General features: G+C 43.9%; 4 protein-coding genes, 1 long non-coding RNA gene and 1 other non-coding gene across 9 annotated transcripts; 4 read left to right on the top strand and 2 right to left on the bottom strand.

The window, feature by feature from the left end:
• The first annotated feature begins 17,862 nt into the window (after window positions 1–17,862).
• Window positions 17,863–96,123, top strand: ABCC8 (ATP binding cassette subfamily C member 8). Its single transcript, XM_030333082.1, has 39 exons — window positions 17,863–18,010; window positions 19,205–19,346; window positions 24,403–24,524; window positions 30,163–30,329; window positions 31,979–32,221; window positions 33,042–33,230; window positions 40,376–40,540; window positions 43,624–43,779; window positions 48,872–49,006; window positions 49,360–49,522; window positions 59,254–59,294; window positions 60,434–60,579; window positions 62,277–62,382; window positions 62,543–62,659; window positions 63,044–63,119; window positions 63,775–63,880; window positions 72,041–72,073; window positions 73,854–73,889; window positions 74,608–74,706; window positions 75,787–75,871; window positions 76,523–76,603; window positions 78,470–78,607; window positions 80,057–80,182; window positions 81,087–81,186; window positions 81,421–81,662; window positions 81,754–81,920; window positions 83,470–83,539; window positions 84,041–84,198; window positions 85,973–86,065; window positions 90,508–90,610; window positions 91,186–91,299; window positions 91,634–91,754; window positions 91,909–92,039; window positions 93,006–93,084; window positions 93,296–93,404; window positions 93,832–93,935; window positions 94,714–94,847; window positions 95,334–95,396; window positions 95,930–96,123. Exons 1-39 carry the CDS (start codon window positions 17,863–17,865, stop codon window positions 96,065–96,067), a joined length of 4,746 nt encoding a protein of 1,581 aa, XP_030188942.1. The 3' UTR covers window positions 96,068–96,123.
• Window positions 96,124–100,150: 4,027 nt separating this feature from the next.
• Window positions 100,151–103,374, top strand: KCNJ11 (potassium inwardly rectifying channel subfamily J member 11). The gene has a single exon (XM_030333088.1). The coding sequence runs from the start codon at window positions 100,694–100,696 to the stop codon at window positions 101,864–101,866; it is 1,173 nt and encodes a 390-aa protein (XP_030188948.1). The 5' UTR covers window positions 100,151–100,693; the 3' UTR covers window positions 101,867–103,374.
• Window positions 103,375–110,457: 7,083 nt separating this feature from the next.
• Window positions 110,458–127,797, bottom strand: NCR3LG1 (natural killer cell cytotoxicity receptor 3 ligand 1). Its single transcript, XM_030332305.1, has 5 exons — window positions 127,598–127,797; window positions 125,004–125,351; window positions 114,715–115,029; window positions 113,071–113,168; window positions 110,458–110,783 (listed from the first exon to the last, which is right to left on the bottom strand). Exons 1-5 carry the CDS (start codon window positions 127,707–127,709, stop codon window positions 110,691–110,693), a joined length of 966 nt encoding a protein of 321 aa, XP_030188165.1. The 5' UTR covers window positions 127,710–127,797; the 3' UTR covers window positions 110,458–110,690.
• On the top strand, window positions 126,133–126,265 carry LOC115526625. Its single transcript, XR_003972677.1, has one exon. It is a non-coding gene; the product is annotated as a small nucleolar RNA SNORA72 (small nucleolar RNA).
• Window positions 127,798–138,114: 10,317 nt separating the features above from the next.
• Window positions 138,115–174,951, bottom strand: NUCB2 (nucleobindin 2). 4 transcript variants are annotated; one of them, XM_030332227.1, is made up of 14 exons: window positions 174,862–174,951; window positions 168,982–169,133; window positions 160,642–160,785; window positions 159,760–159,867; window positions 155,734–155,860; window positions 149,070–149,173; window positions 148,081–148,266; window positions 147,801–147,891; window positions 147,148–147,206; window positions 146,959–147,051; window positions 145,840–145,929; window positions 139,892–140,062; window positions 138,870–138,948; window positions 138,115–138,442 (listed from the first exon to the last, which is right to left on the bottom strand). In XM_030332227.1, exons 3-13 carry the CDS (start codon window positions 160,783–160,785, stop codon window positions 138,874–138,876), a joined length of 1,248 nt encoding a protein of 415 aa, XP_030188087.1. In that variant the 5' UTR covers window positions 168,982–169,133; window positions 174,862–174,951; the 3' UTR covers window positions 138,115–138,442; window positions 138,870–138,873. The 4 variants fall into 4 exon arrangements, with proteins under 4 accessions (XP_030188087.1, XP_030188088.1, XP_030188089.1 ...); XM_030332228.1 differs by lacking the exon at window positions 174,862–174,951 and adding an exon at window positions 174,769–174,815; XM_030332229.1 differs by lacking the exon at window positions 168,982–169,133.
• A 160-nt stretch (window positions 174,952–175,111) lies between these two features.
• LOC115525184 lies at window positions 175,112–192,461 on the top strand. The gene is made up of 3 exons (XR_003972326.1): window positions 175,112–175,243; window positions 178,585–178,672; window positions 192,159–192,461. It is a non-coding gene; the product is annotated as an uncharacterized LOC115525184 (long non-coding RNA).
• The last annotated feature ends 47,947 nt before the right edge of the window (window positions 192,462–240,408 follow it).

Genomic DNA, 240,408 nt, shown 5'->3' with positions numbered 1-240,408 from the left:
CCTATGTCCTCGGAGCTCAGCTTGAGCTTGGCCATCATCATCTTCTACCTTTTAGCTGTAGCTCCACCAAGCCACATCGGCCCCCCCTCCCCCACCCTAATCTCCATTTCCCAATTCCAGATTCCCCAGGCAGAATCTTATTGGGCCGACTTACCTGAGTGGGTGACCCTGGGGCCAGGGACCAATCCTAGTTCCAATCAGCTGAGGTTGGGCAGGGAGTGGGTTGTGACCCACCCAACATGACTGCTGAGGCAGCAGGGACTATGTGTAGCGAGTCATGTTCAATGGAGGGGGCAGAGAGAAAAAGAGAGAGAGAGAAACTGCTGGCCTTTTTGATCTTAGTGGAGACAAGGCCACAATGACCTCCTAATAGCTGGTTTCCAGAGACAGCAATCACACTGAGGAATTCTCTGTTTTTTCTTATCTGGCCTCTAACCTGGCTCTGGAGACAATTCCAAGATGAAGGTAAAAGGAGGGAGTTCATCTCTGCTGACATCTACTGCATGCTGGGCCTGGGCTCGACCCTGGGGTCTGCCATCTCAAGCTGCAATGACTGGAATTGATCCACAGCCCCCCCTGAGGAGCCTAGAGATTACAGCCAACACTTAGATGGCATTGACTGTATGTCACGTACTGTTCTAAGCACTAAGTTCATCTGCTCCCCTTAACTCTATGAGGTAGATACCACTGTTGTCACCAACTCCATTTTATTAAGAGAAGACTGAGGGACGAAGAGGTTAAGTGACTTTTGTTAGGTCACATGGGAGGAGGTAGTGGAGCTGGCATTCCAAACCCCGGCGCTCTTGCTCAAGGGACCGTACCTTTCTCCACTGTATGTTGTATGGGGCCGGGCAACCCTCACTGGAACATATCAAGTTCTAGATTGTTGGCAGAACAATTCTCCCCACACGTGAAGAACAAATCGCGTTTTGCTGTTCAGTGATGATTACTTCCTCTTGTGACCCGCAAATACTGCTGTGGAAACCTTTAGCTTGTTGATGCCTGGGATCTCAAATTCATCTCCCGCTATTCTTAGTTACTGGCACCTTAGAGTGAATGAGTTTATCAGAGCTTATCAGGACTTGATGAGTGACACAATAAAGAGGGCTTTGAGCCCCTGGTGAGAGGAGCAGGGTAGGAAGGTATGCCACTGCGCAGGGTGGGAAGACGCAACGAAGGGAGGCCGGGGACTTGGGTGATCCAAGCCCTAAGCCATAGGTTTGTTTAGAGCAGGGAGGGTGTGTGGGCTACAACGAGCTTCAGCTTCCGTTTTTACGAGGCCTGACTCCATCTTCATTATCATCAAGCAAATCAATTCTCATGCATTGGAAAGTGGCTCCTTGTTAAACCCAAAGCACTCAGCTCTCCCCAGCAGACAGTGGCATTAACCAGGTAAGTGGGAAGGTCCAGAGGAAGTGAATCAAGGTGGGGCCCTAAAGCAGCTCCCGACCTTCTGTGGGGGCCATGAGGAGCTCCGCTGAAGCTAGAGTCCACCAAGGGGACTGGGCCGGACGTGAGATTCCGCGTCAGTGTCCAGACAAACCCATCCAGGCCCAGGACCATGCACGGCCTACATTGCTACTTCTGTCCCGGGGCTCTAGCCAGGCAGCCACTAATCACTGATCAAAGGTGGCCCACAAGGGGAACCCCATTTGCCACCTTTGAATCTAACCCGCATCATTGGGTATTTGGGAAAATTGAGGCCAAGGAGGGGATGACTTACCCAGGGTCCGCCTAAGTTGGTGGCACAGCTGCCATTTCTACTACACTGCCCGGTGGGAAAAATAACTAAAAAGGCTGGGAATTCAAGGATGCCTTTTGACTCTGAACTTTTAGCATTTTATCCATCTCATTGAAGTTGCTTCCCACAGCCAGTCCCTGGGGATACTAAGCCGGCTTTGAGCCTCTCACCTCTGCATCTGGAAGTCAGAGTAAAAGGGTCAAGTTTACAGCCTCTATGCTTCCAACACACCCCTTTAGGGCCTGTGCGGGGCTGGGAAGCTGGTTTTCACCCATTCCAGCCTAATTCCCCAGGCTGAGATGTGGATAAGAATCTGTTTCCAGGGTTGAAAGCCCTTTTCTCCTCCTGTCCCTTCTATGACTCTTCCCAGCTCCCTGGGGCCCGGGCTGGCCATGCCTCTGTGAGAACGGGAGGGAGCAGGAATGACCCCCTGGGAAAGTCAGGTGGGGCTGGCAAAGGGAGAGGGCAGAGGGCCAGAGAGCCTGCCATAACTGTCCTCATGGGACCTAGGATTTGCAGCCTACGGACCTACCCACAGGCCTCGGTAGGAGTAAGATTGCTACTAACTTTTAGGTGTTTACTATGTGTCGAGCACTAAGTGTATAGTGATGTTTAATCATTGTAAGACATTACTAAGAGGTAGACAGACCGTGATGTTCTCTTCACTGAGGATACTGAGGCAGCAATACTTAAGTTACATGTCTGAGGTTAAATAGACAGTAAGTGGCAGAGCCAGGATGCAGACTAGGCTCCAGAAGTCCGTATCATTAACCATCATGCTATACTACCTGATGAGAAAGAAACGACACACGGAATGTGGTTCGGGGAGGATTAGGGAAAACTCCAGTCAGAAAATAATTCCTCTATGCTTCTATCTTCTCTCTGCTTCATGGTGTCCTTCACACTGCAGAATGAACCCGCCAAAACCTGGCTCTCCTTCAAACTCTCCACGGCTGTCCATGCTGTCCTCAGGACAAGGTCACACCCCTCTGCCTGGCATCCAAAGTCCTACATTACCTGACAACTTTTCCACTCTGGTCTTTTGCTACTTGCTTCTTTCACTGCACTCTGGTTTCCAGGGCTGGTCACGTTCTATCACTTCTCTGCGTCTCTGCACATGTTCACTCTACCTTGTCCTCCTTGTGCCCAGGTGAACTTCTATGCATCCTCCAAAGCCCAGGTCAATTGTAAAAGGGGAACACTGGGCCTGGCATCGAATAAGAGCTCAGTCAGGGTGAGCTCCTGCTTCCTCCTGAGATGGACCCTTTGGGTTGTGACAGAAATCCAATTCAAGATGATCACGTCAGTGAAAAATCTAAGAGTATTTGATGTCATGTCTGGCTGGATCAAGTGTTAAAGCAGTGACATCAGGAATCTGTTGGACCATCTGAAATTGTCTGGGATCTTCAGAGAAACACACACACACATGAGACACATGAGAGAAAGATTTTAAGGAATTGGTGCACACAATTGTGGGGCTTGGCAAGTCCAAAATCTGCAGGATAGGCCAGTAGGCTGGAGACCCAGGGAGGAGTTGATGGTGCAGCTCAAGTCCCAAGGCAGTCTGAAGGCAGAATTCCCTCTTCCTCAGGGGATCTCAGTCTTTTTTCTATTAAGGTTTTCAACTGATTAGATGAGGCCCACCCACATTATGGAGGATAATCTTCTTTACACAAAATCTACGAATTTAAGTTTACTTATTTATTTTGAGAGGGGGGAGGGGCACAGAGAGAGGAAGAAAGAGAATTCCAAGCAGGCTCAGAGCTGTCAGCGCAGAGCCTGACGTGGGGCTCGATCTCACGAATTGTGAGATCATGACCTGAGCAGAAGTCCAGAGTTGGGTGTTTAACTGACTGAGCCACCCAAGCACCCCAAAATCTACTAATTTAAATGTTAATTTCATCTAAAAAATTCCCATACAGCGACATCCAGATATATCTGACCAAATGTCTGGGTGCTGTGACCTAGCAAAGTTGACTCATAAAATTACCCATCATACCATTCCTTGTCTCTACCCTCCTCTGGTTTGCTTTATTCTCAGATGAACTCTTCCCATGTGATGTCAAGATGGCCCCCAGCATTCAAAACATATTCTATAGCTGGTACAACCTCAGTGGAAAAAGCACATTTAGTTAATAGTCTCCACTCAATCCTGAGGTCTCATTCTGGTTAGCTTGACTTGGTGGTAAGGCCTTCTTCCCTAATTGGCCAGGCCTGAGTCACATGTCCACCCATGTAGCCCCACCAGCACCCCAGAGTCTGAGTGAAGGGAAAGAAGGGTTCCAAAAGGAAAATTAGATGGCTGTTCCAGAGAATAGGGAAATAGATCTGGGCAGGCACAAAGCAGAGTCCACTAAGGTCTCCCAAATCTCCCTCTCTCTTGATCTTTTCCTCCTGTTCTTCCCTAATCTTCTCCCTGTGATCTATTCTAGGAGCAACTGTGGTTCAAGAGGCCAGAACGCTCCCATGGTATGTGGAACCCTCATCAATTCCCAGCTGCCGGGCTGGTTCCTCAACCACCACCTGGGGACAAGAAATGGAGAAATGAAGGGTCTTCTGTGACCACAGAACTCCCAAGGGCTGAAAAACAGGGATTCCAACACTTGCTTCCCAATGTCCTGGAAAGTAAGAACTGTGTTATTTTATTTTATTTTTTATGTTTCTTTATTTTGAGAGAGAGAGAGAGAGAGAGAGAGAGCGCACACGTATGGGGGAGGAGCAGAAAGAGAAGAGGGAGAATTCCAAGCTGACTCCACACTATCAGCACAGAACCCCTGATGCAGGACACAATATCATGAACTGTAAAGATCATGACCCAAGCCAAACCATGAGATCATGACCTGAGCCAAAATTAAGAGTCAGATGCTCAACCGACTGAGCCACCCAGGTGCTCTGAGAACTGTGTTATTTTAGCTTTACCTCCCTTTCTTCAATTATAAAAGAGATATAAATACTACCTGCTACATACAATTATACAAATCAAAAGAAATATAGATAAGGTGCTTAGAACCAGTTCTTGGATCCCAAATTACATTAATTTTTTAAAAATCTGGCATAGATGCTGTAGAAGAGGAGCTTGGGGTTCATTTTACCCCTCAAGGATGGGGTTTCCCAAAGGTGGGCTCTTTGTTCCTTACTCTGCTTCTGTGCCCCCCGCCCCAACAACTAGAGCAATTGGGAAGAACTATAGCCCCTCTCGAAATGTTAAGTGAAGAAAGCCCTCCATGCGCCTTCCCTTTTTAGGTAAACAGCACTTACTCCCCCAGCAGGCCACCAGCTGAGTGTGTGTGTGTGTGTGTGTGTGTGTGTGTGTGCGCGCGCGCGCAGGTTGGGTTTTTAATATGAATCTTTATTAATTTTATCCTGAGTGTGCACAGGAGGTATTCTATAACAGAGACTGATTTCCTATCAATTACTTTATAGTAAATGACAAGTGTGTTGTGCCCCCCTCCCCCTTGGCTCCGGGCCTTCCCCAGGGTGATGTGATGAAAATGAGATGCAAAAATCTCTACATGAGTGGTGGGGCATTCCATAGGCAAGGGATGGAAAACAAGGGATTTTCCCCACGTATAGACAGGAGAGAGGTGGCCATCCCGCTGCCCTCCAGAAAAAGGAGGGCAGAAAAACTTCATTTCTTTGAGAAGGGATGGAAAGGATCATGGATTCTCACCCTAGACTTTTATTTTTTTTTCAATATATGAAATTTATTGTCCAATTGGTTTCCATGCAACACCCAGTGCTCATCCCAAAAGGTGCCCTCCTCAATACCCATCACCCACCCTCCCCTCCCTCCCACACCCCATCAACCCTCAGTTTGTTCTCAGTTTTTAAGAGTCTCTTATGCTTTGGCTCTCTCCCACTCTAACCTCTTTTTTTTTTCCTTCCCTTCCCCCATGGGTTTCTGTTAAGTTTCTCAGGATCCACATAAGAGTGAAAACATATGGTATCTGTCTTTCTCTGTATGGCTTATTTCACTTAGCATCACACTCTCCAGTTCCATCCACGTTGCTACAAAGGGCCAGATTTCGTTCTTTCTCATTGCCACGTAGTATTCCATTGTGTATATAAACCACAATTTCTTTATCCGTTCATCAGTTGATGGACGTTTAGGCTCTTTTCCATAATTTGGCTATTGTTGAGAGTGCTGCTATAAACACTGGGGTACAAGTGCCCCTAGGCATCATCTCACCCTAGACTTTTAGAAGGTACACACCTAGGGAGATAAAGCTCTAACCATCCTGGCACCTTAGGGGCTTACCTTAGGGACCTGGTCCTGGCTGTAACACTTTGGCCCTCTTGGGGAGATAAGAGAAGTTTTATTATCTTTTTTTTTTTTTTAACGTGGTAAAATACACAGAAGATGAGTTTACCATCTTAGCCATTTTAAGTGCACGGTTGACTTATTCAGCACATTCACATTATTGTGCGGCCATCACCACTACCCACTTCCAGAACTCCTTTTCTCCTGCAGACCCAAATCTCTGCGCCCATTAAACGATAACTCCCTGTTCTCTCTTCCCCTCAGCCCTTGGCAACCACAACTCTTTCTGCCTCTGAATTTGACTCTAGGTACTTCACCTAAGTGGAATCATGCAGTATTTGTTTTCTTGTGACTGGCTTATTTTCACTTAGCATGATTTTCTCAAGGTGTTCCCATGTTGTAGCATATTTCAGAATGTCCTTCCTTTATTCAGGCTGAGTCATGCTCCATTGTGTGGATATACCATATTTTGCTTATCCATTCCTCTGTTGATGGATGCTTGAGTTGCTTCCACATTTGGCTGTTGTGAGTAACGTTGCTCCAAACATGGGTGTGCAGATATCTCTTTGAGACTATGTTTTCAATTACGTTGGACACACACCCACAAGTGGAACTGCTGGGTACATCTGATTATCCTTTTGGATAAGAGCAATTATTTGGACAAATGGCTACAGATCTAATTCTCATGGTACATAAAGAGCAAAACGCTTCCAGGGAAAGTGAGAACAAAAATTCCCTGCCTTTATAATTTATACATTTCCGAGTATCAGGAGGGTAGGGCATTTTGCAAGAGCACTGAGAAATCGAAGAAATTGTATTTCCCCACAGTCCACATGCCGGTCACAGGTGGGCAGGAAATGGAGGTTCTTGGCAAGCATCACAGGCAAGCAATGTAGGCAGTCACCCGAGGAAGTAGAACTTCTCCTCTCTGCCTAGATGCTGCAGAGCTGACCACTCTGGCCACAGACTCTTCATCAGTCAAGGACAATCCTGAGAACAGCAAGTCAGCTCCGACTCTACTATTAAGGTCCCATCACTTACTTGACAGATATCATGGAGCAAAATTCTAGCTGATGTGGCCCCAAACCCTCAGCACAGTCCAACTGACACCCCTGCAGCAGCCAGTTCCTAATTCGGTGTCCACAGATGGACTTACGGAGAGTTTATGAACACCAGCAATTAAATCTCCTTTTGAAGAAGTGATCTAAAGCTTTTATCGTTTTCAAAAGTATCTGTGACCCAGAAGAGGCTAAATCCACTCTCATAAAAGGGTGCCAATGAAAACAAAAAGCAAAAATCTTAATAGCAATGTCTTAGGAACTCCCAAAAGATTGAACAGCGAGCTCCTTTTGTGTAAGCCCTGTATTCACCACAACTAGTAAGGTGCCCAGCACACAGTATGTGCTCAATAAAGACACATCAACAAATGAATGAAGAATCTGCCAAAGACAAAGAAAATGCACCTTAATGATGTAAGTCAATGAGAAAGTTGAATACAACTTACAGACATCAATTTTTCACCTAGCTGAGCAAGCACACAGCTGGTTCGTCCATGGGTAAACATTACCACTGATTGATTCTTTAGCTCATTCGTCCACTCATTCATTCATTTAGCAAATATTTATTGAGGTTGAGCACCTGCTCTGTGCCAGAACCAAAGCTACATGAGACAGTCTCAGCTCTCAAGCAGCCCCAGCACAGTGGGGCAGGCAGAACCACAAATGAATCATCACAGTACTGGCTGGTAAAGGCAGTGACACGGACTGCACAAGGGACTGGGAGACCCAAGGCAGGGACGTTTTAGTGGTTGAGCTTGGAGGAGGCTCAGGGAAGGCTTCACCAAGGGAGTGACATTTGAGCCCAGTGCTGAAAGCTGAGAAGCAGGTAGTCAGTGGGTGGGGGAGCCTGTTTTTAGCCTCCATGGCCAGTGCTGGGCACACACAACAGGTCCTCCCTTACTATGGATTGTCAAATGAAGAGTGCCCATCTGTAGGGGAAAAGTCTATGCAGGGAGCTCCTGAGCTAAATTCCAGCACTAGCAACCCAGCCTCCATTATTTTCCACGACTCCTCTCAATGTGCCCCCGCCCAGCAAGACTCACTGGTTTACTCACTGCATCTGGGAAGTCTTGTTCCAGCCCTCCCACCTTTACACACTGATATCCCTCCCCAACCAGAGTTACCCCTACTTCTTCACCCACATAGGCTGGACCATCCCTCAAGACCACCTTTTCCCCCAAAGCTTCCAAGAGTCTACCTCTCCAAGATCAGTCACCTTTTTTTTTTTTTTTAATAAATGTGTTTATCTTGTTTTCCCAACCAGACTGGAGGCCCCTGAAGGCAGGGACAATCTGTTATTATTCTTTATCAGGAGACAATGTAGTAGAGAGCAACGGTTCTCAAATATTACACACACCAGAATCACATGGAAGAGTCACTAAAATAGACTTCTAAACTCTACTTCCGGAGTTTCAGATATAGTCAATTTCTAACAAATTCCCAAGTGATGTGGTCCAGGGACCGCACACTCTGAGAACCACTGGTATGAGAGGCACATGGGTTCCACACCCAACTGAAGCCGGATTTCAATCGAGGCTATGCATCTCACTGGCTGTGTGAGTTAAGGCAAGTCCCTTAGCCTCTCTGGGCCTCACTTTCCTAAGGACACAATAATACTTTGCAGGGTTACAAAGGAACCCAGCTGGCACCCAATGGACACCTAATAAATGCCTGTTAATTGATTGGCTAATTGCCTCAGTTACAAATCAAAGCATCCCTTTTTAAAAATGTTTTTTAGGGGCGCCTGGGTGGCGCAGTCGGTTAAGCGTCCGACTTCAGCCAGGTCGCGATCTCGCGGTCCGTGAGTTTGAGCCCCGCGTCGGGCTCTGGGCTGATGGCTCAGAGCCTGGAGCCTGTTTCCGATTCTGTGTCTCCCTCTCTCTCTGCCCCTCCCCCATTCATGCTCTGTCTCTCTCTGTCCCAAAAATAAATAAACGTTGAAAAAAAATAAAAAAAATGTTTTTTAAAGCATAAGAGACTCTTAAAAACTGAGAACAAACTGAGGGTTGAGGGGGGTGGGAGGGAGGGGAGGGTGGGTGATGGGTATTGAGGAGGGCACCTTTTGGGATGAGCACTGGGTGTTGAACGGAAACCAATTTGAGAATAAACTTCATATATTGAAAAATTAAAAAAAGGGGGGAATAAAAATGCTTTTTAAGTTTGTTTATTTTGAGAAGGGGGGAAGGGCAGAGAGGGAGGGAGAGGGAGAATCCGAAGCAAGCCCACACTGTCAAAGCAGAGCCTGAGATGGGGCTCAATCCCATGAACTGTGAGATCATGACGTGAGCCAAGATCAAGAGTCAGATGCCGGGGCGCCTGAGTAGCTCAGTCAGTTAAGCATTTGACTTTGGCTCAGGTCATGATCTCACGGTTTGTGAGTTAGAGCCCCATGTGGGGCTCTGTGCTGACAGCTCAGAGCCTGGAGCCTGCTTCGGATTCTGTATCTCCCTCTCTCCCTGACTCTCCCCCACTTGTTCTCTCTCTGTCTCTCTCTCTCTCAAAAATAAATAAAATGTAAAAAAAAAAAAAAAAAGAGTCAGATACCTAACCAAATGAGCCACCCAGGTGCCCCCAAAGCACCCATTTTTGAGCTAGGTTATTTCTCCCAATTAGGGGAGCAAGCAACACCTCAACACTCTCCTCTCCAACTCTTTTCCATCAGGGCCTGACTAGCAGAAGAATTTAATTTGATTTCTCCCCTTCCAGTGGAAAAGGTGATGCTTCTCTCCAAACCACTGGGCTCACTTTTTTTTAAACAAAACTTCTCTAGGCTCTGTCCTTTGCCCAAGCCCCAGATCACCCACATCATTAAATGAGCATCTTCTCAAGGACGCACGGACTATCCAGAAAGCTTAAAATTAAATATATTCACCATTTTAAGTTTTTAATACACTCATGTTAGCTAAAAATAGATTTTGACTATGTGGGCATGAGGGGAGTACTTCAGCAATGTTTGCTTCAAGCACGTAAATGTTAGGTAGTGGCTGTGTGTTTCTGTCTCTCTCATCCCTAACTCTCTCTCCCTCCTTTCCTCCCTCCTGTTCTGGTCTCTGCTTGCCTGAATGGAGAGGTCTTTCATCGCCCAAGCACCAGAGAGAAGGGTCTTCCTCCCTCCTCCCTGACAGAATCATAGCCGTAGGCATGACCCACACTTACTTCCATTTATGTGTAGAGATTCACCCGTGCACAAAGAAGTCAGCCATACACATTAAATATAGGCACATGCTCGGGGCGCCTGGGTGGCTCAGTCCGTTAAGCGTCCGACTTCAGCTCAGGTCACGATCTCGCGGTCCGGGAGTTCGAGCCCCGCGTCGGGCTCTGGGCTAATGGCTCAGAGCCTGGAGCCTGCTTCGGATTCTGTGTCTCCCTCTCTCTCTGCCCCTCCCCCATTCATGCTCTGTCTCTCTCTATCTCAAAAATAAATAAAAAACGTTAAAAAAATTAAAAAATATATATATATGTAGGCACATGCTCAAGCAGCCAAGTCTCAATAAGGACTGTACGCTTGCTCTACAGCCGCCACCGCCAGAGAAGTCCCCACGCACCACCTTGCACCCCTTTCCAACTGGATAACTTCCAACGCCCTTTTTTGCCTTCCTTGTTTACCCCACCCCCACCCCCAACTCACCCATTTCTCAGCAAGATGCTCCAAGTAGGAACTGGGCTCTGCTACCCAATTTGCTGGGGGTCCTGGGGCAAATGAGTTTTCCTCTCTGCCTTCTCACTTGAGTAATGACAAATATACCACCTGCCTTAAAGTGAGATGACAATCAAGCCAGATAATGCAGTAAAGGGCTGGGGCCCTTGTTCCGGCCCATTTAAGTTTTAGGTAGGAAATCAATTACTAAAAATCAGTAAGCATTGCAGCATTATTTACAATAGCAAAGACATGGAAACAACCTAAGTGTCCATCGATGTATGAATAAAGAAAATGTGGTACACACACACACACACACACAATGAAATATCATTCAGCCATAAAAAGAAGGAAATCCTACCCTTTGTGACAACTGGATGAAACTTGAGGGCTTCATGCTAAGTTAAATAAGTCAGAGAGGGGCGCCTGGGTGGCGCAGTCGGTTAAGCGTCCGACTTCAGCCAGGTCACGATCTTGCGGTCTGTGAGTTCGAGCCCCGCGTCGGGCTCTGGGCTGATGGCTCAGAGCCTGGAGCCTGTTTCCGATTCTGTGTCTCCCTCTCTCTCTGCCCCTCCCCCATTCATGCTCTGTCTCTCTCTGTCCCAAAAATAAATAAACATTGAAAAAAAAAATTAAAAAAAAAAAAGTCAGATAAAGACAAGTACTATATGATCTCACATGTGGAATCTGAAAAAGCTGAACTCGGGGTGCCTGGGTGGCTCAGTCAGTTAAGCTTGCCGCTTCGGCTGAGGTCATGATCTCAGGGCAGTCCGTGAGTTCAAGCCCCACATTGGGCTCTGTGCTGATAGCTCAGAGCCTAGAGCCTGCTTCTAGGCCTCCCTCTTTCTCTGCCCCTCCCCTGCTTGTGCTCCTTCTCTCTCTCTTTCTGTCTCCCCCAAATAAATAAATATTTAAAAATTATTTTAAAATTAAAAAAAAATTAAAAAGCTGAACTCATAGAAACAGAGAACACATTGGTGGTTACCAGAGGTAGGGGATGGGGAGTGACAGGTGGAGGAAGTGTGTAAAAGTGGTCGAAAGGTAAAAACTGTCCACTATAAGAAAAATTAGTTTTGCTTAGGGAATGTAATATATAGCATAATGACTATAGTTAACAATACTCTATTGTATATTTGAAAGTCTCTAAAAGAGTAGGTCCTAAAAATTCTCATACAAGGAAAATATTGTATGTGAGGTGATGGATGTTAACTATAACTATATAACAATATATACATAGTTGTACCTTATTTTGTACATCCTAAACATATACAATGTTATATGTTAGTTATACCTCAAAAAAAAAAAACCGGGTGGGGAGAAAGGGGGAAGACATCTTGGGATTTGGGGCAAGAAGCCCTCAGCTGGTCTGAAAATGGAAAAGCTTGCCATGAGGTCTAGTGTGTGCCAGGCTTTCTCACCCTCATGATCCACAAGGGAGGGATTATTCCTCCTCTCTTATAGTCGAGCGTCCGGGAGGCAGACTTGCCTAAGCTCACAAGTCTGGTCAGGGGTGGAGCTGGGACCTGAACTTCCCCTCTGTCCAGTGGACAGGAGATGTGATGCCTCGAAGGGGAGGAGGAAGCTGAGACCAAGACAGTTTGTCCAGTGGCACCTACCTCACCTGGCCTCAGCCCCAGCTCTGGCAGGCCCTCCAGGCCCAGGCAGCTGAGGCCTGCTGTGCCTGCCAGAGGGCACCTGTCAGGGGCCAGGCTGTGCCAGAGAGAGGCATCCTTTTTGGTGGAGCCCAGATGGAGATTCTGCTGCAGTGTGGCCTCGGGTGAGGACAGAAGCAGGCCAGCACACCTCATGGGACCCCTGTGATCATTCCCATTGGTCACTAATAGAAGTTGTCTCCAAAGCAAATCACTGCAGGGTCATTTGTGTGCCCGCTTCACCCACAGAAAGAGGCCCCAGTCAGCAGGGCCCCTGGCACCCAAGTCCTCCCATCTGGAGGCAAAATGTGCAGATGGGCAGGTTTCACAGAGAAAAGGCAAAATGTGCAGATGGGCAGGTTTCCCCAAAGGTCTGTTCTTTGGCGCCCACACTCCCTCCTCAGGAGATAAAGTCTCAGGAGCAGAAGAATCCTCAGTAGCCCCAGCATCCCTTTGGGAAGTGGTTAACAGCACAGTCTTTGAAGTCAAGCATGACTGGATTTGAATCCTTTCTCTACCAATTCCCAGCTGTGTGATCTTGGGAAAAGGGCTTAACTCCTCTGACCCTCAGTTCTCTGCTAACAGTAACTACTAGGCAGTTACTCTGTGATGTAAAACAGGTAAAGTGTGTGACATGTACTAAGCACACCCAACAGATGTTGGTGAAGCAAAAAGGAGATAATCTTATTCTCTCTCTCTGTGCCGCTCTCCACCATCTGTCCAGAAAGGCAGCAGGTTTGAGGATGGTCAGCAGCTCAGGAAGGGAAATGAGGCATGCTTGAGAAACCCTGAATGCGTACACAGGCTGAAAGCAAATGCTGAAATGCTCTGGAAAAAAAATGAGGCGTGTGTTTTTTCAGAAAGGCTGTGTGGAAGAAAGGAAGAGGAGATATAAGATATACACAAGGGAGAAGACCTTTGGGGGTAGAGAAATGGTGGAATTTTACTAAGTTTCTTCTGGGAGGTATGGGAATCATGTCTTTCCACCTCCCCTGGAGAGTTTAGTAAAGCCTCCACTTCTAAGCCATGCGATGGGGAGCTGGATATTTGGGGGGGATGCAGTGAGAGAATTAATGTGACCTCGAGGGGCCTCAAGGATATAGAGCAACCAGGCCATGAATGGAGTTGCCCTTCTGGGTTATATTATTATAGTGAGCATGATCCTGGACCGAAACTTCAGTGGGCAAGAACAAAAATGTTACTGAATTTTTGGGGCGCCTGGGTGGCGCAGTCGGTTAAGCGTCCGACTTCAGCCAGGTCACGATCTCGCGGTCCGTGAGTTCGAGCCCCGCGTCGGGCTCTGGGCTGATGGCTCAGAGCCTGGAGCCTGTTTCCGATTCTGTGTCTCCCTCTCTCTCTGCCCCTCCCCCGTTCATGCTCTGTCTCTCTCTGTCCCAAAAATAAATAAACGTTGAAAAAAAAAATTTAAAAAAAAAAAATGTTACTGAATTTCTACTTCAAGCCCCCACTCCAGCAGGCAAGTAGTTAACATGGGGCTTTCTTGACATTTCTTCCCACCTCCCTGCCTGGTTCTGTGGTGCCAAGAGACTTGGGGAGGCTCCATCTTGTTTCTGTAGCAAACACCCATGTAAGTACTGCTGAGGGTCCCCTGCATCCTTCAGGCTGGTGGCTGTGCCCTGGGGCAATGGAAACTTTCTTCAAAATAGTCCTGGTATGGATTTTCTAGCACAATCTACACACAGCCTTTCCCTTGCTGGGTAGCTTTCCCCCCTACCCTGTCCTGCCCAGTATACACACATACACAGCAGGCAGGCAAAGAGGCTGGGCACAGGTTCCCATTCTCAAGAACTCCCTCCCCTCCCCTCCTCTTGACAATGGGGCAGGATGGAGGTGAAAGGGGAAATTACTTTTCCCGTCCAGGTTCCAGCCCTGACATTTTGTCTATAATTCAATTCTCTCTTTTAGTGATTTTACAGTCTTCTAAGTTTCCCTGCAGACACAGGCTTTGAACACACCAGTTGTCTGCTTTCTGCTCTATCTCAGCTTCACAGCCACCTGCCTGCAGGGGGGTGGGGTATGGAGGGGAGGGTGATGATATCTTCTCTACAGATACCCCTATTTTATTCTTACTTGTTGCATAGTATGGATGATAGCATAATTTTTGTTTTTGTTTGTTTTTAACCAGCTCACTGTGGATTGGGATTATTGAAATGGTTAATTTCTTGAAATATCCCCCCATTCTATTATGTCACCATTATTAACCTGATGACCCCCACTGCCATGGTCACTGACACACCTGGTCAGCCAGATAGAGACAAGGAACTATAAAGCCTGAACAACATCAGGGCTGGAAGTGACCTTTCTGAAGGTGTGCACCAACCCTTTCCTGGCACAAAGGAGGGGAGGGGCCCTGCCTGCGGTCACACTTACCCAGTACACCAGTGGGCACAAGAATCCAGGTTTCTGAAATCCATCCCAGGTTTTCCATTTTGCCAGGAGGAAGGCTGAGAATTCTCAAAGGGGAATACCCTTGCTGGTAGCAAGCAGTTGGTGCCTGCCCTTCTTCTAGTCCCCCTCCCCCCATTCAGAAGCCTGCTACCTTGTTGGAAGTGGGAAAGCAGGAGACCCAGTGCCTCCCCATAGAGACATGTGTAGCTCTGTGTCTCCTTCTGTTGCAGAAATAAATGGTTTCATGTCACACAGGCTGTTCCACATATATGCCTGGGACATCTTTCCATGTCAGAATATATATCCCTACTTTAGTCTCTGGACTGTCTCAGTATTCCACAGTATGGATAATACTATGTTTTTTGTTTGGTTTGTTTTAACCAGCCCTCTATTGATGAACATTTTGTTTCCAAAATTATAATACTACAGCAGAAGTCCTTCCATGCCTCCTTGTGCACCTGACTTTTGGAAAGTTACTTTCCAAAGTAACTCTAGCACCTACTTGGTGGGCAGTTCGATGAGCATCCTCTCTATACAGCTAGGTGCAGGAAGGTGGGAATTTGGTCACAGTCGCACAGCAGGCTTGTGCTAGAGACGGCAAACGTGGCGCCCTCTTCAGTCCCCAGACCTAACACCTGTAGTCCCAGCTGATGATCCCTTAGGTCCTTTACACTTGGGTCCAGCTTGGATTGAACTTGGCCTTCTGTTTATTTCAAATGGCCCGGAAGACCAAAGTGTGTGGGTTGTGCCAAGCACTGCATGCTGAATGTCAAGGAAGAGAAAGACTACTAGATAACCTTCACTGACTGAGGGAGTCCCATGGGTGGGCCCCTAGAGGATGAAGTAGACTGGACTATCTTCCTGGTTTACAAAGCATATTTATGCCCATGATCTCATTTTACTCCTCTGGAGTCTGTATTATTATCTTCCTCATTTAGAAAGGAGAAAAATGATGCACAGAATAATAACTTGTCCAACATCACACAAACGAGTAGTAGCAGAGCCAGGACTGGGGACTTGTTCTTTAAAAATTCATATATTATCACTGCTAAAAGGAAAAATAGCATTCCTGAAAGTGTGAAAAACTGAAATTGCAACTACAAAAATAAAATGGCGACTTTCAAATAGAAAGTTTGAAGAAAAAAAAAAAAACTTGGAACAACAACAAAAAAGCTTTGAAAAAAAAATCTTGTTAGGTGACCGTGGGCACATCATCTCATCTCTCTGAACCTTCCTTGTCCTGTTTTCACAGAAAGAGAATGGTAGTAACAATAATACTAAGCACGGGAATGGGAGCTAATATATACTTCACTCTGCTCTAATGCAACAGTCGTTTCTAAGTCTGAGCTTCCCCTGCAGACTTGCATTCAAACACACATATTTAATATGGCTATAATAATATAATAAATCTTATAATCCTATGATAACACACAATTTTGTCTCCTAGTTTTTCACGTGACGTCATAAGTTTTTCCCACAGCCTCAAGCAATCCCCTTTTCAGTGGCTATTATCCCCTGGATTAATTAATTCCTGCTGCTGGTGCCAGAAAATTTACCGCCACCAAGTTTTCACTATTTTGGCAGATACCGGAGGAAACCTCTTTCGGCTTCAGAGAGGTTCCAGAAAGTCAGAGACTGAGGCTTTCGGACCCTAAGCTCCTGCCCTCCCCAGGCTGTTCACCCAACCCCACCGGCCCTCTGCCAGGGTGCCTGCTCCTGCCCTCACCTCTTACAGAGCCTGAGGCAGAGCTGAGGCCTTGCCTGACAGCATCCTATAAAGACTCAAAGCAGCAGCCTCAGAGCAGGTGCAGAGAAGCTTCTAGGGAAAAGGCCTGGAAAGAGCTTCCCTTGGTGTCCCCCACCCCCTCCTGAGAACTGTGTATTTATGCTCCATACCTCTAACTCAGAGAATTCTTTTAAAATTCAACCTAAAATCCCATTTTCCCTTCTTTCTTCTTACGACATAAACTTTTTTTTTGGTCAGGGACCTGTGGGAATTTCTCCAGAAGTGTGGGAATGCATTGCATTGTCTTTTCAATTCCCCCAGGTCCTTTAACTCATCAAGCCTATAGGTACCAGGTTAAGAATACATCCCAGTTGGAGGGGGCTGGGGGAGGCATTCTCTCTTTCCACCCGTCCTGGCTGCCTCCCACTGTTTTCACTGGGCTTAATTTCATAAGTGCCCCTTTTTCAGTCTTGAGCAGGTACCCATTCACCTGACAGTCACTGGAATGTTCTAATGTATTAGAGGCATGCCTGACAGAGATGAGTGGGGGGGCGAAAGAAGGGATCTGAGGAGCTGCGCTCAAGTTATGGTTCCTTAACTTTTTGGCAGTGAGACCTTGGCTCAATCATGTAACCTCCCTGAGCCTCTACTGCCTCATCAGGAAAATAGGAAAAATTATAACCCGTACCTAGCCAGAGTGTTGAGAGATCTCGTTTGCGAAAGCGCTGGATACATTGTAAAGCACCTAGGAGCGCACGCACGGCACCTGGAACCACTTTTGAAAAATATTTGAAGTGTTCCCCAAATCTTCCCTGCTTTTCTTATCTTTGTGGGGTGAGGGCTTGCTCCACTCTGCCCCCACCAGGACCCTCTGATCTAACGACACCCACCCTCGCCAAGCCCAGGTGAACCCACATCTCAGCCCAGGGGCAGTGAGCTCGCACTTCAGGCCCGAAAGCGCGCACTCAGCACCCACTCGGATCTTCCTCCTTTGTGCACCCCGCATCCCTCCCACCTAGATTCGAGCGTGCCCACCCACCCAGCCTGCTTCCCCCCTCTCCTGCAGCGCACGCGTGGAGCGGGGCACTCAAAGCGTCCCCAGTACATCTGGGCGCGCAGGCCACCACAGCTGGAACGCCCGGCCGCTCAGGCTCCTGGCCGCCCCCCGGCCCCGCAGGTAGTGGCGCGAGGCGGGGTGGGGGGGAGCGGGAGCGCCGGCGGGGCGGGGCCCGCGGGGGTGGGGCGGGGGCCTGACTGCCGGGTCGGACCGCCGAGCCGCGAGGGACAGAGGCGCGGGAGGCGCGTGGAGCCAGCCTCAGCCGGAGCCGGTGCCGGAGCCTGAGCCGGAGCCCCAGACCGCGCCCGCGCCCGCGCCGCCATGCCCTTGGCCTTCTGCGGCAGCGAGAACCACTCGGCCGCCTACCGGGTGGACCAGGGCGTCCTCAACAACGGTTGCTTCGTGGACGCGCTCAACGTGGTGCCTCACGTCTTCCTGCTCTTCATCACTTTCCCCATCCTCTTCATCGGTGAGCGCGCGGGGAGCGGCGGAGGAGGGGAGGGCACAGGCGGGGAGGGAGGAGGAGGAGGAGGCGCCGCCGCGCACCACACCGCTCCCTTTCCCCCCTCGGGCCCCGCGACCGACCCGGCAGTCGCCTCCCTCCCGTGGTCCCCTGCTCTGTGTTGTATCCCGCGGTCCCCGCACTCGCCGGCCCTGCCATCCCCTCCCTCCCTGAGGTGCACCAAACACAGGACGCTCGTGACTCAGGGGACCCCCAAGTTTTCCACCGCAGAGCCGAAGCTGAAATGGAGAACAGGAAAAGCAGTGTGGGCGCTGGAATGTTTGGGAGGGGTTCGGGCTGTACCCCCAGTAGTACAGTGTAGGGAGACAGGGCACCCCTCCCCCGAGGTACTCTCCCGGTCAGCCGAGGCTGGGCCCAGGGAGAAGGGCAGCCTGGCCTCGGGGGCCGGAATGGAGGCCCTGTGAGCCCCTGTGTGTTTTGGGGCTGCGCCAGACAGTGATCAGTAGCCTCTGCAGGTCCCTGGGGGTCCCACGCGCCCTGGGCGAGGAGAGGCAGGAGCTAGGGACTTGGGTCCTCTCGTCTGCTACTCCATCTGGACCAGCGTCACCGCTTGAAAGCCCTCTGCAAAGTTGGGCACCACCGTTAGGACCATCCTGCGTGCCTTTTCACTGTGGTCCTCTTTGTCTCTCTTCAGAACCTTGAATTTTCCAAGCTGCCTAGAGCTTTGTCAACTCTCAGGGTGTCCCCCCCCCCCCGCCCCCCGCATCTGCAAAACTTGTTAATTCACTCTAATGTTTTTAAAGGGCAAATTTTAAAATTCATATACAGCTTTTGGGAAGAAAGGAAAGATTGTCACAAAATTAAGAAAGGAAGGATGTGGCAGAGGCAGAGTTGCTAGTTATTGACAATTAGAAATAAGGAAGAAGCATATGTTCTCAAACAAATGGCTTATTTACATGATAATTTGTCATACAAGAGGTTAGTATATAAAATGAGTACCTGCATAGGAGGGCCTGCATGGGTCCAGGCTTCACGCTTGGACACTTAGGTCACAGGTACCAGACTCGGGCATTCTCATGCACAGGTGTACAGATGGTTACACTCCCCACTGTGGGCTCAATGCCCAAGCACTCACCTGGGGTTCATGCACCCTCTTCCTGGTGAGCCAGGCTTCCCACCTCTCCATGGCTCTCCTTGCAGGATGGGGCAGTCAAAGCTCCAAGGTACACATCCACCACAGCACATGGCTCCACTTCCCTGGGCACAATCTGCGCTGGATCCTGACCTTCATGCTGCTCTTCGTCCTGGTGTGTGAAATCGCAGAGGGCATCCTGTCTGATGGGTGAGTACTCAGGAGAGTGGATCTGTCCTGAGGTGCTTCCCAGAAGGCCCGAGGAGACCCCAGCTCACCTGTATTCCATGAGACAGTAGCATTTGCTAATAAATCCAGCAACCATTTATCCAACATGTCCTGTTGGCTCTCTGTGCCAGATGCTGGACACAAGTGAGACCCAGGCCCTGGCCGCAGGGTAGAGGGAACATGGATCTGCATGCCAAGACCTGGGGAAATAATCCTAGAGCCTATTAGAATGCCCCGACACCTGTGGAAGATGCCCTGCCTCTTCCTCAAGCTGCTAGAGTTCCCTTCTTGGGAAGAATAAAAATCACTCTTGCTTAAGACCTTCCCTTGGTTCCAGTTGTTTCCAGGTGCTCAGCCTAGTATCTGGGGTCCTCGCAGTCAGCACCCCCCACCGTCTCTAACCTCATTCCCAAGGCCTTCCCTCACCCACCTTTCCTCTGGGCCTCACAGAACACTCCTTACCCCTGTCACAGCACAGATCATACCATATTTTAAGTTTCTGTCTATTTGCAAAACTGTCTCCCCCTGAGTGAGAAAGTCTTCAGAGTTGGGTTTTATCCATCTTTATAGTCACAGCACAAGGCATGTGACAAAGCCGCATAGATATTTATTGACTCCTTAAGAGAAGAAATGAAATAATGGTACAAGTAAGAACTCTGGGAGGAGAGAGGAAGTCAGGACTGGGCAAGCTTCGTGACTGAGGGGCTCCTGAGCTGAGTCTGGAGGTATGACAAGGTCTGACAGCAGAGGAGTTCCGGAGAGGGAGGGCCAGTGAGTCAGGAGGGAGGGGGGATAAAGGCACTGGAAGGAAAGCAGGTTGGGGTGAGAGTAGTGCTTGGGGGCTGGAGCATGAAACACAAGCAGGGGAGTGATGGATGCTGGGGCTTGGAAACCAGGGTGGGGGCCTCTCCAGGAGGGCTTGGAATGCTAGGCCGTGTCTGGGTTGGGTTTTGTCAGCAGTTTGGAACAGAAGAGACACATGGTCAGCACAGCATTTTGGGGTGAGGACCCTGGGAGGTGTCCAGGGCAGCCTGGAGGCAGGGAGAGGCTGGAGGTAGAAACAGCACCTAGGAGGTGATTACAGTAGTCTAGGTGAGAGATGACAGTGCCAGAAATGGTGTGTCAGCAGTGGGGGTGCAGAAGGAGGAGATGAAGCAGCCATCTCATGGAGGAAGGCTGAGCGACTGCCTGGGTGAGGGGGTGGTGGAGGGTGGAGGGCATGTGGCTAAAATATCAGAAGTCCAACCACTCTGAGCTGGAATCAGACCATGCCCAGATTCCACTCCTGCCAGCCAGCAGCAGGGGGATGGGATCCCCCAGCCCATACACACTACCTCACTGTCCCACCCCCAGTGTCCCTGCATGCTGGCTCCAGCTGCCGGTTGTCAGAGTCCCCCAGATGAGCAAGAAGACCGGAATGCTTGCTGCCACATAACTAGCAGGTGACAAGTCCACCTCCCATCCCCCATCCAGATACCCCTTCCAAAGCAGCACAAATGTTCAAAAGGGAAAGGATGCTTTGTGAGCCCCCAGGCCAGAAATTCTCACTGGGTTATAATCAGTGTAGTGGCAGAGAGGAAAACACCCTGCCTGTGGAGGAGGTAGACCTGGGTCATCGGCTGGTGCTTTTGCTGCATATCAGCTACAGGACTTCAGAGCAGTCACTCAGCCTTTCTGAGCCTCACTTTCTCTACCTGTGAAATGATCATAGTAATCCCTGCCTTGCCTGCTTCACAGGGCCATGGAGGATGAAATTAGAGCACAGACAGGGTGCAGAAATGGAATAGCAGAGCCCTGGGCAGATAGTACATCTCCCAGAATGAGGGAGACCAGAATGAACCAGGTCAGGGACTCCCTCCTGCCCGCTGCCAGCAGCCCCTCCTGTGTGGGGCTGCATCTGTATCCCCTATCTCCCCAGCTCAGTGCAAACTGCCATTTCCTCCCCAGGAGGCAGGCTGGCTCCTGAACTGGACACTTGCCACCTGGTCTTTGCTGGCCTCCATCTGTGGGCCCATACCCCTGGGCACGCAAGCATGAAGAAAGGACATAGGAAGGGAGCAAACAAGAGGAGAGGCCACAGATCCTGCCCTGTGGGACCCCCAGTCCACCCTGGCCTGGGTTTGCAGACCTACCTGGGAGTCTAGGGGCAGGGGGCAGTGGAGGCTAGTTAAAGCGGTAGTCTTCAAACTCTGGCTTAGTTTAGGGTAAGCCGCATTTAGTGATTAATTAAGGCATCTTAAACCTATAGGGCTTCCTCTCTTCCTTTGGGTTTTGTTTTTGTGTGGAGCTCTGAATTTAGAACACCAAAAGCAGTACAAGTCAGGGAGGAAATACTTTTTTTAGCAATATAACTAGAATGTTTTCCTAGATCACGATACACTGGAAAAAACCCATATATAAAAAACTTTTACCTAATTTCTAACCTAATTCAGTGTATATTATTCAGGAAAGCAGCCAAAGTCTGTTTTGTTCAGTTATGTTATGAAATATTTATTTCAGTTATGGTTAATCTTCATCTTATTTACTTATATAAAATGTTTATCATTTCTACCTCCTATTGCAAAAATGAATTTATTTAAACTTATGATATAACATTTAACTTAAAAATGTGTGGAGTATAAGTTTTTTCAAAAACTTATTTCAAGGAGTACAAAGGCAGGAGTTTTGAAGACCCCTGAACAGGGTGTTGGCTGCTCCCAGTGACCCCATTAGTGACTGCCCTGTACCTCCTGTATAAGTCTTTTGCTGAGAATATCCACTAACTAAGGTTTAAAAAGTATCAACATTTATGGTCTCATTTATTAAGAAATCTGGGGGCGCCTGGGTGGCGCAGTCGGTTAAGCGTCCGACTTCAGCCAGGTCACGATCTCGCTGTCCGTGAGTTCGAGCCCCGCGTCGGGCTCTGGGCTGATGGCTCAGAGCCTGGAGCCTGTTTCCAATTCTGTGTCTCCCTCTCTCTCTGCCCCTCGCCCGTTCATGCTCTGTCTCTCTCTGTCCCAAAAATAAATAAATGTTGAAAAAAAAAATTAAAAAAAAAAAAAGAAATCTGGAGGCCACCTCTCTAGTTGGTTTGGTGACTTAGTGATGTCATCAGAGACCCAGCCTCTTCCCATCTTTCTACTTTATCCTCTGTGTGTCTACCGAATCTTTCCCCATGGTCACAAGATGGCTGCCAAGCTCCGGATATCACTTAGGAAGGCTAGGGCACGGGTGCCTGGGTGGCTCAGTCGGTTGAGCGGCTGACTTCAGCTCAGGTCATGATCTTGCAGTCTGAGTTTGAGCCCAGCGACAGGCTCTGTGCTGACAGCTCAGAGCCTGGAGCCTGCTTCAGATTCTGTGTCTCACTCTCTCTCCACCCCTCCCCTGCACGTGCTCTGTCTCTCTCTGTCTCAAAAATAAATAAAACATTTAAAAAAATTAAGAAAAAAAAAAGGAAGGCAAAGGCAAAGGGGACATGCTCTCCTATGTCTCTTCCTTATGCATGATATCTTCCTCTGCAGACTTTCCTTTGCATCTCATTGGCCAGCATTGGGTTATATGGCCACCCTTAGACCAATCACTGGCAAAGGGGTGTGGAATTGCATGGCTGCTTGAACCAATCACCATCCATTCCCTAGGGCTGGGCCCACTGCTGCTAGAACAAACTTGTGGTTCTTTTAGCAAAGCAGGAGGAGAACATGTTATTTGATAAACAGCCCATACTGCCTCTACACCCTATACACTAGTCTTACCAGACTACTTAGGGCCCCCTCATGGCTCTCCTCATGTCCTCCCTCCTTCTCTGTTGAACTCTAGTTCCCCCTTCAAAGTCCAGCCTGGTGCCACCTCCTCTGTGAAGTTCTCCTTGGTTGTCCACCTACTCTTGCGCTCTCAACCTTCAGTCCATCTGCAATATCACTTCCATAGACTGCCTAGACAGGAGGTTAGCTCCAAGCGTGGTTGCCCTCTCCCCACTGTCAGCTTCTTGAGGGCAGGGATGCTTGGCATGCTGGGCAGAAGGAACAATGCAAGCAAGAGCAGCACCGAGGCGGGAAGTTGGAGGGGGCCTTCTGGGAATGGAGGGGGGGGTGTCTCAAAATGGCGTCAGCAGAAATAACGGGCTGAGCAGTGCTGAAAAAGTGGCTTGAGGCCATGTCACCTGGACCTTTGGTGCCAGGCTGAGCAGTGTGGGTTTTGCTTTCTATAGGAGGGAGCTGTAGAAGGGCACAGTTAGGCCAACTAAGTAATGAGCTTCCTCACCAGTCATGCGGAAACGTGAAATCTGAGAGAGCTCTGGCTCCCTACAGGTCTTGTCACCAGACCAGAGTCCACCCACCACAGAGACCTCCGTGAGTTACAGTGGGGAGGGGATGAGCTGGTATTGGCCTCCATCACCATCCCAAGGGAAGAAACCAAAACCATGACCTCTTAGCCTCTCTATGCCTCAACTGTAGAATGAGACTAAGAGTACAGACTTCGTGGGATTTCCTGAAGATTAAATGAGTTCATATACATCATGTGCTTAGAACAGTGCCTGGCACAGGGTAAATGCTCAATAAATGTTGACTATCAGTGCTGTCATTGCACCACCTGGGGCTGGGTCCAATGCTGATTTATGCTGTTCATGCTAAGTGGGGCTGTCACTAACAGACTTGTGGTGTACGGGTCCCCGTACTGCCCAAGGGACCCCAGGGACAGGAAGCCAGCTGTGTTCACTCCCAGAGAAGTGGTTCCAGGCTGAAGACTCTCCAGCTGTGACTGCCAAAGCTGGCTTCCCCATGGCAGGTTCTATAAGCACGAACCCAGGGAGAGAAGGTCATGAGTTCCAAAGCCTTGATGCTGAGCCCTCATAGTCTCATTGTGTGGACTCGGGGGCCCCTAACTAAAGAGCATGTTTGGGATCTGTGTAGGCTGGGCAGAGCTGTCAGTATAAGAAGTGGAGCTGTGTGTATGATCCAGAGGCCCTACTGTGTGCTGAATCCAAAGCGTAAAGCCTGGGCTGCGCTATTGGCCCATCTACCTCCAATCTCTCTCTCTTTCTCCCTTTCCCCCATCCCAGGGTGACTGAATCCCGCCATCTCCACCTGTACATGCCAGCCGGGATGGCATTCATGGCTGCTGTCACCTCCGTGGTCTACTATCACAACATCGAGACCTCCAACTTCCCCAAGCTGCTGATAGGTAGGGGAGAGGGAGGGGAGGGGAGAGGGATGGTTACCTCCATTCATTCCTTCAGATAACGTTTTCTGAACACTGACTATGTGCCAGGCATTGTTCTAGGTGCTAGAGGTTCAGAAGTGGAGCTGAAACAATCCCTGCCTTCTGGTGTGGGAAAAGACAGACAGGCAAAGAGAGTGAATAAGCAAATAGGGAGGAATGATGCTGTGAAGAAAAGAAAGCTGAGCAAGTCTTTGAGTGTGATGGCTGTATTGCTGTCTATATAGGGTGGTCAGGGAAGATCTCTGATAAGAGTAAGCATGCGGGTATTTAGGGGAAGAAATTTTCCATGGTTTGGAATAGCAAGTGCAAAGGCCTTCTGGTAGGAACAAACTGGCAAATAGTCCAGTGTGGGCAAAGCCAAAAGAGGAAGAGAAAGAATGGCAAGAGAGGAACAGAGAAGACACCTAGGCTTTGGGTCTGAGCACCTGGGCAAGTGATGGTATTAATAACTGACATGGCAAAGGACCAGGGGCTGGGGTTTGGGGAGCTGGGGCGGGGTTGGGACATGTTGAGTTTGAAGCAGCCAACCCATGTGTCAAATGAGCAGGTGAATAAATGAGCCGGGCACTTGAGGGAGGTCAGGACTGGAGATGTATACGTTCAGAGGTCACGGGCTTACAGGTGGCATCTAAAGCTTGAGTGTGGATGAGGTTACCTGGAGAGAGAAGACACAGACCCCAGGACCCCAGAGTTAGAGCCTGCAGTTTGTGAACATTTAGAAAGATCCAAGAAGGAGTGCTTACTTAGACCTTCTGACACTATGTGGCTGGGGTCCCGGGGAATGACTATTGATGTTTGTTGAGCATGTACTGCGTGCCAGGCTTACATGCATTATTTCACTTGATTTCCACAATCTCCGTATGGGTATCATTGCTATCCCCATTCTACAGATGTGGACACTGAACTCAGAGAGGTTACAAACAATGACAGCGAACGTTCATTTAACACTTGCTATGTGTCAGATATGTCCTGACACATTAACTCATTTGATCCTTACAACAACACTAAGAGGTAGGTACTATTGTTATCTCCCCTTTACACAACAGGAAATTAAGACTCAGAGCTTAAGTGATTTTACTAGTCTGCCCTACCGGTCAAGGGGCAGAACCAGGTCTAGATCCCAGGAGTCTGGCACCCAAGGAGGCTCTTAACTGCTTCTGAGACTGTGTGTCTAAGGGTAATCAAACCACTTGGGCCAAAGGTATAAATCTGGAGGTCCACCTCTGTGTTTGGCTCAGTCTGCATGTCGAAGGTCAGGGCTGTACCTCTGACTGTTAGGCTGTGGTCAGACTGTGTGTCATTAAGTCAGGCTATGATTTTTAGGAGTCACAACATCTAATTGGCATCTGGAGTCTGGAACACTCTGTGCCAAGCCAGAGACAGCACAGTGTCATGAGGGGGCAGAGGGTATTTTCCCATGTAGGGTGGGAGCTGGACTCTGTCAGGATCATCCAGGTTAACCCCCTACCCAGGTGACCCCATGAGAGTGTGGTCAGGAGACTAGGGGGCACCAGTTGAGAGAGAGAGATGTTAAGTACAGACTTCAGAGATCCTCCCTCTTCTGAAGATTCAGAAGCATCTCCTCATGCAGAGAACCCCTCATTAACCCCAGTGCCTGATGGACCGTTGCCCCCAGAAACATCCTGTCTGGTCATTTACTGAGTTTATTTTCTCATTCTCCGGAAAACATGTAATGTTCTTTCCTTAAAGCACAAATTACCACCTATAGATGGACCATTCTTTCTCCAAAGAACAAGGACTAACTCCCTCCATTCCCTTTTGGTAGAGCTTTGCTCTGCAGAGCCAGAAATTCTAGAACAGGGAAAAGCAGAGAGGAGTACCCAATGAGCTGCAGGCATTGAGGACAGTGGGTATTGGGGAGCAGCTGGCCCTCTGAGAAGACTCCTGTCTGGTCACAGGTCTGGAATCCTGCAGAAAGGTGAACCCACAAAATGACCTTGGTCCTGAGGCACCAGATGAGATCAAGGAAATGTTCTATGAAAAAGTCACATTTGAGCTGAGAACTGAAGGATAGGTAGGAACTACCTGGGAGAAGGGAGAGGAGACCATTGCAGGCAGAGGGAACAGCATGTCTTGAGACAGGAGAAGCACATTAGGAAATCTGGAAGAAAACCTGTGACTGGAATGCAGAAAGCAGAGAGAGCTGAACTTTGAAGGCTGGAGTGGCAGGTGGGAACCATACCAGGCGGGTATGCCTATCCTAATGCCCTCACCCACAGATAGATGGCATTTGTCCCTCTCTGGGAAGATTGACCATCTTGGCCTAGTTCCCAGCCCAGACTCAGGCTGGGGCAGACCCCAGGCATTAGCCTTTATCCCATGGCATTGAGGATTAGGGTGTGTGAGGGGTGTGTGTGTGTGTGTGTGTGTGTGTGTGTGTGTGTGTGTAACTTACACATGAAATTCATTATTTTAGCCACTTTTAAATGCACAGTTTGTGACATTAAGTACATTGACATTTGTGCAGCCATCATCATCCATCCATCCAACCATCCATCTCCAAAACTTTTCATCTTCCCAGACTGAAACTCTGTATCCATGAAACAGTAACTCCATATTCTCCTCTCTCCCCTATCCCCTCATCCTCTCAAAACCACCATTCTACTTTCTATCTTTACAAACATGACTACTCTAGGTACCTTGTATAAGTGGAAGCATACACTGTTTTGTCCTTTTGTGACTGGCTCGCTTAACTTAGCCTAATATCCTCAAGGTTCACCCGTGTTGTAGCATGTAGCATGTAGCATTCTGACGAATGTTCTTTCTTTTTAAAACTGAATAACATTCCATTGTATGGATACAATGCATTTTGCTTACCCATTCATCCGTCAATGGACACTTGGGTTTCTTCCACCTTTTAGTTACTGTGAATAATGCTGTTAGGAACGTGGGTGCATTGAGATCATATTTGATCACATACATTGCTTTACAGAGGCAATTCTGGAAGTGGGCAAGAGGGAAAGAGGAGAAACCATGAGAAAGCCCTCCAGGTAGTGCAGGGGACATATGATGGTGGCCACCGAGGAGATATGATGGTGACCCAGGTGGCCCAGATATTTAAAAGTAAAGTAGACATGGGGCGCCTGCGTGGCTTCGTCGGTTAAGTGTCCGACTTCGGCTCAGGTCATGATCTCACGGTCCGTGAGTTCGAGCCCCGCCTCGGGCTCTGTGCTGACAGCTCAGAGCCTGGAGCCTGTTTCAGATTCTGTGTCTCCCTCTCTCTCTGCTCCTCCCCTGTTCATGCTCTGTCTCTCTCTGTCTCAAAAATAAATTTAAAAACGTTAAAAAAATAAAAATAAAAAAAAGTAAAGTAGACAGAACTTGGTAATAGGTGGGGTGTGGAAAGGGACAGGGAAGATGCTGGGGTAATGAGAATTCAGAACCTGAAACTTGCCCGCAGCCCCCCTGTCACACCACTGTCCTTTTCTGCTTTTCTCTCAGTCAAGCCCTAAGCTTTGGCTGAGGGCTGCGACGCCCAGCACTGTGGAAATAACCCTTGGGCTTAGTCCTGGGTCCACCACTAACTCCCTGTGTGACCTTGGACATGAACTCAGACTCCATGAGCCTCAGTTTCTGTATCTGGACAGGAATTGTAAGTCCCTGTCTAAGTCACAGGATTTTTATGAAGAGCAAATCAAACCACATCTGTTAAGACCCATGTGAGGCATATTTTCAAGTCTTGGCTCCCAAAAGTGACCTTCATGAAGGGCCAAAGAGGTTCTGATGCTCAAGTCCTGTCTGGGGAGTGTAGGTGTGGGGGCAGGGTGATGGCCTCCAGCTGTGGGATCCCTGTGACCTCGTCACCAGACCAAGGTGAGGGGTTTATCATCCCAGTCCTGTCAAGAGGCGGGTAGCACGCAGAAAGCAGACACTTCTGCCCCCTATCCTAATGCCCTCACCCAGGGACCTGAGATAGATGGCATTTGTCCCTCTCTGGGAAAGTTCACCATCTTGGCCTAGTTCCCAGCCCAGACTCAGGCTGGGGCAGACCCCAACTTGTGTCTCCAAGAGATGCCCTGGCATTTGTGTGACCAGGCCCATCTAGGGATGGAGGGCAGCTTGAAGGTGTCTCCTTCTCTGTGGCCCCACTAGAGAGGAGCTCTAGGGAATGTAGGCTGACCTTATCTGCATAGGACTCTAGGGAGTGAGGGGGAAGGAGCTGCCTACGCTAAAGCAAGCATCTCCTAAAGGGGGGCTTATTATTGTTCCTTCCTCTGGTTGCCAGCTGACAGTGGTTTATTGGCAGGTGGTGGCGGTGAGAATTTAGAGATTAGAATCTACTGATAGCTTCTGATGATTATGGTCCCAGGTCTGAAATCTGGAGATAATAAAAATATTAACAGCTGATGTCCAAAGAGCACCACCCGCTGTGTACCAGGCCCACTGCGCTAAATGCTCACAGCAACCTTTGAGGAAGTGCTGTTATCATCCCCATTTTTATGGGTGAAGAAACAGAGGCCTGGCAGGGTTAAATGATTTACCCAAAGTCACATAACTATTAAATTACAGGATCTGAGCCCAAATATATCTGGCTGCAAGGCCCTGTTCTAACCACCGTACACACTGCCTCACAGAACTGTGACTTCCTTTTTCTCATCCCCCAGTCCCCCAGGCTCCATGAGGAGCATCATCATGCTGTATGTAGTGGGCTCTATCCTGGGGACACTCAAGCTTGCAGCGAGCTCGGGCAGGTCACAACCTCTTTAGGGCTCCTTTATAGAGGAGGACAGCTATTAAATGAAAGAGTGGGTCGAAGGATCTTTAAGATCTTCCAGGCTTAGAAATTCCACAAGCAAACCACTTAGGACGGAGGCTCCAGGCATGGGCTCTGCATCAGGCTGGTCCAGTTCCACCTCCCGACTGAGCAGTTACTTAACCTTTCTGAGCCTTAATTCCTTTGTCTGTTAAATCAGGGGTGATGGCACTTTTCCCCTCACAAGGTTGTTGTAAGGAATAAGTGAGATAATACTTAAAGTGCTTCCTTGGCATGGCGCCTACAACTTAGTTAACTTCAAGACATAATTTTCTTATTTTTCTTATTAATTACTGTAAAGGGAAATTTGGCTGACCAGCTTGACTTACAAAATTTAAAAAAAAAAATTTAGTGTTTATTTTTTTATTTTTGAAAGAGAGAGAGAGAGAGAAAGAGAGCGAGCAGGGGAGGGGCAGAGAGAGAAGGAGACACAGAATCTGAAGCAGGCTATAGGCTCCGAGCTGTCAGCACAGAGCCTGACGTGGGGCTCGAACCCACAAACCGTGAGATCATGACCTGAAGCGAAGCCGGATGCTTAACCGACTGAGCCACCCAGGCGCCCCTTGACTTACAAGATTATTAATGTTTTGAACATACCTATCATGAATGTTTTAATGTATGTATACCATCTGAAAATTACAGACATATATTCACACACACAGCCTTTTCCTCAGAAATGTGCTCTCACACCCATAACAGTGGCTTGTTCACACAGATACGTCCTCCCTGACATACTTCTTTTCTCTCCTTCTCTCCCACACACTTGCACACCCATGACTGCACACACATGCAAATCCACACACACACATGTCCTCTCCCCTGCAGCCCTGCTAGTCTACTGGACCCTGGCCTTCATCACCAAGACGATCAAGTTCGTCAAGTTCTATGACCACGCCATCGGCTTCTCACAGCTGCGCTTCTGCCTTACGGGGCTGTTGGTGATCCTCTACGGGATGCTGCTCCTGGTGGAGGTCAATGTCATCAGAGTGAGGGTAAGCAGACCACTCCTGAGCCACCCCAGCACCCATCTCAGGACACACCTTAGCCAGGGCGGGGCTTCTGATCAGTGTCCTTCCCCTGGATGTGGGCCCCCACCCTGCTTCTTAGCCAAGCCCTAGAAGCAGTCAGCCTCCTTTACCCACCCCCAAAGGAGAGTTGAGGCCGGTGGGGGAGTTTTGAGAGGAACATTCCATCTGGTCCCACTGCCCTCTACCCGAGGATCCCAGAGGGAATGGAAGTGATAGGATGTGTTAGCCAAGGTTGAAGGATTCTGAGTTTAATCCCATAGAAGAGGGAAAAGAGCTTCACGTACTGGCTTCCCCCGAGCTCTGTTGTTGTTTCTGTTGTTTTGGGGGAAGGGAGTTAATGTATTCATCATAGTTTCACATATACCTGAATGAGTAAATGTGGCTGCATACATGTCTTTGGTCTTGTTTTGTTATCATTTTTGCTTATTCCCTTTACCTCTTTCCTCTCTTCCTACTCTATGCTCCCCGGACCTTCCCCCCCTCCCCAAGTAACCCAGATAACAACCTAATATGTGCACTTCCATTCTTGGTTTTTATTAGTATAATATCATATACTTGTATCTACTTAAGGTTCTTTTTTCTCAACACATGTAAGAGTAAGGTTTTTCCTCTCAATATTCATTTTATAAAAATAGGATCATATTATACACAGTTTTCTGCATCTTGCTTTTCTCGCCCAACAGATATCTCTTAGGACTCCCTCCAAGTCTGGTATGGCTAATTTAGTTTTCTTAATGGCTGCATAATATTCCATCATGTGGATGAGCAATAATTTATTCAGCCATTACCCTATTGATGGGCATTCACTGTGTTGCCAAGTTTCTGTCTTCACAAATAATGGTGTATTCAACATGCTTCTATCTTTATGTATTGCTGCTTTTATTTCTTTGGGATAGAGTCCAAGGAGTGCTAGTTCAAAGAGTCTGTGTATTTTAAATTTTAATCAATGTTGCAGATTGCCTTCCAGAAAGACTATAATCTACTAGCGACGAATACGACAACCGTCTCCCTTCCTCCAACAAGCAATGGGCCAGCCCCATTTGGGTGATAAGTGTGAAGTGCTCCTTGCATTTGCATTTCTCTGATACCCCTGTTTAGTTGGTGATTTACAGGGTACAAAGGCCGACCTCACTCCCTGCCTCAACTGACCCTCACAGCACCCCTGGGATGCAAGTACCACCCACATTTTAGACTTTCTAAAAAGGAAACTTTTTAGAGGAGACTTGTCCAAAGACACCTTGCTAGTAAGTGGAAGAGGCAGGTCTGCAGGGCTCCATGTCCTGCAAACCCGACATGAAACATGGTAATGTCCTCAGATCTGTGGGGAAGATGGCATACGGGAGATTTCTGTTCTTTCCCAGTCCGGCTTAGATCCAACCCAACCCAGCCAAGGGGATACAGAGCAGACCTCAATGAAGAGTTATAAGCCAGGAGGCCCTGGCACTGATGGCCAGGATGTGTGGAGGGACCCATTTCCTGGGAATAGGCAAGAGATGGCCCCCTATGTTAGAGGTCAAGGGTGGGGTGTCACAACCCCAGATCTTTTCTGGGGCAAAGTGGAGGGTGGTGAGAAGTTGTACTTACCCATCCCCTGTGACCCATGTGCCCCACAGAGATATATCTTCTTCAAGTCGCCAAGGGAGGTAAAGCCCCCTGAGGACCTACAGGACTTGGGGGTGCGCTTCCTGCAGCCCTTCGTGAATTTGCTATCCAAAGGCACCTACTGGTGGATGAATGCTTTCATCAAGACTGCCCACAAGAAGCCCATTGATCTCCGAGCCATTGGGAAGCTGCCCATTGCCATGAGGGCCCTCACCAACTACCAGCGGCTCTGTGAGGCTTTCGACACCCAGGCGGTCAGTGGGGGCCCTGCCTCACCATCCGTCCCCTTCCCGCTAACTTATAGTCACAGATGGGGACCTCAGAAGGCATCAGGTCAAACCCCTGGTAGGGCCTATGGAGGGGAAGAGGCTTGCCTTGAGTGACACAGTGAACCAGGGACAAGTCCAGAACTAAAGATTCATAGGACTGTCACAGCTAGAATGGCCCTTACACCCTTGTTGTCCACATGGAGGAAACTGAGGTCCTGAGAAGGGATGTGACCCCACTGCATTCCCTCATGTCCTGTGTTCTTCCTTCTGGAGTTCAGTGACTTATAAAGGTGGGAACGTTCACCCATATTAAAGCAGAGATTTAGTGGCCTGACACTTGCACAAATTCTGTAAGTTGAGCCAAGTAGGGGTCTCCCTCTATCACTACCATGGAAACGGAGGCTCTGAGAAAGGCGCAGAACTGGCCCACAGCTGGTAGGTGGCAGAGCCGGTGTCCCAACTCCCAGTCCAGTGTTCCTTTGCTGCCTCTGCCCTAGCATGGGGAGGAGGGGTGGACACTGAGGCAGATGCAATGCAGGTGGTGACGAATGAGTGTGCCACATGCTGTGCTCATCACATGGTCCCTGACCGGCTGTGTGACCTTGATCAATCTTCTGGCCTCAGTTTCCCCATCTGAACTGTGTTGGTGTTGGGAGGGCCCACCTCACCATGCACTTGATGGTTCAGTGATTTCTTCCTGGAGTTCACCTGTCTGCAGAAAAGTTTCCCCAGGCAGCAGGAACCAGGGACTTCCTGGGAGGCCAGATTCTGCCATTCTGACCAGGCCATCGGTCTCTCTCGGCAGCAGAAGGACTCGCAGAGCACACAGGGTGCCCGGGCCATCTGGCAGGCACTCTGCCGTGCCTTTGGGAGACGCCTGGTCCTCAGCAGCACTTTCCGTATACTGGCTGACCTGCTGGGCTTCGCTGGGCCGCTGTGCATCTTCGGAATTGTGGACCACCTTGGGAAGGAAAACCGCGTCTTCCAGCCCAAGGTAGGCCATCCCAGGGGTAGAGCAGGGTATCCTTTGGAAGATTTTCCCTTGTACATGAGAATGTGCAAGGGGCCAATGTGTGTGCACTTTGACTGCACTGGGTCAGCTCCTCACACACGCACAAAGCCCTTGGCAATATCTCCCTCTAGAAGATGCTCTGCATCTGTTTAACAGAAATGCCAGGGGGCAAGCTTGTGCCCCAGGAAGATTTATGATGCCCTTGCCTTCTCTTCTTCTTGCCATCATTGCCATAATTCCTCTCCCAGTTATTAGTCATTCAGAAAGTTGTAGGAAGTACATTTGTTTACTCAGTGTCTAGGGCTTCTGTGATTTGTTGGATATGTTGGCTTAGTTTACATCATCCTAATGGACTCTAAACAACTTCACAATCTGTCTTCTTCAGTTCTGTATATCCTGGCATTCAAGGCTCTACAGGGACATCTTGGAGGTTGCTGCTGGGGGTGACAAGAGGGAAACCTCCATGAGTTTCTCCCCGCCCCCAATTCCAGATTTCACTCAAAGCTGACCCAGTTTTATGAATATGTGGGCCTTTCCCATCAAAAATTCTTTTTACAAAAGGATTCCATGTCTTTTTTTTTTAATTTTTTTTTAATGTTTATTTATTTTTGAGACAGAGAGAGACAGAGCATGAACGGGGGAGGGTCAGAGAGAGGGAGACACAGAATCTGAAACAAGCTCCAGGTTCTGAGCTGTCAGCACAGAGCCCGACACGGGGCTCGAGCTCACAGACCGCGAGATCATGACCTGAGCCGAAGTCGGCCGCTTAACCGACTGAGCCACCCAGGCGCCCCAAGGATTTCATGTCTTAAAAGTACTTGAAACTCATTGGATTAGAGATATCCAATGGCCTTTGCAGCTTTAAAGATGCTACAGACTGAAATCCATTGGACGAAAGAAGCAGAAAATCTTTGTGGGGGTTGATTTTTCCTGCTAGGGCAATGGCATCCCCTCTGGGGATGAAGGTGGGGTACTTTATTCCTTTATCTGTTTCCTTGCTGCCACTTAGGTTTAGATGGCCACAAAATGGAAAACTTTTCACGTGTAACAAGACTCAGAGTTTTATTTTCCCAGCAGGAATATCATTGTAAACTTTTAGCCACAAACAGTCTGAAAATGGTGCTGAGAATTGCTAATTAGGGACCTTAATGATTTATGACATTCCCTTGTGTAACGCTATTCATCTCCTTGGCTCTAAGATCACAGAGAGCATTTAATCCTCTGGAGGTTTATATTAAGTTTTTTAAGAGATATAATTAATCAGCTGAGCACTTCTGATCAGCGGTATGAGACACTCCAAATCTGTTTGTCTGATTTATTCAGCAAATATTTATTGAACCCTACTCTGTGCCAGGCCTGGTTTGGGCTGTGGGAATCCAGAGGCAATGGTTATGATGAGGACCATTCACAATACTGACAACCACGTCCTGACCACTTAACGCATGCACGGCTGCTTGTGGGAATTATGCATGTGTTGTCACATCTCATGCCTAACACAACCTTTTAGGGTAAATTTTTTTTTTTTTTTGGTAACAGTTTTATTGAGATATCATTCACATACCATATAACTTACGAAGTAGGTATTTTTATCCCCATTTTACAGATGAGGGACTTGAGGTGTGGAGAGGTTAGGTAACTTTCTTTAGTGTTTCTCAGTTACTTAGCAACAGAGTTGGAATCTGAACCCAAGTCTCTTTCACTCCATAGTATATATCCCCTACTATGAGGGGGTGTATACAGGGAACTGTAGGAAGAGGGAGTGGCTAACTCAGCCAGTAGTCATGGATAGCTTCATAAAGGAGCTAGTATTTGAATGGGGCCTTGACATATGAGTATGAGTTGGCCAGGCTAAGATGGGGAGATTTCTAGTTCAACACGAATGTAAGGACTCTTCTTGCTTATTTCAACCTTGATGGCTTTTGAGCCTCTGAGCTATACTTGGCCCCAAAAGAGAGAGGAAGGTCCATCTCCTCTTGTCTACAAGAGTGTTACCTTCAGTTCTAGTCTGACCATAGATGACTCCAGAATACTCTACATTGATAACCCTGTAGCAATAGGGCCTGTTGTTACTATTGGGGGGGGGGGGGGGCACAGGCCAGAGCCTTGTCAGCTTGTCCACATTGTTGTCTTCTTCCTGTGTTTCCCAAAGCTCTGGTGGGCTTCTGCTGGTGAGAGAGCTCTGAGGCAGGATGTGCCAGAGAGGTAGTGAGAACAGCACTTAGAATTTTAGCTCATCTGAACGTTAGCTTTGCGGTCTCTTTTCTCTTTATTTGTATACCAGCCCTGGGATTTACCGCCCTCTCGTTGGAATGCTCTTGTCCTGGTTACTCGTCAGTACATAAATCCCTGAGACAGATGGCTCTGCCTCAGTGGCTGCAGGCCTTATCAGATTTAATATTTGTTCCCTGCAGCCCAAATACAATCAGCAAATTACAGACACTGAAACAAGAGGTGAAAATAAATATAGTCTCCAGTGTCAGCAGGAAAGAATCCTCAACCGTGTGGTTGCCTGGGATATGGCTTAATTCTCATTTGAGCTTCTGGACCCAGAAAATGGGGCAGAGGGGTCATTTATTGAGGTCATTCGGTTCATCCCCCTGCCTCCCAATGGCTCTAACTCAGAGAGACAGGTGCTGTTCTGGTCTTTATGAACCTACAAGGACAGAAGCTCTCTAGCTACATGTGCCAGCATTTAACAACCCTCTCTGTGAGAAAGCCCTTCTTTCCACTCAGCCTCAATCCACGCTGCTGTAGTCTGCACAGCCGGACACGACTGTTTACATCATTGTCAGTGGCTGCCCTGTCCTCCCTTCCCTTTCCGGGACACTCACAGTTGGCAGGAATCACACCGCCCTTGGCATCTGCGAGGACAAACATTATCTCTTCTTTAATTCCACACTCCTGCCCCGTCTGCCACACCCCGGGGAAAGCTGGGACCCTGGCTGGGAGCAGCCCATGACCTCCCCCTCTACTGCCTCCTCTCCCACCTAACCCCCACCCACAATCTGTCACCTGCTGTGGATGCCACTGATCTGGCTGCAGGGCAAGGGAACTGGATTCATAATGAACTGCCAGCATCTGAAACCTGCCAGCGCTGCCCTAGGCCATTAGTTGAGCAGAGAAAGAACAGTCTGGGTTTGATCTGAGGGCCAAAGCTTCAAACAGCCTCTAACCTCAGAGGGGAAACGTGTGTAAGTTTGTGAGTGTACGTGTGTTTCTGAATGAGTTCTCCTGGAAACTGTTTATGATTCTATATGTATGTCCTTCTGTTTGTCCTGTGTCTCTTGGTTTATCTCTTTCCATGTGTGTCTGTGTCCCTATTTGAGTACACGTATTTGTAGCTATTGTTGTGGGTGACTGTGTAAATTTATATGCATTTCTGTGACTTTGTGATGTCAGTGTGTGGGCTGGTGTCTTCATGGCAATGTCCATGCAGCTGCTCTGGCCTGGCAGGACTTCCTTCATCTCACTAAGCCCTCTCAGCCACCAAGACTCAGCTCAGATGTCACCTCCTCCAGAAAGACTTCCTCTAATAGGGTTAGATTCCCCTCCTCTGTGCTCCCATAACATCCGGGGCTTGCACCATCAAAAACCCCTTGTCTCTTTCCCAACTTGACCCTGAGTCCCCTACGACAAGAACTGCATTATCTGACCTCCGGGTGCCCAACACCCAGCTCTATGCCTGACATTCAGGAGGCACAGGAGAAATGATTCTTCAGGGAATCATATAGAAGTTGCCACATATTGAGTGCTTATGCTTACTAGATATTTTTAGCTGCATTGTTATGTTAAATTCTCACAACAACTCTGAGTAGAAACCCTTAATGGCCTCATTTTACAGTGAGGAAACTGAGGCTCAGAGAGTTTGAAGAACTTACATAAAGACACAGTGGCTAATATATAATGATCTAGGACTCAAACTCAGATGTGGCTAACCTCTAAATCCAGGCTCTAAACCACCATGATAACTGGTTATAGATGGATGGTTGGGTACATTGGTCCATGAGTGTTCAAAGATAGTTGTCATTGTTTTCACCCAGGGTCTTCCAGGGCTGGGACCTATGGGCAATGCATCTTCTGGTTCCCGCCAAAATAAGAAGCAAAAGCCCATGTGATCCCTCTCCATTAAGCTCTAGAGAACAAGGGAAGGAGGGCTTTCCAGTCATATCTCTGGCCAGACAAGGATAATGAGGGTCAGAACTATAGAGTCAAGGGTCCTAGGTTCTAGTCCTACCTGTGCAATGAACCCAGCTCAACTGCAAAATGGAGAAATGTAGGGGCGCCTGGGTGTTTGTTGAGCTTCCAACTTCAGCTCGGGTCACGATCTTGCGGTTTGTGAGTTCAAGCCCTACATCGGGCTCTGTGCTGACAGCTCAGAGCCTGGAGCCTGCTCTGGATTCTGTCTCCCTCTCTCTCTGCCCCTCTCCCGCTCACACTCTTTCTGTCTCTCTCAAAAATAAACACTTAAAAATGGGAAATGTATAACTTCTATAACAAGTAGATGGGAAGGAAGAGCATATACACTGATTGATTTAAAATATGTATTGAGCACCCCCGGAAACAAACACAGTTTCTTTCCCCGAGAGCTTGTGAAAATGTGGGACGAGGGTATCTGATCTTCTGAAGCATTTAACTCCCACCAGATGTCATGTTGCAGGTCCTTGGCCTTTCCTCTCTAGCCTTCAAGGTGCTGGGCAATGTCAGTGCCCTCACACCCATTTAAACCTCCCCAGTGCCTGCCTTCCTTGGGTAGTAGTGCCTCAGGTCTCTTTGGCTAGTTTAGTTCCCACTTCTTAATAAAAACTTAGCTATTCTGGGCTCCATATCATTTATGTCTCTCTTTGAAGAGAGATCAATAATGTCCTAATGACTTATACCTACAGGAAGATTTTCATTTTAATAGGCCAAGAAATTCTTGATCCAAAGAAATATAGTTTCTGACCCTGTGGTGTGTGTGTGTTATGGGGGGAAGGGGTCAAGGTTTTGCCTTTAAAGCTGCAAAAAAAGAATTTGTTGTTTTGTTAAAAATGTGAAAATGATGAGTGTATTTAACAAATGCCACCCGTACTCTCACCAACATACGTGATCAGTTGACTTTTCTAGTCCTCATTTTCCAGCCTATGTGTTTTCCGATCATTGTGACATAGCACATGCATGGCAGTCCTTGCTGCTTGAGAGCTTTTGTGATGATTAGTGTTCTTGAGTGTGTGGTGTTCCCATGAGCATCATACCATACCTAACCATTCTCTGTGGTTGGACATTTGCATGGCTTTTCAGACTCTCCCCTTGCTGTAGTCCAGAGATAGAATACTTTTTTCACATACAGCTATTTCCTGGTGTGAAATTATTTCCTTTGGGGTAAATTCCCATGATGTGCTTTGTTGCTTTAACATAATGGACTCCATTCTCCAGAGCTGGGTCTCTGCAGAAGATGATAGAACCTAAGAATTCCAAAATATGTTGGATAGGACCAGGCTTTCCCAAACCCACATGCCTTCTTTTTTGACTGAGAACCAGCCAAGTGGCCATGTTTCTGTCCCCCACAAGTCATAAGCTTGTAGCTGACAATGGGAGACTCAAGGTCAAAAGGCTGGATAAGGCTTTGGTAGTACATCTAGGGTCGTAGTTTTGGCATCACACAGGTTCATGTTCACATGTTGTCCCTTATCAGCGTGTGACCTTGAACCAGCCACATAGCCATGCTGAGACACCATTTCCTCATGTATAAAATTAGGCTCATAATGGCATTCTTCTCATTAGTGTATTATGAGAATGGAGTTCTGTACCTGGTAAATATTGTATCCTGCCTGTAGGATACAGGTCTCAACCCCTGCAGCCTAATTTTAAGGTCCATTTTGCTGCCTCCAGCTCACCCCCACCCTCTACCCTCTCTTTTCTCCTTCTGCCTTTCCCTCTGGTTCTTTGACAAATGAGACAGAGTCAGGGGTTCAGGCCTTGGTAGGGCCTTCCTCTATGAGACCTCAGTGGTCTCTCTATGTCTACTTCCTGCTTCCTCTCTCTGTGTCTGTGAAAAGCCTCCTTTCCCACAGATCCAGGGAGAGATGATAGATGTAAGCTCCATGAAGCAGGGCTGGTTTAGAAGGCCCAGATCTTTTCTACTACCATTCGATAGCCCTGTATCCGAGATCCAGGAATTTCTGACTCTAGGAAAAAGACTCCTTTTAGAGTTCTGACCCCTTGGAACCTGATCCTGGCCATAGACATGCCCTCAGCCTCCTTCTCATCACTATGTTCCCACCACCCTTTAGCCTGCAGCAGCTCCTATCCCCTTTCAAATGGCTTTTGGAGTTCAGGGCAGAGCCTCAGAAAGGGGAGAGAGTGCTGTCTTCATGGAAACATTGATGTGGTTCTGCTGGGGAGCAAAGGTTTAATCAGGATCAAAGTTTTCCTGGGAGTTATTGATGCTGAATTTGGAAACAGGCATGCTGTTGTTTCCTGGTATCTTTAGCAACAGAGTCAAAATGTTTGGTTTTTCCCAGTGCTTATCATCTGAGATCTTGCTAGAGGTGCAGCAAGAGGACCTTCAATTTAAAAGGACGTCCCGGGACCCCACGAGGCTCAGGGGCTTCTAAAATCTTCTCCAGCCTATTATAGGTGATGACTTTCCATCTCGCCTGGGAGCACTACAGTTTTCCCATTGGTCTTTCTTCCCCAGAAATTTCTACAGGGCAGGCTGTCGGTGAGTGTAGGACAAGACCTCAGCTCATTCCGGTTTTTTTGTAGCAGAGAACACACGTTGTGGGATTTGTTCAGGCAGTTCTGGTTTTGGCTGCTCTGTGATTTGCTCTATTTATTCTTGTTCCATTCAGAGTGATCTCCCCTGGGCCTGGTGGCCACAAAGCTGAGAGTCATATTTATGGGCATGAGGTTAGAACTGGGCCACATTCTGTTCTCCTAAGTAGGATGATAAAGAGGGGATAGGGCACCCCTCCCTGTGGCTAGAAGAATATTTAGTTGGATTTATTAGTCTAATTTCCCTCATAAACAGCTGCATAAAGCTTTGCAAGCATGGAGGGTCTTATAATAATGGCCACTGTGGCACAGTAACAGGTGCTAATGGCGGTCATTTTGCTAGCAACGACAGCCACCTCTGAATTCTCTTTCAGACGCAATTTCTCGGGGTTTACTTTGTCTCATCCCAAGAGTTCCTTGCTAATGCCTACGTCTTGGCCGTGCTTCTGTTCCTTGCCCTCCTACTGCAAAGAACATTTCTGCAAGCATCCTACTATGTCGCCATCGAAACTGGAATTAACTTGAGAGGAGCAATACAGGTACTTTTTGCAATACAGGCTAATTATGTTTTCACTTAGCAGTAAGAACCGCGTTATTCATCCTCATGGGCACTTAAGAATAATTCCGGTGTGAGTTTATCTTTTTGTTGCCCTTTAGCAGTGCTTTGAAACAATAACCATTGACAAAGAGTACGTGTAGGAAGAGTGGAAAGTGCCTTGGGCTGGACTTAGGGCGTGCAATAGTTCTAGCCCTGGTTCTGCCTTGCACGAGGTCTGTGATGTCACCTGCTTGGCCTAGAATGGGACAGATGTCACTAATGGGTCACCACATTCTTTCCAGCTGAATGCACATGCAGTGTCAGACTCCTTCCCCAGATTCTGTCCCAGGGGTCTGCTACCAGTCTTCTCTGGGTGCAAAAAAATAAATAAATGAGCTTGACTTACTGGGCCTAGAGAGCCTCTAATGTCTATTTGAGCTCTTAAATCTTGGCCCAGCAAGATTTGTTTGAACTCTTAAACCTTGGACCTAGTCCCTTGGATCTAGGTCCTTCTTCCTTCCCCCTGTGGTTTCCTTCCCAGAGTGGGTTTAAAGGGTGATCAAAATCAGGAAGGATTCAGGGCACTTTTAGGCAAGGCAGTGACGAGAGTTGTCCAAGCCCTAGTATTCTCTTTAGAATTTTGGTTCAGCCATTGGAATGGGGAGACCCAGTGAGATGGTGGTTTAAGTAGGACAAAAGTTTGTTTTCCACACACAGTCAGGGCTGCTGTGGCAGCTGCACACTTGTCAGAGACCCTGGCTCCTTCTGTAAGGCTGCCAGCCTGCTCATGTGCCTTCTGCCCCATGGCTTCAGATGACTGTTGACATTGCCAATGCTGGGCCTACACTTAAACCAGCGAGAGAAGAAAGATGGGACAAAAGGAGGGAATGCTGCCTTCTTTTAAAATCATAATGCAGAAGCTACACATGTCCTTCTTCACCCCATCGATGAGAAATTGGCCACGTGGCCACACCTAGAGAGGCTAGAAAGTGTGGTCTTTGTTCCTGACAGCCATATATGCCTTGCTAGAAATTCTTCTCGTGAAAAGAGAAGAATGGGTCTCTCATGAAAAGAGAGAATGGATATTGGGAGACAACTAGCAGATTCTGCCATACCCAGAAATTCCCATGAAGTCAGTAGAACACTCAGAAGTTGTGACTAAATCCCAAAGCCACATCACACTTCAAGACAGAAATATTTCTCATTTCATTATTAACATTGACTGGTCCTTGGGAGCCAGGATCAGAGGCTTTGCAGAAAAGGGACTGAGAGGAGAAGGGTATGACCTGGGCTGGGGATCCTGTCAGAGTCCAAACTCTGGTTATCTTAGTACAGGCCATGTGAATGGTGCCCCCTGGAGTTGTGCACAGATTGTGCATCTGTACATGACAACGCTGCCCATCCCCAGTGGTTTTTCACTGAGAAAACAGAATCATTTCCTCATCATGTGAGAGTGGTGGAAAGAGCCCAGGAAAATACAAGACCCTCTGAGATTCACGGGGGCTCAAAGCTAGGAAGAACAAAGTCATTTCTCAGTTCAGAAAACCTCTCTGAAAATCCCAGCCTCTGCACAGACTCTTCCATTGACTGGCAGGCACATACCACCATAGACAACAGCCAATTTTGTAGTCAGTTTTGTAATTAAATCTTTCTACTTGTAGGTCATAAATTACACACTAGCCCAGTATTTTCCAATTACGCTAAAAGAGCCAAGTATGGTTTTTAAATGGATTAGCATGTAATTGTTCTTATCAAACTGTCTGAATCCAGGAGAGCTAAATTCATATGCCACAAAAAGAAACTGCTGGTATTAATTATAAAACAAATTAGAAGAACAAACCTTTTTTTCAGAGATTTACATAAAATTGTAGATAAAGGTCTACATCTTCATGGGTTTGAGAAGAATGACAGTTCTTGAATGAAAAGTTATTAAACCCCATGCTTGTATTATATATAAAATTTGTGGACATAAACCAGCTATCAGTCAATTGTGGATTTCTGTGTATCCTAGTCTTTACTTAATAATGCTTTATTTGATAGATTACTCTATGTTCCTACTTCACTAAAACTAAATTTACTATTATTCTTTGAAGACTGATTTCACATAACCTGGGCCATGCCTAGATCTGTCCAAAAATGTCATTGCCATTATTTTAAACTGTACCCATGGTGTATATAAACTCAAAAAAGACATATGATAGGTTCATGCTTTAAGCAGACCTGATCCACAAGAAAGCTTGGGTTTCACAAAAGATGAATTTAGGACTGGGAGTCCACCTGACAACAGAATGCACAATAGAATTTCATTTAAGAGGAGGCATCCCTAGGACGTTGAAGACAGAAATGCATTTCTCCTTGTTTAAGAGCACATAACTTGAAAATTGCCATGTTTCTAGGAGGCACGATCACTCTGCACACAGAGCTTTTAGGATCAGAGCCCACAGGGAGCCATTTCCATGGCTGCTCCCCATCTGCCCTGAGGAGACAGAACAAGGTCCTCTGGGGGCAGGACTCCCATGGTGGTGGGGCTGATCGATACTTGTATGTCATGTCTCACAAAAGACCTTCCCAAGCTGATCCCTTGTTTTGTTTCAAGGCTCAGTTAAGACAAGACACGGCCTCCAAACATACCCCTCTCCTGGTTGAAGACAGCCACATTAGAACAGACAGCTGCCCCACTTTATCATTTTTATGAAGTGTGTTCTCCACTGGCCTCTGGCAAACCAAGAATACAACAGGACACGAAGATCACTTTTAAGATTTAAGAGCTAATTAAGTCCTGTCCCCAAGGGAGAGGTCTTGCTTTGCTGGGGAAGTAGCTTGCCATGCTGGCAAGGATTCCTCATGTGAATGCTGCCTTTCTGAATTGCTTGTTCTGTAATCAAAGGCCTTTGCCTCTCTGAGCCTTAGTTACCTCATTTGTAAAATTGGAACCACTAATGCAGTGCCCCCTTACAAAGCTGCTCTGGGGCCCCGTGGAGGAATGTCTGAGAAGGCACTGGCATATTGTAGACGCATGGCATCTGGGAGACGGATTAGAATGATGATGATGACAAATGTGAAATACTCTGCTCTCATTTCCAGACCAAGATTTACAATAAAATTATGCACCTGTCCACCTCCAACCTGTCCATGGGGGACATGACAGCCGGGCAGATCTGCAACCTGGTTGCCATCGACACCAACCAGCTCATGTGGTTTTTCTTCCTGTGCCCAAACCTTTGGGCCATGCCAGTACAGGTAAGGGGTGTGTGTCTGGGGTGGGGGTGAGGGGCACAAAGTCAGAATCTGCTGGTACATGCCCAGTGACTAGGGGCTCACCATCTTCCATTCCATGTTTGCCTGCACCTTCCACACCCTTGGGGTCTCCATGGTGTGTACCCCTGGCTTCCAGTACTCGCTCACACTCTGTAAACAGTCTAGCTATCTCTCTTGTCATTTAGGCTCTCAAAAAGCAGCCAACCTTAAAAAAAAAAAACTAGGGGTGCCTGGGTGGCGCAGTCGGTTAAGCGTCCAACTTCAGCCAGGTCACGATCTCGCGGTCCGGGAGTTCGAGCCCCGCGTCAGGCTCTGGGCTGATGGCTCAGAGCCTGGAGCCTGTTTCCGATTCTGTGTCTCCCTCTCTCTCTGCCCCTCCCCCGTTCATGCTCTGTCTCTCTCTGTCCCCAAAATAAATAAACGTTGAAAAAAAAATTAAAAAAAAACAAAAAAAAAACAAACAAAAAAAAAACTATGGGATAATCATATGTGGAACATTTTTGCAGACATTAAAAGTTATGTTACAACAAAGTACTTAATTATACTGAAAAGTGTTCATGATGGATGTTTAAGCCAAAAAGGTTACAAAATAGTACATGCAGTGAGCTTCACACTAAATTGGAATACATGTACATGTACACATTGGCACAGACTCACCCAGAAAAAAGAACTAGAAGGCCACATGGTGGGGTTACGAGTGACTTTTATTTTCTTTATGTGTTTCTAAATTCTCAAGTAAGCAAGTGTTGTTCTTGAAGATCAAAAACATGATTATTTCTAAAGCCAAACAACCTTTGGGGATGGTTCTGAAGGAGGTGCATTCTCCCCCAACGATAGCAGGAGAATCCTTGGTGTGGTTTTCCTGACTCCTGGTCTGGTCTGCTCTGTCTCTCATCTGGAGCTTTGACCATGGACTTGGCTTCACTCTGGTGAATCCCAGAACCCCTGCAGGCTCCACAGAGGCTGCCTGGTATAGAGGAAAGTGCCTGGACTTTGGTGAAACCAGTTGATTCAAATACTTAACCTGTCTGAGCCTCAAATTCCTCGTTTATGAAAAGGGGATGATTCCTACCCTCTGGTGTTGCTATGACGAGTCAATTAGACGATGTAAGTAAAGCACCAAGCAGTGTGCCTGGCCCAGAGCAGTCACTAAGTAAATATCAGATCCCTGGAAATTGCAGACTTTGGTTTGAGTGAGGACTTTACCAGTTCAGAATCAATTGCTTCTTAGGACGCAGATTCCACAAAACTTAATCTCAAGTGATTTTTTATTGGTCTTTCTTACCTGTAAAACTTATATTTGAAAGACTTTAAAGGAAAATAGAACAGAGAGTCAGCTAGGCATCTTGATGGGGACGTAGGACAGGGAATCTGATGGTCCTTTTTATGGGGACAGCCCTGTATGCCATCCCCCATTACCACTTATCCATGTCTAGGCCACCGTCCTCCCCCCAGCTCTACCAAGATGGATTGGTGACTACAGAAGCTGTAGAAAGGGGCACCTGGGTAGCTCAGTTGGTTAAGTGTCCTACTCTCGATTCCAGCTCAGGTCCTGATCTCACAATTCATGAGGTAGAGCCCCATGTCGGGCTCCATGCTAACAGTGCAGAGTTTGTTTGGGATTCTCTCTCTCCCACCTTCTCTGCCCCTCCCCCACTCATGAGAGTTCTCTCTCTCTCTCTCTCTCAAAATAAATAAATAAACTTTTTTTAAAAAAGAAGCCATAGAAGGGCCTGGAGAGTTCATCTAATATAGTTACCAGTCTTTTGTCCACAAGAACACTTTCTATTATGTCCCCTTAAACAGCCTCTTTTGAAAGACTTTGTCCACCAAAATCTTCATTAAGATTTCATTTGTCCACCAGATTATCATTACTACTATTTACAACGTTTATTGCACGTACATCATTGCTAACAACGCTAATACTAATAACCCTTGCCCCAGGGACACCTGGGTGGCTCAGTCAGTTAAGCATCCAACTTCATTCAGCTCAGGTCATGAACTCACTATTCATGGGTTTGAGCCCCACATCAGGCTCTGTGCTGACAGGTTGGAGCCTGGAGCCTGCTTCCAATTCTGTGTGTGTGTCTCTCTCTGCCCTTCCCCCTGCTTGTGCTCTCTCTCTCTCTCTCTCTCAAGAATAAATAAACATTAAAAAAATTAAAAGAAAAAATAATCTTTGCCTGCCCCAGCCTCTGTCACTTATGCAGTTAACCCTCCCAACACCCAGGGGGTGGTAGTTTTTATCTCCACTACTTACCTTTGTTTATTTATCATGACGTATCATTTGGTTTTCCACTTTTAATTCCTTAAAGGCTGGCTATACCTTTGCCACTTAGAGCTTTAACCAGCCCTCAAGACCCAGTGTTCCCATGTGGAGTTGATCCAATCCTTTCAACCTAGCCAGGATCTCGTGTGCAGCCTGGGTCGCCTTTGGAAATACTGAAACTAGCTCAGGAGCCCCTCTCCTTTATCCCCAGGAACTCTCCTTGATTTGTAATCTTTTTTGGTCACATATACTTTTTTTGATAAAAGCTTCGTTAAGATATAATTCACCCATTTAAACTGTATGATTTGGTGAGTTTTAGCATATTCAGAGTTGTGCGACCATCATTACAATTTTATTAAGTTTATTTATTTATTTTTGCTTAATGTTGGTTTATGTTGAGAGAGAGAGAGAGTGAGCCAGGGAGGGGCAGAGAGAGGGAGAGAGAGAATCCCAAGCAGGCTCCGCACTGTCAGCGCAGAGCCCCACACAGGGCTCGAACTCACGAACGGTGAGGTCATGACCTGAGCTGAAATCAAGAGTTGGTGGCTTAACCGACTGAGCCACCCAGGCGCCCCTAGCATTGTCACACTTTTAGAACACTTTCATCACCCCAAAGGGAAACCCGTACCCATTGATGGTCACTTCTCATCCCCTCCCCCAGCCCGAGGCAACCTCTGACCTACACATACTTTTGACAGTCTAATAAAAGCTTCTCAGAAAAACAAACGTGTGTTCACACGTTTTGCCTACGATTTCAGGGGCTGGACTGGCCCCCTGAAGCTCTTGGATGCCGTGTTAAGGAACTCGGCAATAGTGGGGACTTCTTTGATTCCTCATCCCATGGGCACTGGAGGGGTGGGGCACACAGTGAGCCGGTAGCTGTGCCATATACCCAAGTATCTCCTTTCCATGCTTCCCTAGTGACAGAGTTCCCATGAGGCCTGTTTGTTTGTTTGTTTGTTTAAGAAAAGGGTTGCCGCCTGGTTTGATCTCTATGGGCCAGGTATTATTCTAGGTGCTTATCATATATATTCATTTAATATTCACAGAAGTCCTGCTAAGTGCACATTAAAATCACCATGGTAAGGATGAAGAAGCTGAAACTCAGAGAGGTTAAGTAACTTGCCTAAGATTGCACAGCTAAGTGCTGAGACTGCATTCAAACTCAGGCTTGCAGACTCCGGGGACAATGATCTCCCCACTATTATACTAGATCACTTTCCTAACTTGTAAATAGGAGCTAACGTAGCCCTTGTATTCCCCACACTTGCTTTGCATACTCAGAATCGCTGCTTTCTGATATATTCTCCTGTAAGGTCCACTCAGACCCCTCAGAATAGAAGAGTGGACAGAAGAATTTAGGGAGCATGACAAGGGGTGGGTGGAGGAGGAGGAAGAGCCTGGCATCAGCAGCAGCTGTGTCTCCAGGTCTTGTTCCAGCAGCTGCCAGCACTTGGACGTGGTGGGGGTTCAGGCACCGACCCCCAGCAGGTGCCATGGTGGTGACTCTGGGAGTGCTCTTGGAGCTTCCTTGGTGTCTGGCTCTACCCAAGCCGCTGAACAATATGCCCTGATTGCCTCCATCTGAGGACAGCTAATGAAAACACTGGATGCCAGGGATAATTTTTGGGTAGGGTGATGGAAGCGGAGCCTGGCAGGAGTAGGAGTTTCTTTATTTCCCAACGTGCTTCTCTGCACCCCCGTGTCAGCATTTAACATCAGTGAAACACTGGGAGGCAGGTGGCAAAGGGGTCACTTACCAGGCCCTAAGATCCTGCTAATACAAGAGGCATTCTGTGATTAAGAGAAATTACAAAACCGCCCACCTCTGCCCTCGAGGTAGTGCAAGGAGCTTAGTGCCAATTTGGTGTAGAGTGCAAGGCCAACCCAGGCAGACTTTTTTTTTTTTTCCAATTAAGGAAGACAGCACATCTGTTCCTCTAGAATAATCCCTGAATTTAGAGCTGTCTGCCTTTGAAGGCAACCTGAGAAATTGTCAGCTTGATGCTTCAGGGGCTAGCAAGAGTAATTTACACTTCTCATAAATATTCAGAAGTAGGCAGTCATTTGCATAAAGCCAGAATAATTCTCTTTTCAGAGAATACTTGCCAGATTCACTAAAACATTGAAGATACCAGCCTTCATGTACATATGTGTATATGTATTATAGATTATAAAATGTATATGCCTCTAAGAATTATAAAAACTTGTATTTTCATCCAAAAACCACTCTACACGATGTCATAAATTTAAGAGATCATTTTCATTTTCTTATATATGTAATAATTGGTGTAATAGAAGACAGTTCTTATTTTATTTTAAAAAAGATGCCAGGAGCCTGAGAATGAAAACTGAACTCTCAGACCCTGGACCGGTTTTGTCTGGCATGGATACGGCAGTGCTCCTTTGCTCATGTGTCACTTTTTCCCCAGTGTGAGGGAACCGTCAGCCTTGCCAGCCAGCCAACAGAATAAAAGGTGCTGTTACACTCATTGTGCAACCTCAGCTCTGAGACTTCCATCTGGAAGGTAGATTTGGAGAGAGTTAATGGTTCAGCAGGCTTACAGATAAATGCAGTTTGTTATCAGCCCAGAAAGCCACTGCTTGCATGAGAGCCCATCATGTTAATACCTCTTTCTGAAATTGCTTTGTCACACCTCCTCCTCTGGCCCCTGGGGACAACTCAGAAACCTGGGCACCAAGGCATGTCCCTCTCTAGGGGCCTGGGGAAAGGGGTTGCCAACACCGCTTCCCCCAGGGCGACTACCAGGTCAAAGGAAACTCACCCCCATGACCCTCCCTCAGATCGTCGTGGGTGTGATTCTCCTCTACTACATCCTTGGAGTCAGTGCCTTAATTGGGGCAGCTGTCATCATCCTACTGGCCCCCGTCCAGTACTTTGTGGCCACCAAGCTCTCCCAGGCCCAGCGGAGCACACTGGTGAGTGAGCGTCCCCAGGGTGCTTGCGCCCCTTTCCCCATCCTTCCCCCATGCGGCTGCTTGCTCCCTTTCCCTGTACATCAGCGAGGCTCCTCACTCTTCCCCCAGATGCCACCAAACAGCCATACACACATATATCCACACTATCGTTGACCTTAAGCAGGTTACTTGATTGTCCAGGCCTCCGTTTCTTTGTCTGTGGGAGGGGATGAGTGGAGAAAGCAAGGGAGCATCCCCATGGGCTCGGGAGCTGGGCATTGCCTGTGAAGTGATGAGGGCATTGACTTGGCTCCTTCCTCTTGGCTGGGCCAGGGGCAAAGGAAACCCCTCTCTGACTTGGTGACCCCTGGCAGGAGTATTCCAACGAGAGGCTGAAGCAGACCAACGAGATGCTCCGTGGCATCAAGCTGCTCAAGCTGTACGCCTGGGAGAACATCTTCTGCACGCGTGTGGAGATGACCCGCAGGAAGGAGATGACCAGCCTCAGAGCCTTCGCCGTCTACACCTCCATTTCCAGTGAGTCTACCCCACCAGCCAGCCCTGTGTGCTGGGTGTCCAGGCTTGAGGGAGGGAGCAGAGGTGGCCGAAGCTAGAGTCTTTATCATCATCACCCAATCCAGGCGAGCCTCCAGCTTGGAGCAGAGCCCCTGGAAGTCACAGTGTCCTCAGTCATGTGCCCAGCAAATGTATATTGACAGCCTGCTGCAGGCAGGACACTGTCCTGGCCCTCAAGACACAGTGATGACAGAGACAAAGGAGGTCTTTTATGCTCCGTTGAGCTGATCTGTTATGGGGAGGCTGCAGTAAATGAATATATAGCAACAGTTTTGGATTCTCCGGAGTGTGAGGACTTCTTTTTTTTTTTTTTTTTAATTTTTTTTTTTAACATTTATTTATTTTTGAGACAGAGAGAGACAGAGCATGAACGGGGGAGGGTCAGAGAGAGAGACACACACAGAATCTGAAACAGGCTCCAGGCTCTGAGCAGTCAGCACAGAGCCCGACGCGGGGCTCGAACCCACGGACAGTGAGATCGTGACCTGAGCCGAAGTCGGACGCTTAACCGACTGAGCCACCCAGGCGCCCCTGTGAGGACTTCTTTAAGTAAGTCAGACTGAGCTTCCCTTCCCTGCCCTGGATTCGGCTCCAAGGAAGCTTCTAACTACCTGGGGTATGAGGAGGAGAAAGATACTCACAGATGTAGAGACTGAATCTGTATTAACCAAGTGGTTAGGAAACCCCAAGCCCAGAACAGAGAGAAAGGGGGGAAAAAAGACCAAAACTGGTAAAAAAAAAAAAAAAAAACACACACACAAAAAAAAAAAACCCACAAAAAAAACCAAAAACCTCTTGGGGTCCCAACAGACATATGTATTAAAACTGCTTTCCAGAGAACATGGGGCTCTAGTGGCAAATGCTCCTGTAGAATAATAAGCTAATAATAAAGAAACAAAAATCCACCTGAGAAAAATGTACCAACAGAGTAAGAGTCAGCAAGTACAAAAAAAAAAAAAAAAAAAAAAAAGGAAAATTATTCCCTCAAACCTGGAAATGGTAGAATAGTCTGAAAGAGTTAGTAAGTATGTTTAAAATAATTAAAGAGCTAAAGGAAGGTGTAAAACCCACAAGGTAAAACAGATAAGTATCAGGGGGAAAAGAGTCAAAGGGACTTCTAGAAATTAAAAATTTAGTTATCGAAATTAGTTTGGTGGACAGTGGTCCCCAGGTCAGGCCAGGGCTTATGGAGATCAGGTGACCGATGGAGTCCTGGCCCAAGTTGATCTTACAGTTGGTCTAGTGGCTCCGTGGCCCCACCCTGCGGTGGTGGCCCCCGCTCAAGTGCATAATTGGGATGGAAGTAGTTAGCAGCTGCTATACCTCACCCTGGTTCCCTGGTCTGTCCAGTTTAAGAGCCAGTATGGTAGGAAGGGCCAAGTAGAAGCCCCCAGAGAGAAAAAACAAAAAGGAAACAAAACAACTCAAGTGTAAAGCTTAAATGAATTAATATAGCTGAAGAGGACATTTGTGAGTTAAAAGATAGATCTGTGGAGGGGCACTTGGCTGGCTCAGTGGGTAGAGCAAGTGACTCTTGATGTCAGGGTTGTGAGTTCAAGCCCCACAGAAAGAAAATGTTATCTGCCATTTGGGAAAACCATTTTACAGATGAGGAATGGAGGCCCAGAGGGGGTGTCCTCCTGAGGTCAATCCTGAGGTTAAAAGCATGGCTCAGACTAGATCCTTTGAAATCTTGTGCTATTTTTCCACAAAGGGCTGGGCACCGACGTGGGGGTGAAAAAAAACTTAGGACACAGTGGGGCACCATTTCAAGCTATTTTCTCTGAGTAGAAGAGAAACAACCAAGAATGGGCTTTGATGGGAGTGGGAAACAGAGAAGGAAATTAGGAGAGATGGATACTACTGACAACCTCCGCCAGTTGAAGTTGGTTCTTTTGGTGTGCCAGGAAGAAACGCAGCTGTGGGGGTCGCCAGTGGTGGGCCAGTAGTGCAGGGTGCACTGGCCACGTCTCCCAGACAGGGTCATGGAAAATAAGATAGCCACTCGGGTCATCTGTGTGTTCCTGGTGTTCATATTGCCTAGAGAGAGGGTCCAGTGGGGCCAGGTGGCCAGCACCCAACCTGAAGGTTCTCGCAGGGCAGGGCTTACACTGAGCACCCCAAGTGTCCCACTCTCCTGTGCCCATCCAGACCATGGTGCCCTGTGGCTTACCACGGTCAACAGTGACAGACCATCCACCATCCGTGGCACCAATCATGGCATCTTTCTGCAGAAAATCCTGCTAGGAACTGCTTTTCTCAGAATGCAGCTATGAACGTGGCAGGCAGCGGTGGCTTCCTGGATTCCTCACCAAGACACGCAGGTTACTGGTCTCTCCTCTTTTACCCTCAGCCCTGAACACAGTGCTCAGGGCCTCTGAGCACTCTCAGGCTGAGTGCTCCACAGGATAGGAGAAAATGGGAAGGAACATCTCAAGAGGTCAGAGAAACCAGCCCCTGCAGCCCAGGCCCTCTTCACCCTCCTCTCTGCCACCCTCCTGCTCTGCCTGCCCCTGGGCCTGGTTGTGGTAAAAGTAACACCACACTGTGTATAACCAATTAGACACCTGGCTCCCAGACATCTCATCAATGGGAACAGCTGCTGAGGTGGAGGAGGATTTCTGGCCACAGCCAGGTGACTTCTTCTCCCAGCAGCAGCACAGCAGGGCGGGGTAGGGCAGGCTCCCTATTGCTGCGATGCAAGCTAGGGAAGGGAGGCAGTAAGAAAATGGCACTAGGCCCCCAAGATTCCTGGCAGCAAACTAGGGGCAGCCTCAGGTCATATAGTTGAGGGCAGCTCCCAACTACTTTGCTCCTAGGAGATGTATGCTCGATTCCTGCATTCCACACTGTAACCTGGGATGTATTGCATATCAACAACATTTTATGATGCCTAAGTTCCCAGGCTAGCCTGCCAAAACCTGTCTAGTAGGTGTTCTTTGTCCCATGGGGCCCTCAGAAGCCAGGCCATGGCTTCATGAAGGTCATGGGGCCAGGAGGACGTGGGGGAAAGGAGATGCCATGTTGTCAGGGGCTGAGATGACTATCTTAGGAGTGAGGGACTCTGGAGCCAAGCAGGGGTTCTGTTCAGGGTCCCTCACCTGTCCGGGAATCAGTGACCTAGAGGGATAAACAGAGCATCCCAGGCTGGTCCCTGGAAGAGGACAGTGGGAGGGAAAGGGAAGAGCCCTCCGGGAGAGCGTTGAAAGCTAAGTGCTATTTACTTGGTATTTGCCCTTCCTGGGATGGGTTTGTTAGCAGCAGGGAGGGCGGGGTGGGGGAGGGGGTGGGGGGACAGGGTGGGAAGGGCACCTCCTGGCTGTGGGTATATGCTTTCAGTGTGTTTTCATTTACCTCCTCCCGGACTTCCTGCCTTCTGCTCCCTGTCACCAGGGATCAGGACACAGGTCATTAGACTTGAGGTAATGGGGCATCTTTCATTCTCGTCCCTGGCGCCAGCCATGGGGTCCTGGCGCCAAAGAGGAACCCAAGAGTCATGTTTTCTGATGGTGTCCATCTCGGTGCTGCCTGCTGGGCTTTCAGTCTGGTCATCGAATGCCAGGCAGTCAGAGTAGCTCTGGTGCTCTATCCGATGCTCCTGCCATCAGAGCCCCGAGCTGGTGCGGAGCAGGGCAGTGCAGGGAATGAAAAGGAAATGGCTACAGTTTCCCTACCATCAAAATCCAGAATTGAAGGAAAAGAGATGTAAGTCACTCGGCCGGGGTTGAGTGAGCCCAGCCCCGTGCTAAGCACTGGGAGGGATGCAAGAGACAGTTAAGTTGTGCTCCTTATTTTCCAGGAGTTTTTAATCTGCTGAGATGTCAGCGCTGACGTACATGAAACAGTGGCAGGGAGCACTGAACCGTATGGACCTGCTCTGTGCTGGCTGCCTAGCGAGCCTACGTGCACTTAATCCTCACAACAGCTTTGTGAGGTGTGTGGTTCCACAGTCCCATTTTCTTTTTCTTTTTTTTTTTAATTTTTTTTTAATGTTTATTTATATTTGAGACAGAGAGAGACAGAGCATGAACAGGGGAGGGGCAGAGAGAGAGGGAGACACAGAATCGGAAACAGGCTCCAGGCTCTGAGCTGTCAGCACAGAGCCCGAGGCGGGGCTCGAACTCACGGACCGTGAGATCATGACCTGAGCCGAAGTCAGACGCTTAACCGACCAAGCCACCCAGGCGCCCCACACAGTCCCATTTTCGTGAGGCTCAGGAAGGTGAGAGGACTCTCCAAGGTCCTCAGCCAGGAAATGGCAGAGAACAGAGAAGAAAGAAGCCCGTGGGCTGGGAGTTCACGAGAGCTTCACGCGAGAGGTGGCTTGACCTGCACCTCAGAGGAAGGGCAGGATTTCAGTGAGTAGAAGCTTAAGTGGGGAAAAGCTGGAGGTAAGTGCTTTGGCCACTCCCCTGAGAAGTCAGTTCAATCCTTATTTCCCTGCAGAAGCAGGTGATTCTAGATGTCCAGCCCGGCCATGTATTTGAGGACAAGCTTTGCAAGAGTGACAAAGGGGTTCTAGGCCCTACCAGTCAACCAACAGACATGCCGCCAGTTCATTCTGTCCTTTGTTCAGCACCCATCCCAAGGCCTTCTCTCTGTATCAGACTCTACCGAGGCCTTGCGCATTAAAGAGGAGGCAAGCATGATCCTCTCCCTGCCAGTCCTGAGAGAGACCATGCCATGAACAGTGAGGCCAGAGATATGGGTCAGTTCCAAATGGACCACTTTTGTTTTGTTTCTTTCATCACTTATCTGATAAATATTTGGTGAGCTCCTACTATGTGCCAGGACCTGTGCTAGGTATGGGGGTGCAGTGCTGAGAAGAAGTAGTGGTCCCTGCCTGCAGGTTCCTCACAGGCTGATAGGGAGGCCAGACGTGCAACTGTGTTGTGAGAGGAACAGAAAGGGGTATTCTAGATGCCCATAAGAGTTCTACCCAACCTAATCTCTAGGGGTCATGGGTGTCAAGGAAACCTTGTCAGGATGACTACAGGTTAGACAGATGAGAGGAAGAATGTTCCAGGCACAAAGGCCTAGAGGTGAGAAGGATGATGGTGTGTTCAAGACTTGAGCATAATTCGGTGAGGAGAGGGTAAGAAGACCAGATCATGCAGGACCCTGTGTGCTGTGTTCAGACCCCTAGGTTTTCTCCCAAAGCAGGAGAGCCACTGAAAGAGTTTGAGTAAAGGACAGGTATGTTTGCTGCCTCTTTAAGTATTCTGGGGTCAAAGGTCTTCTTTCTTCCCAGCTGTTCTGAACCACAGTCAGGTGGACCCTCCTGGGAGGGATGTAACCGGCCTCAAACCATGCCCTACAAAACAAAAAACGTATCTCCAAACCCAACTCTGCCACAGACAGGGTTGTGGGGCTGGACAGGATGGTGCTGGTGAACCCCATTCTCAGGCCACCCCGCACCTGCCAGGGCCTGGCGATTCTTGGCAAGTCTTGCTTCTGTCTCTTCCGTGGAGGCCCCGACTCAGAGCAGCCAGTGTTGCAGGACAAGGTGACCTCCGCACCTGGTCCCCCTTCCTCCTCCAGCTTCTGTGAATTTCTTCTTCAGTATCTGCCCCTCCTCCCACTAGCTGGGGCAGCTGATGCATATCCTGGCCTGCTTGGGCAGAGAGGTGGCTGAGGGAGAGCCAGGCAGGTGCATCTATGAAGGGGCAGAATCGGTGTGGCTACGGGGTCTCCTGCCACACTTCCTCCACTGCCAGCAGCTGAGCCACCTTTCTCTCCCCTCTGTAGACTTCAGACTGACTATCCCACTGAATGGGAAATAGCCCTGCGCAACTCAAAATACGCTTCCCCCTCTGGCAGGTGCAACCTGCATTGAGGCCTGAGCCCACAGTTGCTCCCCTGCCCTCCGTGGAGACAAAGATGAAGTTAACCAGAGGCACAAATGGCTGGCTGTGCCTCCGGACACATGGCTTCTGAAATATTTATCAAAGCTGTGGAAATAAAAAGCTCCTGGTATTGCAGTGCAGGCTGGCACCCACAAGGCCAGGCAGCATTCCTTGAGAAAAGCCATGGGGAGCAGCTGATCTGAGCCCTGCTTTGGTTTTGGTTGATTTGTTGTTTGCTTTGTTTGGGGAGGAGGGGGTATGAAAAGTGGCACAGCTATTCACTGCTCTACCCCCAGAACCCAGCACAAACACCTTTTGCGGACAGAGGAGATCCGCAAAAAACAATTTTTGAAGGAATACTTCCTTTTTTACATTTTTATTTATTTTGAGAGACAGAGAGAGTGCGTGCAAGCAGGGGAGGGGCAGAGAGAGAGAGAGAGGGAGAGAGAGAATCCCAAGCAGGCTCTGTGCTCTCAGCACAGACCCCGATGCGGGGCTTGAACTCAGGAACTGTGAGATCACGACCTGAGCCGAAATCAAGGGTTCAACGCTTAACCAACTGAGCCACCGAGGCGCCCCTTTGGAGGAATACTTCTTAAAGGAGAGTTGGAGAGGAGGGTGTTAAAATGACACCTACCCATATGTCTACACCATTACAGAAAGACTTTTACTTTCAAAGGTGGCGTGTCAGGCCTGCCTACACGCAGCTAAACTTTTCCATAACAGTGCCACACTCACACATGATTTTCTACTCTTCTACTTTCGCTTAGAATTATTTCACAGTACTTCTGGCTCCCTAGCACTCAAGATTCGAGCACCATCATGTTCTTGTCCCCGCACCACCCCGCCCCTGTCCGGATCAAATCAAGATGACTCAGCCCACCCCATGCCAAAGTTGGAGAGAAATGAACTTTCGGTCATATTTCCCACCCCTCCACCACCTTTAATGTCTTCCAGGGCCTTATGTGGTTCAAGAAGATGGGTCAGGGCCGCTGGTCTTCAACTTGTGACAGCTGGGACACCCTGCTCCCTTCCCCCTACCCTCACTAGGGTACAGGAGTGTCTGCTGAGCTCAGAGACCTCCCAGCACCTGCGGCATCCCAGGCTCCTTAGTCTCAGACACTGACATCCCCAGTGCCAGCCATGTCCACCCCAGGGCCCAGGGGGGTGGTCTTCAGAGTGGCCTTGAAAACAAGCAGCTAGTGATTCCCTTCATCCATCTGCCACCCTGTATGGCACCCAGAGCTCCCTGAACAAAGGCTGTCCTTCCAGGAGAGGATGAGGGAAGTGGAAAATTACATTTTCACTGGCTAACATCTCCGTACAACAACAGAACAGGACAGAAATTAATTATGTCATATACATTCTCCATGGTGCTGCATCAGCATTGGAATACTCATTTTCAAATTTATTTATAGCTTGTCTTGTTCCTCAAAGGACTTCAGACAGCTACAAGAATAAAGACAATAAAATAGGGAAAAAATAAATTTTAAAAATCACGACCAGAGAAAACATGCAGAACAAAATACCCATTATCACACATTTCTGACTGCAAAATCTCCCCCCAGAGTCGATGTACCACTTTACTAAAACAGCCACTCCTGTTGGATGTTGCCAGTTCATTTCGTTTTGGGTGGTTTACAGCTGTGGTTGTGGTTTTGTTGTGACAGATAGCGCTGCAGCTAACACCATCTTGCTGAGAGCTTCGTGCTTCTGTTAAGTGATTTTTCAAGATAAATTCCCAGGAGAGAGATTACAGGATCAGAAGGTCTGAACTTCTGCGGGGCTCTAGCTACGAAGCACCAGATTGCTTTCTAAGCACAGTTGGGCCAATTTGCAACCTAACTTCGAGCCTATTCTAGAGCTGGGAGTTGAGCCCCAGAGGTGTGGGAGGGGGCCCAGGGGTGGTGCACAGGTGCCTTTTCTAGCTTGAACCCCTCCTGTCTGGTAATTGATGGAGATGGGAAAGAGAGAAACTGAAGGAGGCTCCTGCCCTAAAGGAGCTTTCTGGAATAACTGGTCCTGGAGGGGATGGACGTGGCTACTCCAATGTTCAGAGCTATATGGTTGGTGATGGTCAAGGGCCCAGGCCTACTGGTGTCCTCCTCCCCCTCCCTCTTCACAGCCCACGATGGCTGTGCTGTGTCCTACATCCCTGATCTGGGTCCCTTATACTGTAGGAAAACTGTGTTTAAAGTGCCTCCCTGCCAGAGACACAGAGAGAGCTGTAGCACTGTGCAGGGTACCTGGAGACCATGGCGCCTTCTTCAGGAAGGGTGGCTAAACGTCAGGTATGATATTGGTATTGGTAAAAAGCCTTGTGACCAGAGAGACTAGCAGTAGCCCCAAGACCAGCTGTGTCTCCTCCATGAGATTGGGAGCTCTCCAATGCCTGGGGCCGTTTCCCTCATCAGATTACGAATTCCCCCAAAATGGGCCCAGTGTCTTTCCTGTCTGCTGGGGAACTCCCCGGGGCATGCTCCCTCTCTCCCCATCTTAATAGGGGTTTCCTGAGAGCATAGCTCTGCCCCCTTCCTCAGACAAGGACGCCCCTGTGGGCAGAGGCCATATTCTCCCACCCACTTGGGGTTCCACATCTCCAGCATACACTGTGTATGTACTAGCTGGTACATACAGGATTCTTGGAATAAGTGGATAGTCTGCTTCTTGGAAGGGTGTTGACCATTTGTAATTCTTCAGTGTCTCCAGAACCTTTGCCATTCATTAGATAGGGGCCATGTGCACAGCAGGCTGATCTGGCTCCTGGCTCCTTCTGCTTTAATTTGGCTAATTATACAACCAGACTCTTTTCTGGGCTGGTCTGGAAGAGGCTCCTGGAAGGAAGGAGGAGGAGATGGGAAGGTGGCAGCTAAGATAGTCATCTCTTATTCCAGGAAGGCTGCTCTCTGGAAGTTTAGGCCCAGGGTTAGGGCTCTCTCCAGCATCTCACCCCTTGGGCTAGAGGAGCATGACCTGTGGAGCAGAGCTAAGCTAGTAGCCTGTGAGGTCTGACATTCAGGCAGCATCCAGGTTCACAGAGCTGTTCCTTACATTATCCCCTCTTATTTGGAGGAATCCAGAGGGTGTGAACAAGTACACATTTACAAAAATCGGGTAAAGAAGCCAAGGAATGGGAAAGGTAAATGACCTGCCCAAGGTCAGGGACTCCACCCTTCTCTGACTTGAAGTCCAGCTCCCTTTGCTCTCTGGGATCCCTATGAAGGGTCCGAGGGCCACACTTTAAACAGAACAAGGAGGGGACCTCTGTTGCAGCAAACCACCTGCCCCACCTAGGCAGGGACTCTAAGCCTTAGGGCCTAGGGAGACCCTCTTTTAAGCTGTCCTTAGTTACTAATACCTCAATGTGAGTGAGTTTGAAATCCTTCCCAAGAGCCATGAGAGATGAGGAATCCTCTAAGCCTCAGAGAGAACCTGGCTTGGGGGGATACAGGGACCAAAGGCAGAGCAAGGGGTAGCCACCTACTGCCCCCCAGAAACACGTGAGGCTGACCTCACAGTTGGCCAAGGGCAGCCAATGCTCCAATCTCTTCTCTCACCACTTCTCACGGGACTTCCTTCCCGCTGACCACCTGGAGCAGAATAAAAGCATGTAAGCTTTTGTCTAAAGGCTCAGGTCTCAGACACATGGGGCAAGAGTCTTAAGGGAAGCAGGGTAAGGAGCTGGAGGGACCGCAAGGCTAGAGTTCTGCCCCTACTCTGCCCAGCTCCACCCTGGTGGCTGGAGAAGGGACCCCATGGGCTGCACTGCTTCCGGACCACCGCGGGCAGCTTCATTTTTAGCTCTCTCATCCCTCCCACTAAACTTCCCTTGTGCTTCCTCCACAGTTTTCATGAACACGGCCATCCCCATTGCAGCTGTCCTCATTGTAAGTGGATCCCTTCTCCAGCTCCGGATGCGGTGGGTGGCAGAGAGTGTTTGCAGTGAGAGGCGGCCCAGGGTTTGGCCTCTCTGCACAAGGCCTTCGGATGATGCACTCAGCGGTGGGGCTGGAAATAGGGCAATAGATTGAAAGCCTGTAATGCCCAGCAGTGCCTCCCCGACCCCAGGCAGACCGGGGCCTCTGCCTCTGGGCCCAGAAGACCTGCGGCTTCGTCTTTAAAGAAATCTCACTTTCTTTTAAAAAGAGCTATCAAACTTTTTAATTATAAAAGTAAAGACGTGTTTATTGCAGACATGTTGGGGAATTAAATCACCCACAGTCCCACTGGCAACATCTTTAACGTGTTTCTTTCCAGTCTCTTTTTAAGGCACATAATGTGGCATTTTTACAAAAATAGGATTGTGTCGCACATGCAGTTTTGTAACCTGCTTTTTAAAGTTTAAGAACACGAATAATTCTCCACATCATTAAATGTTGCAGTGGAGGTTTCCTAAAGCGATTTTGACCAAAGCTGTGTGTGAGCCCCGCAGTGGGGGCCCGAAGTAGACCCCTCCAGAAAGGCCGAGCCCCCACTACCGCCCAGGGCTCCCATCCCTGGCGTCTGTGGCGGCCACAGTTCTTTAAAAAGATGCATTTTTTTCCCCTGGGGGCCGGTGTCCCTGAGCTGTGGCGAATTTACAGCCGTCAGACACACTTGGGAATTCACTTTTGACATGATTTATTGGGCTGGTTCTGGCCTGGCTCCTTGGGGAAGCCTGGGTCACAGAGGCTGCTGAGCCAGCCAGGTAGCCGAGGGCAGAGAGGAGGTGGTTTGGGAATGATCATGCCCACATTTTCCCTGACTGAGGACTGCTGTCTGAGGGGGCAGAGCTGACCTAAGCTGAGGGCTTCCCTCTGGTCATTCCTGGCAAGGAGGGGGCAGGACAGGGTGCAGCAGCCCAGCCCTCCAGCGTGAAGTCCTGAGCTCGCTGGAGACGTTTCCAGGAGGTGATTGAAGATGATGAAGGTGTCTCTAACAGAAAGCTCTCCTTGGGTCCCCTGTTCCAGCCCAGGGGCCGAGTGCTGCCAGTATGGGAGAGGGCCATGCTCTGAGTCACATACCTCTCTTGTCCTTCTATCCACAGACCTTCGTGGGCCACGTCAGCTTCTTCAAAGAGGCCGACTTCTCGCCCTCGGTGGCCTTCGCCTCCCTCTCGCTATTCCACATCCTGGTCACACCACTGTTCCTGCTGTCCAGCGTGGTCCGGTCGACAGTCAAAGCTCTAGTCAGGTGAGAAGAGGGTCCAGCAAGGACACTGGATAGGCAGCTCGTATGGTGGCCCCAGGGCTTGCTCCAGTGACCCCTACAACTACAGCTGTTTGGTCCAAAGTCATGCTTCCCCGTTGATCTGGGCCTCGCTGAAGGCGGTCATAGTTGGCCTGAGGGACATAGCCGTGTGTGGCTCCCCTCCATGCCATCCCTGAGAAGGGATTACCTAACTGGCTTACATACCTCCAAGGAGAGGAAACTCAATGGCACCTGCAAGACAACTCTATAAAAAAAGAAAAAAAATTCAATGTTGAGCCAAAATTGGCATCTTCTCATAAATTCTGCCCATTGGTACTAGTTCCACCCTCCAGAGCCACCCAGAATGAGCACTGTTCCTCCAGCTCCTCGGATTTCAGAAGGTATCCACTGAATCTTTGTCTTCCTCAGGCTGAACATCCCCTCTTCTTTCCACGGGTCCCAGAGCCTTCCCGACCCTGGTCAGTAAAGCAGCTTTCCCTAAGTGCCTGCATGTCCTGTCCCCCCCTTAGCCTGCAACTCTGGGAGGCCCCTACGTCTGAGCTCTAGAGCCCTGTGGCCACTCTCCCAGAGACATCACCCTCTTGGGAATGAAAACCCGAGGGTAGAGCGTTGAGGTTTTGGCTGGGGAGTTCCATACCTGGAGTGAAGATCTCCTTGGACCACTGAAATAGCTCCTTGAAAGCTAGGTCTTGGCATGCCTCTGGGGAGAGCCAGCTATGTCCTTTCCCATCACCAATGGGACCAGACAGTACCCAAGCCCCTTCAACCTTGAGAAAAGTGGCACCCTGGTCTCATGAGACCCTAGCATGTCCTAGACAAGCTGGCAAGGGGAAATCGCTGTTGGAACAAAGTTGCTGATGGAAGGAACAACTCACACAAGGAAGCTCTGGCCAGGGTTCAAGGATGGAAGGGGGCATAACTCAGCAGAATTGTGGTCAAAGGAGTATATAACCAGGGAGTAGTTAAACCAGGGCTGGAAGAAGATTAGCTCCTATTTCCAGGCTTGGCTGTGCTGATTCAGTTTAATTGGCCATGGCATTGTGACTTCTAATGATCACCTTTCTACCCCCACCCCCACCCCAGCCCAGCTCTGTGATTCTGTATAGAAACCACAGGTCCAAGGATGCTGCAGCTGTTGGAATTCCCTTGTGCTGACCCAGAAGCATTTCCATATGCAGACACTCCTAATACCACTGTCACCAGGGTAGCTGAGGCCTTCTCCTCCTTGAATTGGGATTAATAACACCTTCCCCAGCAGGATTTAATTATATGCTTATAAAGCATTAAACACAGTGTCTGGCATATAGTATGTGCTCAATAAATACTAGCTATTATTAATAACCAATCCCAACCCTAACTAAACTGAACACTGACCAACCTTAACTCTAACAGTAATGGATAAAGTCCTGCACCAATGAACCAGCTTTAACATTTAACTACCCCTAAAACTAACCAATCTTACCCTAACCCAGACCCTAATCCAGTCTAGCTGACTGATAACATCAGCTGCCCACCATGGATGCCCACTGATCTGTCTCCCTCCAGTGTCAGCTTTGTGGGGACAATACCACAGGACCCAGAACCTTCTCAGAGCCACTCTCTCAGGCTGCACCCTCCTCCCTCTCCCCTTCCCTCTGCCCCTGGCAAGGGTGAGAGGTGTCTCTATGCTTCCTTTGCAGCGTGCAAAAGCTGAGCGAGTTCCTGTCCAGTGCAGAGATCCGCGAGGAGCAGTGTGCTCCCAGGGAGCCTGCGCCCCAGGGCCAAACCAACAAGTACCAGGCAGTGGTGAGTGCCCGGCTTCCCCTTGCCACCAGTGTTTTTCTCTAGTGCCTGTAGCCTGTGCCCTGCTGTGTCCTGCCTCAGCTTCTCGTCATAGGAGGGGGGACTCCCTTCCCTGCACAGCTTCCAGCCCTGTGGGCCCTCACCTCCTCCTGACCATTCCCAGCCCCTTAAGGTTGTGAACCGCAAGCATCCAGCCCGGGAGGACTGTCGGGGCTTCACGGCCCCACTGCAGAGGCTGGTTCCGAGTGCAGATGGGGATGCTGACAACTACTGTGTCCAGGTGAGTCTTAGAACCTGCACCCCCACGTCTGGCCCCCCAGCACCATCTCCAGGAGGGAGCTTAGCATCAGAGACCTATATGCTGAGTCCTCTGCTCTGGAGGTCACCCTGCCTGCCTGGAGGGTCCATAGCAGTCCCAAAACCAGGGACAAGTTCTCCTTCTCCATTGAATGTGGGACCCCGTGACTGTCATCTCAGAGAGGGTGATTCAGGCAGGGGTCAGCAGGAGAAGGCCATTCTCCCACTCCCCTGCCCTAGAAGTGATCCAGGGACTGAAATCAGGGTTTCTAGCTTTCAGGGCGGGAGGGGAGGCAAGAGACCATTCACACTGAGAACCCAGCTGCCTTTCTATTCTTTTCCGGGCTGTGGGCTACCACCAATAAAGATCATTGGAGGCTTCTTCACATGGACTCCTGATGGAATCCCCACACTGTCCAACATCACCATCCGCATCCCACGAGGTATGGCCTGGCTCATGTCTCTAGCATGGTCTGGGAGTGCCCCTCAAGAGTCATAGCTGAAGTGCCCCCTCCACATGTCCCACTGAATGACAGAGAGAGAAAAAGAAAAATCTGCATGTATTCAGCACCAGCTCAATGCTCACTCTTGGTGGGTACTTTGGGGTATGAACACTAGAGAGGGGTGGGCTACCCATGCTGGTGGGAGTCAGCAGCAAGGACAGGACAAGACAGCAGGACCTTGATGTCCAGCCACCTGCTGCAGACATATGGGTGCTTCACAGAAAGAAAAGCAGTCCCCAGTAGCCAGGGAATGTGCCATGAAAGAGGTGGGGCTCCTGAGAATGAGCAGGGTCCCTCAGGCCATGAGGCAGGGTGGGTATTCTGGCAAAGACAGCAGCATGAGCAGAGCATGGAGGTGGGATGGAGATGGGACCCAAAGTGGCCTTTGTTGGGACCATGAAGAGTTGGGCCCACACTGGGGAGTGAGAAGAAGGATCTAGAGTTCCAGAAGGGAAGGCTCAAAGGGAGATTCTAGGTAGGAGGAAAGCAAATGGGGGTCCCAGGGTTGCATGTATCTGTCTGTCTGTCTTTCTGGGTGATAGTCATTCAGACTCCCTGGTGCCCTAGTCCCATTTGCCCCCCGCCCTCCCTGCAGGCCAGCTGACCATGATCGTGGGGCAGGTGGGCTGTGGCAAGTCCTCACTCCTCCTAGCCACCCTAGGAGAGATGCAGAAGATTTCAGGGGCCGTCTTCTGGAACAGGTACTAAATGCACCCTCAGGGCTCAGCTAGTGGGGAGAGCTAACAGTGGGCAGGCGGGCAGCCTTTCTTTCAGCCATCCTTCTCAGTTAAGGACGTGTCATGCCCATATTGAGCACTTGCTGTGTGTTCAGTGAGTACTCAATGAATGCTGTTAATTGTTATTCTTGTCAACATCTGTAGTACTTATTCAACCCTTACTATGTGCTGAGTACTTTGCTAAGTCCTCTGCACTAATTATTTCATTTAGTCCTTATGACAACCAGCAAGGTAAGGACTGTGAACAGTCCTTGTTTTATAGATGAGGGTTCAACTATTTGCCCTAATTCACTCAGCTAATCATCGGCTGAGCTGGAACTCTAACTCAATTCTGCTTGACTCTAAATCCCATGCTCACTCACCTGCACTGCGTCCCTGTGTGGGGAACTGGAACACAAACATTGGTTTCCGGCCTGGTCATCAGCAAAGCCGACATAGACCATTCAGTGGGTGTTTTGAGGAGCCAGAGATAACCCAGACAAACGTGGGTTTCTGGACAAAGATCACTATCTTAATTAAAGAGCCAGAACCCCAGGCTGAGTCAACCATGGATCTATTATTTATAGCCACCTACTTCCAAAAAGCACTTGAAACTAGTTGATAAAAGATACATAGAAAATAGAAGCTTTTTAAAAAGGAAGAAAGGAAGAGCTGAGAAATGAAGAGGGTGGGAAAGGTATATAGAAACCTGGGCGGGGCCTGGCTTGGAGCTCTCCCCCATTGCCCCCCCGTCCCCCAGTAGCTGAGGGCAAGGGGGGCCCGAGAGGTTTGTAGAGCACATTCAGGGATAAAGTTTGCAGCTGATTCAGCAGAGGACAGGCTTTCCCCACAGCCATTTCTAGGAGGAAGTGGCATTCAAGAGGCCAGGTTTTTCATAAGCCTGAGTGCAGAAAGACCTTGGGCCCAGTGTCTGAATACCTGTGTGCACCTCCATTTGCAGGACATTTTCCGCAATGTCCCTGACTGGTGCATCCGATGGCAAGTTTCCCTCCTCAGTGATGCCATAGACTGGTAGACAAACCCTTTGGGATTTGTTCCTGTGACCTCTGTCTCTGGAATCTTAATTCCACCAGGGATTGTGGTGTGTTTGGGGCAGAGGGGTGTCTGCCTCCATTCCCTATCTTACTGGGGGAGTTCTCAACACAGCCTGACTGGCAAGGCCAGGCATTGGGGTTTGAGGTCACTTTGTCAGCCTCTTGTATCAATTGGCCCGTAGGGCTCTGAAGGGAGGAGCCCTTGCTTATTGGCTGACAGTGTGTCTTTGTGAAGGGAAGATGGGATTACAGAACCCAGACATTGGGGTTGCCCTGGTTTCCTGGGTCTGTGTCCCACTCAGCATGAGTCAATCCCCCACTGGGTCTGGTCCCGTTGCCCCACTTTCTTTATCTCTTCCCCCAGCCCCCATGCTCAGGTGTCCCCACACCAGCATCAACACCTGTCTGTCCTCTGCAGAAACGCTAGGCACACTTGGCAGAGGTGCAGCCCTGCCCTGCCTTGGCCCCCACCTCTTCTCCAAGTTTGGTCAACCCTCAGGGTCTGACTGCTGCCACCTCTGTCTTTGGAAACCTCTGCCCCAGCCCAAGGGATACAAGGGGCCTTTCTAGAACAGCTAACATTAAGCAGCTCTTATGTGCCAGGCACTGTGCAAGGCACTTTATTTACTTCATTGTCTCAGTCAGTCTTCACCAAGCTCTGTGAGGTAGGCATCATTCACCCCACTTAACAGATAAGGAGATTGAGGTGAAGCAAATTTTACCCAAGGCCACCCAGCTCTCAAACGGCAGAAGTGGGATTTGCACCTAGGTGCTCAAGCACATGGGCTTTCCACTGAGTGCTGAGAGAGAAGGGGTTCAAGAGCATGTGAAGAAATAATCAGCCTGACAGTCCAAAGGCCAGCAGTCCCTACGGCCATGACACCTACCTCCTCAGTGGAGCCACCACCCAGGTGCTCACAGCTCTGTCCTCATGGCGCCACCTCCCGCTCAGTTCAAGTCTAGGGGTAGGAGTGATGATGAAGAGGTTCTCACTCCTCCATTTTGCCCTCCTCCATGGTGTGGCTTCCCTCTCAAGCATAGCGAAGCACATCCCGGTAGCCTGCAGCCAACCCTCGGAAGTTGTGAGTCTTTGTTCACAACTCAACTCGGGCTCCAATCTCTCCACCTTGATGTATTCACTCATCCCCTGTTTACTGAACATCTGCTGGGTGCCAGACACTGGGCACAGTGACAGAAATGCAAAGATGATTAAGACATGGCCCCTGCTTTTATGGGAGGGGAAGGAGATCAGTGCCATATGATCAAGCATAGAGGAACAACATGGGCCTCTGTGGCCAAGGAGAGAAGGGTCATGTGGATGTGGTGTTTGAGCCTTGAAGGATGAGTGTGGTTTCATCAGATGGAAAAGGCAGGGGTAGGAGAGGAAGGTGTTCCAGGCAGGGGTATCGCCATGAGCAAAGGCTTGCTGATGTGAAAGAACATGGTTCTGGTACCTGGAGCACCTGGGGGGGGGGGGGGGGCGCAGTGGCAGAAGACAAAAGAGGTGGGCTGGGCTCAGGTCAGACACCCCTAGATACCAGGTCCAGGAAGTAAGATATAGCCGGAAGGCTGTAGAAGAATTATGCTGGTGATAAAAGAAAGGGGTGGGGGGGGGGTACTGGAGAAAGGGAGACCAGTTAGGAGCTCATTATAGTGGTTGGGAGGAGTCTGGACAGACATGACTCAGTTGTCTTCATCTGCCGTGTGCCTCTCAAAATCCTGGACATGTACAAGTTCTGTCCGGCTCAGCTATCCTGGGCAATGTGTTGGCTAAGTGTGGGGGCTGTGTGTTGAGGGACCCTTTTCTTACACACAGGAGCTCCATGCCTCAGACCCTGGGCAGACCCAGGTCTGCATGGGGGTGATGCACTTGCAAAGTGAGCCAAGAGCAAAATAGTGAGCAAAATAACGTTTAACCTGGCAGCCTGTCCCACAAGTCTGTCTGTCTGCAGCCAGAGGCCAGGGCGATGCCAGGCTGCTCTGATGTTTTCTTCCATGCCACGGCCAAGGCCGGGTGACCAGGCAGCCAGAAGGAGTTCAGGAGGCACAAGTCAGGGAGCTGGGGGATTAGGAAGTGCAGAATGGAGAATGCTCTGGAAAGATTGGTTTCTATAGCCATTCATTTGTCCTTTCAATGAACAAATGAGAAATATGGCTAGGCAGATAAAAGCAAAAAGCTCTGGAGGCAGGCTTCATGAGTTCAAGTCTGGGCTCTGTGCTTTGGGAAATTCCATGACCTTTCTATACCAGTTTTCCCTTATTCCCATGGGGTTGATGTGAGGCTTAACCTAGCGTGTAGTAAGTGCCCTATAAATATTATTATAAATATTATTGTTTGAAAATGTACTTCTATGCCAGGTTCTAAATCCCCCTGTTGCTCTTGAATTGCACTCCAGCCTGTCGCCCAGGAGAGATGGCAGTGAGCTCCTTGGGCACAGAAACCATATCTTATTTGTCTCTCTGTATCCACAGTGCCTTTGCTAAATGCATTCATTTGTTAAATGAACACACAACCTGGAACAATTTATGACATCCAAGAGACTGCCATCATAAATGTGTCTTTACATCTCCCTCCTACCACATACCTAGACCCAGGCTGTTCTCCTGACTCTGAATTCCACCACCCAATTCCCCACCAACATTTGGAAAATGGGAATCCCCACTCAGATGTGGAATTTAAGAAACAAAACAAATGAGTATATGGGGGGGAGGGGGAGAGAGAAACAAACTATAAGAGACAGAGAACAAACTGAGGCTTGATGGATGGAGGTGGGTGGGGGATGGGCTAGATGAGTGATGGGTATTAAGGAGTGCTTGTTAATGATGATCGCTGGGTGTTGTATGTAAGTGAGGATCACTAAATTCTCCTCCTGGAACCAATATTGCACTGTATGGTAACTAACTAGAATTTAAATAAAAATTTGAAAACAAAAACAACAGCAAAAAAGGGAAGTAGGAATCCTATTAGTGCATGTCTCACAATGCATTATGATTACCTGCTGGTGTGCCTGTCTCTCCCATGACACTGAGCTCCTTGAGGACAGGACTGAAGAATTCCGTGTTGTACTCCAAGTGCCCAGCAAAGCATGTGCCTTTTGTGAACTTCTCTGTGCAAGTTACAAAGGAGAAGACCTACCCCCGGGGAGCTCACCAGTGCCAGGTGGACAGAGGCATGCAGACAGAGCCCTGGTGTGGGCGTACCGGGTCCATCGGGTGAGGTCCTGCATTCTGGGCTGGAGATTTACTGCAGCAGCCCTGGGCATATCCGGCACATCAACCCCCAGCCCCTGGTCTCAGGGAGAACCACGTGGTTCCCAAACATCCACTTTAGTAACAGTCACCCGCCAGTGCCTGGCTCTCTGCTTCAATGCACTATCAACCTGGGAATTTGCAAACTCTCTCCTTAATATCTAAGAAGAAAACATTATTATGAAAAGCTAATATTAGTAGATACACTCAAGTGAAATTCTTTCCCTAGAAATAAGGAATAGGGCCATTAATGACCACAGTAGAATGATTTTAAATGTCCCCAGGGAGCCAGCAAGAAGCAGGGCCCCAGAGAAAGCACTGGGGTAGGGAAGAGGGTTCCACTTCCTGATGAGCAACTACAAATCAGCCTCCCTGGAGCTCCCTGTTGCCTCTGCTCTCACCACCTGCTGAAGCTTCCGCTTGAACCATTTATTATTTCTGTTTGTGCCCACTCAGGAGGCCTGGGCCTTGCTTGCCCTGGGCCAGCCTCAGAATGCTGTCGCCTTGTGGTGGTTGGTATGAAGTCTGCTTCCTGAGACCCTTGATTCCCCCAGGAGATGAGAAACAGTCTCCTTTCATGACTACCCTGGGGTCCAATCTGCCCATGTAGATCTAGAAGCCTTTGGGGAATAGGGGTAAGGTGCTCAGGTAACCCCTGAGCTCAGGTTTCCTGGAGGAGGCAGGTGTGGCAGTATGGTAAGCAGGCAAGACAAGGGGCCCTGCATGGAGGTGATGAGCCAGACTTGGTCTTTTTTGTAGTCCTGAGTCTGCCACTCACTTGCTGTGTGGCCTTGGGCAGGTTATTTTACCTCTCTGAGTTTTAGTTTCCTCATCCGGACAATGAGAAAAACCCTTTCCTCTCTCAGAGACTCGGCATTAGGACCCAATGACATTAATTGGAAAGGGCTCTGTGGTAAAAGGTAATGTTTCAAGATAGCTACAGGCCTGTCAGGGGCAAGATGAAGGGACCATGGGGGCCCAAAATTCTAATTTCCTCTTCCAACCCCTTCCCACCTCTTCCCTTTTTATTGGTTGCTGGTGTCTTAAATGAGTGGTGAGCTGTTCAATTTCTCCTCTGTGTGCATCTCTGGGACCAAGGATGATCCCTCCAGGTCTCCAACCCCACGTCCTTCCCTCCAACCGGCTATGAGCTGTTTTTATAATATGTTCTCCCAGTGTCACTGAGGTTTGTGCCATGACCCCAATTTTATACACAAGGAAACAGAGGCTCCCCTAAGGAAAGGGACTTGCAGAAGATTTCACAACCAGTGAGTAGAGAGGCTCCTCAGATATGAACTTCGGAGCCCATATTTTTTTTTCCAGTTCTCTGCACTGCCTGCCCGCAGTTCCTGCCTCTTCCTCCCACCTAGAATTCCCTCCTTCTGTCTGCACTCTGTCATCCCCTCCCCCACCCTTGAGAGTTCTGCTCACCTCTGACTTCTTGGAGCCTTTCCTCACTTTCTCACATTTCTTCTCCTCCAAACTATATTTAAAATTTACCTTGTTCTCCAATTCCAGAAGATTGTCCATAAATTAGAAAAGATACACAAGTATAAAGAAGGCAAAAACCACCTAATATCCCATTACCTAGAAGTTTCCAATCTTCTTTCTAAGCATTTGCATATGTGTTTGTGGGTCCTTTTCCCCAAAATTTATATAATACTTTCTTGCTCCTACTTCTTTTTCTGGCCCTCATGACTTTCTGACTTCTGTACCTGTCTGATTCCCTCTACCAGAATATGAGCCCTATGAGGGCGGGCTCTGTGCCTTGATTTCAGCTTGGTGTGCACACACCTGCCCAGCACCTAGCTGGTTGGAGGGAAGGACGTAGGGTTGGAGAACTGGGGAGAATTGTCCTTTCAGCTCAGTGCCTGGTTTCAAAGGTACAGGCAGAGGAGGGATGGAATCACCCCCACACATTTAAGACCCCAGTAATCAATGGAGAAAGTGCACGCCACATGTACCATTTTGTACTTTTCAGATGGAAACATCTACACACAAAGCCTTGGGGAGGTTCGCTCTAGGGAGGCTGGGGCTACACTGTAAAAAGTTAGAGATGAACCTGGATCCACACCCCAGCTTTCTCCCTTCCTAACTGTAACATTGGGCGCATTATGCAAACTCTGAGGCTCAGTTTTCCCATCTGTAAAAAGGGGACAGTAACACCTCTTTAAAGTATTGTCCTGCGGATGACATGGCAAATACAAACAACTTCACACTGCCTGGCATGAGGACAGCCCCCACTGAGTGCTAGTCTCCCTCCCTCCCTTCTTCCCAAATGATTAAGATGTCAGTTAACAGCCTCCCTTTATTACAGGTCTGTCATGTGCTAAGCAATGTAGGGGTTGGAAAAGATGCTCTTCCTGCCTTAAAATCCCACTGGGGATAAAAGACTTACACAGGAGCTGATTAGAGACTAAGGTAGTCCATTATGAGGGCTAATTGAGCAACCCAGACAATGATACAAAATGAGTTAGGACCGGGCACTGGGGTCCACAGGGAGGCCACAGATGCACTTTCTTCCAGATAAATAACAGTCTTTGCAACTCTGGAAGCAATCAAGGCAGGAAGACTCCAGAGATAAGCTTATCTGGGCCTCGGCCGCAGAGTTGGCATTTGTAAGCTTTGGTTTTTTTATCTGTCTCATGTTACCAGCTGTCCAGAAAGTCCAGCAATCTGATGGTTGGGAAACCCAAGGTTAGGTTGGGTTGAGAGAACGAAATGAGACCACAAAGATCAGAGAACAGAATCTGAGGGGACCTGTAACCACGTATCCATCAGGATCTCCTCTCAGTTCTGCTCCTCAGCAAGGGACAGAAAGGAATTCATCAGGTTCCTTGCTGCCTCTGTTTTTTTCCATCCAGGTATTCCTGACAAATCACAGTGGAGTGGTGTAACGTGGTCATTAAGAGCATAAAGCTTTAGAGTCAGATAAATCTATTTTCTCTGCTATTTGCTGGCTGTGTGGCTTTGGGCAAGTTACTTAGCCTTTCTGACCCTCACTTTCTTTGTAAAGTGGAGACAGTCAAAATAAACCTCTTTCGTATGATTATTTTAAGCTTTAAGAAAGATGATACTATTACGATACTTATCACAGTGCTTATGAAAGTTCAACAAATGTTAGCTGGTTTTAGTATGCCTAACGTCAGATCTGTACGAAAACAGAGTGGATTATTTTTCCCCAAATGTGCATGTCAGAAGCACACACTTTATTGGCAGAGGGCTACTTGTGGAAGGTTGAGTGGTAGTCTGGAACAGAACAGAGTGCTGGCAAAGTTGGCCACAAAATTCAGGTCGCCTCACTCAGTGCTTTTCATAGTTTTTTTTACTATAATCCACTCTACATCACAGTCCACTACATTCATGCATTGATAGATAAGGGGGGAAAAATCCCAAGAAAATACACATGTAAACCACATGCTGGGCACACTTTTTTTTTTTAAGTGCGGTCACAGTTCACTTACTTTAGACCCAATGATTGGGTCCCAATCTACAGTTTATAAAATGATTCTGACCTTGGCAAAGTCACTTTCCCTCCCTGAGCTTTAGTTTTCCCCCGTGTTAAACCATCGTGACACCCAGCCAGCCTCACCGCTACTCTGAGTCAGGGGCACAGATTTAGCTCTTGCTATTTGGAGGTGCTCATCTAGGTGCTGTGGGAGGGGCAGTGATTGAGAAGAGAGGTTTGTGTCCCTAAGGAAGCCACTTGGGGACACTGGGGAGGGGTGGGAGGGATGGGAGGGGTGGGGATTGTGAGGATCTCTCTCTCCAAAGACCTTTGTGATGGAGAGAAAGGCAATGGAGAAGTAACTGGTGTTGATTTTTCCCATTTGTACCCCAGCAGCCTTCCTGATGAGACGGGAGAGGACCCCAGGTATAGCCTTGGAACTGGGTTGGAAGTGGGTCCCAACGAAGGGAAGGGGCTGGGGGGCTGGGAGGGCTTGTGGGGTTGGGATACTGAGTGTGGACGGCAGGGTGTGCAGCCTACATGATTTCATCGGCACAGAGCCTTATAACAAGGCATGCTTTCTCAAAGACGGCAAAATCTGGTTCTTAGAGAAAAAAAAAAACTTAGATGTTCCAGTCTGTGGCTCTTCAAAGGGCCTTATAATATATAAACAGATATACAATATATCTGTGGTTTAAAAACTTCATGGTGGGTGGGGCACCTGGCTGGCTCAGGGCTCAGTCAGTGGAGTGCACAAGTCTTGATTTCAAGGTTGTGAGTTCAAGCCCCACACTGGGCATGGAGCCTACTTTAAATCAATCAATCAATCAATCAATCAATTAATCATGGTGCATAGTCAAAAAGTAGTTTACTGCTTGCCACGGGTTGGTGGGAAAGAAGAAAGGGAGTAACTGCTAATGGTACAGGATTTATTTGGGGGGGGTGATAAAAATGTGGAATTAGTGGTGATGGCTGTACAACCTTGTGAGTATACTAGAAACCACTGAATTGGAAAAGAAATACACTAAGGAAAGGACAATTGGGAGAGGGGGGGATGTGTATAAAAAGTCCTTAGGCGATGATCCTGAAAAAAAAGTTAAGCAACAGGGCTGTAAGAGAGGAGGTAGATCTTCCCCAGGCCAGACAGGAAATTTGGCCTTATTGCTTTATGTTCAGGGTTCAGTCTAAAAAATCCAAGTGAACTAGATTAATGAGGCTCTGAGACACTGAAAACCTTCCCGAACCTCACATCTCCAAAGAACATTCAAAACACACTGGAGGTGGTATGAAGTCAGGGCTGGGAAGGGTGACTCAACTTTGTAAATACCCCTAAGTAGTTTCATAATTACTGGCCTTCCCTCTAATACCAGAATGTTTCACTTCCCCGTGTTTTCTTTGCCCTTTCTCCCACCTTGTCCCTAAGTGCCGGGGTGTGATGACAGGCCCAGCCTCTCTCGCCATAGTAACCATGGTTCTTGAGCCAAAAGGCAGAGCTCATGGTATGTGACAAGTATGACCGTGTGGATGAGAACAGCGGTACAGAATAGCTGACACTAGAGCTGTTCCCGGCCATCCAGGGCATGCGGTCACTGCAGCTGACACATCTCTCCCAGCAGATACCCCAGATTCCACTCTTGTCTTCTGACAGGGCCACATGAGGCTTCAATTCATGCCTGGAGCCCTTCTCGGCCCTCTGGCTGCCACCCCGAGAGTTCCATGGGCCTTAGGTTCCCACGCACAAGCTGTGGGCCTGGCCTGGCTCCTGCCAGACAGCCCTCCCGGCCTCGGCTGTTTTTGCAGCCATGTCTGCCTGAGACCCGAGTCTGTGCATTTGAGCCCCGATGCAGAGGCTGGGTCTGGAGGAGCCACATGTTGGCTTTCATAGTCCTCTGACACAGAACTCCCCCCAACACACAAGATTACACCAATGCTGCCTTTCCCTCATTCTCCCTCTCAACTGGGGCCTGGGGCCCTCTGCACACCCCCCCACACACACACTGGGGATGCTACACAGTGTCGGGCAGAGGAGGCTCCCCCAGGATGGCCGCTCCCCACTCTACACCCCTCCGTGCAGCATGTGGCTGCACCCCTGGTCACAGGGGCAAACAGGCACACTCATGCCGGGTTTGAGGGAGTTCAAAGGTCTGTGAAGAAGTTGGTCCACACACGTGAGCCCTGAAACTGTGTCTTTTCTTCCCTGCTGCAGCCCAGAGCGGGAGACGGTGGCCGATTCGGATGTGAGGTACTGTGACCTGGAGCACCTGCCCCGTGGGCAGACTTCCTCAGAGGGGCTCTCAGGCCCAAGGGAGCCACAGAACTCTTGAGGGCAGCCCCACACGTCCCAGCTCCGCTGTAGGGAAGAGGCCCAGGAGGGCTCTGTGCTCCATCAGATGCTTCAGAAGCCACTGCTGCTTCTGTGCATCAAGCGGCTCCCTTCACACCAGATCACTTTTATCTGGTGGTCATACCCCCCCTTTTTTTTTTTTTTTTTTGGTCTTCAAAACCTGTATCACACTACATGTGGTTTCCTTGGTTCTGCTTTTTTAAAAAGTTCCACTTGGAGAGTTATCTGCTGACATCAAAATCAAGTGATTTGAGGGCCACTCGGGGAAGAAGGAAATTAGGGGTCAAGTGTTTACTTGGTTTGGTCACACTTCAGGCTCCTCCTAGCTCTGGGTAGAGACTCAGGAAGAATAGACTGCAGGGGTGGGACAGGCTGTATGCAGGGCAGAGCAGGGTTGAGGTCCTGTCCCCACCCCCCCGCCCCCCCCCCGCCCCGGTCTGCTACGACCCAGGCACCCAAGCCTGCCTCTGGCCCTGGGGAAAGAGAGGCCACCAGGGGCCACACAAAGCTGGCTTCTGCCAAGTGCCCCTCCCCAGTCTATACCATCTGCTTGACAACTGCCTCTGAGAATGAGCCCCCAAGAATGCCTCCCCTACTCCTGCCTGCTTTGTTCCAGGAAGAGAGGCCCCGTGGCGTATGCTTCTCAGAAACCATGGCTGCTAAATGCCACTGTGGAGGAGAATATCACCTTTGAGAGTCCCTTCAACAAACAACGGTAGAAGCCTCTTGGTGGGAGGTGGGCTGCGGGGGCGGGGAGAAATTGGTCAAGGGCAGCATTAGCCAGCCCTCCCCAGTGCCCAAGCCCTAGCCAGCTGCCCTGCCCCTCCATCGATCACCCACAACCAGCCATCCTGCTCTCCAAGACGCTTATCTGAATCCCAGCCTGTTCCATATGGCCCATCTGGAAATGATCCAGATGTGCCTGGGCATCAGGGCAATCCAACTCCTGTATGTATGAAGGCAAGGCGGGAGGGGAGCGTGCAGGGGGAGGGATGTTGTGTGGAAGCCCCGATGGCCTTCTCTTGAGGCTAATGGCAAGACTGACCCAGCTTTCCTTTATTCCCTACCCTCGCTGTGCAACTGATGTATTATTTTCCCTCCAATGATAATAATAATTGCTACCATCTATTGAGCTCTTAGGTGCGAGGTGCAGCGTCACGCTCTTTATATGCTTGATTTCCCCTAATGCTCATAACAACCCCAGTAGGCAGCTACTATCATTATCGCCCCCAAGGCTCAGAAAGGTTAGGTAACCTGCCCGAGGCCACCCAACGAAGAAGTGACAGAAATGGGTCTCAAATCCAAGGTTGCCTGACACCCAATTACATGTCACCAAGACACTCTGATGCCTCCATGCACCCTGGCTGGCACCAGCTAAAAGCTGACCAGGGAAGTATGAGAGGAGCAGGCTGGGCAAATATTTGATCAGCCATCATCATTACTGCCTAAACCAACCAGCAGTGATTTTTGCTGGCAGTGCCCCAAGTGTGGGCTCTGGCTGGAGCTTCTCCCACTGCACAAGGGCCATGGGCCCCCTCTTGTCATTTACGTGGCATATTTACTACTATCCAATTTCATCCTTCAAATATTTAACTGGCCCCAAGACTCTGTGAGGTGCTGCCCTCAGCTCTTTTCAAGCTCACATGGTGTTTGCTTGCACCCAGGCAGAAGGCCATTAAAGCCAATGCTCACCCTGAGCACAGCTGCCCGGAAGCTAATGATTCTCTGTCAGTGCTCAGGCCCAGCTCTGGCCAGGCCGATCAGCTGTGTCCGTCCCCACCCCCAACCACTCCAGGTACAAAATGGTCATCGAAGCCTGCTCCCTGCAGCCGGACATCGACATCCTGCCCCATGGAGACCAGACTCAGATTGGGGAACGGGTTAGTAGCAGCCTCTATGGGGGTTTTTCCAAGGCTGGGGCACTCAAGCTTCCCTGATCCCCACCTATCACCACCAGCATGCTCTGAGCTCATTCTCAGGGAGAGGAGGTGACTGGAAAATAAGAGGGTAAAGGTGGAAAAGCTGCCTGCAGTGGGGACAAAATGATCTTGAACCTTGGGCTGCTGGTTGTCCTTGACAGCTTTGCCACTTAGTGCCTCCCTAGGCTGGAGATTTATTCATGCCCCACGTCTATACTCGGGGCCCACATGACACTGTGCTAGGCCTAGGGTTATATCCTTCATGTACACTGTCCAGATGGGACCCCTCCTCCATAAGCTTAGACAAATAGGATTCTCCCATGATAGCCCTCCTCATGTATGATTGAAATCCCTACTTCTGTCTTGGTTGTCACTGGTCAGATGGTCTCTAACACCTACTTGATGAATCTTCAGTGTCATGGGGATCATGCTCCCCACCTCTGAATGAATTCAGTAAATATGTATAAGTTCCTCCTCTCTTCAAGGTGAGGAGGGACAAAGCGACGGGTAGAGCCAGGCCGCTATCCCAAAGAGCTCACAGGCAAGTAAGGGCCAGGACGGTCTTTCCTGAAGGGCTATGAGAGCATAACGTTTCCTCTCCTTTGGTCACAGGGCATCAACCTATCTGGTGGTCAACGCCAGCGAATCAGTGTGGCCCGAGCCCTGTACCAGCACACCAACGTTGTCTTCTTGGTGAGTGCATTAGCTGGTATCTCCCTTGTCTCTGGCTGCCTCCCTGGCTCACCGCCTGTACACAAACCCACACAACACCACCCAACAGCTCCCTTTCCAGGAGTAAGCCTCTCCTGCCAGAGATATTACTTAATCATTGATGGGGAAACTGAGGCAAGGGTAGTGCAAATGACCCACTGTGGACTTCACATGGAACTCTGCAGTAGCCATGAGGGAAGACAAGTAGTAATTACAGGCTGCCTCCCTATAGGACAGCCTTAACCTATCAACACTTAGACCCACTACAATAACGGCAGATACATGGAAAGTATGCTGTCACTTCCAATCCCGTGTTCCGAGCAGACATTGCTAATTGATCACAGCAGGGGTAATAGAAAATTCAGTATCATCAATGAATGCAGTTCTGTGAAACCCCACATTAACTAGATAAGTTTCCCACAGAAACTTAACCTGGCCTCAGAATCCTTGCCACCACCCCACTCCGAGTAGTCACTAGCAATCAAACATGAAATAAACTAATTAGCTGTGCCTGCCCTATTTCATGCCAAGTTCTGTGTGAGGTGCCTTAGTTGATACTGAGGGCCAGGCCTTGGCCTCAAAGATTTAGAATCTGACTAGGAGATAGAGCTCACCCACACTCAAGAGCCACGGCCCAGTTGAAAGCCAAACTGTGCAGCACAGTCTAGGAGGAGGCTTGTCCAGGGAGACAACTATGAGGGCTAGAATAATCAGGGAGAGCTTTCTGGAAGAGTGAGTCAGGTAAACAGAAGGAAAGAGGAAGGCCATTTGGGTAGGGAGTCAGAAGAAGGAACCAGGTCTCTGATCCGGCTTTATGCGCTCCCCCTGTTCCCAACACACGTAAAAGCTCTCCAATAAACACACTTCAAAATGTAAAGGTTCATAGTCTTTGTTACCATCCAACATAGCACTTTACAAAGTACTAGCTTATTCATGATCTTTTTTTTTTAATGTCTATTTTTGAGAAAGAGAGAGAGAGCACACAATCAGGGAAGGGGCAGAGAGGAGGAGACACAGAATCCGAAGCAGGATCCAGGCTCTGAGCTGTCAACACAGAGCCCGACACAGGGCTTGAACTCACGAGCGGTGAGATCATGACCTGACCCAAAGTCAGTCACTTAACCAACTGAGCCACCCAGGTGCCCCTAGCTTATTCATGATCTTATATGAGCTTTAAACAACCTTGTTAGAAAGAAGTCAAGTGGATATTTTAGATTATTTCAGCAAATGTGTATTAAGCTCCTACTGTGTACCTGGCACAGGCACAAGGGGTATCAGTTCCTGGGGGCCTCACAGGAGCGGACAAATAGTTATCACAACTGGAATCGAGAGGAGGGAGGATTAGGCATGGAATCAAGAGAGGACACAGGAAGAGCTAGGATGGAGCACTGAAGGATGAGTAGGAGTTCACCAGGCAGACAAGAGACAAAATGGTGCTTCCGGCAGAGGAAACAGCATAGGTAAAAACTTGGAATGGCAAGTTCTCTGGAATCCTGGAGTACAGGGAGATTGGACAGGACAGACAAGTGAGACCAGAAAGACAGACTGAGCAAATAACAACGGGCCTAGATCACCGTGCTAAGGAATTCAGACTTGGTAGGCAGTGGGGAGCTATTGAATGTTCAAGAGTCAGGAAGTGTATGTGATTAAATTGAGAGCCATATAACTCATAACTGCCTCATTTTAAGATGAGGCATCTAAAGCCCAGAGAGGTGAAGTATATTATCCAAGGACATTCAGCTAACTAGTGTCAGTCCCTAGACCAGAGTTGGTACAACTCTGATGGTTTTTATACTCACTGTTACCCCCTCTGCCCACATTTACCCCCACCTTCTCCCCTCTGCCCAGGATGACCCCTTCTCAGCTCTGGATGTCCATCTGAGTGACCACCTGATGCAGGCCGGGATCCTTGAGCTGCTCCAGGATGACAAGAGGACAGTGGTCCTAGTAACCCACAAGCTACAGTACCTGCCACATGCAGACTGGGTGAGAGGCCACAAGGAGATCAAGCTGTGGAGGGCTGAGGGGGCAGAAGCAGTAGAACATCTTCAAAGGAGTCACTCAGTGTCTCAGTAGCCATTGCTGAGGGCCACAAAGCAGAAGAGATCCACACTGAATGGCTTCCTGCAGACCCTGCACAGGCCAAGGGTTTCACATCACCTACAGCTGCAGACATTCCACCCTCACCTGGGGCCCCTGTGGTACCTGCAAGGCTGGCACCAAGAAGTCTCAGAAAGAAACAGACATTCGATTCCCATCCTCTGTTTATGGCCCGGGTTGATGACTCATCCCCTTGGCCTTGGGACTGCCTATTTGGATGGGAAAGCCATCTGCCCGTCCACCCTCTGACCCACAGAAGGTCGGACGGATTCATTCAAGTCAGAATCAGACGGAAATATGGAAACCAACAATACAAGCAGTCGCAGAAGCTTCAATATTAGAATGCGACTTGGTGAAACCCCGCATTGACCACATTTCCATACTCCTCAATCTGTAGATAACAGTTACTTTTTAATTAATTGGAAAGCATTTAACATTTAAGGTGGAAATCATGTGACTTTTAAAATCTGGACCTTGCCTGACTCCTGAGGCAAAATTTGCCCCTGAAAATTAAGGGCGTCCTTGAGCTTCAGGCCTGTGCTATATGGCCCTAGGCCTTCCTTCTGCATGTGGTGAAATCCTCTACTATGAAAAAAGAAAAAAAAATCCGGATAAAAAAAAAAAAACTATTAAAACAGGTGCAGAAGGTCTGTGTCTGAGTTTCCAGGGTGACCGTGGCAAGGCAGTTCAGGACAATCTTTAGTCCAAAGAAGGCTGTCACAGACATGCCTGGTCCCTTGAAGTGTCAGTGAACAGGACTCCCAGGCATCGCTCCCTACACCCCAGCATGGGCTCAGTAGGGGTAAGAGAACAGAGGTGGGTTTCTGAATTAATGCAGAGTGTCCATGAGTGTGAAACATTGAGTGTTTCAAATGAAATCAGTTTTGTTGATTTTAAAGAGGCATGGCCACACACACTTAGACCAATAGGTGCTTTGTCAACCCCGGTGGAACCCACCAGACCTGCCATTAGGAGGAGCTAAAGGTAGCGTGCAATTGGCTGTTAAGTGTGGGTAAACGGCAGCCACGGATGGAATCCTTGCAAGGAATCAAGACACCTGGACCAGGAGCTAATTTGTTCTGCAAACCCTCTTAGCAACCATGGGGCAACCACTGAGAATTACCCCCCAGAAGTACCAATCTCTCAATCTTGGGAGTGTGTTGGTGGGGATAGGTTATCACTACCAGCTCACTGCAGTGGGAAAGCCAGTGGCCAGTTGTGGTGGGGGAGAGGGTGTGTACATGTCCATCTCAGACTCCTTAGCAAGGTAGGGGTGTGACCGCCACTCCCCTTTTCTATTCAGCCCCTGGGCCGGGTCTGTGTCTTCCTTTCCAGATCATTGCGATGAAGGACGGCACCATCCAGAGGGAGGGCACGCTCAAGGACTTCCAGAGGTCTGAGTGCCAGCTCTTTGAGCACTGGAAGACCCTCATGAACCGGCAGGACCAAGAGCTGGAGAAGGTGAGTATGTCCTAAAGGCCAGGCAGCCACCCTCTGAGGAGAAGGTTCTGGTACAATCTGAACACATAAAGGCCTTCCTGCCCTCATTGGCCTAGGAAACCCCCCAAAGGACAGATGTGGGAGCTGAGCATGAACTTCCTCCTGCCCAAGGAGAGCCAGTACCTGTGCCAGCTACCCAAGGCAGAATCAGGTGGACACCTTCCACTTATCCTCAAATAATCAGAAACCATGTAGTTATAAAGCTTCAGAGAATCAACTCAAACTGGCTAAGCAAAGAAAAAGAGGGAGGAGTTAAGGATTGTTCAGCTCATGAAACTAAAAAGTGTCGGCTTCAAGTGAAGCTAGATCCAGGTAGTTAAAGAATGTCATCAGGAACCTGTTTCTCTCCCTCCTTGGCTCTGCTCCCGTCAGACTCGCTCCATTCTTGTGGCAACAGAGAGAGCTATCAGCAGCCGTAGGCTTACATTCTCCCAGCTCCACACCTCTGCCAATTAGAGAGTGCCTCTTCCACAACAGTTCAGCAGAAGTCCCTGAACTGACTCTCCTTTGTCCACTTTGGTCAGGTGCCCACCCTGAATAAATCACTGTGGCCAGGGATGTGGAGTGTGAGATTGGCCAGTCCTGGGTCTCATGCCCACCCATAGAGCCAGGGAGAATGATCAGCCCACCTGAGTCACGGAGACTAAGAATAGGGGAGAGATGGTCTCCCACAGGAACATCGGGGTATTTTAAGCTGATAAACAGGACGAGTAAATTCTGCCAAGACTCATGTCCATCTGGACCCTCCCCCAGGTGGGGCAACCTGGAAACCTGACACTGGTCACGGTCAGGGGTGGCTGTCCCCCTCCCTCCCTTTCCCCTCCGCACATTCTGAGGAATTGGCCAGGCCCCATCTGTCTTTCAGGAGACTGTCGTGGAGAGAAAAGCCACTGAGCCACCTCAGGGTCTGCCCCGGGCCATGTCCTCAAGAGACGGCCTCCTGCAAGATGAGGAAGAGGAGGAAGGTACAGACAGTGGGACTAGGAATGAAATACTGGCCTGAGGTCTGACTGACCGTGGGGAGACTAGGGTTTGGGGTTCTGGGGTGGTGAGATAGTGTGACCTTCATCAAATCCCTCTCCCTTGGTGTGCCTCAGTTTTCCCATCTGTAAGTGGGGATAACATGCCCCCCTCCCACCGGTTCGCCCTCAGAGGGATGTGAAATGTGAAGCCACAGGGTGGGTTCTTGTGGCCTGCAGAGGAGGTAGCTGAGAGTGAGGAGGAGGACAACCTGTCTTCAGTGCTGCACCAGCGTGCCAAGATCCCGTGGCGAGCCTGTGCCAAGTATCTGTCATCCGCCGGCATCCTGCTCCTGTCGCTGCTGGTCTTCTCCCAGCTGCTCAAGCACATGGTCTTGGTGGCCATTGACTACTGGCTGGCCAAGTGGACCGACAGTGCCCTGACCCTGAGCCCAGCAGCCAGGAACTGCTCCCTCAGCCAGGTGTGGCCGGCAGCCCCAGGGCACGGGCTGGGGGGAGAGGGCTGAGCCATGGACACCCCCGGGACCCCGCCTCATTCTCTGCCCGGCCCAGGAGTGCTCCCTCGACCAGACTGTCTATGCCATGGTGTTCACGGTGCTCTGCAGCCTGGGCATTGTGCTGTGCCTTGTCACATCTGTCACCGTAGAATGGACCGGGCTGAAGGTGGCCAAAAGGTTGCACCGCAGCCTGCTGAACCGGATCATCCTGGCTCCCATGAGGTACCCTGCTCCCCCCAACCATGCTGGGGCTGTGGGCAAGTCACTGTTCTCCTGGCTTCAGTTCTCCCATCTATTAAATAGGGATATGCAACCTCTGTCACAGGCTGCTGGGGGTGACTCAAGGAGACAGTGTGTATAAAAGTGCCTTCCTCAGAGCAGAAAGCAGAGAAAAACCAGCATTTATTCAGCCACACCTGGTGCTAGGCATTTTATATGATTAGCTCATCTAATTGTCATAACAGCCCTTCAAAGTGAGAGTCTGCAGGCTCTGCATAGATGTGAGGTTCCCTTCCCTAGACAGATGTCATCTGCCTATCTCCACCCACAGATTCAGCTCTCCCCCTATACCCTCAGCCAACCTGCAGGTTCTGACACTGGGGACATGGGGACATGTTTTCATCCCCTGTGTTGGGCTGGATAAAAACCCAAAGTCTGCTTGGTGGGAAAGAGGTTTTTTTTTTTTTTTTAATTTTTTTTTTTTCAACGTTTATTTATTTTTGGGACAGAGAGAGACAGAGCATGAACGGGGGAGGGGCAGAGAGAGAGGGAGACACAGAATCGGAAACAGGCTCCAGGCTCTGAGCCATCAGCCCAGAGCCCGACGCGGGGCTCGAACTCACGGACCGCGAGATCGTGACCTGGCTGAAGTCGGACGCTTAACCGACTGCGCCACCCAGGCGCCCCGGGAAAGAGGTTTAAAGTGGTCACTGCCCAATAGACTGGCTGACTCAGTCCTTTTTTAAAAATTTTTTTTAACGTTTATTTATTATTAAGAGACAGAGAGACACAGAGTGTGAGCAAGGGAGGGGTAGAGAGAGGGGAGACACAGAATCCAAAACAGGCTTCAGGCTCTGAGCTGTTAGCACAGAGCCCGATGCGGGTCTCGAACTCACAAACTGCAAGATCATGACCTGAGCCACCCAGGTGCCCCGGGGCTGACTCAGTCTTAAAGCACAACAGGCAAACAGGTTATCTGGGCCCCAGTCAGTGCCAGACTCACAATCTTGACTACACTTTTTACTTTTCGGTCTTGTGAGCTCCCTGTGGTCCACAGACATGACCTCAAAGTTTACTTACCCCCTATTTGTCCCAGATCTGTGCTTCTGAAATCCTCTGGTTGGGGTTGGGCTGATTCTGGGTCACAGCCAGAGTGATGACAGGCAGAGTAGCCTTGCAGGGTCAGCCAGCTGACAGACTGTCCACAGGGCCCTGTTCCCCCTGGCACATCATCCCTCTGGAGAAGACTATTTGTCCCCAGGATAGCTGCTGAGTGAGTCAGGCTGAGCAAGAGCTGAGGAAGGTGGCAATTGTCATACATGGGCTTGAGAGCCAGAGAGGTTAGTGAGGGGCCAGCACCCCTGTGGGCAGCTGCAGAAATTCTCAGAAATGCAGGCCAGATATCTACAGACTTGCAAAGGCAACCGCCCCTAGAAAACCAGACCCAGGGATGACTCCAGAGACACCAGAATGAAAGAAATCACTACCCTCATTCGATAAACAGGAAGAAAATCAATAAACGAATGAGTAACTTCTTCTGGTTGCCTCTTAGGTTTTTTGAGACCACGCCCCTTGGAAGCATCCTGAATAGATTTTCAGCTGACTGTAACACCATTGACCAGGTACACAGGACTGTGACCCATTTCCCCAGTTCAGAGAGAGGCCAGACCCCTAGGAGCTTTTCCTCTCTGGTGCTGGCTTCCCCAGATCTGGTGATCAGAGCCCTGTGGGAGGAAGCCAGGGGCCCCAATCTGATTATAATGCTGCCTCTGTGAGACGCTTCCCCTGTGAGATCTTCATGATAAGGCTGAGGGAAACCACATCCCTTTGGCTTCCATCCAATACCCTCTGGCTCACTTCAGTAAGGTTCCAGCATATTCTGAACAAAGGTGACTGATTCTGTGAAGAATATTCATTTCAATTCAGCTTGTGTTCTTTATTTGCCATCGTACTAGATGGTGAGGAAACAAAGTCCTGATTCCTGTTCTCAGGGGGCCTACAGTGTAGCTGGAGAAATGAGACGTGTGCCTGTAATAATGTGAGAGAGAAAAACATGGCGGCAGGTAACGCACTGAAGAGAAACACCAAAACTCACCTCCCTCTCTCACCCTCCCCTCCATCAGCACATCCCATCCACGCTGGAGTGCCTGAGCCGCTCCACCCTGCTCTGTGTCTCAGCCGTGGCTGTCATCTCCTATGTCACGCCTGTGTTCCTCGTGGCCCTCTTGCCCCTGGCCGTGGTGTGCTACTTCATCCAGAAGTACTTCCGGGTGGCATCCAGGTGATGGCAGTCTTTGCCAGCCTCAGGGGAATGAGGGATGGGAGGTGCTTTGCAATAGGCAGTTTGGTACTCTTATTAGAGTAATCATCAAAAAGTAGTAGAGTCCTATCCCCCTGAAAAGGAAAATAGAAATGAAGGAAATAGATTCATCTCCCACTATCCTGATGTAACCATCTCTCAGCACATACACACACACACACACACACACACACACACATCGCCATTAATATTTCAAATATTGCCTTAAAAGATATGGTCAGAAATGGAATTGCTAGGTCAGGATGTATACACATGTTTATGCCCTTCATTCATTTTGCCAAAATGATTCTCAGGAGGGTTCTATGAGTCCAGTGACCAGGCTGATTGCTGATGCATGAAATCGGGGGGGCACCTGATGGGAGGGGTGTTATGGCAACCATACCTCCCAGCTCGCGGGGTCCAGAGCCTTGACTTGGAAGCCTTGACTTGAGGAAGCCTTTCACATTGATCGTATTCTCCCTCAGGAACCTTGGAGCCACACAGCCTTTTTTTCCTACTCAACATTTTCTAAGAAGATGCTCTAGAAGTTCTTTCTGGGAGTGATTCTGTTAAACTCTTAGGTTCAAATAATTTTACGAAAATTTTGAAAAACATCTCTGGACCAGTGTTTATCAAACTGCCAATTACAACCTGTCCGTGGGTCATGAAATCAATATCATAGATCACAGCCAGCATTTTTAAAAAATGAAACTGAACAGATACTCTCAAACCATATGCACACAGTAGCAGTAAGTTTTGCTTCATAAAACCTTTGTTGGGGTCACATAGGGGTGTGTGTGTACATGTGCGTGTGTGTACGTGTGTGCGCGCACACGCGTGTTCACACACACACACTGACTTGTGACATAAAATGCATTTCTTACTGCAGGTTGTAGTCAAAAAGGTTAAGCACCTTTCCCAAGTGCACATAGTTGATTAGTAACTGGAGTCAAAATACTGATTATCAATAAAAACGATTAAATTTAGATACATTCTGACCACAATCACCTTGCCCATCAGAATCAAGATCTGTGTACTGGATGACCTAGAATCCCTTGGCACCCATGAGGAGCATGTTGGTATTCACAAGTCACAATGGCTTTTTAAACACTGTACAAGCTGTTTTACAAAGTTCCTTTCTCCTGCCAGAGAAACCACCCTTTCCCCTGGCATCCACTCTGCCTTGGGGACAGTCTGTCCAGGAAAGCTGCTTCCTGCATCCCAAGCTGGCCTCCCTGGCACTAATGTGCTTGAAAAGGTGCAGCGGTGAGGAGCAGGAGCGATTCTGTTGCCTTGGAAACCTCTGGCCTTTCCCCCTCAAGGAGCTTTTTAGATACTGGCCTGTGTTGTGCCAAAACCTATTGTGGTTCCTGGGAAGGGATGGAAAGCTTTGAGTTAGGTCTTTCGGTCCCTTTCACGAGCCGTCTCAAGGTTCAAGTTGTTCACCTGTGAAAGGGAACCGACAGTGCCTGACCAGCCTCACCGCACGGAGAGTGAGGCTGTGCAGCGGGGCAGGGACCGTGCAAGGTGGATGATGCCCTGGATGACAGTAGCTGCACCAGCATGCTGTTCAAGCATTTTCCACAACAGCTTGCTGGGGTGGTACCGTTATCTTCCCTCTTTACAGGTGAGACACTGAGATCTGAAGAGGTGAAGCCATTTGCCCAAGCAGTGGTGGGGGGTAGAGCTAGGATTCAGGCCCAGGCTGAGCCGGGAGCCTGCCCTCTTAACCGTTCTGCTCCTCTCCCCTGCACAGGGACCTGCAGCAACTAGATGACACCACCCAGCTCCCCCTGCTGTCCCACTTCGCTGAAACTGTGGAAGGCCTCACCACCATCCGGGCCTTCAGGTACCAGATGTACCCCGAGGTGGGGGTGGGTGCGGGTGGGGCCAGGGCCGCAGGTCCTGCGATTTAGTTCTCAGGGCTTGGCTTAGGAAGGCCCAGGACACATGTCTCCCAAGCCCTCCTCAGGCCCCAAGGCCCAGATGACGTCCACCAGAGGGGTTAGGTCCAGTAGGCTCCACTGTATGATCCAGAGAGGAAAATCTCAGCCCTGCAGCCAAGTCCAGAGCCTCTGTGAACTAAGGCAGGGTATGAAAAGAAACAAGGCTGTGACATATCCTCGCATAGCAATGCTATTAAAGATTTTTACATCATGTGGGCCGGCCCTGAGGCCGTCTTTTTTTTTTTTTTTTTTTTTTTTTCAACATTTATTTATTTTTGGGACAGAGAGAGACAGAGCATGAACAGGGGAGGGTCAGAGAGAGAGGGAGACACAGAATCGGAAACAGGCTCCAGGCTCTGAGCCATCAGCCTAGAGCCCGACGCGGGGCTCGAACTCACGGACCACGAGATCGTGACCTGGCTGAAGTCGGACGCTTAACCGACTGCGCCACCCAGGTGCCCCCTGAGGCCGTCTTTTGAGAACCTTCAGTGACTCAAACACTATGCCAAATACTTTACATGCCAATCTCATTCATTCTGCCCTGCAATCCAAGGCAGTTAGCATGATTATTCCCATTTCCCAGATAAGGATATTGAGGTTCAGAGATGTTATGTAACCACTCTGTGTGAGGTCCCGTGAAGCCCAGATTTGAACCTACTCATTCATTCCATAAACATTTACTGAGCTAAAATCCATGCCAGGCACTAAAAAGACAGAGATGAGTCAGATGAGTCCCTGCCCTGAAGGCATTTACAATCCAGGATTATCAATATAAACAATTAAATTTAGATGCATTTTGACCACCATTACCTTGCCCACAAGTATCAAGATCTGTATACTGGGTGACCTAGAATTTCCTGGCACCCATGAGGAGTATGTTGGTATTCACAAATCACAATGGCTTTTTTTTTAAATGTTTATTTATTTTTGAGAGAGAGAGAGAGAGAGAGAGCACAAGTGGTGGAGGGGTAGAGAGAGGGGGACTCAGAATCCGAAGCAGGCTCCAGGCTCTGAGCTGCCAGCACAGATCCCGATGCAGGGCTCGAACTCACGAACCGCGAGACTGTGACCTAAGCCGGAGTCAGATGCTTCACCAACTGAGCCACCCAGGCGCCCCCACAGTGGTTTTTTAAACACGGTACAGGCTATTTTACAAAGTTCAGACCAGGAGAAACCCATGTGGCAGGTACTCTGAAAGAAAGGGGAACACAGGCTGTGGGGACAGAGAAGGGAGGCAGTCATGGAAGGCTTCATAGAGGAGAAGTCATTGGAGCTAGCATCAAAGGGTAGATAAAAGTTCACCAAGCTGGAGGAATTCCCCCCAAAACTTCAGTGCCCCTCCTCTACATCCCCAATCATGGTGTTGGGCTGGACAGGAGTGTCTGAGGCTGCCTGGGGAGGGGAGGGGGCTATTGCTCCCTGTTCCAGCCTCTGCCTGATGTATTAGGGCATCTCTCCTCCAGGCAGACAGGCCAAAGACCCCTAACTCAGAGAGTTGGACTCTGGTCTCTCAGCCTCACCTGGAGAGCGATTCCAGGTTATTTTTAGGATGGCACAGCTGTGCAGGGTGTGACAATAACCATGCAACACCAAGTCCCATGTCCAGGAGTAACCCTAGGGCTCAAGGACCAGCCAAGAGGATCAGAGTGGCTTGTATCTCCTCCCTCTAAGCCCCAAAGCCCTAGGAGACATGTCCAGGCCCCGGGTACAGCACTGCAGCCCCCCTCACTCCCTGGGGCATCTGGGGCCAGTGACAGGTCATCTGCGGGGTCTTGTCTGAGTAAAGGAAAGCAAAGCAGAGCTCTGCCCTGGCCTTGGCTCTGCTTCCTGGACATCCTGTGCCCCTTTACAAGCCTGTGACGTCTTCCACAAAGAAGCCCCTTGAAACCTGGCGTGACTCTAAGGTCTCCTCTGAGCCCCCTTCCTGTCTCTAGCCTGCATCTCCCCAGTTCCCTTCACTTCCAAGGCCCTCAACACCCCTGGACCTGGCCTTTTCTCAGTCTTAGCAACGTTCGCCTTACACATGGTGTCCTGGAGGCCTTTGGGCTGGGCCAGGGGCAGATAGATTGTGGCTTTCCTCAAGAGGCCAGACCCCCTCAGTAGGATCTGAGTGGATCCAGCAACCAGCTTCAGACCCAGCCTACCCTCCGGCAGAGGAACTACTGCCCAGTGAAGCCCCCCACACCCTCCACTGACACAGTGGGTGAGTTTTACATTTGAATGAAGGGCTTTGTAGTCATCCCTAGATGTGGTCAATTCATTGGCTTTTGCCCAGCAGCCTGCCCTGTTGAGTGCTAACTAGCATTTATTGATTGTGCGCTCAGCACACGCCAGGCACTGTGCTAAGTGCTGTGTGTGGATTATTGCATTTCATCCTCTCCAGAGCCCCAGGACATGGATTCGAGCAGCCACGTTCAACAGATGAGGCTGAGTAACCCACCTGAGGCCCCACACGTGGTTGAGAGCCAGTGCCAGGCTTGGAACCCAGGCCTGTTGGACCTTCTGGTTTCTCTAGGAGAAAAAAGTTTGCTTTTTCCCCCAAAAAAGCTTCAAGAGTTCCCAGCCCCGGACTCAGTGTTGGGCTCAGACGTTGTTTCAGTCTAGGCAGGAACCATTACTGTCCCCGTTTTACTCATGAGGAAACTGAACCTTGGTCCTGACACCCAGCCAGTGGGTAAGAACGCTCAGAAGCCAACGTGGGTGTGCGTGGCCCCGAGCTGGACCTCCTTCCACATTCCTCACACCGCCACACACCTGTCCCACAAGCTGCATCTCCCACACACCCTCACGCACACCCACCCCTCAGGCTCTCCCGTCTCACATGCACACGCGCGCATGCACACACACAGACACCCTCGGTGTGCACTCAGTCACACCCTTCAGACGTGGGGTCGCACATTCGCCTCAGCCGCATCACCCACCCCCACACGGCCACCCGTGGCTATGCAATCACACGCTCTCTCACACCTCAGAGACTCACTTTGCTCTCCTCAGACACACAGTTCAGGCACGGCCCCTCTACCCAGAAATAATCAAAGCAGAACAAACACCTTCCAGGAGTGAAAAACAAATGCCCAGTAAGACTTGTTTTGAGTCCCTCTGAGTCTCCTCAGTTGTTTCCTTGAAACCAGTGCTAAGACGGCTTCCATTCCTTCCTTGGCTCATCATTAAACAAGTGCTCTGCTCCCTCCTCTGGGCCTGGCCAGGCCAGCCAAGTGTGAGGGGGCGGTCAAGAAGAGTGAGACCAGGAGTCCAGGCTGGTCAGAGAGAAGAAGCAGGTCTATTTGAAGTAACGCAAGGAGAAATTGATGAGGGTGCAAAGGCAGGGAAGAAGCCTCCAGAGTTCCTTGTACAGAGAGATCCCATTTACCTTAGAGGGTCAGGGAAGGTTCCATGCATTCATTCAACAAGTATTTATTGACAGTGACAGGTGCTGGGGATGCGCTGGTGAACAAAACAGCCATGGGCTCCAGTCTCATGGAGTTTAGTCTCATGAGGGAGATAAGCGACTAGAGAAATGAATATATGAGCAAAGATTATGAAACAAACAGGCTGCAGAAATGGAGAACAATAGGTCAGGAAAGGCCACCCAGAGGAGGTGCCACTTAAGGTAAAGCCTGAATGCTGAGAGGAGTCAGCTTTGTGAAGAGCAGAGGAGAAAGCATTCTGGGCAGAGGGAAGAGCATGTACAAAGGCCCTGGGGTGGGGAAGACCTCGGCATTATCACAAAACCAAAAAAGGAAAAGTAATAAGTTACCTTTATTGTAATTTCTATGGCTGCAATGCAGTGAGCAAGGGAATTTGTGGCATGGAAGGATGCTAGGTTGGCAGGAGCCAGCTCAAACAGGCTCCTGGCAAGGAGGTGGTTCTTTAGCCTCAAAGCCATTGATATTCTAAGCAGGGGAGAGATGGGACACAATGTATAATTTACAAGGATGATGCTGGCTGCTGTGTACAGAGTAGCCTGTGGGGAAACAGCAGGCAGACCTATGGGGAAACAAGCAGGGAGAGGGGCAGGCAGAGGCAAGGGCGATTTTGAAGGTAGAAATAAGACATCTTGTGGAGGGATTGGATGTGAATCCAGGCAATTCCTTCATTTCTGGCCTGAACATCTGAATGGGCAGAGGTGCCCTTTACTGTAAAGGGGATGCCCTGGAGAGAACAGGTTTTGGGGTGAGAACAGGAGTTCGAAGGAGGGAGGAGGTAGCAAGGAGCTGGGAGGGCAGTCCAGAGAGGAATGGCATACATAAGGTCAGATATGACATGTCTCCCGGCTGCTTCTCTGTGAGTGAGGAGAGGCCTGGGGGCCATGTGGACCCTCAGACCCTCCTCATCCTCCCTCCAGGTATGAGGCTAGGTTCCAGCAGAAGCTCCTTGAATACACAGACTCCAACAACATTGCCTCCCTCTTCCTCACCGCTGCCAACAGATGGCTAGAAGTCCGCATGGCAAGTGCCACCCCCCTCCCACCCCGGGCCCCGGGAAAGGGGCTTCTGATAGGGCGGTGGAGCCAGAGCAAGGACCAAACATGGACCAGAGGGCAGGAAAAGAGGATGGAATACCAGCTTGTGTGTGCATACAGGGTGGGCACCGAGCCCTCCTGCTTCTCCCAGCCCCGGCAGCCCTCCTGGTGTCTGACCGGAGCCTCCTCTTCCCCGTCACTGCCTGGGGGCTTGTGTACCTGGGGTGTGTGCCAGTAGCCAGAACAGTTGTGTGTTGAACTGTGATGAGTGTGTGTCTGAAGTGGCTCATATGACCTGTGTGGGCCAGCTGGTGGGGCGTGCGTGTCCAGGCATGTGCAGATGGGTAGGGGGAGCAGCGTAAGCTGTGTGCACACGTTGTCTCCTGGGGCTCCAGCCTTCAAGGCCTCCTGGGTGTCTGATGACGTGCAGGTGTGTAGCTGGGCTGGGGTAGAGTCTCTGGTGAGCCGCCCTCTGCCCTGAAGGGAGTGAGGTGGGTGGGGGGACACTGTGGCTGTGGCTTCAACCCCTGAGGGCCCAGGCCGGCTCCCCTCCCTCCACAGGAGTACATTGGTGCATGTGTGGTCCTCATCGCAGCCGTGACCTCCATCTCCAACTCCCTGCACAGGGACCTCTCTGCTGGCCTGGTGGGCCTGGGCCTTACCTATGCCCTAATGGTGAGTGGCAGCAGACTAGGGCAGGGGAGGGCTCAGATACCAGCAGTTGGGGAATCTCAGGCACCTTCCCCAACTCAGACACCCTTCAGGCCTTACCCCAAGCTACCGTGAGTCCAATGCAGGACGGACAATGTGGGCAGGAGGGCTAACCCAGGACTGGGGCCCCAGACAGGTGGTGGGTAAGGATCCACATTCATTATAACCCTCCGGTGCCTCCAGGGAGGGCCCACCCTGAACAGTCAGCAGAAGGCATTGAGGACCTTTGGCCCCTCAGCTGTAAGACGAGGCATCCCGGTGGCCAGGGTTGCACCGAGTGACCACTGACTCCCCACAGGTCTCCAACTACCTCAACTGGATGGTGAGGAACCTAGCAGACATGGAGATCCAGCTGGGAGCTGTGAAACGCATCCACGGGCTGCTGAAAACCGAGGCGGAGAGCTACGAGGGACTGCTAGGTGAGGGGCCAGAGGAGAGGGCATGCCAGGGGAGAGGCCCGGAGGAGGGGCATGTCCGGCTTGAGGCGGCCACAAGCGAGGCTGGGGTAGGCTGGCCCTCCTGGATACCAGCTGCGGCTCCCATGTGCTGCCTGACCCCCGGCCTGGCCCTCAGCACCCTCGCTGATCCCGAAGAACTGGCCGGACCAAGGGAAGATCCAGATCCAGAACCTGAGTGTGCGCTATGACAGCTCCCTGAAGCCAGTGCTGAAGCACGTCAACGCCCTCATCTCCCCAGGACAGAAGGTCAGTGGGCTGGCAGGACATAGGGCTGGACGGCCTCACAGAGTCACCTCATGGCCCCCCGGGGCCTTCCAGGGCTCACACCCAGTCAGACGCCCCAGTCTCCAGCCTGGGCTCCTCACACCGACAAGGCTCAGGCCACCTTTCCCCCACCCCCTCTTCCTTCTCCTTCTGCTGCCCTCACTCACCCACTAAGGAGATAGACACTCCAGACTCCCCTGGCTTAAAGGGCTTTTGTCAGAGCCCCCCTGTAAATGGTCGGGGGCTCTACCAGGGCACTGCCCCCTGAGAGCAGGTCATAGGGGCAGAGAGGGAGGCTGCACTTGTCCTGGGGAGGGAGCCCCTGCCTGGCCCTCTGACCCAACTCTCTGATTCCCTCCTCGCTCCCCCTCTGCTCTGACGCTGCCCCTCTCCTTCTGTCTCTTTGTCTCTGTCTCTCTGCCTTTGGCTGTGACTGTCCGTCTCATTATCTAGGACCTTTAGGTGTACCTCTGTCCCTGCCTCTGGCTCCTCCCATCTGTCCCTGCCTCTCGCATCCTTCTCTGTCACCATCTCTGTCTTTGTACTCATCCCTTATTGTCATTTCTGTGGGTACCCATGGGCCAGGAAGCAAGTGGGTCAGAGATGACTGCAGTTTAAGGTGGGGCACCCAGATACATCCCTGCACACCACACTCAGACGCCCCATGCCCTCCTACCATACCCGTGCACACAGAGTATGTACGAGCGCCCCCGGCATTTCCCCTGCAGCTGCATACCAGGCACAGCAAGACCTACGCCCAAGCCCAGGAAAATGGTCCCTGTGGGAGGCCCCTCTAGACCCCTCTAGACTGCAGGAAGCAAGCCCAAACTTCGGCCCGGGCCCGGCCAAAAAAGAAACTGGCCAGAAAGCCAGGACAAAAGAGATGCTGTGACCTCCAATGCCTGCGTACCCCACAGCTACTCACAGTGTACCTGCCCCTCTCTCCAGATTGGGATCTGTGGCCGCACAGGCAGCGGGAAGTCCTCCTTCTCTCTTGCCTTCTTCCGCATGGTGGACATGTTCGAAGGTGAGTTGTATGACAGGCACCCCATGTGTACCCACAGCCGCCAGATGGGACCTCAGTCCTGGTGTGTGGTCAGATGTCATAGGAGGCCCAGCAATCACTGCCCCCCCCCCCCGCATCCTCCATGGGACCCATATCCCAGGCTGATCCTGCCCCCAGCACCGCCAGCTCCCTCACTCCCTGGTGCCCCACCTGAGACACTGTCCCCACACAGGGCGTATCATCATCGACGGCATCGACATCGCCAAACTGCCGCTGCACACCCTGCGCTCACGCCTCTCGATCATCCTGCAGGACCCCGTCCTCTTCAGTGGCACCATCCGGTGAGCCCCACCACTCCACCAAGCCCACCCCGGGCCCAGGCCCCGCACCTCGGATCTGGAGCATAGAGAGGAGGGGGGTGGGTAAGGCCAGGAGCGCCTGGCTGGGTACCCATCATCCTGGGCAGGAAGCCCTGCTCAGGCTCTGGGCACTATGGGCTGACCTGGTCCCTCACAGTTTTACCCCCGTGCCGTTCTTTTTCCCCGTTAGGCCTAGGCAGGCACTGGAGGGGGTAGCCTAACCATCAGGCTGGGAATACTTTCCTCCACCCACTCACCAGCTGGCTGCCTGCCCCCTGCCAGCCAGGCCTCCGAGGCGATCGGTTCTGGCTCCCTGTTCCCTTCACCAGCCTCGCTCTCTGCCAGTCCCCAGGGACGGAGCCAGGCCCCCGCTCCCTTCCCTAAGGGGACTTTCTGTGTCACCCTCCAGATTTAACCTGGACCCGGAGAAGAAGTGCTCTGACAGCACGCTGTGGGAGGCCCTGGAGATAGCCCAGCTGAAGCTGGTGGTGAAGGCGCTGCCGGGAGGCCTGGGTAACTATTCATGCTGGAGCAGCCGGAGGCACGCAAGGACGTCTGGATGGGCTAGGAGGCAAAACTCACACCCATGTTTTTGGTTTGCCCAGAGTTTAGTTTAGAAACCGTTTAGTTTTACCTTTTACCTTATGGGAGCTCAGAGAGGTCAAGTGAGTTGTCCCAGGCCACACGACTGGTCAATTCAGGGGCTAGCTCCTCCCGCAGGGCCCAGGGGGGACAGCTGTGAGACACAGCTTGCAAGTTCATCATATCATGGCAGTGCATTCAGCCCTGCCCGCCCCATCCACCTGCCTGCCCAGTTCTGCCCCAAGGAAGGAGAGGACAGACTGGGAAATCACAGGTACAGGTCACTCTTCAAGGCTGCAGGGAAGACCCTGCCCCCACCCCAGATGTCAGCAGAGCCTCGGTGTATTCGCTACAACCCCTGGGGCAGTGGGGGCTGGCCAAGCCTTGGCTTCAGAGAATCACCCCACCAATGCCCACACACATGCGGCACATACACAGTCAGTGCACAAGCCCCCTCCTGGAACTGCCTGGGGCCACAGCAGTGCAAACCTGCAGAGGGCGCTCTTCTCTTTGAAAATCCACACAGAGAGCATCTGTGTCGTTGGATGAGGCGCAGCAACCCTGGGCACACCTGTCCTCATGACATATGCCTGCACACCTGCCCCGGACATACATTTTCCAACATTCCCCAAGCCGTGCCATCTACTAAACTCCCAATGCGAGATTAACTCAGCCCTGCTCCTCCCCCCTCACCCGGGGCTGTTTTCAGATGCCATCATCACTGAAGGTGGGGAGAATTTCAGCCAGGGTCAGAGGCAACTGTTCTGCCTGGCTCGGGCCTTCGTGCGAAAGACCAGCATCTTCATCATGGACGAAGCCACGGCTTCCATTGACATGGCCACGGTCAGTCCTGAGCACATAAATGGGGTGGGGTCTTGGAGACAGTTTTCATGGGGTGTTAGGGTGAAATTTGCAAGAAGTGGTCCTGAAGCTCAAGTTGTCTTTAACATCAAGGGCCATTTGTGGCAGAAAAGGCAGAGGACTGGGGGACCCTGATTCTACCCAGTCTTAGGACATGTTTATAGTGTCCGTATACACAAGCTGCACACACACCGACAGAGACCTCACACTCATCACCCGCCACACAGCACAGCCAGACATACAGCACACATACGTGCACAGAGCTGACTGAGCCCCCAACAGGTTGAGCCCAGCTCCTGAATGCTAGAACTTGGTTGGTCTTGGGAGACAAGGACCAGACAGAGGGAGTGGTGGGCTACTGGGATCACATGGGAGCTGGACCATAAACCCGGGCCCCACATCCCCAAAGCCAGGCCAGACCCCATCCACTAGGCAGATGAGCCAACAGCTGTCGCTCCCACCTGGCAGGAAAACATCCTCCAGAAGGTGGTGATGACGGCCTTCGCAGACCGCACTGTGGTCACCATCGCGGTAAGGGGCCCCTTGTTGGGGTTTTGGGAAACACCCAGAGAGAAGACTGGCCTCTTGAGGCTGCCATCAGAGGACAGCCACTGGGCTCACCCCCGGGCCTGGTAATCAAGAGAGGACCCTGGAGTAATGCAGAGCAAAGAGTCTGGAGGGCTTGTGGGGAAACCGCATTGTAGGATGTGGAGTGTGGGAGGATTTGCACCTGCACTTCTTCAGATCCTCTCTCTTTCTCCAGGTTCCAAGGCCCTGTGAGCTAGGCTAGGGTTACTGCTCCATAGGAAGTGGAGGTTGGGGTGTGGGGCAATCCTGAGTCTTGAAGTCTAGAGGTGAGGGCAGAGCTGAGATTTGGTAAGGGAAGGGGGGTATCATTAGTGGACAGAGGGCTTGGAGTCACAGCCACCCCAGGAAAAGGCAGTGGCCACAGAGATGGGACATTGCATCCACAGGCCTCCTCCTCCAAACTGCAGGAGGGATACCCCCAGCTGCCCCTTCTTTGCCCCCCCCCACCCTGACCGGCCCCCTCCTGCCCCACCCAGCACCGTGTGCACACCATCCTGAGCGCAGACTTGGTGATTGTCCTGAAACGTGGCGCCATCCTTGAGTTTGACGAGCCAGAGAAGCTGCTCAGCCGGAAGGACAGCGTCTTCGCCTCGTTTGTCCGTGCAGACAAGTGACCTGCTGGAGCCCGAGTGCTGCCCCATACCCCGCCCTGCCCCTGCCTCCTGCCTGGGCTTTCTCACTGTACAATCACTTGTAAATAAAGAGATTGGTTATTTCCTACCGGAGGCCTTGAGTCTGATGGGCAGGAACCAGGAGTCTGGACCAGCCTGGGGTCCAGTGGAGCCAGCCTGCCTGGCATCAGGCAGACCTGAAGCTGTGTTAGTGTAGGCAAAAGTGTATTTCCTTATCTGTGAAAAGAAGGTTGTATTAGTCTGCTCAGGTTGCCATAACAAAATAGCAGACTAGGAGACTTAAACAGCAGAGTTTTTTCTGACAGTTCTGGAGCCTGGAAGTCCAAGATCAAGGTGTCATAAGTTTTCTTTCTCCTGAGGACTTAGTTACCTCTGCACAGGTCCTATATCCAAATACTGTCACACTGGGGGGCTTCAACATATGAATTTAGGGCATTAACAAATGGATTTAGGGGGTGGGACACAATTCAGTCCATAACAACAGTTATAGCATTTTTGTGATTATCTCATCAGACTAAGTGGTCCCCTTCTTTCTCACTTTATTTCTTGGATTAAAATTGTGGGGTACCCTGAATTGGTACTATTTCCAATACAGATGACAGGAATCCAACTCAAAGTGGCTTAACCAAAAACTGGAATGTATTGCCCTAAATGATGGAGAAGGCCAGGAAGTGTACTACTTCAAGCATGGCTGGATCCACGTGTTTGACATCAGGGATGTGTCTCCATTTCTGGGTTCCATCTTCCTCTCCCTCCCTGATGACAAATGGCCACTAGCACCTCCAGCATAGACCCTATCCCTCTGAAGGAGAAATGCTTTTTCCCAATAGTTCCAGCAAAAATCTTGGGAGCAAATCTCAATGGACCAACTTAGGTCATACCCCCACCTCCACCCAAACACTGTGGCCCGAGGGCTAGGATACACTGACTGGCTATGCTTGGATCACATGACCCCATCTGTGTCCCCCATATAGAGGCATTCAGAATGGGAGAAGGGTGGTCCTTCAGAGGGAATCACAGTGCATATACCACACAAGTCGGCCAGGTGTTGGCCAGAGATGCTGAGGCCCAGACACTGGGGAGACCAAAACAACAGATATCCTTTGCTTCTATCAGCATCATGAAACAGGAGTACATACCTGCCCTCAGTCAAGAAATGGCAGGTCCTCATTTACATATCATATTATTATCATTTACATGTTGCCTTCAGTACTGTCTATACCAGGCTCTGGGTGTAGACCCAGGAGTCTTGGGCCTGTGTCCCTCTTGGTTGCAAGGGCGTCAGAGCAATGTAAGAAAACCCACCAGTCCCTGGAAAGAGGCCCAATACAGACCTTTTGGATATTCCAGGAGCCAGAGGGGATCAGGAAGTGAGAGCTCTGTAAGGCTTAGCAGACTGCCTAGGGGAGGCAAGATTTGAGTTGGGCGTGAGAGGGGTGGGACTTGGACTGGCAGAGTTAGAGGAAACGACCCATAGGGCAGGGGGAGGGAGCATAATATCAGGGAGCCTTAAATGCCAGGAAAAAGAGTCTGGAATAAGCCTATGAACACAAGGGAAGTAGAGAAGGGTTTTGAGTGAAAAAGGAACCTGACAAGTGTAGTATTTGGAGGAGATGTGTATGAGGAGGTGCAGGGTGGAGCAGGGCAAGAGTCTGAGCTCTTTGGGTAAGCAGCTCACCTTCCTGGAAAGGGTGGAGCAGATAATAGCTGAGGCCTTAGGGCCATACTATGAAGCAGGGCTTTGCCTTTCTAGCTCTAGGATGTCTCTGGGGGCCTAGCAGCTCCCTCCACTGAAGGGCCTCCCAAGAGCAGAGCCTGAGGAGGGAGATTTCCATCCCTGGCCTCACCTTGCACCCACCACACCCCAAGGGATTGAAGGGAGGTAGCAGGGGTGGGGTAAGGCCCACACTGGAGTCTCGCAGGATGCCCAAGGCCATTCTGGCCCAAACCCCTCCATAGTATCCTTGATGGTCTGCCAACTTTGACTTGGATACTCCAAAGACATGGGTCATCTCTGGTTATTAGAACTGACTTTTCCATATGTGACATCACAGCCTGCCCCTGTTCCACTCAGTGTCTATACTGGTTCTATACTTTAGACCACACAGAACTACTATCATTGAACCCCTGGAGTTTCTGCAATAGTGCCCAAACTCCCTAGGAGGTGCTCCATGGCTCCTTTTCTGGTGGCTGAGTGGCTGGTTTCCTGTGTAACCCTGTCTCATTGAGCTCCCCACTCTGATCATCCTGTTCTCCCCTCCCCACCCTAAGCACTGCATCTCTGTTAATATAGCCCAAGCTCACACTTACCCTGAGTAGCAGTGTTCACTCTGCCTGCAGGTGAGTATGAGAGAAAAAGGAAAACTCATTATGAAAATTACAATCTGCCCCACTGTTGCCCATATCCCCACTGTCCCCATCTTTCCATCCCTGCCTCAAGCCCCCACTCCAACAAATGGACACACATGGGTCAGGGTTCCATAAAGATCTGAGCCCCAGAGAGGGGACAGGGCCATTACTGTCCCCAACAGACCTGGAAGGCTTTCTGTCCCAGCTGAGAACTGGGGTTCCCCACGTGAAGCCCAAGCCACAGGGCAATCCGAAGCTGATGCCTGCAGTAGAAGCACCACTCGTGTTCAGGTCAAGAGCTTGAATCCCCCAGTTCCCAAACCAGCCCGAATACAGCCCCTCAGACCCAGGTTCCTCCCACTACCTAAGGTATAAGAAACAAGGCTGCAGGTGTAAGCAGGTGTAAAGCAAGTGTTGATAGCTCAAACTCTCTTTAAAATACAGGGGTTTAGTGGGGTGTCTGGGTGGCTCAGCCAGTTAAGCATCCGACGCTTGATTTCAGCTCAGGTCATGATCTCACAGTTGGTGAAATTGAGCCCCATGTAGGGCTCTGCGCTGACAGCATGGAGCCTGCTTAAAGTTCTCTCTCTTCCTCTTTCTCTGCCCCTTCCCTGCTTGCACGCCCTCTCAAAATAAATAAAGAAGCATTAAAAAATACAGGGGTGTAGTTGTGGGATAATTAAGAAGAGGCAACCACCCAGGCTTCTGGGCTGCAGCACCCAGCATCCCCTGAAGTGGAGGTGAAACTGCGCTCCTACACCTACTAGTAAGGTGCATTATTTTCTGGGGAGGGAGTCCGTGGCTTTCATCGAATTCTCAAAGGATCCATGACTTAGAAAAGATTAAGAGCATCCCCAAAGAGAAGAAGCAGTCAGTAGAGAAATCCTCCGGCCACCTAATATCTCCCGGTCACCAGGCTGGTGACGCAGCCCCTCAGTGCCTTCTTTCCCTGGGAATCCGCAAAGCCCAATCCTGCAGGAGGGGTGGGTATTGGCCCAACTAAGAATGGGAAAATTGGAAGAGGAAAGTCAAGGCGTTTAGGGGCTGCAGTCCTCAGACTGAAAGGCGGGTCGCGACTCCCCTCTGTGTCCCCGCTTGGTCAGGAAGAATCTCTTTTGATCCATCTGATTGGGCAAACCCCCAAAACTAGACTGTGAATCTGGAACAGGAAGGCGGGGCGTGGCGGGGGTGTGAACGGCGAGGGGCGGGGCTTGATCCTGTGCCCGCCCCTCCTCCAGCTCAGGAATAGGTCGGGCTCCCCCTGGCGGCCCCGGGTCCCCACTCCACTCCTCCGGCTCCCCAGCCCTCAATCTTCTGCCCCCACCTAGCACAGGTCGGTCTCAGTGGACCAACAGACACAGGGACAGACGGACGAGAGGACCACCCGCTAGGACGCCTGGGCGGCCGGAGGGGCGGAGAGGCGACGGCTGCGGCTTGAGGAGCAGGAGCAGGTGCTGCGGCGACGAGCGGGCGGGGCAGGACGGAGCAGAGCGCCGGGCGGGGGCGCGGCGCGGGCTTGCGTGGGGCCGGAGGGGAGCGGAGAGGCCGCGACTCTGAGTGAGCTGTGACAGGTTGCGCTGGGGGCGAGGGGATCTGGAGTGGAGTCCAGTGGGGTTAGTGACTCCGGAGGGCGCGGGATCCCAAGGAGACGGAAAGGACAAGCGCTTGGAGGGAGATCCCGAATAGCCGCGAGGGGGGGGTGGGGGGGTGGGGAGAGCAACGGAAGGTGAGGTAGAAAGGGGAGCATACGTGGAGGCCGGACTGGGGGTCGTCAGAATATGAAACTGGAGCTTCGAAGGGGGCCGGGAGCAGAAATGGGTAAGGCAAGAGAAACGGTGGGGGTTGTGTGAGGTCTGGTGAGTTGGTAAGATCCGGAGGTGTTAAGTTCCAAGATAGAGGAGGTGGGTTGAGAAGGAAGGCTGGGTGAGGAGAAGGAGTCTTAGGGGGAGCCCAGGGTGGTCAGCGGTGGAAGAGAGTTGAGCTGAGATCCAGGACAAGGTGGGGAACAGGCCCGGTAGGGGGCTCACTAGGCAATGGGCAGGGGGCGCTGAGGTGTGAGGCTGGTTTAAAGAAGCAGGGTTGCCAGGTGGAAGTGAGGATGAGTCTGGTTGGGGAGGCATCTCAGAAGTGACACCAGCACAAAGGGTGGTCCCCAGGTGGAAGGGTGCCCAGGGAGGAAACCCCACACAGTGAGGCCTAAGACTTGGTCAGGAGGGTGCCCTCCATGGGGGAAGCCTCTCCCTGGTGGTTGCTGGAGCCATGCTGTCCCGGAAAGGCATCATCCCTGAGGAGTATGTACTGACACGGCTAGCAGAGGACCCCGCGGAGCCCCGGTACCGCGCCCGGGAGCGGAGGGCCCGCTTCGTGTCCAAGAACGGCAATTGCAACGTAGCCCACAAGAACATCAGGGAGCAGGGCCGATTCCTGCAGGACGTATTCACCACACTGGTGGACCTCAAGTGGCCACACACGCTGCTCATCTTTACCATGTCCTTCCTGTGCAGCTGGCTGCTCTTTGCCATGGTCTGGTGGCTCATCGCCTTCGCTCACGGTGACCTAGCCCCTGGCGAGGGCACTGCCGTGCCCTGTGTCACCAGCATCCACTCTTTTTCGTCTGCCTTCCTTTTCTCCATTGAGGTCCAGGTGACCATTGGTTTCGGTGGGCGCATGGTGACTGAGGAGTGCCCGCTGGCCATCTTGATCCTCATTGTGCAGAACATCGTGGGGCTCATGATCAATGCCATCATGCTGGGCTGCATCTTCATGAAGACTGCCCAGGCCCACCGGCGGGCCGAGACCCTCATCTTCAGCAAGCATGCTGTCATCGCTGTGCGCCATGGCCGTCTCTGCTTCATGCTGCGCGTGGGTGACCTCCGCAAAAGCATGATCATCAGCGCCACCATCCACATGCAGGTGGTGCGCAAGACCACCAGCCCCGAGGGTGAAGTGGTGCCCCTCCACCAGGTGGACATCCCCATGGAGAACGGTGTGGGTGGCAACAGCATCTTCCTGGTGGCTCCTCTCATCATCTACCATGTCATCGATGCCAACAGTCCACTCTACGACCTGGCGCCCAGTGACCTGCATCACCATCAAGACCTCGAGATCATTGTCATTCTCGAAGGCGTGGTGGAAACCACAGGCATCACCACCCAGGCCCGCACCTCCTACCTGGCTGACGAGATCCTCTGGGGCCAGCGCTTTGTACCCATCGTGGCGGAAGAGGACGGCCGCTACTCCGTGGACTACTCCAAATTCGGCAACACCATCAAAGTGCCGACACCACTCTGCACCGCTCGCCAGCTTGATGAGGACCGCACCCTGCTGGACGCCGTGACCCTCGCCTCGGCCCGCGGCCCTCTGCGCAAGCGCAGTGTGGCTGTGGCCAAGGCCAAACCCAAATTTAGCATCTCTCCGGATTCCCTGTCCTGAGCCATGGTCCCTTGGGCCCCCACACTGCATGTGTGCACAGAGGCAGTGTAGTATGGTATGTAGAGTGGACACGGTATGGGCCCCTTGGCCGGGCCAGGATCTGGTGTGAGGCTGGGCCCTCTTCAGCTCAGCCTCCCCTCCTGCTGTTAGCCCGTGGCGTTACAAGGCACTTGTCACTACGCTATTTCTGGCCTCAACAGGAGACTGTACTGGGTTATTTTTGTCTCTGCTCCTCCCAGTCCCAGCTCAGGACCGGCTCACCCCCCACCCTCTTCCTCCTCCCCAGACTGGGGAAGCTGTGGGAAGTGTTGGACCCTCAAGTTGGGTCTCTGTACTGTCGTGCATCCCCATGATCAATTGACCACAAGCTGGACAGATGGCTGGGGAAGAACAGTCCCCAGGTTGGCAACCTGCTGCTGTTTCTGTGACCCCAAGAGATGACTGGCCACTCTTGTTCCCTGAAAAAGTGGTGGCTGAATGGGTGGGCCCTGCCAGCTGGAGAGGGCAGTCAATGAAGGAGAACATTCCAGCTGGAGGATTGGAGGTGTGGAACCTGCACAGACGGGGAAAGGCTGAGGCTGACAGGGCTCCCCTCCCCGGGGCAGACTCAGGCAGGGAGGAAATGGTGTGAGGACACTCAGCTATGCCGAGCTCTGCTCAGGCTCAGGAAAGAGGAGATGGGCTCCTGCGCCCTCGCCCTTTGCCCTGACACCAAGGCTTCAATGGTGAGGGGCTGCGGTTCCTGCCCACCCCCATTCTGCCCCTGCCCTGGGAGGCTGAGGTGGGCTGGGGCAGACAGTGGCATGCTAAGCAGAAAGAGGCTGAAGAGAGGGGGTCCTGGGCCCACCATACAGATTGAGCTCTGGTCCTGGCTCCCCACGGGTGGCTATCGCTCACTCTGTCTGTCCAGAGGGTGGCCGTGGAGGGTCTTTGGATTGGAAAAGGAGATGTTGGAAAGCTCAGGATGGTGGCAGTGAGCAAGGTTGCTGAGGCAAAGAGGCCCTTGGTCCTCATGGGCTTGACCCCAAGTGGCACTCTTGAAGCAGTGCTGCGTATACTTGCCCAGGATTCTGCCTTCTCTGTTGTCAACACAACTTCCCTACACTCTGGGCTGCTCTTGCGGGGGAGGGAGAGGCATGCTGCTGGACAGGGAGGGCAGGGGCTGGCAGCTGCCAGCCCACATTCCAAAGGTGCCACAGATCCTAGCCAGGAGGCCAGGCAAAGGACTTGGGGCTGACCCTTGTCACCCAGTTCGGAGAGACTTTTACCTTTCTGCCTCAGGTAGTCCAGCCCTGCCAGCCTGTCTGACCATCTCAATCTCGGAGCACCTACCAGGCTTATAGCCCTGGGCCCTGCGTCCACTTCCAGCAATATGCTGGAAGGCTGGATGGTCAGGGCAAGAGGTGGGGACGTCATATGCATTAGTGTACAGGCACCTCAGAGATAATCGAGGGTTCGGTTCCAGACCACCACAATAAAGCAAATATTGCGATAAAGAGTCAAATACATTTTTTGGTTTCCTAGTGCATATAAAAGTTAAGTTTACATTGTACCGTAGTCTGTTAAGTGTGCAATAGCATTATGTCTAAAAAAACAATGTACATACCTTAATTAAAAAATATTTTACGGCTGAAAAGTACTAACCGTCATCTGAGCTTTCAGGGAGTCGTAACCTTTTTGCTAGAGGGTGTTGCCTTGATGTTGATGGCTGCTGACTGATCGGGGCGGTGGTTGCTGGAGGTTGGGGTGGCTGTGGCAATTTGATAAGACAACAGTGAAGTATGCCGCACTGATTGACTCTTCCCTTTAGGAACGATTTCTCTGTAGCATGCGATGCTGTGTGATAGCATTTCACCCACAGAACTTCTTTCATAATTCAGAGTCAGCCCTCTTAAACTCAGTCACTGCTCTATCAGCTAAGTTTACGTAATACTGTAAATCCTTTGTTGTCATTTCAACAACGCTCACAGCATCTTCACCAGGAGTAAATTCGATTTCAAGAAATCGCTTTCTTCATTCAGCCCTAAGAAGCAAATCCTCATCCATGCAAGTTTTATCGTGTGATTATAGTCATTCAGTCCCATCTTTGGGACTTCTAATTTGAATTCTCTTGCTAATTCCATAACATCTCCAGTAACTTCCTCCACTGAAGTCTTAAACCTTCTATTTGTGAAAAATGCAATATCTGCAAAACTCAATAAAGCAAAGCATAATAAAATGAGGTATGCCTGTAGTAATTGGAGTGTAAGCTCTTAAGCCAACTTGGGTTCCAATCCTGGCTCTGGCTCTAAGGCCTGGAGCAAGTAACTCAACCTCTCTGTGCCTCAGTTGCCTTATCTATAAAGTGGGACTGCTAATAGTACATACCTCATAGAATTGTTATGGGAGTGAGTGAAAGATACATGTAAAAGGCTTCAGTGCCTCATCCATAACAAGGGCTCAATAAATGTTAACTGTTTTATGCTGTAAATTAGCTATGATGAGACAACTGACCACACAAATGTTAAGGGAGAAATTACACTTCCCCTCGGTGGTGAGGTTCTCTGCCTGGTCTTACTTTTACACAGACAGGGGCTACGGCAGACCCTATTACCTGGTCTTTTTGTCTCACCTCACCCCCTGCAGTCCATCTGCCAGGCAGCCCTCAGAGTGGTCCCAAACGGTTGCAGTCATTTCCTCCCATGTCAAGTACTTTCATTAATCCTCCATCACCTTCTGGGGCCAGGCTAGACCCTGTAGCCAGCCATTTCTGCTTTCCAACCTTGCAGTTTACTGTTCTCTTGCCAGGACCTTGTGCAGCCACCCATCCCCCGGCAGCCTCACTATTCCCTCCTTGCACATAACATTGACCTTCCTACCTCTGAGCTTTGCTTCTGTTATTCCCTTTGCCTGGAATGCCTAGGCCTCATATCTGCCTGTTGAAATCCATAAAAGTATCTCATGTCACTGTGGTCAAGGCCAAATGATGCCTCCTTGAAGCCTTCCCTGATTCTTCTGAAAAGAGATAGTCCCTTCCCTTCCTCTGTGTTTGTGGGCAACCCAAACTTTTCCCTGTGTTTGTGGCAAACCCAAGTTTGTGGTTTCTTAAGATCAGGGACTATATCTGATTCAGCACTGTGGCTGGAACTAAGTGCTGAATGAACGAATAAATGAATGATGAATAGTGTATAGAACAACAAGCCAGCATCACTGTTGCAGTTTGAAGCCTGCTGTGAGCTTTAACTGGATCAGTGAGAGTTTGTCCCAGGCTACTCCAGAGGTAGGGTTGAGGGGCCAGGAAGCTGTCACTGATGGTCCAAGCTCTAAGCTGCCTGCTGCCTGCACCCACACAGAACCCCAACATTGACTGGTCTGGTTTGTGGTTTAGAAGGGATGAAAACCTACTCAGAGTCAGCCCAGAGTTCTGGGGACAGTGCCTGGCTCCTAGGACTCAGCTTAGCTGTCCTTAAGGCCAGGAGAGGGGCCAGACTCATTAATGAGAAGCTGCTCAGCAGGACCGTTCTTGGAGCCCCATCCAAAGTAACCTTCCTCCACGCCCTCCACCTTAAAGGGCTGGTGACAGAATGGGCAGAGCTGGGGGCTTAGCGCCACCTGCTGGCCACATAGAAGACCTACTTGATTAGAAAATCTGGGCCACTGGCCTGAAGCTTTCCGCTCTAAGAGAGACCCCTAGCCTTAAAGCTTAGCTCAGGGAAGAGCTGGAAAGTTCCAGGCATGGAGGAAGCTGCTGGACCAATACTTCCTTGACACCTCTTCTTTAAGGCACAGGCCTAAACTGAACAAGGAAACTCCCCTGAGCTCCACTCTTCCCAGCAGCAACTTCCCAGGTGAATTTGTTTCTGATATTCTGCTTCCAAGACAGCAGGGGGCATCACATGAGAGCAGACAGAGCAACCCAAGCTAGTTCACACCCATGTGCAGGACTGGCTCTTCTCCAGGCTCCCCAGAAAGGGGAGGAAAGTATCTCGTGTCACTGGGATCCAGGATTGAGGGAGGCAATGTTCTCTTCTGAGTCTGCAGATGAGGACACAGGATCAGAGGTAGAGTTAACTTACTAAGATCTTGTATTTGGTAAGTAGCACGCCCAAGATTCAGACTGAGCTCCTTTCCCCCTGCTGCACAGTCCCAGTGACCTGGTGGGCTGCCTTGCTCGAAGTGTCAGATCCACCGCAGGGGACAGATGTCTCTGGACCAAACACAAGAGGAAAAGTGCAACTCAGAAAGCCCCTAGGGTCTCCCCCCACCCCACCAAGGTCCTGGGATTGAAACTGATGGCTGGCTCAGCTGTGGTTAAATGACAGCCAGGATCATGTCCAAAACACCAAAGGAGCCAGAGAGACCTCACTGACACTTCCTCTTGCCCTCCATCTTCTCCCTTCTTGCAAGAGGACTGGGGTCCCTACCTTCCAGGCTACCTTCCCCCCAGTCAGTCAGGTGGCCATGCAAACTGATGGGGGCACATCTGCCATTCATGTCAGTCCCCACCTCACACCAGATGGTGTGATAGGTGCCCTAGACTTCAGTCCTTAGGTCAACAGGGAGGGAAGCTAAGCCACCCTTTTCCTGTAATGAAATGGAACCGCTAGTCTGAAAAAACTAGCCCACTAGCCATACTGGAAATCTTCCCAGGCCTGATGCTTATGAATTTGGCATCTCCAGCCAGTAACCACAAGGCCCACATGTTACTCATGAAGGTGGCCCTCTGGTCCTTCTGCTGGAGAGGACTCACCTAGCTTCTGCAGGACCCACTTATTCTCCCCAGGCGGCAATCTGTGTCCTAAACTTGAGATCCTCCCCAACATCCTTCCCTAGGGAGCTTGTGGTAAGGAGTAGAGTAGGTCAGGCTTCCCACAGCTCTCTGGGTTCACTTCTGAGGTCTCCCCAGTTTCAGGTATCAGATACCCTATGTTGTATGAAGACGTGCAGATGACTTTGGGGAAGAAGACATGAATTCTGCATGTCAAATCATGTTGACCCCAGATCAGGGCAGGTTTAAAGCCCAATAGATCTGTTCCAGCTTGGAAGGAGCTGAGAAAAGACACAGAAATAGGATAATGGGGCTAACATCAGATTTGGGTTCCAGAGAGTGGATATGTTGCATTAGATCTAGATTATTAGCATCCTCTCTGCCATATCCACCTGCCTGGGGCATTATGTACCTTCATGGAGAGGGAAGAAGGTGCTACCTACACCCTCCCCTATCTCCGCTCTGGGAAGACCCCGCTCTGAAGTGACATGAAAGGTAGGCCATCTAGACTGACCAGACTGGGTATAAGGAATGCGAACTTATGCCTTTTCCTTGGCTTTGGGTCTTTCCAGGCACTGATGCCAACAGTGGAATGGGTGATACAAAGTACATATGCAACTTACTTCCTTCACTGGGAGAAACAATGGTGTACAGGAGTATGGGTCAACAGTGCCCATAGCCTTCTTCAGCTCACGTTAGTCACATTCCTCTACTTCATGACAGTGTATGGTTCTTTGCAGCACAATATGTCCCAAACTCCTCCTCCCCAGACCATCAGCACTCAAGGTGAGGCAAACCACACCAGGTAGCACTTTACTTCATTTGATCAATTCGTTATTCACCTAATGCCATCATTATTGGGGAAGGAAGTTACTCCAGAGAATAGTAAATGCAATACAGTTCTGGCTGAGACTTTCATTCTTTTTTGTTAAATTTCTAGTGTGTCTTGATTTCCCATCCATCTTGGAAGTCAAGGAATGAAAACCATCCCATAGTTCTGCCTCCCTTCATGACTCTTCAGGGCTCTGAAGGTGTAACCAGTATACTCATTTCTGAGTTTAGTAGCTCCTTAATGCCTTTTCTTTTTTCTACATCATAGATTCCCTTACAATCAGTAATATCCATTCAACAATCCCCCACATTTTATATCTAATTTTTTATCTTCCTATAAAAGATCCCATTTGTCATTTTCCCACTAATTTTATTTTTTCCTTATATTACTTTATTACTCTATTGCAATATCTACAAAATTATAATTTCTTTTACAAAACTGAAAAAACCTCAACTGCCTTACTACTATTCCCAAAGGGTGTCATTGTTTTTGAATCACTTCTCTTTTGATGATGGTAAACACTTTTGGACTACTTCATTTGCTCCACAGTTCCAACCGTTGCCCTGTTCTTCCTTCCACATCTCCATTTTATGAGATTCATTAGCTCCTCTAATGATGTATCCTTGAAATAGGCACCAACTACACTGATGCCGCAATCCCCAGTGCCGCCACTAGAGGGACTCTAAATCACCCTCAGGTGGGAACTCTGCTATGGGGATTCCATTCTAGTCTTCTCTCTTAGCCAAGAGCTTTCCATGTCAGTTATGCCCATGCACTGACTGTGCCCCGCCTGAGTGACCTAAGAACTGTTTTCAGGGTCATTATTTCAACCTTCAATAGAGATGTAAACAGGCCTTCTCTGCCCCACAAAGGTCCTGAAATACAACCTCACATCCCTGATAACTACATTCAGAACCACCATTGTACCTTACCCATGACTAACACCTGGCATAAGACCCTCCACACTCCTTTCAACTTCTGTCCTGAATGAGGTGCCCACACACAGATCCATTTGGGAATAGCATCAGTCACTTTGGTTCAGTTACAGAAACTAAGGCAATGGTCAAGCACACTAACCAACAGGTCCTCCCCTAAGAATAGACAAGAACTACCCGCAATGTTTATAGCAGCACTCTCAACAATAGCCAAATTGTGGAAAAAGCCTAAATGTCCATCAACTGATGAATGGATAAAGAAATTGTGGGTTATGTACACAACGGAGTACTACGTGGCAATGAGAAATAATGAAATAAGGCCCTTTGTAGCAACGTGGATAGAACTCGAGAGTGTTATACTAAGTGAAAAAAGCCATACAGAGAAAGACAGACACCATGTTTTCACTCTTATGTGGATCCTGAGAAACTTAACAGAAACATGGGGGAGGGGAAGGAAAAAAAAAGAAAAAAAAAAGAGGTTAGAGTGGGAGAGAGAGCGAAAGCATAAGAGACTCTTAAAAACTGAGAACAAACTGAGGGTTGATGGGGGGTGGGGGGGGGTAGGTAATGGGCATTGAAGAGGGCATCTTTTGGGATGGACACTGGGTGTTGTATGGAAACTAATCTGACAATAAATTTCATAAAAAAAAAAAAAAAGAATAGACAAGAACCGTACAGACTAAGCCTCTCCTCTAAACCTAATGTTCCAGCTCATCTTTCACAGCCCAACCCCACCCTGGATCTTCGTTGGTAGTAGGACACATTGATTAAAAACCCGAGCTCTACCCTTTATTAGCCATGAGACCCTAGACAAGTCACTTGTCTCCTCTCAAAGAAAAATTTAGAGATATTAAATTAAAAATGCAGTTCAATAGATTTATTCTTATATTAACATGTACAGGTCAATCTCATTGAACTAAGAAGCAGAATTTGAAATGGATACAGCCCACAGTCCAGAAACACTAAATGTTACTTTTTTTTTATCGGAGTATAATTGACATACAGCATTATATGAGTTTCAGGTGTATGACATGATTCAACAGTTGTATATGTTGCAAAACGATCACCACAATATGTCTAATTAACACCTGTCACTATACATAGTTACAAAAATATTTTTTCTTAAAAGTTTTTCTAAATTTTTTTTTTAATATATGAAATTTATTGTCAAATTGGTTTTTCTAAATTTTTAAGATTTACTCTTAGTAACTTCCAAATATGCATTACAGTATTATTAACTAAAGGCACCATGGTGTACATTACACCCGCATGACTTATTTTATAACTAGAAGTTTGTACCTTTTGACCACTTTCACCCGTTTCATCCATCCCACCCCACCCTGCAAACCACCATTGTGTTCTGTTATTGATGAGCTTGGGTTTTGGTTTTTAGATTGCACATGTGAGATAATACGGTATTTGTCTTTCTCGGTCTGACTTATTTCACTTAGCATAACACCCTCAAGGTGTTTCATGCATATTGTTGCAAATGACAAGATTTCACTCTTTTTGCAAGGGTGAATAAAATTCCAAAATGAATAAATTACATTATATGTTAATAGAATTTTATATATATATTTTACATATATATTATATATTCCATTTATATAAACATATATATTTCATTTTATGTGTGTGTGTGTGTGTGTGTGTGTGTGTGACACAGGTATAACATTTTATTTATCCATTCATCTATTAATGGACACTTGTTCCTATATCTTGGCTATTGTAAATAATACTTCAGTGAACATAGGGGCGCATATATCTTTTAGAGTTAGTGTTTTCATTTTCTTCAAATACCCAGAAGTCAAATTGCTGGGTCATATGGTAGTTCTATTTTCAGACAGAACTGTTCTGTTCTGTTTTCCATTGTGGCTGACCAATTTTCATTCCCACCAATAGTGCACTAGGGCTCCCTTTTCTCCACATCCTCACCAATACTTGTTGTTTCTTGTCTTTCTGATAATAGTCATTCTGACAGGTATGAGCTAATATCTCATTGTGGTTTTGGCTTCCCTGATAATTAGTGATGTTGAGCACCTTTTCATGTATCTGTTGGCTATCTGTATGTCTTCTTTGGAAAGCACTGCTTTCTTTTTCTTGGATGAGCTGTTTGGCAGAAGGCTATTAAGGAAGGAAGAATGAACAGTCTGCTCTTGAGCAAACCATTAAAGCCATTAGGAAAAGTAATTTCAGTTACTTATGCATTTGCTGAGAAACCTTGTTTCTGATGTTTCTGTGTAAGAACTTCCAATGTTCTAGTGGTTCCTCCATGTGAATAAGACACGAATGCATCATAATGACAGCACCTCATTTTAATTCCTCAGTCTCTGCTGTATAGGTTTGGGTGTTTTGAGAAGAAGCTTTCAAGACACAGGATAAGGGACATGTTTGGGGTCGTGCCTGCAAAAGATAAAGGGGAGAGGGCACATGAGTATGGGGGTAAAACCTTTAGACCATGATGCAGGTCTCATATCTGTGAAGGTTCGAGGAAGGAGAAGATTGGGTAGCAAGAGCCTCAGACTACAGCGCAACTCTGAGAAAGTGTTAGCCACCCCAACAGGGAACTACAAAGCCTCCTGGCCTTCTCAGCTATTTTCTAGGGCTTCCCAGGGAGAGCATGGCATAAGCTCAAATACTGCAGCAGCTCCCTGAGATGACACAGCTGGAGCATGTTGGCTGAGTACACTCCATAGCAGGCTCTCTCTGCAAAGGGTCTCAGCAGCACATCTCCATAGCAACCATACATTCTAGTCAAAACTCAGCTTCATGAGGAGCTGTATCAGTTAGCTTTTGCTGTGTAACAAGCCAACCCAAAACACAGTGGTTCTGGAAAAAAAAAAAAAAAGCATTTATCTCTCACTCATTTGAGAGTTGGCTCTGTTGAGTACTGATGATCTCAGCCAGATTTGCTCACCTGTCTGGGAGTTGCATGGCCGTCATCTGATTTAGATGATTTAGTGTGGCCTCCAATACAGCAACTAGCCCTAACTTCCAGTGTTGCTCAGCCTGCAGCAGGCTCTGCTTCCAGTGTCTCTCACCCCAAACAGGCTCACTTGGATGCATCCTCCTCTTACTAACATCCGAAGCACCAAAGAAAGCAAATGGAAATGCACCAAGTCTCTTGAGGCCTAGACTTAGAAATGGCACTCTTGTACTTTGGTCTCATTCTACTGACCAAAGCAAGTCATAAGGTTGAGCCCAATGTTAAGGAGCAGCCTATAATTGGAGGACACTGCAATATTACATGGCAAAGGACATGGATGTGAGGAAGCGTGAAGGTTTGGAGCCAAAATTGCAAACAAAATTGGAGCAAAATTGCAGAATCCAGGCTAGTCACAAAGGCTTGAGTCTCTTTTTCAAAAAGTATCATCATCAAACGTGAGGTTATCATGAGAGCACCTGGATATCACAAGTCAGAGGAAGGCAAGAAATAGGAGAACAGTACAAATACCACAAGACACATTTGAAAACCACTTTATATCTAGTTGTCTCATTGGCCTAGGTCCCACCCAAAGAATAAATCCCATGAATCGGTTGGCAAATTTTAGATAAACAAATAGCCTTTTTTCTTTTCTTTTTAACGTTTATTTATTTTTTTTGAGACAGAGAGAGACAGAGCATGAACGGGGGAGGGGCAGAGAGAGAGGGAGACACAGAATCGGAAGCAGGCTCCAGGCTCTGAGCCATCAGCCCAGAGCCCGACGCGGGGCTCGAACTCACAGACCGCGAGATCGTGACCTGAGCTGAAGTCGGACGCTTAAATGACTGAGCCACCCAGGCGCCCCGCCTTTTTTCTTAATTAACTGATTATTCTATTTTTCCTAAGGCACGTATAATAAGACATATTAGCTACTGCACAGATTCTGCCTTGGCAGGCCCATAAAAAACTAAAGGCAATTTTATTCTGTGGAACCATTTTAAAAAACATATTTACATTGGTCTCTTGGGCCTCTACAGTTTGAGTTGTTTTATTTGATATTTGGGCCATAGTCAGGGAAGACCATGTTTGAAAACATGTTTTAGTTCAGAAACACTTAGGGAGAGTTAGGAATTCCGGGTTAGGGGTTCCTGAGTGGCTCAGTCAGTTGAGCATCTGTCTCTTGGTTTAGGCTCAGGTTGTGATCCCAGGGTCATGGGATCAAACCCCACATCAGGCTCTGTGCCGAGCATGGAACCTGCTTGGGATTCTCCCTCTCTCCCTCTGCCCCTCTCCCCTACTTGCGCCCTCTCTCTAAAATAAAATAGAAATAAAAAAATAAAGAAATTCCTAGTTAAACCAATGAAATCTGGTGGTAGGTTATCTCATCGAGCTATTAACAAAATATCAGCACCTGGGAGAAGGAATTCTCACCTCTGAGCCACAGTTTCTATGTGTGAGAACAACAGTGCAGCCCATACATGGTTCAAAAACCTGGTGTGAACCAAAGGTGTTTGATTCACAATGAGATGTGTACATTATGAAGAGGCAGAGGGGCTTTACACTGCGTCTCCCCAGAGTCACAAAGCATCACATGGAGATCGGAAAAGAAAGTTCATCAGTGCAGCATCAGAAAAGCCACATACCACAAACACACACCAATATCAATCCTAAGAACTCCTCAACGGCATCCACTGGCATTCTAGAATCCCCGAACTCCCAAAGTCAACTCCAAAACATAGGGCTAAACTTTGCTTTGGAGCCTCTTACCTTTTTTAAAAGATAAATAATTAATAAAATCACTGCAAGTGACAAGGGGACTCCAATGTAGAAAAAATTGTTCAAACTCCAAGCTGTCTTCTCAGATTCTGCAGAGGGAAAGAGGAAAAAAACATTAAGAGGAAAACTAAGGGCTGGAGCCAGAGACCACACAACCACTGCTAGGACCTGGGGTTGTATGTCATTTTCCCTGTCCCTGTGACCCTCTGCCACGCGTCTTGGCGTCCTCCATTCCTATCACACACACCTCCACCCATCAAACAGTGTGTTTAGCACTTGCCAGGAAACACTGCAATACTGAACACTACATAGCACACACACATGCCACGCAATGTTCAAAGCTTCCAAACTACTACACCCTTACTCCTATAGACTGAATATGTGTGCCCCCCCCTCCCAATTCATATACTGAAATCCTGATGCGCAGCGTGATGGTATTAGGAGATAGGGTTTGGGGGAGGTGATTAGGTCATGCCAGTAGAGTCCTCGTGAACGGGTTTAGTGCCCTTATGACAGAGGCCCTGGAGAGCTCCCTCATCCCTTCCACCATGTGAGGATACAATAAGAAGTGTGCAACCCAGAAGAGAGTCCTCACCCAACCATGGTGGCACAACCATTGCAAACTTTCAGCCTCTGGAACTGTGAAAGATAAAGATCTGTTGTTTTGAAGCCACCCAATCTGTGGCAAATTGTTATAGCAACCTGAATGGACTCAGACATACATATGATGCAGACAAACCCCTTATTCGATACACACGAAGCGTGTTTCAATTTCATACTCCCCATGCCCCACACATACCCTGTACACATCCCTTCACACACCACCCATACACACATTCCTAGCCCTTACTTCCAAGAACCATTCCTCTCTCCCTCCAGGACCATCCCAGTGCCCATCTAGCACACCCAGACCACATCCCACAGGGCTCCTTGTCAGACCCTGCCTTCTTTACCCCTCATAGCTCCAGGCAGATGCATCTAATCAGAAGGGTCATACCCACCCAGGACCAGAGCTGTGACCAAGGAAGCCAAGATATGTGCTCAATGGACCTCATTCCACCAGCAGGAAGGATTCTATAGTGAGTTGTAGATCTTGAGCTAAGGATCCAATATGCCCGGGGAAAGTGCTGGGCTCCTGCAGGACCACTCCACTATGGCCTCCCCATCCTGGGCACAATCCATAAGGCAGAACTGACTCAGCCTCTACCAGCCAACAGTTTGCAGTGGACCTGGGGCCTGAGCAGACGAGTTGCTGGCAGGGCTGGGTCCCTGGCCCCTGATAGACCCTTATCCTCAGAGGACACAGACAGGATCCTATGCCCATTCTCCTTGTAGCTAGCAAGCTTCACACCCCAAGCCATATAGACCACCCAGGTCACTTAAACTGCCATGGCTAACAAGGAGCCCTGTTTTCATCTGAGAACTTTTGTCACCACTCTCCACCTCCTAGACTATCTGCCCTGGCTTAAGAGACCTAGTCTGGACTGCTGACTCTAGGGCTGAGCTATGCCATACCAAGCTTTCTATCTTCCCTACTGGCCCCCAATCTTCCCTTAGGGACTGCCTGGGAACCAAAGTTTTGTGTTACCTGACCTCAAGGTGAAGAGTAAGAGAAATGTTCAAGAGGTTGCTTACCTATCACAGTCAAGGTGAAATTGAGCTTCTGAGGGGTAGGCAAGGATTTGTGATATATCACACACTGGTAGATGGTCATATTGTCTTCCAGAGAGGGCTTCAGCATCAAGAAGCTAGTGACATTAAACATACCATTCTCGATGGTGTGATTAGTGATGATGCCTTCAAAAACCTCCTGAGGATCCTTCTGGGATAATTTTTTCCACGTAATAGTAATGTTGTCAAGGTGGAACCCACTTGACATACACAAAATAAGTGTTTCTTGCTTTTCTTTCACTACGGCTTGCTCTGGAAACAAGCTGCTGACTGGGAAAGCTGCCAAGAGAGAAGTCATACTTTGAGGGTAGGTAGGGACTAGATTACTATCAACCCAATGCCCCAGTAACAATCCTAAGATTCAGCAAGCCTTTAGGAAAGGTGAGCATACTGAATGGGATTCTGCTCAGGCTAAATATTCTGCGAATGTTGGTTTCAGTGTCAGCTGATATGCTATGGCTCCCTACTCTCACAGCAATTTTACAGAGCAGAGTTTCTTAAGCTACTTTGTATCCTACATAGACACCTGTAAAAATCCGAGGAAAGGCTTGGAACACTGCTGTGGTAGAGACTGCTAATGGCCAATTTCCAATCTTCAATCTTCAATGACATATCCAAATTAAAGCTACATCTTTCAACCTCCATGTAGCCATATGAACTTAGGGTCTAGTAATTTAGTTGTAATCAGAAGTGATGAGAGCAACTTTCTGGAAGTATCCTTAAATAACAAGGGTATCTTAGAGAAAAGGACTGTGCCAAAAAAAAATTAAAAAAAAAAAAAGAAAAGAAAAGAAAAGAAAAGAAAAGGACTGTGCCCTTCTCTTTCTCTCCCCTTTCCTCCTTCCTGCAGAATGGCTGGAATACCACCTGATGACTAGAGACAGAGAAACCACTTCCAAACTCAAGGTGGAAGCTACCTGTTGAGAATGGCAAAGTGATAAGATAAAAGGATCCTGGGTCCCCTAAGGTCACAAAACTGCCTCACCTGCCTTGGGTTGGCTACAGTTGTGTGAAAGACAATAAACTACCTTTTTTAAAAGTCATTGTTGACTTCTGGTTTCCCTTCTAACATATGAAGACCCTGGAAGTCGTAACAAGATGAACAAACTGCACATCAACAAGTTTTCTTAGATCCATCAGAGAATTGAGGTGACAAGGCAAACCAGCACCCTGAAAACTAGACAGGCAGATTGAGAGAATCGCGGCCAAGATCATGGCACCGTAAGCAGATACCAGAGCCATAAACCAGTAGAAGCACTTAAGTAGCAACTCTTGACAAATCTCTAAAGGATGAGAGTAAGAAGAAACTCCTGGGGGGGGGGGGGCTCAGTCTCATGGCGGCCACCATTCTTTCATTGGTTGTACCACCAGGAACACCACCAGGTTCTCACAGTGAAGATTCAAGAAAAAATCCCCTCCTGTTTCAGGGGAGAGGAAAGGTATTTAAAAATATACCCAGTGCAATATCCATAACAAAGGATGCTCTCAAGAGAAAAGACTGCCAGAGCCTTCTCTGACCTGGGGTAAAGATGATTAGCCAACTTTAGCCCCCTCTAGCCTTCAGGTCTCACCTAGGAACACTTCTAAAGGTCACAGCCTAGGGGCTTACAGGTCTCCAAGAATGAGCTTTAATGGTAAGATCCACTGTTTCCCCTCAGCAACACTTCATTACCACAGCAATGGGGCTCCAGGGTGATAACAGTAAAGGAAAACCTAGAGAGCTGCAAGGCACCAAATCTATTCGAGGAGGGAAACTCAAAGAAAACAGGTAGCCAGCAATGAGGACCTGCCCATTCCAGCGGAAAATCCTTACAAGGAGCCTCTTAAAAAATGTATCTTGTGTGAAAAACATGTAGATTAAAAGAATGTACAGTTTTTGTCCCAGCTTATTTCTCCATTTACTGGATGCATTTATGAAAGGCATAGGACTGGTCTTTGTGGGAAGAAACAGAAATCACCAAAGTGATTAGGAGAGCTCAAATCATGGGGTTTTTATGCCAGTTACATTACAAGGATCCTACATATCTCAAAGACCCTAACATTTGTAACATCAAGTACCAGTAGTAAATTATAGAAGTTTTATCATCAATAAACATATTTTACAATAAAGAGAAAGAGAGAGAGAGAGAGAGAGAGAGAGAGAGAGAGAGAGAGAGAGGGAGGAGCGCCTGGGTGGCTCAGTCTGTTAAGTGTCTGACTTCAGCTCAGGTCATGATCTCATGGTCTGCAGGTTCCAGCCCTGCATCGGGTTCCGTGCTGACAGCTCAGAGCCTGGTGCCTGCTTCAGATTCCGTATCTCCTTCTCTCTCTGCCCCTCCCCAACTCATGCTTTGTCTCTCTGTGTCTCTGAAAAATGAATAAACCTAAAAAAAATTTTTTTTAAAGAGGGGGAGAGAAAGGTTAAAAAAAAAAAAAAGAAGCAAAGAACAAGTTCACCAAATAGAATGGTACATACTAATCCAACTATATACATAATCACTTTAAATGAATGGTCTAAACATATTAATTAAAAGACAGAGACTATCAGAGTGGATAAAAAACAAAAGACTCACCTACATGTTTTCTGTAAGAAACCCACTTTAAATATGAAGACAGGTTTAAACAGATAGGTTTAAATCAAAGGGATTGAGAAAGACACACTATACTAATGCTAACCCAAAGAAAGCTAGAGTAACTGTGAATTTAAAAGAAGCCTTCAGAACAACAACAAAATTTTTATTAGGGATAAAAAGAGACATTACTTAGTGAAAAAGGGATCAATTATTCAAGAAGACCTAAAAATCCTCATCTTGTATGCACCTGACAACAGAATGTCAAAATACATGAGGCAAAAACTGAAAGAACTACAAGGACAAATAGACAAATCTGCAATTATAGTTGGAGATTTTAACACTCATCTTTCATTAATTGATAGACCAGCAAGCAGAAAAGCAGTAAGAAAATAGTTGAAAGGAATAGCACCACCAATCATCTGGACTGAATTAATTAATAGGATACTTTATCCAACAGCAGAATATAAATTATTCTCAAGTTCATGTGGAACACTCACCAAGATAAATCACATTCTAGCTCATAGACTACATCTTTAAACATTTTAAAGAATAGAAATAATGCGGGGTATATTCTCAGACCACAATGGAGCTATCCAGATATAAATAAGCAGAAGGATGGCTGCAAAAATTCCAAATTACTTGGAGAATAAATCATTTCTATTCTAAATAATATATGGGTCAAAGAAAAAGTCTCAAGAGAAATTTTAAAATATTTTGAACCAAATGAAATTAAAATGAAAATCATACTTATGAAAATTTGCAGGTGCTACAAAAGAAATGCCTAGAGTGGAGTGTATAATATTGAATACATATTTTAGAAAAGAGGAGAAACACAAAATCAACTATCTTAATTAATAAGCTTCCACCTTCAGAAGCTAGAGGAAGAAGAGCAGTTTAGCCTAAAACAAGCAGAAGAAAAGAAATATCAAAATTTAAAGCAGAAAACAATGAAACTGAAAACAGGAAATCAATGGAGAAAATCAATGAAACCAAAAACTGCGGCTTTGAAATGATTACTAAAATGATAAGCTTCTAGGTTGACTAAGAACAAAACAGAGAAGACATAAAGTACTAATATCATAAATGAAAGAGGGATCACTACTGATGCCATGAACAGACGGATAATAAAGGAACATTATGAGCACCATTATGCCCACATATATAATAACTTGAATAAAATGGACCAATTCCTTGAGAGGCAAAAATTACCAAGATTCACACAAGAAAAAATAGATAATTTGAATTGGCCTGCATCTATTAGGGAAATTTAATCAATAATTAATAACCTCAGAAAAATAAAGCACTAGGCCCAAATGGTTTCAATGGTGAATTCTACCAAACATTTAAATTAATAATGATGCCAATTTTTTACAATTTCTTCTAGCAATTAAAGTAGAGGCAACACATCCTAACTCATTCTATAAGCCCAGTAATACAGTAATCCCAAAACCAGATGAAAACATTACAAGAAAGGAAAACTATAGACCAATATGTTTCAGTACACTAAATGCAAAAGTCCTCAACAAAATATTAGCAAATTGAGCCCAACAATGTATAAAAATAATTATACACCACAACTAAGTTCAAGTCATCATCATTCAAGTTCATCATTCAAGTCAATTAATATAATCCATCACATCAACAGACTAAAGAAGAAAAATTACATGATCATATCAATTATGCAAAAAAAGGATTTGGCAAAATCCAACACCTATTCATGTTAAAAACTCTCAGGAAACTAGGATAAGGGGAACTTTCTCAACTTGAAAAAGAACATCTACAAAAAACTTACAGCTAACATCACACTTAATGGTGAGAAACTAAAGACAGGAACAAAGCAGGGCTATCTCTTCTGACCACTCCTATTCAATATTGTGATGGAAGTCCTAGCTAGTATAATAGGGCAAGAGAAGAAAATAAAAGATCTACAGATTAAGAAGGAAGAAATAAAACTGTCTGTTCTCAGACACAAGGTTTATATAGAAAAATCCCCAACACTGGACCAAAAAAATATTTAAACCCTAGAACTAATAAGTGATTACAGCAGCAGCAGACTGCAGGATTCAAGGTTAATATATAAAAGTCAATGGCTTTCTGGAAAGAGCCCAAATGTCCATCAATGGATGAATGGATAAAGAAGATGTGGTATATATATACAATGGAGTATTACTCGGCAATCAAAAAGAATGAAATCTTGCCATTTGCAACTACGGGGATGGAATTGGAGGGTACTATGCTAAGTGAAATTAGAGAAAGACAAATATGATATGACTTCACTCATATGAGGACTTTAAGAGACAAAACAAATGAACCTAAGGGAAGGGAAACAAAAATAATATAAAAACAGGGAGGGGGACAAAGCATAAGAGACTCTTGAATATGGAGAACAAACAGAGGGTTACTGGAGGGGTTGTGGGAGGGGGGATGGGCTAAATGGGTAAGGGGCATTAAGGAATCGACTCCTGAAATCATTGTTGCACTATATGCTAACGAATTTGGATATACATTAAAAAAAAAAGTCAATGGCTTTCTAATACACAAGCAATAAACAATTGGAATTTCAAATTAAAAACCCAATACCATTTAAATTAGTGTGCTGTCTGCCCCCTTAAAATTTCTTTAAACCTAAAAGAAATATTTAGGTTTAAATCTAACAAAATACGTACAGAATCTACATGAAGAAAACCAGAAAATTCTGATGAATGAAATCAAAAATCTAAATAAATGAAAGGATATTCTGTGTTCATGGAAAAGAAGAATCAATATTGTTAAGGTGTCAATTCTTCCCACCTTGATCTATAGATTCAATGTAATCAAAAGCCCAGAAAGTACTTTGTGGATTATGACAAACTGATTCTCAAGTTTATAAGGATAGGCAAAAGGTCCAGAATAGCTCACACAATACTGAAAAGGAACAACAAAATTTGATGACTAACACAATCTTACTTAAAGACTTACTGTAAAACTACAATAATCTATAGAACATGGTATTGGTGAAAGAATAGACAAATAGACCAACAGAACAGAATAGAGAGCCCAGAAAAAGACCCACACAAATGTATTTAACTGATCTTTGACAAAGGAACAGAAGTAATTCAACGGAGAAAAGATAATCTTCAACAAATAGGCTGGAACAACTGTACATCATATGCACAAAGTCTGCACATGGAATCTAGACACGCATTTTATACTTTTCACAAAAATTAACTCAAAATGTATCATAGACCTAAACATAAAACTATAAAATGTCTAGAAAGATAACATAAAAGAAACTCTAGGCGGCCTTGAGTTTGGTGATATGCTTTTAGATACAATGCCAAAAGCAGAATCCATGAAAGCAAAAAATCAGTAAGTTGGACTTTACTGAAATTTAGAAATTCTGCTCTGCAAAACACAGTTAAGAAAATGAAAAAACAGGCCATAGACTGGGAGAAAATATTTGCAAAACACATATCTGATAAAGGATTTGTATCTAAAATATACAGATGACTCAAAAAATAAATAAATAACATAACAGAGGATTCTTAAAACTCAACAACTGGGACACAAAGGACCCAACTGAAAAATGGTCAAAAGATCTAAACAAGTATCTTTCAAAAGAAGATATGCAGAGGACAAAAAAGCAAATAGAAAGATCCTCAACATCACATGTCATTAGGGAATTACAAATTAAAACAACAGATGAGATATCACTACATACTTACTAGAATAGCTAAAATACAAAAAATTAACGATACCAAATGTTGATGAGGATATAGAACAACAGGAACTCTCATTCATGACTGGTAGAAATGCAAAATGATACAGTCACTCTGGAAGAACTGGCAGTTTCTTACAAGTTTAAACATCGTCTTAACATATGATCCAGCAATCACACTCTTGAGTATTAACCCAATTGAGATGAAAAATTATGTCTACACAAAAACCTGCACCTGAATGTTTATGGCAGCTTTATTCCTAATTGCCAAAAACTGGAAACAATCAAGATATTTTTCAATAGGTGAATGGATAAACAAACTATGGCACATCCATACAATGGAATATTATTCAGTGATAAAAATAAATGAGCTATCAAGCCACCAAAATAACAAACAACAACAAAAAAAGACATGGAGGAATCTTTTTTTTTTTTAATTTTTTTTTTAACGTTTTTTTTTATTTATTTTGGGGACAGAGAGAGACAGAGCATGAACGGGGGAGGGGCAGAGAGAGAGGGAGACACAGAATCGGTACAGGCTCCAGGCTCTGAGCCATCAGCCCAGAGCCCGACGCGAGGCTTGAACTCACGGACCGCGAGATCGTGACCTGGCTGAAGTCGGACGCCTAACCGACTGCGCCACCCAGGCGCCCCAAGACATGGAGGAATCTTGAATGTATATTGCTATGTGAAGGAAGCCCATCTGAAAAGGCTTCATATTGATGATTCCAATTCAATTATATAATATTGTAGAAAAGGCAAAACTATGGGGACAGTAAAAAGATTAGTGGTGTAAGGGGCCCAGGGGGAGGGGCAAATAGGTGAAGCAGAGGCAGTGAAAACTATTCTGTGATACTGTAACATATATGTCAAACTCACAGAACTAGAAACACACAGAGTGAATCTTAAGGTATGCAAATTTTAAATAAACCATTTAAAAGTTCAAGGAATCCCCCAAAAGAGAGAAGGTACACTGTAACAACAAATCTAAGTGTACTACAAATGTACGAAAGAGCCTCGCTGCAAGGGACAGAAGAAAGGTGCTGACCTATGGAATTTCTGAAATAAATGGAGTCTACAAGAACAAAGGCAAGATGAATTGCAAGTACTACCCTGGGTGATAATGTTGTTTCTCATGGGGGTACAAGTTAACAATTCTGATATGGCTGTAGACATATACTAGAATTAAACAATTAAGTAAATAGACAAGAGGACGATGGGAGCCAGGTTTCTTACTGCTGGAGTGGGTTTCACAAATATGCAAAAGAAGGAGGCTAGAATGATTCATATGGTAATAGATTAAAGTTAGGGACATCATTAAGAACTACTATATTAAAATAAATATAGACACAGATGGTTAAAAATAGAAATTCTTACAGATTTTTGTATATACACAGATTAGTATACATACACATATTTATTTGCTCTGTCAGTTCAGAGGGCCCAGAAGCAATGATATCCCAGTGGGGACAAGCATATCTAGTGCCCGCATTTTGGTTTCTAACATATTTTCCAATCAAAAGAACCAGAGAGAATTCCTTGAATAATTGGCTGATTCTAGGAATGGGACAAGAAATACACAAGATGATCCTGGAGCATCTTCTAGTGCCAGAAAGTAAGGAAGTGCTTAGCTCAAAACAAAACCCCACAATGATGAGAGTATGTCAAAGAGACACAAGAGTCAACTGAAAATGCTCCCAATGGCCAAAGCAGGAACAATTTGAGCAATAAAATAAAGTTGTATGAAATTATAACCTAAAGCACAAAATAAATATCCTGAGTCCAAACTGACATCAATAAATTTAGATTAATAAGTGAGGGAGAAGAGAGAAATCTCTTGTGCAGAAGAATCCCAAATAAATTATGTAACTACTCCACTCTAAAGGAGGGGGAGCATAATTTACCACAGCTTAAATGTGCGCTGCATAGAGTGACTTCCTTTCAAAGACTATAAGATGACAAAGAGGAGAGGAGACTAGCTTTATAGGGGAAAAACCAGACAAATACTAAAGCTAGATGATTAAGGTCAACACCAAGAGTCATAAATCATTCAAAGAAATGGGATGGGATGAAAATGGCACTTTACCTCTGTGATCTTCCTCCCCCCAAACCATAACTCCAGTGAATTACGAGAAAAATAGCAGGGAAATGCCAATAGAGCGGCATCCTATGATATACCTGACCATTACTCCTCAGAATATCAAGGTTGCCAAAACAAGGAAAAGTCTGTGAAACTGAGAAACTGTGACAGTAAAGAGGAGCCTAAGGACACATAACAACTAAATGTATTGTGGTATTTTGGATATGGGATCCTGGAACAGAAAAAAAGACATCAGATTAAAAGTTAAGGAAATCTGAATAAACTATGGACTTTAATTAATAATAATAATTATCAATATTGGCTCATTATTTATAACAAATACACCATACTAATGCAAGATGTTAATAATAGGGAAAGTGGTGTGCAGAGATGGGAGTGATATGAAAACTCTACTATCTTTGCAATTTTTCTGTCAATCTAAAGCTATTCTAAAAAATAAAACCTATTAATTTTTTAAATGCTTTTATTTTAAGCTTTCTGTCAGTTGCAGAGGAAATGAATCCTAACTTAACATTCTCATCCCCCAAACTAATATGTACAAAATATTAGAAGTCCTAAGTACAATTTTGGGAAGGCTCATAGACGCTGTCCCCCTTTTATAGGCTGAATTGTGGCCTCTCAAAATTCATATGCTGAAGTCCTAACCCCAGTGCCTTGGACTGTGACTATATTTGGAAATAGGGTCTTTATTTAGGTAACTCAGTTACAATGAGATCATTAGGTTGGGCCCTAGACTAATATGACCAATGCACTTGCAAGAAGGAAAGAGTAGGACACACATGCACAGAGGGAAAAATACTGAAGACACAGGGAGAAGATGGCCATCTACAAGCCAAGCAAAAAGCCCTCAGAAAAAAACAACCCCACGGATACCTTCATTTCAGACTGCTAGACTCCAGGGTTGTGAGAAAATAAATTTCTGTCATTTAAGCCACCTGTCAGTGGTATTTTGTTACGGCAAACCCCAGCAAACAAATACACCCCCCAAAGCTCATCTACATATGATCAGACCAATCATAACAGAGGAGAGCTCAAAGAGGTGTTTGGTGGACAGTGGCTGTTGCTGCAAGTCTTCACTGGGCACCTACCTCACACCAGCACCCAGCTGGGCATGTTCATGCATTATGTTACGTAATCCTCAGAACATCATGAGACAGGTGTGATTTATCACCCCATTTTGTGCAGGGGAAAATTCAGGTCCAAAAATGTTAAGTGACTGGCCCAATCACCCAGTTTGGAAGCAGCAAAGCTAAAACAGGATTCAGGGGTGCCTGGGTGGCTCAGTCGGTTGAGCGGCCGACTTCGGCTCAGGTCATGATCTCGAGGTCCATGAGTTCGAGCCCCACGTCGGGCTCTGTGTTGACAGCTCAGAGCCTGGAGCCTGTTTCGGATTCTGTCTCCCTCTCTCTGACCCTCCCCCGTTCATGCTCTGTCTCTCTCTGTCTCAAAAATAAATAAACGTTAAAAAAAAAATAAAACAGGATTCAGATCTATGGAACCCAGCATCTCACTCCTTTCCCGGCTACCTTTCAGAGACACCTCTGCAGTAAACACTCACCATCCATACACTAAGTAAATCATATCATAACTTATATAGCTGTCTTTCACTGAGCACTTACAGTGGGCCATACATTATACTAAGCATGTTACCTGAATTTTTCATAGACTCTTCCCCACAGTAAACCTCCTAGGCAGGTACTATTACATTTGTTCAGAAAGAGATTCTATGTGATTAATAGAGGTTCTATGTGATTAGTAACTTGCCCAACACTGTTCGGCTGTCAAACCCATCTGTCTGACCCATAGGCACGTTCTAAACCTCTGCTCCGTCTGGCCCAGCCACAACTCCACCCCAAGCCTCAGTACCACGGAAACCACAGGGCCCTGCCCCCAGGGAACTCACCCACAACCTCCAGCTTGACTTGTCCCACTGCTTTGTGAGGGGTGATCACCACCTCACATCGGTACTCTCCTGCTTCCCTCAGCTGGATCCCTGGCAGCTGCAGTGAGGCATTCCCACTCTCCAAACTCTTAAGAGGCACCATGGCTCCAGGTCGACCTGTCATTTGTTGGCCTCCAAAAAACTCAAATAGCTTAACTTCTGTTGCAGACCCTGGATTCTTCCAAAACCAGGTGACACCCATAATGGTTATGTTTGGGGAGGGGTCACCATAGACTTGGCAGAAAATAGTGGCATTGTCATTCAGGAGCACAGTCTGAGTTGTCCCCGCCATCTTCACATGCAGGGAACCTGTGGCAATAAGAGAATTCAGTTATGGGAGGCTGTTGGAAAAAAACATAGGCCTGATACTCTCAAACACTACCACATAAATGGAAACAAATCCCTTTTTTTGTGAGGGGAAGGGGGTGTTTCAGGTACAGACGCTCTTAGTTCACGGCCCTGCATTAACCCACGTAAGAGTGTTCAACTTGGTTCTTCTTTTTCAAGATTGTTTTCAATATTCTATGTCCCTTGCAATTTCAGAGGAATTTTAGAATCAGTTTATCAATTTCTACAAAGAACTCAGCCGAGATTCTAACATGAATTGCACTGAATGTGTAGCAATTTGGGGAGTACTGCCATCTTAATAATGTTGTCTTCCAATCCATAAATGTGTTTTGGGGATGTACTATGGAATGAATGTTTGTGTCCCTCCAAATTTCACACAGTTGAAGCCTAACCCCCAGTGTGATGGTACTTGGAGGTGGGGCCTTTGGGAGGTGATTAGGTCACAAAGGTGAAGCCCTCGTAAATGGGATTAGTGTCCTAATAAGAGACAGGCACAGAGATCTCCTTCTCAGCACCAGGGGATAAAGTAAGAAGGTATTCCTCTACAAGTCAGGAAGAGCCCCCTCACCAGGACCCAATTCAGTCAGCACCTAGATAGTGGACTCCCCAGCCTCCAGAACTGTGAGAAATAAATCTCTGTTGTTTAAGCCACTTAGTCTAAGGTATTTGTTAGGCGGCCTAAAAAAACTTAGGATGGGATAATTTTTCCATTTCACTTTAGATCTTCTTTAAAAATTTTCAACAGCAAATATTCCTGCTGTTCTCATTTTGTAAATAATCAAGACAGGCTAAACATTTGCTATATTAAGATCATGCATGTCTCCCCAAACTTAGTTCTTTCCCTGGATCTGGTTTTATCAATGCTGGTGATTCATATGATGCATCTTATGTGGGAAATATCTGTAAGTCTAGGTATCCTTGAGAAATGATAGCAAAGCTAGTGTAATCACTTTTAAAGATAACAATTGATAATTTGATGATTACCAGTTGCCATTAAATGAGTTATAAAACTAAAAAAACATAGTTTTCAGAGTAAAAGTTTTGTGCTCCTTTTGTTAAACTTATTCCTACGTATTTTATTCTTTCTGATGGATTCATAAGTAGAACTTTTCTCTTAATTTTATTTTTGGATTGCTCATTGCAAGTATATAGAAATACTATTTATTATTTTTTATTTCCATCTCCCTCCCACAACAGGCACCCGTTGTAAGATGTTTAATGCTTACATTTTTGTTCTCTTTAAAACTGCCTTGTTTTGTTTCTCAAACTTATGAAAATGCTATGGAGTTACATGTTACTGTTTCTGCTTCTGGCACTGTTTCAAGATCCTCTCACTGCTATGTGTACGGCTAGTCCATTGGTTGAAGTTGTTGACAAGTTCTCTATATGCAAATCCACATTTGGCTCATGTACAGCCCCAAGGATGGACAGACACTCAGACGGTCTCCGAAATTCCCACATCCCTAACCATCCACCCACCACCACCTGGCTCAGCCTGGCCTACTCTGGCCAGTCTAGTAAGCGTCAAGTGATATTTTACTGTGTTAACTTCTATTCTATGATTAGTAATGAGTTTAAACATCTCTTCATATGCCTTTCAGCCTTCTGGTGTCCTGTTCGATAATTAGACAGAAACATCCATCAGTGTCCCTCCCCCCCCCCAAAAAAAAAGTAAAAGAGAAGGTTTGAATATCACCACGAAGTTAAAACGTTCCCCTTACTCTCGGCAGACTTTTCAGTAAAGTGAAGATGCCTCCCGGACAACACGTGGGATAAGCAAGTGGAGTGGTTTTTTTTCCACTTCCTCCCCCTTTGTTTGTCTTCTCAGCTGTAGCAAAATGATGCAAGCGTCTCTGAAATTCACAGAGCATTCAGAGCATAGAATCAAAGGAGGCCCCCCTCCCCAGGTTTCTACAAGGGCCGACTCTGCACACAGTAGCCGACAGTACAGTAATGAATGAGTAAACGAACTCGAAATTTCGGAGGAGAGCTCCCGGAGCTCGTTAGAGCCCGGAGCGGCTGCGGATCTCGGACGGGACGGGACGGGACTGCTGCTGTCGCGGACCGGTGAGGGGGCTGCCGCGCGGCCAGCACCCCATCCTGCCTACGCATCCCACCCTGCCTCCACCCTCCCCCACCTCCGCCTACCTCACACACCCAGCCTCCCCCCCCCCCAACCCCCCTCTCTCCGGGCGCAGCGGGCCTACTTGCGCTGGGCGGCGAATGCCACAGGAACAGAAGTAGAGGCAGAGACACGTGAAGGAGCAGGAGAGGCAGCTTGCAGCCCCGCGACATACGGCCTTCCGACCCGTGAGCCATGTCCACTGCCACGCGCGATTTGGCTGCGCCCACTTGCTCAAAGGACCGGCCGGAGCCCGGGTCCGCCTACTAAGCTGTCTCCAGAAGCTTCCCCTACGTAACTCAACCCGCCCTCAGCAACAGAGACACTGAGTGGGCGGGACTGCAGCCCGCCGCCCGCCGCCCGGGAGCCCGCGAGCCCGCGAGCCCGCAAGCCCGCGAAAGGGCTTAAGTAAAGGCGAGCCCGCACCTCCTAGGCCTATGAGTCCCTTCCGCTTGTCTGCGAAGTGGGTCTGGCTGGCTGCTCTCTTTACGTTGAACACTTGTAAGGAGCCATGTGCCCGGCTACAGCCCCGCCATGGCGCAGGAGAGCCGGGGGAACCCAGCCTTGGGCGGCAGAGGTTACCGCCTTGGGCAGGGAGGTGTCTTACGGCGGGGGGTTCAGGTCAGCCTCTGGTTCACTTTGTTTTGTTTCTGTTTTTTTGTTGTTGTTTTTTTAATGTTTATTTACTTTGAGAAAGAGAGAGAAAAAACACAAGCAGGGGAGAGGCAGAGAGATAGGGAGACACAGAATCTGAAGCAGGCTCCAGGCGCCGAGCTGTCAGTGCAGAGCCCCTTGCAGGGGACTGGAACCCACCGACCATGAGACCATGACCTGAGCTGAAGTCCCAGGCTTCACGGACTGAGCCACCTCAGGAGCCCAGGTTCAGTTTGTAAAGTGAAGCTGGGCGCCCCCTCCGTGTGGTGGAAGTTAACTAACGCAGTGCCAGAGTGTGGGTAGGTTGCCACAGGGTGACTGCCCTTACCATCCATAAAATAAACTTACATTACTTAAAAAAAAAAAAAAAGCTTAAGTTTCTTAAACTGAAAGCCAAATTTATATCCAACATCTGAAGGCAGCCCTTAATTTCCCATCCCCTTACTAACCAAAAAGTGGCTTCTGACTTTGTCCAGCAAAACCTGTTCATTCAGTGATCACTAAGTTTTACCACCTCCATACCAGTTTTTAAATCGGTTTTAACTACAAAGTTCAGAACACAAGTAGCAGTGCTATAGTAAGATGCCCGGCATCTTGCATTCCAGTAGTCTCACTGATCCTACCTAGTTTTTCCCTCACATCACTAAAAGTAATGTATGCAATCTATAGAAAATCACAGGCCGACCTGCACTCAACTGCCAGCTGCATCATCACTGATTGTGTGACAGACAGTGGGCAAGTTACCTCGGTTTCCACTTCCCTAAAAGTGAGATAGTAAAATCTTCCCTGCAGGGCTGTTGTAAGAATTACAGGATCAGGCAGGGTGTGAATGTAAGACTTAGTGGTACTGTCAGTAACTAAGTAGATATTTACATTCTCACTCACTTGCAGAACAGCATGCATAGTGAAAAGAGCACAGAACTGGGAGGTGAGCAGGGTGCCCACGCTGATACCAACTAGCTAAGTGAAGGTCACAGTTTCTGGGCCACAGTTTTAACAAGTAAGAGATCTACAAGGTTAGGTCCAGCTATGGAATTCTAAAATCCCAAATTACACCTCTTCTCAACTGCTACCTCCTCCAGGGAGTCTTAACCTAGGGAGAAGACCTCTTCTGATATTACTGACATCATTAAATAACTTCTTCCAAAGGAAGTTATCTGATGAATCCCTAAACTTGCCCAATAAACCACTCTGCAAACCACTGGGATTTCCACTTCAATGCTATCACTGGAAGCAGGGGCTGGATACTGCTGGAATGCTGGAAAAGGAATGCTGGAAAAGGAATTCCCTCATTGGTACATGATCTCTAAGACCCTAAGACTCTATGACTCTATAAAATAGTGTTTTGCAAAGAATCCATTCTTTCAACACTGCCAAGTTTACCTTTTTCCCCAGAAAATCACCACAAATATTACATGTTTTTCTGATTTTACATTTAACATACTTAAAAACAAAGCTATACAAATGATGACTAGAATAATATATTCCGACAAATATTGCACTGGGAGAATTTTTACAACGTATCATCAAAAAACAAACTCAAATACAACAAACTTGTATAGTCTTTGTGTCTTCCTGATTACCAAATTAAAATCCACTTATTTATTGGCAGTTTTTTTAAATGATCCAATTCTCTAAATAAGCCACAAAGAATTAAGCCTAAGTACACTTCAGAGTAATACAATTTCTGTCCAAACTTTAAAATTAACAGAACTTTTTTGGCCATGTATTTATAAAAGGTTACATTTTTAATTCAACATTTAAATTGAAAAAATTTCAAAATCCTCCAAATCTAGTAATAACAAATAAATGGTCTTTAAAATAGGATGTATAAGCCATCATTGTTAAGTATCTTGTAAAACATAATAAATATTGAGAAAGCATGGATTATGCAGCACTGGTTTCCTTCATGAAAAGGAAGGGCAATTTTTTTTCACTTTTTAATTCCAGAAGACAATTGTTTTCAGAAGACAAAGAATAATTAATGGTCTCCCCTCCACACCTACTTTAGGCACAAGCTTACATATAAATGTACACATATTGCTTCTAAAATATCTTTCCATTAGAGACTATATAAATTGGTACATGGATATACTGAAAGTTGCAAGGGCTTACCATCTTCATGTGTGCTAATAGATCACAGCTTAACAGCTTCAAAGAAAGAAACACCTTCACCGAAAAGGGGCTCCTTCCTCCACCTCTGCTACAGTACATGAGCCTCCAGGGCTCTTCCGTTCTTATTCCCTGAAACTGGATAGAGAGGTGCAAACAGAACTATCTAGAAGTCACCAGAGCCCTCACAAAAGAATGAAACAGTTACTGGGCATTAACTGGCTTCAAATTGTCCTTGAAATAAAATACTTGGCCTCTATTATATTTTTACATAAATCTTTCATAAATTAATCCTGTCTTAATAAAGTCACCTCAACATCTTAATTAGTAATACAACAGACTCCCTTGGAGAAAAGATGAATAGTTTGGGACTGTGAGGGAAGGGCAGAATTCCTTTGAAAGGCCTGATAATAAACCCCAAAAGCTGGAGGCAGGGAAACTCTAAGACAGCTGACAGTGATGCGAATAACATTCTACATCCCTCAAAGCTTTCTCCAGTGACTCAGGGAGTGCATTAGAAACACAACAGTGGGAAAGTCAATAGAAAAGTGGAAAAGGGAAGAGTTCATAGAAAGAAAAGAATTTAATTAAACCTCAGATCATCTGGGCAAAAATAACGAATACAAAAAACTAGGCTACTTCTCTTTTAATCAGAGATTGCCAAATTCATGTCTTGGTCTGTTACAAAAAAAATATTTTTCTCCTTTATTAACAACCATAAGACACAAAATGTCTGCTGGAATGCACAAAATATTTTTTTAAACTATTATTATTTGAGGAAGGTACAAAAAAAGCTAAAGAATTGGACAAAGGGACATTCATCAGAGTCTGAATACTATGCATTTGCTCATAAGCTGGTTCACTCTGTGGAAGAGGTGTCAGGAGCTCTATAAATGAGTCAGAAATTTTCTTCAGGGTTAGAATTACTCTCCACAGTGCTCAGAAACCCCTCTATAAGTGACTGCCTGCTTGCCTAACTAGCTCTTTCTGCAAATGTGGTTTTCTTTTTCCTAGTATCAATCCTGAATTTCAATGAGACATACTATAAATATCAAAGAGAGTGAAAATACATACACACCAAAGGAAACAATAAACGTACACAAGATTAGAACTGAGAGTTAATCAGAAAAAAAAGCTACAAATTGTAAGATAACATTGCTCAATGCTATAGAACAAGATGATAGGAGTTTTAAATTGTTGTGTTTGACAAAGATGCTTCAGTACTACCACAAAGACATTTAAACATGACGAGGCATGGCAAATGTTTTAAAAAAGAAAATATCTTTAAGACATCACTATACTAACAAGGAAATATTTACAAAGTAGCCATACCAAGAACAGAAAAGGTAAGATTCAAAAGTAAAGCAAGCTCAAGTCACTTTAACAATTGAAGGGTAATCGTGAACTGTAAACCAGGTAACACAGCATAGTACAAAACAAATACGGAATGGCACAGGCTGTCCATGGGTTTCATACTCCACACACAGGGAATCTAAAATGAAGGTAGCCATTTAGTAAATGACACATACTCTCATATCATTAAAAATCTACATTTAACGTGGACTAAAATTGAACACAAATAACATTTTAATACGATTCATGGGAGAAGGCAAAGAGAACTAAATGGAACCTTATTTTTTTCTCTCTCACTTTCAAAGCAGACAAGTCACAAGTTTAAAATCACGTGGGAATAGGGTCACCTGGGCGGCTCCATCGGTTAGACAGCCAACTTCAGCTTATGTCATGATCTCCCAGTTCATGAGTTGGAGCCCTGCATCTGGCTCCTGCATCTGCTGATAGTGCCTGCTTGGGATTCTAACTCCCTCCCTCTCTCTCTGCCCCTTCTGTGCTCTCTCTCTCTCTCTCTCTCTCTCAAAATAAATAAATAAACTTAAAACAAAAATCACATAGGAATAAATCACTACCCATTTTTAAATGCCATGGAACAGCAAAATTAGAAGAATTGTAAAACAAAATATTTTAACACTTTAATTACAAGATATATATTCATAATCCTGGAAGTCTTGAAAAATATATTTACTACTACGGATAAAACAAAAAGAGGTAAGGAAGTTTGCACAACAAAAGCCAAATCTATTGCTTGTAATAGGTAATAAACAAAACAAAACCTGTTTACAGGCATGCACAGCTTTGAAGTTAACCCGAAGGGTGAGCATGTAAGGAAAAAGACATTGTCAAGGGCTGGCTAACAACCAAGATGGGACATGGCATTCATCAAGAATATACTAATGTCAGCGCACCTGGGTGGCTCAGTCAGTTGAGCACCTGACTCTTGGTTTTGGCTCGGGTCATGATCTCACAGTTCATGGGTTGGAGCCCAGCAATGGGCTCTGCAGCTGGCAGCATAGAACCTGCTTGGGATTCTCTCTCTCTGTCCCTCCCCTGCTCGTGCTGTCCCTGTCTCTTTCAAAATAAATAAACTTACAAAAAATTCTTTTTAAAGAATATACTAATGTCAAGCAAAATGTAAACTAAAAGCTGTGCAAAGAAAATTATAGACATCTGTGAACATGAAATGTAGGGGTTTTTTCTACATTCTATAGGCAATATGTCGAAAAAAATCTAAATTCTTAAATTAAATCAGAGGTTTTATTGGTTTTATTTTGTTTTGCTTTTTTCTCAGTAAACAGGTTGGCAGTGCTAGCAACCATAAATCTAAATTTTTCAATTTGATGTCTTTAACACTTACTGCTGCTGCTTGTTCTGGCTAAGTTCTTGGATTGTCTAAGAAATGAATACTAATCCATAGCTAACTATTCATGTAGAAAATAAATTAAAACATGAGTAAGGAAAGACTGGAATCCTGCAATGATATTGTATGAAAAAAAGGAAGGAAAAGACCTTGATTTCCCTCAAATCTCACAACTTGAAAGCAAGTTGTCATAATCTTTCATTATCTCACCCACAGGAAACAAAAATGTACACTTTCCATTTTACTCAATACAGCTTAGTCTCTCAGTTCAAAAAACAAAATGAATTGAAGTTGAGGCATCGGTGGTTAAGGGTGACAGTGGACTTCTTTAGCAGCCTCTGCAGGGAATTAAAATCTCGCATGAAAAAGAAGAAGGTCATCGTCTAACTCTGGCTCTTTTTCAATTTCTTCTTCATTGTACTGTATATCTATAAAACAAAGATTAAATATTAGGCACTAACCAAAATTAGGCTTGTCAAAATTTCTTCCTAAAGAAAATAGATTTCTCACCCCCTCTTTTATTAACTAGGCTGTCTTAAAAATCATATTCTTGGGGTGCCTAAGTGGCTCAGTTAGTTGAGCGTCTGACTTAGGCTCAGGTCATGATCTCACAGTTCGCAGTTCATGGGTCCGAGCCCTGCATCAGGCTCTCTGCTGTCAGGGCAGAGCCTGCTTCAGATCCTCTGTCCACCCCTCTCTCTGCCCCTCCCCCACTTGCGTTCTCGCTCTCAAAAATAAATGAACATTTAAAAAAAAAATGACATTCTCACAAAACATCAAAATTTTCTTTATAATTTTCTTCATGTGAAAAGCAGATGTGCGTTTAGGCTTTGGTCATACAAATCTGTTCAGTTAGCATAGAAAAGAATGCTGTTGTAAACACATTTTGGTTAAAAAAATGTAGAGCCATATCTCAAAAGAGTTTTTTTAGCATTACTCCTAAATTACAGTTTCTTTTAGCAAGAGTCAAGTATTCTATCATCCTATCATAAAGTATCTATCCTCTATCCTATTCTATCATTCTATCACAAAGTATCATCCTTTAAAATCTAATTTTAATTATACACACTAAAGTATACTATAAAGTTTATATGCTTCATGAAAATTCATATGTGAAACAAAAACCCAAATTACAAATACATACCACTAAGTCAGTTAAACCAAAGACTACTACATACCTAAAAAGTATTAAGAAGAATGATATAAACACAGGACCAATACTTTCTAACAGAGCTGGAAAGAATACTATTAGAAACTCTTTAAGAAGCAATATTCACTCATAAGTGCCTCGTACGTATAAGAAGTGGAATTCCTTAAGTCCATAAATAATCTTGAGCTAATAATCCTTTTTTAATATAAATTATAATAATTTGCTGGAAACTGTGAGGTAGATCTACAGTAATATCCACCCTTTATTACCCATGCCAAAAAATCATTTTAAGAAACTTCTCTAAATTCTCATCCAGTTATTTTTTTAAATGTTTTTATTTATTTTTGAGAGAGAGAGAGAGAGAGAGAGAGAGACAGAGTGAAAGCAGGGGAGGGGCAGAGAGAGAGAAGGAGACACAGAACCTGAAGCAGGCTCCAGGCTTTGAACTGTCAGCACAGAGCCTGCATGGGGCTTGAACTCACCAACCGTGAGGTCATGACCTAAGCCGAAGTCAGACGCTTAGCCGACTGACCCACCCAGGTGCCCCTTATTATTATTATATTTTAAGTTGGCTTCATGTTCGGCATGGGTCCTGAACACATGGCCCTGAGATTCAGACCCAAGCTGAGATCAAGTGGGATGCTTAAGTGACTAAGCCACCCAGGCACCCCTCTCCCCAATTATTTTTTTAATTGAATGTATTTGATATACAACATTGTGTAAATGTAAGGTGTACAACATATTACTTTGATATATTTATATATTGTCATGAGTGCCCTGTATCCATATTTATCACATTACATAATCATAGTACAATATTGTTGTTTCTAATTACTTTCTGATTGAACCCCAGTCCACCATCTAAAAAAGTTTAGCCTAGGTGAATAGCTGTCTTATTAGTTTCTCGTCACACAGTCATCAACAAAAGAATATGCCAGATCATTTTTTAATGTTTCCTACAATTTAAACAACAGAGATAGGAATCCTTCTCCATCTCTAAAGAAACACAGCATTATTCTATTGAGTGATTTTTATGTGTTTTTTAAATCTGTATGTAAGCAGAACTTTCCTGGATTGCTATATTTAATTTTGGGATCCGTGATTTAAGAGAAGAAAAAATCTTAGGTATCTTTGGAATATACAGTGATTGTTTAAAAATTTTGTAAAACGAGAGCGCCTGAGTGGCTCAGTCGGTTAAGCGTCTGACTTCGGCTCAGGTCATGATCTCACAGTTTGTGAGTTCGAGCCCCGCGTCGGGCTTTGGGCTGACAACTCAGAGCCTGGAGCCCACTTCAGATTCTGTGTCTCCCTCTGTCTGCCCCTCCGCTGCTTACACTCTGTCTCTCGCATTGTCTCAAAAATAAATAAACATTAAAAAAAATTTTTTTTTAATAAATAAAAATTTTGTAAAACGAGGACTAAAAGTTATAAAAATTATTAATGTTAAGAGAAAGAATGTAAAATTACGAGGTGGATTGTTTCACTCAGCAGATTTAAACATGCCTTATTGTACTACAGAGGCAGTAAAGTTAAACACTATGATTTCCCAACCTCCCTTGCAGCTAGGATTCCAGATATGACTGGTCCAGTCAATCAGATGCACTCACTTGAGACTTTTGCCCAGAACCGAGTTACATGGGGAGAGAGGGAGCACAGGAGGTACCCACTTTTGCCAACACAAAGCACAGCAGAGGTGGTGTAGCTCTGGAGCAGGCAACTGTTCACAGTTTCCTTAATCCAGCAGGAGGCTTCTTGGTCTGGCAGGCAGTTTCTTGATTGTTCCAAAAGCAGCAGCTTCTTTGGCAGCCCGCTCTTAGGATGCCGTTCCTATGAAGCTCAACCTAGGTTCTGTTTCATCAGCCTTCCCAAAGAGTCTGTGAACTATATGCACCCCTTAAACAATCCCATTGTGTTTCAGAGCTAAAGAAGGTTCCATTTTCTACAACCAGGAATCTTGACCTTGATAGAAATTTGGTAGCTAGAAGTAAGGTACAGCTAGTAGAAGGATCTTATATATGGAGTTAGCTTAGTTGAGGAGGTAGGGCTTTGGGCAGTCAGACCTCATGCCACTAAGGTTAAGGTGTTAAAGGAAATGGTGGTAGAACTTCAGAATGTTAGCATGTGTGGGCTGCTTTTAGCCTCTTTCAGCAAAGTCTTACAAGAGAGATGTGATTCAGGCTAAGGTTAACAAGACTGCACAGATGGAAAGGAATATAGCTTTGCCAAGGAATTGCTCTCTACAAAATAAATTGACAAAGTCCTAAATCTAGAGCCCTGAAGAACTGAAAAAGTCAGCTACGACCATATTCTAAACTGAAACATTTGTAAGGTTCTGAGGAAGCTGCTAAAGCTTCTTCAACTTTTTCATAAACCTTCCCTTAAGCATTTTCTGCCAAGTAATGGGAGCAATCCTAAGGAAAAAGATCTGACTGATGACTATTGCCATCCCATCCAAGCCCATAGTTTAAAATGGTCCCAAATAGTACCATTCATTTAAGACCCAAGACAAGAGAGAGAACACAGAAGCCAGCAAGTAAAAGATGAGGTTTAACAAAGAACCTTGTGACTTGACAAGATCTTTGTGGTTACTCATGGTAATAATTTAAAAAGACGGACCAGTAACTTACTAAGTTTTTAGGGAACATTTTGCCAAAAAATAAAACCAAACAAAAACAGACACAAACCCTAAACCTGGCCTACAACAGCCTGTAACTATCTAAAATAATCCTCAAACCCCTAAACCCATCATAACAGAAAGTGAAGTACTAAAGCTGTCCACCCCAAAGACAGGCACACTGTCCAATGCCCACTCAAATACATGAATTCACCATAAAAGTGAATCTGGGTTTGCCTGATTGGAAAACTCAGAAATATATTTATGGACAGAGCAGAGAGACCTTGCTATTTTTGCCAAGCAGTGCCTTTTAAGTGTTATGGATCAGAGACTGTTATGTTTCCCATTTTCCCCTTTTCTAAAAGGGGATTTTAGAAACAGAAATAAATAAACAGAAATAACAACTGATTTTATTGCAGTTATCCTGTACCTATTTCACCATTATGCATTTGGTTCTCAGGTGACAGACACCTTGCGTTTTAGTTTGTAGATGGCCAGAACATTAGGCACCATATCCTAACCTGATAGAGGGGACTATACAAGGATATCATGGTCTTTGAGCTATATGCAATAATGGACTGAATTTGGGGTATTTCCTTTTTGGGAAGAGGAAGTTGAGTGTTTTCTATGTTTCAGTAGAGTGTGCACAGATATTTAGGTAGCCAATAAAGCTGTCTGGGTTAAAACCAAAAGTTGCCTACCAAACATGACCTCTTTCCTTCTTCTTTAAAGATCCTAACTTTTAGCTGGTCCAATTGCCACATGTATTTCTCGGCTTTCCTAGCAGCTACATGGCCAAGAGACGTAAGTTCCAATGCTGTGTGGTCCTCTAGGAAAACTGCCTCCAGGAGGCTGATTCAACTGGGGAAATTTCCTTTTCCTCCCTTCCCCACTGCCTCCAAAAACAATCCTGGACAGTGAGAATGAGGTAACTTAAGGATAAAAACCATGCACTGAGGATAGCAGAGCAGAGAGGTAGAAACCTGGACACCACCTACCTCCAGATTTCTTTTGTGTAAGAGGGAGAAACTCATATTTAAATTAAAACACTGTTATCTTTGGTTTTTCTGTTATATGTAGCAGAACCTGATCTTAAGTGATAGAATTGAAAGCAAAAATATAAACAACAACAACAAAAATGACCTGAAGTGGTAGCAAAAGTTATTCAATAGAAGAATTTCTGGCAGTTAAATTTGCTGAAAGGAGGAAGAAGTTAACAGGAAACACTGGGGAAACTATGATCTTCTCAGAAGAATTATTACCATCAAAGAGACTTATTAAGACAGGGGATGATAAGCACCCATAAAAGACTAACTTTATGAGTGACAACAATATAAATTTTCTTTAAAAGCACTACAGAACTTTCTCACTTAAACATTTGATTGCATTATGGCATAATTATGGCCACTTAATTAATCATTAAAGGAGAGCAAATTAAAAAGAAGAGAGGTATGAAAGTGAGAGCAGATATTGAGTTTGTATTCTTCCTAGTTCTGATAGACTTCAATCTTTAAGTATCTGTATCCTAAAAAAGAATGTGTTCTCATTTTAAAAGTATCTTCCTTTATTTCATATATGCTTTAAAATATTTATTGAGCAGAGAAAAAGGAAGGGTGGTAAAAAGATGACACAGATGTTGATTGAACAGTTTTCTTCCAAGTTCTGGTGGACTTCGGACTTTAAATGTCTGTTCAAAAAAAAAAAATATATGCTCTCATTTTATTAAAGGTATCTTCCTTTATTCCGAATTTTCTTGTATATATACAATCTCAGTATATGTACATATATGTAAATATAAATATAAAGCATTTTAAAAATACTTAGCTAATCATAGATTATAATTTAAAAATGTGTTCCCTGACAATATCAATAACTGATTAGAAAAAATTGTAAGTAATGTTGAAATAAATCATTTCACCATAAGTATAGCTATCAAATTATATAGTTTTTGAAATATACTGATGCATAAAAATTTTAGAAGCCTTTTCATCTTTCTGTAGCACAAGATGCACTATTTCCACAAATATATAGAAAATACCATAGATATTAATGATTTGAAATTACATTCATAATAAATTTTTTATATCCTTAAACAAAAAAATAAAGTTACATACGTGGCTAGAACTTTGATTCTCCCCCAGGCCCTGATGGAGGAATTTCTTGTAATTTTTTTTGTTCCATCTGCTGTACGACCTAGTAAATGGAAAAAAGAATGTCTTAAAAGTATTATTTGATTTTCTCATGACTTTTGACAAATCACAACAGACTAATTGAAAATTGTTTTCCAAAATGAGATATTCAAACTCTTAACATTTAGATTAATTGGGGCACCTGGGTGGCTCAGTCAGTTAAGCATCTGACTCTTGATTTCAGCTCAGGTCATAATCTCACAGTTTGTGAGATCGAGCCCTGTGTCTAGCTCTGCGAGGACAGTGCAGGGCCTGCTTGGGATTCTCTCCGCTCTCTCTCTGCCCCTCCCCAGCTTATACACGTTCTCTCTTTCTCAAAATAAATAAATAAACTAAAAAAAAAAATAAAATTTAGATTCATATTCAACAAAGCAGTTTTAAAAATACAAACATTTGGGGCACCTGGGTGGCTCAGTTGGTTAAGCGTCTGACTCTTGGTTTCAGCTCAGATCATGATCCCATGGTTTCAGGGTTTGAGCCCCACATCGGGCTCTGTGCTGGCAGCACAGAGCCTGCTTGGGATTCTCTTTCTTCCTCTCTCTGTCCTTCCCCCACTTACATTGTCTGTCTCTCTCAAGATAAATAAATAAACTTTAAAAAAATACTAAAATTTAGGGGCGCCTGCGTGTCTCAATCGATTAAGCATCTGACTTCAGCTCAGGTCATGATCTCGCGGTATGTGAGTTCGAGCCCAGCGTCAGGCTCTGTACTGACAGCTCAGAGCCTGGATCCTGTTTCAGATTCTGTGTCTCCCCCTCTCTCTGCCCCTCCCCCGCTCATGTTCTGTCTGTCTTTCAATAATAAATAAACGTTAAAAAAAATTGTTTTAATACTAAAATTTAAAATACTATAGCTAATACTTTGAAATATTATATTACAGAAGCACACACTTTTAACAAAGCACCTAAAATTCTTTCTAATGCCACAATCATTTTATAAAATACCACCTGATGGTATTCCAGCTTCTGAGCCTCAAGTTGGTCGTGTTGACGTTGTAGCTCTTCCTTTTGTTTCTGAAGCTCATCTGCCTTTTTCTTAAGTTCATTTTCTTGTAAAGAGATAAGATTTTCATATTCTTTCAGTTCTTCTTCTGTGAAGAACTGTTGCTGATCCAGTGTCTAAAAGAAAAAAACAAGGGAGAGAATAATCTTAAATATACAACCAGATCTGATTCAGCTTTAAAATTCTATGATTAGCAAAGTACAAAAGAGTATCTATAGTATTACACCTTTTTGGTAAGAAAGAATAAGAAATAAGAAAATATATATTTATATACTTATTTGAGCAGAAAGGAAAAACCCAAGACTAATGAAATTGGTTACCTACAACACAAGGAAGAGAACTGGGTAGACAGATCAAATATGGGAAAAGAAATCACACTTCTTCGAATACACCTTTTTTGTACAGATTTGATTTTTAGAAACATGTCAGTGTTTCACACACTCAAAAAAAAAAGAGAGAAATAAAATCCACAAGGACAGGGTAACTCCCCAAATTGACTATAAACAGAAGAAAATAAATAATGTTTTTATTTTAAGTGAATAAAACACAACGGGAAGGGGGAATAAGGTAACACAAGAAACTCTTAATCACAGTACTCTGACTACATGCTCAGGTTAAAAACAATAAACAAAAATCTAAACAAATCATCAATTCTTGTTTTGCAGAGTTTAGCAATTCTGAAACACTTTGTACATCCTAGAATTGAGGAAATAAGTGGAATGATATTGTGGAAAATAGGAACTAGATTTCATATGAAATATGGAAAGAGGAAGAGGTGGAATGTTGTACTGGAATTGGAGGCATTGGACTGAAATTTGAGGAAGTATCAGTGTGAACTCAGTAAGTTTTAACATATATGGATAGCTAAATATAAGAAGATGAATATGGATGTATCTGTGTGTGTATAATATGTACATATACACAAACATAAATATATAGATATAAACACACACATACATACACATTGTTTTTTAAATTCCCCAACTCTGTTATCTGACAAACCCTAGAAGCAATGATACTCCGGTAGCAAGGAACACATCCAGTGCCCAGATCCTGGTCTGTGATATCAATCTCCACTGAAAAGAACCAGTGCTCCTCATTAAAATGGCTGATTCTAGAGGTGGGATGGAGAAAGAACAAGACAAGCCTTGGACATCTTATGCGAAAAAGTAAGGAATCCTCGAAGAAAGATAGGTAACATGCCAAGAGGACACAAAAGCCAGTTTGAAGAAACTCCCACTAGCCAAATCTGGGGCAATTTGGGCATCAAAATAAATAGTGATGGTAAGGATACAAGCTTATTGAATAAGATAAGAAGCCATGAGTGTCCACTCAAATAAACAGAGATGGGGGAAGGGATAACTTTTCCTTACTGTAGAAGGCCAACTAATAAAATGTACAAGGAATGACGATTAGAAAATCACCATTCGTGGGAATGCAAGCTGGTGCAGCCACTCTGGAAAACAGTATGAAGGTTCCTCAAAAAACTAAAAATAGAACTACCCTATGACCCAGCAATTGCACTACTAGGCATTTATCCAAGGGATACAGGTGTGCTGTTTTGAAGGGACACATGCACCCCCATGTTTATAGCAGCACTATCAACAATAGCCAAAGTATGGAAAGAGCCCAAATGTCCATCAATGGATGAATGGAAAAAGAAGATGTGGTATAGATATACAATGAAGTATTACTCGGCAATCAAAAAGAATGAAATCTTTCCATATGCAACTACATGGATGGAACTGGAGGGTATTATGCTAAGTGAAATTAGAGAAAGACAAAAATCATATGACTTCACTCATATGAGGACTTTAAGAGACAAAACAGGTGAACATCAGGGAAGGGAAACAAAAATAATATAAAAACAGAGAGGGGGACAAAACAGAAGAGACTCATAAATATGGAGAACAAACTGAGGGTTACTGGAGGGGTTGTGGGAGGGGGGATGGGCTAAATGGGTAAGGGGCATTAAGGAATCTACTCCTGAAATCATTGTTTCACTATATGCTAACTAATTTGGATGTAAATTTAAAAAAATAAAAAATTAAATTAAAAAAAGAAAGAAAATCACCATTTGTAAACAATCATAGTAACAATTGTTTCTGGCTAGAAGCATCAATGGATGCTAAAATTAGCAAATAATTAATCTGAGAGTATACCTTCATAAATTCCTTTTTTTTAACACAGAATTTTCATTTTTTATTGGTGATAATGTAAATTGGTACAATTCTTTCAAAAAGTACTTTTACAAAATATATCAACCGTCTTAAAAAGATTCCCTCGGTCTTGGTAATGCTACATTGAGAATCCATCCTATAAAATAACCCTAACCACATAAAAAGCTTTACATAAAAATGTTTACAGCAGCACTGTCTTTTTAAAATAAACAGTAAAAGAATGGATGTCTAGCCCTGAGAAAACAGTTAAGCACTTCAATAACTATTAAAATAATTCTTACAATTAGTATTTGGAAATGCTTTTGATATGATGTCAAGTGAATCTTTTTTTTTTGATGCTGGCTTCTTTTTTTTTTAATTTTTTTTTTCAACGTTTATTTATTTTTGGGACAGAGAGAGACAGAGCATGAATGGGGGAGGGGCAGAGAGAGAGGGAGACACAGAATCGGAAACAGGCTCCAGGCTCTGAGCCATCAGCCCAGAGCCTGACGCGGGGCTCGAACTCCCGGACCGCGAGATCGTGACCTGGCTGAAGTCGGACGCTTAACCGACTGTGCCACCCAGGCGCCCCTGATGCTGGCTTCTGATTCTGGTAGTATGAAGAGTTAGACAAAACACTTTTTAAATTACAAGACAGAAAATAGAAGGGAAACCTGGTAGACACCATCTTAAACAAATAATAAAAATGAACATTGCCAGTTATAAGAATAATCAGCAGCATGTGCTCGGTGATATGATGCACTTGGCATCACTTTGGTGCTATTCCTACCAAAAGTAGGAATCCTAAGGAAAGAGCAAATGGAGGGAGATTCTACAAAATAACTGGTCTATACTCTTTAGAAATATCAATGCCATGAGACACAAGACTCAGGAACTGTTTCAGATTAAAGGAGACTAGGAAGACATTATAACTAAATTCAATGTATGATCCTGGATGTTCTTTTTCTATAAAGGGCAGTATTAGGAAAACTGACAAAAATCTCAACAAAGTCTAGAGACCAGAGAAGAGTATTATGTGTGTAGCATTGGTAATGTTACTGTGATTATGCAAGATAAATCCTTGTTTGCAAAAAATACACAGTCAAGTATTTAAGGTTAAAGCAGAATCATGTGCAACTTACTCTCAAGAAAATTATATATGTTATATATAAATACACACACATGCGCACAGATTAAAAATAGAGAAACAAAAAGAAAAAGAAAGGGGCGCCTGGGTGGCTCAGTCAGTTAGGCATCCAACTTTGGCTCAGGTCATGACCTCGCAGTTCATGGGTTTGAGCCCCGCATCGGGCTCTGTGCTGACAGCTCAGAGCCTGGAGCCTGCTTCAGATTGTGTCTTTTTCTCTGTCTCTGCCTCTCCCCACTCACACTCTATCTCTCTCTCTCTTAAAAATAAATAAACATATATATATTTAAAAAGAAAAAGAAAGAGAATAATTGTAGTAAAATGGGAAATCTGGGGGAAAGGTTTTCAGGAATTCCTTGTGTATTCTTGCAACTCTTTTGTAAATCTAAAATTATGTCAAAATGAAAAAAAAAATGCAATTATCTGTTGATCTAGTTCACCAGAAGTAATAAAGAGAATGCATATTCAAATAGTACTAGCATTCTTCTCTTCTTCACCAAAGTCCAGAAATATTGCAAATGTAGGAAAAAAACCCTTATGACAAAATAGCTGATTTCTTTAATCTCAAACTAAGATGATAAACTGTCATCCTGGGACTGTCCTTGTTTTAGCACCAAAACCTTCTACATCCCGGGAAACTCATTCCAGGGTAAACCAAGACAGTTGGTCACCCTATCTGAAACCATTTTCTGGAAAATTAAAAATCTAATTGAAATGGTGATCTTTTATATTTTGTATGGAAAATTAAAATGTTCTTTCTTCAGTCTCTTCTGGTTGCTACCTCACTTATTCTTTTAAAAATGTGTATGCACAGTAAACCATGGAACAAATTGGGACACCTTTCTTGAGCAATTTGACAAGACATATTTAGAAACTAAAAATGTTCATAAACCTTGAGAATAGTTCTATTATTAGGGCTCAATCCCAGGGAAACCATCATAGATCCTAAAAATGTCTGAACAAGTAGAGAGTCATCATAGGGCTAACTACTACAGTCAAAAAAAAGTGAAATTGACCCAAATGGCTAAATCTGTTTGAATGGTTATATAAATTATGCTACAACCACACAACTGAATGCTAAGAGTAATTTTTTAAATTTTATTTATTTATTTTGAGAGAGACAGAGAGAAAGCACATGTGCACAAGCAGGGGAGAGGCAGAGAGGGAGAGAGAATCCCAAGCAGGCCCTTCACTGTCAGCGCAGAACCCGACACAGGGCTCAGTCCCATGAACTGTGCGATCATGAACTGTGCGATCATGACCTGAGCTGAAATCAAGAGGCAGATATTTAACCCACTGAGCCACCCCAGTGCCTGGCTAAGGAGTCATTTTTAAACCATGTTTTTTGAGGAATGGCATCATGAAATATTGTTAACTTTAAAAAAACAGAATTTCCCAAACATACAAGACATTTATACAGTCTGAAGCCATTTAAAAAATATATAGATGGGAGTTTATGTGTACATGTAATTTAAAAATAAGACAGTATACTATATAATGTGTGCTATGTGTGCATATACTACAGATACAAACTATTTCCAAACTGGTATAACACAATGCATAAATTAAGTGTCTACCTTGGAATAATTCTACCATTCTAATTTATTCTTTAAAAGTATCTATATTTCGGGGTACCTGTGTGGCTCAGTCAGTTAAGCATCTGACTTCGGCTCAGGTCATGATTTCAGTTTGTGGGTTCAAGCCTAGTGTGGGGCTCTGTGCTGACAGCTCAGAGCCTGGAGCCTACTTCCGATTCTGTGTCTCCCTCTCTCTCTGCCCCTCCCCCACTCACGTTCTTTCTGTCTCTCTCTCTCTTAGAAAATAAATAAACATTAAAAAAAATTTTTAATAAATGTATCTAGGGGCGCCTGGGTGGCTCGGTCGGTTAAGCATCCGACTTCGGCCTAGGTCATGATCTCGTGATTCGTGACTTTGAGCCCCACGTCAGGCTTGGTGCTGACAGCTCGGAGCCTGGAGCCTGCTTTGGATTCTGTGTCCCCCTCTCTCTCTGCCCCTCCCCTGCTCATGCTCTGTCTCTCAAAAATAAATAAATGTTAAAAAAAAATTAAAAAAAAATAAATGTATCTATATTTCTAATTTTCACACTTAGAAAAAGTGCAATTTTAAAAAGACTTATAATTATATGTAACTTGATTATAAATAAAAGGTCAATTGCCACAGGTTTTCCAAAAAATCAAGTTCATTATTTTACAGTGACTTTTTTTTTTTTAATTTTTTTTTCAACGTTTTTTATTTATTTTTGGAACAGAGAGAGACAGAGCATGAACGGGGGAGGGGCAGAGAGAGAGAGGGAGACACAGAATCGGAAACAGGCTCCAGGCTCCGAGCCATCAGCCCAGAGCCTGACGTGGGGCTCGAACTCACAGACCGCGAGATCGTGACCTGGCTGAAGTCAGACGCTTAACCGACTGCGCCACCCAGGCGCCCCTACAGTGATGTTTTATATGAAAAGCCAAGACATCAAGGCTCCCCATGAAAACATAATGGGGAATAAAAGTTAAAAAGTAGAATAAACTGATGTCGAATTTCTTGAACCATACATCCCATTTCAAGTAGGTTCTATTACCTCCCAGCTATCTGGCTCCAAGAATTCCTTTTTTTCTGTAGCTTTCAAAAACTCTTCTAGAGTCACTAGTCGGTCTTTGTTAGCATCAACCTGATTGAAAAAAAAGTTTATGTAAATAATACAACTCTTTCTCATATTACCAGAAATTACCTTCTAATAGATGCTACTACATAAACAAAGAGCAATTAAGGCTAGCTTAACATCCACAGAAATGGTGGGGGGAAGAAAACCAGAACACTCAACATTATATTAGAATCAAAAAATAGATACTGTTATCTTCTGTATAATTCAGATTTCAGCGAGATATCTATATCCCTGATTACCCTCAAAGATCACCACCCTTAAGTCTGCTGATCTAACTGGTTAGGCTATTATTGTCTTCCTCCCTCACTACATCATGCATAATCCAAAGAAAAATAACCTTTCCAGAAAGATGACTGTTTCAGCCAAGAATAAAGAAGTTTACATTAAAGTACTCTCAACATTTTTCTTAACAACTATCTAAACCAAAATTAAAGTTGACAATCTCTCCTAATCCTCTTCCATGGCTCTTACAAACTACAGCAAATTCAGTTACAAAAGTGAACCCCATAATTACCAAAGAAATTCATTTAGCACTTGGGATGCCAGCAGTCAACAGAAATCCCAATTCATCACCAATAGGTCAAATATCAGGTGAAAATCACTGACTTAAAACAGTGGGCCTTAGTTACCCTGCCTATGATGGCTATGACCAAAGTTTTGCTTAATAATGTGAACAAGAAGTAAATATTTGTTATGATAAACCATTAAGGTATTGGATTTTTTAGATTTTCTTAATAAAAATGCAGGTTTTTAAAATAGCTAATATTGGACTATGTTATTTTTTACTTCTAAAAGATATGCAATGGCATCTTAATCTTTTAAATACAAATCCTTTAAAGTTTAAAATATTTTAAAGCAGTTACAAAATAATTTTATCTACACTAAAAGGAATTTACTGAATATTCTGGATCAAAAAAGCAAAATCCAATTAAATACCTATTCTGTATATTTATTTTCCACTTTGTGGTAAGATTTATTGTAAGAACTTGAATAATCCATCAAAGTAACATATAATCTTAAAATTTTAAAGCATACCTCATTCATTACATGTTCCCTCATTCTAAGCCGTTCTTCCTCCATTTCTACCATATCATCTTCTTCATTTTTGGGGTCATAAACTTTCTCCAACTAAAAAAAAAAAGTTTCAAACCAACATAAAAGAAAGGAAGATAATAAAAGGAAAAAAGAGAGCAAAAACACTGAACACTTACTGAACTCATTTACCTCTTTGGTAAATAGGGCTTCTAATTCTTGTTCATCTAGAAAGCCATCATTATTGACATCTGAAGTTTAAAAGTCACAAACACAAAAATCGATTTTAATGCCTTCGAAAATAAATAATGAAAATACAACTCTTTACAACTGGCTTGCAGAAGTTGTACTGACATGAAGCATCCATATGCTACAGAAAAAGGTTTCCTCCTCTTCATGAAGCCTCAGATCAGTCCAACTGATGACAATTTATTACTAATTCATAATTCATAATAGTTTTTTTAGAAAAATATATCTTAACCAGTTTTTTCAAAAATATGAAGTGAAACAATATGATATAGGAGTAAAGTACATTTTAATGTTATAGCATAAAGCATGTTGGATATAACCTAGCCAGTCACAGAAATACCTTCAGTTTACACAGAACCTTGCCATAAGTGGTAATGACTCAACAGTAAAAGCAAGCAAAAGACACAGCTACTGACCTAAAATATTTTATGCTGCAGATCCGTAATAAAGACCATGATATTACCTTAGAGAAAAACTCTAAACATTTATTGTCATTAGGACTCAATAACAGACCTTGGCAAAAATCAGTTAAGAAAAGCAACTATAATTTTTCAAACAGCAGATATAAATATTAATATTTGTATCAAATCTGTTACCATGTAATTTGAAAAATGTCTTGGGGTCAAAGTCATTAGGATCCAATCCATCAGTCTCTTCCCATACCTCTTTTAGTTGATCTTTGCTTCCCTGTGAATCAATTTTTAAAAAATGCTCAAAACAAAATATAATCTATGTATATAGACTGAAAATAAAATACAAATTTGAGAAACTTTGAAGAATTAAGAATCTAAAGTACTAACAACTTATGATAAAATTTTACTGATACAAAAGAAGTATCTTCCTCTAATTATGGTTTCATAAAGTCATAATCCTTACTGGATGGTTAACTTTGGGATGATTTTCATGCTTTTTCTTCATTTCTTCAAATTTAGATTCTTCTTCTTTCCTCTTTTCCTCATTCAGTGTTTTTAAATATTCTCTCCTTTCATGTTCCTTCATCATTTCATATTTTTTAAATTCTTCATGCCGAGTCTTATCATAGTGTTCCAGATCACTTGTGGCCTATATTTAAATTAAATTACAAGAAGTGTTTGGAAATATAAATAAAGCCGTTCTTGCACATAGCATACTCTCTAACAGAAGATAGTATAGAAGGGCCAGAAATCACTGGACACTTCTTTTAAATTCTACCATTTTATTTTAGTCATTATTATTACCAGTATGTAGGCACTCAAAGAAACTCATAGTTCAAGCTTCAGCTTTAGAAAGCTCCTCATAAGCAAGTAATATATAAATTGATTTTAAAAAGAAGGAAGGAATTATATCAAATATGTACAGTATAGAAAACTAGAACAGTTTCTAACCACTTAACTAAACTAATACCCAGGCTACAACATCTGGTTTGATAACTCCATACAGTACAACATAAGAGGTCTACAAACTCTTACCTAAAATCTCAGAGCTCAGATGTGTTTCAGAATTTTCTAGATTTTAGAAAGAGAATATGGCATATATGCCATATTATAGAATATCTTTGCAGAGTCTATAATCAAAGAGATTAATACCTCCTCAGCAAAGTCTATGAATATTCAATGAAGTAGACTAAATAAAAACTATAAATAGCCTTACTATAATTCAAGCCAGGTTTCAACTTTAATAGTGCTTTGGACTTTGGAACTGTGGGCAAGGGGTTACAGATTGTTACGTCCATATTATTTTCTATAGTAATAGGGGTTAAGCTCTCTCCCTTTAAAGATACTCTATAGAGTATATAAGAGTTATATTACCACTTCATTGAATTTATTTATCAAATTACAAAACCTCAAAGGCACAACAAAGACAACATTTTTTGGAATTATTCTCACCGCTTTGATTAGCATATCTAAATCTGTAGATTCAAACTTGTCAGGATTCAGGTGGTTTAGGTGATCAAATTGTTTTAGAAGAGCATGATGGTCTATGCCCGTATCTGAAAGAAAATGAAAAAACGGTAAATAATAAAGTAATAAAAGCTAGAAACACTGATATAAATGATACATAAGAATAAACATTCATATTTATTCCTATAGGATTTTATAAGAATATTCAAAATTTTAGATTAAGTGTTGATATTTTCTTTTAGAATATTGTACATATTGTTATTGTAGGCAAAAGTAATGTCCTTGAATCTAAAATGGAATACAATGTAATATGTACACTTTATTATTATTTCTAGAAAGGCTAGTTGACTATCAGTATAATTACAGTAAAAACTTTTTTATTATTGGAAAACTACCAAATTTCCTACTTTTAATTGGATAAACTCTAATATACTGTCCTCATCAAAGACCTAAGTAGAATTTTTTTTTAAGTTTATTTATTATGAAAGAGAGAGACAGAGCATGTGAGTGGGGGAGGGGCAGAGAGAGAGGGAGAGAGAATTCCAGGTAGGCCTACACTGTCAGTGCAGAGCCCAATGTGGGGCTTGAACACATGAACCATGAGATCATGACCTGAGCCAAAACCGTCAGTCAGATGCTTAACCAAGGGAGCCACCTAGGCCCCTTAAGTAGAATCTCTAAAAAGAATTGTTCTAAAATTTTTATGAAGGAATTTTTTGTATGCTGCTCCAATGAATCCTTTATGGAACAATAAAAATCTAAGTCAGGTAAATTCATTTAGATTAGGACTTATTTTTAAAGAAATATCAATTGTTTTTCTTTGTGAATAGTTTTTTTTACAAGCTACAGTTTATTGCAGTTGAGTGGGTAAAGTGAGTCTGGACTATTTCAGTTGGATAATAGAATTGAGCAAAATAGGTACATGTGTTGATTTGTTAAAAGTTTGGGTTCCACTCTTAAATACACAGAACAAAATGAGGGTTGATGGGGGATGGAGTAGAGGGGAAAGTGGGGGATGGGCATTGAGGAGGACACTTGTTGGGATGAACACTGAGTATTGTATGGAAGCCAATTTGATGATAAATTATATTAAAAATAGATAAATAAATCAGTAATTATATTTAAAAACAAACAAATAAATAAATAAATGTCTGGGTTCTCACTTAGAAAAAGGAATGTACAAATATGGAATCATGGAATATGAGAAAGAAATCTGGAAATGGATGGGACTTAGTCCTGTGTGAATTTATTTCTAAAATATGAATATGTATATGTATATATACATGTGTGTTTTACAGGCATATGCATGTGTATGTTTATACATTTATATATACAAAAATGTGTGTGCATGTATATGTTGATGTATATAGACATGCATATATTTCCTACCTCTGTCCGATGAAAATGCCAAGAAGAAAATATATTCCAGAAGCAATGAGCACACTTAGTGCCATCTTTGGTCTGTGGGACCAAAAGAAATATCATTTCCCACTAAAAAGAACGAGGAATCCTCAGATAAATGGCTCATTCCAGGGCTGGGGCAGGGTAGGTACAAGATGAGCCTGGAACATTTTGTTATACTAGAAAGTAAGAAACTGCTAAATTTAGTTCAGTTAAGCTTTCACTGAATTCTTAGTATGGCACTGTACAAATTTTACTTTATGAAGAAAAGATTTGTTATAAGACCCAGGCCTAAAGGATATGACCAGACAGTGAAATACATGAGAAGATGCTTAACCTCACTCAAAACAGGAGAAATACATATTAAAACTGTACTATTATATCATCTAAAACTTTTTTTAATTTTGTTTACTTTTATTTTGAGAGAGAGAGAGAGAGAGAGAGAGAGAGAGCATGAGCAGGGGAGGAGCAGACAGAGAGGGAGAGAGAGAATCCCAAGCAGGCCCTGCACTGTCAGCACAAAGCCCAATGCAGGGTTCAATGTGGACCTCAGACTCACAAACTGTGAGATCATGACCTGAGCTGTAACCAGGAGTCGGACACTTAACCGATTGAGCCACCCAGGTGCTCCAGAATGATAAAATCCTTAAAGTTTGAAGATACATACTATTAGCAAGGATGTGAAAAATTATTGCTGGTAAGAGTATGTACTGACACAACCTCTGTGGAGATAGCAATATCTATCAAAATTACAAACACACACACATGTATACAATTTCTCTATGGGGAACTTATCCTACAGATAATTTTACATGGATAGGCAGTGATATATGTACAAGAGTATTTGCTAGAAATAACCCAAATGCCCATTACCAGAGGCCTAGTTAAATAAATTATGGTATATCCATATAATGGAAATCTATGCAGCGTAAAAAAAAATTTTTTTTTAATGAAGATGGTGTCTATGCACTAATACAGAAAGAACTCCAAAATATGTTGTTAAATGAAACCCACAGGGCGCAAAATGCATATCACATGCTATCTTTTGCATAAAAAGAGAGGGAAAAAAAGGCCTTTATTTTTATTTGCTTATATAAGAAGGAAGAAACAGAAGGATTATGTTCAGGGCAGTGAGAACTGATAGAGTACAAAAATATCAGAGCACTTTTGCTATACGCTTATACTTACTCTTTCTGGTTTTAATGAATGTGAATGTAGTACCTACTTTAAAAATTACACCAAAAAAAAAAAAAAGGACCCTTTAAGTCTTTCTTCAAATTATTAAAAATTTTAATTCAAAAATTCTGAATCCATGAGAAAATATTCATAAGTTTTCTAAGCATCAGACCGTTTTCTTTAGATAATGAAATTTAGCCCCTGTTTAGAATAAAGAAAACACTGCCAAGATTGAGGGGATGGAGGTTGTCTAAGAAGAACGTAATCTCAAAACACCTTGGGCCTCAGGGCGCCTGGGTGGCTCAGTTGGTTAAGCATCCGACTTCGGCTCAGATCATGATCTCACCGTTTGTGGGTTCAAGCCCAGCGTCAGGCTCTGTGCTGACAGCTCAGAGCCTGGAGGCTGCTCCCGATTCTGTCTCCCTTTCTTTCTGCCCCTCCCCTGCTCATGCTCTGTCTCTGCCTCTCAAAAATAAATAAACATGAAAAAAAAAAAAAAAACACCTTAGGCCTGGCTTCAAGGATGGAATTACCCTCTATGTCTGACCACCTGAAGTTCAATTTACCTCTCATTGATATCCTTAATCCCAGGATAATGAGTATTTGGTACTTGTTTTCTACAACTACTCACTGGCAGGGAGTTTAATGCTCTACACAAGCATTTCGCCAATATGATCCATTGACCAGAAGTACATGTTTAAAATACATATTACTCATCCCAGGTTCAGAATATCTAGAGGTAAAATCCAGTAATCTACATTTTTTAAAGATTTTTTTAAAGGTTTTATTTTTAACAGAGTGCAAGCAGGGAAGGGACAGAGAGGGACAGAGGACCTGAAGCACACTCTGTGCTGACAACAGAGAGTCCAGTGTCGGACTTGAACCACGAGATCATGACCTGAGCCAAAGTTATACGCTCAATCGACTGAGCCACCCAGGTACTCCCAGTAATCTGCATTTTTAACTAGCTTCCCAGGTGATGCCTACGTAATCTAAAGTTTAAGAACTACTATTCACCATGAGTAAATTTTCAGATGTTTATTAATGTCTATGAGCCACCCAGATAACCAACCCATGGGGGCACAAAGACACAGGAGCCAGCTTGAAGGGTCTCCCACTTGTCAAATCTGACCTCTTGATTTTGTTTCATAATTAGAAAGGCCATTCCAAGATAAAGAAATTCACCTATGTTGTCATTTAGTACTTTTATGGTATTATTTTCTACACTGAAGTCTTTGATTTATTTGTACTTATTCTGATGTATATGAGCTAGAGATCGAATTGTACCTTTTCCCAAATGGCTATCCAATTGTAGCAACGCTATTCTTTTTTTTTTTTTAATTTTTTTTTTAACGTTTATTTATTTTTGAGACAGAGAGAGACAGAGCATGAACGGGGGAGGGGCAGAGAGAGAGGGAGACACAGAATCGGAAGCAGGCTCCAGGCTCTGAGCCATCAGCCCAGAGCCCCACGCGGGGCTCGAACTCACGGACTGCGAGATCGTGACCTGAGCCGAAGTGGGACACTTAACCGACTGAGCCACCCAGGCGCCCCAACACTATTCTTTTTAAAAATCTATCTTTATCCAACTAATAATGAGATACTACTTTCTTTTTTAATGTTTATATATTTTTGAGAAAGAGAGTGTGAGCAGGGGAGGGACAGAGAGAGAGAGAGAGAGAGAGAGAGAAGATCCGAAGCAAGATCTGGGTTGACAGCAGAGAGCCCCATGCAGGGCTCGAACTCACAAACCATGAGATCATGACCTGAGACGAAGTTGGATACTCGACCAACTGAGCCACCCAGGCATTCCAAAATACCACTTTTAATCAAACTAAATTCTAAATGTAGTTACTTTTATTTCTGGAATTTCTTTTATTATTTTTTTAAATTTTATTTAAATCCAACTTAGTCAACATATAATGTAATAATGGTTTGAGGAACAGAATTTAGTGACTCATTACTTATATAACATCCAGTGCTCTGGAATTTCTATTCAGTTCCACTGGTCTTCCTACTTGTATGCCAGAACCATACAGTTCTAGTGACTGAGGCTTAGTGATATGTTTTAAGACTTCATATATCTCTCAAGTCCTTCACTGTTCTTCTTTTTCAGAGGTATATAGTTTATCTTGCTTGTTTCCTTTTTTCATATGAACTTTAAAATTAACTTGGCTAGTACCAGGGGGAAAAAGTATATATTTTTATTTGGGTCATGTTAAGTTAATAAATTAACCTAAGGAAAACTGACCTGTTTATAATGTTGAGTCTTTGTATCAAAAAGATGTTATGTCTTCTCATTTTTTTCAAGTCTACTTTTGCATCCTTCAGGAGTATTTTAAAGCTTTTGGTATAAGTCTTACATATTTCTTAATAGGTTTATTCTAGGTAGTTTATCTTTGTTGGTATTGGGAAATGGAGTCTTCCATTATATCTCATAAGTGGCTGTTATTTGCATATGAAAAATTGATTTCTGTATATTCAGTTGACCTTGCTGAATTTTCCTGGTGTTTATGCTAAGTTTTTTAATCAATTACTTTTAGTTTCCAATATATAATCATATCACCTGCAAACAGAAATGGTTTTATCACTTCCTTTTCAATTACTTTACCTCCACTTTTTTTCATTTATGTTAATTGTTTTGGCTAGTACCTCCAATGCAATATTGATTAGTAGTGGTGATAATGGGCATCATTGTCTTGTTCCTGATTTTAGTTAGAAAACATGCTTGTATTTCCCTACTCAGTATGATGTGGCTGAGTTGGACATCCCTGATCATGTTACAGAAGTATCTATTGATTACTATTTTATTACTTTATTACAATTAAGAAGGGGTGTTAAATTTTGTCAAAGGCCTTTTCTGTAGATATGAAGACGGTCATATGCTTTATGAGACTACTTTCTTATCTCTGGATATCTTCATATTTAAAAAATTCGACTTCATAGCTATTTAATCTTCTCATCGTCTAAAATTAAAAGAATATGGGAGCATGAGGGGCGCCTGGGTGGCACAGTCGGTTAAGCCTCCGACTTCAGCCAGGTCACGATCTCGAGGTCCGGGAGTTCGAGCCCCGCGTCAGGCTCTGGGCTGATGGCTCAGAGCCTGGAGCCTGTTTCCGATTCTGTGTCTCCCTCTCTCTCTGCCCCTCCCCCGTTCATGCTCTGTCTCTCTCTGTCCCAAAAATAAATAAACGTTGAAAAAAAAAATTAAAAAAAAAAAAAAGAATATGGGAACATGAATAGGCAGAGGACAGAGGATTTTTAGGGCAGTAAAACTACTCTGTATGATACTAGATTGGTAGATACATGTCATTATAGCTTTGTCTAGACCCAGAGATGCACAACACCAAGAGTGAACTCTAATGTAAACTATGAACTTTGGGTGATTATAATGTATCAATGTAGGTTTATCAGTTATAACAAATGTACCACTCTGGTGGATGATGGGTGATGTTAGTAATAAAGGAGGTTATACATGTTTGGGGGCTAGGGGTATTTGGGAAATCTCTGCACCTTCCCCTCAACTTTGCTGTGAACCTTATACTACTCTAAAAAAAATCAAATCTAAAAAATTTTTAATTTTTTTTGAGAAAAAGAGAGTGTGTGGAGAGTGTGGAGGAGAGGGGCAGAAGGAGAGGGTGAGAGAGAGAGATAGCGAGAGACAGAGAGAGACAGAGAGAGAGAGAGAGAGAGAGTCCCAAGCAGGCTCCAGGCTCAGTGCAGAGCATGATTCAGGGCTCAATCCTACCACCCTGGGATCATCCTGAGCAAAAATCAAGAGTCAGGGGCTCAACCGAATGAGCCACGCAGCTGCCCTATTCTTCTTCTTGTAAGCTAGTGGCTTAATTCATTACTTTTCTTTCATTCTTCCTTTATACTGACATAATAACTTAAGGCTAATCATTTTGATTTTTGAATGATGTAAATGGATTACCTATTTTAAAAATTAAATTTTAAAAAATTAAGAGAAGGCAAATCAATACTAACATTAAATTTTGACAAGAAAAACATGGTATGTGCTGACCTCCACAACCAAATACTGAAAGTTTCCTACTTTTTCTTTAGCACTTACCTTGAAGGGAATCCAATTTCGCTTTAATTAGCATTCGTAACCTTGCCACTTCTTGCCTTTTCAGCTCATCAAGTTTTGTCCTCACATGGTGACTTACTAAATCCAATTCTTTGCTTAGCCTCCCACTCTGTTAACAAAATTAACAAATTAGTTTTATTTATTACATTCCATTTTTAGACCAGACACAATATATTAAAATTTGGGTTATGATAAAGTAGTGATAAATAATTCTAATTAATTTAGATAAATTTGATATTATAAAAAGAATTTCTCTCAGAAGACACTCAGTTTGTAACTCTAAAATCAAATTATCTAAAAACCATATATTATGAAAAGAGCCCAAATGTCCATCAACTGATGAATGGATAAAGAAGATGTAGTATACATACATAAAAATAAATTCAAAATGGATGAAAGACCTAAATGTGAGACAGAAAACCATCAAAAGCCTACAGGAGAACAGCAGCAACCTCTTTAACACGGGCTATGGCAACTTCTTACTAGACACGTCTCTGGAGGCAAGGGAAACAAAAGCAAAAATGAACTATAGGGACTTCATCAAGATAAAAACTTCTTCATAGCAAAGGAAACAATCAACAAAACTAAAAGGCAGCGTATGGAATGGAAGAAGATATTTGCAAATGAAATATCTGATAAAGAGTTAGTATCCAAAATATATAAAGAATTTATCAAACTCAACACCCAAAGAACAAATAATCCAGCTAAGAAATGGGCAGAAGACATGAACAGACATTTTTCCAAAGAAGACATCCAGATGGCTAACAGACACATGAAAAGATGCTCAACATTACTCATCAGCAGGGAAATGCAAATCAAAACCACAATGAGATACCACCTACCCGTCAGAATGGCTAAAATTAACAACACAGGAAACAAGAGATGTTGATGAGGATATGGAGAAAGGGGACCCTCTTACAATGTTTGTGGGAATGCAAATTGGTGCAGGCACTTTGGAAAACAGTATGGAAGTTCCTCAAAAAGTTAAAAATAGAACACTCCACAATGCAGAAATTGTACTACTAGGTATTTATCCAAAGGATACAAAATTGCTGATTCAAAGGGGCACATATACCCTGATGTTTATAGCAGCATTATCAACAATAGCCAAATTATGGAAATAACCCAAGTGTCCATCACCTGATGAATGGATAAAGAAGATGTGGCTCATATATACAATGGAATATAACTCAACCATCAGAAAGAATGAAAGCTTGCCATTTGCAACAATGTGGATAGAGCTAGAGCAAAATAAATCAGAGAAAGATAAATACCTTATGATTTCACTCATATGTGGAACTTAAGAAACGAAACAGATGAATGTAGGGGGAAAAAGAGAGGCAAATCAGGAAACAGAGTCTTAACCATAGAGAACAAATTGAGGGTTACTAGAGGGGAGGTGAGTGGAGGGGATGGGTTAAATATGTGAGGGGATTAAGGAGGGCACTTGTGATGAGCACTGGGTGTTGTAAGTGATAAATCACAAAATTCTACACCTGAAACTAATGTTACACTGTATGTTAACTAACTGGAATTTAAATAAAAATTTGGAGAAAGAAAGAAAAGATAAAAATAAAAACCACATTAATTTAAAGCATAATTAAAGCACAAAGGAGAAACTCAAAAAGTGACTTGAATTGTAAAATGGTACAGCCACTTTAGAAAACAATTTGGCAGTTCCTCAAAAAGTTAAACACAGAATTACCATATGACCCAGCAATTCCATTAGTAGGTATATATCTAAAGAATTGAAACATATGTTCACATAAAAACTTGCACTTGAATGTTCATAGCATCATTATTCACACTAGCATAAAAAGTAGAAGTAACACTGTTCAGCTGTAAAAAGAAATAAATGTACCTATATAAGCTACAATACAATGAACCTTGAAAACATGCTTAAGTCAAAGAAACCAGACACAAAAGGCCACAGACTGTATAATTCCATTTATGTGGAATGTCCAGAATAGACAAATGCATAGAGATAGAAAGTAGATTAATGGTTGTCAAAAGTGGAGAAGAGGGGGGGAAAGAAGAGTGATGGCTTAACGGATATAGAGTTTCTTTTGAGGGGAAATGAAATTGTTTAAAAGGAGATATCGGTAATGGTTGCATGTAGATACACTAGCACCCACTGAATTATATGCTTTCAAGGGGAAAGTTTTAAGGTATGTAAATTATATTTCAATAAAGTAATTTTTTAAAGTAACATGGCCACATTAAGCTTTAGTAATTCCATATATAAATAACTTTTCAAAATTCACCTTTTTTACATTGTGTCCTTTGATTACTTTTCTCATAGATGAATAATTAGATACATGTTCCAAAATTTAAGAAACAAAATAGCTAGTAGTTTACTTTCTCTTGTTTATAAATGCATTTGCAATCACAAACTGCAAATCTAGCAATCAGGCAGATAAACCTTTTAGGACTGAATCAACGGGGCCTGCTGAGGAAGATTAAAAAAAAAAAAAAAAATGAACCCCTTCCGCCCACCCCCCCCAAGGAAGACCAAGAAATAATGTTCAGAGAGTAAGAAGGAGAACCAAGAGAATGTGCTGTTATGAAACACAAAGCAGTATGCTCAAGGAGAGATCGGTCATCATTATTACATAAAACAATGGTTCTCAAAGTGTAGTCCCCAACGCCAACTGGGAACTTTAGGAAATGCAAGTTCTAGACTTACTGAATCAGAAAGCCTATAGGTGGGGGCCGAGAAATCTGTGTTTCAACAAGCCCTAAAATCTGAGCACCACTGAGATAAAATAAAGGAGTCCAGTAAGAATAGGAATAAAAAGTGTTTACTGTATTTGCCAATTAAGAAATAACTGACATCCTTCATGAAAGTATATTCAGTGGAGGGATGTGGGCAAAGCCACGATCTTTCCAGTTAGCAATACTTGGGAAGTGAAGAAATGTAGTATGATTCCCCTTTCAAAATACTTGGCTGAAAAGGAAAGGACAAATTCTAACTTTTTTCACCCATTTTCTCCTGAGAAAAGAGTCTTTGCTGAGCTATTTATAATGATCCTGTTGACTTGAGTTTTATTGTCTATTTTAATTCTTCTGTCTTTTTCACTGAATAACTATTTAACTTACTTCATTTTGTCTCTCCCTTCCTTAATAAGGAATAGGAATTGACTATGAAAAGAAGACAGTTATAAAAGTATTCCCTGGGGGCGCCTGGGTGGCGCAGTCGGTTAAGCGTCCGACTTCAGCTCAGGTCACGATCTCGCGGTCCGTGAGTTCGAGCCCCGCGTCAGGCTCTGGGCTGATGGCTCAGAGCCTGGAGCCTGTTTCCGATTCTGTGTCTCCCTCTCTCTCTGCCCCTCCCCCGTTCATGCTCTGTCTCTCTCTGTCTCAAAAATAAATAAACGTTAAAAAAAAAAATTAAAAAAAAAAAAAGTATTCCCTGTATTGGGGTGCCTGGCTGGATCAGTTAGTAAAGCACATGACTCTTGATCTCAGGGTCGTGAGTTGCCCCACATAGGGTATGGAGCACACTTAAAAAAAAAAAAAAAGTATTCCCTATAGCAAACCAGGATTATCTCCCTATTATATTTCCCATTATCCACCTGTTCTGTTATCCACAAAAAATGTTCTTAACCCTACCTGAAGTAGGTAAGAGACACTAAAAGTTCTATGTTAAATATTATTCACCCCAGAAAATTAGTTCCACACGGCAAATTAATTCTTCAAAGGAAACACAAGATTGTTCTCAAGACAATTCGAGGAAATTATTGGCAGGATTCCTATTATCAGGAAGAATGATTTCCCCCCTTCTTCCATCACTTCATACTGAATTATGTGTCCATGCTCTACATCTCCAAAATATATTATACTCCCATCATATATTCATCCTATTAATCTTTTTCTACGTATTATTTATTCATAATAAATTCTAATTTCTTTAAGAGCCTGGAAAGAGTCCATCTTTGTATTCCTAGTACTAAAGTCAGTGTCTGAGATGCTTTAATGTTTGTTAAATAATTATTTAATTACATTTACCTTTATTTCCTCTATGTCTGCTTTCTGTAGCTTTTCTCTGAAATGATTATCTGTTTCCAGCACATCAATCACTTGCTTAAGATATTCGTCATAATAAAGTCCAGTATCCTTCAAATTAAGAAACAAACAATAATGTTTCTGAAAGTTTTTTCTTCCCTGCATCTAAAGATCTCAATCCTAAAAAATAAAAAAAATGAAAAAAAAAAAGTCTAACAAAATGGCATTGAGATGTATCTACTTTAACAGCTTGGACAAAGTCAAAAAGCTATACTTCTCAAATGAAAAATTTTATATCAGAACCAATATAATGTTTTATTGTTACATAAAGGTACATTTTCTATATGGCTTAGACAATGAAGACTTAACTGATAATATTATTGGTTTTACCCCATTGTCACCTGTCTTTCCTCATTACTATCTCTCCTTTGAATATAATACAATGTTTGCTTGGCTGGTGAGCTCTACATTGGAAATGTATTATGATTGGGCACCTGGGTGGCTCTGTCAGTTAAGCTCTGACTTCAGCTCAGGTCATAATCTCAGTTTGTGAGTTCGAGCCCCACATCAGGCTCTGTGCTGCTTCAGACCTTCTGTCTCCCTCTCTCTGCCCCTCCCTTGCTGGTTCTCTCTCTCAAAATAAATAAATAAACTTAAAAAAAAAAAGCATGGAAATGTATTATTAGGATTAATTCCCCTATGCATTACTTAATATATGACCTACATAAATAAACATTGTCTAATATTAAACAACATATGCTTATCCAATACTCTTTCACTGCCATTTCAGAAATAGTTCCTAAATATGCAGTTTTATAAGTAATAAATATTAGCAGCATTTAGTTAAAATTCTTCCCATAAGGTTATATTTATCATTTCACTTACTGGTGGTTCTATCTTTGCGCTGTCCACAGGTTGAGTATTTTTTACTTTTGTCTTGTCTATGTCTATAGGCACAGCTTCAAGAGCAGAAAGTAGACAGGTAACCAAGAGAAAACAATATTGTATTAAGATAGTCCTCCACCTCATCTGAAATAAAGGTATAATTTTAGATAGTAAGGTCTTGAAAAGATGTCTTCAAACTATATATACATGCATTCCCAATGCCATGTTAATAACATATCCAATTTCAAGAAATTTAATACAACCAAATAATTCTAGAAAGATGTTAAAAATAGATTATAAGTTATCCAAAATAATACTTTAAACAGATCACTAAATAAAATCAGGGGAGAAATGCTTTTCAACCAAAATTAAAAAGACAAGTAATCAAAACTTTAAAGTTTAAACTGCTTATAAGAAATCATTTAGTTAATTATAAAAGCTTCAAATAAAGATGATAATAAGGTTCTCAAAATCTTTAAAAGCAAATAGCCCAAATTTAAGAAAGGGAGAAGTAAGGAAAAACTGTATTTTTTTATTAAAATAATAGGGAGCTAAAATTGTTTCTAGATATATTTAATTTAGCTTCGATCTAATTTTGAAAATAAGTTGCTCTATAAATATAAGTTGATTAAAACAGACAACTATTGGGGCGCCTGGGTGGCTCAGTTGGTTAAGGGTCTGACTTCAGCTCAGGTCATGATCTTGCGGTCGGTGAGTTTGAGCCCCGCGTCGGGCTCTGTGCTGACAGCTCAGATCCTGGAACTTGTTTCCGATTCTGTGTCTCCCTCTCTCTCTGACCCTCCCCCATTCACGCTCTGTCTCTCTCGGTCTCAAAAATAAATAAACGCTAAAAAAACAAAACAAAACAAAACAAAAAAAAAAACACACAAAAAAAACCCAGACAACTATTTTCTTAACCTTATAAACATTATTTTACCATAGCCAGTAGTAATTTGATAAAAATTCTTTTTGGACAATAATCTTTCAAATAAATAGGTCAATAAAATATCAAGCTTGAAACAAGCAAGCAGCAACTATTAATATTCCCACAATATTATTCAAACTTTGTTTATTCAAACAGTTTCTACTCCATAAGGATCTTAGTAGCTCTGGAGGATCTACTACAAAAATGAGAATGAATAAAAATTGCATATTTAATTGATTTTATACATATAGATTCATGTTAGGGTCCAAGTCAAATATAACAGTCTGACCGTACATATAGAATATGCATCATTTAACTCAGAATCTCCCAAACTTAGCTGGCTATGGACCTTTTTTTAAGTCACATGTTTTTGTTTTTTGTTTAATTTTTTTTTTATGTTTATTTATTTTTGAAGGAGAGAGAGACAGAGCATGAGGGGGGAGGGGCAGAGAGAGGGAGACACAGAATCCGAAGAAGGCTCCAGGCTCTAAGCGGTCAGCACAGAGCCCGACGCAGGGCTTGAACCTGTAAACCACAAGATCATGACCTGAGCCTAAGTCGGAGGCTTAACCAACTGAGCCACCCAGGCGCCCCTGAAGTCACATGTTTTTATCCATAGAACACAATTTGGAAAAGAGCACACTGCCTCTCATTTTTACCACAACCCTAGATAATAGATAAGGCAGTGACTCATTTTACAGATGAAGAAAATTTTAATTAAAACAATTCACTCATGGAGCATTGTCTTGCATTAACAAAATTACTAGAACTCACATTTTAGTGCTATTTCTAATATATCAAAATTTTTTAGCATCTTTATTGAGATATAATTCTCATGCCATAAAATTCGCCCAGTTAAGGTACAGGATTTGTTTATTCTGTAAAGATGCTAATCTACGTTTAGTTCTCAAACCTGAAGGACCAAATCTCATGGGAGCTTGATTCTCAGGCTGTCCCCAAGACCTCTAGAATCAGAAGCTCTAGGGTGGGAGCCAGAACCTTTTTTAACAAACTTTCTGGGTAATTTCTACATACGTATGCTCAAGCCCAAGATTGATTCTTCTCTAGGAGACTAGTTCCTCAACATGATCATTGTGAGTAAATGTTTTTCAGGATGAAATGTTTGGGAGATGTTGGCTCAATGAAGCTAAATAAGTTTTTGTCTTTGCAAGACTTTCAGAACCTGTGATGGCTTACTATGCACTATGAATCTTTAATAGAAGGATGACTTGTTTCTCCACAGAATATGTTCCCATCATGAATCATCTACTCTTCCCACCATTATTTTTTTTATGACAAACAAGGTTTATTTCTCATTCATGCTTCATGCCCATTACAGGTGTATGTTTTGTTTTTGGTTTTGGTTTTTGAGATATAATTTACATGCCACAAAACTTCCTCTTTTAAATTATACAGTTCAGAGGTTTATAGTATATTCATACGGTTGTGCAATTATCACCACTATCTAATTTTTTAGAACACTTTCATCATTCCAAAAAGAACCTGGTACCTATTAGCAGTCACTTGCCATTCCTTCATTCTCCCAGCACCTGGCAACCATTGATCTACTTTCGGTCTGTATAGATTTTCCTAGTCTAGACACTTCCCATGTATGGAATCATACGATGTGTGGCCTTTTGCATCTGGCTTTTTTTATTTAGCACTATATTTTCAAGGTCCAATCACGTAACACGAATCAGTACTGCATTCTTTCGTATAGCATTTGTATAGGCCGTATTTTAACAATTCATGAGTTGATAGACATTTGGGTTGTTTCTACATTTTTTGGCTAGTTTGAATAATGCTACTATGAACATTTGTGTCCAAGTTATCGTGTTAACATGTTTCCAATTCTTCTGGTTATATATCAAGGAATGGAATTGCTGGGTCAATTTGGTGACTCTATGTTTAAGTTTTTGAGGAACTGCTAAATTATTTTCCATAGCACCAATTTACATTTCCACCAGCAATAGATGAGACTTTCAGTGTTTCCATATCCTCACCAACACGTGTTATTGTCTGTCTTTTTTATTATAGCCAACCTACTAGGTGTGAAGTGGCATCTCATTTTGATTTCCATTTCATTGGCTAATAATATTAAGCATCTCTTCATGTATTTATTAGCTGTATCTGTACCTTTTTTAAAAAATTAAGTATCATTGAGTTAGTTGTTTTTTTAAAAAATCTGAATTCTAACTTCTGTTACCTTTGCAAGTCCCATGGGCCCCTGCAAATAGGCTGGCCAAATGACCATTAAAAAGGATAATAGTTGTGGGGCGCCTGGGTGGCTCACTAGGTTGAATGTCTGACTTTGGTTCAGGTCATGATCTCATGGTTCGTGAGTTCCAGGTCCACATCAGGCTCTGTGCTGACAGCTCAGAGCCTAGGGCCTGCTTTGGATTCTGTGTCTCCCTCTCTCTACCCCTCCCCCACTCGCGCTCTGTCTCTCTCTCTCAAAAATAAATAAACTTTGGGCGCCTGGGTGGCTCAGTCGGTTGAGTGTCCGAATTCGGCTCAGGTCACGATCTTGCGGTCTGTGAGTTCAAGCCCCGCATCGGGCTCTGTGCTGACAGCTCAGAGCCTGGAGCCTGCTTCGGATTCTGTATCTCCCTCTCTCTCTGCCCCTCCCCCACTCGTGCTCTGTCTCTCTCTCTCTGTCAAAAATAAACATTAAAAATTTTTTAAATAAATAAATAAACATTAAAAAAAAAGGATAATAGTTTTAAGGGCAGTCATGGCCAAAAAGCCCAAATTGTGACTTAAACTGCTCAAGTCAATTTTGATGTCTTCTACACAGCTTCTAAAGCTGAATCAGGTCTCCATGGCTCCTAACATGATACACATATAGTTGGAAAATGAATAAGCACTAACATTATTTGAATAGTCTTTCTATAATGTGCATGCAGAGAGTCAGATGAGTGATATACCTCTGTAACTTCATTTTGCAGGCCTCATCAGGAACCGTGACTATCCCTTGATATGGTCAACCCAGAGTTTAGAAGAATCTTTCACATAGACTCCTCCCCTCCACCCTGCAGTAACTCCAATGTCCCTTAGACTCTCCTCCTTCTACCATACAGCACACACACACAGGGAAATCTATAAGCAGTCCTGTATCAGCAATTGGCAGCTATGTCACATATTTTGAAATATGCTTTTTAAAAATAGCATCCACTTTTACACAAGAGAAGCCTGAGATTAATAAAAATAAATTACAGTTATTGAATCTTGGAAGTGGATTTCCTTTTACAGTTTGTCTCTTCTCTCACTGTCCTGTCAGATCTGCCATAAATGAGAAGGCAAGTCAAGAGAGGAGCATGTTTGTACACGTGAAAGTGGTGTGTGTGTGTGTGTGTGTGTGTGTGTGCACGCACATCTCAACATCTCAAAGTGATAAAGTAACAAGAAGTCTCTGGGTATCTACCCTAAAATATTAACTGAATTCATGGCTTACTAACTTTAAATTGGGTCCCAGACTCATTACAAATAACAACAGAAACCACCAATTGAGTGTTTACTATGTACCAAGCAGTATACTAAACTTTTTCTTATATTAAATAATTAATTCTTACAAAGACTCTGTGAAATAAATATTATCCCCATTTTAAAGTACAGGAAACTGAGACATATCAGTTTAAAAACCTGATCTGGGTCACACAGGAGTAAGTCATATAGCCAGAGTTTGGGCCTGGGACCAACTGACTCCAAAGCTTCTGACTGTTTTTAAGCAGTGGTTCTCAAAGTGTGACCCCTGGGCCAGCAGCACCAGTACCACCTCGAAGTTTGTTAGAAATGCAAATTATTGGGGCACCAATAATCTGTCAGCACAGATCCCACTTCGGATCCTCTGTCCCTTTCTCTCTCTGCACCTCTGTCACTTGTGTTCTCTCTCTCAAAAATAAAAATTAACATTAAATTTTTTTTTAAACTAGGGGTGCCTGGGTGGTTCAGTCAGTTTAAGCATCTGACTTCGGCTCAGGTCATGATCTCGTGGTTCATGAATTCGAGCCCCACTTGGGTCGGGCTCTGTGCTGACAGCTCAAAGCCTAGAGCCTGCTTCAGATTCTGTGCTCCCTCTCTCGGTTCCTCCCCTGCTCGTGGTCTGTCTCTCTTTCAAAAATAAATAAATATTTTTTTTTAATTTCTTTTAACTTTTTTAAAAATAGAAAATACTTTCTCCCTCTAACAGTTTCTAATCTTTTAGTGTTTATTCCAGAAGTAATTAGGACAATTAACTTACTAATGTCCTAACTTAGTAATGAAAACATTCACTTCTTTTTAAAAAATATATTTTTTTAATTCCAGTATATGTAACCATGTTTTATTAGTTTCAGGACTACAATGTATTGGTTCAACAATTCTATGCATTACTCAGTGCTCATCCTGATAAGTGTACTCTTAATCCTCTTTACCTATTTCACTCATCCCCGCACCCACCTCCTCTCTGGTAACCACCAGTTTGTCCTCTAGAGTTAAGAGTTTGTTCTTTTGCTTGCCTTTTTTTCTGTTAAAACATTTACTTCTTAATAAGTCCTCAAGAATGTCAACTGTCATCACAACAAAAGAAATGGAAAATGTTCTAGCACCTCAAGTAGAAAAGTAATGACACAAAAATTTCTTTAAATACCAAGATCATGTCAAATGTGTCAGATACAGACTTACAGATTTTCATAAACTCAATAACATGCAAATGCCCATACAAAATGAGGAGAGACGAGGTATAAGGAGAGGCAAAAGGAAGATGGGGAAACTAACCTACTTTTCTTCCAATATCTGGGCAGTAAGAATGGCCTCCTTTTCTTTATCACCCTCTTCTTCCGTAAGAAGAAAAGATATCTAAAGAAGAGACCTGGGCAGAACTCTGCTGAAACAGTAGACTGATTGAACCAGAACAGGCAGATAATATATGCTGTAATGTCAAATGATCTGAAATTCCAAATCAGTCCATGATCTCCATTCAGACTGCATGGAAACCACTGTGCACAAGGGCATCGGAGCCTTGGGCAAAATTACAAAGTAAGCAGCATTCTGAAACCTCTTCTAGCATTTAGTAGATAAAAAAAATAATAATAATTTCCCTAAATTTCCAAGTCCTAAAAGGAAGCTTATCTCTCTTCTCCTATCTCTGATAAATCAAAATTCCCATTCACATACAGAGGTGGATTTTTTAACTATTAATGCCTACCGGTAGTTATCCAGATCAAGTTTACTTGGGGTCTGTGTGTGTGTGTGTGTGTGTGTGTGTGTGTGTGTATGTGAGAGAGAGAGAGAGAGAGAGAGAGAGAGAGAGAGAGAGAGAGAGTTTCCTGTTTGATTGCAGGGAGATATCCTGGAAATGGTTAGAAAGAATGGTCATGGGTAAGACGAGTGGAGAGTACAGAAAACAGAATAGCTTGTTTCTCTTGCCTTATAATAGGAATTCCTCCTTCATCTACCTTCTTCCTCCTTCATCCACCTTTTTCTCCCTCTCTTATCTCTCCTTCATCTACCTTTTCTTCATCTACCTTTTTCCTCCTTCATCTACCTTTCATCTACCTTTTTCTCCCTCTCACAACCCTCCTCTTTTACTCTTCTTTTAAATTGTATTGAAGCAGGGGCGCCTCGGTGGCTTGATCTTAAGGTTAAGCGTCCGACTTCGGCTTAGGTCATGATCTCACGGTCCGTGAGCTCAAGCCCCGTGTCGGGGTCTGTGCTGACAGCTCAGAGCCTGGAGCCTGTTTCAGATTCTGTGTCTCCCTCTCTCTCTGCCCCTCCCCTGTTCATGCTCTGTCTCTCTCTGTCTCAAAAATAAATAAACGTAAAAAAAAAAATTTTTTTTAATAAATAAATTGTATTGAAGCATATATTCTATAATCTATTGTACATATTTATTTAGCAACTATTTATTAAGTGTCCACTATGTACCAGATATGCTAGATAACAAGATAAAACAAGATAGACATGGCCCTTACCCTTGTAGGCCTTTCAATCTAGTGTAGAAGGTAGCCTATCAAATAAACAATTGCAACTCAAAAAAAGCTGTTTATAAAACAATGCATAGCATGACCCTTTTTTTGTTAATTAAAACATCTTTAAAGGCATTAAAATAGTATTTGTGGGGCTCCTGCGTGGCTCAGTTAGATAAGCATCCAACTCTTGATTTCAGCTCAGGTCATGATCTCACAGTTGTGAGATCCATATTGAGCAAAGAGCCTGCTTAAGATTCTCTCTCTCCCTCTCCCTCTGCCCCTTCCCAGCTCGTGCTATAAATAAATAAATAAATAAATAAATAAATAAATAAATACTTCTACAACTCAACACCAAAAATAATAGTAATGATCCAATAAAAAAAATAGGCAGAGGACCTCAACAGGCATTTTTCCAAAGAAGATATAGAAATGGCCAACAGACACATGAAAAGATGCTCAACATCAATGAGCATCAAGGAAATGCAAATCAAAACAATAATGAGATATTACTTCATACCTCTCAGAATGGCTAAAATAAAAAACACAAGAAATAATAAATGTCAGCAAGGATGTGGAGAAAAAGGAACCCTCATTCACTATTGGTGAGAATGCAAGCTGGTGCAGGCACTATGGAAAACAGTGTGGTTGTTCCTCAAAAAAGTTTAAAATACTCACGAAGCCAAGACTACACTGTATACACTGTATGTTAGCTAACTTGACAATAAATTATTTTTAAAAAATTAAAAATAAAATTATCATATGGCCCAGTAATTCCACTGCTGGCTATTTACCCAAAGAGTATGAAACCACTAATCCGAAAAGATATAAGCTCCCTTCTGTTCACTGCAGCATTATTTATGACAACCAAGATATAGAAGCCACCCAAGTGTCCATCCTTTGATGAATGGATATACTGGAATATTAGTCAGCCATAAAAAAAAATGAAATCTTGCCATTTGCAACAACATGGATAGACCTAGAGAGTATAATGCTAAGAGAAATCAGTCAGAGAAAGACAAATACCATATGATTTTACTCATATGCAGAATTTAAGAAACAAAACAAATGAACAAAGAAAAAAGAGACAAACAAAAAAAGACTCTTCACTATAGAGAACAAACTGGTGGTTTCCAGAGGGGAGGTGGATGGGAGGATAGGAAAAAATAGGTGAAGGGGATTAAAAGTACACTTACACTGATGATGACTGACTAATGCATAGAATTGCTGAATCATTATATTACATACCTGAAACTAATATAATACTTTATGTTCATTTTACTTGAATTAAAAGAATAAAAAAGGGAAAAATAGGTAATTTTTATACACGTAAGTCCCTTGATTATTTTGTTTATTGGGGTCAATTATTCTAGAACAGAAATAAAGGGAAACTGAAGCATTACTAACAAAAGAATTACTCAACTTTGTGCCTATCTGTTTTTATTTTTGCTCTCTTAACCGATCGCTTACCTTCAGAGAGATAAAGAATTTTTATCTCCTTTTTACAGATCAGGCAACTGAGATCCAGAGAGGTAAGATGATTTGGACAGTATCAAATTAGTGAAGAAATGGTTCTTGGCTCCTAGGTCAATGCTTTTCACTAAAAACTGACTCAACAGGTTCTAAATGTAAAAAAAAAAAAAAAAAAAAAAGAGAGAGAGAGAGAGAAAGAAAGAAAGAAAAACAGTATTTTTAACATAAATTTAGCCTTATTACAGTGGTAATGGCATATGATATTATATATTTGTCACATCCTGTGAAAAGAAAAGTACTAAATTTTTATGATGTGTAAGGAGACCAAAATATATAATCCAGTGGGGAGGGGAAAGAGAAATATTAAATAAATAGAATCAAAGACCACAATAAGCAAAGATATTAATTTATTATACCAAGGCTTTACCGTATTTCTTGTAAATAAGAATTTAGACTAAAAGCCTATTTTCCTCAGCAATGAAACTTCACAATATAGAGTCAGTTTTCCCATTAAATCCTTAACTGAATTTTTTCTTAAAATCCTTAACTAGAATCTTTCTTTACCCTTACCATCACTTTAAAAAACTAACCTTCGTCCCAGTCTTAGTCACAGTGATCTGTAATAAAGCAAAATAGCTTAAATCTTCTTTTTTGAAACCCCACTACCTGTAAAATTCAGGGTGGTTGGCTCACGTGCACACTCACTGGTGAACAAAATGAATTACTTTTAAACAGTCTATAAAGAAAATAAGCAAATAAAATATCTTCAAATCTTAAGAAGACATGTATTTCTTTCTTTTTATGGTATATCAAGATACAATCATCTAAGCATGAGAGTGGTCATATGCATGTTATATGTTGGAAAGGGATACGACTTCTATTAACACAGCATGGTCAAAAATAAACAAACAACAGATTGAATCCTTACCATTCCCCATTTACCGGCAAGCTATTTGCCTCTCTGATTCTTAATTTTCCTACCTATAAACTGAACTAATACTGCTTCATAAGTTTTTCATTGGATGAAGATAAGAATGAATACAAGGTAATTAGCACAATACATGGCAATAGTAAATGCTCCATAAATATTAATACCCTTCGTGTCTTTGAAAATGAAACAGCTCTATATATAATGAAAATCTGTTATGTAAACACCCAAAGTTATAGAACTTAAAAAGCAATAAACCAGTTTGACATACAACCTTTAAGTGTCATTTCTGGAAAGGCCGCTTTAGAACTCTCCTCTAAGCATTACCATAACCAAAGTCCTGATGCAGCTGTAGGCCAATGAAAACAGTACATCCAACAAAAGAGGAATACAATTTCTTCCTCCCTGGGATTAAAAGAAGAGTTCCAGGTTTCTTTTTCCAAGGCACTGTCCTTAGCCAGGAAACCATTGTTACACAGTCTTCTTGCTGTCAATATCATAATTCTAACAGTGAAGAGGAGTGGGGTAGAGAAAAATAAATGGCTTCTGAGAATTTCTCAATGGCAGCAGTGATGAGGGAGACCAGTACCCTGGTACTCAACTCTATTTTTCCCTTTAAAAATGAGTTAGCAGGAAAGCAAGATTCAAAATAAAGTATGGGATGTATGACCAACAGAGCTGGACTCCAACCCCTTTCATGTATCAAGACATTAGTGGGGCGCCTGGGTGGCCCAGTCGGTAAGCGTCTGACTTCAGCTCAGGTCACGATTTCACGGTTTGTGAGTTCAAGTCCCGCATAGGCTCTGTGCTGACAGCTCAGAGCCTGGAGCCTGCTTCAGATTCTGTGTCTCCCTCTCGCTCTGCTCCTGCCCCACTCACACTCTGTCTCTTTCTCAAAAATAAAAATAAAAAATAAAAGACATTAGTATAGGGGCTAATGGGTGGCTCAGCTTGTTAAACATCTGACTTCAGCTCAGATCATGATCTCGCCCTTCGTGAGTTTGAGCCCTGCATTGGGTTCTGTGCTGACAGCTCAGAGCCTGGAGCCTGCTTCGGATTTGGCGTCTCCCTCTTTCTCTGCCCTTCTCCCACTTGCACTCTGTCTCTGTCTCACAAAAAAGAATAAACAGCTAAAAAAAAAAAAAAGACATTAGTATAGATATTGGGATACCTGACTGGCTAAGTCCGTGGAGTATGTGACTCTTGATCTTGGAGTCATGAGTTCGAGCCCCATGTTGAGCATAGAGATTACTTATTGGCTCAGTCCGTTAAGCATCCGACTTTAGCTTAGGTCATGATTTCATGGTCTGTGACTTTGAGCCCCGCTTTGGGTGAGCTCGAGCCCCACTTCAGGTGAGCTCAAGCCCTGCTTCGGGCTCCATGCTAACAGTGTGGAGTCTGCGTGGGATTCTCTGTCTCTCCCTCACTCACTCTTCCTCTCTTTCTCCCTCTCTCTGCCCCTCGAGGGATTCTCTCTTTCCATCTCTCTCTCTGCCCCTCACTGACTCCCACTCTCTCTCTCAAAAATAAATGAATAAACCTTTAAAAAATTGGGGCAGGGCACCTGAGTGGCTTAGGCGGTTAAAGGATAGGCTCTTAGTTTTGGCTCAGGACATGACCTCAGGGTTTGTGAGTTTGAGCCCCATGTCTGGCTCTGCGCTGACACTGCAGAGCCTGCTTGGGATTCTCTCTCTTCCTCTCTGCCCCTCCCACCTTGTGTGTATGTGCACTCTCTCTCTCTCTCTCTCAAAATAAATAAATAAATACTTTAAAATTTTTTTTCAAATGAGAGTCAACAGGATAGTGAGATTCAAAGTAAAGTATCAGATGTATGACCAGCTGAGCTGGACTCCAACCTTTCCACGCCTTTCCATGTATCAAGACATTAGTATAGATATTAATGGTCTGATGCTCATATCTGTGGAAAAGGACACCAACCAAGGAAACCATTATACTGCCTCTTTTTTCAACCTTAATTGGTTACAGTATCCTTGATAATAGGCCTACTTAATGAAAGTAGATACTGTTTCTCACCTGTATCTCTCAATAAAAAAATTTATTAAAATTACAATGTCTCCATTATTCATGTATACTGCACTTCAGATAACTTAAATACAACATGCCAAAAAGCTCTGCCAAATTAATTTTTTTTTAATTTTTAAAAAACTCTGCTAAAAACAAAAGCATGCAACGGCTATCTCAATTTCCGTTAGGTTGCTTTAAAAATTTTTAACTCAGACAATTCTGGGACCAGAAATGATCTCAGAGGTGGTTTGGTTCAGACCAAACTTTTATAAAAAGTTATAAAGCATAAGGAAGCTAACTGACCTGGCCAAAATGATTTCACAGAGCCAGGATTGGAATCTGGCCATCAAATTCTAATCAAATATAACTTTCACCATTTCATGGTTTTTGTTTTTTTTTTTTTAACTTTGGATTGAAAATCAATAAATGAATGTGGTTTTTCCTTAAATTACTTGAAATTGTTAGGAGCCTGTTTTTTAAAGTCTACAAACTAATTGCAAGTATCAAACATAAAAATAACAAACTTCCCCCTTCTAGACTTTCAGTTATTTAGAAAAAGTTAATCATCTATCATACCAAATATAGTCAACTCAATTACCCACAATACTTCAAAGACTATTTTAAGGATTATTTTCAACACATTTTAAAATCCTACACTTGATTCCTCCAGCTACCCAATACTTAAAAGGTATTTCCCTCAGTCATCAAAAGGGCCCTTAGAAAGCTGAAAGCAACTTAAATATTATTCTAACAAAATTAAGTTGATATGTCTACAGAGATACACAACATATCCTAAAACACAAAGACACTGGTATTGATCATGCTGATAGTGTATATTAGTGACGATAATCAATAGCTGGTGTTTTAAAAGGTACCCTCATTGCTTTCACTGTGCATTTCATTTTAACTGGTATTTACAGAGCACAAACCAACTTGACAAAAAGCATGCTGAACGAAGTAAACAAAATGTGTGATACGAACAGTAAGTACCTCCAGAGAGCAGAATAAGGTAAACACACCCAGGACTTGGTCCTTGCAAGATGGGTAAATTAATTAAGACAGCTGGAAGAGAACAGCATGAGTAACCACAGGAGACAGATATGAATTCATCACTAGAAAGTGAGACTGATCATGGAGAGTTTTTTGGTTTTTTTTAATGTTTATTTTTTTGAGAGAACTCAAGCAGGGGAAGAGGGTGGGGGGGGGGAATCTGAAGCAGGCTTTGCACTGATAGCAGTGAGCCTGATGTGGGCCTTGAACTCACAAATCATGAGATCATGACCTGATCCGAAGTCAGATGCTTAACTGACTGAGCCACCCAGATGCCCCAGATCATGGGGAGTTTAAAGAACAAGATGAGAAACAGAAGTTCCCACGTTCACCCCAATGACAACAGTAATATTATTTGAGATTTCTAATTCTAAATTTCCATTTTTTTAAAATTTTGGGCCCTATTAACTGAGGAATATTTGTTGAGGCATTTGTTTGCTCAGCATTTGTTGAACTTGCTGATCAAGTTTTATAAAACAAGAACTCACATTCAGCTTTAATCAGGATGAATCCTGAGGTAATTTCCATAAGGGACAAGATGCGAGAATCTGGATATTGCCTGACTCTAATTATTCAACAGAATTCACCAGGGAAGGCCTTAAGAAACAAAAATTTTAAATAGATCATAAAAGAAGCCATTAGTTTTAGGATCCAAATCTACTATACCACTAGTCATACTACTTTTAACAAATTCCTTAAAGCAACTGTCTCATCAAGGGGAAGTCCAGAATCTCCTTCAAACAGAACTGTCAGAAATATGTGCATATCAGATCCAAATCCATTAGCCATACTACTTTTAACAAATTCCATAAAGCAATTGTCTAGGCAATTTTTTCAATTCTTTAGAGAAAGTCCAGAAACTCCTTCAGACAAAATGGGCTATCAGAAATACTTGCATTTAACCTCCCCCTTTCACCCTCCCCTTTTTTAAACCAAGATAATAGTAAGTGATTTGATATTCGTTCATATTCATCCATGGATTTAATAGCCTTAATAAAAGGCTTACATGGGAGCACTTACTTATTCACTTGTGTAAATGTACATTATCCAATTTAGGAGTTTAGTGAACACTCTGAAAATCTCAAGAGGTTCTGTCTCCCAGAAATCAGAATAATAGTTCAAAGGTTCATGTTCATACTTTCTCACTCCCCCACTCTCTCTCTCTTTCTGTCTCCATATTGTAAAATACCTGGATATTGTAAAATAATTGCCAACCAAGGCCATTTGCCACCACAAACCACAATAACTCCATTTGCTTGCTAAGTTACCATTTAGGAAACACAACAAGGAAGTACCATTTCAGAAACCGAAAGATCTCATCTCACACCAAAGGTTTGTCACATAAGGGAAAACAATACCACAACTGACTTGAACTTTCTCTCCTAAGTGTCAAGGGTTGCCGGCTTAACAGGCCGGCAGAACAGCAGGATTCGCCGGCCTAGTTTTGCTCGACCGCGCGGGGAATGATGAGCATAAGCAGGGAGCTGATGGGTACACCCCCTTACCAGTGGGCACCTCCCTCGCGCATCAACCTGCCAAGGTGGGGTGGACCCCTTCTGAATCTCTGTCCTGCACTCACCCACGCCTGCTTCCCGCCAAGAGACTGTCACCCTCATCTACCCCAAAGAAAGCTTGGGTGCCCTGCAGCTAGTGGAGTGGAGAAAGGGACCCTACGCCTCGGGATGCAACTGGAAGCGCCCCTCCACCCTTGCCCACCCACTATGCTGCTCCCCCTCTCCATTCTCACTGCAGCGTAAGGCAGGCGAAAACCTGAGCCCTACCTATCTCAGGACCCGCTCCAGCCTCCAGCCTTGCGGATCCGCTCCAGCCTCCAGCCTTGCGGATCCGCACCCACCTCGGGCCACCGGCCTTACCTCGCCGGATCTCGGCGTGCAAGGCTCCGCCTGCTGAATGGACGCAGTGCACAAACCTGTCTCTCCAGCCCCCCGCCCGCGATTTTTCGCTCTATACCTCACTGACCGCGCTCTCCCGCCTCCTCGCTGCCTTGGCGACAGCCCCCGCCCCTCCGGCAGCCGCTGATTGGTCTGAGTGGGATCGCGGAAGTTGCCGATTGGCGGGGGCGGAGACGAGGCCGCGCCCGCCGGCTGAGAGGAGGGCGGTGTGGAGCAAGAACGCGAAGGAGCCTGGGGGAGCCTAAGCCAAGAGGGACGTGGCGCTCTACGACGCGGACCGGGAAGCCGCGCCCCTTCCTTCTCTGGCTTTCATGGAGAGGCCTGCGAAGCAGGATTTGGGCGGGTGAGGTGCTGCCCCGGGATCGGGACAAAGCCCCAGGGATCGCCTCCCCTTTGGCTGCCGGCCTGCGTAGGCAGCGCCCAGACCCGTCAGAGACAGGCTGTCAGGCCCGTTTTCGCGTACAGGCCTCGCTCGGGGCTAACACCCCCGGCCTCCTCCCTGGCGGGAATCTGTGTCCCCTTTGCAACCTCACCCACCCGGGTTATGGAAGGCCCTCGGCCACTGAGCTTGACTGCTTTTTACTACCCCTTTCACACCCCTCTGTGCACACTTCTCTTTTCTCTATACCCTCCCCTCGTAGAACTGAGACGCTACTCCACCACCCCCCCTCACTTTAAAGATGGGAAAACTGACTGAGGCTCCAAGATGTACGTAGTTCGTGTTTCGAGGGTTACAGAAACTTTTGGAGCCTCGAGGCTGCGCTTGAGTCTGCCAAATAATAGTACCGCTCTGAGCCTTAAGTTTTCTAGCTTGCAAAAAATAGTATCTACCTCAGAGTTATTAGTGAGCATTAGATGAGTATAACATTCCAGAACCTGCTGCATATATGTTAATAATGGTTACTTCTTTTTATCAGGAAGTAATGGAGGGTAATAACTAACTGCACCAATTAGGAGCCAGACTGCCTATGTTGCAAAACCGGATTCAGTTTATCATAGGCATTCCAAGTTACTTAAGCGCTTTGTGCCTCAGTTTCCTTGTCTGTAAAATGAGGATAATAATAGAACCCTTCTTACAGCGTTAGTAGAAAAGTGACAGGCACATAGTAAATGGTCAATAAATGTTAGCCATTCTCACCTTAGTGGCTTAGTGACTGTCATTCAAGTCTTTGATGTCTAAGACCAGCAAACTTTGCTCTGACACACTTCCCATCAACATGCTTAGAACAGTGCCTCCAACCTTTTTAAGGTTCAATTAGAAACTCTTGTCTGTTTTCTTTAAATCAAAATCTTAAACTTTCTCCCTTACCATCATCAAAGTCTTAGAATGTTGTGACTCTGCCTCTAATGAAGGTTTAATAACACGTAAATGTAAGGAAAATTATCATGTTCTGTTCCGATGGGTAGATTGGAAAGCAAAAGCACTAGAGTAAGAAAGGATATTCAAGAGGTTATGGTGTAGGAGCACTGCATTTCAATTTGAAAAACATGGGAAATATTATTACGTATTGGTTATGTATCATTAGTAATCAATATTAGTGTCAGATCAGGAGACAATACCACATCTCAACACTGTGGAAAATGCTAAACTGTAAACACATTAAAGGCAGGAACTATCTTCCACATTTTTTAAAAAAAAATTTTTTTTTTTATTTATTTTTGAGAGAGAGAGAGACAGAGCATGAACGGGGGAGGGTCAGAGAGAGAGGGAGACACAGAATCCAAAGCAGGCCCCAGGCTCTGAGCTGTCAGCACAGAGCCCGACGCGGGGCTCGAACCCACGGACCGTGAGATCGTGACCTGAGCCGAAGTCGGACGCTTAACCGACTGAGCCACCCAGGCGCCCCTATCTTCCACATTTTTATTCCCCATTATCTACCACAGGACCAAACACATAGTGTCTAATCCAGACACTAAGATTCGAGATAGACCCTTTAAGGGGAGACCCTGAAAGATCTGGTAATAATCTATCTAGATTATTTATAGTAATCCAAGGAGATGAATAATGGAAAATAAGAAAATTGGATCAGCCCAGCAATAAAATGGAAGTAAAAAGGATAACGTACACTAGCTTGGTGACTGAGATGCCAGCATTGTTCTCAGCAATATTCTGGCATGAACAGAGAGAGAAGACAAGGAAGACAGGATAAACAAAGATTAACCAGCAAGATCCAGGATTAGGAGAAATTGCTGAGGAAAATATTTCAGAATGTCATGTGCATATAAAGCAGGCAGCCGCTTCTCTTATACTAATAAATATTGTTTTGTGGTAGAGAAAAATAGAAACGTTATAATGAGCCCTGAAAACATCCTCTATTATGGGACTAATAAGGAAATGTTACTTTACTTAATAGGTAACCCCAAGCTTAGGGGGTTTAGCACCGATGGAAAATCTATTGGGGAGGAGGACTGGAGAACATACTATTATTACAGTACAAGGGGGAAAAAACAAGGTTTTGGAATCAGAACTGGGTCCCAGTCCTGCCTGGATTAAAAACCCAGCTCTATCTTTATTAACTTAATTTCCTCTGGCAAATTACTTAACCTCTCTCCATAGCATAGTTTCCCCATATCTAATATGGAGACAATAAGGGGCACCTGGGTGAATCAGTCAGTTAGGCATCTGACCTGGGCTCAGGTCATGATCTCAGGGTTCATGAGTTCAAGCCCCGCATCAGTCTGTCAGCTGTCAGCACAGAGCCTGCTCCAGATCCTTTGTCCCCCCCTCTCTCTCTGCCCCTTCCCCGCTCATGCTTGCACTCTCTCTCTCCAAAATAAACATTAACAAAAAAGATTCTCTGCCTCTGCCCCTCTCCCCAACTCAAGCTTGCTTGCTCTCTCAAAAATTAAATTAAATTAAAATAAAATAAAATAAAAATAACATGGAGACACTAATAGTTTCCCCTCCTAGAGTTCTAAAGATTAAATGAGTTTATATTTGTGAAGCAGACCAGTGCCTGGCATACAGTAACTGCTATTTTAATGTTTGATAAAACATTGGTTTCAGTTTCTACATCTGTATCCTGGGATCTTAGTATTGGACTTACTGTAATGATTCAAATGATGTATATAAAGTGTTAGAAAGGAGATGCTCGGGGCGCCTGGGTGGCTCAGTCGGTTAAGCGTCCGACTGCAGCTCAGGTCATGATCTCAGGGTCCGTGAGTTAGAGCCCCGCATTGGGCTCTGGGCTGATGGCTCAGAGCCTGGAGCCTGCTTTAGATTCTGTGTCTCCCTCTCTCTCTGCCCCTCCCCCGTTCATGCTCTGTCTCTCTCTGTCTCAAAAATAAATAAACGTTAAAAAAAATTAAAAAAAAAAAAAAAAAAGAAAGGAGATGCTCAATAGATATTATTCTCTTCCCTTCCCCCACCCCCACCCCCACCCCCAGCCTGTTAACTTTGAATCCCTATCTGATTATCACTGCCACTGCCATCAAGGGGCTATTGCTCAACCTGGTCTACGCAAGGATAAAGTATCTTTCTTGATTTCCCTCAGCTCAGATGAGAAGCTTAAAATGAATTTACTGGAGGCGAGGAGAAAATGAAAGGGAACAATTCCTGAGAACCAGCTGATGTGAAGCCTGCCCCCCTTGCACATCTGTTGATATTTCCAGCAGGAAAAAAAATGGTGTCAAGGAGATCTGGCTTCCTAATACCTCAATTCTTACACTTCTCAATTCTTCTAGGATCCCACAGAACATCAGCTGGCCAAGCTCTTCATTGTGTTCAGAAGAAGGTAGAGGGAGGCAGGCATGAGTATTTACTGAAAAGAAAGTAAGTAATCAGACACCAGAAAACTCAATAGTATGCTCTACCTGGGAGCCAAGACTTACTCATTTTTATTAAGATCTAGTACAGAGGTCAGCACTATGACCAAAACTATGGCCCTTGGACCAAGTCAAACAACTGCCTGTTTTTGTGAATAGTTTTCTTGGAACACAGCCATACTCACACTCATTTGTTTATGTACTGTCTCTGGTTGTTGTTGTACTACGATTGCAGGGTTGAGTGGTTGTAACAGAGACCTTTTGGCCCTCAACACTAAAAATATTTACTACCTAACTCTTTATAGAAAAAAGAATTGCTAACCCCTGATTTAGAAAATTCTGCCAGAATCACCTTTTCAGTATCCTCAGTGCAAAAATTTTCACCTTCATAAAATCCTCTAATCCATTGCTTCTAATGTGCGTACAAATCACCTGGGGTTCTTGCTAAAATGCAGCTTCTGATTCAGTAGATCTATAATGAGGCCTGAGATTCTGCATTTCTAACAAGGTCTAGGGGATACCACTTGATCTGGATCAACGTGACTTCATTGGGGGTTTTTTTCTTTTTTTTTTCTTCATTGAGATGTAATTGACAAATAACATTATATTAGTTTCAGGTAGACAACATAATGTTTCAAAATTATATATTCAATATGTATATATTGTGAAATGATCACCACAATAAGTCTAGTTAACATCCGTTACCATACATAGTTACAAATTATTTTCTTGTGATGAGACTTAAGATTTACTCTTTTAGCAACTTTTAAAAATGCAATACAGTATTTTTAAACTATAGTCACCATGCTATACTTTACATCCTCAGGATTTATTTATTTTATAACTGCAAGTTTGTACCTTTTGACCACCTTCACCTATTTCACCCACTCCCCACCCCCTAGATCTGGCAACCACAATCTGTTCTGTCCTTGAGTTCAGTTTTGTTTTTACTTTCCACATATAAGTGAAATCATATGATATTTGTCTTTCTCTATCTGACTTATTTCATTTAGCATAATGTCCTCAAGGTCCATCCACACTGTTGCAAATGGCAGGGTTTTCTTATTTTTATGGCCAAATTATTCCATTGTATATCAATACCATAATCTCTTTATCCATTCATCCATTAGTGGACACTTAGGTTGTTTCTACTGTAAATAATGCTGCAATGAACTTGGAGATGCAGGTATCTTTACAAGTTAGTGTTTTCATTTCATTGGGATAAATACCCAATTGTGGAATTGCTGGATCATATGGTAGTTCTATTTTTAATTTTTTAAGAAACCTCCATATTACTTCCCATGGTGGCTGCACCAATTCACACACCTACCAACAGTGCACAAGGGTTTCCTTTTTTCCACATCCTTTCCAATACTTGTTATTTCTTGTCTTTTTGATAATAGCTATTCTAACAGGTATGTCAGTGAGGTGATATTCCATTGTGGTTTTGACTTGCATTTCTCTGATGCTTAATGATATTGAGCATCATTTCATGTGTCTGTTGGCCATTTGAATGTCTCTTCAGGTCTGTTGCTAATTTTTAAATTATATTTTTTTAAGTAATCTCTACACCCAACATGGGTGTAGACCCAGACCCCGAGATCAAGAGTTGCATGCTCTATTGCCTGAGCCAGCCAGGCACTCCTTTTTTTTTTTTTTTTTTTTTTTGGCTATTGAGTTGTATGAGTTCTTTATATATTTAGTTATTAACACCTTACCAGACATATGATTTGCAAATGTTTTCTCCCATTCCATAGATTGCCTTTTAATTTTGCTGATGGTTTCCTTTGCTGTGCAGAGACTTTTGTATGTGATGTAGTCCCATTTGTTAATTTTTGTGTTTCTTACCTTTGCTTTTGGTGTCAGTTCTAAAAAGTTATCAACAAGACCTGTGTTAAGGTGCTTACACCTATGTTGAAGTTCCTGTAGGAGTTTTATGGTATCAGGTTTACATTATGTATTTAATCTATTTTGAATTGATTTTTGTTTATGGTGTAAGATAGTGGTCCAGTTTCATTCTTTGACTTGTTGCTGTCTAGTTTTCCCAACACCATTTACTGAAGAATCTATCCTTTCCCATTGTTCATTCTTCGCTCCTTTGTCAATAATTAATTGGCCATATATGCATGAGTTTATTTCTGGGTATTCTGTTCCACTGAGCTATTATGTCTGTTTTTATGCCAATGCCATACTGTTTTGATTACTATAGCTTTCTAATATAGTTTGAAATCAGAAAGTGTGAAGCCTCTGGCTTTGTTATTCTTTCTCGATTGCTTTGGCTCCTTGGGGTCTTCTATGGTTACATATTAATTTTAGGATTGTTCTATTTCTGTAAAAAATATCACTTGAATTTTGATAGGGATTATATTGAATCTATAGATTGCTTTGGGTAAGTATGGAAATTTTGACAATATTAATTCTTCTAGTCCATGAGCATGGAATATCTTTTCATTTATTTGTGTCTTCTTCAATTTCTTTCATCAATGTCTTACAGTTTTCAGTGTATAGGTATTTCATCTCCTTGGTTAAATTTATTTTCTAGGTATTTTATTCTTTTTGATGCAATTGTAAATGGAATTATTTTCATAACTTTTCTTTCTCATCAGTGTTTATTATCAGCTCTCTCATTATTTCTTCCTTCATTATCTAGCTTAATTTCTCTGGTTCATCAGTAATATAAGCCCCATATAAACATCAACTCCCTTGTATTTCTTTCCCCGTATTTCTCTCACCTGAAGAAAAACCCAGCCATGGATAAACTCAAAATATTCCTTTTCCTTGTCTCTAGCAATGTAGTTCTGTATTGCTAGAGAAATATCATTAGACCCATGTCTCTAAATTCATGGTCACCAACCTCAGACAGACTCTAACCACTGCCCAGCAATCTTCCAGTGTTTAGCATATTCTCTCTTGCATACTTACGAAGGCCATTCCGTGTTTCTTGCTCCTTAGACCTCCCATTTGACATTCCCACTCATTTTCACTTGATCTTAAGTCAGCTTTGTTGAGAAGCTCCTTGTACAAGTTAAGGAAATCTTGTTTTAAAACAGGATTTTTCAACAACAGCATTACTGATACCTTGCGTCAAATATGTTTTGTTGGGGGGATTGTACTGTGTATTATAGATGTTACCCACATCCCTGGTATCTTCATTCTAGATGCCAAAAATACCACCCTCGGTTGTGGCAACCAAAAATATCTCCAGAAATTGCCAGATATCCCTTAAAAGGCAAAATCTCCCTATTTGAGAACCATTGGTTTAAAACAACAGATACCAATTCTAGCTAACTTAAAGAAAAGGGAGATTTATTGAGAGGATAATGAGTAACTCAAAGACAGACTAAGCAGGAAAACAATTCCCGGGGCAAGAGATCTTGGGCCTTCTTTCTAGAAGGGATAATAGATTATCTCCTTATGTCTTTGGATATTCCTAATTAAGTTTAAATTTTTCAGCAGAAAGAATCTAAGTTCTGTTTAGATCAGGTATCTATTCCTGTGGCCTGGAAATAGAGTCTATAACCAGAATCAAGCTAGGAAGAGGTGTTCAGCAGTAAAAAAGGAATAGCCACCATACTTCCCTCGTATTCTATATCTGTATTCAGCTAAAATGACATAAAACCTGACTACAGAGGCTTCAATGAATTGGAGTTTATTTTTCTGTGATAAAAATAAGTCTGGAGCGGGGGCCCCTGGGTGACTCAGTCCGGTTAAGCATCCAACCCTTGATTTTGAGTCAGGTCATCATCTCAGTTTGTAGAACTGAACCCTGTGTTGAGCACAGAGCTTGCTTGGGATTCTCTCTCTCTCTCTCTCTCTCTCTCTCTCTCTCTCTGCCCCTCCCCCACTTGCATGCACTCACTCGCACTCTCTTTCAAAGTAAATAAATAAACTCAAAAAAACATAAGTCTGGAGGTAAATAGCGGTCAGCATTGCTTCGGCTGCTGAACAGTGTCATGATAGTCTCTTTCCTTTTCTCAGCTCTAGCTTTTCATTTTCAAGTTTATTGAAGGTTGAAAGATGGCTATTATACTTCCTGCATCATGAACTTGACCACATTCAAAAATAGGAAAAACATAGGAGTTTGAGGAAAGCAACAAAGGTCCTTTTATGTCAGAAGTTCCTTCCCCTTTTCTTAGCAAAGGAAAAGCTTTCACTGAAGCCCCCTCAGCAAACAACTCTTAAGTTCCATGGACTAGAAATAGGTTATATGGTCATTTTCTTAGCTGCAAGATATGATGGGATAGTTAGTATCTGGCAAAGGGGAATGCGACTGTCATGACTGGCTGATACCAGTCACTATTAACTCCCTAGGTCTGGGCCACTGGTGCCAAATATGGGGCTCTATTCGCAAGAGAAGAGGGCCTGAGCTGTTGATTAAGCAACAGTGTAGTGTCTGCCACATTTTCCTACTACCAAATCCACAAACCTACATGATTCTGTAGTCATTTCCTTTCTTTCCTTCTGTAACAATAAAAGGCAGTCCCTTGACTTATGTTCTGAATCCATTCCCCTCACTCAGTTCTCAAGGATTTCACTTTTTTCACTTGGCTATCCTCTTTCTTTCCTGTATCATTTATCTCCTCTACCTATTGAATCACACTCTAGGCATATAAACATGCTCTAAGAGTGTTTTCCATCTTTAAAAATCCCTTTCTTATGGATAGATAAAAAGATTTGATAAAGGAAATAGAGTAACATTTTTATTATAGAATTTAGTGATAGTTGCTGTGAAATTTGTTCCATTTTTCTGTGTGTTTAGAACTTTCATAATAAAATATTTGAGGGGCACTCGGATGGCTCAGTTGGTTAAGCATCCAACTCTTGATCTCAGCTCAGGTCTTGATTTCAGGATTGTGAGTTTGAGCCAGACTATTGGGCTCCATGCTGGGCATGGAGCCTACTTAAAAATAGAATAGAATAAAAAAATAAAAAAATAAAAAGAATAGAATTAAAGTAAAATAAAATAAAATATTTGAAATAAAATCCTTACCTTGATTCCAAATCACCCTCTAAATTCTTTCTCTGGTTATTGTTTGCTCAAATTCCTTTAAAATTTCCTTTCTCTACTTGCTCCCCTCCCTTTTACTCTCAGTTTATGCCAATCTGGCTTTCACCTCCTCCACTCCCCTTAGATTGCTCACCTTTGAATGGACAGTTTCCTGTCTTCATCTTGTTCAACTGTTAGCAGAATTCTTTGCTGCTAACTTCTCTCTCTTTTAAATACTTTATTTCTTGGCATCTGATACCATTGTCTCCTAGTTTTCTTTCTACCTTTCTAAACACTCCTTTCAGTCTCCTTTGCAACATTCTTCTCCATTACCCAGCTTCTAAAAGTTGGAATGTCTCAGGTGTTGGTTCTGGAACCACTTCTCTGTCTAGGGCCAGTTCTTACACAAAGGCACTATTGGTGTTTTGTTTGGGCACTTCTCCATTGAGCAGGATTTGCCATGTATTTCAGGATGTTTTACATTCCTAGACCCTACCCCCTTGTCCCTCTGGTCAATTTGACAACACAATTACCTCCAAGCAGTCCCTAAAAAAATGATACCTCTCAGGGTTAAAAACAATTTTGAATCTTACTGAGTGATCCCAGCCAGTCCATTACATTAAATATACTTATGCTAATTCTCAGTTATCTCCCACCCAAACATCTCTTTCAAACTCTAGACTGCCTCCAACTCTGTGCATGGTATTTCTATTTGAATGGCCTATTAGAGAAGCCCTATACATTTTTGATGACTCAATGATATAATTAACTATCTTAATTCACCCTCTTGTCTAAAACTAAGTTCTTGATCTTTTCCTACCTGTTGTTCCCTGTGGGAGGCATGGAGATATACTGCTAATGTCCCCTTCAAGAAAGGACTGGCTGCCCAGCTCTGAGGAATGTGGTTAGCTGACAGCCTCTAGTTCTTACTTGCTTCAGGGTCCACCTCAGCTTTAGAGCCAAAGTTACACTCTTAGAATATAACTGAGAGCATACTCTTCTTGGGGAGGCTCCCAGGCAGTGAACGAGCAAGGTGGTAGTACAAGGGCCTACTCCAGTGCAGAACTCCACTAGCTCGTAGTCTTTGCCCTGGAGCTCCCCATTAGGCTGGCAGAGATGATCAGCTTTGCATCACTTTCTGTGACCTCCCTCTTCACAATTCTGCTTCTGCTTCTTTTCCTTTTAGTAGTGTTATTCCCTGATAAACCTTTTACACCTCTCTCTTAACATCTGCTTCCCAGAGAACCTATTCAGCATTCTATCTTTCTCATTTCAGTAAATGGTACGCACCCAGTTGCTCAAGCCACAACCCTGTGAGTCATCCTTGATTCTTAGTTTTCCTTCATACTACCTAACTAATCCATCAACACATTCTGTTGATTCTACCTCCAAGGTACATATCTCTCTCTTCTGCTATCAGCCCCACCCAAGTCATCATCATTTCTCACTGGAATACTGCAAATGGCCTCAAACTAGTATCCTGCCCCACTTTGATCCCCTACAATCCATTCTCCACACAGCAGTTGGAGGTGATCTTCAAAGCATAGCCCTGCTCTATATGAAAACAGTGGCTTCAGGGTGCCTGGGAGGCTCAGTCAATAGACCCTCCTGAGCCTCCGACTTTGGCTCAGGTCATGATCTTGCAGTCTGTGGCTTCAGACCTCACTTCAGACTCTGTGCTGACAGCTCAGAGCCTGGAGCCTGTTTCTAATTCTGTGTCTCCTCTCTCTCTCTCTCTCTCTCTCTCTCTCTCTCTCCCTCCCTCCCCCACTCACGCTCTGTGTCTCTCACAAAAATAAACATTAAAAAAAATTTTTTTAAGATAATAACATAATACAAAGAAAACAATGGCTCCTTATCCAAACTCCTTACTCTTCTATCAAGGCTCTTCATGATGTCTCCTATCTTTCCGTTCAGCCTCATTTCTCACAACCCTTCTCAGTCACTATACCCTAGCCGTGTTGGTTTCTTTGTTCTTAGAAAAAAGCTAAGACTTTTGCCCAAGCTGTACACACTTCAGTAACCACTGTTTCCCCTACATTTTACATGGCTGGATCTTTCTTATTAGAATTCAAGTGCCACTGCCTCAGAAAAATCCTCTCTGACCACTCAATCTAAAGTAATTTCCCTCTCTTCCTTTCTATTATTCTCTCTAAGGGTATATGTATGTGTGTATGTATGCATATATATGTGAAATTCATTTACATATATAGATATTCATATATACACCCTTCTTTCCTTAATTGTTTTTATCTGCCTCTCTCACTAGACCATACAATCTTATTTGGTCTATCACTATTTACCCAGAGCGTAGGACAGTGTCTGATGCATATAGTAGGCAATCAATACATATTTGCTGAGGGGCTCCCGGGGGGCTCATTTGGTTAAGCGTCCAACTTTGCCTCAGGTCATAATCTTGTGGTTCCTGAGTTCAAGCCCCACATCAGGCTCTGTACTGACAGCTTAGAGCCTAGAGCCTGCTTCGGATTCTGTGTCTCCCTCTCTCTCTGCCCCTCCCCTGCTCATGCTCTGTCTGTCTTTCTCTCTCTCTCTCTCTCTCAAAACTAAATAAACATTTAAAAAAAGTTTTTAAACAATACATATTGGTTGCATGGATGAAAGGAAGATCACCTAATTATGTTAGGTCATTATGTTGTTAGGGATTTTTTTTTCTTAGTGTTTTAGCAAAGGGATTTGATTTTTGTTTTTGTATTTTTTTCTTTAGAAATAGAATGGAAATTGTATTCTCTGCCTACTGATATTATAGTGATTAACATATAGGAGATAAATATTAATAACAGGAAGTCATAATATCTAGATCCATGTTATAATGACCATAATTTCAAGAGTCTCTTACTTTAAAAATTAGTCTATTCATACCCCCAAAATTTATAATATCCTTAAAACAATAATCCTACTCCCACTTAACAATCTTAAAAAAAAGAAAGAAAGAATAAACTAGTGTGAAGAATCCTGAGGTATATATTCCATGGATTATAAAAATTTAGTGAGAATAAAATTTAGTCATGCTGTAGTAAGGAACATTATCAAATAAATATTGTGTGCTACATTGATAATTTTCTTTCCTTCCAGCAAAAAGCCTTAAAATGTGCAGTGACTACAGTAAAATAAATCTTATTTCTAATCTCTGGATTTTCATTCCATGAAAATGATAACCTCTCGCTCTCGTTAAGAAACAGACAGTATATCCAGAGAGCAGAATCTCTTTCAAGATCTTCTATAAAAATACATTAGGATAAAAGTTAACCTGAAATACTTGGAAAACTAAGTTTATACTTTTTACTCACTCTGAAGGATCTAAATCACAATTTTTAAGCATCCTTCTATAACTTTGATGATTCTTTCAAAAATCTTTGTTAATGCAAACATTTTCTTTTTTTCTTTTCTTTCTTTCTTTTTCTTTTTTTTTTTTTAAGAGAGCAAGAGAATCTTAAGCAGGCCCATGCCCAGTGCAGAGCCCAATATGGGGCTCAATCCCACGACCCTGGGATCATGACCTGAGCTGAAATCAAGAGTCAGACACTCAACCAACTGAGCCACCCAGGTGCCCCATGTTAATGCAGACATTTTCTTATATGACATCATGAAACTTTCCCAAACAACGTCATCTTTTTGTGATGCCATACAAATGGTTGTCTTCCAACTCCCCATCACAAGTTGCAGTCCTGGGATGAGGTCACCATCATGTCATCATCATGACACAAGGGTTGATACAAAGAGATATGCAAAGGATTGCAACGATATGGAGGAATGAGTTGTCTTTCCAAGGTGGTAGGGCCATTCATTTGTCATTAAGGGTGTGGCTAGACAAGAGTGGAGGGAAGACTGTTAGCATAGTTCATGATAGCACAAGGAGAGGGGTAAAATTTGATGCCTCAAGGGTTGGGCAAATTCTGAAATCACTAGAAGGTGGTACAAAATAGTACTGCACAAGAGGAGGAGGGGTGAGTCCATATTTGGGAAATCAGTAATGTCAGAAGGAAATGGAACAGTCCTTCATTCTTTCAAGTATGATATCACAGAAAACTACAAAAGGTTTAGACAAAGTCTCACAAACTGGTGCCCAGGAGTAGAATCAGGCCCATAGACTTGTTTTGTTGGCCTCCTTAGTGGGCTGGGTTTTTTCCCAGTTAGTTGCCAAATTGGGAGTTTCCATAATAAAAATCAGAATTTTTGGCTTCTCTTGAAAATGTTGGAGTTCTGACAATGCTTTGTCTGCCTTCCTACATGGCAGCGGCTAGCTGTAGCAATATAACAGCTTCCTTCTTTGGGCAAAGCAGATACTTTTAGTTTACCAGTCCCCACTTAGCCAGCTTTACTCATATTATCCACCTAGCACTTATAGGCATTTAAGTTTGTGACACTGGTTTGGTGAATTCCATATAACAAAAAGCTGAGTCGATGTTGAGGAAGTATGTCATAGGACGGAAAGGCAATCTCTGATATAAAAAGGTATACAGACCTTATAAAAATCATTGTGACAAGGATAGAAGCAGCAGAATATTTATATCCTGCCCGTTTATTCCCAAGAATATTCTTTCTGATCCTGCCACTCTGACCTCAGAGCATTTTGCCCATATTATGTATTTGAGAGCTTTGCAATTTATTCATTAATCAAGAAATGAAAGGGGTGCCTGGGTGGCTCAGTTGGTTGAGTGTCCAACTTCAGCTCAGGTCATGATCTCATGGTTCATGGGTTCAAGCCCCTCATTGGGCTCTGTGCTGGCCTGCTTCAGATTCTGTGTCCCCCTCTCTCTCTGCCCCTCCCCCACTTGTGCTCTCTCTCAAAAATAAATTAAAAACATTAAAAAGAAATTAATGGGGGGTGCCTGGGTGGCTCAGTCGGTTAAGCAGCCGACTTCGGCTCAGGTCATGATCTCACGGTCCGTGAGTTCGAGCCCCGCGTCGAGCTCTGTGCTGACAGCTCAGAGCCTGGGGCCTGTTTCAGATTCTGTCTCCCTCTCTCTGACCCTCCCCCGTTCATGCTCTGTCTCTCTCTGTCTCAAAAATAAATAAACGTTAAAAAAAATAAATAAATAATAAAAAAATAAAAAGAAATTAATGGGAATGCAAGCTGGTGCAGCCATTCTGGGAAACAGTATGGAGGTTCCTCAAAAAACTAAAAATAGAACTACCATACCACCCAGCAATTGCACTACTAGGCATTTATCCACAGGATACAGGTGTGCTGTTTCAAAGGGACACATGCACCCCCCATGTTTATAGGAGCACTATCGACAATAACCAAAGTATGGAAAGAGCCCAAATGTCCATCAATGGATGAATGGAAAAAGAAGATGTGGTGTATATATATATATGTATACACACACACACACACACACACACACACACACATATATACAATGGAGTATTACTTGGCAATCAAAAAGAATGAAATCTTGCCATTTGCAACTACATGGATGGCACTGGAGGGTATTATGCTAAGTGAAATTAGAGAAAGACAAAAATCATATGACTTCACTCATATGAGGACTTTAAGAGACAAAACAGATGAACCTAAGGGAAGGGAAACAAAAATAATATAAAAACAAGGAGGGGGACAAAACAGAAGAGACTCCTAAATATGGAGAACAAACTGAGGGTTACTGGAGGGGTTGTGGGAGGGGGGATGGGCTAAATGGGTAAGGGGCACTGAGGAATCTACTCCTGAAATTGTTGCACTATATGCTAACTAATTTGGATGTAAATTTTAAAAAACAAAAAATAAAATTAAAAAATAAAGAAATTAAGCTGTATCAGCAGAAATCAATTTATAAGATACTTTTCCCCCAAATTCATTAATATTGGCATAATTCTGGGGCGCCTGGGTGGCGCTGTCGGTTAAACGTCCGACTTCAGCCAGGTCACGATCTCGCGGTCCGTGAGTTCGAGCCCCGCGTCAGGCTCTGGGCTGATGACTCAGAGCCTGGAGACTGTTTCTGATTCTGTGTCTCCCTCTCTCTCTGCCCCTCCCCCGTTCATGCTCTCTCTCTCTCTCTCTGTCCCAAAAATAAATAAACGTTGAAAAAAAAATTAAAAAAAAATATTGGCATAATTCTTATTATATGTCTGTTGTCAGATATATCTTTGGTGTCAAACATCCTTGGGTCAGGTGTAGAACAAATCTTATTATCCTCAAGTGGTATAAACCTTTATGTCTTCCAAGGATAAGATATTCCATAACATCTCCTATTATTTGTCCTTGGACCATCCTATTCTCCTTACTGTCTATATGCCCTGGTTCAGACTGCTTCTTTTCTTGGAATGTCTTTCTCTCTCACTAAACTCCTACTCATTTTTCAAGGAACAGTGGAGAAATCATTTTCCCTAACCATGCCCTCCTAGCATTAAGAAAGAACTCCTCCATTAGGCTGTCATAGAATTTTGAAGATACCTTTATTAAAGAAGTTATACTTTTGTTATAGAACCGGAGTAGGCTTTTCTTTTAATGTGTTCATCTCCTTCGGTAAAAATCAAGACAGTGAGTTACTTAAAGGCAGTATTTTTGTGTCTCCAGGGCTTAGTAATCTAAAGACATTTAATAAATATTTGTTGAATGAATGGTCCTAGGGAGATATAGAAATCTACTGGGTCAAAAGGTTACGGGTGGGGCTATGATGGAACTTGCTATTATGTAATAAAAAATCGCCATATGATGTCATGAGAAAATTCTGTGAGAACTTATCTGATGACACCAGTCGAGAAGTGTTGACTACCCAGGAAGAGGAGCTAGATTGTGCGTTTTGGTGTCCAGGGTGATGCAGGCCTCTCAGGAATGCTCCCATGCCAAGATAAGCATTAATACCTACCACAGTGCTTAGAAGCTAGTAAGCCTACAATAAACATTTATTGAACAAATTAATAAAGGAATGAGTCTGGGAATGAGCTAGCATATTCTGGGCTCTAGGCCATCCTAAACCAGGCTTTGGTTCTAATCTAGGTTAGTCAGGAGTGGTTTGGTGTCTGTGTCAAGCTGTACTGGCACATACTATGCTCCGAGTTGAGCTGATCTCTTAGGTAAGGACAACATGGTTGTTTATCTATGTCAATACAAATCTGAGTACCGCATTGTATTGAGAATGGTGCTGCTGCGATTCTGACTGAATTATAAACCGGTTTCTGACCTGAATGTTTGGACTGGGCAGCAGGTTTGATCTTAGATGTGGGTTCCATTTTCGGCTATAGATTGGTTTGGGATTTTCCTTGGGTATGGAATTAGCCCCTAAGGAATCATGAACTAGGTCAGACCACAGAGTGTGGCCAAAATTCAAAGATAAAAAAGTTAGTAACTCAGGTAACTTTTGACCACAGTATTTTGGGATATATATACTTAGGCTAAAGCCCAAAAGAACTGTAAACAAATTTTTTTTTTACTTTTTTTTGCTACTTTATTGAGCTATGACTGACATATAAAAAGCTATACATATTTAACATATACAGCTCAATTCAACAAATACAGTTTGGAGATAAGTAGATACCTGTGAAACCATCACCACCATCAAGGTCACACATATCCATCATTTCCCAAAGTTTCCTCCCACCCTCTTTACTGTTGTTGTTGTTGTTGTTAGTGTTGTGTGTGTGTGAGTGTGTGTGTGTGTGTGTGTGCATGTGTGGTAACAACACTTAACGTAAGATCTACTCTAGAATAGAACATTTTAAATGTATGATACAGGACTGTTAGCTATAAGCACCATGCTGTATAATAGACCTTCAATACTTATTTATCTTACTTAACTGGAATTTGACCCTTTGACCATCACCTCCCCATTTTCCCCTCTCCCCAGCCCCTGGTAACCATCATTCTACTCTCTACTTCTGTGAGTTGGACTATCTTAAATTCCACATATAAGTAAGATCATCAGTATTTGTCTTTTTATGGCTTATTTTACTTGGTGTAATATCCTCCAGGTCCATCCATGTTGTTGTGAATGGCAGGATTTTTTTCCTTTTTAGGGCTGAATAATATTCCATTGTTTGTATGTATCACATTTTATTTATCTTTTCATCTGTTGTTGAAAATTTTTATTATTTCCATATATTGGCTATTATGAATAATGCCTCAGTGAACCTGAAAGTGTAGTTATCTCTCCCCAAGATCCTGATTTCAGTTCCTTTCAATAAATATTCAAAAGTGTGATTGCTGAATCATAGGATGGATCTATTTTTAACTTTTTCAGGAATTTCCATGCTAATGTCCATAATGGCTGTACCATTACATTACCACCAACAGTATACCAGGGTTCCCTCTTTTCCACATCCTCACCAACACTTGCTATCTTCTGTTTTTATAATAATAGCCATTTTAACAGTTTTGAGAGTATATAGGTTGCCTTTTCATTTTGTTGATGGTTTCTTTTGCTGTGCAGCCCAAGTGGACATAAGGAAAATAAAATCAACTTTTTAAGTTTTGTCTTTCACTGTGCTTTTTAATAATCTGGAATAAACTGACACTTTATAATTTAGGTCATTGGTTCTCTTTCAGATCCATGAAGTCGAAGCTATTTTATAATACTTAGATGTTATTTATTGCATGGAATCATCATTGCTAACTGTAAATAAATCAATAAAAGTCTTTAAAATTTTCTTGGTTTGATTTCCAATATGATAAGTATAAGTACAAAGGAATCTGGAGACTAAAAACTTTGAGAATCTCTGCTTTAGAACAAAAGCTATTATTTTTTCTTGAAAAACAAAAAGGCATACATTATATTTCTCTGTAAGTATTGTTCCTAGAATAGTCTCAATCATTTATATTGACTAACTTTTTTTTTAATGTTTATTTGTTTTTGAGAGAGAGAGAGAGCAGAGGAGGGGCAGAGAGAGAGAGAGAGAGAGAGAGAGAGAGAATCCCAAGCAAGGCTCTGCACTGTTATGTAGCACAGAGCCCAATTTGGGGCTCAAACCCATGAAGTGTGAAATCATGACCTGAGCTGAAATCAAGAGTCAGATGCTCAACCAGCTATGCCACCCAGGAGCCCCTATGTTGACTAACCTTTAACCAAAGTTAACTAAATTCTATTGCACAAAAAAAATTGGAAGGATGGATAAGTGAGATCTACCTGTTGTACCGGAGTTTTCTAGCACACTAGCAAAGCTGGTCAATAAAGTAATACGACTTCTCCATCTCTTTTCAACTTCTTAAAGTAGCAAAAGTGAACATGTTTATTAACATGTTTATTATAGCCACTGTAATACACAAAAAAAAGCAAAACCATGTACACCTTAAACCATGCTTAGTAATAACCAGTGATGCAATATTCTACATTACTTAGAAGTTATCTAGGTATTTGATGATTATCCATCAATTTACTTAATATCAGTTCCACGTTTTAAGTTTAAAAACTTGGGAATTAACTTCAGGTTACTACAAATCATGCATACTGAAAAATATAATTACTATTAAAACATTTGTCATTTTAATGATTCGATTTAGTTGAACACAATTTTCTATTTCATAATCTTAAACATCGTTAATGCCCACTAGTCAAAGATAACCAGGAACACTCCTAGAGTAGAACAAGTTTGGTTTATAACTCATTGAAGCAGGAGGGAGCATATATGATGGGCAACCGTGGGGTGGCTCAGTATAAGGGTGTTAGAAAGGACTGACAGAACTTGAGATTTGGTTGGGTGATTTGGGAAAAGGGTTTACTCTAGGTTGGGTATTGTCAGAAAGTGGGGACAATTCTATGAGTATCTCAATAAATCTTATTCATAGGGAGGGCAAACTAAAGCAAGCCTAGAACTATAATTGGTAAAGCAGCATCAGTCCTATACCTAGCTGGTATAGCGAGATATTTGGTATTTTATGGCTCGGACAATGTTCTTGTTTTGTCTGTGTTTGGATATGACTCTTGGAATGGGCTTGTTTTTGTCTTAATCTATCATGGTCATAGAGTATGTTCTATGAAATAGCTCATGTTCAGCAGAAGACCGTCAAGATCTATCTGTGACCGCCAGGCTAGCTCATAGCAACACTGAGGCCCAGCAGCTGATAGCACCAGGACAGTTCTTGGACGGCAAGGGCTGATTTTTTCTTTATTAATGGGATATAGAAGTAATGTTAGCTTATTTGGTCAGTAAACCTCCATATATTTAGGTTAAACAAATCCAAGTAGAACAAAATGTATGTTTGTATTTTACTTAACACGGATAAATCAGAGAAAAGCAATAGCTATTTTTTAAAACCAAAATTGTTAAATGAGTCTTGAAGGGATTCAGAAGATGCCACCTCAAAATATGCTGATTTGGCCTACTGATTATTTTGAGCTAAAGGCACTTGAAAAAAAGTAGGTATAAGAAGGGCACTCTGACTTCCCCTTTTCTTCCTGCAAGCAGGAGATAAAACTCCATGTGAAAGATGTCCTCTCTGTACCTGGAGGAAAAGAACATCCTATTGCCACAGATAGGAAATCGAGGTCACAAGAAATCTGTACAAACAAATTTTGTTAAAATAATCCTACCTTCCTTGAGCTTCCCCGTATATTTATTTTAGTTACTTGTTCACAATTACTGCTTTTTGTTCAACCTGGTATATAAACACTTAGGCCTAACCACTTTTTTGGGTCTTCATTTTCCTGTAAAGTTTCTCATGTAAATGTAAAAATAAAATTTGTATGTTTTTCCTTTCTTAATCTATGTCAACTTAATTCTCAAGCCAGCCAGAGACCTTAAGAGGGTAGAGGAAAAGTTTTGCCTCATCTGTACCCTCATTCGCCAAAGGTTTACCTTAATTATGTGAACTTGGATTTTTTAAAATTTATTTATTATTTTTTATTTGAGAGAGAGAGAGAGCCCATGAACATGAGCAGCAGGGAGAAAGAGAGAAAATCGAGCAGGCTCCATGCTCAGTGCAGAGCCTGACATGGGGCTTGATCCCACAACCCTGGGATCATGACTTGAGCTGAAATCAAGAGTCACATGCTCAACCAACTGAGCCACCCAGGTGTCCTTATGTGAACTTGGATTCTTAAGATGTTTCTGAGTTGGTTTCTGTTAGAATTTTTTTAGTCAGCACACTTAAATAGATGTTTGATTTCCTTATTTAAGGGAATTTTAGGAATAGTTGATTTATATGAGTGCTTAGCTGTCTCTATAAGCCAACCAGAAAAGAGCTCTTTTAATTTAGAAGACTTCCTAAACTAATTTATTAATATCTTCCAGAGATAGGAAGGCATTTCACACTTCTACAAGAAATAAAGGGCTTTCTAAATTACATACAAATGGGTACACAGAGACCTAGATTTCTAGCTCTAAATCTACAATTTCAGACACAACTGAAGAGTAAACATAGAAACACAAAAACTCACTACTTTAGATATCAAAAGTTGTTACCCCTCCTGGTGTGAAGCTAATACCCCTTCAGCTGTGAGTGATCTTAAAGCAGACAGACAAACAAGACCAACAAACCAGATCTCTGTTTTCTCTTATCCAACAGAAATAGATCTGTATCATCCATCTGCATATTTCACCAAATGGTCAGACTTTAAAACCACATTCCCAATCATGGCTGTCAAGTTTGAAGAATAACTTATCAGCCATAAAATATACAGAAACAAAAAATAAAGCACAGGGACACCAGGGTGGCTCAGTCGGTTGAGTGACCGACTTGGGCTCAGGTCATGACCTCCTGGTTCATGGGTTTGAGCCCACATCAGGCTGTGTGCTGACAGCTCAAAGCCTGGAGCCTGCTTTGGATTCTGTGTCTTCCTCTCTCTGCCCCTTCCCCACTCATGCTCTGTCTCTCTCTCAAAAATAAATAAACATTAAAAAAATTACTTTAAAAAATTATAAATAAATACAGCACAAAATTAGTAGAGGAGATAAGAAACTAGAAAAACAGGGGCACTTGGGTGGCTCAGTCAGTTGAGTATCTGACTCTTGATTTCTGCTCAGATTATGATCTCACGGTTTGTGGGATCAAGCCTGGCATTGGGCTCTGCATTGACAGCATTTAGCCTGCTGGGGTCCTCTCTCTCCCTCTTTCTCTGCCCCTTCCCAGTTTGTGCACAGTCTCTCTCTCTCTCTCTCCAGCACATGAGCAATTTTTCTCTCTCAAAATAAATAAATAAATAAACATTAAAAATAAAAGAAAGAAACTAGAGAAACAGAGAGTCAGGCAAATTAAAGTTCTAGGGCCACTTAGCATTCACTTCTATGTGTCAAAAAATAAGTATCTGGACTTAAGCCAGCCATGAGGTACACTTCTCCAGCAGTGTACTTTACCTGGCCCTTTCATGTAAATCCATTGGACATGCTGGTGGATAACCTCCAAAATAGTTAAAAGTATGCACTTTTTGAAAAGGTAAAATCATGACCAATACAAATATAAACATGTATCAAAATTTTTATTTGACTCATTAATTTATAAGGGAACCAGGAATGTATTATAATAGGTTCAAAGAAGAATAAATGATGTTGAAATAAATTTTACAATTAGATACAAAACTGGTCTATCAACAGGGCAATAATCTATTGCATCCACAAGACAGAATTCATTTCCATTTCTCTGGACAAAAACAGCTGCATTATTCTCTGTTTTCTACAATTTACAGAGTTATAAACTAGCTCAAAGACAATGATGGGGGCGGTAACTAGGAAGGATGCACTAAACAGGCATGAGTAATCATTTTGTTAGTCCATTTAAAATTTTTTCACAATTTTTCCTGACAAGTAGATCCCATTTTTAAAAATATGTATGTATATGTATGTGTAGATATAACTAAGTAGATTTTTGTAGGATTATACAAGTAATAAAATATTTTAAAAGACTAGCTTATTAATATGGTGTAGGGGGTTTAATGTGGGTAGAGGAAGGAAAGGGAAGGTAAATAAGGGAGGAGTCAAGAAAAAGGAAGAAAAAACTGCATTTTAAAAAATCATTGTATATGAGGAGCACCTGGCTGGCTCAGTTGGTAGAGCATATGGCTCTTGGTCTCAGGGTTGTGAATTCAAGCCCCATGTTGGGTGTAGCAATTAAGAATAAAGTCTTTAGGAATAAATCATTGTATATGATATTACCATATTTATACACTTCAGTTTTTTGTTCTAGGTGATAGCAGGTGTTTGTTACATTTTTCTAAGAACCTTTCTTTTCCCAAAGAAAATTTAAAAAGAAGAAAGAAAGGATCAGACATCAACATCATTATAGGAACTGGGATGTGGTCTTCAGTTGGCCAGGCTAGCCTGGTCTGGCCTTTGTTTCTTGTTCTTAGTTGTCAGTGCTACTCTCTTAAGTGTTTCTAGTGTGTTAAATCTGACTTTATCTGGCTTCTTGATTCAGAAACTGAATCCCTCCCAACCTCTTCCCTGTCCCTGTAATCCCTTTCCTGGGGCAATGAGAGATAAACACTTTCTGATTCCAGAAGCCAGATACATTTAGATTCAATAATCACTTATTGGGCCAGAAAACTGAGTGCTTTGGCTACTGGAAGCCAGTCCACCCAGGTGAAGATTATGTCCAAATATCCTGAGAAACTTCTTCAAAAACCTTCCCTAGACAAGTGCCACTGGGATCCTGAGCAGAGACATTGTCTGAGGATGAATTGACATGGTGGAGCAAACCCACTGAGGTGCAGGTTCAGAGACAGCTGAAATATTTCTTGCAATAGGGAAGGACTGACATGACCAGACTCTGGAAATACCACCTTTGATATGTCAGGGTTCAGTCCCACAAAACTAGCAACCCTTGACTCACCACCCCTTACCCACACCCAGCCTGTTTCATAAAAACAAGTTCCCTTTACTTAAGCCAGCCTGGTAGCAAAACTAAAGCAATTTCCTTTGCTGACAAATGCTATTAAAAATAAAACTGAAATCTTGTAGTAAGAGACTTATTTTTACCAAGCACCATTTACCTGTTCACAATGAACAGATTTATCTACTCATGACAGATTTACCTATTCATTTTTTAATCAGGATATTACATATCTGTATCAGGAACTACCCAATTCTATTTAACTCTTCATATTTCAAATCACTTGTATTCTTTTGCCTATTTGGAGGTAATATTTTAAAAATCATGACTCTCACATAGATATAAAATGAACACATACCAAAGACGTTATTTAATTCACTTATTAATGAGGGAACCAATAAGATGTTACAACTATGAAACCTAAACCAGCTACCTGGCAACCCTAACACTCAGCCAGACACTGAGAAAGGGAACCATACCTAACTTTAATATGACCTGGTGCTATTTCTGCCTGCATTGGCATGAGTTTGTTATTCTCCTGTCTTCAGTTAGCATCACTTAATTTTTCCTGGAGTCTCCTGCCCAGACAAATGGTTTCATTGTTTATTATGGGAACTTCCTGGAGGAAGCATCAACACTCTAATGGAAAACATCAATAGTTTGCCCCTTAGGATTCTTTGAATCCCTTTCCTCAAATCCATTTCTTGGTTGTTTCTACCAAACCCAAACTATTGTATCATGATCCTTACCTAATCATAATTAAGTCCTTATTTTGAAAGACTCACCCTACATCAAACTTCCAATTCTCTGTAAATTCTGTCTTTGCTTTCTCCCTCCAAAATTCTGCCAAAGCTTTGTGAAGTGTTTTTCTTCCTTACCATGGTAAGCAATAAACTCTGCTTCATCTTATAACAGATTGTGTTCGTGATATTTGGCAACGGATTCAGAGAGAATCCAAGGAGTAGGCTCGTATAAAAGCCATCGGGAATACTGAAGAGTCTGTTTAATAAATGCAAAACTGACTTCTTCCACAGTGGGGGAGGGAAATCAACTGAATCTCGGCCAAGCAAAATTCACTTGCATGTCTGTAGATAGGAGTCATTGTACCAGTATCAGCTATCTATAATTTATAGTGTTATATATAACTCATAGCCAACAAAAGGCTCAGAGATCCTATAGAATCAGATAACTGGAAGTATGTGCTAGATAAGACCTATTTTCCACTGAAGACATCAGTAATTTTGTTGGTCTGTTTCAGTCTCTTATAATTTTTCCTTATATACTACATGGCTGCTACTTCAGAATTATACCACACTGATTAAGTAACAGAATACAGGGGCGCCTGGGTGGCTCAGTCAGTTGAGTGTCCGACTTCGGCCCGGGGCACGATCTCGCAGTACGTGAGTTCGAGCCCCTCGTCGGGCTCTGGGCTGATGGCTCAGAGCCTGGAGCCTGCTTCCGATTCTGTCTCCCTCTCTCTCTGCCCCTCCCCCGTTCATGCTTTGTCTCTCTCTGTCTCAAAAATAAATAAACATTAAAAAAAAAAGAAGTAACAGAATACATTCTCTTTTTGGTATACCTGGTTTGATTATCATGCCTACATGCCTCAATTTTGCTATGGTAGTAGTTATGTTATCTCTGGAGTTAGAAACTCAATATGGTCCTATAGTGACTTCAAAATAACCATACACTAAAGCAACTCTTTATGAGAACCTTGAAGATATTCCAATAGCTGCCACCTCCCTTCTCAATCTTACCAGCTCCATTGTTTTTCCTGATGTTCCAAGCACCTTCCTCTACAGTAAAATCTTGTACTTATGTGAGAAACAGCAGGTCCTAAAATGGAGTCACTTGTGCTAAGCCCACATCACCAAACCAAAGCTTAATACCTAACCTAACTGCAGTTTCAATCTTCTCCAGGAATGTAGTCTTGTTTTCTAATAATTTTTTTTTAAGTTTACATATTTATTTTTAGTCAGAGAGAGGGCACAAGGGAGGGGTGGAGACAGAGGGTGAGAGAGGGAATCCCAAGAAGGCTGTGCACTAACAGCAGAGAGCCTGATGCAGGGGATCAAACTCACGAACTGTGAGATCATGACCTGAGCTGAAGTTGTACACTTAACCGACTGAACCACCCAGGCACCCCAGGAATGTAGTCTTAGCCAGTCAGTCTGGAATTTTCTAGTCAGCACGAATGACATAATCTGCCATATAGACCCTTTCCATCCCCCAAAGGAAGGTGAGGTAATCTGCTTTCCTGATCCCTTACTCCTTCTGCCTATGAAAGCCTGCCATTTTGTACAGCTCCTTGGAGTGCCTTTCTGCTTACTAGATGGGATGTTGCCCAATTAATGAATTGTTGCATAAAGCCAATTAGAGGGGCACCTGGGTGGCACAGTCGGTCAAGCATTGGACTCTTGATCTCAGCTCAGGTCATGATCTCACAGTTTGTGAGTTCAAGCCTTGCATTGGGCTCTGGGCTGATGGCGCAGAACCTGCTTGGGATTCTGTCACTCCTTCTCTCTGCCCCTCCCCTGCTTGTGCTCTCTATTGCTCTCCCTTTTGAAATAAATAAACTTAAAAACAATTAAAGACAGTTAGATCTTCAAGTTTTCTCAGTTGAATTTTTTCATTTAACAATGCCAATCTTGCCCATTCTTCCTTCTCTTTCCTAAAACTTATACTTTTGACTAAGATTCTCTCTACTCTTCTATTAATTCATATTCTTTACATTTGTCAAGGCTGAATCAAAATTAGTCCTTCACAGGAAGTCTTCCTCAAATGGCTTATCCCAAAACCCTCCTCTGTACTCCTCTTGATGTCCTCTCACTTTGTCAAACCCAGCCTTTGTGCGTTTGTTATCCTTCTTGGCCTCTTGGCAGCATTTGATGCTGTTTGGCATCAGCCTCCCCTTGACACTCTCTCCTCCTTCATTTCCTTAATGGGGTATTCTTCTAATGACCTCTTCCCTGACCTTTTCTCCTCTCTCCTAGCCTGTCTGTTATCACCTAAACATGAGGATTCTCCAATGATCTTGGGTTGAGCAGACTTATTTATCTGCAGTCCCTGGCACCTGCTTCACCTCCCTTGCAGCATCGGCAATATTTCTGGTGCCACACTTACCTGGCAAGGAAAGAGGCAGACTAAGGATAAACATGGACTTCCACATGGGCCCTGAGGCCCACAGATGCCGAGACCTGACCTGAAAGTTACCTTAGGGAGCTCTGGTCAGGACTGCAGTGTGGTGTATATTGGCCACTGGGGAGAGCACAACACATGTAGGAGAGGAAAGTTTCCTAGGGTCCCTCACTGGGTCTGAAAGTTAAACTAACAAAGGAAGATTAATAAAAGAAAAGCATACTAATTTACTTCAAATAAGTTTGTGACACAGGAACCTTCATAAGGACATGAAGACTTAAGAGTATTTTATTCTGGGTTGTTTGATGAAAAGTAGACAGTTGTGGAGGAATATGGTAGGTTACAGAGTATGAGGTAAGTGTAGTAAACTGGAGGAAACTTAGCAAGGCCTTTCAGGATTTTTCTTGACATCCTTTTGTCTTCAGAATGAGGTTGCTCCTTTCCTCCAAGTATAAGGAGAACATCTCTCATACGAGGGTTTTATGACTTATTCCAGGGCAGAAAGGCAAGGGGAAGGTTAGAGTGACCTTCCTTCTACTATTTTCTCAAAACTTCTTCAGCTTAAAATATTCAATATGGCAAGGTGCCACATTTTGAGTAGTATGTCCGGAGCCCCATCACGTTCAGTGGAGCGCTTGGATATTGCCACAGCTTCCCAGAAATCCTGTAACTCAGACCTCCAGCAGTACTGAGTAGTCACTCAGCCAGAGGGTGTAGACCTGTGCAACTCCTGGCACTCAGAGGATGACTATGTCAGCCCAGAAAACTTAGTTCTTTCAAATTGTGAAGCTTCTATAGTATCTGACTTTGCCTTTTCCTTCTGTTAATAAAAGAATCCATAGACTTTTGGTTTATATGAGATACTGTGATCAAGAAAAGCAACAGCTGGCATACAGGCCTATGTCCCCAGAACACTCCCTTATCTTTGGAGGGAAAAACAAAGCTCCACTGGGGAGCCTGGGAAACCTTCCATTTGCAAGGTTAAGTGGCCTTTGGAGTTCCTGGCAAAACCCTTTAATCCATAAGGACACCAAGCTGTGACTTTCAGTCAGAGCTTCTGTCTTGAACTTCAAAGGTATTACATGATCCCCAGAAAGGTTAGGTAAATACGTGTGTCAAAGATTTTAAAGAGATATGAGCACATACTATGTGTTAGACCCTATACTAGACACTTATGTGTGAGAGAAAATGAAGTGAAGACATTACTGATGAATTTTATTCACCACTAGTCCTTCATTTCCTCTTAGATAGGAGCACACCCATGTACTCTGCAGACAATAGAAAGTATAAAGCATTCTGATATGTAATAATCTCCAATATGGGGACACCTGGGTGGCTCACTTGGTTAAGCATCTGACTTCAGCTCAGGTCATGATCTCTCAATTCCTGAGTTCGAGCACCACATTGGACTCTGTGATGACAGTTCCTTTCCACATCCCCTAATTGCATAGAACTTTTGATAAGGACATCTGACATCCCTACTCATGTGCCTGTGTAGAAGACAGACTCTTGTTTGGGTTCCATTGTAAAATCTTAGCTTCCTTGGTTCTCCTGAGAGTCCCCTCCCCTCTCTAATGTTGCAGATTGGCTCCTTTGCCCCAGGGCACTGCACTGGTAGGGGGAATCTCCTAGCTGCAGAGTGCCTGCCTTGCTAACCTCACAGATGGGCCAGACGTAGCCTCTGCCCTTAGGTCACTCATAGACCAAGAAGATCAGTGCCATGTAATCTTGAAACTAGCCATTTTGGCTATATAGAAGAACTTGATCTGCTTTTATGTGGTTGTCTAGCATAATTTATATTCATACTTCCAACCATGAACAGTCATTTATAAGTTGTATTAAGTCACCTAGAAACTAACCCTTTCTACAGAGGAAATTATGTTAAACCAGTGTCTTCTGTGGTTTATTCTGGTGCATTTTTCATTTTGATAGCAGGAAAGTTCATCTGTGGAAAGAATTTCAAGTTGAATAATATTGTAGAAAGGATCCCTAGCTAGAAATCATGCATCTTGGAGTTCAACCAAACTCTGCCCCTATAACATTGTTTCACCTCTCTGGGTCCCCACTTACTAAGACATTCAATGCTACAGGAAATGGCAAATACTTTTTGATGCTCTCACAGTCAAAAGTAGGCTTCAACTAGGGGCACCTGGGTGGCTCAGTCAGTTTAATGTCTGATTCTTGATTTCAGCTCTGGTCATGATCTTGCAGTTCATGAGATTGAGCCCTGTGTTGGGCTTGTGCTAATAGCATGAACCCTGCTTGGGATTCTCTCTCTGCCTCTCTCTCTCTCTCTCTCTCTCTCTCTCTCTCTCTCTCATACACACACACACACACACAAAATAAATAAAATTTAACAAGAAATTTTAAGTGGGCTTCTACTAAATCAATGGGACATTGGGACTGAATACCAAGTAGTCTAATCCCTCATTTTACAGAGGAGAAATGAGGCTAAGAGCAATCAAGTGGCTTACCGAAGTCAGACATCTAGCTGAGATCAAAGTCAAGACTAAGTGATGAAGAACTGTGTGCTCTGTTGTTTGCTAGACCCTAAGCCATTGTGTTCCTATTGGTTTTTATGTAGCAGCAAACAATGTTATGCCTCACTTAATACATAGTTTTCTTCCTTTGTTTAGACACTTCCCTTTGAAGGAAATAAAGTTCTTCCATTTATTGTGATGTACTTTGAGGGATTAAAAGCTTTTATCTTATGTTGTTGGTCATAAAATTAAATTTTTGAGCAGCTTTAAGCACTATTTGTGTGATACAAAAAAGTAAAAGTTTCTGAAAGATGAAAATTTTCTAATTTTATATTTCAATAAGACATTTAGCGTGCAGAAAAAAAGGAATATAAAAACGCCTTTATTCAGAATTTAGAATCATAACAGGATTTTCCTTGTAAGAGAAAAATCACAGGGACAAGTTTTCAAGACTCGAAGCTTATTTTGATAATTAACATAGTGGTAATTAATTTTCCTCTGACATGTTGCACTTTATTTTTGTATTACACCTTTCATATAGTGATTATAGGTGAGTTTTAATCTTGCTGCTAATCAAGTTTTGGAGCAAATGGGTGGCTTAGTTGGCTAAGCATCAGACACCTGATTTCAGCTCAGGTCATGATCTCATGGTTTGTGAGATCGAGTCCCGCATCAGGCTATACCCTGACAGCTTGGAGCCTGCTTGAGATCCTCTCTCTTCCTCTCTCTCTGTTCCCCCACCTCAAAATAAATAAATAAACTTTAATTCAGTTTTATATAACCCATTTATTTTATTCTCTCAGTTTTCCAATCAGCAAATCAACACTTTTAGAAATGAGATACCTTCAAAAGCTCCATATTGCCAGTCCCTTATTTCAGCAAACTCTAGTCTGAATATGGCTTGTGAGTGGCCTCTGGCTCAAATTTAGCCTTACCTGTAACAGGAGTGATGATGCCATCATGCTAGCCACCAGTTCAGGCTCTACCAGGTAGGATGAGGTCTCACAGCTCCCAAGCAGTCACCTGCCACCATCTCTTCACCACCCTCTTGCCTTCTCTTCCCACTTAGCTGGCCTGTTTTCATTCAGTTTTCCCTGCTTTGCCTTGGGCTTCCCCAGGACCTATGATTAAGCACCCTTTTCTTTCTCTCAGCTTCTGTCTACAGACAGGATACGTGAGAGAGATTTGTCCCATCTCCTTCCCCATTCCCATTTGGGACCCATTATTGTCCCACCCTGCCCTCCATCTAGGTACAAAGGAACAAAACAAAAGAAGCAAGTACGAGGTTTGTTCCAGTCCTTAGTTGCAGAGTTCTTGGACAGCAAGCGTTAGGTTCTGAGTTAGAAACTTATGACCCCTAAAAGGAGAAGATGATAAATATTTCTGATGAATCCTTGTTGAAAGTAGAGGTATAATTGGAAGTGATAGTGTGTCATCTGTATCTTTGTTACTCAAAGTGTGGTCTGGGGATCAGCAATGCATCTCAGGCCCTACCTTAGACATAACAAATCCAAATCTGCATTTTAGTAAGACCTCCTTCTAAGTGATTTATGTGCACTCTGTCTAAGGTCAGTCTGGCTTGATCTGTCCTTTCCTGTGAAAGGCCTCAGAGTGACCAGGGCCTGTAAGACAGACTTGGGGTACCCAAAATGCACAAGAGCCAAATGTTAATTCAGGCATCTACAGAGAGACATCACTACCACTGGACTTACATACTTGCCTGCTCATTTCTCCCTGTTAGCAAACTTAACTCAGGCAGCTAGATCCTCATCAAGCTACCAAGTGAACCTGGGGTATTTATTCTCCCTCATAAATGATGCAATCTTTCTCTAGATACATTATGGCCAGACTGAGAACCCTTAGTTTCCTTCCTCTGCTTCAGAAAAGCAGTCTTACTTCCTCATTTTCTCAAGCTGTGGGGACATCTCCTGATAACTCCCAAATAATTTTATCATTGTAACTCAGTCACATAATCCCATGTAAGCCTTATAACAAGGCAATAGGTACTTATAGGTACTTATAACTATGCAACTATTGTATTTATAAGTACAATAGGTACTTATAACTATGCAATAGGTACTATTATCCCCATAGAGAATGCAGAAACCAAGGCTCAGAGATGTCAAGTAATGTGTTCAAGGTAACGCATCTTTTAGTAGGGGATCAGAATTCTTGCTGACTCCAAAACCTGTGGTTTTAGGCGCTACAATGTACACACCACCTCTTTGGCCTTTTCCACAGGCAAACTCCAAAGCTACTTTGCAAGCTGCTATTTACAGACATATGGCTGACTTGTTTTCCTGCTCCTTTGTGTGGTTTATATGTCATATGTAACCACATCATGATTGCTATCATTTTCATCATCTTTTAAAAAATTTTTTTAATGTTTATTTGTTTTTGAGAGAGAGACAGAGACAGAGCACAAGTGGGGGAGGGGCAAAGAGAGAGGGAGACACAGAATCCGAAGCAGGCTCCAGGCTCTGAGCTGTCAGCCCAGAGCCCAACCCAGGGCTCAAACCCATGAACTGTGAGATCATGACCTGAGCCGAAGTTGGACACTTAACCGACTGAGCCACCCAGGCACCCCTCATTTTCATCATCATCAATTAACTTTTGTTGAAAGCTGTCATGATGCTAGACACTATAATTTTAATTCCCTACATGCTGTTTCCGGGTGCATACTCTTCCTTTTAAATAATCACATTGCTGAGAATATAGTATTTTCTTTTGAAAGTGTGACAAACGACATACAGGTACTGAGGCATTTGTTTTAGTGCTGGAAGCTGGAGAAAAAAAACATTTGCTCAGTTACTCACCATGCACAAAGTGTGAACAATTGATGCCCTGCTTTCACACTTCATGCTTGATGACTTCAAAGATCAAGATAAATCTTTTCAACCAGAGAAAAAAATAAATCCCAAAGATCTTAATCTATGCTCTATTCCCACTCAATGTTGAGTGCCTATGCTTTTATTCTATTCTGATTTTTCCTTCTAAATTTTATTTTTTTTTAATTTTTTTTAGTGTTTATTTTATTTTTGAGACAGAGGGAGACAGAGCATGGATGGGGGAGGGTCAGAGAGAGAAGGAGACACAGAATCCGAAGCAGGCTCCAGGCTCTAAGCTGTCAGCACAGAGCTCAACGCGGGGCTCGAACTCACAGACCGTGAGATCATGACCTGAGCCGAAGTCAGAAGCTCAACCGACTGAGCCACCCAGGCGCCCCATTCCTTCTAAATTTTAAAATACTAAGATTTATCATTGAAATTTAGAGTTTTGATGCCTAACCTTCAGATCGTTGATATTTGTATCAGTCAGTAAATGGCAATGTAAAAGAAATCAGTCTTACATTTGAATTTTGGTTAATACCAGCTGGGTCACTTTGGGAATGTTACCTAGCTTCATGAGCCTCAATTAATCTACCAATTAAAAGAGGTTAATAAACTTTTAAAATAGTTCTTACTTTTTAGACATACATACTGAATGAAATGATATTATGACTGGAATTTGCTTCAAAATAATCCAAGTGTGGGGGAAAGCGGCTGGGTATTGAAACAGACTGGCCATGTGTTGATAATTGTTAAAGCTAGGTGATGGGTACCCAGGGATTTGTTATACTGTTCTACTTTTGTATATGTTTGAAATTTTTCAATTAAAAGAATGAAAAAAAGGGGTGCCTGGGTGGTTCAGTCGGTTAAGTGTCTGACTTCGGCTCAGGTCATGATCCCATGGTCTGTGAGTTCAAGCCCCTTGTCAGGCTCTGTGCTGATAGCTCAGAGCCTGGAGCCTGCTTCAGATTCTGCGTCTCCCTCTCTCTGACCCTCCCCCGTTCATGCTCTGTTTCTCTGTGTCTTAAAAATAAAGAAACATAAAAAAAAAATTTAAAAGAATGAAAAAAAGACTCATAGATCTTTGTGAATATTAGAAAATATATATGAAAGTGCTTCAGTCTGGAATAATAATGACCTTTTTATTATGTGCCAGATGCCAGAACATTTTATATTCATTATCTCATGTAATTACCATAACAGTTGCATAAATTAGGTATTGTTATTATCCTCATTTTACAGATAAGGAAAATAAGACACAAAGAATCTGAGCAAATTGCCAAGGTCATGCAGCTCAAGTACCAAAGCCAGGATTCAAACCTCGGTTGGCATTCAGAGACCATGCTACATTGCCTTTCACCTAATAAGCATTTTAGTGAGAGCCAATAGTAGGTACCATTTTCTGTGTTCCAGACATACTAGGCATCATCCTAAATGCCTCCTCTACAATATCTCTAATGTGTTCATTTTTTTCCTTTTATTCTTTCTGCCTACCTTTTAAAAGTATATGTCCTAAAAGTTGAAGAAACAAAATAATTCCCATAAAGCCATTAGTTAACAATTTAGGACTATTAGTACAAAGCTAGATCGCGAATATGTATATTTTCCTGAGAGGAAAAGACCAGTAAGGCTTGAAGGGATAAGAAAAAACCTTTTGGACCTGGAGCTTCAGCATCCCCACATACCTCCTCTGAGAAGTTGGTTAAATCTCTGACTTTCACAGAGAAAGCACACACACACACACACACACACACACACACACACACACAAAATTTTGCATTCTATTTCAAGAGGCTTGTGAATCCCCTGAAAGTCATCTATGAAACTCTGGCCTAGGTAAGAGAAGGGAGAATATGCCCGGTAGAGGTCACAGGACTATTAGCAACAGAAGGGTGAGGGGAACAATCTGCTGGATGTCCTAGTGCATCAGAAAGAAACAGAAACCAGATTGGTAAAAGCAGAGTGGGCACTAGTCTACCAAGGGCACTGGAGAGCACACTTCACACTTGTTCTTATACTTTGATCTGACCCCTGGGGATTTATCTTAAAGACAAATTAATATAATCATTATTTACAACACTAAAATATTTACATAAAATACTACTAAAAGGCCATCTAATATACTAAATAAGAAAAAAATTGGAAACAACCTAAATTTCAGTAATAGAAGAATAATTAAAAAATTGGGGTGTTTCAAATTGCTCGAATAGTATACGACCATTAAACATAAACAAGTGTCTAGGACAATTAGCCAAAATTTGAAAATAGGTAATAGAGATTACTGGTGTCCTTTCAGAAGAATGCTGGGCATTGTCTAGCAGACCAACTGGGGATAATTTGATTCTACAGAGATGTGCCCCTTTGACTTTCTTCTAAGTAGGCTCTTTTACAGTTATTTGGGAAGTTCAACTGTGGAAAACTGATGGTAATACAAAAGATTCTTGTCCACAAAAATACACATGGATTTTGTCTGATTGAAATATAATTAATTTCCAGATTATAAAAAAGATGACCCAAAATATTACATTTTATTATACTATAAGATATTAATCAGACTTTCATCTCTTAGCAATTTATTTCAGTGTTTTTATTTTTTTAAGTTTATTTTTTTAGTAATACTCTGCACCCAACCTGGGGCTTGAACTCACAACCCTGAGATCAAGTCACAGGCTCCTCTGACTGAGCCAGCCAGGCACTCCTTATTTCAGTGTTTTTAATTGCCTCTCTCTCTTTATCTATTCTTAAAATTCTCATTTGAATCGGTCTTAATGTCTTACCAATTCCCTTCTAAATTTTTTTTTTTCAACGTTTATTTATTTTTGGGACAGAGAGAGACAGAGCATGAACGGGGGAGGGGCAGAGAGAGAGGGAGACACAGAATCGGAAACAGGCTCCAGGCTCTGAGCAGTCAGCACAGAGCCCGACGCGGGGCTCGAACTCACGGACCGCGAGATCGTGACCTGGCTGAAGTCGGACGCTTAACCGACTGCGCCACCCAGGCGCCCCACCAATTCCCTTCTTAATTAACTGGTTGAGTAAAAGCCTTAGCACCTGTATTAGTAATCTATTGCCTCACAACAAATAATCCCAATTTAGTGACTAAAAGAGCAGATATTTATGCTACAATTTCTGTGAGCCAGGAATCTATCTGAGCTATGTGGTTCTGGGTCAGGGTGTCTCATGAGGCTGCATTCTTCTCAAGGCTTGGCTGAGACAGGATCTACTTCCAGGCTCACTCATGTGGCTGTTGACAGGCCCCAGAAGATCTGCTTCTTTTTTTTTTTTTAATTTTTTTTTTCAAAGTTTATTTATTTTTGGGACGGAGAGAGACAGAGCATGAACGGGGGAGGGGCAGAGAGAGAGGGAGACACAGAATCGGAAGCAGGCTCCAGGCTCTGAGCCATCAGCCCAGAGCCTGACGCGGGGCTCGAACTCCCGGACCGCGAGATCGTGACCTGGCTGAAGTCGGACGCTTAACCGACTGCGCCACCCAGGCGCCCCCAGAAGATCTGCTTCTAAACTGACTCATGTGGCCTCTTCTCAAGGCTGTCTCATTACATGGCAGCTGGCTTCCCTAGAAGCAAGCAACCTGAGAGAAAGGGAGAACGAAAGAACACACCATCTGTAAACCACAGTCTTCATAACCTGATATCAGATATGACATCATCATTTCTGCCGTATTCTATTCTGTATGAAGGGGTCCAACTTCATATTTCAGGAAAGCAATCAAAGGGTTGTCACTAGAGATTTGAATGTGAAAACAGAAGATGAAAACGAGGAAGTTTGCTTTATTGTAGGAATCTTTCTTAGCAAGCTTGCTTGAGTCAGAACTACAGGCAGCCTGGAATTGTTGCCAGGCAGGAGATCCCCTGGGGAGATTCTGACACTGGAAATGCAGAAGCGTTCGGCCCCAGCATTTCTGTGACGCCTCTAAAACTGTCTACTGCCGGTGGGAAGGGAGCCCCGGTCTTGGAGAAGAGCGAGAGACAGACTAACACAGGAGAGTACATGGGGAAGACGAATCCCAAGAGCAAAAGAGGTGCCGAATTTCCTGAGTTCCAGGAACCAACCAGCAGGGCTTAAAGTCTGGGGTTTTAAAGATCAGTGTGCTTGGCTCTAGGAGAGCTTGGAGGACATTGGGGCTGCCCTTAGAAGGCAGGCAAACAGCCTGCAGAGGTCCATTGTGGAAATAGCGATTTGAAAAGCACCTGGGGCACACAATGGGGAGGTTATTTGCTAATCTGAGAGTGATTGACAAGGTTCAGGAAGAGACCCCTTCGGGAATGAAGGAACTGGCAGGCATGAGTTCTCTGCTCCACCTCTCAGCATAAGCAGGGGGCCACTAGCGGGGAAACAGCACAGCCTCACTCTAGCTACTTAAGTCCTTCCCACCTCCCTGGGGTGAAATGGCCCCTCCCAGTCAAGCTTGCCTGGGTGGCAGCACCGCAGGCCCTCTTCCCCAGAAGACAAGCCCAAACCCCTGCCCACATCACATCTTCCAACCTGGAAGTTTTGTGGGCCTTGGCTCCACTGGCCAGAAATGGCGACAGGTCTCATTTCATAAGCAGATCAGAGCACACCTAGTTAAAACATGCCACATTCAGGCCAGGGACCAAACACTGCCCACAATAGGCAGAGAGAGCCTCTGTGGACCACTGGCCTGAAGGATAAAGCTTTCAGAACACAACACCAAAGCAGATACAGTATACATTGGAGACACTCCTGGAAGTGCCAGGCCCTGCGGAAAGGGGGACTCCACACTGCAGGGCACTACAGGACCTCTTCATAAAGCCATTACCCTCAAGAACGAGAGACTGACTTTCCTAACACGCAGAAACAGGCGCAGACAATTAAACAAAGTAAGAAGACAGAGGAATTTGTCCCAAATGAAAGAACAGGACAAGCCCATGGCCAGAGATCTAAGTGAAACAGATATAAGTAACATGCCTGATGGAGAATTTAAAGCTTTGATCATAAGAGTACTCACTGGACCTGAGACAAGAGTGGAGGACATCAGTAAGACCATTAACACAGAGATAGGGAACCACATAGCAGAGATAAAGGGCTCAGTAACGAAACGAGAAACACACTTGATGGAATGAAGAAATCCAAGCAGAGAGATGGGAATCATGATGGTCCAAGCTGTAAAAACAGCAGATGCTTTGAAATCTGCTAATTGATTTGCATACTGCTGAGTTCAATGACTGAGAGGCATAGCCACCACGGCTGCTCCAAAGTCAGAGGGTTTTTTTTAAATGGAGGTGTAATTGACATATAACATTATATTAGTTTCAGATGTATAACATTGCAAAATCAGTTATTGTGTTTAAAAAAAAAAACACTCCAAAGCCAGTTTTGAATAGAGAAACTTGATTCAGTTTCAGTTTTCAGTTACATTTTCTCTAAATTAACAGAGCGAGGCAAATTTGGAGCCAGGTTGACTGAACATGCTGAACTCCTTTTGAAAAGGTGACATGTTCCGGAGCCAACACATCAGCAATGAAAGGAGTGCTAGTTCATAGTTAAACTGGCTTTCTGGGAGTTGGGGGGGGAGAGAAAAACCCGGACTTCCAGCATTTGCAGGGATAAACGCTTTTAACAAGGCCAATTTTGTGGTATCACTGAGTGCAGAACAGGAAAGAAATGTGGTTACTACACACCATTACATAGATTAGATGATATTACATTATATTTCCACCATACACACCATTATATAGATTATATTATATTATGTTCTATTCCCATCATACAGATACAGTAAATGTAAATGACCCAAGAACATAGATAATAGTGAAATGCAGCAGAATAAGGTGATGAATGATGACTTAAAAAAATTTTTTTTAACATTTATTTATTTTTGAGAGACAGAGAGACAGAGCACAAGCAGGGGAGGGTCAGTGAGAGAGGGAGACATAGAATCTGAAGCAGGCTCCAGGCTCTGAGCTGTCAGCACAGAGCCAGATTCAGGACTCAAACCCACAAACTGTGAGATCATTACCTGAGCCAGAGTCAGATGCTTAACTGACTGAGCCAACCAGGTGCCCCTTGCCTTTGCTCTTAATGTAATTTATTTAATTGTAAGTTTATATAAGTTAATTTTTAGTATGGCATTAATGACTGGCTCACAAAATTCCTGAAAGTTGAATAGTTAGCTCTCCTGAGCTGCTGGCATCAACCAGCTCCACCATAACACTAAAGGTCAGAAGTTTTGCTATTAAGTAAGTGATAGTGAAAGGTAAGTGGTTATTGCCAGCAAACATTATTGGCTTAAAAATTGGAAATTTTCAGAAGTCAGTTTTACCATTAACTTTCATTTCATTCAGAATTAGCTTCCTAGCCACCATAAATACAAAAGGATGGATTGATCTGAGATGCCAATTTGGAGAGATTGGTGAGTGGAGACATGGATGACTCTAGAAAGAAGTAATTTCTCCTCAAATCTAACAACCAAATGACTCTAAAACTCACCCCATCAAGAGATTTGAACAAACAATTCATAGAAAACCATAAAAGAACTATAAAATTATAATGGATCTTTATCATATGGAAAAAAAAAAGACTCATCTTTCAAGAAAATGAGAAGACAGGCCACAGACTGGGAGAATATATTTACAAAACGCACATTTGATATAGGATAGTTATCTATAATATATAAAGAACTCTTAAAACTCAACAATAAGAAAACAAACAACACAATTAAAAAATGAGCCAAAGACCTGATAGACACCTCAATGAAGAAGATATACAGATGGCAAATGAAAAGATTCTCAAAATCATGTAATCATATGTCATTAGAGAATTGAGAATTCCATCAATGAAATTCCACTACCTATTAGAATGGCTAAAAATCTAAAACAGATAACACCAAATGCCGACAAGGATGTGGATAAACAGGAACTGTCATTTATTATGGATGGAATGCAAAATGTTAAGCTTCTTTTTGAAGGCAATTTGGTAGTTTCTTACAAAACTAAACATACTCTTACCATACTATCCAACAATTGCACTCCTTAGTATTTATCAAAATGAGTTGAAGATTTATGTTCATGCAAAAACCTGCACACAGATGTTTATAGCAACTTTATTTATAATTGCCCAAACTTAGAAACAATCAAGTTGTTCTTCAATAAGGTGAGTGAATAAATAAGTGTGGTCCATCCAAACAATGGAATATTATTCAGCACTAAAAAGAAATGAACTATCAAGCCATGAAAAGGCATGAAGGAACCTTAAAGGCATATCACTAAGTGAAAGATGCCAGTTTGAAAAGTCTGAAAAGGCTGCATACAGTATGATTCCAATTATATGACATTCTGGAAAAGGTAAAACTATGGAGAGAATAAAAAGATCAGTGTTTGTTAAGGGATTAGGGGAGTAGGAGGGATGAATTGGTAGAGCACAGAGAAATTTTAGGGCAGTGAAACTGCTCTGTGTGATACTATAATGGTAGATACGTGTCATTGTAAATTTGTCCAAACCCAAAGAATGTACAACACTGGAAGTGAACTCTAATGTAAACTATGAACTTTGGGCGATAATGATGTGTCGATGAAGGTTCATCAGTTATAATAAACGTACCACTCTGGTGCAAGATTTTGATAGTGTAGGAGGTTGTGCGTGTATGGGGTCAGAGGGTATATGGGAACTCTCTGTATCTTCTCAATTTTGTTGTGAACCTAAAACCGCTCTAAAAAATAAGTCTATTTTTACAAAATATTCCTAGGGTATCTGGGTTAAGCGTCCGACTTCTGCTCAGGTCATGATCTCACGGTTTGTGGGTATGAGCCCCACATTAGGCTCTGCACTGACAGTGTGGAGTATTAATAAACATGCAAATTAGTCCTGCTGAAATGTTATCTTCCACCATCTGATTAACAAAAAATGAAGAGTTTGAAAACACTGTTGGTAAGGCTGTGGGCAAACAGGTACTTTCTCAACTCCACTGATAAGACTGTCAATTTCTGTAAACCCTGTGGAGGACAGTTGGCATTATCTCTTAAAATTACAAATGTATGCACCTCTTGACACAATAGTTTCATCTTGGAAAACTAATTCTAAGGGGGATAAATGTGTGGAATGATGTGTACTGTGTGGAATGACACATGTACAAAGGTATTTGTTGCACTGGTTTTTGTGGTAACAAAAGATTGAAAACAGATAAAACATACATCATTAAATTATAGTTCAAACAAAGCTGCCCTGAGAATAAGGATGCTTTTTAGGTTCTGACACAGAAGGAACTCCCAGGTGTATTAATGGAAAATCAAGGTACAAAACTTCATGTTTATCTGTTCTCTTTAAGTTTAAAAAAGAAACACAAGAATATTATCAGTTTCCTATGTATTATGTATACAAAGAATAGCTCTGGAAAGACACACAAGAAGCTTATAATAGTAGTTACCTATTAGGAAAGTGTGGGAATTGAACAGATGGGGGACAGAAAGGAGACTTTTCTCTGTATACTTAAAAAAAATTCTTTTTAGCCATGTGAATGGATTACATATTCAATAAATATATAAGCACATACTGAAAACAAAACAAAATATAGCCCATGCCCAAGCCATAAATATATATGCCATTCCAAGTTCAATGGAAAACATCCCAAATATCAATTTGCTTTTGTTTGTTTATTTGTTTGCTTTAGTTTGTTTTCTTTGGAGGAGAAAGTGCAAGCAGAGGAGGGGCAGAGAGAAGGGGACAGAGGATCCAAAGTGGACTCTGTGCTGACAGGCTGACAGCAACAAACCTGATATGGGGCTCAAACTCACAAACCACGAAATCATGACCTGAGCCAAAGTCGGACGCTTAACTGATTGAGTCATCCAGGTGCCCCAGTTTGTTTTTGTTTGAATTTTAGGTTTGAAAGTTTAAATGATTTTAATAGAGGTATGCATCTATGTATATGCACACACATGCACACATACATACATACATACATACGTACATACATACATACATACATACATACATTTATGTGGGTATTGAGAAAGAAAAATTGCATCATTTGGCATCCAGGAACTGACCTGGTCCTACCAGTTGTTTGGCCTTGGAGTTGCTATGAGGTGGCTTGGCATTCACAGGAAGGTCTTGGTTTCTTCCTGTTGATGTTCTATTTTATAGAACATCAACATCACCTGTTGATGTTCTATTTTATAGAACATCAACATCAGACAAGGCTACTCTGTAAATACGATGGATTAAGACAAAAAACAAGCCCACTCCAAAAATCATGTCTGAATACAAACAAAACAAGAACATTGTCCAAGCCATAAAATATCACCCTATACTGGCTGGTATTAGTGACTGATGCTGTCTTACTGATTACAGCTTTAGCCTCACTCTAGTCTGTCCTTCCTATAGATGACATTTCTTGAGATATTCTGCGATAGAATTGTCTCTACTTTCTATAAGTACCAGATCTGGAGTGAACACCCTCTTCTTTTTTAAATTTTTTTTTTCAACGTTTATTTATTTTTGGGACAGAGAGAGACAGAGCATGAACGGGGGAGGGGCAGAGAGAGAGGGAGACACAGAATCGGAAACAGGCTCCAGGCTCTGAGCCATCAGCCCAGAGCCCGACGCGGGGCTCGAACTCACGGACCGCGAGATCGTGACCTGGCTGAAGTCGGACGCTTAACCGACTGCGCCACCCAGGCGCCCCATCACACCCTCTTCTTTGTACCCTCCTCAAAATCACCCAACCAAAGCTCTGTTCCTAAATGAATGCTTTCTAACACCCTCTTACCGAGATGCTCTGCAGTTCCCCATGGTCTATGTTACCTCCGGCTGTGATGATCTATGAACCAAACTTACTTAACTGTAGGAGTGTTCCTGTTGGTCTTTGGCTAAAGGACATTGACAATACATACAGAAAAAGAGCCAGATAATTTTAAACATTAGGCTCTGTTATAGGCAAACTTGGATTCAAACCTTTCCTAGCCCAGTTAGCCTAAAACCACAGGGACAAGCATGCAAGCATAAAAATCAGGTTAATTACTCCTTACTATGAGGGAGACTGCATGCTAAAAGCCATCGGGCATCTCACCAAACAAAGAAAAATAGAGAATTATTATAGGATTTGGGGAAAGGGCAGAATTTTAAGTATAATTGAAGGAAGCTGTGTTTTGATTAGGTTCAAACTAAAACAGAGCTATTTGTAAATGGGTTAACGTCAGATTTGGACTACTAATAGACCAAGGATCCTGTTTTCTTGGTCATTACAAGTTAAGATAGATATGGAATGTTGTGCCCAGAACTTATCTGCAACTCTCACCTAGGTTGCAAATTAAGAGAGCTTCTCTGCCTCAAAGTGACTTAGAACCTCTAGGCAAAAGCAGGTTGCTTCCTTTTTACTGATACAATGTCCAACAACCAAGTTTCTGATACTCAATGATTTTAGAAAACAAGGTTTTTCAGTGAGTAAGAAAGCAGTAGTCACTTAAAGAAGGGGATCATTATGACGCTGTACAGCTACAGTGTATCCTTGGAAGAAATAGTAATTTTTGCCATCTTTGCCACTAGCTTTATTTGTCACCACAACCCCCCCCCCCACTGTCTTGATGAATGGCATGGTAGACTTTTACTTTCTTGACTTCCATTTATGCCTCTTTGCTGTGTGTTTCCATGAAGAAGTTTGACCTCTTATACCTTAGCTACCTCAATTGTAAAGTGGGGATACTAATAATACCTGCTATTATGGAGTTATAAGAATTAAGTGAGATATTATTTATAAAGAATCTAACATGGTACATGGATATAATGCTCAATAGATGATCTATTTCCATAGAGCTAGATTTCCTAGAACCGATAAGTTGTTTCTCCTGGTCTAGAATATAAAAACAAATCCTGTCTTAAAAGAGTCTGTTAGATTTCTTCCTGCTGTATGATACTCCATGCATTCAGTGCCTACATTCTTGGGGAAATAAAAATGATCCATGTTGGAGAAACAAAGATGAATAGACAGTTGTTACTACCTTCAGAAAGCTTAGAGTTAAAAAGATGCACTATTTGCCTTGGGGGAGTTAATTGGGAGGAAAACTTTGTAACACAAGGAGGAGCCCAGCCCTTTGTTGGAGTCAGCAATGCAGCCTGAAAGGTGACAAGTTTTAGATTCAGAGAAATGGTGGAGTCAGGACTCTTTTTTCTTCCAATTTTACTAAGATATAATTGATACATAACATTGTATTAGTTTTAGGTGTACAACATGAACAATATTCTGGTTAATAACATTTTAGCATACCTTCCAAGTCCTATAGCTATTAGAATTTCCATGATGTGCTATTGTAATAATGTGTTGTGGAAGGAAGGGAAGGAGGAAGGAAAAAAGGAAAGTAAAGAGGGAGGGAGGAAGGAAGGAAGGAAGGAGGGAAGCAATAAAGACAAGCCCAGAGATAAGGCTGTTTTCTTTGTGATATGCCAGAGGACAGAGCACTTCTGAGCTGTGAGGACTGATAAACTGTAGCATTTGTGAACCATTTTGTCTGGACATCTTCTAAGACTTTTGATCTTTCTCTTTCTATCCTAAACTGTACATAATTAAATCTGATGGCTAACAATCTAATCTAATCTAGTCCTAGCTACATTCAAATGTAGCCAGTAAAGGCAATGAAATGGATCATGATCATTTAGGTAAAAGGGGTTCAGTCTCTGAATATACATCCTTGAATAAAAATAATCAAGAAAAACTATTTTAGCTTTAAAAATATGTATATCCTTTGACTTAGTAAAAATCTATCTGAAGGAAAGAATCCCAAATATGCAAAAGTTTACTGAAAAAATATTTACCAAAACATTATTTATAATGGTTGAAAATTGGTAACAACCTAAAGATGCAACAATAGAAGATCTGTTAATTACAGTACTTCAACTGGATGGGCTATTATGCAGCCATTTTTTAAAATGATATGTCTGAGTAATTTATAAGCCCTTAGAAAAACACTTATTTTTTTTTTAATTTTTTAAAATATTTATTTTTGAGACAGAGCATGAACAGGGGACATCAGAGAGAGGGAGATGCAGAATCTGAAGCAGGCTCCAGGCTCTGAGCTGTCAAGCACAGAGCCCGACATGGGGCTGGAACTCACGGACTGTGAGATCATGACCTGAGCTGAAGTCGGATGCTTAACCGACTGAGCCATCCATGCGCCCGAGAAAAACATTTATATAACGTTGTTATTAAAAATTCAGGACATAGGGGCACATGGGTGACTTAGTTGGTTAAGCAGCCAACTTCGGCTCGGGTCATGATCTTGTGGCCTGTGAGTTTGAGCCCCATGTCTATGCTGACAGCTCGGAGCCCGGAGCCTGCTTCAGATTGTCTCTTTCTCTCTGCCCCTCCCCCGCTTGCGCTGGGTCTCTGTCTCTCTCTCCCGCTCTCAAGAATAAATAAACATTTTTAAAAATGCAGGACATAAAATTGGGTATACAATATGGTCACAACAATAACAACAACAAAATCCAGGCTTAAGAAAAAGATGAGAAGGAAATAGATACAAATGTTAATAGGGATCGTCATTTATTGTGAGAATATGAGAGGGTTGGGATTATTGTCCCACATTCTTTCCACATTTTTGTTTTTTTCCAACTCTTTGGTAAAGACTACAATGTGTATTTTCCTCTTGGTGCTTCTTCATCTGTTCTTATTACCCTTATGTAACTGTTAGAGCCTAGGCGGTCGCACCCTCAAGGAGCTGTGCTGTGAAGAAGGAATGACTGTAACACTGAAGAAATGGAGGCCAGAACTCACCATCCTAAGAACCCAAGTAGGATGCACCTAAAGCTAATTACTGTCAGATACTGTTTTTTATGCGAAATTTTATTATTTTTTTTTTAAGTTACTAGAATTCCAGCTCCCAGGGGGCGTTGGAAGGGAAGTCCTTAGACAACTATATAGCAGGCTTAGGAAACAACACGTCCAGATTGGAGGTATATGAGGACAGAGATCTCCAGCAGGAGCATGGAGATCATGATTTATGTAATATGTTTGGCTCTATAAAAGCCTATAAAAAGAAGACATTGGAGTATATGGAGAGAATTAGTAATAGATGTGTAGAAAATTGAGCAAATTTAATAATGAGGCAATTATTAAATCTGGAAAAAAGCAAAAATTATATAGGGAAACATAATCTATGCACAATACATACTCAATACCAAATTATACTTAGTCATATTGAATTAACTACACATTGTTATATACTTATTTCAGGAAAAGTGGAAGAACAGAAATATCTGTGCTATAATTACAAAATTGTAATGATGGACATGATAAATTTAAAAAAATAACAATATTAGCATATTATTTAGTACTATGGTCTCCAGGGCCAGAAGAACAACTAAAAAGAATTGAAAAATGCTGTCTCTGGAGAGCAGGATTGGAGGGCAAGGAGGGATGGGATTGGGATGAGGACCTTATAACCCTTATAGAACTGCATTATTTGACTTTTTAATGTCATGCAGCCATTTTAAAAAAAGGTTTTACTTTGATTTTTTTAATGTTTTATTTTATTTTTGACAGAGACAGAGCACAAGTGGGGAGGGGCAGAAAGAGAGAGACACAGAATCCCGAGCAGGCTCCAGGCTCTGGGCTGTCAGTACAGAGTCAGGTGCGGGGCTTGAACCCACAAACCACAAGATCATGACCTGAGCCAAAGTCAGACACTGAACAGACTAGACACTCCTTTACTTTGATTTTTTTTTTTAATTAACCACAAAATCACAATGAGATACTATCTCATACCCATTAGGATGGCTACCACAGAATAAACAAAAACAAAATAGAAAATAACAAGTGTTGGTAAGGAAAAATTGGAAACTTTGCACTATTGGTAAGAATGTAAAATGTCTGAATCTCTACAGAAAACAGTATGGTCATACCTTAAAAAATTAAAAGTGGAATTACCTTCTGATCCAGTGATTCCACTTCTGGGTATATACCCCAAAGAACTGAAAACAAGATATCAAAGATGTGTATACTTGGGGCACCTGGGTGGCTCCGTGGGTTAAGCATCTGACTCTTGGTTTCGGCTCAGGTTATGATATGGAGTTCCTCATAAGGCTCTGAGCTGACAGCCCAGAGCCTGCCTTGGATTCTCTCTCTTCCTCTCCCTCTGTCCCTTCCCTGCTTGCATGCAAGCTCGCTCTCTCTCTCTCTCTCTCTCTCTCTCTCTCAAAATAAACATAAAAAAAATATTTGTATCCTCATGTTCATAGTATCGTTCTTCACAATAGCTAATGGCAGAAGCAACCCAAGTGTCCATCAATAGGACACTTTGCTTAAAAAGGTAAGAAATTCTGGGGCACCTGGGTGACTCAGTGGGTTAATAAGCCTCTGACTTCAGCACACGTCATGATCTCATGGTTGGTGAGTTTGAGCCCCATATTGCATTGGGCTCTCTGCTGTCAACACAGAGCCTGCTTCAGATCCTGTCTCCCTCTCCCTCTCTGCCCCTCCCTCACGCTGTCTTTCTCAAAAATAAACATTTGTAATAAATAAATAAATAAATAAATAAATAAATAAATAAATGGAAGAAATTCTAACATGCTACAACATGGATGAATCTTAAGGACACACTAAGTGAAATAAACTAGTCACAAAAAGACAAACACTGTATAACTCCACTTATAAGAGAGCACCTGGAGTAATCAAATTCATGGAGACAGAAAGTAAAAGGATGGTTGCCAGGGGATGGTGGAAAGAAGGAATGGGGAGTTGTTACATGGATATAGAATTTCAGTTTTGCAAGATAAAAAGGGTTCTGGAGATAGTTTGCACAACAGCTTACGTAATGTAAGTAATGTTGAATATACTTAATGCTACTGACTGTATACTTGAAATGGTTAAGATGGTAAATTTCTTGTATTTATTTATTTTTTTTAGTGTTTATTTATTTTTGAAAGACAGAGAAAGAGCACAAGCCAGGGGTGGGGCGGAGAGAGAGGGTGACACAGAATCTGAAGCAGGCTCCAGGCTCTGAGCTGTCAGCACAGAGCCCCACACGGGGCTCGAGAACCATGAGATCATGACCTGGGCCAAAGTCGGACGCTCAACGGACTGAGCCATCCAGGTGCCCCTAAGATGGTAAATTTCATGTTAAGTGTATTTTACCATAATTAGAAAATTTTTCTTAAGTTAACCAAAATAGTTGGAATTCAAACTGCATATGATTTTAATTCATGCTCTGCTGTTACTCTCTTGTGGAGAGTACACAGGTATCCCTGCTTTTCAAAAAAAAAATTTTTTATGTTTATTTTGGGGAGAGAGAGACAGACAGAGTGCAAGCAAGAGAGGGGCAGAGAGAGAGAGAGAGACAAATACAGAATCCGAAGCAGGTTCCAGGCTCTAAGCTGTCAACATAGAGGGTGACGCAGGACTGGAACTTTTGAACTGCAAGATCCTGACCTGAGCCGAATGCTTAACCAACTGAACCAACCAGGCACCCCGGTATCCCTGCTTCTCAAAAATTCATGTTAGGATACATTTTTTTTTTTTTGACACTTTGCTTTTTTTTTTAAGTGTATTTATTTTGAGAGGGGGGGGGCACAAGTGGGGGAGGAGCAGAGAGAGGGAGATAGAATCCTAAGCAAGCTTCATGCTGTCACCTCAGAGCCCAATGTGGGGCTCAAACCCACGAATCCTTAAGATCATGACCTGGGCCAAAACCAAGAGTCAGCCTCTTTTTTTTGTTTGTTTAATTTTTTTCTTTTTTAAAATATTTATTATTTTTGAGAGAAAGAGAGAGAGACACACACACACAGAACATGAGCGGGGGAGGAGCAGAGAGAGAGGGAGACACAGAATCTGAAGCAGGCTCCAGGCTCTGAGCTGTCAGCACAGAGCTCGACGCAGGGCTAAAGCTCACAAACCCTGAGATCATGACCTGAGCTGAAGTCAGATGCTTAACCAACTGAGCCACCCAGGCGCCCCCCAAGAGTCAGACTCAACTGACTGAGCCACCCCGGTGCCCTCACACTTTGCTTATCTATACTAGCACCTTTTTTTTTTGCTAAGTGAAAGAAATCCAAAGAGCATTTTCACTTTTTTGAAAAAAGGTGAAAGCAAAAGTAGCGTTCGGCATTTGTTTTGCAGGGAGCCCTTACAGAGGCAGCACACACCCCTACTCGTGAGAGTGGCATCACCAAGCTCCTTCTCTGGGAAGTACACTCAGCATCTCAGCATCAAGTTGCTATGGTTTTGAACTGTGTCTGTGAGCAAACTGCTTTCTCTTGATTGATTTTGTGTATCTATTAGCAAGATGTGTCCTAAACTATCAGAAAAGCCTAACAGAGGTTATTTTGGAGGTCTGGGAATGCTCGAAAATGTTTGCATATAAATTAACGATAATTGCTTCTTCCCTTTGGGCCGTTTTAACCTATGAAAGATCTCATGGGAATGCTCTACTTTGGGATAGCTGAGGAAACCTGTAATCCTTGACTGAGCTCTGCAATGACCGCACATGTTACAATATTGGGAAATAATTAAAATTACATAGCCCAAGAGAATTTGATATAGTTTTCCTTTTAAGATTAAGTGATGAATACAGCTTATAATATCTGACCAAATTCAGAATATAAAAGGAGGTAATTCTGGTCATCCTTAAGTGCAAATTGGAGCAGTGATAATAATTCCTAGAAACTGGCTTGGCATCACACGAAAATCAATGCCAAATTAATTGATGTGTACACTCAATATTCATTCAACAAATGTTAATTGAGCACTGACTATGTGCCAGGCATTGTGCTGGGTATTGAAACCACTTTTTAACTCAAGAGCCAATCTCAGGAAGAGAAAGGGATTAAGTCAGGAAGAGCAGGATCTGCGTGCCTACCGGGTACCAAGCATTATGCCAGCTGCATATACATTACCTCCACTTAGCTGCCCACCATGACGTGTTTTTCATTAGATGTTAAACTGTAAGCCCATTACTTTATGAAGTAACCATCCTGAGTTCCTGTGTCAACATGGAATGCATTTGTCTATTACTGAAGAATATAGGGGTGGCTGGCTGGCTCAGTTGGTAGAGCAGGAGACTCTTAATCTCAGGGTAGTGAGTTCAAGCACCACATTGGGCGTGGAGCCTACTTAAAAAAAAAAAAAAAAGTATATATCTAAGTATGCCCCACCTTTCAAACCACATGTTTACCTTTCTATTTGACACATTCTGCTTCAGTAACTTTTCTTTGCAATCCCAACCCCAGCCCTTCCCAATCTCCCATACCCCATTGTTTACACATTTTTCTATCACATTTTTCTGCTTTATAATTTTCTGAGTCTCCTTTTCATATTTCCACTGGATTGCAGAGGTCAAAATTTGATGTGTTCATTACAAATCACATAGAGTTTTCAGTCTGCCCAGGACTGAAGGGGTTCTCAGGTTGTGATTCTGTTTTAAAACCAAGAAAGTACGCTGCTAGCTCAATATTAGCAGTCCAAGTCCCATGTCCTGGGAACCCCCTTAATGCTGAGGTTGGTCATGCTAACTCAGCTTTCTTTTCTCATTGTCTATCTTGATCTTTTGTATATGTACTGATATATTTTTATATAGTCAAGGGCTCAGCTGACCAAGAGGCTGAGCTCCCAGATGTTTATACTACTCGATTAAAATGATAAGGGACGGGGGCACCTGGGTGGCTCAGTTGGTTGAGCGTCTGACTTCGGCTCAGGTCATGATCTCACTGTCTGCGAGTTCGAGCCCTGCGTCGGGCTCTGTGCTGACAGCTCAGAGCCTGGAGCCTGTTTCAAATTCTGTGTCTTCCTCTCTCTCTGCCCTCCCCCACTCGTGCGTGCGCATGCTCTCTCTGTCAAAAATAAGTAAACATTAGAAAAATTAATATTAAATAAGTAAATAATAAAATGACAAGGGACAAATGCAACTAACATTTAAGACTTTAATCACTTACCGTGACAGTATAAGCAAGAGGCTAAAAGCAGAGAAAGTTATGACTCCCTCCTGTTGCATTTTCCCCCATGGAACATCGCAGGATGAGTGGATCAGCAGGACACGGGTGGGGTTTAAAGAGGGGTTAGGAGTGGAAAAGTACTGAGTCAGAAAGGAAAAGTGCTGAGTACTGAGTCAGTGAGGAGAAAAGTGTCTTTAAGATTTCTCCCTCCTGTCTCTCCCATTAGTAAGTAGGCCTCAGCAGAGATCCCTCAGGAAAGTCCTAGAAAAGAGACTTCTGAATGAAGGCTCCCGGTCTATAAACGCAGATATGCTTAAGACCTTGGCTGGCCAGGGAGGCCTGAGTATAAACTCCCTTCAGAAAGGGCAGTGCACTGCCTGTGCATCAAGTCTAGTGGGGGCAGCGTTCCCCTGCGAGGCCTGCCAAGTAAAGCCTTTGTAATTGCCTACAGTTGGGCCTGGAAAATCACACATGGGTTTTTGGCCAGAAGCTGGAATATATGTGTATATAAAGCTCAACAACCCAACAGGAAAACAGACAAAGGTTGTGATCAAACAGTCCACAAAAAAAAAGAAATGTTAAATGATTCTGGAACACGTGGAATGATGTTCAATTTCACTCCTAACAAGAGAAATGCAAATTAAACCTGCACTGAGATAACAGTTTTTGTGAAGGAATGGGGAAACAGACACTCATGTTTATATCGGGACTGCCTCTACAAAGGGCAACTTGACAACTTCTGTCAAAATGATAGATTCAGGTATCTTTTAAATTTGGGGTTTTTTTTGTTTTGTTTTTGTTTTTTAGAGAGAGAGCATGCAAGCGAGGGAGAGGAGCAGAGAGAGAGAGAGAGAGAGAGAGAGAGACTCTCAAGCAGGGTCCATGCCCAGCACGGAACCCCACATGGGGCTTAATCTCATAACATTGAGATCATGACCTGAGCTGAAACCAAGAGTCAGATGCTTAACTGACTGAGCCACCCAGGTGCCCCAGAATGAGGTATTTTGGACCATCAAATGTATTCTTAGAATTTATCCTGCAGATAGGCTCACATCTGAGGGAAATGGCAAAGAGCCTTTATTCATTGCCATTCATTGTTTATGACAGAGAACGACTATAAATCACCTGATAGTAAGGGACTGGTTAAACAAAACATAGCACATCCGTTTACAGAAATACTTTGCAGCCATTCCAAAGATATATCATTAGGTTTTAAAAGCAAATGCAGAACAGGGGTGCCTGGGTGGTTCAGTTGGTTAAGTGTCCAACTCATGGTTTTGGCTCAGTTTATGATCTCACTGTTGGTGAGTTCAAGCCCCATGTCAGGCTCTGCACTGACAGCGTGGAGCCTGCTTGGGATTCTCTCTCTCTCTCTGCTCCTACCATGTGCTCTCTCTCTCTCTCTCTCAAAAATAAATAAATTTTTAAAAAAGCAAGTGCAGAACGATGTGTATGATATACACAGTTTGTGTGACAGGACAGGGGAAATAACAGGTATCTCTGTTTGCATATTGAAGGGCATAATGATACCAAATATCAACGGGGCATAATGATAGCACACAGACTTCAGAGAGCTTCTGTGAGCATTAAAGGAGAGAACACAGGTCCAGTATTTAGATCAGGTGCACACTCCGGAGCCAGGCTGCCAGGGCTCAACTGCTAGGTCTACCCATCTCAAGTTGTGTGGCCTTGCACAAGTTATTCAACCTCATTTTTCCTCAGATTCTTCATTTGGAAATGGGGCTAATTAACAGATTGTGTGAGGATTAAATTGGTTAATTCTTGTAAGGTGCTTACAGTTGCATTTGGAACATTAAGTGCTATATAAGTGTTTATTGAATATTAGATATGTTTAACACAAATATTAGTTATTACTAATTATTACTGTTAGCTATTATCCAACATTGTTGAAATAAACCCCACTTAGATTACTTTTGAGAATTATCTTACCTACCTGCAACCTTTTTCCTCTCCTATCTATAATTCTACAAATACGCTGCATCTGTTATTTGCTCATATTATTCTCACGGTCTGGAATGCCAATTCCAATCACGATTGGCTGAGGAATGCTAACTGTCCTTCAAGATCCATTTCAAAGATCTCTTCCTCCCTAAAGGTGGCTGCTCTCTCCTATTTGTTGCCCCATCACCAATCTCTAGTCTGACACTTTCCTGCTCTGGCTGTCTCCTCTCCTGCCCCAGACCAGCAGGCAGGGTAAGCAACAATTCATGCTTGAAGGGTGAATGGAATACTCACATTTTATGCCTTCAAAAGAACTCAAAAAAGTAAGTTTTTACTGTTGTGTTTCAACGGTATTTTTATGCCCTAAGGTCACAGAGAGGAAATAAAGAACTGTTCAGGGCCACTAAAGGAAGGTGGAAATAGAATACTTTGGAAATTAGAAGGCATTTTTTAGGGGACTTTTCGTTTTGGGGGGGGGGGGGGGTTTGTCTTTAAACAACATGGACCTGGCTCCCCCTGCTGGATCTAAAGTAAAATGCTGCTTTAAAAATCAATTCATTGGGGCGCCTGGGTGGCTCAGTTGGTTAAGTGGCTGACTTCCACTCAGGTCAGGATCTCACCGTTGGTGGGTTCGAGCCCCGCATCCGGCTTTGTGCTGACAGCTTAGAGCCTGGAGCCTGCTTCGGATTCTGTGTCTCCCTCTCTCCCCGCTCATGCTCTGTCTCTCTCTCTCAAAAATAAATAAACATTAAAAAAAATCAATTCATTTATGTAATCAAGACAGTGTGTACTGGCACAAAGACACATAGATCAATGGAACAGAATAGAAAGTCCAGAAATAAACCTACACTTATGTGGACAATTAATCTAAAACAAAGGAGACAAGAATATTTATAATGGGGAAAAGACAATCTCTTCAACATATGGTGTTGGGAAAAGTAGACAGCTACATGCAAATGAATGCAACTGGACCACTTTCTTTCACCATACACAAAAATAAACTCAAAATGGATTAAAGACCTAAATGTGAGACCTGAAACCATAAAACTCCTTGAAGAAAACATAGGGAGTAATTTCTTTGACATTAGCTGTAGAAAAATTTTCTAGGTATGTCTCCTTAGGCAAGGGAAACAAAAGCAAAATGAAACTACTGGACTACACCAAAATAAAAACCTTTTGCACAGCAAAGGAAACCATGAACAAAACAAAAAGGTAACTTACTGGATGGGAGAAAAATACTTGCAAATGATATATCTGATAAGGGGTTAATATCCAAAATATATAAAGAACTAAGACAACACCAAAACAAACAAACAAAAAAACAAAACACACGAAACAAAAAAATAATCTGATTTAAAAATGGGCAGAGGACCTGAATAGACATTTTTCCAAAGGAGACATACAAATGACCAACAGACACATAAAAAGGTGCTCGACATCACTCATCATCAAGGACATACAAATTAACACAGTGAGATATTGCTTTACACAATGGCTAAAATCAAAACATAAGAAATAATAAGTGTCAGTGAGGATGTGGAAAAAAAGAAACCCTGATGCACTGTTGGTGGGAATGAAAGCTGGTGCAGTCACTGTGGAAGACAATATGGAGGTTTCCTCAAAAAATTAAAAATATGATCCAGTGATTTCCCTACTAGGTATTTACCCACAGAAAATAAAAACACTAATCTAAAAAGGTATATGCAAGGGTGCCGGAGTGGCTTAGCTGGTTAAGCATCCGACTTCGGCTCGGGTCATGATCTAATGGTTTGAGGGCTCGAACCCTGCATCAGGCTCTGTGCTGACAGCTCAGAGCCTGGAGCCTGCTTCAGATTCTGTGTCTCCCTCTCTGCCCCTCCCCGACTTGTGCTCTTTCTCTCTGTCTCTCTCAAAAATAAACATTAAAATTTTTTTTTCAAAAAGATATATGCAGCTCTATGTTTATTGCAACATTTTTTATAATAGCTAAGATATGAAAGCAACCCAAGTATCCATTGATAGGTAAATGGACAAAGAAGATGTGGGATAGATAGATAGGTAGATAAGTTTGGTATATGTATCATAGAATACTATTCAGCCATAAAAAAGAACAAAATCTCACCCTTTGCAATAACATGGTTGGACCTAGAGGGTATAATGCTAAGTGAAATAAGTCAGAGAAGGACAAATACCATATGATTTCACTCTTGTGGAACTTAAGAAACACAACAAATGAACAAAGAAAAAAATAAACAAAGAAACAAACTCTTAAATGCAGAAGCAAACTGGTGGTTACTGGAGGGGAAGTGGGGGGGGTGGTGGGGAATGAGTGAAATAGATGAAGGAGATTAAGGGTACACTTATCTTGATGAGCACTGAGTAATATATAGAATTGTTGAATCATATTGTACACCTGAAACTAATATAACACTGTATGTTAATTAGACTTCAGTAAAAAACAATAAAGAGGAAGGAAGGAGGGAAGGGAGGGGGGAAACACCTGTGAGAAAGGCTTGAGCTTTTTATGGAAGATCTCTCAAATACATTTTGATAGGCAAACACAAAATTCTTTTTCAAAGAGAAAATTTTCTGTTGAGGAATATGCTAGCTACCATACAATCTGTAAGTGATGGTGTCATTTCTTTAATGCTCTTTGAATCAGGTATCACTTGGTAATAGAATCTCACTCAAAAATCTCTGCACCAAGCAAATCGTATATGTCCTCTGGGATGTATATGCTCAGATTTTCATATCTTAATTCTATTAAAATAGAAACGACATAAGGTTTTTATCTTAGACAAAGAAAAGTGAGTTGACTACAAGGAGAGTTGGGGCTTCTTCCTCTATCTTGGAACTGGAAAGTTCTTAGCAGAGAGCTAAGGGGAAACAGTACTGTCAGAACAGCGGTGATGCTGCTCAGGAATTACTCATGGAGCTTTGCTATGTGGACATGGGCAAAACTGTATGGATGTGGGTGGTTTAATAAGTATGGACTCAGCTGTTGCTGCGCCATCTTACTTGGTGGATGAAGGAAGGCAAAGGAGAGGAGCGGGAAGTAATGAGAAACAGAGCCCGTGACTTGTCAGCTAAAGGGAGAGCCTGATCAATGTGAAACAGTCAATCTAAAAAAGGGCAAACACTAAAAATGCATGCTGTGCTGTAATGAGACTCCCATGGCCCTGTCTGCCTGTTTGAACTTCGGGTAAATTGTCAGTATTTTATTGACTTCTTCCAAGACCATTTCTTCCCCCAGATCTACATATGCTGCTACTGTATTTACCATGTCTTTCATAAGACTTTGTACATGATTTAAAGCAAACTTTATTAGGTGTGCATATTCAATCCTGGGCAAAGTATCCTATTGTATTTATTCACTAATCATTTGTCTTAAAGAAAATCAAATATAGGGGCGCCTGGGTGGCTCAGTCAGTTAAGCGTCTGACTTCGGCTCAGGTCATGATCTCACAGTCCATGAGTTCAAGCCCCGCGTCAGGCTCTGTGCTGACAGCTCAGAGCCTGGAGCCTGCTTCAGATTCTGTGTCTCCCTCTTTCTCTGACCCTCCCCTGTTCATGCTCTGTCTCTCTCTGTCTCAAAAATAAACATTAAAAAAATTTTTTTAAAGAAAATCAAATATCGAAGATTTAAAAATACTGACATCCTACCACGTAAAATAGCCACTATCAATCATACGATATTTTCCTTCCAGTCTACCCATCCTATGCAGTATGTGTGTGTCCATTGAGTCAGTGGTGTCCATACTATCACAAATCATCCAACAAGTGGGAAGTTCATTACAGAAAAAAGGCATGTAGTGAGCACCTACACCCCGTAACGCAGCTGTGCAGATTTGCAATAAGGGCAATGGACACCATGTTAATATCCAGTTTTACTTTGAATTCCTATTTGCCACTGTTCTTTGGGTGTGTGCTTAACAGGAGTTGAGCATTTCTAAGGCTTATGGTAAAATAAAATACAATCAAATATCTCCTTGTTTCTTAAAAAAAATAAATTCATTTATGTAAAGGGAGAGGAAACAAAACTTGTGGCATATTTAAAATAGTATCTAGAGCATTCATCACGGTTCTTATTACAGGTGACATAGTTGTAGCTATAACATTTCAGAATTCTTATGACTGGCTGTGCAACAATTGCAGTTACCTCACATATTAGCAAGGCGAAGTGTGACTTTGAAATCCAAGCGTGGGACTACAGGCCAAGAAATCCTAAGGATAAATCCAGCTTTGATGACAACTGTAAAAAGTGGCCTCTGGCAAATAATTTAGCGTGTGTGTATGTGTGTGTGTGTGTGTGTGTGTGTGTGTGTGTGTGTGTGTGATTCTTTTATGATTTTATTTAATTTTTTATGTTTATTTAGGGGGGGTGAGGGCCAAAGAGAGAGAGAAAGGGAGAATCCCATACATACGTCCCACATGTATCTGTGCTGTCAGCACAAAGCCAGACACCGGGCTTCATCTCATGAACCGTGAGATGGTGACCCGAGCCAAAATCAGGAGTCAGGTGCTTAACCAGTTGAGCCACCCAGGCACACTAAGATTTTATTTTTAAGTAATTTCTACACTCAACATGGGGTTTGAACTTACAACCCTGAAATCGAGTCACTGACTCTACTGACGGAACTAGCCAGGCACCCCATTTTTTGTTATTCTTAATTTTTATTTTAGCATTTGTGTTATGAGCATATGAATGCTACTAGCATCTCATTACCATTGAAGCACTTGAATGATATCAGTAATTAATTGAGTACTGAGTGTTTCCTGTGTACATGTTAACACTCAGTGCCCCAGGGAACCCAAGAGCACCACAATGTTTCTCCCCTCAGGGGAACATGGAAGCTGTGTATGGTGCTTCAAATGGTGCCTGACAAACAGTAAGCCCTCAACAAATGTTCACGCATTTCCTTCCTCCATCCCTGAATCTGGCTTCTGCCCAGGGCTAGAATCCCTGATTCCAGGTCTGATAGAACATTTTCTGAAATAGATTCCTCCCAGCCTCCACTAAACTGTCAGTACCATGAGAACAGGGACAAGGTCTTATTCATGTTCCATCTCTAGTGCCCAAGACTATGCCTAGCATGTGAAATGTGCCCAATACTTTTGTTGAGTGAATGAACCTCCCAAGGAAACTCATTCTATTCTTGACTTTTACCCTTATTGTTAAAGAAGTGAACTGAAGGGGTGCCTGGGAGGCTTAGTTGGTTAAGTGCCTGACTTCAGCTCAGGTCATGGTCCTGGTCCCACCATTCATGAGTTAGAGCTCCACATGGGGCTCTGAGCCTGCTTCACATTCTGTGTTTTCCCCTCTCTCTGCCCCTCCCCCCGCTCACGTGCTCTCTCTCTCTCTCTCTCGCTCTCTCTCTCTCAAAAATAAATAAATGTTTAAAAAAATTTAAAAAAAAGAAGTGAGCTGAAATTCATGTTCCTATCACTTGCATTCACAGGTTCTTGTCTTGCCTAATCTAAGCAGTTCTTAATAAATGTCCCTTCCACCTCCCTTTCTTGCCTCTCTGCCACCATTGCCCACAGAAATACGACAAGATGGGGTGCCTGGGTGGCTTAGTTGGTTAAGCATTTGTCTCTTGGTTTTGGCTCAGGTCATGATCTTACAGTTCATGAGTTCAAGCCCCACATTGGGCTTCACACTGCTGGTGCAGAGCCTGCTTGGGATTCTCTCTCTCTCCCTCTCTCTCTCTGTCCCTCCCCTACTCGTGCTCTCTCTCTCTCTCTCTGTCTCTCTCTGTCTCTCTCTCAAAATAAATAAATAAACTTAAAATTAAAAAGAAATAATAAAATTAAAAAAATAAAAATTAAATTAAAAAGAAATGAGACTATTTAAATCCCTTAGTGAAATCTACTTACTGCTGGCTGTACCTTCAGTGTTCCTCCAATCCATTAGCCAGATTATTTAAAAACTCACATTGTGATTGAGGAAATCCATCCTGAAACAGGAAACAAAGAGGAACCAAAGGTTTTAAATGTGGTGAGTGACTGTGGTCAGACAGGAGTAAATTCAGTAGTTCAGTAAAGGAAACTATAAGGGTGTCTTGATCTAAAAGTTGTGGGTTTGAGCCCCATGTTGGGTGTAGACATTACTTAAAAATAAAACCTAAAAAAGAAAGAAAGAAAAGAAAGAAAGAAAGAAAAGAAAAAGGAACTATCTTGAGGGTATACAAGAGTCAGAAGAGATTTTCTACAGTTCTTGGGCTGGACCATTTATTCATTCATTCATCTTAAGACCTAGATGAAGAAAACAACATAGTACTTTCCCTCATGAGTTCACCCTCTAGCTGAGGAGACAGATATCTAGCAAGTGAATTAATAAAACGAAAACAAGGTGGTGCTATGAAGAAAAACATAGGGCACTATGAAGGAGGATAATGAGGTGGGGTCACTAGGGGACAAACATCAGCTTTAGAGAGAATGGGGGTTAGGAAGCCTCTCTGAGAAGACATGAAGAAGGAGCCCGTCACAGAAGAACAATCCAGGATGAGAGAGCAGCAAATTCTGAGGCCTTGGAGGAAGATTTGACAATGAGGAGCAAGAGAGGTGGGGAAGAGCTTAAGAAAAAGCAAGAGTGGGAAGGGTTTGCAGCATAGTTTGGTGGACAATGCTAGAAACAGCAGAGTGTTGGGCTGCATGGGTGTCAGTTAAGTGTCTGAGTTCGGCTCAGGTCATGATCTACCGGTTCGTGAGTTTGAGTCACGACAGCCTGACAGGCTGTCTGCCCTCAGCACTGAGCCTGCTTCAGATCCTCCATCTCCCTCTCTCTCTCTGCCCCTCCCCCACTCCCTCATGCTCTCTCAAAAATAAACATTAAAAAAATAGCAAAAAGGAAAAAAACAAACATAAATTCCAATGCAAAACTTCTCTTTATGGAAAATACTCAGTAATAGTATTTAACCAAACATCTAGCTCGGCATCTTTTGTTCTTCCAAACACTTCAGCATTACTTTATATATAAACATACATATGCAAATACATTCCCAAACATATAAATAGTTTATATGTTCCCAAAAGGATTCAAAGCAACTTAAGGAAATATTGCAGGAAATAAATGAGTTAAGTAATTGGGGTGGAGGTGAGAAGTAAAGGCAAACAGGAGAAGGAAAATATACTAAAGTCAACTGTTAGGCTTGACTTACAGAAGTGCACGGTATACAGTTCTAAACAATAGCTAGATCTGGGCTGAATCTTTGATTCTGAGCTTCCAGGAACAAAGCAATAGGAAAATATGAACTATTATGAAATTCGGTGTCCCTATGATATAAAATGAAATAGTTCTTTTAAAAAAGTATATAGCTTCCTTGTATTAATACCTGAGAAAAATGTTCCTTCATTATGAGTCACTCTATGACATAATGGTTAAAGTCCTCAACAATATCCCTCTGATAAATACAACAGCAAGATTTCTAGGGCCATCTCTTATAATGAACTTCAGTGCATAAAGCCAAAGTACTACTCGGTAAAAGCAATTCTACAAAGGACCAGGAGCAATCCAACTACACAGCTTATTCTAGAGGCTATAAATTGGGATAACATTTAGAATGTCTAGAGAAATGGATGGATTACTTATCTTTCAAGTAATCCTCGATGAATATTACTTCTTTCACTTGTGCTTTTGATGAATAATGTGCAGTAGTTTGAAGTTAGTTCTCTGTTAAAAAACTAGAGTGGAAATGATCTTTCTGCTGATTAATAGTTGTTTTTTTTTTTAATTTTTTTTTTCAACGTTTATTTTATTTTTGGGACAGAGAGAGACAGAGCATGAACGGGGGAGGGGCAGAGAGAGAGGGAGACACAGAATCGGTAACAGGCTCCAGGCTCTGAGCCATCAGCCCAGAGCCCGACGCGGGGCTCGAACTCACGGACCGCGAGATCGTGACCTGGCTGAAGTCGGACGCTTAACCGACTGCGCCACCCAGGCGCCCCTTAATAGTTGTTTTGATAATCAATAGAGCTGAAGGTAGGAGTGGCATTCTTCCAGAGAAGCAAGAAGTCTAACAGTGTGATAGTGTGAAAGGAAAGCTCTCCTACTGCCATTTAGAAGTGGGTCTAAGACTTTCCCCCCAAAATAGATCTGGACCCACTTAAACACATAGATAATGACTCAGACCCCAAAGTTCTTTCACACATGTGTGGTCAGGATGATTCTAGCCTTTATTAGTAAAGAGAATACCTTAGTTAATAAGCTAGTTAAGAGATTAACTTTCCAGGGGCACCTGGGTGGCCCAGTCAGTTGAGCATCTGACTCTTGATTTCTGCTCAGGTCATGATCCCAGGGTCATGGGATGGAGCCCCACATTGGACTCTGCACTGAGCATAGAGCCTGCTTAAGATTCTGTCTCTATCTCCCTCTGCCTCTCACTCTCTCTCTCTTAAAAAAAAAAAAAAAAGAAAGAAAGAAAGAAATTAACTTTCCAGATAACTGCATAGTTTATGTGCTCTATACGTTTTTTGGCAATTAATCAGTTAAATATTGGAGGACAGCTACCAAAAACAGTATTTGAATGTAAGAAGAGTTAATCTCAAGCCTAATAATTATACAAAAAGATTGAGAGCCCGCTGATTGGTAATAACACCACTTTATCAGTATAGAGGCAAATAATTATCTTTCACTTAAGAAAAAGCCATGCACTAGGGGTGCCTGAGTGGCTCAGTTGGTTAAGTGTCTGACTCTTGATTTCAGCTCAGGTCATAATTTCACAGTTGGTGAGATCAAGCCTAGAGTCAGGCTTTGTGCTGACAGCATAGAGCCTGCCTGGGATTCTCTCTCTCTCTCTCTCTCTCTCTCTCTCTCTCTCTCTGCCCTTCCCCTGCTCCATCACTCTCTCTCTCTCAAAATAAATAAACATTAAAAAAAAAAAAAGCCACCACTAAGCTCATCTAAAAGTGGTTTTAGTTCGTTAAGGAGCACATTATGAAAATAAAAGGGAGGCTTTTTGCTTGAACCAATTAGAGTTATCTGACTTGTTAGCATGACAACGAAACCAGTTTTCTTCCCTCTGGGCCCACGGTTCAACTACGTTCCCTAGTCTCCCTTGCAGTTAGGTGTGGGTGAGTTCTGGCCAGTGGAATTAGATGTGTCACCTCCAGTCTGGTGCAAGAAACCTCAGTGTGACCTTGGATGCAATGTATTGAAGATGGTAGATCTTTCTATCACTTTATGTCCCTCAACACCCCACCTCTTATTGGGCTTATGCAGGGGAGAAATAACCACCTGTTAAGTGACCAAGATTTCAAAGTTTATTGTTAGAGCAGCTAGTATATAATTAATATAGCATTTAAGTAAAGTCAAGAATATACTTCTACCTCTCTATATCTCCATCTCCTCAACTGTAAAATGAAGATAATAGCACTTAGCTCATAAGTTAGCTCGAGGAATTAAACACGTTAGTGTGTATGAAGTACTTTAAACGATGCCTGGCACATCGTAAACATTCAATTCATGTTAGCTATTGTTATTATTACAAAGCTTCCTAGTGGTAGTAAGATGCGGGTTCAGTATGACTCAAATTGCTTTTCTATTCAAATTCTAGTAACAAATGATGTCACATCGATGTTACTATCCACATTGTGCTGATCTGTGCCCCCATCATTGTAGGGCTTCAATATACTCTGGTCACCTTGGGTTGTCCCACACATGCTCTGAAATTGTTCTTCTCTGATCTCCATATTGTTGTCTGCTACCCACTTTTGAAGTTACCGCAGAGTGGGGAGTGGCAGAATCAGGAAGATTTGCAATCATACTGTGCTAATCAGACCAAGTTACTGCCTTGGTCTGCCCTAAAGCTATATAGATCCTCAAGATGCCAAAATAGACACCTATCCACTTGTGTTTGATTTTTTCCCAAATTTGCTTTAATTTTAAAAATTCATGTAATAATTAACAGCATTTCAGGAAACATTTAAGGAATTATTCACAGATATCACAGAACAAGTTTTGATTCATTTAATTTTTCATTGTCAATCCACAGATTTATGGGAAGTGGTGATCAGTCCATACTGCTGAATCCAGAAATTCCTGGTCATTTTCCTGGCCCTCTTCTTACCCACTTCTTGTCAATACACTGGGTTACCACAGTATACCCAGAAACTGCTCATAACTTTGGCTGACAGTGATTCTTAATCTGAGGTCCATAGACCTCCCCTCCCCCTAAATAGCCCCCAAGAAATCCATGGATGGAAGTCAGGGAGCCTGTGGTCTCAGATGGGGGAAAAAAATCATATCTTGGTGCTGGCAGAGTGCCATTACAGCCTGGAGCAGCTAGCAAGGACCCTCCTGAGCCCGGGCTCTGACAGGGCAGTCACAGCCTCAGTGGTGCCCTTGTGCCCACTGGAGCCCAGCCCTCACCAAGGATACCATTCCAGCCCCCTGCCCCACATGGCTCTTGGCAGCAGCGCCCGCCCACTCTCCACTGTCCCTACATCCCTACCTTTGCCCTGATAAGCTCTGAGTGTTCATATACTGGACTGATCCTAGGGAGCCTGCCTGTGGGTTGGGAAGGGCTGGCTCATGTGTGCTTTATCACCACACCTCTTACCTTTGTCTTTCTACCCCCTCTTGCCCCCACCTGTGGCCCCAGTGAGCTCTGAAGAGTCGAAATTCTGGGACCAATCCAAGGGAGACTGCCTGTGGTTTCAGACTTGACAGGAAGAGACTCACCTTGCACATGGGTATTACTTTACTACCCAAGCAGAAGGAAGAAAACAGCCCAGCAGAACAGCCCAGCCAATGAGAACTGGTCACAACTCAGACAATGAAAAGCCACTATACTTAGAACTCAACTTTACACCAGCAGACCTACTTTTTAAGACAGCTTTTCCAAATCCCCCCCTTTCCTCTATAAAAGAGCAGTCCTCTCCTTTGCTCTCCAGACATGCCTATGGTTTTGCTGTAGCTTGCTTGTCTAGATTTCAAATCCGTTGTTCCTGAAAAAAATTTTTTTTACTTATAAAATAACTGACAGTTTTATTTTTTATTTTTTAAATGTTTATTTATTTTTGAAGGAGAGAGAGAGACAGAGCGAGAGCAGGGGAAGGTCTGAGAGAGAAGAAGACACAGAGTCTGAAGCAGACTCCAGGCTCTGAGTTGTCAGCACAGAGCTTGATGCGGGGCTCAAACTCACGAGCCGTGAGATCATGACCTGAGCTGAAGGTGGACACCCAATCGACTAAGCCACCCAGGTGCCCCTGGCAATTTTATTTATTTTATTTTAATTTTTTTAAAGTTTATTCATTTTTGAGAGATAGAGAGAGACAGAGCATGAGTGGGAGAGGGGCAGAGAGAGAGAGGGAGACACAGCATCCAAAGCAGGCTCCAGGCTCTGAGCTGTCAGCACAGAGCCCAATGCGGGGCTCAAACCCACGAACTGCAAGATCATGACCTGAGCTAAAGTCGGCGCTTAACCAACTGAGCCACCCAGGCGCCCCAACAGTTTTATTTTTTTATGTTTAACATTACTGGGTCATCAGAAGGGATTCAGAGAAGACCCCCAACAACTCTGAAGCTGGTGAGGAAACAGGTGCCAGCACCAACCGAGCAAATTGGGCTCACTGTTTTCTCACCAACTTTGGAGTTTGAGGATGATGCTTCTGGCTTTCAAGCTCTATTCTTTTTGTGTTTGAGCTTTCCAGGTTTTATATGGGGGCTGTTAAGCTTTTTTCTTTCTTTCTTTTTTTCTTTCTTTTTCTGAGAGTCCTCATCTGGTATTTGTTCTGACTTCTTTACCGAATCTGACTGTTGCTGTTGGAACTGTGCTGGCCTTCTTCACCTCTTGTTTGAAACCAGATCATTCCTATTTAAAACTGTGCTACCCTGTGGTCTGATAACTGGGCTGTTCCTACTAAAACTATGCTGGCCTTTGGTCTGATTCTTTCTGGATCCAGGCTGTTTTTGTTGAAACTGTGCTGTTTGGAATTTTTTCTCTTTGCTCTAGAGAAAAACCTCTAAGAATTGAAGATTTAGTTATCAAAATGCTTTATGGGTGGTGTCCACCCCCCAACTGGGACTCTGGCCAGTTTTATGTTTAAAAACTATGATCCCTTGCATAACACTCTCTAGCTCCATCCACATCATTGCAAATGGCAAGGTTTCATTCTTTTTCATGGCTTAGTAATATTCCATTATATATATAAAACCATATTCTCTTTATCCATTCATCAGTCAATGGATACTTGGGATGTTTCCATAATTTTGCTCTTGTAGATAATGCTACTATAGACATTGTAGCTGGAGAGCATTATACTAAGCAAAACAAGTCAGTCAGAGAAAGGTAGCTACCATATAATTTCACTAATATGTGGAATTTAAGAAACAAAACAAATGAGCAAAGGGAAAAGTAAGAGAGGCAAACCAAGAAACAGACTTTTAAAATATATCTATGTACTAATGTTTATTTATTTTGAGAGAGAGAGCACACAAGCAGGGGAGGGGGAGAGAGAGAGGGAGAAAGAGAATCCCAAGCAAGCTCTGCACTGTCAGTGCAGAGCTAGATGTGAGGTTCAACCTCTCAAACCGTGAGATTATGACCTGAACCGAAATTAGGAATTGGTCGCTCGACCAACTGAGCCACCCAGGAACCCCAAGAAACAGACTCTCAACTATAGAGAACAAACTGATGGTTACCAGAAAGCCAGGTGGGGTGGGTGGGTGGGTGGCAGTGATTAAATAGGTGATGGGATTAAAGAGTGCACCTCTGCAATGAGCCCCCAATGTGGTATGGAAGTGTGGAATCACTACATTGTACACCTGAAAGTAATGTTACCCTGTATGTTAACTAACTAGAATTTAACTAAAAACTTAAGAAAAATAAATCATATCTTTATTTTTACTAACCTCTGACAGAAATTTACCAAGTCCTTCCATTACTAAGGTAGGCAATAAGTCACAGTAGTATTAGCAGTATCTGTGACTTTGTCACCAATAGACATCCCAAGAGATATTTCTACGTCACATTATAACAGTTAAAAATATCTTGAAATATCATTTATGCTCATATGGCTATGAAATTATGGTAGTCACTAGACCTGGTATTAGGTCTTACTTAGTACATTAATAAAGAAGCATGTATATTACTATAACAAATGCTGATTTAATATTTTGAGAACTATATTTCAATGTAATTGGTTTTCAATTGTATTTTAGTTTTGAATGTAAAAACATTAGTCGGAAAAAAAGTCTACAGACTTCACCTGACTGCCAAAAGGTCCATGGTTCAAAAAAGAAAAACCTATAGGTTATTTGGTTTGACACTTTCCCACACACCCCCATGTATTTATCCATACCCTCCTCCATAGTCTCAAAGAGGAGTACCGTGGTGACAAACATATACATTGAAATGCCACCTCTTAGGACAGCATGATAGATGATTAAGAAGTGGGGCACTGGGGTCAGCTTGTCCTGCTCTACCACTTATTTTGTGACCCAGGCAAGTAACTTAACCTCTCTGTGCCTCATATCTGTAAAATGGGAATTATATTATTCCTTCCACATAGGGTTATTGTGAAGAATAAAGGAGTTAATTCACTAAATCCATTAGACTCTTAGAGTCTACCATGCAGTAAGCTCTCAGAAAATGTTAGCTGCTCTTTCAAGAGCCTATCATAGCTGTTTCTTTATGATATTTATAGGGAGGGGAGAGGAGGAGAGAAAAGAGTAGGTTGGCTATTCCTCTTGTGAGTCACAGCCTACACATATAACTTTTATGATGCACAAAATTGATATCCTTCTTGAAGCACATGAAGGAAGCAGTTGATAGTTCTTCCTTGAAAAGGTTCCAACTTCATTTTATGTCTTATATAGTAACTCTCAACTGAATCTTTTTTAATGCTGCAGTGGCGGTATAAATGCTGTCCACTCTTGGTTTACAAAGCAGGACTTTCATTTAAATAATAATTGTCTTGCAGGAGCGCCTGGGTGGCTCTGTTGGTTAAGCATCTGACCCTTGATTTCAGCTCAGGTCTTGATCTCACAGCCCTGATATTAAAAAAATATATTTGCCTTTCATAATTCACATTCATTTCTAATCCCTTTAAGACATGGGTCTTGGCTGTCCTTTTAATTGTGGGGGAAAGACTAAATATAAATGGAAGTAAATTCACTCATTCATTCAATCAATAATTATTAAATTCCAGGCACTACTCTAAATGTATAGGAATTCGTGGTGAACAAGACAAAGTCCCCACTGTCATTGAGCTTACCTTCTAGTGTAGAAGACAATGTACTAAAATAAATTTTTTAAAGTATCAGGAGGTGACTGATGCTTTACAGAGCATTAAAATAAAGTGATGTTAAAAATAAATAAAATAAAATAAAAGTGATGTTATATACATGAGGACCAGGTGGCTATTTTTAGATTGGGTAGTCAAAGAAGTTCTCTTTAAGCAGGTGACATTTAAGCAGAGATCTGAATGACCAAAAGGAGCCAGTCAAACCCAAGGGACAGCATTCCAGGCAAAGGAAATAGCTAGTATAAAGTCATCAGAGCAGGACAGAGCTTACCTGTTCTTACCCATTTAGGAATGGAAAGAAGGCCACTGTTGCTGGAACATAGTGAGCAAGGTGCAGAGCCCTAAGGTAGAGGGAAACAGGGAAATGATAGTGCAAGGCCTTTGTAAATAAAGGCAAGGTTTATTCTCAATGCAATGGGAAGCTACCGCAGTTTTAGTCAGGAGTAAGGTGATCTGATTTACCATTTAAAATCACTCCAATTACTGCTTGGTGAACGAACTTATTGG

This window comes from Lynx canadensis, chromosome D1 (genome assembly GCF_007474595.2).
Source record: "Lynx canadensis isolate LIC74 chromosome D1, mLynCan4.pri.v2, whole genome shotgun sequence".
Lineage (NCBI taxonomy): Eukaryota > Metazoa > Chordata > Mammalia > Carnivora > Felidae > Lynx > Lynx canadensis.
This window is presented reverse-complemented; position numbering and strand designations above follow the sequence as displayed.

What these genes read in the sequence shown, in the direction of transcription:
- KCNJ11 (XM_030333088.1), top strand. Translation starts at nt 100,694, where the DNA reads ATGCTGTCCCGGAAAGGCATCATCCCTGAGGAGTATGTACTGACACGG.
- ABCC8 (XM_030333082.1), top strand. Translation starts at nt 17,863, where the DNA reads ATGCCCTTGGCCTTCTGCGGCAGCGAGAACCACTCGGCCGCCTACCGG. An exon ending in CCAACAAGTACCAGGCAGTG is followed by an intron (nt 62,383 to 62,542) that starts GTGAGTGCCCGG and finishes GACCATTCCCAG; the next exon opens with CCCCTTAAGGTTGTGAACCG. An exon ending in TCATCTCCCCAGGACAGAAG is followed by an intron (nt 92,040 to 93,005) that starts GTCAGTGGGCTG and finishes CCCTCTCTCCAG; the next exon opens with ATTGGGATCTGTGGCCGCAC.
- NCR3LG1 (XM_030332305.1), bottom strand. Translation starts at nt 127,709, where the DNA reads ATGGCTCACGGGTCGGAAGGCCGTATGTCGCGGGGCTGCAAGCTGCCT. An exon ending in GCATTCGCCGCCCAGCGCAA is followed by an intron (nt 125,352 to 127,597) that starts GTAGGCCCGCTG and finishes TTATTGCCACAG; the next exon opens with GTTCCCTGCATGTGAAGATG. An exon ending in AGTCAAGCTGGAGGTTGTGG is followed by an intron (nt 115,030 to 125,003) that starts GTGAGTTCCCTG and finishes CTCTCTTGGCAG; the next exon opens with CTTTCCCAGTCAGCAGCTTG.
- NUCB2 (XM_030332227.1), bottom strand. Translation starts at nt 160,785, where the DNA reads ATGAGGTGGAGGACTATCTTAATACAATATTGTTTTCTCTTGGTTACC. An exon ending in GAAATTGGATTCCCTTCAAG is followed by an intron (nt 149,174 to 155,733) that starts GTAAGTGCTAAA and finishes ATTTTCTTTCAG; the next exon opens with ATACGGGCATAGACCATCAT. An exon ending in ATCCCAAAGTTAACCATCCA is followed by an intron (nt 147,892 to 148,080) that starts GTAAGGATTATG and finishes ATTGATTCACAG; the next exon opens with GGAAGCAAAGATCAACTAAA.